Source organism: Mauremys reevesii, linkage group 6 (genome assembly GCF_016161935.1).
Source record: "Mauremys reevesii isolate NIE-2019 linkage group 6, ASM1616193v1, whole genome shotgun sequence".
Classification (NCBI taxonomy): Eukaryota; Metazoa; Chordata; order Testudines; family Geoemydidae; genus Mauremys; species Mauremys reevesii.
In genome coordinates, this window is record NC_052628.1 from 89,859,919 (window position 1) to 90,087,872 (window position 227,954).

At 41.9% G+C, this 227,954-nt stretch overlaps 4 protein-coding genes across 13 annotated transcripts; 3 read left to right on the forward strand and 1 right to left on the reverse strand.

The window, feature by feature from the left end:
- Nucleotides 1-803: 803 nt before the first annotated feature.
- DOCK8 (dedicator of cytokinesis 8) lies at nucleotides 804-136,727 on the reverse strand. Of its 10 annotated transcripts, XM_039544061.1 has the most exons (50): nucleotides 117,152-117,195; nucleotides 116,547-116,684; nucleotides 116,389-116,463; nucleotides 111,522-111,618; nucleotides 104,949-105,124; nucleotides 99,452-99,523; nucleotides 89,849-89,972; nucleotides 87,827-88,039; nucleotides 86,667-86,752; nucleotides 85,006-85,072; nucleotides 83,989-84,138; nucleotides 83,198-83,278; nucleotides 81,239-81,398; nucleotides 80,428-80,567; nucleotides 80,102-80,195; nucleotides 77,685-77,847; nucleotides 55,513-55,630; nucleotides 54,557-54,627; nucleotides 53,697-53,835; nucleotides 52,962-53,063; nucleotides 52,153-52,248; nucleotides 51,676-51,910; nucleotides 50,669-50,833; nucleotides 48,908-49,083; nucleotides 47,226-47,321; nucleotides 45,758-45,853; nucleotides 43,812-43,961; nucleotides 41,179-41,292; nucleotides 39,685-39,840; nucleotides 37,365-37,504; nucleotides 35,981-36,150; nucleotides 33,835-33,983; nucleotides 32,154-32,336; nucleotides 30,899-31,034; nucleotides 29,141-29,228; nucleotides 23,759-23,855; nucleotides 22,567-22,701; nucleotides 20,545-20,697; nucleotides 19,689-19,847; nucleotides 18,369-18,469; nucleotides 17,853-18,045; nucleotides 13,207-13,350; nucleotides 12,326-12,457; nucleotides 11,251-11,385; nucleotides 9,881-9,970; nucleotides 8,108-8,344; nucleotides 6,483-6,626; nucleotides 4,642-4,748; nucleotides 3,198-3,368; nucleotides 2,600-2,660 (listed from the first exon to the last, which is right to left on the reverse strand). In XM_039544061.1, coding segments are annotated over exons 3-50 (6,264 nt in total). In that variant the 5' UTR covers nucleotides 116,391-116,463; nucleotides 116,547-116,684; nucleotides 117,152-117,195. The 10 variants fall into 10 exon arrangements, with proteins under 10 accessions (XP_039399998.1, XP_039399996.1, XP_039399991.1 ...); XM_039544064.1 differs by lacking the exons at nucleotides 116,389-116,463; nucleotides 116,547-116,684; nucleotides 117,152-117,195 and adding exons at nucleotides 105,349-105,573; nucleotides 136,632-136,727 and having other exon boundaries at nucleotides 804-2,660; XM_039544060.1 differs by lacking the exon at nucleotides 116,547-116,684 and having other exon boundaries at nucleotides 117,152-117,205.
- On the forward strand, nucleotides 66,940-70,589 carry LOC120407842 (angiopoietin-related protein 3-like). The gene is made up of 3 exons (XM_039544073.1): nucleotides 66,940-67,591; nucleotides 68,170-68,280; nucleotides 68,978-70,589. The coding sequence occupies exons 1-3, from the start codon at nucleotides 67,097-67,099 to the stop codon at nucleotides 69,089-69,091; spliced, it is 720 nt and encodes a 239-aa protein (XP_039400007.1). The 5' UTR covers nucleotides 66,940-67,096; the 3' UTR covers nucleotides 69,092-70,589.
- A 9,905-nt stretch (nucleotides 136,728-146,632) lies between the features above and the next one.
- CBWD3 (COBW domain containing 3) lies at nucleotides 146,633-202,622 on the forward strand. The gene is given in 17 exon segments (XM_039544072.1): nucleotides 146,633-146,856; nucleotides 147,042-147,201; nucleotides 149,394-149,480; nucleotides 150,677-150,773; nucleotides 154,291-154,382; nucleotides 159,620-159,679; nucleotides 162,222-162,259; nucleotides 166,248-166,294; nucleotides 167,653-167,739; nucleotides 168,561-168,605; nucleotides 176,128-176,184; nucleotides 189,426-189,477; nucleotides 197,470-197,538; nucleotides 197,641-197,706; nucleotides 200,002-200,131; nucleotides 201,452-201,504; nucleotides 201,507-202,622. Coding segments are annotated over 16 exon segments (1,197 nt in total). The 5' UTR covers nucleotides 146,633-146,856; nucleotides 147,042-147,068; the 3' UTR covers nucleotides 201,591-202,622.
- Nucleotides 202,623-209,049: 6,427 nt separating this feature from the next.
- On the forward strand, nucleotides 209,050-212,296 carry LOC120407459 (forkhead box protein D4-like). The gene has a single exon (XM_039543110.1). It carries the CDS (start codon nucleotides 209,950-209,952, stop codon nucleotides 210,865-210,867), a length of 918 nt encoding a protein of 305 aa, XP_039399044.1. The 5' UTR covers nucleotides 209,050-209,949; the 3' UTR covers nucleotides 210,868-212,296.
- The last annotated feature ends 15,658 nt before the right edge of the window (nucleotides 212,297-227,954 follow it).

Sequence of the window (227,954 nt, forward strand, 5' to 3'; positions counted from 1 at the left end):
CTCAGGTTTTACTGAAACTTACACTTTATTGCAAAATGGAATATCAGAACTCAGTACTTTTACAATTTACACAGTTCAGCTCTTAAATATGCACATCGTGTTTCATTTTTGCAAGGGATGACGTACCCTTACTGACTGGTGAGCAATCAGATTATGTGTGGAATTAACAGCTCACCAATGTGAGCAAGGGATTCAAAATCAAGCCCTTATTAACTATTGTAGATTTTCTGAAGTATTTCTTCGACTAATAGACCTATTGTACAGGACCACACAATATGGAACACTTAGACACTCAAAACACAGTGCATACAACTCAAGCAATATGCAGCATATTTGTAGGGTTCCCATGTTTTGATTGCCTGAGGTTTTTGTTAGCTAGCTGTAAATGATAAACATCTTGAGAACAGTGAAGCTGGATTGTGGGGGGGAGGAGGGTCAGTGGATTGTGATCTTCAAGATACTTTGATCATCTTTCAGAAAAGGGTGTTAAAAACAATAATAAAAAGCACAATGCCGTGGCATGCCAAGAATCCATAGTTACCAGGCTGTGGGAAATTAACCTTCTGTTTAGTTTGTAAATGTTTCAAAGCAATTTAATTAAAGGAAAGCCACTCTCAGGAGGCATCTGTTGGCTTTTAATTTAATAGACTGTTTACTTACGTACTTCAGATGCTTTGGCTTCAAGATGCACAGAGCACCTACTCCTGAAATACTGAATTTTGCCAGGAGTGGGGGTGGGGCGGGGAAATAGTCTTACAGCCAAATAGTTTGTTTTTATACATCAGTACAAATACCAGTGTTTATTTAACCCATTCCTTTTCCTATCCTGGTGTGAATCTCTGGATTTGCCACAAATAACTTCAGAAACACTCCTTAAACTTTTATATATTTGTGCTCTGCTGTTGATGTAAGTGCTGGGGGAATGTACACATTTCAGAATGGGAAGATTGGAGATGCCCATGAAGGGTCAAAATGCTTTCAGTTCTTCTATGAAATTAAAAACAAAGGAACCAGCAATCCATCAGCCTGACTATCATTTATGCTTACACTGCAAAGCAGTGTGCAGAGTCCTTGTGTAAATGAGAATCATGCTCCATAAGTTTTAAAGAAATTCCACTGTCCCTTCTGAAATGCTTTGGCTGGGTGCTACTCTGAAAACAAAGTACGAGGGAGAAACCTTGGTTTATTATTTTAAAAAACTCGTATTTTATTCACAGAACAGACAGCCTTTTATTCAAAGTATTTTTCTATTTCACATAATCATGTTAATCTTTTACTAAAAAATTACCAAGATGATGTAAAACTGAATTATACCATTAAATCCTGATGTTTTAAAAAGCAGCACTACTGTTTCCATAGAACTTAATTTAAAAGAATAAGAATTAAGGGAATCCATGTGGTCAGCAGGACTGAGTGTGTGGATTTGGGAGATGGAAGTTCCTGCTTTCAAATCTTGGTTTTGACACTGTCTCACTAGGTGCATTGGACAAGTCACTGCATATTGTTCTCTCTCTCTGTCTTACCCAAGAATAATAATACTTGCTTATTTCACAGAGGTGTTGTGAGGATCAATAGTTAATGTTTGTACAGGGCTCTGAATGTGCAAAGCACTATTCATTTATTATAAATATTTAAGTGCTAATTATGATTATGTCTTAAAACTTCACAAAGATGAAATGCGTTGTGGGCGATCCTCACAGTGCACTCCTGTAGCTCGTCTCTTTTCAGAGAGCTCTCTAAAAGAGCACTGTGTACTTAAGAGTTGCATCACGTATAGTTTAGCTCTGTACTGTTAATGTCAATTTTACTGAACATGACACTGGTTAAAAAAATCTTAGTCTCACAGAGAAGTAGCTCACATATTTAACTAAAACCATTTTTTTAAAAGATCTATCTTTGAGGATAGGCAAGTTATGCAGAAATTACTGCTTGCTGTTTCTTGCCTTTCAAGCTTCACAGTGAGAAGCCTTGTAAGAAAATAGTCCTTTCTATTTTAAAAAATGTACATAGATTGCTGTGATACAGGGAGTATAAGTGAGCAAAGTTTACTGTAAACATTATACATCTTTGCTAGGGCCTCAATTCAGTAAAGCATTTACACACATTTAAATTCTTCCCTGTTTAGAACAGCATTTAAGTATGCATTCAACATTCAGACTGCGTGGCAGTCCTGTGGGTCATGCTTAAGTGCTGTCCAGAACAGGAACCTATATGGGTAACATTCTCCAGTGCCCATTAGGCATGCTGGATTGATTCTCTTGACACTTCACTCAAACCCCAGGAAGTTGTCTCTTTGTAAACAGTGATTGGCCCCTGCACAATAAAATCAATTATTCAATTATCTATCCCTCATAATTCTCTGAACAATATTTTACAATAAATATAAAAGCAGCCTAAGTCAACCCCCTTTTCACCCTCTTTCCCGCCCGATCCCCATTTTTCTTTGGTCCTGTACATTTCGTTGAACACTCAGTGCGAACGGCTGAGAATGTGTACATGTTACATTGTGAGAAGAGTTTCCCAGTTTGCATAGCATTGGAGTATCCTCTCATAGCTGATCCACAGCAAATGGATCTTTCTTTTCTGAAGCAGACAGTCCTTAGATGTTCTGCGAAGACTGGGCTTCATATTTCTTAAAACTAGAGTTACGAAAAGAATCCCTGAAATGAAATAAATTCATAAATAAAACATGGGATTGTCAATCACACAATGGGATATTTTAATACCTGATAGACATATTTGACTCTTTTTCGTTGACGCAAATAAGTGGTGTTGGAAAGAACAACATATTAGTAAGTATAAAGCATCCCACAGTTTATATATCTGGATCCTGGGTTTGCAACACGCAGTCCTGAAGTGAAATGATCACACTTATTTCATGATCAATAAACACGAGGTGCTGGAATATATATATATTTTTCTCATGTACCATGGGAAACGCCACAGGCTTCAAATAATGAGGAGCTGGCGGGACATTTAATTACCTGTCTCTAAACTGATTCTTATATTAGTGTAAAAATTCTATCCATCCTTCTTCACCTTGTGGTACAGCAGCTTGAGCAGCACAATTAATACTTTATTCTATTTAATTTTGGGGCTGTACCTCAGAAGCAGAGGGAAGAACTGTCTCACATCTCACAAATAAAGAGGCACTCTTTTTGTTAGCATACAAACGGCATCCATTGCCCTAGCTGTACCTTGTTGTACTGTGGACTTTCACTATAGGCTTATACAGCTCTGGGATTTTCCTCTCAATCATCGGCCTGAGGTTCTCTTTCAGCTTGCTATAGTTCTTTTTGAGTTCCAGCTGATACTCCCGCTGATCTGCAGTAATAAGGCGCTTGTTTTTCTCCACTGCTTCACCACATCTGATCTCAAAATAAAGATTAAAAAACACATCGGTTAATTCCAACAAACACTTTAAAATTGTATTATGGTGAGTTTGTGTTAAATAAAGCAAAATTTCAGCCTGTCCAATTATTTGCTGCCAGACTCATACAGTCCTCTGATTATGAGTTTACCGTTTATTAGATATTAAAAATACATGAAAGAAATAAACACATTTCAATGACCATTGTGACACCAGATTAAATTTGTACTGGAGTAAATGGACGCAGCTCCACTGGAAGTCAGTGAAGTTGCCCTTATACGTAACTTGCATCCCAATGTGCATGCACACACGACTAGATGGTTCAATATTTGACTCTGTGAGCATGCAGAATAAGATTTCTATGCATATCGGGCAGTACACTCTCAAAGCAAGCACATACATCTGCATCCATGCAAATGTTCCTGCCTCCCAGGGCTGGTTGAAAAGTTTGTCATGGAACAGTTTTCTGCCAGAAAACACCGAGTCAACAAAACTGAGACAGGAATGTCTCAATTTAAACAAAATTTGACAAAAAGATAACAAAGCGCTTTGTTTTGACATTTCCAAAACAAAGTTCTTTGGTATTCTTGTTTGCTGGGAAATTTCAACTTTTCATTCTGATTTGGGCAGAAAGGAAACTGAAACGGGGGAGGGATAGCTCAGTGGTTTGAGCGTTGGCCTTAAACCCAGGGTTGTGAGTTCAATCCTTGAGGGGGCCATTTAGGGATTGGGGCAAAAATCTGTCTGGGGATTGGTCCTGCTTTGAGCAGGGGGTTGCACTAGATGACCCCCTGAAGGTCCCTTCTAACCCTGATATTCTATGAGTCTATGAAAATGTTGGAATTTCCCACTGAATGGGAATTCTGAGTTTCCATTGACTAATACATGTATACATAGGCACAGGAACTATGGGTGTGGGGGTTCTGCAGCATCCCCAGGTTTTACACAAGGCTCCACTCCCATCCCCACATGCAGGGTTCCTGCTGCCAACCCTGCACCCACAACTCTGCAACCTAGGCCCCAGCCTCAGCCCCCTTATCCATGCCTCCCTCTCCCAGAGTCACGGCCCTGCAGGGGTCATAGACAAGGGTAAGGGGTGGGGGCACAGAATCCTCACTCTAAAAAGTGTTCCAGCACCACTGCCTCTATATGGTGTGAAAATCTAGCTCCTGATGTTTACTGCATTGATTTGTATCATGAATGACATTAACATGGCTACAGTTCCACACTCCAGCTTCAACAGATCTTCAATTAGTTTTCCTTTCACTCACCTCATTATAAATTCTTTGAAGCATAATCTCAGCTTGTTGTGATGTCGGTAAAGTTTTGGGTCTGCTGGAATTTCTGCCAGGAACACCTGGGCTACCTCTAGTGGTCCCTTATAGGAATAACACAGTATAATATTACAAAGAACATAGTTCCTGCATTAACTGAAAAGGAAGCACAAAACTGATTTATTTGGTTAGAGTGTGTTTGGGTTTTTTTTATGTCAGTGCTGGAGTGACAAAAAAAATCATATGTTGACATTGTAGCAGGAACCTGCCCTTTTAAGGCTTTTCCCTGACTGTGTTGCATGAACCACTGCTTCTTTGCCTCCCTTTCTTTTCTTTGCCAATCCAACATATTCTGTTCTGTTCTACTTTTGTCCATCATCCCCTATTGCCATTGATTCCTCTATGAAAAGAAAATGGATTATCTCCATCTGGAAAGGAGTGAGCAGGGACTTTCCTACTGCCAAACTATTTTACATGGAAGATGCACAGCTACTATAGTGATGGGTGGCAATACAAAACTCCTAGCATAGACGGTTAAGAACATGAAAAGAATGTTTGTTTTTTTCACAGTACAAAACAGCGTGTTCCTATAAGCAGTTCAATCTGGTGGCGGTTTTGGTGGAAGAAGAATCCATAGGAAATGAAGGGAGTAGGTCTAATTAGCAGGGGTAATCAATTATTTTTTATCAGAGGGATAGCCCTGTTAGTCTGGATCTGTAAAAGCAGCAAAGAGTCTTGTGGCACCTTATAGACTAACAGACGTTTTGGAGCATGAGCTTTCGTGGGTGAATACCCATGGCATGCATCCGACGAAGTGGGTATTCACCCACGAAAGCTCATGCTCCAAAACGTCTGTTAGTCTATAAGGTGCCACAAGACTCTTTGCTGCTTTTACAATTATTTTTTATCAAGATCAAAATTTCTTGATCAAGATATAGTCAAGGTCCAGACTCCAGAGAAAATTATTCAAAAATAATAACAATAATGATAATAATAAGTAAATAAAAAGATTTTATGGTCCATTCAAAGCGTCTGGTGGTCCGGATTTGGTCCGCAGTCCACCTATTGACTACCCTGGATTAAGGGAACCAAGCTCTGCTGAGGCATGCTTAGGGCCTTGCTTTTTTCCTCTTAGTTTGTCTTCATAATGTTTGGTTATTGTTAAGGAGTGTGTGTTGTAATAAATTACAATTGAGGGTTGTGGGGGTTTTTTGGTACTTTCTTACATACTAAGAGTTCTGGGATTCTGGTGGCCCCCCAGCAGAGAGATTTACTCCTTGAGTATTCCCTTAAATGACTGAAGTTGATGGGATGGTTCGTGCTCTTGTGAAGGAAAAATCTCTCTAAAGATGAGTCAATTCAGTATGAGTAACTGCTTAGAGGTTCAAATGCATATCCATACATTAGCTGCACTCTCTGAATCCACTGTAACTGCGAAATTGGGCTGTACATGTAATGGGAACAGGCTGGTGTGAGAGAGCCAATATTTCTTGCTTCCAGTTGGGGTAAAAAATCCCTGTCTCTTAACATTTTAGCACTTCTGTCTTTGGTCAGAACAAGGAAATGCAAAGATTTACAAAAATAAATCACGGTGGGCAAAAAGTTATCCTGATTGTTCTGAACGTCAGAAAAAAAGCTTTCCCATCCCTAGTGGTTAGTCCACAAAGATGAGAAACAATGGGCAGCGTTCAAAGGGGTATCTGCAAGTAATCAGTCTGACTGGAAGTACTCTCACCAATGCAAGACAAAAAGAGGTAGAAGAAAGCACACTGGGGAAAAAAAGAAACACGCCAAAGGCTGTGCAGAAGATACATTATTTTGCTGAGCTTGACCTTTACCTGATTTACTGTGGCTCCAACAGAACCCTGCAGCACCATCTGGAGCATTTTGGCATCTGGTGGCTCCTGGTTGGTTGCAACAGCCAGTTCTAGTGTCTTCTTCTGCATGTCTTCAATAGCAACTTCAATTGGGGTTAAAATGAACTAATACAACGTAAGGATAGATGCATTATTGTCCGAGTAATACTTGTATTACAGTCATTACAGGCATTGCAGCTGAGTGAAGCTGTTTTTGTGCTGGGTCACAGCCAGGGTGGTCAAAACCAGGACAGGGCCAGATTAATCTTTTGTGGACCCAGCGTCAAACATATTTGTGGGCTCCCATGTAGTTTTTATGGGCCCCTTCCGAGTGTGGGCCCGGTGTGACGGTGCCATTGGTGCCATAGAAAATGTGCTACTGCCGGGATGGGGATGAAAACATTTATTCAAAAACAAAATAAGATATTTGAAGCCACATTTGATTGTGACCTCCACTCAGAGAACAAATTGGGCTAACATCAATGTACCTGGAATACCCTTGATTTGGTTTGTGTGGGAGGGGGCTATTTGTTAGTTTTATCCTTTTTGTCTAAACACTCAGGACCTGGGGCCCTGAACACAAGTGCTTAATTAGTTCACTTATGAGCCATAATAAGCCCAGATGTAGCAGTCAGTGGTGTTGCACCTGCATCTCCCCACCACCACCCAAAGTTATGTTTCGTAAATACATTTTTTTGAAAGCTGCATTTTCTACTTTGGTACAATAATGTTTACAAACGCTTTTTAAAGGTTAGTTTCTTTAGCCTATTTCTCCCTTTGCCTCGCCACCCCTTATGACTGCAAGTGAACCAGTAAAGTTACTGGGGAGGAGTGTGGGGAGGAAAATTGCTGGTGCCCATCTTTTGCAGGGAGAAAGGGCCACCGAGACACACACACACACTTTACCACAAAGGCTACCACAATCCAGCCTGGAGCCCCTACCCCAACCTTCACACCTGGGCTCTCCCCCCATACCTTCTACTGGCCCCACCTTCACACAAAGGCTCTCCTGAATTTCCCTGCTACAGGCCACCCCCCCACTTTCACCCTAGGGCTGTCACCTCCCTCCTTGTCCTGCCCCCACCCCCAGAGCCAACCCCCACCTTCAACCCAGGCTCTCCTATCCCTCCAATATCACTCAAACCAGCCAGATTTAACCTCCTGTAAATTCTGAGTCAAATCCATACACCAGTAAAGTCAATGGAAATACATCAACGGGCTTAGGATCAAGTCCTATATCTGCATTTATTTTTATTCTAGGTTATTGGCTTCCTGGCTAACATGGTCACTGTGCTTCCTACTTTTACAAAACTGATATCCTCTCGTTCCCGTCACACCTCTTCTGCTATTATCCTTACAATGGGATGCTATGTGGAACACCTGTCTCCCCAATGCTCCGGAAGCCTGCAGGAGCATGCATTCATGCATCCGTTGACCTAATCTATGGCATTTCTATAGTGCCAGTAAGTGTACAATTTAACAGAAATGTAAACTTTCCTCACCCAGCACAGAGCTTGAAATCATCCCCTTCCACCAACACCCTCAATCCCTATCTAATGGCTGAGCTCCATACTCAAATTCACAGCTCTCACAAAGATGTCCATTACCTCTTCCTTTTGAATGACATTGATTCTGGTTTTGACATAGGGGAAAGCATGCATTGTGGTCAGGATTGTATTCCTCTTGTACTGTTCACTCAGATCACCCCTGGGGCGTCCATCCAGGGTGAAAGGGGTGGTGTACATGAAACGTCGGAGGCTGAAGTTCTTCTCAAAGTAGGTCACCCTGTCTTTCATTTCATACTCATCGAAATAGGGCTCCACAAATGTAATTTGTATGTAGGCCTGGAGGAGGGAGAAGGAAGAATCTTTGTTTTAGTGCCAAGACAAATGACTATGAAATAAATGGAATGCATGAAATATCACAGAGCTCCCAGTGAGATGGAATGTGCTAGAAGAGCACACAGGCTATGTTTTGTTTATTATTAATTTGCTCTCACACACAGCAGGACCTCTCTGATTCTACCACAGCTGCAATGACCTCATGTTGTCCAGAACCTACTCAGAGGCCTCAGTGTTCTGTACCTCCACTTTCCTTTCCCCCACTTTGCATCTGTACCACTCCCCTTAAAGTAATTTGTTACTGACCTCAGAGGGGCAGGACTGGACTACCTAGGTGTTGAATATACACTTGTGAAACCCTGCTGACTTAAATGAAGTTGCAATGGTGTGAGAGGAGAATTTGGCCCACTGTGGGTTTAACCATTTGATTGAAATGTACCAAAGAAAACTAACATGTTGCCTCTAGGCAGTGACTATATGTTTTCCAATCAAGACTGCCCATGGACTTTATTCTGGGGTTGGGGCGGGGGAGAAGTACTAAAGAAACCAAAATTCAGAACAGATAACACAAGTCTTATTTTTTCACTCATGTACCTTTTTTACTAATGTCAGCTCAATATAAACTAAGGAAAACAAGCATAGAAAGAAGAGAAAAAAAGAAATATGGAAACCACAAATATTAAACAAAAATGTAGAGTGGAGATAGATATAGTTTTCCACTAAGCACTGGAAGGTGATCAGGATTTCCTATCACAATATGCTTACTCTGAACTCTGCACTGGCTGCAGATCCAATTCCACGTGAACTTCAGTGTCTTAGTCTTTATAGTGATAAACAGATAAGGATCTGGCTGTCTCAGAGACTGCCTCTCACTCCAAGCTCAAGCCTTGTCTATGTACCTTAGGTACTTATCTGACCCCCATCACTGTACAGCACTTAACAATCTTTAATGTATTTATCAACACCACACTCCATGTAATGCTATCATCCCCATGGTACAGATAGGGAATTGAGGCACCATGAAGCTAAGTGACTTGCCCACAGTCACCTAGGAAGTCTGCGGTACAGCAGGGACTTGAATCGAGATCTCCAAAGTCCTAGGCTAGTGCCCCTAGCCATTGGACCATCCTTCCTGTCCTCTTGTGATGACTCTCTTCATACTGCATTCTGAAGTCTATTAGTCTGCTCCCAGTAGCTCTTATGTAGCACTGTCCATCTAGACCTCACAAGTGCTAGTGCTTTTTATTTTTGGAGAAACTGAAGCACCGAGGGGTGAAGTGACTTGCCCAGAGTCACACAGCAGGTCAGCTGTAGAGCAAGGAGGGACAGAGATCAGGGTGTCTGATTTACAGTCCAGTGCTCTATTCACTGGACCACGTTGCCTCCCCAGTTTGTTTACTGACACACACACATCTCAGCTTTACTTGTCTGAGTCAGCATTGAGGTCTCACAGGCAGCTCTGCGCTCTCCTTTTTTTCAATCACTCAGTGCTCAGTTCAGTTCAAAGCACACGAAAAGCTGGGCTAATATCTTCTGTACCTTATTGGGATGCAGCTTGCTTCTGTCTACAGGAGTGGAGTCTTTAATCACCTCCACAGCATCCTCCCCAAAGCACTGACCATAAAACCCCTGAAAAGGAAAAAATAATTATTCAGAGGTGATTTTACCCATCTGTAATGCAATGCAAGTCATCTGTGCTGCTCTGATCAAGACCAGGAGCTCTGGATGTAATGCAGTAAGTATGCTACAGAAAGGGTTAAAGTCTGCAGAGGGCTAGACACCTTACTCATGAAGTCCCAACACTGAATTGTTAAGTAGGGTATGTCTACACTTACAGAGTTTTTGCGCTGTAAGTTTCACCGGTGATAGGCAACCGGTGAAAGTAAAGCGCTGGTTTGTGTACTCACTCAATTCCTCAGGCGTCAGAGAGTGTTTACACTAGCAGCACTTCCATCGCCAATGAGAGCAGCACCGTAGGGCAGCTATCCCACAGTGCAGCTCTCTCGATAGGTCTTGTGGGAAGGGGGCGGTGAGCGGAAGGCATTCTGGGTCCCTGCTCAGTGCCCCATGCTGCCCTGCTTCATGTCCCAGCAGCCTCATTACTTCCTGGTTTCTTCTGTGGCATTTTTAAAAAAACCTTCTGCTGTCTGGCTGCTTTCCCCACCACATCTACAAACAAAGGGAAAGGGAGTTTCAAACTTCCCAGGGCTTACAGGGGGAGAGGCGGACGTCCGTGCGTCAGAGCAGCGGAGATGCTGGCCAGAGCGGCCACTTTTGGAACTGTGAGATATCCTCCGGAGGCCAAAAGGTGTGGACACTGCTAGAACGTGTCTTCACATTCACAGCAGTGCAAAAAGAACAGCGGTAAGAGCTGTATGCCTCTCATTAAGGTGGTTTTCTTTTTGCGGTGAAACTTCTGAGTTTCCCCCCAAAAAGTCATTAACAAGTGTAGACGCTCCTGCGGTTTTAGCACAAAAAAGGGATTTTTTTGCACTTTAAATAGTAAGTGTAGACATACCGTAAAAGGCAGAGTCCAGCAAAGGAGGGGAAAAAAGCAAAGAATCTGTCATTGCTGCCCTAAGCAAAAGTTCAAAAGGATTCAAAACAAAACTTGCATCCCCTCAGGTTAAGTCCCTGAATTCCTTATACAGGGAGGGAGGCCAACCACCTAAAGACAGGGGACCACAGGGTAATGAAAATCCTAACATTATGTCATCCTGCTGTTAAAGGGGCTGCAATCCAAGGTATCAGATACACAGACACAATGATCTGAAATATAAATCAACTTGATTGACTTTTGTACGTTACCACCACCTACAGCTGCTGTGCTGTGACTTCTTTATTCACCCTACTATTTTCTTAGAAAGCATAACACAAAGCAGGAAGTTATACAACTATGATCTCTTTACCTCGAGTCTGTGAGAAATCTCAGGAAGTTTAGTAATTGCAGGCTCTTTATAAACAAATTCCTGTTCATCTAAGTCCCCAAATTTGGATCCATAGAAACCAACACGGAAGTAAGTTCCAAACATTCGCTTTTGACCCTGATTGATAAAGAGGGGGAAAAATTACATTTAGCTTTTCTTCCCTTAAATATAATCCAATGTTGATGCCTTATTCATCTGATTTATACATGAGGAACCCCATGGACCTTAGGTTTGTCCAGATTTCAGAGCAAAATATGACCCTATGTAATATCACCTTGTTTAACATAGCACAGTTCAATTTCCTATTAGAAAAAAAAACAACTATAAAAGTTAAAAGGGGCACTGTTGATTCAAATTTGGCTCAAAGTTTAGGTGTTGTATGAACTCACTTTTGCAAATCTAAAACAACAGAAATATTTCTTTAAAAAGAATTCCGGTGGAAACATTTTAAAAACAAACATTAATCAACATTCAAGTATTTGCAACTCACAAAACTTTGTAGTATTGTAAAAATCCACGAGCACTTGAAAGTGACTAGAAACTAAACTGACTGATCTATTTTCATTGTCCAAACCAGGAGAAATACAGAAACAGTATGAATACTGAAAAGTAAATTAGGTTTTATAATTCTGTTTTTGTAATCTATGGGACTAGTAACACTGGCAAGAAAACTGTTTTTCTTTTTGAATGTGTGTGGCCAAATGAAATCATGCCTGCTTTCACCTGGTCTAAATTTTATCTGTGATTTTTTTTTTAACTCTGTGTCCCTTTAAAATATTTTGAATGTTCTATTAATCTCTTTTTATACATGTTGTTTATAATCCTCTCCCATCTCTTCATGTTTCTCTGAGTCATTATGTTTCTCTTCAGTGTAGACTGTCCTTAACAGGCAAGATCTAAATTACAACAACATGTAGTCCAAAACAGATGGAAACTCTGATGAGAGGAAGGAAGTCCTCCTGTTTGGTTGTATGGTCTTATCTTCACCATCCCATAAGCAAACACTGCAGCGCAGCAACACACAACTTGCTCATAGAGAACCCGCAGCAGCAGGTACCTTGTTAATAATGCTGTCGAAGGCTTTTTGAAGCTTGCTGTGAGTAGAGGTAAGCTTCCTGAAGTCTCGATGTGCTTCCAGGATGGGGATGACAATTTTGTAGACCTCGTTCACAGTTTCGTACAATCCCCCCTTGTATGAGGGAATTAAAAAAAAAGGAAAGAAATTGATTTTTCATACACTATATAAAGAGATTGGATCTTCACTACAGGCATTGTAGGACAAGTTATTTTATAAGTTCATATTTCTGATACGATGCCTGTTTTACCTTTTAAAAAAAATCAGTAAAGTGATTATGAGCCTATGGGAGTATAATTATATTACCATGTATTAATTTAGTAAAATGTCTTATCAAACATCCACAAAGCTCCTTAGTGATATATACATGTGCTGAGCTGGATGGAGTTTAACTGCATGACTCTCTTTAAAGTAAATGAGAACTGTGAGGCTAAACTCTGACTGTGCTCTATATGAAAGTATATGGGTAACTCTTAGGGTCTACAGTCTATGCAGTATTAATTCATATTAATGAGGGCTCAGTTCACTCCTGGTGCAAACCAAATTGCAAGCTCCAAGCAGTGATCAGTCTGCCTGAGTTGGGGCACAGCAATCCCCCCTCCAGAAGTGGGCATGGCCAGCCTGGGAACCAATACTGGTGGGGGTCCTACAGGAGCCTTGGCAGAATGTTAAACTTGCCAATCCCCAGGGATGAGTCCCACCCCACGCATCTACCCCTGAGGGCACAAGAAGTGAAAACTGCACTCCCTTGCACTTACAGGAGCGAGTCTGACCCAATGGCCAAAATCATCCCTGGGGTAACTCCATTATCTTCAGCGCAGTCATACAGGGATGAATTTGGCCCGCCCTGTCTATTCACTCACCGTGCTGAAGAGCTCTGCAGCTTGTTCCAGCAGCCCTACCAGGCCGCTCTCAGAGAAATACCTCCCAGAACATATCCCATCCTCATCTGGAGACAAAATATCATCCGAGACAGCAGATTCCTCCAGCACGTTGGAGGAGATATTCTGAAATAGATCACAACAGAGACCCCCATAGGGCTTGGAAACCAAAACCAACAGACTATCACAGAGGCACACCCTGCAACAGAGATTCTTCACTGACAAGAGCCTTAACACAACAGAAATAAAATAATAGAAGTCCCGCTGCTGGATACAAGGCTACCTTCCATCAAGAAGCTCTTATCACGTCATAAACCCCAGCACTAGAGATCAAGGGGATTGTCACCAGAATCCCAACGTTTCCCTCCCACCTCACTGTTTGGAAACCAAACTCCCCACCAGTCCCAAAATTCCCTCTGCAGGGGAGAGACTTCTAGGCAGCTGCATTTCGGGGAGAGGGGCGCTAAAGGTTTCCATGGTGTTGTGCTCATTTTCACTCTAACAACTCTTCCCCCTTGTCGGCTGAGCATAATTGCCTCCTCCATAAATCCTTCCAAGCTTACATTTTCCATGCTTCATATCAGCCCAAAGTTTGCTAAATGGGTTTTGACTCCACTTATGCAAGTGCGGGAAAGTGCAATGCATAGGATATTGCATTAGAAACCATAATATTTGAATTCTTTTTTTACTTATACATGTTTGATTTCTCAATCTCAGTGCTCCTTAATGGTATTTTACTGCCGGTAATATATTAGAGCCTGATCCTGAAGGTAAGTTTCCCACTGAAGTCAATTTCTTAATGGAAGATGTACTGAATAAAGCCTGCAGGATCAGGCATTTAAGTTTTTAGGCCACTTAGTAAAGTCTGGAAAATGCTTTGGCATCCATTTGAATGAAAAGCAACATATAAATGCAATATCATCATAATATTAGCATTGTTAAATTATATGTAAATACACAAACATAAAGACACCCCAGCATCAGTAGCTTTCAATAGCTGCAACAATTTCTAGCTTTTGATTTGTTTTTAATTGGAAAAAACAAAAGGTAAACTGAGATCATGTAGTCTCATGTTTTAACAGAAAGTGACATTTGAACTCCGTCTCAGCTGAGGAGAAATGCCAGCTAGCTGGCAATTTGATTTTGGAAAGGCCTTTTTCTAAAATGGCAGACACCAAGTGCCACTACTGTTGATCTGACTTAAAGTTCTGATAGCTCATATTAGTCACTGCATGGGGATACTCATCTCCACTGCAGCTTTATGGGCACATTTTCATAGAGTCTGAGGTAAGAAGGGACCACTGTGATCATCTCATCTGTGATCATTTTTCCTTCTCTGTGGGAGAAATTCACTCTGTGCAGAGTACCCATACAAGGCCTGTGCGTAACTTTAGTCCCATTTAAACTATAACAGGGAGTCCAAAGAACAGAGTGGCCGAAATGGGACTTCAGTGACACACAGAGCCTGTGCTTTCCTTAGCACAAAGGGGAACTTCATTCTATATGATTCATATCAAACATTCATCAGCACTAGAATTTGTTGTTCTTATACACATTTATTTAAACTGCAAGGATTCAAAAATAATGGGAATTTGGAAGATATGGATAAACTTTTTTCAGCACTTTGCACTTTGTTATTAATTAATTTATCTCAGGATAGCCGTTAGAGGCCTCAATCGAGGTTCAGGGCCTCACTGTACTAGCCACACAAAGCAAAAAGCCAATCCCTGAGCTAACGAGTTTACAATCTAGCTAACAAATGTACTGCACTTTTCATCCCAGTATCCCAATGTGTTTTCACAGGCTGTTTAGTGCTTGGAGTTCTACTGTCCTTTATGAGCACTTTCATGGGAAATTTAAAAGCATTCGGAGCAGTGATTTATTAGAAAGGGGAAGCCAAGGAAATTGCAGCCATCAAATTATCTGTTCATTGGCTCTAAATATTTTCCCACAGCCCCTTTCTGTTAGCTAGGAACTGTAGTATCTGAGCACCTCTTCTATACACTTCTGTGATTTGCGTTATCTTTTGAGAAATGTATGCAGGACAACATTCCATTAACTTTGGTCTGCAGCTTTTGTCTTGATCTGCTAGACTTTGGTGTGTCTCCCCACCTTCTATATCTAGGAATTTCACAAATAAGTTAGAGAGAAAGTGGGTGAGGTAATTTCTTTTATTGCCTCAGCTTCAGCTAAGGACAGAGACAGGCTTTTGAGCTTACACAACACTCTTCTTCACCTCCATGTAAGCTCAAAAGCTTGTCCCTCTCACCAACAGAAACCGGTCCAATAAAAGATATCACCTCACCCACCTTGTCTCTCTAATTCCAATGGGACCAACATGGCTACAACAGCACTGCATACAACAAATAAGTTACTGATTCAGGGCCTGATGATCCTGAATATTTTAGCATTCAGGCAACACTTTGGGTAGCTGTATCCAGTTCCACACTCACATAAGCTGCAGAATTCCAAAGCTCCTGAACTTGCATGACCCTAACAGCAGTTTATTTAACCCTTGCTGTACCCTTCTGGATGTTTAGTGAAGCTTACAGAGCAACAGAAAAGTTTCAGTTCTGAATAATCTACAATCTTTTTCAGTCACATATACTTCAGTTTTCCTTAAGAAAAGCCAACATTTCTAAATAGCACAAACTCAAGGGGCTTGATTTTCATTTATGCTACAAACATCCTGGTTCAGGGAGTATAAAGTGGCCTTAAAGTAGATGTAAATATAATTTACACTCCCTTTGAGTCCCCTTTACTCAGTGTAAAGGGGAGTTAGTGTAACCGACAATCAGGCCCAAGATGAATTCTGTTGAAGGAAAGATTTTAGGGTCCATAATGCTAATGAGCTATGTATGTGCATTCTGACAATAGACTGTTCTGTCTTGCATAGCATAAAGAGTAAATGTGATGCTACTGGTTCATATAAGGGGCTGGGAACTGGAATTCAAGACTTTAATGATTGTGTGAGGGACCCAGGGAAAGTCATTCAATCTCTCTATGCCTCAGTTTACCCATCTGTAAAATTGGGATAATACTACTGCTGACCTAACATAATAGTTATATACTAATATTTTACATTTTTATAGCACCTGCCATTCAACAGCTCAAAGTACATCACAAACATTCCTTAGATTGTAAACTCTTTGGCATAGGAAGCATCTTTTTTGCTTTTGTATTTGTACAACACCAAGCACAGTGGGGTCCTGGTCCATGACTAGGGCTCCTAGGTGCTCCAGAAATACAGATAATAACAATAATAAAGCACTCTGAGCTGACAAGTATTCTCATCTTTCTTGTTTTATAGATAAGGAAACAGAGAGCGATCCAGTGGGTGACTTACCCAAGATTACATAATAAGTCTGAGCCCAGGCTCTGAATAAAATCCAGATGGTCTCACTAATCTTGTGCTTTAGCCACAAGATCATCCCTTCCACTCTCAGCCTTACCTCAGAGGCACTGCGAGGCTTAAGTAATGTTTGTAAAACGCTTGGAGATCCTCACATGAAAGCTCAGTAATAATACCCACCACTTTGCCTTTTTACAGAGCAAACTGAAACCTCAATTCTGCTCAGATAAATGGCTGTGTCACTGAGAGGTTTCTAGATCCTTAAGCAAGAATATTTTTCATTACCTCTCTACTACAGAGCACTATGGCTCAACTGTCCTTTCTCCAGACATGTATTTTGATGAAGAGCAGATCCACCTGGGATGCTTCTGGACACTATTTGATGTTGATAAGATCAGTGGATTCTAGCTGAGTAAATGAGACAAGATTTCCTACCAAATGATGGTATGGAATACCTTTGGTGTGTCTCCCCACCTTCTATATCTAGGAATTTCACAAATTAGTTAGAGAGAAGGTGAGTGAGGTAATTTCTTTTATTGGCTCAACTTCAGCTGGGGAGAGAGACAGGCTTTTGAGCTTACACAGCACTCTTCTTCACCTCCATGTAAGCTCAAAAGCTCAAGACAACTGTAGAAATCCTAGGTTGGACTGACACTTTTAAGGAGACCTCTCTCCTATTGGTGCACAGGTAGATAATTCATTTAAATGAATGCTAGTTACATGTTAAGAAAAGCCACATGTTGGTGAGAGATTAGCCCTTTATGTTTAGAATGTTTTCTGTGCATCTGATTCGATTAATAGGCATGAGTTGCCTACAAAGGAGAGGCTTACTTGCTATATTTTGTGTCTGCTATGTCATTCAGCTATAGACTACATCTTCAACATTGAATATACCTAAAATTGGAGCTACCCATTCAGTAATAATATTAATTTTCATTCTAAAGTATTCAAAAGTGCTTCAGAAGTTAGATATCTACCAGATTTTCAGCTACTTCTGGGATGGAAGCATTGTCTAACAGCCTACGGCAAAACTATGAAACAGTTTCAGCTACTCCAGCAGTCTAGCGACAGTTGGTCCCAACTCAGTGTTAAGCAATGAGGTCTGGCCGCAGACTAAGGTCTTGGGAAAAGGGATACATTATACAACTGTTGAATGTTGCCTTCTAGATAGCCCATATGTGGATTTGGTTAACTGGCTCTGATTAGTGCCAGGCGACACCTCCCCAAAGTCACTAGAAGAGTACACAGATACAGAAAAAACGCATATTCTTTCCACCTGAAAGCTGACGCTGCCCACTGGCAGGTACTTGTGATCCTCTAGCATGCTCAGGTATTCCGCAACCAGAGCGGCAGCATGGACCAGGCACATGGCTGCCTCAGTGTAGCACTTCTTCTTGGCGTGTTTCTCTGCCATGTTCTGTAGCCAAGTCAGCCTCAAGTCAGGTGATGTCTGATACCCTTTGGCAATTCTAGCAATACAGGTCAAGAAATAGATTTGAATTGGTTTCTTTTCTTTCTTTAAAAAATACATATCTATCTTCATAACTGCTTACAATGTGCATATTGCATCACAAATGAAATTGAAAATTGGCTAACAAAAATCTTTAAAAATGTAGACAATTGACTGGTGCACTTTGTATGTTACATTACAAGGAAAAAGCTCCTTTTGTCTAAACACTGCACCTGGAGAGCTTGTCGGTAAGAAATACTTGGGGATCTCTCTCAAAACCCCACAGGCCCTTTGTATTTGCTTCATTTTAATTCATTCAACAGCAGCGTGAGAAGGTTTCACCTGTACATGAGATCCATGAGCATCTCTGGATCTTCCTGAAACTCCCTCATTTTCACTGTGTCTGACAAGATACTGTTCAGATTACGTAGCAGCTCCTTCACCTGGAGATACACACACATGTTTCAGGGTTTGATTAAAAGTTCAGCATCAACACAAGATGAGTTATTGCTTACTCTATTAACTGTTGGCACAAAGAAAAGTCACAATGCAGGATCGTGACAGTGCAGACTTTACCAGTCAACTAACAGATCAATGACATGGCAAAAGAGACACACGCTCTCTCACACACACACGGTTTATCAAATCAAATAAAACAAGTCCATCTCCTTTTGTTCATGAACTCTATAATACGTATTCCTGAATGGAGTGCAACTTCTGGTTCAGGAAAATTGCAATATATTGTTAAACAGATGTTTTTGCAATTCTTAGCACCAGATGTTTCATTATCTCACAGTTAGACATGGTGGTTGCTTGTAATGCAGTCACTTCCTTATGAACTGAAAAGAGTGGGAATTTTTTTTTAAACTAAGGTTTCCATATACAGCTGTCTTACTCTGATAATGTGGAAAATGACAGGTTCCCATTTCTCGTGATGGTTTTGAAATCATCATAATTTATAAAGCAGGATGCATAAAAGGGGAAAATTGATTAGCCAACATGTGTGCCAAACTGTTAGTGAAAGCAGGGTAACTCAAGTGACCAGGAATAATTAGAGATGCTACCTGTATATTTTATTTAAAAATAATATATTCCTTTTATACAGGAACTGTTTGGATAGCTGGAAGAACTTAGCTTTCAGTTTCATAACTCAAAACACACAAAGAAGTGCAAATACCCTAATTGCATACCTTTTAGGCTGTTTCCTTTAAAATAAGGTTTATGTCATTTTTCACTGACAGCTTTGGGTTTTGGAGGAATGGAGGTAAGTTATGTTTTCAGATTGGCAGTACTGTGCTAATGACACAAATTCCAGTCTCAGATACTGTACATGGATGTAGCTCCTACTGGATTCAAGGGGAATCATGTATACATAGCTAAGAGAAGAATCTAGCCTACAGTAAGTTCTACTTGGATCACTGTAAGGTTGTCCCATGGAATTATGCTCAGCCTTTATCCCAGACATCCTAGATATTGTCAAGATTGTTCTAATTTTCAAAGTGTGGCCCTTGATTACATTAGAGACGGGCCCAAGCAGCAACATTTGCACCCAAATTTTCAATATTTCTGATTTAGGAATGCTTAGGTGTGGAGATCTCGTTCCAGCCCATCTCAAGATGAGAGGTCCTGAAAAAAAGCATCAGAAGTCACAAAAGGCCTAACCTGGACTGGAAACATGGTTGGCTGCATGTCCATATCTTCTTCTGCATACGCCAAGATGGTTCGTAAGGATCTCCTGAGGTACTCCTCATTGAAATCCGATGATTTACCAACCAGAGAGGCCAGGGACATTGTTACCTGCATCTTCACTCTTGCAAAATTCTTTATAGGTAGGGGGTAGAAAGAAAAAAAAAAGGCAATGCAATAGCTACAAGGTGTACGGATTCAAATGTATTAATTTGCCACAGGCACCAGACGTTTTTATTCATTTGTGTGCTCTTGGGATGTAAACCCACAACTTTTCTACTTATTTAAATACAATGGGCCAAGTGTACCAGCTTATGCCATCTGTCATTTTGGCCCAGTACTTTACATGTCAATACCTTAGGGCTACATGGTGTCTTAGGCTATGCATCTATGCAGACTGTAAGAGGAAGCAAGAATCCCCTTTGTCACATGATTGCACATGCCACCTGGACCTTAGGTCCAGGCACATAGGTGTATGAGAGCTATGTGCACCTGCTACACCCCATCAGAACAGCTGGATAATGAGTAGGTGGAGTCCTGGCTCCCTTCCCTCAATGAGCCAGCCTGTGCAGCTGAGCTTGTGGGAGATGTTGGGGGAGTGGGAATGTTGTAATTTGCTGCTGATATAGGCCAGCAAACAAACAACTATCATTTGCACCCGCAGAGCAGGAGGCAAGCAGGGTGGGAATTGTGCCCCAGAGGTGTGCCTGCAAAAGCACAGCACCTCCTCCTTACATACAAATCTTTTCAATTTATTATCATTTTTAGGATTGGTTTTAAACTGTAATGCAAAAGAGTGGCATCAAATTCTTTGCTGTATCTAATAACTTACACTGATGGAGCTGAAACTGTGTCTCATGAGGAGATAAAGGGTAGCACAGGCTTGAATTCGGGTGATGTCTATGCTGCTGCTGCAGTGATGTAGAACTCTTTGACATAGGTCAGCACACTGCTCCATCTCCTCTTCGAACAGCAAGTCTCCAAACTAAGAGAGGCAGAGAAGACACCATCAGGGCATTTAACCCCAAACATTCAAATGTCACAGGTCAGGCTTAAAAAATCATGAGATTTAAAGACAATATTGTTTGAGGTTCTTTTGATTTGGCTTCTAGTTTCTCAGCCTTTCCTCCAGACCTAGGAGGGCTAGAAATTCACATTCTAAAAAAATAAACAAAAGCTACGATTCTCAGATGATCTCATGACTCCAGGAGCTTTAAGCAAAACACTAAATATGGCAAGATTTGCAGTAAGATTGTGAGAGTTGGTATTTCCAGACTTTAAGCACGCCAACACAAAGGGATGAAGAAATATGCCAACAGTGCATTGAGAATATGAAACAATCGTTGATTGGATCTTTTCACATCCTGCTGGCACCCTAACTCCTGGCACCACACAATTTCATTCTCCCCAAAACTTCCAGCACTAACCTCCATCCCAGACCCTTCTCCAAACTTTTGATTTATGATAGGTTTGAGACACACAGATTGCTATTGGTTCTGGTAGCCCCACAATGTGCTTGGCACTGTGAAATACAAAGAAGGCAAAATCCCTGAAGAGCTCACATTCTAAACAGAATACAGATGGATACACATACACTGTTTGTGCATAGATAGGAACTTAGACGGTGTGCATGTAACAATAAACACATCCCATTATCTCTCATTGTTGCAACCCTTGTGTGCCTCTTTCTGAGCCTCCACCCTTGGTTCATTGTCTTATCTGGCTGTGTTATGTCTAATCTACATTGCAAACTCTTTGGCACAGTGTCCCATCATTTTTCTTTGTTTATAAAGCAACATGCACACACCTATAGTGCATTATAAAGAATTAGAATGGTTGCTTCATAAATTACAGTACCAAGTCATGTTAATTGGAAGATACACTCATTATTATTACTGAAATCTGTCATAAGTCACTTTAACTGGATGATTCCAAGGATAATTAAATTTCTATTGTACTTTATGAGTTTCATAACTACTCAGAAAACTACCCTATCATTAAGCTTGTCTGCCTATCCATATTTAATGGAAGACAGACACTAATTTGGGCATGATTATCCTGTTTGTTTGTTTTTTACATTTAGGATCTTCACAAATCCTTTTTGGAAATTCTTTTTCAGAGGAGAATGACTCCTTTGCCAAAGGCTAAAATATTCTGAATGAGGCTCTTCTCTTAGGACTCTATATTAAAAGATAACAAATCTGGTATGATTCATGTTATAAAGACAGTAGGCCAAAATCTGCCCTTATTTACTCCTGTGAAACTGTATTAACTTCAGCGGGGATTCACTGGGGAAAGTGTGGGGATAATTTGGGTTAGTATTTAGAAAAAATAATAGTATAAAATATACCAACAGACTCAGATTCTCATCTCAATTACACGTGCTTAAACGTGGAAGAATTCACTTAGTTCAGGTGATTGACATCAGTGTAACTGATCAGAATTTAGTCTTGAGGCTGTAATAATCTGATTTCCACTATATTAATGAATACAGCACAATCAAATTCCTGAAAATTAAAATAACTATTTTAATTGAAGCGACCAATCCTTTTGGGTGGAATTTTGCTATGCATTTTTATCAGTATCATTTTCTGTGTTCATTGATACATTGCTGGAAGCAAAAACAATGCAATACTTTTATTCCACCTGAGTTTTTCCATCCATGTTATCAACAATATTTCCAAAGAGTGGAAACAGACAGCCCTGTGCAGTCATGAACAGCCATGCATGCACCAGCGTGCCTCTACACAACACCTGTTCTGATGGGTGCAAAAGTGCAATTGGGTCTCCACTCTGAAAATGTGGCCCTAATGTCTTAACCAGAAGGACGGAAACAAGTATGTTAAGAGTTTACCTTGGCAATGAGCGCTCTGAGTGTGGCAAAGCAATGAGTCAGGTATGTGGTGCTCTGATCACAGCTGAGAGAATTTACCAGGACCTTCAGCACACCTCCCAAAAGGTTATCTTTGCAGTCTACAGCCGAGCTTGCCTACACACAGAGAAGAACAGTATTCATGTAACTAGGCAAGCTAACAGGAAACAGAAGCATAGGGACCAAAGTTCTCTTCTATTGTCCAGGAGACCAAGACTGGAATCCCTGGCAGGCTGCAAATAAAATGCTTCACCACACTGTTTTATCCTACGAAATAGGAATGGGGAAGTCGCTTCTCATGGATCGGGGGTAGAAAGGTAAAGAGGAGTCCTCCTTGTGCCTCTTAGTGTTCCAAGGAACCTTCCTATCCATTGTGAACTCAGCACATTTCTATACCCGCCCTCACAGCCCCAAGTTTTCACAATCTTGCTTCTGGATGAGTCTTTTTTAGGTGGCTTTAAAGGCCTACATGGCACTCCGTTTGAAGGGCGTCACTTTTCTAATGCCAGGGGTTACAGAGGAATACAAGGTGTTCTGCACTGCCTCCACATGCTCACATCCCAGCAGGCAGATCCTCAGATGGCATAAATTGTCATTGTTCCACTGACTTCAGTGGAGCTGTAATGTTGTATGCCAGCTGAGCACCTGTCCTCTGGATGTTAAGGCCCTGATCTGGCAAGTTGCTTCAAATGGGCAGATCCTTGGGCCAGCGGGGCTCTAAGCAAGCATAAGGGTTCTCCTGTGCAGAGCACTTTGTAGGATTGGGGACTAAATACCGAGATCTCACATGACAACGCAGAGCAATGCCACAAGTCCATCAGGCCAGCCCAGTCCCAAATGTTTAAGATCCTCAGACAAATTCCTGAAATAAATAAAGATCCTTCTCTCCTCCACCCTCCTCAGTTAGAGCTGAGAAACCCCAGTGCCCTCTAAAGCCCACTGAAACTGGATTTCAAGTACTGTTATAAATAACCGGGGCCAAAGTCTCTTCTCAGTTACATGCTGCAACCCCACATGCTGGGATAACTAAGGATCATTTTCTATTTATTTCAGATTGTAAATGTTTCCAAGGTCTTTTTAATTAAAATGTACGGCCTGAGAGAGAAATGAATCCTGCTCACTTTGGCATCCAAGGTGCCGGGACTGGCCTACAGCGAGCCGGGCAGTTTCTCACCTGGATGATATTCTCCTGCATATCTAGGATGATCAAATTAGCTTCCGTAGCCAGGTTTCCACTGATCAGAGCTTCTTGATCTAGCTCAGCTTTTGTTCTACAAAAAGAAGCTCTTATTAAAGCATACAGTAAGTACCCCATTATTTGGATAATAACCTACTGTATAAACCAGTGCGAAATAAAAATGACAGCATTTTGAATATTCCCATAAGGACAAGCAACAACCACCTTGTTGAAGGGCATTTCCTAAGGACTACTGGGTAATTAGGAGGGGTTGGTACTTTAGACCAGTGGTTTTCAAACTTTTTTTCCGGCGACCCAGTTGAAGAAAACTGTTGTTGCCCATGACCCAATGGAGCTGGGGATGAGGAGTTTGGGGTGTGGGAGAGGCTCAGGGCTGGGGCAGAGGGTTGGGGTGTGGGGGTGAGGGCTGCGGGAATGAGGAGTTTGGGGTGCAGGATGGGGCTCCAGGTTGTGGAGGGCTCAGGGTTGGGGCAGGGGCTTGGGGTGCAGGAGGGGGTCAGGGTTCTGGGCTGGGGGTGCAGGCTCTGGGGTGGGGCCAGGGATGAGGGGTTTGGGATGCAAGGGGGGCTCAGGGTTTGGGGGGTTGCTCAGGGCTGGGGCAGGACTGCGGGAGGTCCAGCTGAGCCCGACCAGGTGGCTCTCCGCAGTCAGCAGCGCAGGTCCGCTGCTAAGGTGGGGCGCCTCCTGCCTGTCTTGGCACTGTGGACTGCATTGCACCCCGTAAGTGGCCAGCAGCAGGTCTGGTTCCTGAGTGGAGGTGTGCAAGTGGTTCTGTGCTGCTCTCGCCCACAGACACCGCCCCCAGCTCCTATTGGTCAGGAACCGGCCAATGGGAGTTCAGAGCCAGTGCTTGGGGTGAGGGCAGCGTGCAGAGCCCTGTGGCCCCTCTACCTAGGAGCTGGACCTGCTGCTGGCCGCTTCCGGGGAGCAGTGCAGTGTCAGAACAGGTAGGGACTAACCCGCTTTAGCTGGGTAGCACCACCGATGGGACTTTTAATGGCCTGGTCGGTGGTGCTGACCAGAGCCGCCGTGACCCAGTGCCTTACATTCTGCGACCCAGTACTGGGTCATGACCCGCAGTTTGAAAACCACTGATCTATACCATTGATCCCCAAGAAAAGCCCTACAACTAGGCCAATGGATATTTTAAAATGGAGAATGCAGTTTCCTTTGGCACCACAACATAATAATAATGAGCAATATTTATAAAATGATGCCATGCCCCACCCCAGGGAGGGATGGACTGAGGTGATGAGAACAGGCGGCAAGTTCCATACCCTTGAGGCCACTACAGCAAAAGGCGCCATCATCAGTCGATTTAAGAAGGGATGGTGGCATCCCTAAAAGGAGACGAGGGAATGATGGGGCAAAGAGCAAACCCGTAACAGGGCAAGGCTCAGGGAGGAGGTCTGGAACATAGCCCCTCTAGATCTCTCAGCAGGATGATGACTTGAACCTGATGAATTATTTGTAACCAGAAAAATGACAAAGTTCATCTACTTGCTGACCCTGAGTTACCCAGGAACATGAGGTGGTTTGTTCAGCTGTATTCATTATTACTCCTGGGCTCCAGTAAGTTTGCAAGCTCTCAGTTGAGAGCATTCAGTATGTGAAATCAGAGCTGTTTTGACAGGACTCATCGCTCATGTGGTATGTTTCTGTCCCCTGGCTGGATGAGTGACTCTTACCATCTGGTATCTGGTGTGAATTCACAATTTGCTTTCTGTGAATGTTCTACTACATCTGCTTCAACATTTATATTGGGATGAGGCTGGAAATCTCAGCTAGTAAAGACCAGCATGGGCATCTCCAAGTCATCTTGAGAGTGTTATAGACTGCCAGGGTAGGGAAGTAAGGGCAGGTGTAACATGACTGATCACATTTTTTCAAAGCCGGGAATGATGGAGAAGCCCTGCCACTAGGCGATTGCAATAATCAGGCCATGTATTGCTAAATAACGGTGAAGTCTGCACAAATTAAATAAACAACACATTCTTTTGAACCATTTCCAGCAACCACTGGATAATTCACTCCCTAGACATTAGCCGCTCCGATTTGTTGACTCCTCTCTTGACATTCCACTTAGGCTATAACAGTGACTACAATCTACTTCAAGGCAGGTGGGGCAAGGAGAAGTGAGGACAAGTGTCAGCATATGTGAACCTGAACTTGCGGCCCACCAACCGCCTCCCGAATGCCTTGTGGGGTACGAAAATGACAATGTGCAAATAGTTTTCCAATGGAAAATGCGCTAAGTGTTAAAACCCTGGTTAAATCATTAGGGACAAGCAAGACACTCAGTGATGAGTGCCATAGGCCATGTCTATGCTTACAGTGCTGCAGCAACTCAGCTGTACCAGTGCGGCTGCAGCGCATGTGGTAAAGATGCTCTATGCTGATGGGAGAGAGCTCTCCCGTCGGCATAAAAACCCCCACCCCTGCGAGCGGCATAAGCTATGTCAGCAGGAGAAGCTCTCCTGCCGACAGTGCTTATGTCGGTGTAACATTTGTCACTCAGGGGGTGGAATATTCACACTCCTGAGTGATATAAGTTTTGCCAACATAGGTGGTAGTGTAGACACAGTCATATAAACATAAAACCCTTGTGTACGTGCAGAGTTGCACAGGTTTAACTAAATATGTGATTTTAAACTGATTTAGTTGCACCAGTGCAAAAGGCTGTATTGAACACTTCTTTCAGGGTAAGCCAGGTTTATTTTGGTTTAGCTTAAATCAATTAGGAACGGTATTAAGCTAAACCATAATAAACCACTTTTAAACCAAAAGAAGAGTTCCCACACAGGGGTTTCCACCACTTTTTAGCTCAACCAGTGTGAATTTGTGTATAAACGATCTCATTGACAAACAGAATCCTCATCCCTAATTATCCCAAGAGTGCTTTTGCAGCCCTAAGGCTAAAGTTGCCTCTATCCCATTCCTGTGCTACAGAGCAGGGATAGTGTCTGATATATAAGCCCCAGCTCTGCTCCTCCTTGGTCCACTCCTGCTTAGCATGGCAATTGGATAACTAAGGATCTAATCCTATTGCCTTAGTAAGAAGAAAACCCATTTACTTTTACAGGAATTTTACTTATGAAAGATTGAAAAGGACCACAAAATTTGGTCCCAACGTTTTAACATCTGTTTTCAAAAAGGGGATTATATTAATCAGCATTTCATTCCATAGTTACAACTGCTACATTATTTAACCCAATATTTCTAGGTTCTACCGGCAACCTCTGGACTGTACAAATACTGCAGTAAGAGACTGCATCAAATTGATTTTCGTGAGGAAATGAGAGATACGTGAACAAAAGGCAGAATGGACAAAGATTTGTCATTTTTTAAAATTCCAATGAATACCAAAACCAAAAACCTATTTTAAAAAAACAGCTATGATTACTGATAACAATGTAGTTACCCTTCACAGCATTTACAAAACCCAGGCACAGTAAAACAGAGCCAAACCAATTATCTAAGCCAAAATTAACAAGGGAGCTAAACGTTATTATCATGGAAAGTCACTACAATTTTAATATAGGGAGACTACTGCACTGCCAGAATGAAAGGCAATCCTTTCAACTAATCTAATTCAGGTTCAGAATGGACAAGAAGTGATGGAAAAATGACATCTCTCCAAATGGCTATATTTATATAAGCTTGGCACATACAGCATGCAGGTACTGTTAGTAGCATAACTGATTAATGAAAAGCCAATTTTCTATAACTATAAACATTCAATTATTTATCACTGCAGTCAGTTGATTAAGTTGATCTATTTTACCTGTGCATTCATACTTTGGAGAGTGACAGAAATTTGTATCCACAAATCACAATTTACAACTTGCAACAGGAAAAACATGTCACCCTTTTCCCCTTTGCAAATAAGTCAACTAAAATATAACACAAAAGGTCAAATTTTTCTCACCTGATTTCATAAGTTCTAAAGCCAGAAAGGACCACTGTGATCATATAGTCTGGCCTTCTATATAATACAGCCACAGAACTTCCCCAAAATAATTCCTTTAGAACTACAGCATATCTTTAAAGAAAATCCAATCTTGATTTTAAAACTACTGATGACGGAGAATCAACCATGACCCTTGGTAAATTGTTCCACTAGTTAACTATCTTCACTGTTAAAAATTTATACCTCATTTTCAGTCTGAATTTGGGTAGTTTCAACTTCCAAACACTAGAATTTGTTATACCTTTGTCTGCTAGATTGAAGAGCCTGTTATCAAACATTTGTTCCTCATGTAGGTATTTACAGACTGATCAGGTCACCCCTTTTAACCTTCTCTTTGATAAGCTAAATAGTTGAGCTCCTTCAGTCTAGCATTATAAGACATGTTTTCTAATCCTTCAGTCATTCTTGTGGGTCTTCTCTGAAATCCTCTCCAATTTATCAACATTCTTCTGGAATTGTGGGCACCGGAACTGGATACAGCATTCCAGCAGTGGTCACACTATTGCCAAATCCTGAGGTAAAATAACCTCTCTACTCCTACCTGAGACTTCCCCTCTTTACACATCCAAGAATTGTACTAGCCCTTTTGGCCACAGCGACATACTGGGAGCTCATGTTCACCTGATTATCCACCGTGACCCCCAAACCTTTTTCAGAGTCACTGGTTCTCAGGATAAGAGTCCCCCATCTTTCAAGTATGGCCTACACATTCTTTGTTCCTAGATATATACATTTACATTTAGCTGTATTAAAATGCCTATTGTTTGCTTGCACCTAGCTTAACAAGTGATCCAGACTGCTCTCCATTTAATGAGACTAAGCATGCACTACCATGCTGTATATATAAAGTAGCTATAGCTACACCACCACATAAGTCACATAAACCCTCTTATGGGTTTTCAGTATATGCATCAGAGACCCAGTGTCACTCATGCAGTTAATTAACGCTAGATAACAGGGTAAACATCTTATTCAAGCATTTACAATCTCCTTATTGTGTAACAGCAACATCCAGCATCCTTGTGCTAGATCAGTGGTTTTCATCCTTTTTTCATTTGCAGACCTCTAAAAAATTTTGAATGGAGGTGTGGAGCCCTTTAGAAATCTTAAACATAGTCTGCAGACCCCCACAGGACCGCAGGCCACAGGTTGAAAACCACTGTTCTATGGTAACAATAACCTTTCGCGGACCCCTTAGACATAGTCTGCGGACCCTCAGGGGTCAATAGACCACGGTTGAAAACCACTGTGCTAGGTAATCACTTTTGATTTCTTTTCTCCTCTGAAGACTGGGGCTGGACTGAAGCTGCGGATTTTGTAATAAAATCATCCTGGGAAAAATAAGCTTAGTTCTGGTAAAAGAGATATAAATTTATTAAACGACTTACTTATCTAGCCTCTCGTTTGCCTGCCGCCATTGAGTCTGCTCTTTTCTCCATCGTAGGTTTTCATTTAACCCTGGGAATCTGTCATTCCCTAAGAGTGCAACATATGTCAGCAAGATTAAAGCACAGAGGGGTGAACTGGATTTTGATATCAAATCGTACAGGAGGATCTACATTTCTGCGACAGTTAGTTTTCAAATCTCCCAGCTTTAAGTCTCCTGGACGCAAGTAAATGCACATTGTCAATCATTTTTTTAAAATCTGGGTTTATACATTTATGTTTGTTACACATGCCTTAGAAAATTAAAAATCCATTTTGAATCGAATTGACTACCTCTCTGTGTAAGCAACGGTTCATTTTTAATATTTTCAAAACCATTGTCATGTTTCTTCCTTGTACGAAGGCACTAATATAATGACATCACTGTGCACACAGACTACTTGTGGAAGCATACAAACTTTTTTCCTTCTGCTCCTACAAGAAAGCTATGGTCAGAAAAGCAACTATATAAAAAGGAATGTCCTTACAGATCTGCTCTTCTTACATGTTCTGGATCCGATCTGCTTTAGATTCTGATAAAATAAAGGGCCATGTAATCCCCTAAACAGGAAAACCCATATAAGGGGCAGGAAACATTGTGAGTTTCAACTCATGCTCCTCATCAATCCATCAGAGGGGCAGGATTTGCTTTGTATGGAGCAGGTAGGGAGTGCAATCCCTAGACCCACAGAGATGCCAATCTCAGAACACTCATGAAGGCCCAGTGGCCTCACAGACCTACCCAGATAGTCTTCCTCTCTCCTGAAAGCCTCCCCATGTGACTGCACTGTAGCAGATGCAGGTGAGGCCCAGTAGAAATTAATGTTGCTTGGAACAACAATAACTCACAACTCTTAGAAATCTGCTGGAGAACAGCTGCTCTCCGGCTCCACCCACTCCTCTGATCCATACATCCATAAGAAATACTATCCTCATGGCGAAGAAAACATAGGATTTGGAAGTGGGGTGAATGTACCATGGAGCCAGCATCCCTCTATTAAACATCCCCACCTGCACAGTCCTATATTTTAACTATTTTTTTCATTCCTGTTAGCTCTGAAGAGCCAATACAACTATGGAAGAGAGACTTAGAATCTATTCTGGCTTAGGCATCATCCATAGAATTTTTAAGTGGATCCTCATTGCAGACAAAAAATATATTTACTGGCAATGATGCACAAGTCAACATAATCCAGCTTGACTCTCAGATGCCCTCAGTTCTAGCAGTTAGAACAATGATTTTTTTAATTTATAGATGGAATGCATCACATATAAGGACACTGAGAGGCAATGAACATGAATCATATGTCCACAAAACTAGAGGGTGGACAGAGGTCTGGCTGAAACTCAGTCTCCAATTGCATAAAATGCCTCTCCATATATTTTTGGGCCTAAGGCAACTGACAGTCTCTCACTCACTATTAACAGACTCTGCATAACTTAAAATAGAATCAAAGAAACATTACATGTGATTTTTTTGAGATAAGTTGCCTGCATATTTCTAGCATAAGAAGAGCTCACATATTGTATATGTTGAAAGCTAAAAAACATTTTTATCCACAGCAAAGCACAGAAAAGTCTGCAAGGGCAGGAAAGGGAGAGAAATACAAGAGTGGGGTTTTTGGTGCTTTTATTGCATTCCAGGGGAAGAACATTTATATCCACAGCATGCTTGAAGTCTTTTGATAAAAAATAAATTAAAAATTGGGAGGGGAAAGTACCAGCTGGTGTCCTGCAGCGTTTCATCATTTCACCCCTGGCTCCTTCGCCTCTCAGTAAAGCCTCTTCTAACCTGGCTTTTACATCTCTTGATTTCTGAAGCACTTGGGTGCTGACTTTGTCAGAGCTTTGTTTGCCCTGGATATACATGAGAAAGCAAAGTTTCAGTGATCAGTTTCTGAGCAGCCCTCTTAAAGTACATATAGTCAAATTAACTCTTAGCCCAAAGTGTTCTACCAAAGCTGTCGCTACAGTCCCCAAATCAGGCAGAGGGCATTGAACACTATCAGAGGGGCATAGGACACACACAATCAAAGTACAATAGCAACTTGCACACTGTCAAAGGGGTAGTGTGTGTACTGTTTCTAAGCACACAGGGATAGCTGGAAGTAAGGAGAAAGGTGGAATTGGATAGATTGTTTAAGACACTCCAACATTTCAAATGGCCCCATTGTCGTTATGCTACCATTATAGATTGTACTTCTGTAGCATTTTCTATGCAATGGGCTTTGCATGCGTTAATGTATTTAGCCTCACAACTCCCTTGTGAAGTAGGTAGGTATTATTATTCCAATTTTACAGATGAAGAAACAGGCTCATCACATAAATTACTTGACCAGGTTCAGACAGGCAATCTGTGGCTTAGACAAGAGCCTTGACTTTCAGACCCTTGCCTGAACCACAAGACCATTCTTCCATTCTCATGGCTTCCTATAAAGGGTAGAAGAAAGAGTGCGTGGAAAGAAGCTACCCCAACTCACCTTCCCACAGGCTACTTATATTCCGGAGGGAAAGAGGAAAGGAATTGGACTAGAAATATGTAAAAATGTATGGTGGTGAAACTTCAAAGACTGGAGGTTTACTCTCTCTCTCTATATATATATATTCAAAAGCCTGACTCCTTATCCGACTATCTCTGCAGAGCAATGTTGGTAAAACAGATCCATTTGCACAACTGTTGGCTCTCCTGCTTCTATGCAGAAGTAAGAAGCTCAGAGCCACACAAAAAGGAAATCAATAAATAATTTAAAACAACATTATAGGATCTCATAAAAAGTTTAACCTGAGCTTTGTTCAAAAGCTTGGGTCAATTATTTTATCTGAATCGGTTTGCTCATCCCTAACAATGATGAAGATCAAATGACAAGAGAGCCAATTTAACCTCTTCCAATCACAGAATTATGGGTTGCCGGGGAAGGATTTCCCTAGAGTTTGCTAAAACATTGTGACAAAGCATCAGTGAAAAGTTCCATTTACCTTGTACTCAAAGCATGAAACGCAAATGAAAAGAAGATCTAAAATTCTGTTCAGCTGCATGGATGGAAGGTCTGCAATCCATTTCCGAATAAGACTCTGTTCAGCATTTTTCATGATCCAGAGGAAACAGATCAAAAGGTTGCGAGTAGTATCAGGACTTAATGTGTTGTACTGTTTGTAGGGCTAGAAACAGATAAAAAGCATGTTCCATAGAGGAGAAAAAAAGAGAGAAGTCACACTGGTTCAATAATATTATTTAAATATTGGTGGAGTTTTGTATCAAAACCATAGTTCATACTGAGAGTGCTTCATCTATTCCATATTCAGTATTTATAATATACAGCTGAGGTTGTGTAGACAGGAAGTGCATGTGTGTAAAAAAAAGAGAGAGAGAGAGAAAGGGGCTCTGGTTGGTAGTTATCTGTACATCAGATTTGTTAGCATGTAGTGTAGAGATAGAATTCTCTAAATGTTAAGGACTTTCCTGTTGTGTTTCCTACTGTTTTTGTAGTGTTACATGTTTACACAGATACACACATCTCAGTGGTCATTAGTGCACACAGATACACCCATGAAATTTTGGAAATCTGGGCCATAAAGTATAGGCCACATTTTAAAAGCAATTACCGCAAGTTGTGCCCAAAAAATATTTCCATTCCATAAAGGAATGATTGCAGTCAGGGTAACTGAGCACACAGAATACATTTTAAATACCTAAGTGCATACTAGGCACACATTTACCAATTTATAGGTGTAATGACCCTTTTGTGGCAGTTACTTGAATGATTATTTTTGAAAATATTGCCCTATATGGATGTATAAAAGGTTGCTATTTTGATACTAAAAGGATTTAGGAACATTTGAATGCAAATAGAAACCATTTTTTGCTTATGCTGGCTTACAAAAGTGAGACCAACAGTAAACAGCAACAAAAGGTAAACCTGTGCAAATGCATGAAGAATGTAACAGAAAGCTTTATCATAGGTAGGGCTAATTGTCTGACATTTTCCATTATAAGGCCTGTTTTCAGTTGCTTATAACTTTGGCAAACTTTAACCATTTGGGCTGATGGGTGTCTGATTCAGGCTTTTTATTATTTATTTATTGTTGTTATTATTTTCTAGCCAAAATGGCTCAGCCAATTCCAAGAATGAGGCCTGGGGAAAATAAATTGTTTTACCCATCTGAAAAAATTCTGGCAACCTTTCCTTTGAAATGCTCTATTCCCCCATGGTTTGGAGCAGGGACTTGAAATTTGGCAGGGCTGCAGCGTATGACTTTTTGCCATCCCTGTCAAAATCCACCCAAATTTGGCCAATTTTTATAAGCCTTTGAAAAACTGCACTTTGAACATGCACAGCAGAAACTTGCTAGAGCTAAAATCTCCAAAGATTCCATCCTCACTAAGAATGCTCAAACCTCTCACAGCTCCTAAGTGCTGACCAGACTACACATGTTCCGTTTCCAGAGGGCTGCTGATTGTTCTCCCTCCAGCCCATAGAAATGGGGGAAAAGCTGGTCTTTCCCTGTAGTGGCTGCTCCCAGCTGTTCCAGACCAGGCACTGGAACTGAAAGCAGGGAACCTGTCTCTCTAGTACTCTGAAGGTTTCGGATAACCTCAGAGAGAGGATAATAAAATAATACTGCCAGAAAGAAAGGCTGCAAAGCAATGCAGACATACCAGTGAAGACAGAGGTGCACCTGAAGTCCTTAGGAGGTTGAACTGATTCCCCGCAATGGCCCAGGCAACAGACTGATTGATTGGGTTAGAAGATTCTTGGTCTTCATCTGGACTCCCTGTACGACCTTTCCCACTGCGGGCTTCTGAAACTAGATTTGAAATGCCCCATTGACTCTGCACAGAATAATCCAACATTATCATGGTGTCTCAATATTATCAAGTTCCACAGTCTTGTATGCCTGTTGGCTAATGAAACAACTGGCATTTCCATGAGAGCCACTGCTTGTTATGTTGAAGGGGAAAGGGGAAGCGGGGGGTGGGGGTGAAAGAGGTATAGGATTAGCTGGACAGTTTGCAACCACCAGCAGACTGCCAGGTTATACAAATAAACACAAGGATAGAAGGATCTGTTCTAACCCACTCCTGCTGTCTGGTAAAGTTGATTTATGCTTCAGAGGCAAAGCCACTAAAGGATCTCAGATGGCTCTGAACTGTAGTGTCAAACCAGTGCTTTGCACTGCTTGGATTAAATCACCAATGCCAGGTTCAATGACATTACATTACTAAGCATTATCACCAAAGCTGTGCTTGGGTGGCGGATTCTCACAGAAATACACATACAATATCTTAGACCTTAGTCCATCCCATGCTTTGCTGCACATTGGGCTACCCACATTTGCCATCCTTGCCTGTCAACTGCCTTTCTCACACATACAATACAGTACAAATCTGGCAACTGCTGACAGAGGAGACGTCGCCTACTGGTTAAAAGACAGGTTTAGGATTCAAGACTCCTCACTTCTATTCCCAGTTTTGACACAGACTTTCTGAGTTACCTTGAGCAAATAAGTTATTTAAACTAATTTTTACAAGGTCTTTTAAGACTGAGTGCTCAACTCAAGATACCAAAGGCCAGGTTTTTAGAGGTGCTAAGCAAGTCCAACTGATTTCAATGTGCTCAGTACCTCTGAAAACTAAGCCCATGGCATCTCGATTTAGATACCCCAAAACAGAGTCACCCCAAACTAGTGGACACATTTGAATGTTTAGGCCTTATCCTTGCTATCCCTCAGTCTTCTCATCTACAAAATAGGGATAAAACCTAGATAAACAGAGTATGGTAAGGTTTAACCAGTGTGTGTCAAGTGTTTCAACACTCTTGGGTGGCAGGTGGTAACAGAAGTTCCAAATGTTATTGTTCTATTCCAGACATGTACAAAAAGTTTTCATAACTGGTGAAAAATTGTATTTCTCAAAACAGCTATACATTTTTCTTTGCTGCCTTGAATTTTTCATGAAAACAAATGGTAGCTCTGCAAGTAGCACAGCATTGTCCTTTCAATAGAACATAAATAGCTGGTTTCTCTAAAAAAAAATGGCAAACTGCTGCCTGGGACAAATTCATAAGAACTCATTGAAGTCAAATATGACAGAATTAGACAGCGTAGAGAATCGTTTCTTAAAAGGATTAAAGATTTAGAACAGTATTTGTAGTTTCATGATTTTGGATAAAAAATCTATTCTAGACTCTTGAGCCTGCTGGTTACATTTGCCTGCAAATGCTCCTTTTAACTACAATACAATAATAACAGTACTATTAAATAATAGAAAAATGAGAACATAAAATGAGCAAGCCAGTTTGTAAACCTGTTAATACTTCCTAATTAAACAAATAACATAAAAATGAGCAAGCAAAATAATCGAACAGAATCCAATGCATCTAGGTGCGCACTAGCTAAATAATGTAACAACATAACATTGTTACCCTTATTCTTCTTGCCATTGTCTGTTACACCCATTTATATCTTAATATTAGACTGTAAACCTTCCACAGCAAGGACCATGTTTATATGTTAGCCATCTATCAGAATAATTATTAATTATACAGTGATATAGCATTAGGCATAAATAAAGCACTGCTCTATCATTTGCTCACCTAATTATTTCTGTACAGTTTCTAAATCATAGTATTTGAATAAACATTTTTCTGTACTTGAAAATCCAACTTACTTTTAATTAAAGAAACGTTTGCACTCGCAAGCACGTTTGGAGTTAAGAGTAGTTAAGGCAATCTCTTTTACATTTGTCAGCTCACTTAATGAAGTCACTTTGAGAGGTCAAAGAAGGGAAGAAAAGAAGGTCTTACCTGTAAAGTCATACAGCTGTGGCAGTGCATCCAAAATGATCCCAACCAAAGGGAGGTAAAGGGCAGCAATTTTGACCTTCACCTCTGGTTTTAAGCAGCGCTGGTCTAGGTCATGGGAACTCAGCAGGCTGTGCACAGCACTGATCGCTTTCCTCTGCACTTTACTGATTCTGTCAGCACAAACAAGGGCTAGCTTTGTTACTGAGACACGTGCAGGTTATATGGATCAAAGAGGCTACGAGAGATGACTGAGGCGGAGGAAGTTAATAAATATTCTGTGGATAATCGCTTATGCTAGAACCAGAGAGTAACATCTCAGCCTGCATTCCCTACATAAATCCTGATCCAGACAACAGACTTCACACCTGCAAAGCAATGATCACTGGTAACTAGTAATCCAATAGGGAAAACTGTCCCAGGCAATTTCAACGGGGGGGTGGGGACGGACGGATTTAAAGAAACATGTCACACCCTTGCAATGGCCAAGTACGGCAATTGTCTAACCAAATCCTTCAGCCTGATGGAAGGCGGCAGCAGTGTTTTCAAGGCCTTCACCTTGCTAAGAGCAAGTGAAATTCACACTGATGTGATGTGAAATTCCCAATGACATTTTGTTCCATATTTATTTAGCGCTATCGCATATAAATAATACACATGCATTCACCGGGAGGAGAACATTTTGCCTACAAAGCAATCGTACTATTGCCTTATTACAAAGTGACCCCTAAGTAACTACCCACAGGGTGAAAGTACTATGTTTATTTGATTGAAGCAGTAAGAGCTGGACATAACTGGCTCGTTCCAAGATGTTGGAGGTCTAGTGTTCATCACACTCTGCATAAAGAGCTGTCATCTTTAAGAGAGATTATCCTTTCCAACATAACTTTTTTTTTCCTCTTCAAGAAGTTGCCCCATATGTTTCTTGTACCATACATTAGCCCCTATTTTTCCTATGGTTTTATATCACCATAGCTGCCCTTCTAGACAGAGAACTTGATAGTTCACCTTGCTCAAAATAAGTCTATTCCAAATGGTGGGGTGGTTGCCTGGGCTCCATGGAAGCAATTCTGCAGTGGATGTTTGTTACAAGCATACACATGGAGGTTAACATGTGGTTTGTTACAAGCATGCACGTGGAAAGTTACATACCAACATTCTCCAGGTACACAAGACCAGTGAAACGCTATCAATTCTACTCCAAAGGCAGAGGGAGCAATAAGTGGTGTTCTCTCTTGCCATGCTGACCGTACTGCCTTTGTAGCATCTTCATAATGGAAAGCAAGAGTCTGGACCTAAAAATCAAACCCACATCTCTCGCATGACTGTACTGAGTACTGATCACCGGGCCATCAGAGAAAATCCTCTTAAAAACTGAGAAACCTACCCTTCGGCCTCCGTGTCCAGTGCAGCTGCCAATTCAGTGAAAAGCAGTCCAGCCAAAAAGTGCTGCTGACGATAATCTGCCGAAAGGTCAAACATGCTGGCAATTTTCTGATCCTGGAAACTGGAGCAGGAGCTTGAATTCTGCAAAAGTATACTAGGTGTTTTAGCGGATGATCAAAAGTATACTAGTATACTATAATAGTGCTACTCACTGAGAATACAGCTAACAGCCTGTTCTACTGTAAACGACTGAATGCAACATGGGAACAAGGTAATCATCTGAGGGAAATATTGGAATGTATAATAAAAATGTCAAGCTTTTCAATCAAATTGAGCAAAATCTCTCTGAAGCAAAATTTTCCCATGAATATAGAGAGCTATGCTGAACGATTTAAAGCTAGAGCAGAGTGTGTGATTATAACAGAGGAATTTGTTCAATGAATTTAGCCTCTTTTACTGTTTGCAGTTGTCTGCTTACAATTTTCTCAAATCTGATTTGAGGAATTATTCAGTGAATACTTTCTATGATTAACCCTCTGTGTTAATTATACATGAGCAGCTCGATGCGAGTGTTTGATATGCAAACAAGCTGTGTTTGTTAGTTTGAATAGGACACAAAGCCAGAATCAACCCTGTGTTCAGATTGCTCTGAAGAGTCTGTGCCATTCTGCTGGCACAAATCAGCCCTAAAGCTGGCATAGCCAACCGTGGGAAGATCATCCCAGTGCAGAGCCTGCATAGTGACTTCTTGGCCACATGCACCCCCTTTTTCCATGGCTGGTACAGAAATGTGGCCAGCAAGAAGGAAGTATGAACATGCTTTTCCTCTATCCTAGGAGTCTCTGTCTGGGGTTGCTGGCAGCAAGTGTAATTTAGAGCAGCCTTCAATCTGCTGTAACATATGGTTGGGGCTGATGCAGAGCCACACCAGGATCAGTAGAGTTGCTGCTGAGTTTGTGCTATCAGCTCCACAACTGTAACCATGGATCTGAACCATAGGTCACTTGGTACATTTCTCTTCCCAACTGGGTGAGCATAACTCTTAGAATCTGTTTCCAGTGCAAATACTTAGGTTTACAAGTTCAGAATTTGCTTTTCATTAATATTCTTCAATATTCACTTGAAAATATTTCTGCCAATAAACTAATTTGCTTGAATATTCCCGGAAAACAAACATGTAAAAACCAGATCCCAACTTTATGGCGGACCCCTAGCTCCATAATGGGCTGAATCAAAACCCCGCCTCTGAACACCCCCGCCCCTAAACTTTGGGACAGTGCAGACTTGAATTTGGATGAAACCTCTACAGAGTGGTCCTATCTCAGCTGCCATATAGATGCTGGCATAGCTGTTTGTTTGCAGTAATACAGAGGCATGGAGAATCCGGTTAAATGAATTTCATATATGAGCTCTCAACAAAAATTCCACAAGATTTATCCCCAAGGCAACATTTCTTATTGAAAAATCTCACTCAAGTTAGCAACTATCCTGTAGACAGAGCAGAGTTACTAAATTAGTGGCCAGCTCCTGTAGCAAATCATGCAAAAGCAGCAAAAAGCCCAGTGGCTCAAGGTTGTACTTTGTGGGTGACTCCTAAGGGAGGAAAGAGTTGATGATATTGCCTAAGGAAAAGATCGAGTCTAAGTGGTAGCTTCCCGGCTCTGCTTTGCAGTAACTGGTTTTGATAGCTATGCAGAGTTCCTTGGTATTTTTAGTAGGGGAATCTCATTTCCAACTGTTCGGTGTCAAGAATGAGCCTCAAGCAACAACTCTGGGAAATCCTGACTCTTAGAGCCTCAAGATTTATTTTAATGATCAGAAAGGACCTTAAAAAAACCTGTTGCCTTAATGAATATTGACTTGTCTGTACACTTAAGATGAGCAGTGAGAGCGTGTGCAAAAGCTCAGAATGCAAAGTCTGCCGCATATTTCCATATGCTATCACCCTCGCAAACAGATGTTGCCATATATCTGATAGTACCGTGTGCTGCATCTTCACAAGAACAGTTGTTGCTATACATTGGGTGTGCATAGCTTTTTTCAATAGGTGTTTCTAGCTGCGCCTACTGAAAATTTCCCCCACGTTTGCATGGCATGATATGTATGAACTTGTGCAATCCACCTTCACAGTAACATCTTGCTGATATTAGTCCTTTCTGCCCCTTTTCTACAAAAGGGAGCTCATAACTCTTGATGATTATAGACTGATGAATCCTGACCCAAGTAGCTGAATACAGCAGCAGTGGAAAGACCATCAGTTCTCCACATACCTACTTCACATCAGAAAGTCAGACATGTGATACGGACTGAGTGATGCCTACCTGTGATGACAGAGAAGGAGAGGGGGACGCTGGCGCAGACACTGCAGTCATGAAGAAGAGATTCAGATTGAGGTAATGTTCATGGCTGCAGAGAATCCTTAGGAACTCCAGCCTCATGGAAATTAGGGTGGGGAGGGTATTAAGCTTGTTTGACAGCTAGAAAAAAAAACAAACAAAAATATCATGTGACAAGCACAGGTAATTTAGATGTACACATAGAGAAATATCCTCTTCCTAAAACAGAATCAGCCAATTTAATAAAAGTAACTGAGCAGAATAACAGACAGTAAAAAGCTCACTGGATTCTTGTGTTTAACAAGATTCCAGACATTAGGCATTCTCTGTTTAGTGGGGGTGGTTTTGTACTTGGCTGACCTCCCAAGAGAGGATCAGTTATTCTTTCCTTCCAGAAAAAATGCAATTGCCTTAGCAAGCTTGTCTCGAACGTAATTTTGAAGGATTCTCCCCCAACACACACACCTTTGTGCATACTAATATTAACTTTTAAAAACTCTGTTGTGCCTGTGGCAAACTAAACAAAGGAATCTGCTCCTACATGGTGCACCATACTGCTCCAAGAGTACTGTCAGATCCCTTCACCAGTGCAATGCCACAGCAGAAACTGTAGCAAAACAGTTGTGAACGTCAATGGAAGTTGTGCATGTGTTCAGTGGCAGAATTTGGCCTTTTTTTAGTAAACATGAAAGGCTATATGGATCACAAGATCAAAATGCTTAGAAAAAAATAAAGAAGCACCAAATAACTTGTATGAAAATAATGGAGACATCATGCATTTTTATACTGTGTTCTTCCAGGAGGATTTTGAAGCAGAGCCATTCACAAAGAACACAAGAGGTTAGAGCTCGAGATGGATTTTTTAAAATCTAAGACCATGTGGCATGGTCCAGAGGGAAGCAGAGGCATGAAAAATCTGCAGAAATGTAGCCAGTGTATGTCAGAGGAGGAGCTGGGTCAGCACAAACATTTTCTCCCACTTACTCCTCCAAGCTCCTCTGTTCAAACACTGTACAGTTGTGACTTCATAAGGTTGGGGTGTATGCCTAGAAGAAGGGGGTATCTGTTCTATACAGCAAGCGAGCCTCCAAATACAGGGACTTTTCCACTGGTAAATTATGAAAAAGTTAATACTGCTCATAGCAGCATTCCACTTTGTGCACTGAGTCCCACTGGCAGAGATACAGATCACGGGAATGGCAGGGAGCCTGAAAACAGTATGTCCACTAAGTGGCTACTGCTAATGGGGTACGGGAGTCAGGAAATAGCAGGGAGGGGCTCCCACTTTCTGCAGATCCACTGGGATCCACATGTTGCAGACAGCATTCACTGCCTATTCCCAGGCTCCACTAAGCAGGGAATGTATCCTGCCTTTTGGGCACTATTACTAATGCCAGCCTCTTGATGGAAAAACGAGTCAGAAGCAGAACTGAACATATTACCAAACTTCATTCAGATACTGTCCTGAACAATGCATACCTGATTACAGTAATGTCTGATGAGGTTAAACACGAACCCCCGGTCCATTAGAGAAAGCAGATCGTATAGGAAAAATGCCAGGCTAATGTTGATCTTTTCTGCTTGTTCAGTTTCCTTTAAAAAATAAAGAATTTGTGGTTTATAATATATAAAATCACCAGACTCATTCACTCAAGTGAAGTTGTGGAAGCTCCATTGCTGGAATAATTTAAAAATAGATTTGACACAATATAGGAAAATACACTGTAGGGAATAGCCCAGGGGTGGCCAAGCTGAGACTGAGAAGGAGCCAGAATTTACCAATGTACATTGTCAAAGAGCCACAGTAATACGTCAGCAGCCCCCAAATAGCTCCCCCACACCCCTACTCCCCAGCACCTTCCACCCACCAGCAGTCCCGCCGATCAGCGCCTCCCCCTCCTTCCCCGCACCTCCTGATGAGTGTTTCGTGGCGTGCAGGAGGCTGGGTGGGGAGGGCAGTGCAGGCTCGTGGGAGGGGGTGGGAAGGGGTAGAGTGGGGGCAGGGCCTGTGGCAGAGCCAGGGATTGAGCAGTGAGCACCTCCGGCACATTGGAAAGTCGGCGCCTGCAGCTCCAGCCTTAGAGTCGGTGCCTATAAAAGGAGCCACATATTAACTTCTGAAGAGCTACATGTGGCTCCGGAGCCACAGGTTGGCCACCCCTGAAATAGCCTTTCTGCTTATGAGGGCATGGCTAGACCTGTCTTTCTCCTGCTCTAATGTATATGATATTATGAAAATCTACAGAGTTGCTCCTATACAGTTATTTCTGCTGTTATTCACAGAGATGGATATCACAGTAAGGCAAAATAGTTTTAGTTATGCAAACCTTGCAAATGACAACACTGAAATGGAATTGAAGTCCTGTCTGCATTTCCTACAGCTGCAATCATTTCTACTTTCATTTTCTTAAAAAATATTTCAATGCTTACTATTTACAGAAAACTAAAATACTTAACACACATATGACAAAATGTTTCTTTAACTCTATTTACTGAACATCAAATATTTTATTTAAATATCAGAGGGGTCGCTGTGTTAGTCGCTTTTTACAAATATTTTATTTAGAAACCGTAAATCTGAGACTCTTAAAAAAAATTGCAGCAAGATAAATCTCTAGGTTTTATGATTTAGCAGCTCAGTTCTGAATATTTACTAATGGTTTGATTTTCAGGGACCCACAGCTCCCACTAAAGTCACTGGGAGCTCTGTATGCTCAGCAACTCTGAAAATAAGGCCCGAGTTATTTGAAATTTACTAATTTGAATGTAAAATCTTAGTTCTATGTGTAGTTCAGTGCAAAGAACTGTCTGATTGTGTGTGTGACTGTTGCTGGTGTGTACATATGTGGGTGTGTTTTAATTAGCTTGTGTTCAAGTCCCACAGAGGTTGCTTATTCATGACTGATAGAGCAGTTTCAGGAAGTGAGACTGAGGGAATTGTATAGCCTTCAGGGTCTCATGTTAGAGAGAGTGGCTTTACAGTATTCAGAGAGTCACTTTTTTATGTTTTTGTCTTTTCTGTTCAGATATATAAAGCTATTTTCTGTGATCTCCTGCTGTTAAATATTCTCTTACTATCATGGTGCAAGCAGTTTGCTAGCCTGGGCAAAGCAAGCCAGGGGGACACGCTTCATCACTGCAGGACTTAAGCAACAAGCTGTTAAAAACATACTCAATATTGTGTTAAGACAAGTAGGCTGCTTTTGCATTGTCTGTAAGAATCATACAAGTGCCATCTATGGCTTCTGAGTATAATTAATGTATATGTCCAGTTCTCTAAACCCTCTAGGCACTTCAGTGGCATTTTCACACATGGAGAACTTTCACGATTAGACCCTCTGTCCTCACCCTATCAGAATGTGATCTAATTAACTGTACTGCCTATATAAGGCTATTTGTGTCTTCTCTGTAAAAAAGCCATTAACAGGCCATGGTTGAATGCACTGAGGGCATAATTGAAAATTTTGTTAAAAAGTGTTTTACTTAAGTGAACAGAAGTATTTTCATGAAATGCTTTTAAAGATCACAGTGACCCAGTTTTTTATTTAAACATTCCTGTAGCATTTTGCTAGTGCATGAAAACCAGAGAATGAAACTGACTAATCCATTTCCATTGTCCAAGAGGACTGAAATTCATAATGTAAACAAATGGCATAAGTGGTGAAAAGTAAGTTAGGTTTTTAAATTCTTCCATTTTTATAACCAAATATTAGAGGAGAGAGTTACAGTGAGGTAAGGATTTTGTTTTTCATCTGTGAATTTCATATTAACAGCATTTGAAGCTGGTGATGAGATCATTTGGAACCAGATTCTGTAAACCTTCCCCAGGCTGAGTGGTACCTTCATTCTTGAATATTCCCAGGGTAATCAATGGACCCACTCATGGAATAAGGTGCTATGCAACATGAATAAGGATGTTAGAATCTACCACAAAATGATTGACACAAGTGAGATAAAATAAAAATACTGGGTCAAATTCATCTTTGGCGTAACTTCAGTGATGTCAGTGAAGTTACACCAGGGTTGAATTTGGCTCAGTAGGTCTTGTGGGAAATAACCACAAAAAGAGTGCTAGGAAATGTTACATTTATTTCTTTGTATCCCACATTTACCTTCTGTGCTTTAACTAAAAGTGCTGCGATCTCTGAGGTGACCACGTTGACGATAGTGGTGATGTCATCTTTGAAACGATCTGAAAAGCGACTTCTTCGTGGAGTATCCTGCTTGTCCATGTTATGAACATACTGAGCCATGCTCTTTATCTGCAAAACAAAACCCATTACTATCAAACGATTGCTTCAACAGTGGCACTTGGGCCTGATTTCCCACAAGCGTCAATTCCACCTGCACAAAACTACCCTCACAACTAGCATACTTGTTGTCAGTGTCAGCTGAGGGCCCAAGGACTGAGTGAGAATGGAGGCTGAACTATTGTCTCACTCCTAGAAGTTGCCCCTGTAGGTCAGGGTTGATGCAAGTTGGCAGGACAGAACAGAGAGTTTTGCATTCCTGATATTTCTGCTGCACTTATTATATGCAAACATTAGAATTTCATCCTTCATCATTGTGCTTGGTGCTGTACATAATATACAGAGGAATGCACAGTCCCTGAACCAAAAGGTTTAGGATCTAGAACAGACTGACAATACAGCTGTTACCTATACTAAGTTTCAAGATAAAAAATGTGTGTTATTTATTAAATGCTTTTTTATGGTGGATTACCTCTGAAAAGCTTAATAGAAGAAAGATGTTTCAAGGAGGGATTTGAAAGAAGAGCAGATGGTCATTTAGCATACCAGGACAAGGAGACCGTTCCAGGCATCAGACACACTCTCCACTCTTGAGGTGCTACATACACTTAGAAAAGATTCAATTTCTCCCTACATGCCACCTATTTATTTTTTATTTCTTAAAGTACAACAGACTCCAGACCCTGTCTCTGCTCACGTTCTGGACTATAAATGCCTATTTTACCAAATATATGTGGCAAAGCACATCACCTCCGCTGGACCACCATGTTCTCATGTAGGTGCTGACATTCTAACAGAACATTGGTACTTAGAAGGAAAGCGTTACATTCAGCCACCACATAGACGGGGTGTGAGAAGCCAGCAGCGAAAGGTCAAATCAGTTTTCGAAAAACCTTTCCATTACTGACCCACTCACTTTCTAGTCTCCATCCTGCATTCTCTCACACATCCAAAGCTCACAGTTAAGTCATAGCTTCAATAATAAGAAAGAAAGAGAAGATCATTCGTCAGGAGTTTGAGATCGGAGAGAATGCAGGATGTGGGTCCTTGTGCTCACGAAGGGTTCTTGCTGCTCTGACCCCTCATGATGACAGGCCTGGGGTATCACTCTTTGAATGAGTTCCTACTTCTTGGCTGGCTTTTGGACGGTTTATTTGCTGCCAGCGTTCACCAATAAGTCAGACCATTTTTCAGTGACGTCAGTCACCTCAGGCCTGCACAGGAAAATCTCAGCGTGTGGAGTTCAGGCACTGCGGGCAGTGGCCCATGCTATTAGCAGAGTGGAGAAAATGGCAGCTGGTATACATCTGAAATGAAGGAAAGACACTAGCTTGACTGTTGTCTTGCAGCGCTTTGCCAGCTGTGGACCAATGAGTGCACAACATAAGCAGGGTTCTTTGAATCCTCAACCCTGGGCAGATCCTGCTGGCTACAGTTAGGATAACTAATTTCAGAGAATTCCCGCAAGGCTGATTTTTCTGTTTATGTGTTGGAGTCATCAGGGCTCCATGGAGAGTTGGATCTTAACCAACCCCCCTAGCCCGATACCTCCAAACTTTGGGGAAGTTCAGATCTGGAGGACAGTCCGCACTGTGTGCCTCAGGCCCACTCTTATGGGGAAGATTAGCTAGACAGATGGACGGACACGGACACGGACACACAGAGTATGGGCATGTTCCTAAACTGTGGGTTGTGATGCACTAGGGGGTATAGGTGGTTAAGACAGCAACAATCCTGCATCTGTGGCTTTGGGCACAAATGGCATTTATTTTCTCAATTGTTATATAATGCTGTGAACAAAATCTTACCAGAAGCTCAAAGAAGAACCAGGCATACTTGAAGACGGTTTCTCTCACCATGCCAGTGCTGACCACCATCTGCAGTGCTAGCTCTTCATGGAAATGCTAGGCAACAAACACAGCATGGTGAGAAATGATTTAAACTCAACTCATCCTCCAACATTGACCCCTCAATCCAATACTATGTGGGTGAAATTCACTCCGTGTGTGCAAGGCCCTCCATACTACAATGGCCTTTTGTGTGAGGGGGGTGATGTGGAAGGAGCTGCTGGGCACGGAGGCCTCTGCACTCCAAATATGCTGGAGAGATTGATGGGGACAGGTGGGGTGAGGGGTCATTGTAGCCACATCCAGTGCTGAGGAATCACCAAATGAAGGCACAGATGGGAAGCAGCCATTACTCAAGCCCATAACTCATGGGCTTTGGGCAATGTGTTTAGGGAGTGAATTTCAGCCTATGCTGATTCTGAGCACGTCTATGTAATGCATTAGTGTTTCTGAGTTTGGGGGGAAGATGGTGAATGCTAAAGGGTGGGAATGAAGGAATCCTTAAAGCAAGATCTTTGCACTGGATCCTACTTGAAAACAATACTGTGTAAAGATGACTCTGAACTGAAAACCCAGATCCAAGCACCCCAAACTTTTAGGAAGTTCAGATCCAGATTTAAACTGTGCATCATGGTCCATTCTCTATACAAAAAGTATACAAGTAGAAATACCGGATATTTATATGGATAATGGGAACATCTCCAGTTACATTAGACAGGATAATTAATCCCTCAATAATTAGGAATGGATATAAACCTTCATGCTTCAGGACATAACTCAAACTCTAACAGAGGTCAGGAAGAAACTTCCCCTTTGGGCAAGTTATTCCTTAACTACCTACTGCAGGGTATCTTGCACTTTCTTCTAAAACAGCTGTTGCTGGTCGCTGTGAGAGACAGCAGACTGGACTAGAAGGATCACTTGTCTGATCTGGTATGGGAGTTCCTATGTTCCTAATAACTGCTACCCTGGAACATGTACTTTGGGTCAGAGAGACAGATTGGGTTGGTTTCAAAGACTATGAGCAGGGGAAAAGCCAGTTTGGTGAATTCAGACCACAGCTAGTCCTTCACTCCCCTTCCTTTACCTTGGGAAACACGGATCCATTTATGATCATTACAAGTCAAAGTAAAGAGTCTCCAGTCATATACATTGATCTGTGAGGCATTTGGTTACTTGCCAGAACTACTTGGGAAACAGAATCTAAAGAGCCTGAGATTGAGGGGGTTGATACAAAAATGAAGATATATTAATGTATCTACTGGTCAACCTCCCTGGTATAAACATCACTTTTATGGCACAAAGCTTATTTGCCAAAACTGATAAATTAATTCTTTCCCTCTTTCCCTTACTGCAAGGTTTGTTTTAGCAGCTGTTTAACAGCTCTCAGCCAGGCTTCAGATTGCTCTCGCATTGTGTAACACTCTACCTTTTTATTGGATGGTCTTGGGCTTACAGACGCATTTGATGTGTCGTTGGTGGCTTCAATATAGAAAGACATTCGACTGGAGCCGCGATCTGCAACCTGGAGAAAAGGGCCAAAAGCCAGGGGGGGATTTTAATTAATTAACAAAGGAGAGTCAGCTGCTAGTTGTAAAAAATAAATAAACAAATAAATAAATAAATAAATAAATACAAATCTCCCCTACCATCCTCTCTCACACACATACCCAGTAATGGGGGAAGGAGGGGGGGAGAAGAGAAACAGTGCCAGGATTTGGAATTCAAAGAAAAGTAATGTAAATACCTCCACCACGTGGCCTACTCAAGTAGTGCATTTAGACTTTAAAGCTCTCTTAATTCATCCACTCAACAAGAGCTGTTCTTGAAAGAAATTTCATATTTAGAACCACCAAATAAAATGACAGCTGGGAGTTTCTTTCATTAAAAACAATGTCCATTTAAAAGCTGGTGAAATGGCAGTACTCACCCAAGCATTGTAAATTGCTGTGATGCACGCTTTAATAACCTGCAATGTTGTTATTAATGTGATGCAGCTTTAATAACCTGCATGTTAACTTTGTTTTAATTTGGGTAAATTAAAAAACTCTAGAGCTGAGTTATGTTTTAGGACACAGGAAATAGGAGTAAAATTCATAAACAATTAAATACAAGTCTACACTATTAAAAACTGATATGGATGAATAAATATATCCATATAAACAAATCAAATATTCATAACCTGCAAATATGACTTTTATTTTGTTTTATTTCCCTCAAGCTAGACACATAAGTCTCATTCGCTTTAACTGGAGATGCACATGCACATTGGATGGAGAACAGATTTAGAAAGTGTCATAATGAAGTTTGAAAACAAACCACTGCAAAAGCACTATGCTACACATAATTAACATCAACAATCTATGTAATTCTGAACAAGGAAAAGAAGAACATCAGTTTATGTTTCACTTTAATTCCATGGATAAATTAAGGACTCACAAAAGAAGAATTCATCACCAAAGCAGATGCTTTTGGTGCCCATACTAGCTGATGTAAAAGCACTGTGCTGAGGATGGACATCCCACCTAGTCTCTCATTTGAAGTGCACACATTCAGCACTAAACAGGCACTGTGATTTAAAAAAATGGCTGTGAAGAAATGGAGTATTTTCCCTCTCGGCATTAGAAGAGCAATTCTTCTTTGTAAGATGTGTTTAACCCTCATGAGCGCCTGATCCAACCTCCAGTGAGGTCAACAGCAGTCTCTTTCCATTGACTTGAACAAGAGCTGGATCAAGTCCCTCATAAACACCCTCGGTATTGTTATGTATAGATCTTTCAGAACACAAAAAAAGAATTATTAGAGCTCTGAAAATATGCACATCCTGCAGTGGAGACAAAAATCCATCCATCCAGAGACAAAATTCTGAAGACCTTACTGATGTCAAACTACTGTTGACTTCTCTGGGACACTGAGAAAGGACTTAAAGATTTGGCACCAGAGCTTTAGCTTGCTGTTTTAGCTCCCAGGTGAACAGCAAGATTTCTTGGTGGCATATGAAGCGTATATGAGTAGAGATGAGTCCACCCACAAAATCTGGATCTGGGTCCTTCATCTGGGTTTTGGGTGAGACCCCATCTCTAGCTACCAAGCTTTCTTTTCCTCCCTTACCTTCGATGACATGATATTTTTGACTTCCTCATCAGTAGCAGTCTGTGTACCATGAATATCTGGATTGCTGCAGCTCATTACCCGGCTCTGGAGAAGTCTGGACCCAACAGACACAGCTGTGGTGCGCCCAAATGTGTAATAACGAGACTCTGGCAAATTGGCACTTCCTGCTGCACCTGGTCACAGGAACACGTGTTTTTTTTTAATCAGGACTGGATATCATATTAACATAACATTATGATCCCATGAAAGCCAGTTTTACTCTGTGCTCCTAAAGCAAACACAGCAAGAACAGCATGTAGATTCTGAAAGCCTCTCCACCAGCCTCACCTTTGATAACCTAACTAGGCCCGGAGCCAGGGGATGCAGAGTTAGGGGAAGGGTGGTGAGCTGTCCAGCACAGCACCAAGACACAGAGCACCAGAGGAAGATCAGAGCAGCAGCTCCAGCTTCTCTTTCCTTCCTTTCTCCCTCCACTTCAGAGACAACCCATTAGTCCCTTGCTGCACATTAGACAGATGTACACACATCTGGGTTCAAAACTCTGTCTCCACCCTTGATGTAGGTGATAGACACTGAGGGCTTGTCTACACTCAGAAATGTGTCAGAATACCTAATCAGGAATGATTAGTCCAGAATAGCTGTTTTCAGTAAATTTCCAGATGTGGATAAGCCCTGAGATTTACCACATCCCAATGTCAGCCAAATATTCAAGAAGAGCTCAGACTACACACCTGAGCAGGGGAATAAACACCCCTCCCTATCACTCCTCACCCCCGTCTCTTTGGGTCCAGGCATGTAGGAAAACGAAGAGTTATTCATCTGCTTACTCCCTCCCTGGAGCAGGTAGGTGGGGAATGGGTGAGCCTGGCCGCATCTCCCTACTCTCTTTCCAGAATAGCTGAACCAGCACAGAGGGCGGGAGAAGGGAAGTAATTTCCTGCTGGTATAGATCAGAAGGGAGTCACTGGTATAGATCAGTGGGGGAGGTTTAGGTTGGATATTAGGAAAAAACCCTTTTTCACTAGGAGGGTGGTGAAGCACTGGAATAGGTTACCTAAGGAGGTGGTAGAATCTCCTTCCTTATTGTTTTTTAAGGTCAGGCTTGACAAAGCCCTGGCTGGGATGATTTAGTTGGAGATTAGGTCCTGCTTTGAGCAGGAGGTTGGACTAGATGACCTCGCTCAGGGTTTAGCTGATCGCCATATTTGGGGTCGGGAAGGAATTTTCCTCCAGGGCAGATTGGCAGAGGCCCTGGGGTTTTTTTTGCTTTCCTCTGCAGTGTGGGGCACTGGTCACCTGCTGGAGGATTCGCACCTTGAAATCTTTAAATCAAGATTTGAGGACTTCAATGTCTCAGACATAGGTTAGGGGTTTGTTGTGGGAGTGGGTGGGTGAGATTCTGTGGCCTGCATTGTGCAGGAGATCAGACTAGACGATCATAATGGTCCCTTCTGACCTTAAAGTCTATGAGTCTATGAGCAGGGCACAATGCCACCTGAGGCTACTTCTGAGGTGGTGCATCTTGCTCAAGGCTGCTCCTAAAGGCACCATCTTGCCCTATAGCACCCACTGCACTGTTGCCCTCTCTCCTATTTCTTGCATGGACTATACATTAAAGTACCTTTTAAATCCTGCTCCTTCTGAATACAAATGACTCCAAATGTTAGGAGTCATGCACACCCCTGCTACCTACAATCTGAGGGATTGGGGCAGGTCAGGGAGAAGGGAATTACTTTATGGAGAAGGCAAGAAGAATACCTAGTCTGGCAATATCTCTTTGAGGCTCTGGAAGGCGAAACACATAGTAGACGTATGATGCCAAGAGACAGTTTCTCCCATGCTGGTCCTTGCTCAGGTCTTTACTGTTGTGAAGACTGTTCACTATTGCGACCACAGATTCAAAGGCAAACTGGGAGAAATTGGCTGTGAACCAAAGGGAAAGAATTAATCTCAGCATTAAAGGGCATAACTCAGTTAAGACCGGGCATTCTTTGAGCAGATAACATCTAATCCATTCACTATTTAATCTAGACTTTAACAAATTCAAAGCTAAACATAGAAACATCAGAATTGCTAGACTGGATCAGACCCAACATCAGGGTTTCTCAAACAGGGGTCGCTGCTTGTGTAGGGAAAGCCCCATGTGGGCCGGGCCGGTGTGTTTACCTGCCCCATCCGCAGGTCCGGCCAATTGCGGCTCCCACTGCCAACACACCGGCCCAGCCCACCAGGGGTTTTCCCTACACAAGCAGCGACCCCTATTTGAGAAACCCTGCCCAACATCCATCCAAGCAGTATCCTCTCTCTGGCAGTGACCAGCACCAATTGCTTCACATAAAGGTGTAAGAACCCTGCGGTTGGCAAATGTGGACTAATCTGCTCCCCCAACATAGATCTTTTCCTAATCTGATCTCTAATAGTCAGACATCATCTTAAGCCCTGAAGCACAAGGTTTAATTTCCCTTCCAAAATTTGTGTTGGCATAGATTATAACTTTGGATATCCGGTTACTGATATAAATGTCAGTCAGCAGATACTGTACCTGGGTCCAGAGCACATGCTGGTTGCCCGAATAAACTGCAGGAAGTTGAACACTCTCCTATCTCAAATCCCCATAAATACCCCCTAGAAGCTAAATCAGCTAATATCAAATTAAAGCCAGCCAATTTAGCAAAATGTCTCTCATCCACCTACCCGGTTTGCTTGTGGACCCTTTCCAACCCTACTGCTATTCTGTTAGTCAATGGCCATGCTTCAATAAGTACCTGTCTGACCAGCTATAACCATGGGCTGCACAGCCAGCTGGAAAAGTTTCTCCAGCACCAAGTGTAAAAACAAGACCAGGGGCTCAAGGCGGGAGGAATTCAGGCAAATAATGCTGAGTTTCAACTCGTGTTCCAGGGCAGCCTCTGTGATCTTCTGTTCCATCACTCGAATTGGAAAGGTGACTTGGCTTTCCAGAGAATGACACAGAGTGAAGAATTTCTCCAGGTGGTTGTCCTGTGAATACAATCAAATATTTGGCATGTGGCGCTGGACAGTTATGCATATTCTGTACTGCTGCAACCACAGGCAATCACAGAGCAATAGAGATGGTTGGCTAAGAATTAAAAATTCACCAAAATTTGAACAGGCAACCAAGAGGTGAAGAGCTTTGTGTCCCCTTAGCCATCCAAGCCCCAAGCAGTCTGTTTCAAATGAAGCTTATGTTGCATGTAAAAGATTGGCTGTAGATTCTTTACCTGAGTGTGAATAGATGAAACAGCCTGCACTTCTACGTTAAACACCCCCTTGTGCCCTTCGACCCATTTAATTGGAGGTGACTGTGATGGAACTTTCTGTGTTGAAAATAAAACAACAAGATGATCAGCTTAGCACTTTTTCCTGTAAGTAGCCAAATAGCAAATACCGTTTACACAGAGTGCACATAGCTTTTAAGGGTGTTTTTTAGTTACAAATTAGACGTACTTCAGGTATCGCCTTTTTATTCCACATCTTTTCACTCTACACTATTCTGAGTGGGTTTCTGGTTTGCTCTGCCAGAGAGACTGGGGTCAGTGATGCAGATTGAATCTGTCTGGTCCCCTTTACATTAGCAATATTTTCTTAGAGGGCTCTGTCCTCCACCTCACTGTCTTCTTGGGGGAGCCTGATCCCTGCTTCTCCACCCTTGGCAACACTTTTTCTGAAAACTCTAGGCAGTGACATTCCCATACACTGTGGGATAGTTGGATGTTCTGAGCCACTAAGTAGCAGGAGAGTATTAAGGGTCATATGACCCAAACCCCAAGGATGGAGCTTGTTGGAGGTCTGTAGGGCCTGTACCAGCAAGCAAGTGATTATTTTGGCACCCACAAGCAAGTGCATGACTACACAGCCACTTGGTTTAGGGGTTTTCTTTAAAATCTTTTTGTTGGTTGATTGGTCGGTTGATTTGTTTAAGCATAGGGAAGGGTTCCTCCAATCAAGTTAGGCAAATGTTGGAGCCTAAAATACCGACAGTGCCCCTTTAACTGGGGAAATAGTATCTATTAGCTATTTTGTTTGTTACCTCTGGAGAATGCATTGAATAGTTTAGAGGCAACTTATCCAAGGCAACAGGAAGACAATAATGTCCAGTCTGGAGACGATCATTTAATAGAATTGGCAGCCACTGAAATAGATGAGGCAAAAACAAAGTGATATTCATTACTGCATGAGAGTATGGCTATTTATCTAGTTTGTGATAATTACAGTCAACAGAACAATGATTAGATATCGACCAGAACTGTTTTTGACTCCACAGTAATTTCTGCCAAAATCTGCAGAAGTGTCATCACGCCCCCGCATGACATAAGAGCCTGTGCATTACATAAGGTCAGACTTCACTGAGACCACCCTCAGTGTGTAAAGTTAAGTACCTGCAGAATTCTTTGCAGGATCAGAGCATCTGATCCAGTCTGTGATCTGTACCTGTGCTTGTTAATTCTTTTGATGTAGCCACAAAAGCCATAACATTTGAATGCAGATGTGGGTGCTGGGGAATGTTAACATCAAGACCCTATTACTCACGTCTGGAAATTGTTATAACAGGATATATGCAGTGTTGTTGTAGCCATGTTGGTCCCAGGATGGCAGACACAAGTTGGTCCAATAAAAGATATTGCCTCACTCACCTTGTCTCTCTAATAACAAGATAGAGTGTTTTTGCTACTTTGGCTGGGGACTAAGTGAGGAAATGAGTTAGTTATTTCTACAAAAGGCCTGTGTGCACAGGGAGCTGAAGTGTAAATCACAAGTGACTTACTGAATATCCCAGGAGGGTTTCTACACACGCTCCTTGCTTTGGCTGACAGCTGATATGGTAGAATGTGAACAGTAGGTGGTGTTTTTCTGTGAGTTTAGCTGGCAGTTTAATTTTCACCTCTTCATAAAAGTCAGGAGACCTGTTTTAAAAATACCAAACACATACATCATGAAACAGGCAGGAAGGCTAACTTGCGTTTAGGGGCCCAGATACTACTATGATATGAGTTGTCTAAGTCTCTAGACAAATAGCTAGATGTATCAAAGTGTGTATTAGCTCAAGCAGGCCAATGATGTACTCATACATAAACATCAATCTATGAATTAGCTGCCCTGCAGAAATGGAGAGACTCACACTGAGACACCTCAGATGTCTCTTCTCTCCACACTTGTGAAACTGCCTTCTATTAATCTTTGGTTTTGAAAACACTAGTTTTAACAACACCTAAATTCTGGGTCCAAATTGACCTGAGTGTTTCTATTTAGCTTTGTTTGGAACCGCTAATTCACCCAAATGAGGAATATTCTAAAGTCCCAGAACTACTTTTTACTTCTGGACATACTTCTTAACTTTCAAATAGGGAAAATCCTTGAATTTCCTTCTGAAAAATAAATCTAATATCATCAATAATAATAATAATAGAACCCAGTCTCCATGATTTCAATGATTGGGATTATTTCAGCTCTGAATGTGACAAATCTTCAAAGCAGTATTTGAAATCAGAAAAATATGGAATTTCACTAATCAACTGTGTGGGGTTTTAAAGTATTTTAAAAAGCTATGTACAGTTAAAAGCATCCCTGAGCAAATGACTGGTATTTAATATATAATAAAAAGAATATTAATAATAGTACACATACTTGTTATGATATGTGAGAGCTGTGTACATCTCTTGCAAAAATTCTGGACCTGAAGACTTTCCAAAAATGATCTGTATTCAAAAATAAAAGTAATAGTGATCAGGCATATAGCTATCAAATTTTATATCACCTTTCAGAAAGATTTAAATGTTGAAAAATGACAGCATTTTATTTTCTATCAGCAGGTTGTCATGAATGGGACGTACATATATTACACATCCCATTCATGACAACCTGCTGATAGAAAATAGAACACTCAGATTTAAATACTTTTTTCAATACTGTATATTTAAACATCTAAAACAAAACTTTGTTAAAAGAACATCAAGGTTGCACAGTTTCACACACACAAAGATATCTAGATATCTTGGGCTGCTGAATGGAAAACTATCTGCATATGAAGATGTTTACCAGTTCTGTCTCACTGTGGGTCTGTTTACTGTTCCAGTGTCAAGGTCACAGGTTCTATCCTCAGTGTTATGCATGGATGGACCTGATATTTGTGTATTTATAGTGCCCAGGATTAGTTCAGTGGGGGACAGAATATAACATTCTTAACAGGTTTCTGAACCTCTGTGGATTTACTGGTAGAGTTCCCAACATGGCACTCACATAGAAGGCAATCTTATTCTTTTTTAAATAGAAGCTACAGAATGTTTACTCTTTCATGTAATACACGAAGCATTAGAGAATACAGGAGGATATGTTCCTGTTCCACACTAATTACAAGTCTCTTCTGCTGTTTCTCAGTCCTTTAGCCCTGCTTCCTGATGTGAATGGCATGCTTCATGAGCACTGCGATCGAAACCATTCTGGTTTCAGTGCAAGGCCCACAAAAAATCGTAGCTGTGTGTGAAGCATGAGGTCACAAGTCAATCCTTCACAGGTTTTGTCAGTACTACTGCTAGTTGAGTATGCTCCACAGATGTCTGATCCTCTTATTTAGTCTATATTACCGGCATTGCACAGGTAGCATCTTCTCCACACATAAACTGAATCTTAATGGTAATGTTCCTTGCAGAGGCCAGTCGATTAGCAAAATTCAACCTCTGTGGGTAAACATAAAGGAGATTTCTGGAAGCAAAAGAAAGGAAAAGTAAATGAGTAAGGAACAATTATTTGCTTTTGAAGAACAAAGTACTTGGCATCGCATCTGACTCGGTTCTTCTTCTCCCAATGCTGTAATTTGACCTAGAGACTGAAGGCTTTGAAAGAGCTCTTCCTATCTACAGAGCTTGTTGGAAAAGAGTAAGATTCTGGTGCTGCGCAATACGGAGTGTATGTTTTGTGGTATTCCTAATGATAAACTATGCCTTTGAGAGGGCAACCTGGCATTCCCCCATTCTTCCAAAGTACCCTGTTGCCCAGCCCTTTTACTCTAGGGCTGTGAGACAAGCTAGAGTGTTTGGGCCTAAGAAAATCTCCATTCCCATGTGAGAACAAATACAGCTCCCACTCAGATACCATGGCAAAGACACACCTACATTAGTTAGCTTGCTAGACAGACAGAGAGAACAACTGTTACCAGTCCCGCTGCTGGAGAATAGGGGCCAAGGTAGCCCCTTGTTCCCATCACTCTTCTCAGGAGACCCTTAACTGGTATGTATGATGGAGGGATGGGGGACATCAAGCCAGCAACCAGCCCACAATTAAAACAAATGTCTCTCTCTCTTTATATATATATATATATATATATATATATATATATATATATATATATATATATATATATATATATATATATATATATATATATATATATATATATATATATATATAATTATCTATCCATATAGGACAGCAATATGCCATCTGATGGTCATCCAAGGGCCACTCAGATGCTCACTGAAGATGGTAGAAGGTGATAGGAGGGTAGATGACCAACAGGGGAGAATAGGAGCCTGTACCTTTTGTGGGGAAGGAACAAACAAAAAAATCACTTGGCTTTGAGTTTCACTAGGTATTTGGTTCAAACCAACAAACAATATACACACACACACACATCCATTTTTTTATCCATGTCTGCCTAATGTTTTGTTTAGATCAATACAAAGCAGCCTGGATGCCCCAGCTGCAATGATGTATTTCACTGATTTTTTTCTTTGTTTTAGTTTATTCTTTCATTAGACAGCAGCTGTCTGCTTTTATAGTTGCTGGCAAATAAAAAAAAAATCGTGTAACACAGACCTAGCATTTAAAGCTTTCCTTGCCAAGGAAGGGAAAGTTCAAGGTACATTGAGTCTCAGCTAATCCTTCATTCCCCTAGCATTCCAGAACCTAGTGATATAGCTTATTATGAGGCAATGTGATATGGAAACAAATGAAGACCATTTTCATTCAATAAAATGTGCTGATTCCATAATAAATTAACATTCCTGCTTTATGCAATGAAACGCAAAAATCTCTATTCAGGAAAATGAGCCTACATTGTCTGCAAATGTTAAAGAGCAAAAACAAAGCTTATAAGAACGTCTTAATAACACAAGACAAATAGAGAGCATTGCTGGATAGGGCTGCTGCTTCTCACCTACATAGAAATTGGCTCTGAACGAAGGATATGCTCAGAGATGCAATATATATATATATATATATTCACCGAATAAATTCAACAACTCTGTTTTACATTTGCCAAGGTTATAACAACTCAGTAGTGATAGCAGGTTAATGATGGCACTTAAATAGTTTTTCAACCTGTAGTTCTTGGTGTTTGGTTTGGGGATTGATTTTTACTAATGTTTATACACATATATATATATTTTTAAATGCAGCTCCGTCCTGGAAATGCAGTATACCTTTACAATTAACTAACCCCCAAATCTTGCAAGCTTCTCTACATAGACAGATCACTGCACCTGCACAAATTGACTTTGCGGAGTGGAGGATAGGCTAGCAGAGTGGAAGAGTCTGCAGGATCAAAGGATACATAAGGGTACTTCACATATGTGCCGACTCCGTGGGTGCTCTGGGGCTGGAGCACCCCTGGGGAAAAAATAGTGGGCACTGGGCACCCACCAGTAGCCCCCTATCAGCTCCCCCTCATCCCCTCAGTGCCTCCCACCCGGTGATGGGCCCCACAGATCAGCGCCTCCCCCTACCCCAGTGCCTACCGCCTGCTGCAATCAGCTGTTTTACAGCGTGCAGGAGGCTCTGGTGGGGAGGGGGTGGAGTGATGATGTGGCGCGCTCAGGGGAGGAAGTGGAACTAGGTGGGAAGAGGCGGGCTGGGGTGGAGCAGGGGTGGGATTTGGGGGCGAAGGGTGGAGTGGGTGCGTGGCCTGACCCCCGGCACTTTGGAAAGTCGGTGCCTGTGCTTCAAAATGCAAGGGTAAAACCCTGACCCCAGTGAAGTCAATGGCAAAATTACAGTTGACTTCAGTGGGGCTGCCACAATACTGAGTTAATTCCAAACAACAAGTTGCATTTCTGCATACTATAACGGCAGCACAATATTCACTTCATACCACTCATTGGGCCAAATTTGCCATTCAGTTATACAGGTGCAACCCCACTCTGAGGAAAGCCCCAATGAAGGAAAACATGGCTGTTTGTTATGAAAGTTGTTTTTATGATGGTCTGACAGCTGTGGATTTCTTAGCTAGGATTCTGCCAAATGTCAGCGTTTAACATAGATTAATGACCACCTGGTACAAGGACCTTGATTTACATGATTTTGTCTGTTGCGTATCTCATTTTGCCTTGTCCAATGCAGAACAGATTTCCTAACCAGTTCTCTACCTACTGCAGTAGGAATAAACTTGCATCCGAAGAAGTGGATATTCACCCACGAAAGCTCATGCTACAAAACGTCTGTTAGTCTATAAGGTGCCACAGGATTCTTTGCTGCTTTTAGTAGGAATAAAATTAGCACTGGGTAACAAGGGCAAAAATTTTGGCTGAAACTGCAGGCTCTGAACAGTTTAGCCAGCATCAGTCTGAGCAGAAAGCATCCTATAAAGCTTAGAATAGCTGCCACCATTTCTCATACCCTACTTGTAACTGTTGCAATCATAAACTGCATATAAAACAGCTCAGCAGTACCATATATATCTGTGGCACTATGGCTTTGTCTGAGAAAATGTTCATGAAAGAATGGTCCCGTGGTTACAGCACTAGTTTAAGACATGGGAGCCCTGGGCTCAATACGCTGCTTTGCCATGGTGACCTGTGTGACCCTGGGCAAGTCACTAAGGCCTGGTCTACACTGGTCATAGCGTAGCTGAAGTTGAACTACCTTAGTTCGAACTTCTTACCTGTCCAGATGCCGCGGGATCGAAGTCCGCGGCTCCCCCGTCGACTCCGCCACCGCCGTTCGCGGTGGTGGAGTTCTGGAGTCGACGGGAGTGCGTTCGGAGTTCGAACTATCGTGTCTAGATTAGACGCGATAGTTCGAACTCTGAGAAGTCAAACGCTACGCGTCAACCCGGCAGGTAAGTATAGACCTACCCGTAGGCTACATCTATACTGCACAACATTGGCAGCGGTGTGTAGGGTATGTATAGCTACAAACATCAGTGAAAGGCTCCAGTGGAAGGGAGGCAGCTCCCTGCTGCCAAAGCCTGTCACTGTGGCAAGGAAAGGCTCTGCCAGAGGGAGGCAGTGGGGAAAGGTTCCAGCAGCACAGAGTTGCCAAAGCCTTTCCCTGTTGCCTCCTCCTTGCCAGAGCCTTTCCCTTCTGCCAGTCTTTCACTATGGTGGGTAAAGGCTCCAGCAGAAGGAAGCTGCCTGAGCCTTTGTCTGCTTCCTCCCTTCTGCCCAAGACTTTTCTCACTGCTGGAGACTTTCTCTGCAGCAGGGAAAGACTCCAGCAGTGGAGAGGCAGTGGGACATTGCACCGCTCAAAACTGCAGTGTACATAGGGGAAGCACTGCTTGGGCTGTAGAGCGCCAAGTAGGGTCTGTATCTGGGTTCATCACACAGGGATCAGGTGTGTCTTTCCCCTACTTGCCTAAGCAGCACCTCACCACCTACAAGAAATATTTATACATGTGCTGGGGTGGAGGGTGGAGTGTATGTACTCTATATGCTGCTGTAAAAAGCGTGCAGTTTAGACATCGCTTTAGCCTCTTTGTGCCTCAATTCCTCATGTCTACAATGGGGATGATGGTACTTTCCTACATCACAGAGGTTTTTGTGAGGATAAATATATTATAGACTGGGAAGCTGCTTGAGACTGATTGATGAAAAGTGCTATATCTAAGAGATAAGTATTATTAGTATTATTATTAATTATTATTATTCTTTTGGTACAAATAAACGGAGACGTAGAAAACTTAGATCTGTTTATCACCATGTACTGCAATGTTTAGGGTTGCAGTACTTTGTGAGATGTAGCAGACTTCACAGTGAAATTAAAAACACATCCCAGGTTGGTTTATCAGCTAGGACATGCTAGATGGACTGCAGCATGTCTTAGCGGACAAACTAGTGCATGACTTGCCTTTCATTTTGCTGTGTGCCAAGTCTCACAGAGTAATGCAATCTACCATTTACATTTTTATATGCAATTTCCATTCAGCTAGGTTCTCTCAACATGATGCTATGAAACAGCTAAGGAAAGTGCAAAATATATTGGTAACTTCTATTGAATTATACTTGGCCGAATGACTTATTAAACAAAGGATATTATCAATATTACACCTGTCAGAGACGAAAAACACATATAGGAGAGATTGTATAATCTGTTCATTGGTTTATGGATCTGCAGCTCTATAGAGGGTGTCACAAATCCACATAATGACCCTGAGTGCTGGATTTTACATTTAGATGTGATTTAAGATGAAAGATGTGTAAAATCACATGTAAACAGAGAGCTCTCTGCTGACTACACATATGAGGAGGCGCCAATGTACAAATTAATCCAGCAAGTACATAGATAAGGGCCAAATTCTGACCCCCTTTATGCTCATGTATCTCCACTGGTCTCACATTTGCAAACCCCACCACAACTAGGGACAGTAAAGGGCAGCATCTGGCACTTGCATTCAGAAAGGGCCAGATTGTTGTAAGTCCTGGTTAGTCTGTGTGAGGTCAGGAGGATAAAGGTAAATGGAGCTTCCTCCCACTGTGCATGACCCAGATACAACTGGCAGCCCTCCTGAGCAGAGGTGCGTCACACGGACTACAAGCCACCCTGACAGAGGGAGAGAAAACAGAGAGTCAGGCATGGCCCTCTTGGACACTAAGCACTCTTGTATTCACACCCTACACACTACTATAATAATCTTTGTACAAAATATGCCTCGTGAGGTATCATTGGAAAACTAACAACTCACTGATCATTTATTTTATATTCTTCTGTGAAGTATCTGTGCAGTGGGTAATAAAAGTTACAGATATATGCTAGAATTATGACTCAAGTGTGTTTAAACCAGGCATGTCAGAGGGAGATGGTAAACAAGTCTACCCCAGAAAAAGGCATGTGTTTTCCTCTCCTGGGAGTCACTTAGAATCATAGAATCATAGACTATCAGGGTTGGAAGGGACCTCAGGAGGTCATCTAGTCCAACCCCCTGCTCAAAGCAGGACCAATTCCCAACTAAATCATCCCAGCCAGGGCTTTGTCAAGCCTGACCTTAAAAACCTCTAAGGAAGGAGATTCCACCACCTCCCTAGGTAACCCATTCCAGTGCTTCACCACCCTCCTAGTGAAAAAGTTTTTCCTAATATCTAACCTAGACCTCCCCCACTCCTCCAAAGTATTCTGAAAGACGATGAGAATGTATTTACATATTGAGTAAACAGACCTATCAAGCTAACAAGGGGTGGAGGCAAACCTCACACTAACAAGTCAGGGAGGAGACAGCATGGCGTCTACGCCCCAGCAGGAGAGAGAAGCTAGGTCTGGGTTTTACTTTTCAGAAGAATACACTGCAAAGGTTTACTGGTGTATAATTACAAGGGTAGGGGTGAACCTCAAGTGATAAGCAATTGAATCAACTGATTGAATACAATATTGCTGTATTATAAAAGTGTATAGAGTGAGGTCTTTTCTGAAAGCTAATGACATACTGGTGATTAATATCACTGTGAAATGTATGTATTGACACCCTATGAGGAAATATGGATACTAAATGATATTATGTTTTAAAGTCTGTGGCCAAACAGGGAGAAACAGGTTCCCTTCCAGACAGGAGAAAAGTAGCCATTTACCTGTCTACTATAAAAATTATGCATGGTGGAATCAAAACAATGGAAGCCCCATTTACAGACAGGAAGGGAAGAACAGCATGAGGTCATCCTGCCTCTTGAAACAAAGCCACTGAACTTTGGAAGATATAAGCAAAGACAGAAGCCATCTTTGCATCCATCACTAGACATACACAAAGGAACAGCACTCTTGCATGCTGAGAAAGATGGGTCCTTCCACCAAGGAGGGGTTGAACTCTATGGCAACTGAATATAGGTGAGAAAAAGCATTTTGAACAAAACCTGTACCTTGCTAGATTAAGATTGAGACTTTTAGAGGCATGTTTTCACTTTTATTTGCTTGTAACCCTTTCTAACTTTATTTTTTATACTTGAACTCACTTATAATCCTATTTTCTTTTGTTAATACATTTGTTTTACTATTCATCCAAATCACCAGTGCTGTGTTTGAATTAAAGTGAATGTTAACTCCAGTTAACGTGGCAAGGTGGTGGCTTTTGTGTATTTAGAGCAGGGGGTAGGCAACCTATGGCACGGGTGCCGAAGGCGGCACGCGAGCTGAGTTTCAGTGGCACTCACACTGCCTGGGTCCTGGCCACTGGTCCGGGGGGCTCTGCATTTTATTTAATTTTAAATGAAGATTCTTAAACATTTAAAAAATCTTATTTACTTTACATACACCAATAGTTTAGTTATATATTATAGACTTATAGAAAGAGACCTTCTAAGAACGTTAAAATGTATTACTGGCATGCAAAACCTTAAATTAGAGTGAATGAATGAAGACTCAGCACACCACTTCTGAAAGGTTGCCGGCCCCTGATTTAGAGGAACAAACAAACTTTATTATTTCTCCAAAATGCTCAGGAGGGGGCAGGACATTACAGAGCACATGGTTTGGGGAAAATTTGGGATGGGAAGTGTGTTGGGCTCACCCTGCAACTAGTAAAAGCTGGTGGAAGCCAGAGTGGGGCTGTAGGCAGGCCGCTGGGGCTGGAGCTGCTGAACCAGGGCTGTCGAGCACAGACACTTCAGTGTGGGACCTACATGCATGTAGGCTGGTTGTGAGCATCCCAGGCTGGGAGCTCCAGCAGCAAAGCACTGTAAGACACCCAGAGTTGCAGCACAAGTTGTGACACTACCTCTCACTGGTCTGGATTGCCCCCTCAACGCCCAGAACACCCTCTCTACTGCAACAACCAGCAGCGAGCAGGCCATGCATGGGAGGGAGAACATTCTCCTAAATTGTGGCACAGCAGCATGCTCCTGTAGGCCTGGGGAACTCCAGGAGACACTGTGTCTCCCTGGGGATCAGTGCCCCCTGGTAATGCCAGTGGGACAGTGCAGCTGTGCCTAATGGACACATTCTGGTCTATGTGTCACAGCTACTCTTGGGTTCGATAAAAGTAGAAAAGTAACTGATACACAAGGCTGAAACATCCCCTTTCAGGACCATTAGACATTTGTATCTGGTGGAAAGGGTCATTAGGAAAGCAAAGGTATCCCAGTATGGTTAATCTTTCCATTAAAGGCTGTATCTAGCTCCTCTAATGCAAAGGCAGGAAGAGGTGGGGTGGGAGTAGGGCCTGGGGCAGAGCCCCTCGTCCCCCAGCACATTGTAAAGTCAGTGCCTGTGTAAATGTGGCTCATATATCATCTTTGGCTCCCCCAATTTTCAGAACAATCAGGGCCCAACTTGACTCCTAGTGCAAGTTAGAGCAACCTCAGTGCTCTCATTTACACTTCCTTGTAATGGCCAGTAAGATTAGACAGGTAAGGGTGAAGTACAGCCGGGTGGGATGTAAAGTGATGATGAAAAGAGGCCACATCAGGGCTCAGGATCTGACCCATTCTGACCCTCTCTCTCTCCCTCTCTTTATTTTTTGAGCGTGCTTTTTATGGAGATTAATTTTTGTAAGGGATACCTTACCCTACGACCTCTAGGATGGAGCACTTATGCTGCGCAAAACACTCTGGAATTTGGTCAGCTGCAGCCACTGATTCTTGTTTCTAGTTGTGGAATGTTATCTTCACACTGCTGTACTGTAAACTGTTCCTTTATTTAGCCAGCATTATACAAGTATCACTGCAGCTAAAGACTGAGTTAGTTTTGCCATTATAAACATCCTATTTGGGTTTATCATCTCAGCAACGTCCACTATGTCAATGCAGGCAGCCACAAACTATGACACACATTGCTGAGGACTGCAAAATGACTCAACTTCCTGGAGGTCTTTGTGCCTTGAACACTGTTGATAAGAACGCTGTGGCATGGATTGCATACACCAAATAATAATAATCTCAGCATTTCGAACTCATACTGGGGTGAACTTTAGCATAAATGATGTCAGTCCAACTACAAACTTTCTTCCCAGAATTTTGAAAGGTAAAACTGTTTTTTCGAACACAGACCAACATAATTTGAAGATGACTTGCATCAGATTTCGGACATCAAACTTCAGGTACAATGTAGTTTAATTAAAAACAACCACCTACCACCCCAGATTTCACCAGTTTAGGCCTATTTGGTTTTCTTTAAAAATCCTTTATGGGTACTCTCAAGTATTTTTCAATGATGCTAGTTTCACATACAAATAAATGGGGTATAGCATGATTCAGTTACTGTTCTCAGGCTAGTATTAAATGGACACCACCATCTTGAGATCTAAAACTTTTTTTAAAAAATGTAAGTAGTTTCAGGTACTTCTGTTCCTAAGTCTCTCTGCCAAGTTTTGTTACTTTCAACTGCATGTGTCTATTTTTGTAAATGCTTTTCTCTCCTCAGTTGTTGCATCAAAAACCTCAACACGCACAAAAAAACCCAAAACAAAACCCTGGGAAAATCAACTGACTGTCCAGGGGAATAGTGAAGCCTGACTATGTAAAAGGTAAACATATCGTTAAAACAGAAGAGCATATGTTTCTTTAATGTCTTGCAGTTTTAGTCATTTTAGTTGTGATTTGTAACTATAGCAGGTAAAACATTTTCATATAGAAGTCTGATTTTTAAGTTGAGTTCCTTTAGTGCTAGTGTTTGGACACCATGTTACAAGGTCAAAAATGACAGTAGAAAAATTTCTGTGTAAGTCAGTGTCAAAGCAATATAAATGCTTAACTGTGGAGAAGACGTTTTGATGTCAAAGGAAGAGCAAAACATTGGCTAAGATAATAACAAAACAATGTTTATGCAAGTCCACAAGACAATAATTAATAAAATAAAGATGACAACATAAAATTAATGCAAATCTAATTTAGATTCTCTCAGTAAAACCACCGATTCACAGAAACAACCCTTACCGTGCACATAACACTGACTTGGGTTGGAGAATCCTCTGAAGAGAGATCAGCTCATGTACTGCTCTGTCTAAACACAATAGGGTCAAACCCTGCCCTGACTTGCACACTGTACAACTCCACTGTGGTCTGAACTCGCTGTCCTGTTCTACATCTCCATGAAATTTTACTGCACTGACTTGACCATGTTCAATGGTCAGGGCAGAGGAGATCTATCCTCCACCAAAATAAAATATATGCACAGGCTTTAAGACTTTGACCCTCTTGTGCTTAAATGCCATTACTCAAAATTATTGGTTGTGTTGGTTGGTAGTTCTTCATACTAAATTACATGACTACTTGTGAGTTACATCCCGGTGTGGCTGAGTTCCAAATTTTAATCAACAAGAGATACGTCTGTGGATGACTAGGACATGAATACCACACATAATAAAATTCAATATATCTCTAGGTAGACCCTACTAATACAGAACACAGACTGATATGCAAATGTACTGTGATCACTAAATTAACCTTGGCATTTGTTGCTGATGGTAACAGATACAAATAACGCAGTTATTTAGTATATGTCAACATAGTATCTGTTGGTTCTATTGTTTTCACTCATTATTAGGTCTTCAGAAAAATGGCTGTAATCCCAAACTGCAGTTTATCCCAAACTGCAGTTATTTTACTGACTATATAAACTCATTTTCAATAATTTGGAAAACACAGAAGAAATGGTGTATCAGCAGAATTTTAATATGCTGCATTATTTTAAAAGGAAGTACATGCATAAATTCTCAAGATAGCCATAGTTCTTTGGGTTTTTTAAACATGATTTTACTTTTAATATGGATAATAGCCTGGATGATGTTTTCTTATACTTAAAATTAGAGATCAGTTCAGGAGTCTGTGTTCAGATCCAGATTAGGTTTAGGCTGGGGTTTGGGTATAACTCTGTGAGGTCCATCTCATGGAGTTTCCAAGTAACCATTCACTCAAGTGGGTGTTTTGTGCGATGCACAAAATGTAATCAGTTTCACCCTCCCAGCCCCCATGAATCCTGGAGATCCAGAGGGAAGGCCCATTCACACTTGTGCAAGGGACCCAATGGGAGATGATAATGTTTCAAGCACCATTAAAACCTGATATTTACTCTGATATCCACACGATAAGCCAGGAGTAAGGCCTTCCCTCGGGCTCAACCCCAAAGTATGTTGACCTAAGGGCCTTCTGTGAGTACTAGAAGAAAAGAGAATGGGGAATTTCATGGACTTATACAGGGACAATGTTTGTGGAACCACAACTTTCCTGTTCATTCTGTGATCCTAGGATCTAGGTTCTCTCCAACTGCACTAGCAGAAGGGTTGATCTACTTCTAGAGTGACCAGACAGAAAATGTGAAAAATCGGGACGGGGTAGAGGGTTATAGGAGCCTATATAAGAAAAAGACCCAAAAATCAGGACTGTCCCTATAAAATTGGGACATTTGGTCACCCTATCTACTTCCAAATCTAATCGCATAAAATCTTTATTAATGAACTAAATGGTTACATTTCTGATGATCATTAATTCTAGGCTTTAACATACAGCAGACAATATGCCTCAAAGAAACAAAAGAAGTTTTTTGAAAATGTTCCTTAAATAGCCCTAATTTCTGATACTGTTGATAATTATGATGAAATTATTTTGGCCTTGTAACTTTAATAAATAACACTATCCTTGTAGGTACATGACATTTAATGTAATCTAGTACTTCCCAAAATACTGATAACATGTTCCTGTGTAGTCATATGTTTTACGTGATATGATACATCATCTCACATGCTTCAATATCTTCTTTTTCCCAGGATGTTTTCGATTTATATAATTTCAATGCAAAATATTTTGGAATTCAAAGCATAGACTCATCACTAAACCTCCAGCACCCAGTATTTAAACAGCTGCACTTTAACTGCAATAGGAAGTTAGGGGTTAACCTGTGGAATTTGAAAATACTTTGTTGATCGCATTCACATTTTCTCCCACTGGGCTGGGACCTTCAAAGTGGTCCATTTGGAAACTTTTCTTAGAACAGGCTGGCAGATCTGTAGGAGGCTAAAAATCTTTATAAGTTGCAATGCACAAAATATCTGTTTTGGTCCTCCTGAGTATTGCACATTCTCTAAACAGTGTAACCAAAGGAAACTATGCATCAAGCAAGAAAGAAATGCCAGGTGCCCACTTGCATTATTCCAGCGAGGAAATCCGTGTGCTCTCTCAGGGTGTCCTGAAGCTTGGAGCTGCATTAAAGGAGCAGGTTGACCATACTAAAGAGAAAATTACCTACATCTGTCAAAAGCTCAACATTTTTAACAGCTCCCTGATAGAATTACTGGAGCAGGTCAGCCTAAATAAGAGGCTGAGAAATGGTCTTATGGAAAAAACTCAGCAACTTGAAACTAGGAACCAAGTTCTGGGCAGGCTCTTCGCAGAGCTCCAGAACCAGCTTGGTGAAGTGATGCACTACAGAATGACTTTCAACACCAAGCTGGAATTTTTAGAGGAGAAGATAGAGAATGCCCTAAATTACAAGACTAACACCAGTACTTCAGTGAGTATGACTGACATTATGGTAAGTACTGGAGTTTTTAACACCTGATCTTCTTAATGATCTTTTAGCATGATTATTTATTCACTTATAGTGATTCTCAGCGAAAGTGGATACTGGACATAGGACTTTTTTTTAAAATCCACAAATCTGTTACCATATGAGCTGAAAACAGGCTCGTCTGTTTTGCTCTGCATTTTTTTCTTTATTTAAGATTTATGTGGTTACGTGTAAGCTCTTCCAGGCATGAGCTATCTTATTTTTTGTGCATTGTATAGCTTGATAATTACTAATTATTATTCAAAAACTGTAGTGGTAAATTCAATTACCACATACAATTAAAAGTGGGACAAAACCTGCAGTCCTTATTCAGGCAAAACTCTTATTGGCTTCATTGAGAATTTTGCCTGCATGGGGACAAGAAGATTTGCCTCTAAAAACAATGTTCTATTCTATTTCTGATAATTCTGCCAGCTAAAAAAAAACAAACAAAAAAATCACATTGAAGATGCCCCAGTATTTTGTGACCAAACCTTGGAACACATCAAAGATTTCTGCAGCTTCAAAGTAATCTTTTCTTCCCTCCCCACCTCTTTTCCTAGTCTTTTGTGCAAACTCAAAGCGTAAGAATTGATGAGTTGCTTACTGAAGTGGCGCTGCAGGAAGACCAAATTAGTATACAAGATGCCCTCATTCAAAAGTTACTGAAAAAGGTAGGCTCTTCATAACTTTTCTTCCCCATTCACTGCTGGCCTTTGTTTTGAGTTTGGAAGAATACAGTGATCCACTGAACTGGTAACATTATTATGAATATTATTTATTTGTATTGTGGTAGCACCTAGAAACCCATCACACTAGGTGCGGTACAAACATTATAAAAAGAGGGTTCCTGCCTCAAGGGCTTTTCCTGTTATAGGGAGAAACAGTCATGATACGTTTTTTCCTAAAAGGTAGATGAAAGACAAGAGATCTGCCAAAATTCTTGGCACCAGGAGCTGGGAATTCAAACACTACCAATACCAAAAGCTGGCACTAATCCTCTAAGTACTGTATAAATATCATCAACCCATGTCACATTCCTGCATGGCAGGAATTTTACAAATGGGATACAGCCACTGGCCCACGACTATGCAGGGAGTCAGTAGCAGAGCTGGTTTCAGAATTCAGTGGCTACAGTCTAACGTCTCAACATTCTGCCTGCCAAAAGAATGGAGATGCATACTTGTTGATTAATGGAATCATTTGATTCCTATGTATCTCTGGAAGACTGATGCTCACTTTAGTACCTATGGAAAGAAAACCTTGTGATTTCCCTGTATACTTTATAAATGACTTGCATTAACTTTGTTTCTGTAATTCTCTTTTATTTTTAACCACATTGCATTCTTGTCGTTACTTTTTGCTACACAGGTTAGGCCAAAAAGCAAACTAGCCAGACAGCTGAAGACCAATGGAATCAGGAAGAAAATAGCAGATTCTTCTGAGATGCAGAACACAACATTATCAGTACATGAGAATATATGAAAGACAATCACAGGATTAAAATATTTTACCAGTGATCTATGCAGTGTAAATGCAGAAATGCTATTAGGATTTCTATCTTGATTTAGAAGGCTAACATGCAAGAAAGCTAGGGGCTGTCTTGTTCAATAGTTTTTATCTTTTAACAAACTGCATGGCCAAGGTGCTGAAAAGTTTTGCAAAAATATTGTTATTGTAGCGTGAATATGACAGTTACCTACTAGCTTGCTCCTAACAGAAATGTTGTAGATCTGTAAACACTAGTTACAAAGCAAATATTTTAAGGTATTGAAAAAAATTAGTGTATCTGATTTAAAAAAAATGTTTTTAGACATTTCTTAGAACTATGGTTTATCATGAAGATTATGGAAATCCATGTTTTATTCAGTTTCTCAGCTCACTGACTTGACTGCACAGTAATCATCATGCCATATGGTATATATTTCACCAATCGTATATTACATAACTAATGCAATTTGTTATGGCACGTTGGGTGTAATGCATCAGTTGAAAGCACTGTGATACACAAGCTACATGCAGGAGAAATGCTTGTGCCACTACACTAGAGTGACCAGATGTCCCGATTTTAAAGTGTCCTGATTTTTGGGGTCTTCTTCTTATATTGGCTCCTATTACCCCCCACCCCTGTCCTGATTTTTCACATTTGCTGTCTGGTCACCCTACACTAGACTGCTGTTTGCTAGACTTTCATTTTTTCATGGTTTATGTTATGCTAAGTAACATGTAACAGAATTCATTATTTTTTTATTTTAGTGCACACACACACAAAGCACAGTAACTTCAGGAAACCTTACAAGCAGGTGTGTGTGCGCGCAAACACACACAGTCACATACACACACTGAGCACAAGTGGGGACTGGCTGGAACTACTCCTGGATAGTAAAAACAAGAAGTGGGATATTGTGTCATATCCCCTCTGCCAATAGCAGTGGCTTAAGCACTGCTCTTTCCTGAGATCTATAAAGAAGCAGGGAGGTAGCAAGACAGACATAAATGGGGCCTCTGATGGCAGGAACTCTGAGGGTAATACATGAGCAGGGACCCACATTTTTAAACAAAGAGAAATGAAGTTGGGCAATTTAAACCCCTCGGAAAGAGAAATAAACCAATGCAGTGCTAGAATCCCCAGCACTGGTACACAAAAAAAGGAATGGGAAGGGAGCAATCTCTATGCCAGAGAGCAACTGTGAAACTGTTAGCATGGTGGGATGCCCTGCCCCAAGAGTATGACACAAGTTAGGGCAGCTGTGCTCATAAAGCCCCCTCCCATCCCCCGACCTCTCCGAGTATACTAACAATGCATGTAGTGTCTGAGAGAAATCCCTCTAATACAGGAACTTGGAGTGTGGGCCAGAGCACAGAAAAGTTCACCCAGAGCCACATATCAGCAAAAGCTATTGCATTACCAACCTAAAATGTGAGCAAAACAATGGAAGCTGTGAAGGCAGGGCCGGCTCCAGGCACCAGCTGAGCAAGCTAGTGCTGGGGGCATATATTATTATATGGGCGGCATTCAAACCTAAACCAGCAGCAGGGGTTTATTTTTTTTTTTTTTTTTTTGCCGCCTGCTGGCCGCCCTGGAGGGGGGAGAGAAGAGGGAAGAGGAGCAGCAAAACAGGGCAGGCAGGGCCCCCTCCCTCCCTCCACCAACCAGCTGGCGGGGCCCGCGGGGCAGCAGCAGGCAGCGCAGCAGGGTGGGACGGGGTGGGACCCCGCCCCCCCCCCCGCCTCCCCCCCTCTCTCTCTCTCCTCTCCCCCCCCCTCCTCCCTCCCACTGCAGGCAGTCCCTGCACCCTGGCTCTGGCTGTTTGCTGGCTTTTTTTGTTTTTTTTTTTTTCCCCCTTTTTTTTTTTTTTTTTTTTTTTTTTTTTTTTTTTTCCCCTTTTTTTTTTTTTTTTTTTTTTTTTTTTTTTTTTTTTTTTTGTTTTTGCTGCCGCTCCGCTCCCCCCCCCCCCCCCCCCTCCCGCTGCTCCTTTGTTTTTTTTTTTTTGTGTTGGTTGTTTTTTTTTTTTTTATTTTATATTATTTTTTTTATTTTTTTTTTTTTTTTTGTTTTTATTTTTTTTTTTTTTTTTTTATTTTTTTTTGTTTTTTTTTGTTTTTTTTTTTTTTTTTTTTTTTGTTTTTTTTGGCAGCCTTGAGAATGTGTGAAGGTACAACACTTCCCCCCCACACCCTCCCGGGGTCTCAAGAGTAGCATGAGCACAAGGAAAAATCTTACCTCTTCACAGTTAAAGTAAATAAGTGGTTAGCATGTGCTATCACCCCTTCCTCAAAACATGAGAGCAATGGGGACCATTATGAATGAATTACCTTTTCTTCCAGACTAGACAGAACCATTACTGCTAAAAGCAGAAGCCAAGCAGAAGCTGGGTCTAGAAACACTCTCCCAAGCACAGGCGATCACAAAATGCCCGAGAATACTAATTAGCAGCTTCAATTAAAAAAAAAAAAAGAGAGAGCTTCTTTCAAACTCTTATAAACAAAAGCCTAACACTTCCCGTATCAAACACATTAACTCCCGGTGTCTGTTTTAGCTCAGTGACCGTTGAAGCAAATCACTATGCTCTAGATCCAAAATTTTACCCTGGCAGAGTGCAGCATCACTTTCATTTACATTTCATGGGGGGGAAAAGTTATACATTTCAACATGATTTAGGCTTTTTTTTTTTGGTGCTATTTGGAACAGAAAAAAGTTATTGAAATAAATCTTCAGTTGTTTTGTCATTCAGTGCGAAACTACTTTTATTAAGGAAACATAGGTATACAACGAAAGGGAACACTCTGTTTCACAGTGCTGTGATCTCACTAGCGTAAATCGGGAATAATAAAGGAATGGCAATCCGCCAGTATAAAAACTAGCATAAGCAAAATCAAAGTCAGATCCAGAATCTATAACAAAGATTCTGCCTCTGCTGTTAAACAAGAAAAATCCACTTTTCAGAAAAAAACAGATATTTCTTGTTATCTATGGAAGCTTTTGTGCTGGTAGAAAAGGATCTTCAGGATGTATGATGAGATTAATAGAGCCCATACTAGATGAAGAAGGCACCAGAAGAACCCTGTGTGCAGGGCGAGCCCTGCCCCTCTGGCCTTGTCAATCATGTATGGTAGGGAGGAGGCCTTTAAAAAGGAGGAAACTGCTGTCAGCTGGGGAAAGAGATCACTGTGAGTAGGAGACTATAGGAGCAACTCCTGGAGCCATGGGGGAACTCTCATCCGGGAGGAGATCTCCACCCCGACCCTACGGGGAGTGCAGTGAACTCCCAGGGAAAGCCTGACAGAGTGCACCCGATTCAGCAGCCCAGCCAGAGGGATTCCTTGAAAACCACTACACAGATGCTATATTGTTGGCACTAATGTTGACCTTTTTCCCCTTTGAGGGACTCTGGGAAGAAGTTATTCACAGGTGCACTGGGGCATTTAACTTTCCTTTAGATCCCCCATCAGAAGGGATTTAAGAAAGCCCACAAAGGGCAGGCCCACTTGAGCCTGTGCAGGAGGCACCCAGTGTCAATAACTGGGCATGGCCAGGCCCTCCCCCACTTGGGAGAAAAACCTAAGGGGACTCTTCTACAGTACGTCATAAAAAATAAACCTAAGGTTGGGAGTCTACTACTTGACTTAGAACTCTGCAAAAAGTCCATTGAGCCATCAGAGGCAGGTATTTCATTGATGGTTCCATCCTGCACACGTACAGTCAGACTTCAAATTTACCAGCCTATAACTGTAAACTTCCATTCAGTCATGTACTTTATCCAAATAAATATTTTGTATGTGTAACTATTTCTACCTCTGTCCAGGGTAACATGCTAATAAAGAATACAAATAATTATCCCATAATATTATATTCTATTACAATATGAGTCCATATCACTAGGGTATAAAGCTGGCATAGTGCTTTTTGGTTTCTTTGTTTGTTTGTTTTGTTGGCTAGGATCTGTGAGTTTAAAGATTTGATGTTACTCGTGCTAATTTGTATTTGCCCTTCTAATTGTATAAACCACTTGAGTTATAGAAATATTTGAACGAACTGCTGCAAATGGAGAAAGAAATGAATTTCCATCTTCTCTCACACATGCTTAAGACACTGCAACTTTCCTTATTAAAACTTGTCTGGGTCTAGAGAGTGAAGAAACTGCACCCTCAAGTGGCTGAACAGCACAGATACACAGTACTATACTGGATTAAAGACACTCCTAAAGCATCTTTCACCGAGGAGGCAAGCGGACAGCAGAACTTGCCTCATGAAAGGGTGATCACAGCCAAGTCCGGCTGCAAGATGCTGGGAGGACTTTGGGTGAGCATTGCTCTATAAAACAGAGAAATAGCTAGTTAATTAAATCTAGGCTCTAGAATGCACGAACCTTTTTATTTTACATGTAATCTTTTGTTTCCAGTACTCCTACTTGCTATTACTTGAATCCCTGTATTTTGTTAAATAAACTGCTATTTGTTTTCACTATACTCTTATTTAAGTTCTGTGTGTTAAGTGGAGCAGTGATCAGAGCTGCAACTGGTAAACCAGGGTGCACTGGTACTTTGGGAGCAGCTAATTTGGAAATATAGAGGAACAGGGGCTGGGCACTCCAGGGAGATGCTTGGGATTGGAGTGTGCCTATCGCTAACCTGTAGCTACAGGGCCGGTGTAACCACTAGGCTAACCAGGCAGCCACCTAGGGCGCCAAGATTTGGGGGCGCCAAAAAGTGGAGCCCCAAAAAATTTTTTTATATGGTCCACAGCAGCATCCCTCCAAGTCCTGCGCTGCCTCCCACTGCTGCTCCCAGGGCAGGAGCCAATGCCGGGCTCCGGTGATCTGCGGGGGCACAGAGGCAGCGGGCGGCATTCGAGTGCGCAGCCACCTCCTCCCCGGGGTCCAACTTCCCCGGCTCCTGCCCTCTCCAGCCCGTGCGCCCCTGGCCAGGCACTTCGCCCGCGCAGCAGCAGCCGGAGGTAGTGGGGCAGGAAGTGGCTTCGGGCCCCGTGGTTCAGGGAGCTGGGAAAGTTGGAGCCTGGGGAGGAGACGGCTGCACACTCGGATGCCACCTGCCACCTCTGTCCCGCGCAGATCGCCAGAGCCCGGTGTTGGCTCCTGCCCTGGGAGCGGCAGCAGGAGGCAGCGCAGGACTAGGAGGGATGCTGCTGTGGACCGTGGCCACCAGGCAGTGTGGGGTTTCCTGTGAAATGTTCCTGACCATCGCTGGCTGGCTGGCTTGGCAGGAAACCTTTGTGGCGCCGACCCCTATGCCCAGTGACCTGAACCTGGGAGTTGTAATTCGCAGCCACTCAGGGCCCCTTCCCCTCATGTCGCAAGGGCCAAGCCTCTACAGCTCAAAAAAAACCCTGGACTTTCTAGTTGTATTTCCCTGTATGGATTAATCTGGGATATCTATGAGAAAACAACCTATTGAAAAAGTTACATGATTAAATACTTGATATTTGCATTAACCTAACTTTCAAAAATATGCCCCAACTTTTTTTATTTGCAGTGTTTAAATCAAGAAAACAATTCCAGCTGCAATGATGTTTCCTGCTCTTTAAACTGTTCAGAAAGCCATAGCATACAAAGAAATTAATGTAGCTAACATTTTAAAAAGTAATTCAACTGATTATAAAACACAGCCACAAAACTAGGAAAATCATGCCAAGACTGTTGGTTTCACACTTCCCACATAAGGAAGTGATTAGTAAAGTAAGAAACACGTATTATGCATAAGCGGAATTAATGTCAAATAGAAGCAGAAGTTTCAGTAAATATTAGTTTAAACTTAAAGACAAACTTTACAATATGAAATCATATGGGAGGAGCCTATTTTACAAAGAACATTTCAAAAAAGCACTTTTCAGCAGTTGTTGGAAAGTTGTCAGGTCATTTTTAAGTAGAGATGTCAAAGGTCTGCAAACCTGTTATTGAACTTATTACTATGAACACTTGAAAAGGACCAGGGCGATGGGGTTTAGCTACAGGGACACATGATTTTATACAAATCCCTTGTGCTGTCACATTATTTAAAAGAGACAAAGTAGATGAGGTGACATCTTTTATTGGACCAACTTCTGTTAGTGAGAGGGACAAGTTTTCGATCTACACAGAGTTCTTCAGGTCTGAAAAGGTACTAACAGTGTCCCAGCTAAACACTAGATCTAACAGATAGTTTAGCGCAAAAACTAGCACATATTCAAGGGGACCATTCAAGGTGAAGTAGCCCATTAACTCCCTTGTAATTCCAGGACAAAAAGAGAGATTAGTGGGTTGCAGGTTGTTGTAATTAACCATAAATACAGTATCTTTATGAAGATCATGATTTTTAGTGTCTAGCAATGTTTTGAATTCCAGCTCCCAGGCTCATCTTTTGAAAAGTGTTTTTCAGGTTTCCTTTGAGGATGAGGACTAACAGATATCGAGTGATTTTGTGGGGGCCCAACTCATGAGTTCTGAATGTTTGAGGTTGGCAATACTGAATATTACATCATGTCACCAAAGAAATTTAAGTCAAGATTTCTCAAACTTTTTCACAGGCCGTATCTTAATACAGTTATTGTTTCATGGGCCAAATCCCTCTCTGACAATCACATTGTATCCAAATATGGTAACCCTACCTACGCCAGCTCTGCTTGCAGCACAGCGTGTGTGTTTCACTACACGAACAGTGGCAAACATCATTTTTTCTTTTTTCTCATCGCCAGCATTACCTGTTCTGACAGGCTGTTTATAATGCTAAGTTTACTAGTTTTCGGAGGTTGTCAACTGAGACTCACTATTTTTGTTGAGTTGTTATAGATCTAAGACTCTGGCAATTGCTGCTGCATCATTTTGCTAATACTTTGTGTCAATTGTGTGTGTATGTTAGGTATTTGAGTGTATATGTTTATCATGTGCGAATATGCGTGTGTAGGTTGTTGAAATTTGTCATACTGATATTGTCAGTTGTTGTTGTATGATGGAGTATCCGCCATTCTAATTTTATAAATTTTATTAACAACAATAATTGGATATTCTAAAGGTAGAATAAAATGTAGTAGATTTTGATATGAAAGAATGAAGGAAGTGACTAAAAAGGGTGTATTTCCAATTACAATCCACATTGCTTAATTTTAAGGAAAAGTCATCTTGATCTCTTAATCAACGTTTACGTCAAACAGTTGATGAAATTCAAAAAGTGACTCATAGTTAGTAAGTGACATGTTTCTCTATCCTTTACTTTTAATAGTGAAAAAGAAAAAGAACTGATAGGAATAGCTAGAGTGTGGGGCCTGTGGAAGCCTGGAAGGAAGTGCATGTGTTGCCTGTGACCAATGGAGTCAGAAAGCTGACCCACAGCAGGCAGAGACAAGGCTTCCTCATGTGGTGGGATACAGAGAACTGAGGAGAGGGCCAAAAGTGCTAAAGATATTTCAAACAGACTGTTGCACGGGGACTATAGTGGTACTGGTGGAAGACATTAAAAATAAATGATGCTGTGAATGCACACTAGTGGATTCTGGGCAGAATCTCTGGGGCAAGAAGGCAGGAAGCGTCACACTCCCTGACTCATTTGTGATAGTCACATCTCCCCTGCTAATCAAACTGGCCCTGCTGTGCAAGTCCCAGTCCTGTACAGTATACTCAGCTGTTGATTTAAAAAAAAAAATCTGCAATACATTCTCTCTTCCTTTCATCAAATTTCAAAAACAAATACAAATATTAGAGCTAAATCTATACATAATCCCAGAACATACCTCGAGTCACAAATCTCCAGCCTGTGTATTATTAGCATTACCATATAGTACATCAGTGTGTTGAAGAATATTCCCTTGATATTCATAGCTCATTTGGGATTAATGTGTTGCCAGGCTAGTAAGAAATGATGGGACCTATTTTGATTTGTACTCTTTAGAACTTTTACCTTTTTTAATCAGTCAGAATAGACTAATACATTTTACAAAGTGATATGATATAAGAAGGGATCTTATTCATGGAGTATACAGAGCAATAAACTGCATCTTTGGGTAGTTAGATGGCACATGGTAACTACAAATGCTGTTCAGTACAAATATGCTCCAATGCTGTGAATGTTACTCCTATTATATGACAAGATAAAGGATACAACAAAATCACAAATGAAAATATAATTAGTCTTGTGTCATGAGTGGTTTAAAATTCTAGGCCTCTGTTTTCCACGGATGTCAATGGGATTTTATAGTTAGAAAAAAAAAAGACTGGGAGTCAGAACTTCAAGGCTAAGATTTTTGAACATGAGTGCCTAAAGTTAGGTTCCGAAATTCATAGACAAGCAGCTATGTAAAGTTGTCTGAGTACCTACTAAAGTCAATGAAAGCTGCTGGTTCCTCAACACTTTTGAAACACTTTGCTCAGGACATTTACAATTGGACTGGAAAATATACTGCAGAACATACAGTTGGGACCCTATCTTGTATTGGCTAATGAGATTAAAGAATGGTTGTAACTTTACAGGCTTAGATAACCTAACATGTTTTTCAATTTCTAGTTTCTATGAATCGGAGAAAAATTATAGCATAAATTACTTTTGGAATATGGGTTTAACAGTTTTCAAAAAAATCCATTTTTCTTACCTATAAACAGTGTGGGGAACATACACTTCTCGAACTGGGAACTCCAAAATCTCTTTCTGAGGACGACTGCGGTTTTCAGGAAATGGTTTCACTTGTAATAACTCAGGGGTGAGACAGCAACTGAGGACTTCTGAAGCTGGGGAGATCTCCAATTTAAGTGATCCTTAAAAAAATTATATGAAAGCTCAGCCTACCATTAAAAATAAGTAATGAAAAATAAAACCAAACCAAATATGCATAAGGTCAAAAGAAGTAACCAGGAAATATGAATTTGGGTTTTTAGTTTGAGGACTGCAGGAAAAAGAAATCTTGGTTGGAGAAAGTATTTTGTTATCAGGGAAGTAACCCACATAGATCCCTACACATCAAGATAAAATCTCTTTTCAGGTTTCATCATCATCATCACAGTAAATCCAAAAGGAACATGGCCTCCTTGCAGGTTGAGCACTTCCCAGATTCATCTCTGGGCAGGTCCTAAAGGTGATCTCATGGGATATTCAGTTTATGACCATCACTGGCGACCTTATCACGCCATTGAAGCTTTTGACACCTACATTTATCCCCATCCATGTAGTGGCATTCCTTGGCGCACACACTTTGGAAATTGTTTGTCTTCCAGTTTAATAATATGTCCATATCAAGAAAGCCACCAAAACTGAACCAGTTCTGATGGAGGTGGTTTCTGGGTTCAGCTTCAATTATCCTCATTTCTAATCTTGTCCTGACACTTAATATATGGAGCAGCTGATGAAGATACAAGACTCTTTGCACAGTCACGTGTAGACAGGAAGGAAGGGATACCATATGCTGAGCTGACTTTCTAGTCTTGTCCATTCAAAAAGGATAACATTTGTTAAGGGCTTGAACTGGAAATAAAGTAGCGATGTTCTCGCTAGCTTTGTGCGCAAAGCAAGCACTGCCTTACTTAAAATAGTAAAATGAGGTGCAGATCTTCAGAATATGATTTTCCGTATTTTTTCTTGCTTGTTGTGACCAGCAGTGAAATTGTTAACAATGGTAACATTTAAACTGTCATAATTAAATTTAAGATTTAATACTCTATTGAGATGAATGGGAGTTCACACCTCCCAGAGCTGCTCTTTCAGGCTGTCTGCAGGCCCAGGCAGTCATCCGTGCAGTGGTTACATTCAGTTAACTTTTTAGAGGTTTTCTTAGCAACCACAAGGGCTAGAGACATAATTTATTGTAAATGAAAGCTTAGAATCTGGAGCACAAGGAAGCCATCACAAAAAAGCACCAGTTGGTCAAGCTGTTGTGTGAGAGGCTGTAGAGGGGTGGACACCTGCTACTGCTCTGAGAGGCTTAAAACAGCTCTAGGAAAGGGCTGTGGCAGCAGAAAGCAGCCACTGGGATGATTGGGGGAAGCAGGCAGAGCTGCGGCCATGCCCCAAACAGAGCCCAGCTGGCCCCTATAAGAGGCTACAAGCCAGGAGCCCAGACAGTCTCCTCTAGCTGTGGAGGGAGACGGGCCTGGCTGCTGGGGAGCTAGATAAGGTACCTGGAGTGGAGCAGGGCTGGGGGAAGGCCAAGGGAGCTGGGGAGCTCCAGCCCGGAAACCCCCCAGGCTGCGGCCTAGTATAAGGCCAAACAGGTACTTGGGTTGTAGGGGACAGCCCAAGGCTAAACAGAGGCAACAGGTCCAAACCCCGCTTGCCAGTGATGAGTGGCATACACTGCAGTCTGCCCCAGGGAATGGGGGCTAGTTGGTGACTGGCAGTAGCCTTACACTGAGGCAAGATGGGGATTCCCTGGGGCGGGGAGACCCTGAGACTGAAGGGGTTACTGCCAGAGGGGCAGCACCCCAGAGAAAGGGGCACTGGGGTCCTGGGAGGGACATGGGGGCCAGTGGTAAGGCGGATCACCAGCCTGCAGAGGGTGCTCTGGAAGCTGGACGAGCTAATTCCCGACAGAGACCAGCAGGAGGCGCCAAAGGGTGAGCCAAATTCAGTCTCTGCCTCTGCTTAATTAACACTGGGTCAATTAAAAGGGAAAGAGAGTAAACATTTTAATCACCCAACCCAATCTCTGATCCCCATTCTAACAAGGTATTAGGGAACCAGTAAGGATCTTGAGATTCTGCTTTAATTCCATTCTCCTCAAAAACTTCAGGTAAAACCAAAAAACGAATGAACCCTTTGTAAATTATTGATGAAAACAAACTAATTTAGAATATAAAACTAACTATAAATCTCTGTCTGCCAGGGGTGAACAAATTAGCAGGTCAAAAATTAATGGCTGGCTTGATGAAGTCATTAATAAAATAAAGCAGTTCCCTCATAACACAACTTATAACCCTAAAAACCAAGGGGATAATTGCACAGGAGGGCTGAGATTTTCACTGGCGTTTACTGGAGTTAGGTGCCTATATCTCATCCCATCCTAAACATATTCCATACCTGGGATGGACTTCACTCTTCTCTGCAAGGAGGAAGATCTCTTGTAGTCAGTTAAAAATTTGAATAGGTCTTCGTCACTAAGTCGGTCTCCTTCCTGTCAGGAGAAAGACAAATTAATACTGCTATAAGGGTACATCGTATTGTTACCTACTTTCATGAATTAGATATGTCTACAAGACAAAGAGTGAGTGGGTAACTCTGTGTTTGGTATGAATTATCCTTTTGTTCCCCACTGAGCAGTATTTTTTCAATTCAGTTCACTTTAGTACATGTTTACCAGCACAATATAAAACTCCACACACCCTAAAATAAAGAGCTTACTGTACCTGTTTTATAAAGGTGGTGACAGTCAGAGTGGTTGCTTTGAAGTTTGACACAGCATAATTGTCCTCTGAATTGAGGCTCCTCTCAGAAAGTCTTCTAGCTTGTAGCATCATCGTTCTTCTGTCACCAGTAGTTCCTTTCCCTTCAAGAGTAAATTATGTTTTAAAAAATTCATCTTATTTTGTGTCGGTATTAAGTCTATCATAAAGCATGGCAAATATGCCTGAATTTAGTACTAAAACACCACAAGCACCTTGTGATCTCAGGGGAACATCAAAAGACCTTAACTTTGTATTTTCCATCAACTCAGTGTAAGGCTATGTAAAACAATGTAGTAAGTGCAGTATTCATTCTGTTGAGAGAACATCATTGCTGCTGCAGCACAATGCTATTCGTTTCTTTAGCCCATAGCATGACTGGAGGTGGGGCAATCTGGTGTGTCCTATTGTTGGATTGGGCCTTCTATTCGTTGTGGAAGACTAAAAGGACTAATCTTCCAGCAATATAAATCAAGAGTAACGCCACTAAAGTCAATGGGATTCCACTGCCATAAAACTGGTGTGGAATCAAAAGTCAGGGCTAGAATGCGTGCAGTGAGAATCTGTAGATCGGGCATAAGATCACATTTAGGGGGCGCCAACTGACGAGCGTGGCAACTTGTGAGTATTATGGGGGAAAGGAAGGGAAAGCTAAGGAGTTCTGAACTACAAAACTGTTGTCAAGAGAATGCTCTGAGCCAATGACCCATTGGTACCCTATTAACATTGCTACTAAAGATTCACATTGCATTGATTAGAATAATAAAACTATTACCATTTAAACTTTCTGCTTCAGACATTTCTCTTTCAAGCGTTGAAAAGTTAAAGAAATTGGTTAAGCTTATGGGAGCCCAGGCGAAAGGCATCCGGTATTTCCCCAAACGCTGACAGAAGGACTCAGCTTGGGCTTTCAGTTTCTCAACCTTTTCTTTGCTCTAAAATAAAGAAAGGAAAATACAACATATTAAAAAGGCCTAAATTTGACTATGACTATGTGAAGGCAATTTTCAATGTGTATTCTCAGCCTCCTTCAATTCTGTTTATATGGGACCCAATGCAATGACTACTGAAGTCAATGGGAGTCCTTGTCATTGTACAAGGCACATATTATACAAGGTCAGCTTGAGTACACGCAACTGCAAAGATGGTTTCTCTCTTTCTGGGTGAAATTCACCTTTGTGAAGAGAGCCAGCTGAAGACTTAGACATCACTTAAGTCAATTTACATCCTCAAAAATGGGACTTACTTGTTGCATGGGCCTTTTACTGACTCTCTGCACAGGGGTGAGCTTCCTCCTCTGTCTCTGAAGAGCTCACCTCCATGGTATCTGGGAGGCAGTGTGGTGCAGGCAACTCACATCACATACAGTAGGTCACTGAACTGTAGTCAGATAACAGCTGTCATGTGACTACTGATCAGGTCCAAATTTGAACTAGTGACCAGAGGTATAAGATAAAGTCCTCCCATAAAGCTGAGTAAATAGTACCCATTATATATAGAATCAGTACTTATATATTTACAGTTGAGTGTATAATATGCATTCTTGATATTCACCATAACAAGTCAATAGATGTCATTATATATATTCTGAACAGTTCCATCAGAATTAGAACCCTTCTTTGTCTGAAATTGACACTCTAAGGCTACGCTAGCTAGGGGTGTGACCCCCTGCTCGTGTGCACCTACTCATGCAAGCTTTCACTGAGCTAGTGCAAGTATAGATAGCAGCGTAGCTGCGGTAGCAGGGGTAGTGGCCGTGGAGGCACAGCTTAGCTGTGCTGTGTACATACCCACCAATTTCAGGCCATGTCTCTGCTGTCCCTAACCCTGCTACTGCAGATACACTGTTACAGTAGAACCTCAGTGTCACAAACACCTCAGGAATGGAGGTTGTTCGTAACTCTGAAATGTTCGTAATTCTGAATAAAACATTGTTGCTTTTTCAAAAGTTTACAACTGAACATTGACTTAACACAGCTTTGAAACTTTACTATGCTGAAGAAAAATGCAGCTTTTCACCATCTTAATTTAAATGAAACAAGCACAGAAACAGTTTCCTTGCCTTGTCAAAAAAATTTTTAAAACTTTCTCTTTATTTTTTAGTAGTTTATGTTTAACACAGTGCTGCACTTTATTTACTTTTCTTTTATTTTTGGTCTCCGCTGCTGTCTGATTGCATACTTCTGTTCCAAATGAGGTGTGTGGTTCACTGGTCAGTTTGTAACTCTGAAGTTCTACTATATTTATATTCACGCTAACACAAATATTTGCACCCTACTCACAATGTAGACATAGCCTAAAGGTGAGATACCTTTAGAAGTCCAAGAAACATTATCATTCCCCTCCTAAGAGGTAAATAATGATTAACTGAACCAATAAAGAGACATCTGAAGAGATGGTGCCTAAGTGCCCACATACACAAACAGATGATTTACACACACAAATCAGTGATTTGTGTCCACACAAGGTGCAAATATTTGTGCCTGCCAAACTTTGAAAATTCATCCCCTGGTTGTTTAACATTGCTCAAAAAAACTTTCCAGTTATTGATTTCAGAAGAAGCAAACAGTAAAAACATATATCATGGTCTCATGACTTTTTCAGTCATTCACATGAGCCAGGATTCGCTTACATATGTAACAAAAGTATATTTCCAGTAACTGTTTTGCAGATTCTAATTGCTTTCCCCCCATCCTTTGTTAGCATTTAACAATCTTGACAGTATAATACTTACCTTCCCACCTTCACTTTCTTTTAGAACCATGTAGGGTTCAGCACAGTCTCCAATTTCTCCTTGCTGAAGGACTTTTTCAATCTATCAAAATATAGTAAAAGTATGAAAGCCATAAAAGGAAAACATATATGAAGAAAAATACAATCTTTTGCTTTTGCTTCTCTGTAAGCACGAAAGAGCTGGTCTATTTCACAAGGTTAGCCCAGTACTAATACTATTAATAAATTAAACAAATACATAATATAAAATGCCTGTGATTTTCTCTGTGGAATAATCCATCATAGTAATTCTCCCAGCTCCAAATCAGTGCTTCATAAGGAAGCAAAAAGAGTGTCACTGCATTGTATTGAATCAGGGAAAAGCTAGTGTATCCTAAATGAAAAAAACAGCTCATACCAACCTCATCTGAGAGTTGAAAAAATACTTAAACACACCAAATCAACACTAACTGGTAATTCACCGAAAACACAAACTGTAATTCAAAATCAAATGGCTTATTTCATTTTGCTTTTAAAATTTCTCTTGCACGGTGACAGAAATCTATTAACATTTATAGGAGTAGTATACTGAGCAGCAATATAACTGTCAGTTTGTGTGACAGAGATGTCAATAGATTCCTACTCCTGTGATATCAGTGTTATCAGAATATCTCTAAACAACTAAACAACAAGAAATTCTTGTTGATTATTACTACCCTCTCTGAAAACTTCATCTTCTTGAACCCAAATCATAGCTATAGTCAGAAATCATTAATTAGAAACCAACAGAATGATACTGCCATTGCTACATACCTTTACTACTAGGTAGATATCAGAAGACGGGTAAGTGACGGAAAATACTGCAGATCTTGCCTGACTAGATGAGTCAATGCAGGGGGTGTGAGATCGTAAGAATCCTTTGAACTGTTCTGAATTCAGGTCACAATGAAAATTTTCAGAGATCTTTAAAACCACAAAAAACAAAACTCCCATATAGTTATTTGTTGTTATCCATTGCAAAGCAAAGGTGCATCAAAGGATAAAACATGGGAACATAAGAAGATAAGATAAGATATAAAAAGAGTTAGAAAAGCAGTAGCCAGAACTGCAAAATTAATATGGAAACGCAAGTTTGCACGCATGTAAAATTCCCATTGATTTAAATGGATACAGGATTAGACCATTATGGTCTGATTCCACAAAGTGCTGAGCACCCCTAAGCTTAATGGGCCCAGTGGAGTCAGGGCCGGCTCCAGGTTTTTTGCCGTCCCAAACAAAACAAAACCAAACAAACAAACAAACAAAAAAAGGGCCGGAGTGCTGCCCCTTGAAAAGTGCCACCCCAAGCACGTGCTTGGGACGCTGGTGCCTAGAACTGGCCCTGAGTGGAGTTGAGATCACTCAACACCTTACAGCGGACTCAATACATTTCAGGACTAGGTCCTTAATTTTTCACAGTGAAACCAGTTTTGCAAAGAGGGGTTCTGTAAAGAGGGGATCACAAATAGCCACACAACATATTTTTGTGCAACATGCTCCATGTAAACTGAAGATCATCTGCTGCAAGCATTTCATACATGTGAATTCCAGCTGAACAAGCACAACAGCAGATTTTTACCATACTTCCAGTAAACCAGGGTAAATTGCCCATTTTTGGCAACATACCATAAATTGTAACTTCAAAAGACAAGTCACAAAAAGTACAGAGCCAAATGTCCTAGCGTTTTCAAATTTCAATGAAATTCAGCTGAAAAAAGAACAGACTGTTATTAGCCAATACATTATTAATGTTTTATTATTGTCCTTTGCTCTGCTCTACTGCACTCTTACCTTTTTCCTTTCTTTTACATCATAGAGGGCTATGCATGCAAACAGTGGTTCTATTTCTATATCAAATCTGTTGAGGAAAGAGACACAGAGCATTAATACATCACTCTTGTGACTGTGCATATTCAAAAAGTAAAGGCTCTATTTTACCTGCTGTTTCCTTTATGAGGAAAGGAGAGATGGGCATGAGACACAAAGTTTAGATCCAGATCCCAACTCTTCCAAACTTTGGGAGATTTATGGGTCTGGGATTTTTGTTTTAACCTTTAGAGAGACAAGGTGCCTGGTTCTCTTGTCTGTTAAATATGCTTTGCACTCAAATGGCATTTTCTGCCTGGCGAAGGATTCTTCCTGTGTGGGAGACTCCTCCTCCAGTGGCACATTGATTCCTATGCCACCCCAACTCCCAGCCTCTGGTGTGAGAGATATGCCTGGAAGAAAGGGGGTGTGGGCAGAGCATTCCTACACCCTAATGATCCCTGACTGCCATAACAACTTGGGGGGGGTGTTAGCAGCTGGCACAGTTCAGGGCAGCCCAGAGGGGGGGCAAGAGGGGCAATTTGCCCCAGGCCCCGAGCCCCACAGGGGTCCCCACCAGAGTTTTTCGGGGCCCCTGGAGCGGGGTCCCTCACTCGCTCCGCGGGGGCCGGAAAACTCTTGCGAGGCTGGGCGCAGGAGCTTCTTCACTCCTGGTCTTCGCCGGCGGGGCGTCCTTCCGCTCCGGGGCAGAAGGACCCCCCTCCGCCGAATTACCGCCGAAGACCGGGCTGCCCTTCGGCGGCGGGTCCCGCTTCGGCGGCAATTCGGTGGCGGGGGGGGCCCGCCGCGGGTCTTCGGGGCACTTCGGCGGCGGGTCCCGGAACGGAAGGGCCCCCCGCCGCCGAAGACCCCGGGGCCCCCGGAATCCTCTGGGCAGCCCTGGCACAGTTTAGAACTGCTTTGAGGTTGCTGTCAGCTAAGCATGCAGGACTGATTCTTGTTGGTCTGATGTTGTGGGAAGCTGTGGTTAAGTTGCATTTTCACCTAGGCTAGTGTCATTAATTTAATCCCTATGGATATCAGTCACATCTCTGAAAATCTGGTTCATCTTCAAATAAGAGGGTCTGGGATGATGCAATCCTTACTCTTGTCATGCTGAAATGGCATTTGGCAGGACTTTCACATTCACTATTTCTTGAAATTAACAATCATTTCTGAAGTAATGTCCTTTAATAATATGTAGGCGCACACACAGATGACTCCAAGAGGAGCAGGAGAGAAATTGGCTATCTGCTTGTACTTTCTCATGTTTTCAGAAAAACAATCATAGCCATGAATAACAAAAATTAGCACATTCCTGACACAGACTGCTTCTCTATTTAAAAAAAAACCAATAACACACACACAAAGACCAAATGAATTTGCTCTTATTACATGGTTTGGGTGGTTTTTTACCCCATTGTCTCCTTGACCATCTGAACATTTCTTTAACTGCAGATGGACAATTTCTTTACAAGTATCAGCCAAAGAAAGAACAAGGAATCCAAACGGACCTTTGACATTAGAGACGTCTTATAATGGGTGCTAATGAAATATATTCCAACTGATATACAAGTTTTCTACACCGCAAAAGAATAAGCATGTGATGGTCACATGAATCCTGAGAGAGACAGAAAGACACTTACTTCAGTGACTGCAGCTTCACCAAAATCCTGTTGCCCAGATGTTCCTTTGGGCAGTCTGGAACGGGTCGTATCTCCACTGCATCCTCCTATTATTAACCACATTATTAGGCACTTATTAATTACGTATGGAACCCTCACTCAGTGTAACCAGACAATTACTATAAACAAACTGCAATGTATTGCCTTTATTGAAGTGTGTTCTCCTTCACAAGGAGGAAAGTAAAAATTGACAATTAATTTGGGGCTGGACCCCACGACTATTCTGTGTTTGTACAGTGTCTAGTAAAATGAGGTCAAAAATAATAAATTTAAACAGATTTGGACCTTTGACCACAATGCCTGTATTTTCCACACAAACCATTTAAAATAAAGGGGGCCACATGGTAGCACTCCCACCCTGATCCTAGCACAATACACATCCAAACATTCCCCTTCCATGGCTGTAAGAGAGTTGCAGACTTTATCATCACTGCAAAACAAGATGTTATTTTCAAATCAAGAGCACTATCTCGATGAAAAATCCTAATGGAGACAAGGCACAGGTAGTTTTTACCTAGATGAAGCTAATCAAGGTTGACACCTTTTTGCTCTGAAGACACAACCTAATCTTCAATGGACTTTTTTTTTACCTCCTGTTAACTGTTTGCCTATTAATGGGAGGTACCTAACACCTCTGTAAAGGGCTAGAGTGGACACTCCCCACCCATTTGTTCCCCTAGAGTAAAGAATGTTTGTAGCCTTCTACATTGGGGTGAATTTCACTGGGCCTTAATGCTTCCACTGGTATCACACATACCCTATCCCATGTGGAAGTTAAGGGATGGGTGAATCAAATTTTGACTTAATTAATATGCTAAATACAGCCAAATATTTACTTACAGTCAGACCCCAACAGCCATATACAAAATGTCATCTGAATATCAGTCCATAGCTCATCCCTAGGGAAAACGCCCCCTCTGAATAAGGAGCAGACGCTGTAGCTGTGTAGCCAGAGAGGCCTGTGGAGCTTCCTTGGATCAGCAGACTCAGAGGCCATTACCTTCTGCAGGGGGCTCTAATTCCCATATTTATTAGCGTCAGAAGAAATGAATATACTTTTTAAGATTTTCTATCTAAAAATGTGACACCCAAAGGCACATGTTGAAAGTCTCAGCGCTCACCTCGTCCATGGCTGGGTAGAGGGCAAAGAGCTCTGCATGCCTATTGGCTCGCCGTGCTTCTTCGTTCTGCCTTTCAAAGTCCTCCACACTAACATGCTGCAGCAGATTCTCCAGCCGTGGGTCAGGCTGCAGGCTGCGTAGATTAAAGTCACACGATGTGAGGGTGGTTCGTCCGGTCTCATCACAAAGTACATTTAAGGGCCTGGGAGCTTCCTGTTGAAGAGAGACACAAGACTGAAATCTCTAACAAAAAAGAGATCGGGGTTATCCTCTTTCAAATATTTCCTCAAACTCACCCATGCTGCTAGGCCTGTGTAACATTTGGCGACAGATAGGCAGACAGTGTGCTATGACCATGGCTGATTACACAACTCGGTCCTCTCCATTTCCTTGTACTCTGCACTTGCTGCCTCTCATAATAGGCTTAGATTATAAACTCTTTGGGGAAGGGGCAGTGATTCTGTTATGTGTTTGTACGGTGCCAAACGCAACAGGGCCTCAATTCTTGACTGGGACCTCTAGGTCCTACCACAAATAACAGATAATAATATATTACAGTTACTTTGTAAAATTGCTCTATTATGCATTACTGAAGACTTTTAGACCACTTTGTATCATTTAGATTTCTTTGCACTGTGGCTGGGAGTTACAGTGTGAGATTGGAGCTGTACTGGGTATGGTGACACTAGTGCTCATGAGCTGGCACTACTGTTTAAAAGGACCCCAAGTAAAAACTCTGGTTGTGTAGTTTCGTTTGTTGCTAGAGTTGGGGCAGTGGTGAAGAAGCTAGGCTGTGTGCCTCTTCTTCTCCAGTCCTGCTTCTGGAGGGGAGTTGGGAGGATTGGGCCATGAGTTACCTTCCTCATTGGTCCCAAAGTTCAAGAGAGGGGGTAATGGGATAGGAGCTGCCTCACTCCTCAGTCCCACTGCTAGGAGTGGAGGGGAAGATCCAGTTGCAGTTTGCCTCCCCCTCCAGTCCCACTCAAAAGTTTGGAGGTGTGAGAGAAGTCAGGTCATGAGTTGCTGAGACTATATGGGACCCAAAAGCCTAGTGATCTAGGCAGTTCCTTCTTTAACTTGGCTCTGTGCTCAAGAAGGACGACAGGATGGTAAAAAATGGTGGAAGAGAGTTATCTGTGCTCACTTTTGAAAACAGAAAGGAATCGGGTAATTGCATAGGTTAGAACAATAACAGTAATATGGTTTGTACTCCATTACTTCAACTACACTGGGCCAGAGTTATCCCAGGTCAGTGTCAGTTGCTGCTCCTGACCTTGGCAGAAGCCACCTCTGCAACATAATTTCTCCAAGGAGGGGGGCAAACAAAAAGAACTAAATCCTTCCCTTCTATATCACCCCAGCTGGATGCCAGCACAGTCAGTGCAGTCCAGGGAAACAGTGAAGCAGTACATGTCATCCTCCTCCACCAGTGGGGCTTGCTTTTATTGAAGACAGTGGCAAAACTTCTACTGTTTTCAATGGTGCAAGATCGAGCTCCAAAGCTGCATGTGTATGCATACACTGGGGCTGAAAACTCAGGGGGACAGTCGCAGATGCAACACTGCCTGCCCTCTATTGAGGTCAACACGCCTTGAGGTGCAGTGGGCCTGGCTGGTGCTAGGAGGGGTTTTTACTCATCAATGCCATGAGCTTGCCTCAACATATTTGCACTCTAGCAGTGGTTACAGAACTTTGCCTTAAAGGCACACATGCATAAACAATGTGCACATTGGAGTTATACTGCAAAACATAAACAAAGCGTAACATACAAATAACTATATTGGTTAGAGAGCCTTCTTTAAAGGAAGGTAGGATATTTGAGAATCTAATTGAAATACAGCAAAGAATCCTGTGGCACCTTATAGACTAACAGTTTTGGAGCATGAGCTTTCGTGAGTGAATACCCACTTCGTCGTCTTGCATCTGTTAGTCTATAAGGTGCCACAGGATTCTTTGCTGCTTTTACAGATCCAGACTAACACGGCTACCCCTCTGATAATTTAAATAGACGAAGAACAATACCTGATAGCTGGCATCATTGCAATCCAATGTTTCCGATTCGAACGTTTGTTTTTGAAGGGTCTTATGAAAATCCCTTCGGGATCCCTTTTTTTTAAAGGTGCAAGTTTCTGAATTTCCTTGGTTTCTTTAAACAACACAAGCCGGCCAGTCAGGATGTCAGGAGAGTTAATGAAAATAAAATAAAAAACAAAGTAAGTAAATAAAAAAGGTTCCGTTTGAAGTATTATTGCACGAGGGCAGTGCGGCACTGCTTTAATGGGTTAAAGAATGCAATGTTTATTTGGGGTACCACTCTGTTTGCAGGCTCTTTTCATCATAATGTTTTTTTTAAAAGGATCCTACGTTTATATCACTATTTGCAGAAAAAGGAGCACTGCAACTCAACTCTTACCCAGTGTAGTTAACAGAAGAGCCTGATGTGGGCACAGTTCCTACAACTGGCTCCTCAAAGGCTCCAGCTCCTACAGTGTTTGATTTGAAGGTTCAGAACCCTGATTAGGAACATTTGCATTCTGGCTGGTTCCCTGCTGGTGCAGTTACATTATAGGGAACACACTAGAAACTGGTCTCTTCTGAACTGCTGTTATGATACCTCAGCTTCAATTTGCTGCGTCAGAAGACACATCTAAGGCAACCCAGCACAAGTAGCCAGCACTATTTGGCCTCTTCAAACCGTGCACTTGTACAGTTATACAGAGTAGGAAATGTATCGTTAACTCTGATTTTTGAAAAGCCAGATAAAAGCAGAGAGGAAAAATAACTAGCATGTGGTAGCACCTCCAATAACCAAAACATAATTTAATAAATTGTGATTATTTAGTATCAAAACCATCAAAACTTGGTATGGAAGAAAAGTCTGCGTAAGAAATCCTATCTGTGAATGTTATCAACAAAATATGACTTTAATGACCACAATGGTCAAGTGCCGAAGAGGTCAAACAAAGAAACATATTAGTGGATGTGTTGGAATGTGCACTTTAAATAAGAACCACTGCTAGGTGTCAAGCAGATCCTACAGTACAGCATGTGCTGACATAATCCATACTACAGTATATTAGGGTGCAATCATTTGTAAATCCAGCAAACCCTGATGACAAGAGTGTTTTACAGTAAGGATTCCAAACACTACATCTCACAATAGTGACACGGCAGTATTCAGCATATTATTATAGAAGACTGCAGTATACTTTGTAGAAGGAAGCATTCACTTACTATGGATTGCAAGTGGACTCATTCAGTGAACTGACACTTAAATTACAGCATTAAAATCTAAGGTTTAATGACTGGGCCACATTTAATGATAGCGTAGGTCAGTGGTTCTTAGCTTGCAGCCCAATCAGCACACAGCTGCGGCCCATGTGACACTTTCAGGGCCACACAGGTAGTATTGGATGCAGCCCACATAACACATCATGGGTCACATATGTGGCCCACGATGGTAACTAAAGTTGAGAACCACTGGCGTAGATGGTTACAATAGTTTAAGTTAGATACTCTATAAGCAGCTGAGGTATGTGACATGCCACTTGTAAGGTATGCTGTTGGAATTCATTCAATTTTATCTAGGTTCTTCTGCCATGATCATCACTGTAGTACCAAAAGGGTACAGCTGGGAGTGAGCCTCCCAGCCTGGGCAGACAGACTTGTGCTAGTGGGGCTTGCGCTAGCATGCTAAAAATAGCTGTGTGGACATTGTGGCACCAGCTCAAGCCTGCCCCACCCCGAGTCCAAGCTCAGATAGCCGTGTGTCTCCAAGCTCTCTCGTTACTGGAACCCTGTATGTTGCAAATTGGTGAGTCAAATGCAGTTAGGGGAATGGTCTTGCATACTGACCTTTACAAGTCACATTTAGCACTCTTTTTGGGTTTAAATCAGACCATTAGGTCTAATCTAGGTCTGATCTAACCTAGTATTTTTGTCTTGGTTTCATCTGCATAGCCCATGTTAAAATTTATAGGAATCATGAGTTACATTCCCATGCATCTCAATGAAAATATTATCCTAACTGCCTCAACAAGGTTAAGATATGACATAGAAATGAATTCAGGACTTACAATGACATTGCTGAGATGATGGCATCTCTTGTTATTTTATTTTTAAAGGCCATCTCACAGGTGTCAGAATCAGCATGCATCCCAGATCTAGGACAGCGTGTTGTCTTGCAGTAAATAATACGGAAGCTGGAACTGTGCTTAGTTTAATCAGGGACTGAAAATGACCGCACCCTCATGAAGCAGTCTGACCAAAATCCAAGAGACCTCTTCAGTTCACAAGTTTCATAGCACAACTCTACTATATTGTTTGGTTGGTCGGTTGATTTAAGAAGTACAATTTATTTAAATACTTATTATACATTACAATTCCCTCTTAATTCTGAAGGGATATTTAGTAACCTTCAGAGCTGTAAGAATGAGATCTTTATTGAGGATTCCGAGAGGCCAATATTACTTGCTGAAAGATATGTGTTCAGGAACAGCCTGGCCCGCATGCACATCAAACTGGGTACCTGACCCTCTTCCTCCAGGGCCACCCATTATACTACAAAGATGATCTCCCAATACTATTCATAGATAAATGTGCTGATCCTAAGACACATGCTGCTTTTTTTGTTTGTTTCAAATGGCACTCCCTTGTATTTTATTTAATGTAGCACACCCAATACATTCTGTATTTGATATGATAACAGGCAGGCACAGTCTCATCTACACTCAACTTGCTCACTCAGTGGCCTTTTGCTGTGGAAAACAAACAGAAATGTCTAACAGTGGCATTGCTGGCATACTGCAAACTAATTGTCAGAAAGGAACAGTACAGACTATTGCTCTCCCAGATTCACTTCCCAGCTTAAGTATCACAATTTTGACAAGCAACAGGATCTCTGGGTGAAGTGCATATAAAGAGGTAGGATGGAAGGCAAAAGGGAGCATAAAATGATGAAGTGCTGCAGACAGAAGGGTAAAACCACAGCAAGTTTGAACTCTAATTCAGCGGGCAACAAATTCCATAGCACAACTCAACTATATTTGGGGAAGGCTGCTGTGGTGCTAATTATTCCCTGCTGCTGTTGGCAATTGTGCCAAATACTGTAGCAATGTCATGGTTTCATTTATAACATTGTTCAAGAGAGAAATTAGGAATAAGGAAGTAGATATCATGAAACAGGATTAGTCATTTAAACAGAAATTCAATGAGTTCAGAGCTCTGTTGAATAATTTTAACAGTAAAGTCTTCTACATTCAGCATGATATTTATGAAGTATCCGAGTGACATTTTTAGTGCCATCTCAGGAATGCATACATTTTGATATGTTCTGTACTAACTTTTTATAGCCATTCTCCTTCTCTCAGTTACAATATTCTGATTTGCTCAGCTTCCTTTCCATAACCTTTCCAAAGCAACAACTAAGCACCTTAATGCCTTGATGCCTTGCATAAGTCATAATAGGTAATTATGGATCAGGAAGACACTTTTTTTGCCATTACATTTGGGGAGTAACTGAATTATATGCACCAATGTGTTTTAATTTTAATTGTTTACCAGTTCACTGAGAATGTAAAATGAACTCATAAAAGAGAAGGCACCATTCCTTCACATCCCTGCTCTCCTTGAGTGTGACCTTGTTCTGGAATTGCCTTAATCACCCAGGATGATAGACAGGAACTCTAAGCTGTTTTATTTTAAAGCCCCTAACATTCAAAAAGAGGTTTTATTGTTCCTGGAGGTAAAGCAAGAAACCATCAAAACCTCAGCAAACAGTTTTAATTATTCAAGTGCTTAACTTTCTTGTCAACTACTGAAGGTACCAGAAATTACTTTTTTTTCCCTCCTGCTTCTCCAAAATTTTCATGGAAAATACTCATTTTGAAAAGTTTTTCTAATATCACCACATGATGACACTTAACACTGACAAAGTGACAAGCCCTATTTTCAGTGAACAGCCCAGACTGCTGGCTCAGAAGAAGACACTCCCCCTCCAAGGAGTAAAAGCAGAGCCTTCCCAACTGCTATAGCAGCCTCTGGGCTGAACGGCCCCCAGAGCCATCGCCACACTCCCAGTCAATGGTGGGGGAATGACAGCAGTTATGGACCTACCAGCTATCCAGTCATGGATGGTGGCCAGTATTCAATAACATGCAAGAAACCTCCAGTGGACAATTATGGAAAAACTTGCAGTGGGGAGCATCAGAAATAAGTAGTCAGTATAACTGTTGCTATGGGGTGTGGATTTTTCACACCACTGAGTGATGCAGTTCTATTCATAGGTCTGTAGTGTAGACCAGACCTAAGCAACTACATTTTTCCTCCCTGATTGAATCCTGATCTGATAATTTCTGCTGCCTCTTCTACATCTCTTTCTCTTCTTCAACCCTCACAATCCCCCCTCCACCCTCTTGTCTCTCTTCGCAGGAACATTCCAATTTCTTTTAGGAGAAAGTTGACAAATGACATTAGCTGCCTCATTAATCCACATCCCTGAAGGGTGTTTTTCTACCACCCCTTTATCTGCTTCCTAGATCTTCTGACCCTCTTCCATTCCTTTCAGCTGTACATCACCACTCCCTGCAGCCAGGACCTCCTGCAGACGTGCCTGTGGAAGGTCCGCTGGTCCCGTGGGTGTGCTGGGGCCTGGAGCTGGCTCTGCCTGCAGCTTCCAGTTTAGAGGAAAAGTGGGTGTGAAGAGAGCTCCTCAGTCCTCTATGTCAGTCGTCTCAAACTGTAGGTCGCCATGGCTGGCAATAGACTTACTGGGGCTGGAGCCCTAGCCCAAGCCCCACTGCCTGGGGCAAAAGCCAAAGTCAGAGCCCCACGGCCTGCAGCCAAAGCCCCAGGGCTTCAGTCCTGGGCAGCGAAGCTCAGGCTTCAGCTTCAGCCCCGGGCTGCGGGGCTCAAGTTACAGGCCTTCCCACCTGGGTCTGAAGCCCATGGGCTTTGGCTTTGGTCCCCCACGCCTGGGGCAGCAGGGCTCGGGTGGGCTCAGGCTTTGGTCCCTCCTCCTGGGGTCATGTAGTAATTTTTGTTGTCAGAAGGGGGTCACAGTGCAATGAAGTTTGAGAACCACTGCTCTATTTATTGGGCCCAAGGAACTGTGATTGGCCAGGCATAAATTAGAGAAGCCTTTGAGTGGCATACATTTCAACTCATTCTCAGCTCAGCATTGAGCCAACCATGTGTCCACGCACATATACATATTATATATATGCAGCAGAAATATATACACATGCAAAATACTTTTGTACATCTGAGGATTTCAAAGCACTTAATAAATATTAAGTAAGCCTGGTTTGAGCATTGGCCTGCTAAACTCAGGGTTGTGAGTTCAATCCTTGAGGGGGCCACTTAGGGATCTGGGTCCTGCTAGTGAAGGCAGGGGACTGGGATCAATGACCTTTCAAGGTCCCTTCCAGTTCTATGAGATAGGTATATCTCCATATTATATATTACAATGCCTTTCCAAATTGTGTATTATTATTATCTTTTCACAGATTGACCAATGCATAGTTTAAGTAACCTATTCAAGGTCACTGCAAGATAGTAGCAAAACCAGGAACAGAACAGAACCTATATTTTCTGGCTCCCAATTCTTACTTTGATTCCTCAAATATTTTGATACAACTGTTCACTAAATACACATATGCATTATGCCTTTTACCTGGATGACCAAGATAGTAAAACATACCATAAGCCTGAGCATGCATGTGTATAGGAAACAGTATTTGTATGACTTCATTTACATCTATATGTACATAATTCATTAGAGCATTTTGTAATATTCTACATATGCTATTGTCTGTCTCTATTACTTTACAGCTTAGTCCATTTGTGCACACAGACAAATTTTACAAAGTAGTTCCTTTATAGATTAAATGAGGCATAAACTTGCAGGGCATTTGCCAAAAAGAATTTGTAAAGGGAGTCACAGTTAGCTAGCATCCATGCTCTGTGTAGTGTAGATATTCAGAGTGATATGCACTGCTAGCTTATCATTAGTAACTCTAGGGTTGCCAGATGTTCGGTTTTTGAATGGAACACCTGGTCAAAAAGGGACCCTGGAGGCTCCAATCAGCACCGCTGACCGGGTCGTTAAAAGTCCAGCTGGCAGCGCAGACAGGCTCCCTAGTCAGCTCTGCACAACTCCCAGGAAGCTGTCAGCATGTCCTTCTGGGTCCTAGGTGGAGGGCATGTCCTTCTGGGTCCTAGGTGGAGGGGGTTCTGCACGCTGCTCCCACCCCCAGTGCCAGCTCAGTAGCTCCCATGGGCCAGGAACACCTCAACCCCCTGCCCCAGCCTGGAGCCCTCTCCTGCACCCCAAACTCCTCATCTCTGGCCTCACCCTAGAGCCCACAGTTGGAGCCTTCTCGCACCCCAACCCGCTGCCCCAGCCCAGTAAAAATGAGCAAGTGAGCGAGGGTGGGGGAGAGCGAGCAACGGGGGGAGGAGGGGATGGAGTGAACGGGGATGTGGCCTCGGAGAAGGGGGAGCAGGGGGCGGGGCAAGGGTGTTCGGTTTTTTGCAAATAGGAAGTTGTCAACCTGTGACTCGTGTGACAATGTGTAAATGAATCCGCCAATGCTCATAAGAGTTTAGAGCCCATTTCTCCAGCACCTATGTACCTAAAACTCCTATTAACCTTAGTGAATAGTCTATATGGTTCTGCAGTTCATACATAGAACAGAACTGGCCTTCAGCTGCTCCCAGGATCAGGGATGCACAGGATCTGGCTGGACCCAGAGATGGAGGCCTGTACTGTAGTGAGGGATGGGCCATAGAGGCCAGAATTAAGGCTGTCTGCAGAACTTCAGCTGGCATTCCACACTCCTGAATGTTTCACTCTGCAACCTGAACATTGTTAATGTTTTCTTCTGTTGGTTTGGCTGGGTTATTTTTATTTTTTATTTTATTTTATTTGGGTGTAATCTGGGGCATTTGGGAGTTGACAGGTTCTATACAGATGTCAAATATTTACTGCTCCTCACCCAAGCAAACCAGTTTCAATATCCCATCGTCCCCTTTTTTAAAAATTATATTTAGGCTTGGCAAGATTTGGGGCCCCCCAACCCCTTGTCACAGGCAAGTAGAGAGTTTGTGGCTCCCCTCAGCATCCCAGGCTCCCTGGGCAGCTCTTACCACTCTTATTACTGCCCGGCTCAGCTCCTGGCATGGCCAGGGGGCGGGGCACATGCAGAGACTTTAGAGCCCTGCCTCATGGCCACGCTGGAAGCCTAAAGGGAAGAGGAGAAACAGAGGGTGGGGCCACGGAGGGGGCAGGGCTTCTGCATGTGTCCCGTTTAGAATTTTGAAAAGGTGGTTACCCTACTCTCGACTGTGCTGGGAGCCCCTGCGGGCCTGATGTCAGCGTGGGGAGTCCCCTTCAGGCACACTGTCAGGGCAGCCCTACCCCTAATCCTGCCCTGAATTTCCTGCAACTGTGAAAATTCAGATCAATAAAAATTGGGGGCGGGGGAATGCTTAAAACCCATAGTTTTGTGCAACTGAGAAAATTTAAACCCATAAAAATAATTTTAAAATGCTTGAAAATAAAAAATAAAAATGGAATTCAGCCAAGCCTATCTATATGATAGGATTAATTTACCAATTGCCATAAAAGGAGTTGCTAACAAACAACGCACTTCAGCCTGGACACCCACAGTAGGCAGAGCACAGGTCCTACCTGTGACTCCCTTTAATGTTTTTAAAATACTCCTCAAAATAGCTAAGGGGAGTTGAGGCATTTAGCAACTCTCAGGCCATTGCTAATGGGGCTCTTAAAAAGGTACGTCACTGACTTTGCACCTTGAATTGCATTGACCAATATAAACCGAGGAAATAGCTTTGCAACTGCTCAAAGTATTATGTGAAACAAGGCAGCTGACTCTGACAGTATGCTAACGATCATATGACTGCAGTCAATTCTCATGGGAGAGAGACAAACACACAGAACTCATGCTTAGGCTACTGACATGTTTCTCTTTCAAGTCTCCAGTGGAAATCAGTTCATGTGAAAATTCTAAGTTGAGGTTAAAGAAATGACACACACAGCACAATTTCAATCCACATTTTGCTTCCAGTTATTTTGATAATATCAAATAAGTTAGTTTAAGTACAAAACAGATCGCTAACCGCTTTATTGCTGAAGGAGGTAAATCCAGAAATCCTACTTGACTAATACTGCTCTTGAACAAACTGCACTTGGTATATCCTGATGATTATTTGACACACTCCACAAGAAACTGTTTCCAGTGCACAGGCATGTTCTGGCAGCAGTGGAAGTCCACCCATAAATGATATTTCTGGCTTCGGTCCAGAAAAACATTTCAATCTGTTATCTGATAAGAGATTCTGAAATAATCTTTGAAACCTGGTTCTTTGGCGAAACCTACAAAGGCGACCGAGCTTTAGAAATTAAACCAGCAGGACAGATGTAATTCTCTCCCCAAATCTTTAGAGATACTGGTTCAATAGCATTTTGAAAAACAAAATGTTTTAAAAATAAAGACTCTAAAAAGCTCTATTGCCTACAGAAGTCTTTAATCTAAGGGTATGTCCACATTGCACTCACAGAGTTTGACTGCTGCTCATATAGACGTACCTGAACTAGCTTTAGTCTAGCTAGCTCACGTGCCAGAGCAGTGAAGTTGTGACAGCACCAGCTTCAGCACAGGCTGTACAAGCCTGGCTGGAACCCTGGTGATTACTTGGGCAGCTAGTAAACATTAAAGCCATGTCCTTTCAGCTTGACTGCTCCAGTCCAGTACCCAACCAACTAGATTAAAACTAGTTTAGATATCTCCACATGACTTGCAATCAGAGCCCGTGACTAGTTGTCTATATAAACACTTAAGTTTGTGTATATATCTTTGAACTCAATGGAAATACATATTTTTACTTCCGTATCCCATCTTACTTATAATGATATAAATGACATTTATCTAGAGATCTTTACCCTGACAGATCCCAAAGCAATTCACAAACTTAAATAACATCTAAACTACTAACAGGGATTCCCTTCATCCACCAGTGAATTACAAACATCCCTGGGGTGAAACAGAAAAATGGTCTAACAGCAGACAGCAACACCACATATAGTTTAGGACAGGAAATGAAGAGTACCTTATCATATTTAGAAGGAAGACAGAATTTAAGTAGAGAGAATGTTATTAGTCAGTTTGGGACTTGGTCAGGATTTTGTGAATGGTGTCATGGGAATTTTAATGACCACTAGTGATCAGGACCTCCGTTTCACATCTCCTCCCAGAAGTGGAATATGTGACTCTATTTAAATGTCACATGGCTCATTGTGTGCAAATTAAAAATGAGTAGTATAATAAATACACTATTCATATTGCACAGAAATCATTCATCACTTAATATTAAATACTTCCCTCTGGATTTATTGTTATTCTATCAAAAAACTAAGCAGCAGCAAGAATTTTTAACTATAGTGCATCTGCCCAAACAAAACAAAAAGATTTAAAAATCACACTGAAAATGCACTCTTACCTTCAGCAATTCAAAATCCTCTTCTGTGGGATTAGTTATAACAACAAGTATTATGTTAAAATACAGCAAGGTATTTGCTGTTTAATTTGCAAATATGTAACTTACTTTCGATTCACAATCAGCCACTCCCGAATATATGTCTGAACACAATCCCTGACATGTGGATCCAATTCAACACTGGGAAAGATAATAAAAAATACATGTTAATACTTTAGAAACATTGTCATGTCTGAGAAGGGGACAATTAATCTGTACTGCATGTGTTATCTTGCTGGAATTTTTGCTGCTGTTCTAGTTTTAACAGAATTAACTATTTACCACTGTAGGTAGCTCATGACTACAAGACTAATGCAACGTTTTATGGCAACCATAAAATACTGCAAAACAAAAGAAAGTGTCCAGGCATGAACGCAGGGTCTCAGACAGGATCATAGTCAGGGCAGCGAGCCCCTCCTGTCACTGCAGCTACATGGCTATTTTTAGCAGGTTAACTCTATCAGCACTAATGCAGGTATGTCTCCTTGTGCTGAAAATTACATGTTACAGCTCCTGTGCAAACATACTCTAAATTAGCAAACAGTAAATTTCCTGTAACTGGTACAGCATTTTTTTGTTGTTTGGTTTTGATTTTGTAGTGTAGCTAAGATCCTTTCAATTGGTTTGGCTGGTGGTCTGTCCTCCCTGCTCTCTGTGCAGGACACCTCAGAGTGTACTGCCTTATGTGCTCCTGTGTGTGCATGTCCTCCAGGCCCTCTACCTCTTGCTCAGGCACTGGGGGATAGCTATAAAGATTTTCTCAGGTACAGATATTACCATGGTAGATGTGGTTACGTTAAAAGCCGCTGTGTGCACATAAATCAACAATGTTTGTTGAAGCTGGTTAGCTGAACTTGTCTCAAGCTAGTTACAAAAAACACGATTGTCCCTGTACCGGAGACAGGGTCTATAAGGACTTTACCCAGTATGAATCTGTACATTCTTCCAGTGAAAAGAGAACACTGATATTCTTCACTAACACTGGGGCCTACTATCTAAAACCAAATTTTTTTTTTAAAAAATTATTTTGCTACAGAATGAAACGGAGAGTAATATTTTTAATCATCTATCTAAGCAGGAGCTCCAAACATCAGAGTATATTAATGGCTTCTAATCTGTCCCAGAAAAAAAGAGTTTATTATTATAAGTCACAACAATCTTTATCTTATTATATGGATTATTTTATATAAAATTATTTTTAAACAAAAAGCACCCTCTGTGCAAAATTTTACGGACTATTCCAGGATTTATATGCTGGAAGAAGCACTGGAATTATTCTCTGACACATTTTTAAACACTCTTTTTCATGTAATTCATTATGTGCTGCAAAACTAGATATTTCTTTCTCCATGTGAAAACCAAAAGGAAAAAAAAGTATTATCCACAATGAGGGGAAAAATAGGAAGAAAATACTTATATTTTAGTTCATGATTAATAAATGTAGAACAACTGCATAAGAAAATGTTTAACTTGGATCAATCATACGTGATTTTGAGCACATGGTCTACATTTTAAAAGATGATTGGTTGAGTGATTTCTAAGGACGTAACTAACAAGGCCAGATACTACTTTTGAGCCATATCCATAGAACCTCCACTGACACAAATGGCAGTTGTGCACTTGGATCAAAAGCAGCATATGGCCCTTTATGCTTGGATTTAATTGCCATCTCAATGTATAATACTAGGAGATCGTGCAAAATCTATGTTAAATAACTAGCGTGGATATGACTTAACCCAACAAAAGCAGATGAGGCTGAAAATCTATCCTTAGCTTGCCCAGGTCTGAGTATTATTGAAGGTACTGCTGCAGCACATTTGGAGTTCCCTCATGATTTGTGGGCACTTACACATGATTTTAGGGACACCTATGCAACTCCAGATTTTTTCCATTTTCTGACTGGATTGCACAAGTTTAAATGAGGCCAGAATTTGACCCCCGGGGTCAGATTCTCAGTTTTGTTCTGGCCCCTTTGAACTTCCTGACTGGTGCAAAAGGCTAGAAAGCAACTAGATCTCCCCAGATGTAGAATTTCTGGAATGAACTAAACAGCTAATTTCTTCCGCAATTAAATTTTTATGCTTTTTACTCAGGCACAAAACCAGTGAACAGGTTCCGCATTGTTAGTTTTCTGTGAAACATGGGAGATCTGTAGTGAAATGTTGCTGACTTCAAATTTATCTAGAGGTGACTGCTTGCACACCAAAATTCAACTGGTGTGGTTCCATCTGTATGTTACACACTTGTATGTATAGTGAAACAACCCAACATGATACCAATTTGCAGAACAGTTTTTCACACCTATTTCAACTCATAATTAGAGTTGACCCATGACACATTTTGCTTTTGACTCTGCTAAAACCCATTAAAAAAACTCTCCAAGGCATCATTTTTTCCAGTTTAAAACATTCTACTGCTCATAATTTTAGTCTCTCTCTCTCTCTCTAGCTGCCTCAGGTATTTCCAGGATGCCCATCATCTGTATGAGAGCACCACTAACAATATTTAATCCTTATTCAAGATTTAATCTGATTTAAAGCCCATTAAAGTCAATGGAAAGACTCCTAATGGTTTCATTGGGTACCAGCTCAGGTCCACTGGGCTTTACATGGTTAAAGTGATTTCCAGAGATTGCCAAGTTTATCCTCACAAAACCCCTGTGAGGTAGATAGCTACGTAAGTATTATTATCTCCATGTTACTGACAGTGAAATTGAGAGAGGGGGGCTTAGTGACTGGCCCAAGATCACATAGCAAGTCAGTGGCCGAGCAAGAAACAGAACCCAGTTCCGTGCTTAGTCCACGGTGCTTTATCCGTATGTGACCACAAATGCCTCACACCCTCAACAGGTGGAGGAACTTGATGGGGCCAGCAGCAAAGGGGGACAGCCGCAGGAGCGAAGGAGGAACACAGTTACTGAGGGCACCAGGTACCTCCCCACTCCCTTGGAGTCTCTGGCACCCATTAGCTGGTTGAGACGAAAGGGATTCTGATTAGCCTGCATCTCCCAGCTCCAGGATTTAATCTGGAGCACGGAACATGCAGTACCCTATTGCAGCATCTTAAAGTTCATCCCTATATGACCACAAGGTGTTCAGAGCCACAGACAAATTAATGAGTGCCAAGCTGTTCAGATGATCAGCTGCAGCGGTTCTTTTTGGCCTGTTCTTTTGTCTCTCTAATCAATTTGGTTGTGATCAAATTGTTTAGACACCAAGAAAGAAACTGTAATTTTTCTAAAGTTCGCATTTAGCTTCTTAATACACTTTAACAACAAAAGTGAGCTACATTAAGAATTAGCGGTGCGCCCTTTTCTATACACCCTCCATTAGGCTTAAAAGAAATAGAATGCAAGTGTGTATACTGCTTCATTTTTTTTTTTAACTGTGGTCATTACCGGCCCTTTAGAAGAAAACTGCATCTCTTCTGTTTCTCTCTGAACTCTGAAATATCATAAAGGAGAGGAGCAGAGATGGGCCCAACTAGAACTCTGAATCCAAACATGACCTGAACTTTGGGGCTGGTTTTGATCCAGATTCAAAACACAAAAAGGGACGATTTTACCTATAAGAAAGAGAAATTAATCTCTGGTCCTTTCCTTCCCCCAGGGTCTACTCTCATTGTTGCCTTCTTTTTGAAGGAGAACCCACAGACCTCAACACCCTTACAGGCTGTATAGGGGACTACCAGCTGCACACTCTCCCACACTGCTTTTTGCAGGGGATGGCTGCCAGGTAACCCCTGCCACTACTTCTCCTGTAGCTGCCAACAGTCCCTATCAAGCCAAGATGGATTCAGCTCCTACTTAGACCTGTTCTAGGATTTTTTTAAAACGTCAGCAATTATGACTGTCCCCACACAGCCAAGCCCTATATCACAGATGGGCCAGCAAGGATACAATTGGCTCCCTCACAGTTCCAGCAAGTGGCATTATTAGATCTCCCTGGAGTCCTTGCATAGTTGCTAAGTCTTGGTCTTTCCCCCCTGCCCCCACCTGTACATTTTGGGCAAGCACTCTCGCTCCAAAAACACTTAGTCTGGCCTGAGCTTCCAGTATATCTGCTGCTGCAGCAGGAGTGGAACCTTTGCTACCAATGCAGCTGCACCAATGGCAGCCATCAAAATAAAATGATTTATTTTAATGACTCAGGATCCAATTCTGCACAGACTTACTAGACCAGAATCCATGTCTGCAGGGTGCTGAATGACCACCATTTCCTCTTTGCCAACTGGCAGCCAAGACAAAGCCATGACCAATGCTCTGTAAACCCAGGCAGACTAGGCACCAGAGGAAATGCCACCCACAGAAGATTTGACTGGCAGCACCTCCATTACTGCTGATTGGTTCAGATGCACTACTGAAGCATGGAGGGCTGTCTGTACAACAAGGCAGATCCCTGGCCTGCTACTGAGACAGAGCCTGCCTTGTTCCAGCTTTGGACCCAAATATGCTTCTGCCTTCCCTGACTCAGATACACGGTTCTGGGACCCATGGCTGAGGCATCCAGCTTCTGACCCTTGGTTTTGTTTTCTGACTTCTGCTCTGACTTCTAGGCCTGACTGCATGCACCCCACTTCGCAACACCTGTAGGACTTGCATGAGATAGACTGTAGGTGAGTGTAGAATTTGCCACCAGCTGCTTGATTCTTCAGCCCTTATATGCATGTAAATACCCGCTTAGTCTCAACAGGAGTAATACACACATAAGGGCTCCAGAAGGGGGTCCTAAGTCTTCTAGCTTTTTTTTTTAAAGACCAGAGCTACTCTAAATAGCTTAAACGTATTTCTGAAATTCTGCTGCCACCGTGGCAGTGCTTGGCAAATTGTTACCTGGTCCAAAGGCTATTGAAGGCACTGGAAAATCCCCCCCGATTTCAGTGGGCTATTGTTCAGACCCTTGGAGTGATTGCCCAAAAAATTCTGTGCATTGCGGTGAGATGGGCAGCAGGCAGGCAAGGAAGGAACACAAGGAGAGGAGAACAGTTCAGGGGAACAAGTTTAGGCTGAAAGTGGCTCTCACATTTAGGCTCTCGGAGAGAGCTCTAGCCTCATGCAGTGGCAGCAGCATCTGCTCAGGCAATCATGCAGGAAGTGTGTGTGCAGTGGGAGTGGGGGAGCTGAATCAGGCATTTTCTACTATGAGTTTATTTAAATAAACCAAGCTTTAAAAACACAGTTTTAAATGGATACTGTTTGATTAAATACCTTGGTTAAAAACTCTATAATTTGTGGAGTCGGCTCATGAGCTGGATGGTGAAGAGGCCTTGCAGTCCCATCATGTGCATTTATTGGAGAAAATGACAGTCTCAGAAACAAAACCCTCTTCCACCAATTAGATCACAATAGTCATCCATGCCTTTGCATAAACATTTTCATAGGCTCCCAATTCTGCAAGGTACTTACCTAACTTCAATATGTGAGCAGCACTATTGAAATCAATGGGACTATTCCTTGCTTAAAGTTAGGAATGTGAGTAAGTGCCTTGCTGAATTGGAAACATGAACCTGCACACATCTTTTTCAATACCTTTTTAATCACACACTATTCCAAATAAGCTCTCCTTACCCTTCTTCGGGCAAGGAAGGCTGCAAAGTCCTGCATTCTTTTGGAGTAAAGACAATGTCCAAATCATCTTCAGGAAAGTCACCAAGTTCTTGCACAGTTTCTGAGTCTAAGTTGTTCAGCTGTGTCATCAGGAAACCTTCAAAATCCACTGGCTCCACTGCGTCATAAAACGGAGGCTGTAGAGAATAAAAATAAATAGGTGTTTTATAGCAATGTGGGCTTTTAAAAGAAATAACTCAAGCTTATTTCCCCTACTAAACCTAGAAAGCATGTCTCTATTCCTTGATGGAGTGCAAATAAAATTCTTCAATGAAGAAAATGGTTAGAGAGGGATCTGTCTAAAAATGGAAGGCACAGAAGAGGAAAAAAGTTAATTAATTAGAAAAGAAACACAACATACTAAGTTTAGGCCCAAATTTGCAGCTCCTCTTCATTCAAAACTTTCACTGACTGGTGGAAGTGAGGGCTGGTTCAATCACATCTGGGGCCCCCTACAGGCCCATTCAGCTGATGAGGAGATCCAGAGGCAGGTCAGGAAGCAGACAGCATGCGGGCAGCAGCCAAAGGGCACGTAACATCCTCAGTAAAAGGCAACAGCAGTATCCAGGCCATGATGGCTGAGTCCCTGAAGCAGGAGCAGCAGCTAAGGTAGGTACTGAAGACCCTGACACCCAGCCCAAACAAGCCAGGCCAAAATCATCAAAATGGCTATTTGATTCCTGCATGAAATACTTTGATCCTGATTGTCAGAAGTGCTGAGCACTCACAACTCCAAATTAAGTCCATGGGACCCGAATAACATTACCATCCAAAATCTAAACACAGGGTTGTTTTCCCACCTCTTGCTAGTACAGATGACTTATTTTATGATATTTTCCAACTACCACCACAGTAAATCTTTAGGAACACATGGAACTGCTGTCCCCATCATCAGAAACCTCAAGCATCTGCCACTTCTGCAGTATATTATGCTGCAACTTAATAAAGCCAAAGGATGTTTAGTCATGCCTAATTAGCCATTCTGAGGTGGTACATCCTCTTCAGAACAAAGTTCAAAACATGTGAACTCTTCCAATGGCACACACTATCAAGCTGGCTGGTTCTTTTTACTTGCATAGTCACAAAAATAGTGACAGAATTTCCTACTGCAGAATGGAAAAGAGACTGTGAAACAGCATCTTAGAACCTCTTCACTTAGAACTATACATAACTTTATTTTATGTAAATGTACAGATTATTGCAAATGTAAAGGGTACTGCTATTTCTTTTTCCTTACTGTGTAACTAATACAAAATAAGAGGCTTGCATGAAGACAATGAAACAGCTGTCCAGTCATATTCAAAGACTATTTATACCCTATTAAAGGTTTTCCTTATAAGTAATGAAGTGGTATAAAAGTCACAGTTTAAGATAATCTATCTTTCCTTTTCTGTGAGCTCTGAGGAAAACTAAGCACAGTGTGACCCATGAAAGTTAATTACAGGATTAGAATAACTAGTGTACCAATGGGAAGTCCACTGGAGTATATTTATCAAATCAGTCTGTTAAACTATCCTTGACTATCAAGAACAAGGACTCTGTCACAACAGTAGCCCAAACATTGCAAATGACTGTAAAATTGTGATAAACGTAGGTCCCATAATCGATGCGTACTGTGCTATAGCTGAGGATTATAAAATGTATCCAGCTATTAAGAAAAATGAGGCATTTGATGTTTCTTATAACATTACACCCTCTATATTCAATATTACTACTACTACTACTACTACTACTAACAACTCCATCTGAGATTTATTCTATTTGCATTGCAAGGTTCTTCCATACAAATAAAAACTATGGACCAAATCTCGAAGTCCTTATTCAGGCAAAACTCTCAGTGAAGATAACTCACATTTCAACTGTGTACAAACTGAGTAAAATATAAGAACTTCAGGTTTTGGGTCCATGACAGGTTTTGTTTTTGGTTTGGTTTTTTTTTTTTTTTTTAACTTGTACGGATCTTTGGATTAAGACTTATAAAAAGGGGTTTCCCAGCCCCCTTTATAGAAAATTAGGATATAGGTATTTTACATTTCACTGTAATTTTTATTAATTTATTTTACCAATTTTTATTACTTTTTATTAATTCTTGCTTTGTCCTGTTTGCATCTTGTTAGATATTATTCTTATCCTTCCCTTTTCTACATCAGTCATGTTCCACTTTTAAGAACTTGAGGGTATTTTCAGTAGCAAGTGCTTGTATCTGTATCAAGTGCATCATGAAACTCCATGCCCAGCTGCATCATTTACAGAACCAGGAGGAAAAATTCCCCATATGGTGACTGTCAGAAATGTTCAGGGTACTACTCTGATTATATTTACTGTATGTGCTGCCAGTGTTATATTGACAAGTACATCTATTGAACACAAATCATGTATATACCGTTGGCACTGGACATTTGACTGTGCTTTCCACGTGTGCAGAAATCTTCAACTACAGGATTGTCAAATCATATCACTGGATAGTTTGCAATTGCTCTTAAAAGACCACAGAGCTAGCTGATGCTGAATCACCTTCAGCAAGACTGATATGGACTTGAGCTTGTTCTTTGGGTTGCTATTACTGAAGTACCCATCTCCCCCAATTGTCTTCTCATTACTAGCTTGTTGGGCGAATCGAGTTCTTTAAAGGGGACGACAAGCCATGAACAAGTTGATTTTTGACAAACACAAGCTACAATGCATGAAATCCTGGACCAATTGAAGCAAACAACAAAAACTCCCATTGACTTCAGTGGGTCAAGAATTTCACCCCATCTCTCTAGATCAGGGAACGCGGCCCATCAGGGAAATCCCCTGGCAGGCTAGGACGGTTTGTTTACCTTCAGCATCCGCCATTCCAGGCCAATGGGGGCTGCGGGAAGTGGTGCGGGCCGAGGGATGTGCTGGCTGCTGCTTCCCGCAGCCCACATTGGCCTGGAACAGCAAACCCCGGCCAGTGGGAGCTGCGATTGGCTGAACCTGCGGACACTGCAGGTAAACAAACTGTCCCAGCCCGCCAGCAGATTTCCCTGACGGGCCGCATGCCAAAGGTTGCCAATCCCTGCTCTAGATCCTCTGTAATCAATCTCATTGCATTCACGGACTCAGTAATTTTGTCTCAGTGGGACAGTAGGAAACACAACATCTACATATGATGCTCAATAGTCACTAAGTTCAGGCAGTCTCTGGCACTGCAATCAAAATATCCTCAAAAATATCCTCAAAGTCCTAGAGAACAATTGCTAGGTAAAGCATTATCTAGTAAGTAGGGCTGTCAATTAATTGCAGTTAACTCAAGTGATTAACTCAAAACAAATTAACTCGATTTAAAAAATTAATTGCGACTAATGACAGTTTTAATCGCACTGTTAAACAATAATAGAAATTATTATAAATAAAATATATGTTTTTCCACATTTTCAAATATATTGGTTTCAGTTACAACACAGAATACAAAGTGTACAAATTATTTTTTATTACCAATGTCTGCACTGTAAAAAAGATAAACAAAAGAAATAGTATTTTTCAATTCACCTCATACCATTTCTGTAGTGCAATCTTTTTATCATGAAAGTACAATTTACAAATGTAGAATTATTTTTTTACATAGCTGCACTCAAAAACTAAACAATGTAAAAATTTAGAGCAGGTGTTCTCAAACTGGGTGTTGGGTCCCCTCAGGGGGTCGTGAGGCTATTACATGGAGGGTTACAAGCTGTCAGCATCCATCCCAAATCCCGCTTTGCATCCAGCATTTACAATGGTGTTAAATATATTAAAAAGTGTTTTTAATTTATAAAGGGGGGGGGTCGCACTCAGAGGCTTGCTATGTGAAAGGGGTCACCAGCACAAAAGTTTGAGAACCACTGCTTTAGAGCCTACAAGTCCACTCAGTCCTACTTCTTGTTCAGACAAATAAGTCTGTTTACATTTATGGGAGATAATGCTGCCTGCTACTTATTTACAATTTGTTTACACGTGAGAACAGCACTGCCTGGCACTGTTGTAGCTGGTGTTGCAAGGCATTTACGTGCCAGATAAGCTAAACATTTATATGCCCCTTCATGCTTTGATTTGTAGATTGCATTATCTTTTGTTTGTCTTTTTTTACAGTGCAAATATTTGTAATAAAAAATAATAAAGTGAGCACTGTACATTTTGTATTCTGCATTGTAATTGAAGTCAATATATTTGAAAATGTAGAAAAAAAATCCAAAAATATTTATCATAAATTTAAATTGGTATTCTGTTATTGTTTAACAAATGCGATTAAAACTGGATTAGTCACAATTAATTGTTTTAATCTCACAATTAATTTTTAAATAATTTTACAGCCCTAGTAGTAAGACATATATCTGCAGATATGTTTTATAATGTTCCATAGTATTAGTTTACAAAAGATGAAAAACAAATGAGGTAAACTAATTTAAAATTCATGTAAGTATATCTATAATCTTTTTTTTTTTTTACTGAAGACAGAGTTTTGCAAACAACATGATGTTGCTTATTAAAATCCAGTTTTAAAATCAACCATTGTATTTACTTTCCAACATCACACCACCCACTTTCATCAATCAAATCAATCACATTTTATTTTGGCTTCTAACTTGTCTAGTTTAGGTGGCAATAATAATCTTTATCATTTGAATTGTGTGCTTTTAACTTTTGCAGTTTTGCACATTTTCTAGATACGAATTTTAAAAAGGGATGAAAAGGATAAAGCTAAATAAATAGAGATGGAATGTAATAGATGAAAATCTGCATTTTTTCTGTTTTAAAAAGAAAAGTCATCATTGCATTTTATGATATACTGTTGTACTCCCCCCACCCCCACCCCACACAGAGCACACTCTATCCAATGAAGAGCAATTTAAGCATCCTACAGAAATAACCATAAATCACTACAGCAGACGTACCTTTTTAGATGATGGATTAGAGGCATGTAAGTTGTGACAGCTCACAAAATGGCGGCTACCGGAAGTGAAATGTAATGTTACCAAATTTCCTAACAGCAGAAGCAGGTTGCTGAGAGCAAAAGAAGAAAGAAAACCCTGCCCTCACCACAGCATTTCAAACTGAGGAAGCGAGCAAAACGCTAGTGGTAAGCCCTGACACACAGGAAGTGAATGCTTAACAGTATTTCCAGTTTTCTCAATCGCTGGGGCACGAATACTCTGCCTACTCCTACTACTACTCAGAAAAGGGTCAAAATCCCATTCTGGTTTTATTTCACAGCATGAGATACTCCCAAATCTCCCCTGCTTTTGATGGGCCTTTAAAAAGATCTTGAATTTAATGGGAATACATTTCCTCTTGTTACAATAAACAGGGGCTACATTCCTCCCTATGTGACATCCAGCAGGTTGGAGAAGATGCTGAGGGGGCTATGCAGCACCTGATTCAAGCAGAACTAGGCCAGTGACTTTCAAGCACTGCATACCAACACTCCTATTGCACCACCTTTGAAAAGGGCATGGCATCCTACCTCTTCCTTGTCCAAGCAGCTCTGCTGACTGGTATGGGGGAGAGGGAGGAGCCATGATCCCTCTTAACCCCTTCCCCATTCAAGCACCTAGCACACTTGCGGGTAGCAGGGATCACATTGCCTTTCAAGATGCTGGACAGTCCCTGCATAGGAGCATGAGGCAAGATACCTTTTGGCCTCCAGACCTGAACCCCATTGTGGAGAGCTGGCCAGAATTTGGCCCGTCAGTTGTTAGCACATGTAGGAAGATGACAAATCTGGGGGGCATTCCCGTGTTAAGTATTTGGCATTGAAAACCTTCCTGAAAAGGCTCTAACATGGAATAGTATACAGCTAAACATCCAGTCATGTCTCTTTGCTCTCTATGGCTAAGTATTCGAAATCTAGCCTGGAGTAATTCAGTTACCTCAGTGCATCCAAAACACAACCAAACCCAGTGCTGTCAGTCAACCTACATTAGGTTAACTGCTGTTGTTTAGCAAATAATTTACAATAAGGAATAAACACAAGAAAAATGGTCACCTGCCCACAGACAATCACAAGGGAAAAAAAGCCCCGAAACTGAAGTATGTGGACAAAATTTGTTACCTAGCAGTCCAACTAAAGCACAGTCCTTTTTCCAAGAGTGACCAGTGCCAAATGCTTCATGCTAGGAAGGTGTAGGGAACCATGCACTGAGCCACGCCATATGGGTCACGTAATGCCCTTTATTCTGGGCACACACCCGTCTTTGCAGAGCACCACTGGCCAACACACAGTACACGCACGTCTGTGCATATATGTGCTTACAGGGCAGGGCTCAAACAATTCCAGCAAAAGGCCATAATCTGCACAGTCATTTATTTACTTTGATTTATGCTACCCTATCTCAGACCCTGGGCACCAGTGACAATCATTTCAAACAAACAGTTGCCTCAGCTCACATTGCAGTAGTTTTATTATAGCCTTATGCAGAGGGCAGCAGAAAGCAAGATCAGCCCCCTAGAAGGGTTCAGTTAACTCAGTCTAAAAACATAAATCAATATAGATGTAAAAACTATACATAAAAAACTAATCTCAGTACTTACCAGCTGAATAGAGCCAGAGGCGCTTATACTTCGTTGACAAAACTGTCCAACGCTCGGTTGGAGGGTAAATTGCTTCCGTACTTCTGCTGATGAATGCCTTTAATTAAAACAGAAAAACTTAAGTGTAGTGCAGTAGTTGTCCACAACTGAAAACCAACCAATAACTAATGTTAAGGGCACACTGGTTAATTTCAACTCTACATTTATGAATATCTGAGGTATAAATAAGATAATCAACTATTTTTCCTAGAGTTAAGAAGCTTAATTATTTACTCTAATGTTTGGAACCATATTTTGATTATTCCCTGCTCTCCTCTTGCTTTGTAGCAAGTGTTAGCCTTCACTTAGTCCAGAGTGTCTAGTGGTAAAAGCAGGATATTGGGAGTCCATGAATCTATTCCCAGCTCTGCAACTGACTCACTGAATGATGCTGAGCTCAGAACTGGAGCTTCAAAAGACGCTGAGCTGACCACTCCAAATGAAATCAGTGGGAGCTACAAGTGCTCAGCACCTCTGAAAATCAGGCCCTTAATCTCCCTCACACCACATTCATCCCTGGTGTAATTCGTCTGAAGTTAATGGAGTTATATCAGGGATGAAGCTGATCCTTAGTGTTTCAGTTTACATTATCTAACTTACAGTTTTGTGCTGCCACCCATCACTAGAGTATCTGAGCCTCTTCCAAGTCAAACAGGTTGGAAATCGCATAGTCCCCAGTGGACTTCATGCAGGCTCAGGCTCTTCTCCCTTGTCAGGCTATAGAAGGCTTTCCTTGGGGTAGGGTTATATTTAAGTGTGTTAAAGGAGGGTTTGGCTTCACTTCAGACAGCATTATTGCTTCGGAACAGGTCTCAAGTTTAACGGAAATTAGGTAGTCCAGTCTCCCAGTGGAGGAGAATCAGAAAAGTTCTTTGCTGCATGGGGTTATGGAAACATCATCATGATGTGGTGAACTGAGAAGGCTCTTCTCTCCCCAGCACTCCTTCCTCTAATGCTAGTGAGCTTTTTTTGGTTCTTCAGCCATCTGATAATCAGGGTTTTCAGACCCAAAAAGATGGGGCTTCCCTGTTCAATTTGCACCTTCTCCTCCCTCTTCTCCTGTCCCCAGCTGCCTGTGAAGCAGCTGATAATTCAGGGTCCTTGTCAAGTGTGACCGAGACTTTGCTTGACTCTAAAAACAACAATGTTTACAGCCAGAGCAAAAGCAGCCCTGAAAAGCCAAAGTACTGCTATGGAACAGGAAGAAGAGACATCACAGAAAAAATATGTTCTTACTCAGTATTGGCACCACAAGGCTTTGACAAGCCAAAATGTTGCGGGATTCTTGAGCTGATTCAATAGAGAAATAGGTGTTTTTAAATCAGTAAAAAGGCACGCTGGGGAAATCCGTGGTTTTCTTATGTCTGGTGTGTTTAAGATAATAAAAGGAGAACCAAAACTGTATACCAAGTCGATTTTCTTCCAGTTCATCTCCCACTACAAGTAACCTCTGATCATGTGTCTCTCACAGCATAAAATAAGTATCAGTTTTACTGAACCCAGGATTTTCCTTTGAAGAGAATGGGCCAGATTCTGCCCTGTGAAGCATATCACACGAGTCTCATTGACATTAATGAAAGTTGTAGCAACATTCATCTGCTGGCAGACTATGGCTAAACGTTTTCCAAAAACAGATTCCACTCTAGATGAGGGAATAACATGTCTCTAAATTATACAGGCTGTGGGGTGATCAGGCCCTTAGAACAAGGCATTGTTCTGAGCTACAAAAGGGAAGAGGCACACAGACCAGGAACCCAATTCACCTTTTGGTGTAAGCAGATGCAACTCCGTGGCCTTCAGAGGAGTTACGCTCCTTATAAGATGCAATGAATTTAGTGTGACCATATTTCCCCAATAGAAAAAACAGGACACCGCAGGGGGCTAGCCTACCTGAGCCATCCCTCCCCCCACCCCTCGTGCATGGGGCTGGCCCGAGCCGCTCATCCGAGCCCTGCCTGCCCCCCATGCGAGGCCGGGGCTGGCATTGTTGCTCACTTGAGCCCTGTCTGACCCCCCCCTCCATGAGGCTGGGGCTAGCATCACTGCTCACTCGAGCCCTGCCTGTCCCCTGCACATTCCTCCGCACTCCACGTTTTTGACAACAGTGGGCATTTGTCCCATTGGCTCTTGCCAACTGAGCAAGTTGGAAAGAGCCAATGGGACAAATGCCCACTTTTTCCAAAAAAGGCGGGACGGCAGGGACAGGGCTTAAAAAATGGATTGTTCTGGCCAAAATGGGACACATGGTCCGTCACCCGAAATGAATTTGACCGCACAGATTTTTCACTATCTAACAGAAGGAATACGTTTGAAAAGGAACACTACAATATTGACGAAAAGATGACATACATTTACAGGAAATTGATAAAGTAAAGAAGGCTGGTTCAATTTAATAAACTTTAGATACTGAAGTAGGTAGTATATCTTGTTTCATTTACTAATTTAACTATTTCTGCTAAATTAACAATATTGTGCACTAGGATATCTGTACTACATGAGTTTTGCAAACAAACTCTGCTCACTAGCTAGATCTACAAAGACACTCACTGAGAAAACAAGGGCCTGATTTTACCCTTAGATATACACAAACTCAACTTCCATTGGGCCCTGATCCTATAGAAATGACTCCATGCAGGTGCAAGCGTCCACGTGTTGAACCATTTGCATGACCACTTTCAGCCACCAGTAGTTGAGCAAGCATTCCTGAGATCGGAATTGGCCCCCAACATATAGATGTGGCAGTAATAGTGCAGTGCTCTTATTTGGTCCCTGTTTGTTTTATGTAGTACTCAATGAGACAACTGACTGTAGAGAAAAAGTCATAAGGCTGTCACACAATTCACTGGTGAAATTCCCATTGGGTCAGATTCCATGCTGCATTGATCAGTAGGCAAAACCCACAAGAAAATGAAGGCGGGGGGAGCAAAGGTAGCTTTATGCCACCTTTCTGCCTCCCACATTTTTGGCTGCACTGGGGGGTTGGAGCAGTCCTTGCCGGGGCGGCTCTAGGGATTTTGCCACCCCAAGCAGGGCAGGCAGGCTGCCTCCGGCGGTTTGCCTGCGGGAGGTCCACCGAAGCTGCGGGACCAGCGGACCCTCCACAGGCAAGCTGCGGAAGGCAGCCTGCCTGCCGCCCTCGCGGCGCCGGCAGAGTGTCCCCTGCAGCTTGCTGCCCCAAGCACGCGCTTGGCGTGCTGAGGCCTGGAGCCGCCCCTGGTCCTTGCTCCTACACCAGGTGTATTTCCCCAGGGGGCCCATTGACTTCCAAGTAGTATATGCAATCCTGCAGAAATTTTTCCAAACAGCTCATTATAGTTGTGACTTAACAGTCCCCCCACCCCAAACTCCTCTCCTAAACAAAGTGTACAGTTTGTATAATTCTCTTAAACCAACAGTGCAACCATAGTTACAGTCAGCAGGTTATTAAAGTGTAATTAAGCTTATGGACCAAATTCAGAGAGTTTGCCACTGCAGAGTTCATTGCAGGACTAGGGCATCAGAGATAGAACATGATTTAGGTTAGTGATTAGACCTAAATTATATAATAGAACAGAAAAGAAAATAAAAACAATTTACCTTCACTTTCTAGAATATTTTAGACCCTCTCTTGCACACTCCTAATTGACCTAGTTCACTTGAGCGATAATTTTAAATGGTGATAGCTTGTCTCTTGATCTTATGCTCATGTCATAAAACCACAGCTAAAGCCCATTGAAATCAATATAAAGATTCCCAAAAAGATCAAGGACCTCTGGGTCAGGCTCATAGCACAGTAAGAACAAGTGGCTCTCCAAATTGGATAGTACCAGTCATGTAAGTAGGATGAGGGAGAGGCAAATCACAGCTATAAGTGCCCAGAAGAGGGAGAATCTTCTAATGAAGATGTCCAAGAGAAGATATTCAAAAGAAAAATCACTACTCATCAATAACTGTACCTATATACAGTTGTATGGAAAGCCAATTTCAATTGCAAGGCAAAACGATGTCTTGAATCACTCTCAAAAGCAAAAATACCAATGAGCAATTGAGAGGTAAAAATTTCACCAATCTCAACAAGAAAGAAACAAAAGTATTAGAAATGAACAGACCATTCTCAAACGTCAAACATTCGTATGCCATGAGCTTCCGAGGCCCACAATGGAATTCATTGCACTGTGGATGAGATTAGAGAGGCTGAGTGATCCCCCACTGAGGCACATTAGTCTGCACTACAAAAACGTTCTGGAGACTAATCACATGTAAAAGAAATATGCTTTTGTATATGGACAATCATTGTATCAATATTAGGATGTAATATAATAAATTGTCTTTAAAGTAAAGATACCATTGCACATAACATATGTAGCAGATTCTTAGGATTTCACTCTAAGATCTACCCATCAAAGTTTTCCTCTTTTGAACTGGATTTGCTAAAGACAGATTTGGAAAGAACACAGCAGGCACTGTGGTGCCATGGTGGTCAAAGGGACAGTACAAAACTTTGGGTAAATATAAAACAGAGCATTAGAGAATGGTTTTCACAGAAATCTTTCAGCAGCTGGAAAGTGGAAACTTTTAAATAGAGAAAAGCTGGTCTTAAAGGTCAGAGTCTGTTGTATACACCTTCTAGCTGACACCATTCAAAAGAAATCAGCAACTATCTAGTTGGAGGAGCTGGTGAGAGAAACTTTTATCACTCAAGTCATCCATCCAGCCAATACTTAGAGAATTGAGAACAGGCTTCTGAAAGAGCTGCATACAGTCTTCATTGGCTACAAAAAAACAGAGAGGTTAACTAAAAAGGGGGAAAGGAAGAGTCTCTCAAAGGATGGTGTACATATGTACTTACATAGAAGGGGGTCATAAGATACAACAGAAAAAAACTTCAGTATTATATATTGACTGGTTTGGCTTCTCCTACTTTCTGTAAGAAAAGTAAAATTAAACAGAATTATGCATCCATTTAGGATTTTCTGTAAAAAAGCAAACATGTTGCCTTATACTTAACTTTATGTTAAACCTTTGTTAGTCTGAGGAATAGACCCGCTGGTCTAATAGTGACAAAGCAAATCATCTACTAGAATAATTCTTCTGTGCCTTTATTCTCAGGATTGAGAGTTCTCTGGTTGCAACAAACAAAAAATTCTGCTAGAGAAGAAAGTAAACAGGAAAAAAAACCACAACAGGCCAGACTCCAACCCACCTCTTTAGCTACCAAGCATAGAAATCTATCTCAGAGATTCTTTTCCCTTCTCACTACCAATGGAAGTATTTTTCTTTTAACAGAGTTCCCTGGTTTTCCTCTAAATTTCTAATCTGGCCTTCAGGTACCACAGCTCTGCTTCATTACTTCCCTCTTTACAGGTGTGGTTGACCTGGGCTAGCAGTTAACTCTTTGTCTGCTGGTGCTCAGGTAGGGCCTCTGCACTCTGTCATGGCCTTATTTAGGGTCTATCAGCTTAAGAAATACCCTGCTTAGGAAGGGAACAACAATCCTGTTGAGACGAGTTCCTGGCTGCATCCTGTAAAACTTGCCCATACCAGTATTGCCCTGGCCTCTTCTTTTGTCATTCAGTGTTGAACGCATTCTAAATCAATATGCATTTCCTCACCTTTTGGGGGTGAAGACAGACTTTAAGGCACCTGCTCCCCTACATGGTGTTAACTGCGCTTGTGCCAATCAGAAACGAACACAAACAGGTTTTGGGCCCCGTCCCCTATGACACTTCTATGATGTCATAGTGGGTACTTTATGGCCTGCCTGCCATGTGCAGGCAGGGAGAGGAGAAAGAAAAACGAATCCTGTGTATACCCGTGTATCCTGTGTATACCCGTAACCGAGCCTGATCACCTCGAAGCCTCTCTCTCAGCTCACGTGTTTCAAACAGAGCTTCTACGTTTGCCGGTCGTTATGCGTTGGTTTGTATTTGTAAGTATCAGTTATTACTAAATGCTGCATCTTTGTTTATAAATATTGTTAGTAGATATTTTAGTCATTGTGTGTTTTAAGTTTCATCAACTCTATTAGCTAATCATACACTGCTCCCTTACCCCTTGTAATTATCCCCAATAAAACTTTTAAATTGATTAAGTTTAGTGTGTGTGTGTGTCTGCAGTTTGCATCGTGACCCACACTCTCCTTGCATCCCTTACCAATATAGTCTGTTGCCACGTGCAGCCTGGTAAATAACAGGCCTGCATTTTATTTCGCCCCTGCGAGTCCGTGGCAATCTACAAATCCCAGACTGGACAACTGAATTTTAATTGCTGGACAGTCATGCAGCGTCTTCCCAAAGTCAGCATGGGCTGCAGCAGACTGTGAAGAACTCTGGGACAGAACATCATCCTCATCTTTCTGTTGTCAGTTAGTTAGTAGGAAACTTAGGCAGGAGGCCAGTTTTCATTTTCATCCCTGGTTAGACATGCCAGTCATTCAATGCACTCAGGATTTTTAGCAGCAAAGAGTCCTGTGGCACCTTATAGACTAACAGACGTTTTGGAGCATGAGCTTTCGTGGGTGAATACCCACTTCGTCGGATGACATGCATCCGATGAAGTGGGTATTCACCCACGAAAGCTCATGCTCCAAAACGTCTGTTAGTCTATAAGGTGCCACAGGACTCTTTGCTGCTTTTACAGATCCAGACTAACACAGCTACCCCTCTGATACTTGACACCATGCAAGGCACTGCATTTAGCCGTATGGAGTGGAAATCCATCAACCTCATGCATCCGATGAAGTGGGTATTCACCCACGAAAGCTCATGCTCCAAAACATCTGTTAGTCTATAAGGTGCCACAGGACTCTATGCTGCTTTTACAGATCCAGACTACCCCTCTGATACTCAGGATTTTTAAGCACTCTTGCTTGTCCTTCAGAGAGAGGAATATACCATACACACAAATTAATTTTAAATAAACCATTTCTGGTAGTGGGGGGGAAGGGCAGCCACATTTCCATACCACATAAACAAATTGAAGACTCGAGATTAGGTCACCTTGGTCCGTGTGCTTGTGTATTTTTTAAATCATACTCTGTGGATCAAGTACAAAGGATATGGGGTAGTACAGGAGATTTGTTCGTGCATGCGGTGGTGGCGGCTTCTGTGTTTAAGGTATTAAATGTACAGAACAACATTTTATGTTGTCTCCCAATCTTGTCATTACTTGCTGAGTTTAGAGGAGAGAAAACAGCAAAGGAATGCATTTACTGTATTTACTTTTTCAGCTATAGTTTTTCATGTGATCAGTACACTTGCACTTCCTGGAAAACAAGGAGCTATATGAAACTTGAAGATTCAGTTCAATGCACCTCTGTGCTCAAACTGCCTGTAAATACATAAAATTAACTTGGAACAGTGGATGTAAAAATGAAATTGGACACATTAGATCATTCATGAATGATTTCATACAGGATTAATTTTGAATGGAAAATTATTTTTCTTTGAAAAAATGAGATATACAATTAATAAAGCTCGTCTGTTACCCTAACATGGCTGAAAAATGTAAACAACATACAACATTATATATATAGGTCACCTGTACCAGAGAAATTAATCCAATTTTATCTAGTCTTATTATTCAGTGCTTACTTCTGGGTTCTCTCATACTGGTTTACCGAAAAAGCTTAGATCAAAAGTTCTTGTAATGCACTTTTGAATAAATAAGACTCTGAACTAAACCCCTAAATATGCATATCCCAGGAAAGGTGGATCTGGATCCAAAGCTAAACTTTGCAGCTAGGGCACATCTCTGCTTGTTCCTGGGCTATTTAAATTGCTTTCTGTAAAAAATCTTGGATTGTCAGCAGCATAGTCTAACCAAATCAAAAGGATGAGTCCTCGACTGTTCTATCAAACATTTGTGCCTTCATTTACACCCAGGCTCATATTTTGATTTAGCATGCCATAAAGCAAATGACAATATGCCCCTTTTTAATTTGTTGGATACTTGTACTGTCTACAGCTTCCTATCAATCTAGAAACATATTCCAACAAAATGATTATAAAGAGAGTGCAAGGACATTTTATTCCAGCTCACAACTTCATCTGAGCTCAAAATAAATATAGTTCCATACTGGTGCAGATAATATAGTTTTGGACTTCTTCCTCTTGTTATTCAATCTTTCATCCAGCAGAAACACAAGGCATTTCCACTCAATGTTTATTTTCAAGCCAGATACAAAAACTATACCATTAAAAAGCTTTTCAAAGCAAATCCAAGGACTGCATTAACAAAAGGCTACTGCAATAAAAGCAACTTTGTAAAATTTACAATTAGCTTAACAGTTTGAAACTTTTTCTCTCTCTTTCCCCCCATCTTACCCTTGGCAGAGGGGGGGGGGGAGGGGAGGGGAGAGAGGTGACTACTACCAAAGCGTAGAAGTGACTAAAAGAATCAGACCTTAAATCTGGCGATGAATATCGGTCAATGGAATTAAGTCCTTCTTTTTCGCTACTAACTAAAGACCCGTGTCCGGACATTTTTCTCTGGAGGGAAAGGGACCTTTCCTCCCATTCTGTACCATGTTTCTTTTACAGCTGACATCTTTGGAGGAGTTCACAATACCATTCATGTGAATGAAACGGGTGGATCTTAATGGCTGTAATAACAGCAAGGCCACTTCAAAAGCCACAGGGACAGCTAAAACAAATCAGCTATTACACAGATTAGCAATAGGAGTTGGAAAAACATTGTGTGCTTTGACTCTGCCATGCTTTGACCCTTGTTCCCCAAGGAGACAGGATTTTGCGTATTCAAAGTTGTAGCATTTTTTTGGAGTGCCTTGTCATCTTTTTCAGAATGGCAAGATTGGATCCCTGGTTTCTGCTGACACATTTTTGGTCTTTCTACAGTTTTCCTGTGGCTGATAGCTTTACTACTTCCTTAGCCATTAATCAATTCTAGTTTAGAAGGTGCAACTGCCACTATGTTTGTGTTCCTCTGTGGTTTTAAACCGAGGGTGACATTGAAATAGGGTTGGCTACTATTGTAAACAAAATAATTTCCCCCAAATTTGGACTGTTGCTTTTATTATTATTGTTTGGTCATTTGAAAAGCAGACAGGAGGGTAAAAGCCTGTTGCTGTTTCATTAAAAATTAGTGAGAAGCAGGTGTGTAATTGGAATATAAAGTAAAACTTGATTGTCGTTTTGTCAAATGTGTGATTTGCATCATGCCCAGTACCATGATATCTGAATACATGTAAGGACTATACAATCGCTGTTGGTTGTGTATTGCCTGTGATGAGCATGACTGATAATGATTTAATCATTGTGTTGCAGTAGTTTCCAAAGGTCACAGTCAGGACTGGGGTATACAAAGATACAGCTCCTGTCCCAAAGAGCTTACAATCTAATAGAGTAACATTAAACATTAATAAATATAAAGTCTTACATTGTTGGGGTTTGTTTGTTGTTGTTGTTTCTGAAGATAATATGTGTCTGAGACACTACTTTTTTCAAACACACACACTGTTACAGCCCAATCTCTCTCCCATTGTGGTTTATGTGAATTTTAACTTTGACATTTCAGGAGCCAAAGCAGCACCTATAATTTATCCACAAATTGGAGTAAGTGGGAATGCTCCTGTGAGTAAGAAAGCATGCAGAATTTGGCCCTAAGTTTACAAGCAAATTGTTACAACAATACTGTAATATATTTTTATCTAACAACTCTGGAAATAATTTCATTAGAACATGGAAAATTAAATTGTTTGCACACATTTTTTTACTAGCAGTTAATTATATTTCCACACAAAGATAAAACCACCACCTCCCCACCCTCACCCCCAATGTGAACACTTTCATGCTTTGGGAAAGTTTGGACTCGTTTAATTTTACTTTGGGTAAGGGTTTTGCTGCCGTTGTCATTATGTTTATTACCAAACACAGATTATACAGTAATTGATCTAAAATATATTCTATCCAGTCAGGTTCACCTGCACTCTAAGGAAAAATACTAGCACCCAGTTTGGCTGTGTGACATATTACTGAAGTCTAGAAGGAACGAGTGGTTCCTCAATTACTAACCTATTCTTAAAAGTTATTTAAAAAGCACACATTTCATGCAAGCAGCCAAGCAGCTGATGATTAAAAGACCACAGAGGAAGAAGTGGTGCTGTGCCTACTTTTATATTTTAGCAGAGAAAGGATTTCCTCCAGAGCACAGTTCTTGGCTGCAAGTCAGTGGTTGTAAAAGTTAAACCTACAGCCTTAGTTACAGTAAACTTGATATTCTAAGGACTTCTATGGCAAGTGAGATCTGTTGAAATCAGACATGATTACAGAAAAGAGCAGATTTTGACTTAAAGAAGAGAAAGCCCTTTGTTATAAAACCTGAAACAAACCCCAGAACAGGTGAAACTGGCTTTACCTGGGTTGTTTTTTTTTTAATAAACACAGAACTTGAACCAGATATTTTAATCTTCTGGCAAATCCCATCTGAATTTCAAGTGAACCTGGCCCAGGTTTTTTGTTATTTTGCATGGAAATCATATTAAATTCAGCGGTTTTACATGGCAAGCCGGATAAATCTTGGCAATTCTGGCAGAGTTGTGTAATGATTTTTGATGAAGTAAATGACGGACTCCCAAAGATTCCATAATAGCCGGCTTGAGAATGGAAACATGCAGAGTATCTCCAGTTGGCCCTTTGCCCTGACTCTCACTCCAACATGCCACTCTCTCCTGCTATGTGAGAAGTAGCCAGCCTGCAGGGGTTTCAGAAGGGGATGATGAAACACTTTTGCATTACATCATGCAGTTGTGGATTGCATTGTGGAATAGTTTCCTTGCTCACTAGAAGTGCTGTACAAGCAGCCTCCCAAAATAAGAACAAAGCTCTCACATGAGACTGGTATTTTTCTTAGGGTTGCCAACCCTCCAGGACTGGCCTGGAGTCTCCAGGAATTAAAGATTAATCTTTAATTAAAGATTATGTCATGTAATGAAATCTCCAGGAATACATACAACCAAAATTAGCAACCCTAAATTTTCTGCAAAAGGCCCATGAAAAGAAGCTGCAGATTTTGGATTTGAATTTGTTCAGAGTTTGAAGCTATTGGATCCCAAGTTTTGATTTGGGCCTATTTTACTGTAGTTACATTTTTGATGGCAAGCATGAAGGTGGATACATTAGCAATTGAACTCTTTCCAGGTTTTTTTTTCCTTCATTCATGATGATAGTCTAAAGTATGTTTTTTTAACACCAGCAAACTTCTAGCTGAGGAGGAAAAATGGCAAATAATTCTAACTGTTCCAATAAACTCATGTTTGATTACTATATAACCTAAAAGTGGCAGAGGATGTGGAATATGTACACTTTGCTTCCTCACCTGTTTTCACAGAAAAACAGAAGTAAATGTTTAGAAAGATGAATACAAACCTTCCCACCTGGCATCAGATGGGATTAACATTTTTCTCATTCCACAATTGCATTTTTGCTGAGTAAGATTAATGTTTGCCGTGTCATAAACAAAAGAACTGCTCCATAAATTACAGCATAAACATCTTAAAGTACTTTAGATGTTTAAAGTAAGTGTGAAATCTGTCATCAAAAGGTATAGACACTTTCCATAATGCTGTGACAGAGTTTGTTGGTCAGAGACCAAATTTAATTTCCTGTCCCTGGTCATCTGCCATGGGTCACGAAAAAGAATAATACTATCACACAACAGGGATTCTAGTTGTACTATTACCTCTTCCTTTAAAAAAAAAAATTCCAAATGCAATTAAACATGATATCATTCATAAATAACTACTATAACAAATGAATGGAGATATCTAGGACTATCTGACTCCCTGGCAGATGACGATTATTCAGATGCTTACTTAATACCTATTAGTTATGACTGTCACTGAATGAACCTCAGTGGCTTTCTGATCCCATGGCTGCTTCTTATTCTAAACAGTTTTTTCTGCAGTAGCTTATTCAGCTGCTACAGTGGATCTGCATTATGGAGCCTGCATTTGCTGCTCCTGGTATTTTTCACTGATACATGACTGGACTGGGTGGGCACTTACTCCTAATTACTGACTTACTTCAGTGGCTGTTCTCACATCTTCGTGTTTGGATATGGTTGTAAACCAATGGGCGGATTCACCAGCCAGAGAAGGTAAAACGTTTAAGTTCTTTTCCTCAAGGCTCCCTTTATTAATTCAAAAAGATGCAAATAACTTGGCAACAACAACCACCTTTTTAGCTTTCAGAAAGCTGGAGGAGGATATGTCCCTATGCGTTCCTGTTATAGTCCCACCCTAGATCAGCCATGTGATAGGCAGGGAATCTTTTTACCCCTTGTACATTGGGCCATAGGAGTGCCTATACACCTTGTCACAGTGATGTACATGCATTCTGCAGTGTTCGCTTACAAACCTACTTGAGCTTTGGTCTTCAAAAACAACAGATGCAACCAAATTTCCTCCTATGATGTGATACCTCTCTAGTATGCTTTTTGGCTATAAAAGCCAGAAACGTGCCCCAAATAAGCACATCTATGGCAAGAAGAAAGATATTTACAGAGTTCTTTAAACGTTATCATTTGAATTAACCTATTAAGATGATGGGGTAATCTTGAAATAATATTTGAATAATTTAGAAATACAACTCTGTGTCTGTTCCATAGCTTGCTCCCATGGCTAACTTGGAGCCCATCTACACTGCATGAAGAAACATGGGCTAGCACAGTTCTTTGTCGGGGTTAGGGACATCCTTATTATCACTCATTTTATTGCCAGTGTATAAAATATAATAGGCTAGAGACTAAAACACAGACTAAAAGATTGTTCCTTAACATGGTTACAGAACTGTCATTTCCCAACCACACTGGAGATTAAGAAAAAAAAGCTATAACACTGTTCTTTTCCTGTACGTGAGGCTCGTAGGTATAAGGCTTACAACGTTGTTTAAACACAGAGTTTTAATTTGGTTGTGGTAGAACTGGGTAATAACATGGTTTGATGTGCCATGTGGATGGGGCCAAACCTTGAGTTTAAAATGTGCTTTAGCCCAAGTAGCGATCCAAGCCAAAACATGATTTTTTAATCCTGTTTATAAAACATGGTTTGGATCCCTCCACAATGGCCAGTCAAATAGTGCCTCAACCAAATGTAAAGTATGCTTAAGAAGGGTTTTAAAACATATTAAAAAGCACTAGGGCCTCATACTAATTTCCCTAGTCATTAGAAACACACTGGCAAAGGCAAATTTATTATCTGTAGGTCTGATGAAACAACAACCTTACAGACAGTTGAAAAGCTTGCTGTATTATCTATAAAGCTATTGACATTGGACGTGATCCAACACTTCACCTAGTATAATGTTCCTAACTCCCTCTGTGGTGAAATTACTTAAAGCTCAGTAGTCCCTGTAAGGCACATCTCTCCCTTGCAGTGGGAGAGGAGTAAATATGCATTCTCCCCCAGGAAGGACCCAAGAGGCTGAGTCTGCCTCAGGGAGCAGCAAGTGCAGGCACACAGAGGCATGTCATGGGGTGACTCCAGCGGTTCTACCTGGGGTATAGTAGGGAGGGAGCAATCTGGACATATGTATATGTGCAATGAATGTAACTGCAAGTGGTCTTCTGAATACTGTGTGATGGAGAATGGCTTGGGCCCAGATCCTCAAAGATATTTAGGCACCCAACCCCTATTGATGTCTTGTGCTCTCTCCCTTCTGCACATCTCCATAAAGGCCAGGCATAATCTGGTCCCTGTTTAAATACAAGCCCAGAAGATTCCAGGTCAAGAAAGCCACGATAGCAAAGAGAAGTCCTGCCATGAGGAAGGGGGAGACATATGGCTTTTTTATGAAGATGTTCAGATGAATGAGGCTTGTAAGATTTAGTCCTCAATAAATAATTGGAAAAAGTGAGTTACTATTAAGATCTGTTCAGCACCTCTACCAGTGATGTGCAAAGGAAAATGCATATTTTCCCCTCTCGGGAAAAGGTTCCAGTATGCCTAGTGACAAAAGAATAAAATCATTAAAGAAAAATACAAATGAATGAAAAAGAAATAGTAATATACAATTCTTTTAAACTGATATTCCTAGCATAGTTTGTCAAGAATCCCCTATGGGTGAGGCAAAAGGATCTAAAACAAGAATAGCAGCATACTCAGCATTTAACAACCAGAATACGTGTCTATTCTACAGCCTCTCTTCACATGGAATTCCAAGTCATTTCACATGGAAGATTTACAGAAATATTTAATGTTATGTAAATATAAGTCTAATCAAAATTGGCCTTTGTAATGAAGGAAACTACTAATAGAAAGGCTGTTGCATATGAAATATGAAACTGATATAAATCCTATTTTATTCTTAATCTGTTATTAGTGGTAGATGATGCACACGCCAAATACAAAAATGCTATTATCTCACAGATGTAGTATGTGAAAAGCAGTCTGTTCCCATAACAACAGGCAATTTTAGACTGTATTTTTCATCATTTCTAGCAGCAAAGATTAGGCTCACAAAATGGAAAATCTGTTTTAAAAACGGTTCAATAATGATTTGTAAGCCACTGTGTATTGTATATTTAAGAAATGGATTTCAAATGCATTCAAATTTATTAACATTTGAGTGCCTTTAAATGAACTAACTAGAGGCATGATCTTGCAAAACCTTACTCACTTGAGAAATCTTGCTTACATGATTAGTCCCACTGGAGAAAACTCATTTGATGCAGGCTCAATCCTGCACAACCTTTTTGTCAAATTCGACTCTTACTTGTTCGTGCAACTAATTTATTAGATAGATTTGATAAACCGTAAAAAAGGTCATTTATCCTATCACTGCCATGCCAGTATAAGTAATTGAGAGAATGGCTAAATCATCATGCTTTAGATTAAGGGTGCATTTATGTTCATAAAGGATTAATAAATGATTAATTGATGTTATAAGTATGCTACATATATGAGAAGTATGTATTATAGATGACTATAAGAACATCAGTAGATGGTATTAAGATTATTATAAGCCATGGATATAACCAGCCTATTGACCTAACACTTTATTAAAACATCTATTAATAATTTTTAGTTCTTTAAAACACATATATTAAGGTACCCTTAATATAAAATGTGATCAGAAGGATACATTTTTAGTACACTGCCCAAAAGCAAAGAATCTTTTTGTAATTTTGTTAACTGAATTCTCATTACAAACATACAAATTTATGAAAAAAAAAATAGCTTGGCCTAAGCATCAGAAGTTCTGAAATAACACATATGTATATCTTTTTGACTTGCAGATAATTAATATCTTGTGTTTATCAATATAATAAATCGCTTTATGCAATCCTGTGCAAAATGTCCATTCCAAGAACCATAAGTAGGGCACAACTATTAAAGCACATTGGATGCATTCTGTTTTGTCTCTGAGCAGAGCTGGCTCCAGGCACCAGTGATGGAAGCAGGTGCCTGGAGCGGCCAATAGAAAGGGGCGGCCCTCCATCCGTTATTGGGACAGCACGTCCAGGTCTGCGGCGGCAATTTGGCAGCAACTCAATCGCTCCGCTTCAGACTTTGGCATCAATTCGGCGGCGGGCCCTTCACTCCCTCTCTTCCTCTTCGGCGGCACTTTGGTGGCAGCTCAATTGGATTATTCTTTTTTTCTCTTTTTTTTTTTTCACCGCTTGGGGCAGCAAAAAAGCTGGAGCCAGCCCCATCTCTAGACCATCTTACCGTGCATGCTCCATCTCTGTAGTTGTGATAGGCTGTCATGCTCTCAGGCCTAACTTCTGATTAGTTTGAACTAACTCACTGAGGGCATTCGCAGAGAAAGATCTTTGCTCTTTGATTTAAGCTTGATAAACTTTGGGAGGTGATGTAAGATGTACCTGGTCAGCCCGGCTATTTTATGTTAGCTTGGTATAACTGGGGAGGTCACTGAATCACCTTATTTTCATTGGTGGGGTTGGATATGCCCAGGGGCGGCTCTAGCCATTTCACTGCCCCAAGCATGGCGGCACGCTGCGGGGGGCGCTCTGCCGGTCGCTGGTCCCGCGGCTCCACTGAAGCCGCGGGACCAGCGGACCCTCCGCAGGCACGCCTGCGGGAGGTCCAGCTGAGCCGCCTGCCGCCCTCCTGGCGACTGGCAGAGTGCCCCCCGTGGCATGCCGCCCCAAGCACGCGCTTGGCGTGCTGGGGCCTGGAGCCGCCCCTGGATATGCCTACCCTACAAATTAAGGTGTGATTGCAGGACTGGGTTGTATTGCTATGTGTGAACTAACACATAGTAAGAGACAGTCCCTGGCCTGAAAAGTTACAACTGAAGGCCCTGGTTCTGCAACATGCATGTGCCATGAGCAATTTTATGCATGTGAGTAGTCCCATTAAAATCAAAGAGACTACTAGCATAAGTATAGTTAAACACTTGCTTAAGTTGCTGGAGGATCAGACCACACAGGATGCAACTGACTGGTAACAAGCAAACAAAGGGAGTGGGGGAGGGAAGATTAGGGTAACAGTGACAGGAAGGCATGCTTATATATACAGACTACATGCAAATCTTGCAAGTTTGAAGGTATTTTAAGATATGAATAAAAATGAGACATGTTTTAAATTAACATGGCTTGTAATGTGATAACCGTTCCCCTGCAGTGTTTGCAACCCAAATGTCTTGCACTGTCCTAGTGCATGAAAACCAACAAGTGAAATTGACTATAAAATAGACACATCTACCGTCACTGTAAAAAAGGAACCAAGTGCAAAAATTAAAAGCTGAGTGAAGGCAATATTTAACAAACAATATAAATAGTGTAAAGTGAAATGAAATGTTAGTATGCTTTCAGTTTTCATGATCAAAGGTGATATTGACAGGTAAAGAATACTTTTAACATGACAGTAAGAAGGTGGCTGGCCCTTTAAACAAAAGGCCACTGGGCGTACCTCCACCTGTGACTGATTATCTGGGGGACAGCTGATGTTGGGATCAAACTCTTTGGGGACAAGGATCATGTTTTTGTTCTGTTTGTACAGCATCTAGTGGAATTGGGTCCTGGTTCTTGACTAGGGCTCCTTGGCAGTGCTTAAATAATGGTGGCAGCTGGGGTGCCAATCACTTTCTAGAGAAATGAAAGTGACATCACATCTGCCTGTCCTCCTGCGCTCCACCAATCCTCTCTCCCCCAACCCCAGACCCATCAGTTCTGCCCCCTCAGCCTCATCTCTGCTCCTCCTGAGCTCTTGGGGTTCTCCAGTCCCCTCTCCCAGGCCTGGAGGGCTGTAGCAGGGTCCCCTCTTTCTCTTCCCAGGGCTGGTGTTGCAGGGAGGGAAAGAAGAGGCGGGAGGAGTAGAGCAGCCATCCTATTGCTCATAGAAGGGGACGAAAGGAGAGGCCAGAGGAGAGGAGAGAGTGGAGCCATTCTGAGCTGCTGGGCTTTTTCTTCTGGCATGTCCCTCCTATGAGAATGGTGTTGCCTCCAGAGGGGAGATTGGCTGCTCTAGGCCAGGAGGCAGGGAAGTGGGGAAAATAGCCAATCAGAGGAGGATTAATATAAATTATATTTCCTCCACCTGAGAGCTGTTGCAAGCAGGCACACGCTAAGCACTGCTCCTAGGTGTTACCGTGATACAAATAAATAATTATAATATAATAAATAATTAGTAAGTACCAGCAAGTAGTTCAGTTCTGCTGGAGAGATGCCCCAAATAGGTAGGCTCCTACAGGAGACCCCGGGGCAAGGGAAAGAACCCAGGTTATATAGGATTCTCAGGCAGATGTCCTGTAGACTGTAATCCTGCAGGGAGCAGGCAAGGAATGAGAAGGGAGAGGAGGGGCTTTCCTAACTCCCAGACAGAAGCCCTGTAGAAAGTAATCCAATAGGGAGCAGATAGGCCCCTCCAGAAGCCCCCCAGGGGAAAGGAGACGACTGGTAAATTGAATTGGTGTTTAAATAGTTTCATTTTGAAGAAATAAAACCAAAACCAAAACCCTGAAGAAAGGAGATTAGAATTCCACAGCTGGAGCATGTTCTATGGTGCATGGGCTGATGAATTAGCCCATTGATTTACAATGACTTATCTTGCAAAAAACAAACAAGTGAATATTGCTGCTGCGTATGAAGTTTGCTTTTGTTGAAGACATACAGCCAAGTGCTACTGTCAATGGAATAATTCAAAAGAAGAGGGCACATAGGATTTGGTCCATATAGTAGCAATCTGTAACTTTTGAAGAGGGGACTAATGCATAAATTCTACTAGTAAATATACACAACTTTTACCATTCTCTTTCCTTTTCACATATGTCAGCCCTATAGAACAGAACCATTCCTGAATAATGCTTGTAAACTAAATCTAATTATTGTTAAATTATAATCATAGATTCAGAACATGATGGATTTCAATCTGTCTTTGTTTCACTACACAAACATTCAGCATTGACACTGCAAACCATAAGACAAATTTAAAAGGAAAACAAAATGTTTGGTCTAATTTCACAATTTTTCTCTTTAGCCAAGCTTCGATAGATAACGCATAAGGCCAATTTCACTGGTATGCATCAGCAGCTTTGGCAATACAAAGTAACTGTAAACATTACCAGAGCAGCAAAAAGCATCCAGAGTAACTGGTGAATCTGGCCCTAAAGGTAGAGAAACTGCAATACGATCCAGTCCTGCACTCCTTACTCAAACAAAGTTCCTGCTGAAATCAATGGGAAATTTGCCAGAGAAAAAAGTGTTGGATTAAATCATTCTTTGGAAAATCTTTCAATGTAATCCCACATGGTTGTGAAGAATATATTCTGCCAGCAACTTGAAACAAACTCTTGAAGGGTTTGGAAAGGTAAAATGATGTGCAATTTGTGATGGGAAATTATCATGGGAAAGACATATATATGATAATGTAATTATTTTCCTTAATAGCTGTAAACTCCATCTCTTTCAACAAGTTGCTGAGGAAGAGGGGTTCTATGCATTTTTTGGGGGGTCTGTTACAGAGATGGTCTTGCTCACTGTCAGTAATAAAATCATTATCCTGTTTGTTCTTAGACATATTGGCAAACTCAGTTAATTTGTTTTTAAAACCAACTACCTGGAACTGAGACTTTTGTAGTGAGATAATTAGGCTGTACTAAACACACCCTGTATTTTCTCTGAGCCTAACACCACCAAAATAAATGTCTTGATTTCTCAATGCTACCATAACACACACACCAGCTGAACAGTCAATGCTTTTCTAGGAGAAAAGGTCACAGTTTAAACTCTATTAGAATGAAAGATTAGCAGTAAAAGGATGGCATAGTAGAGTTTAATGTTAGTTTTGAATAGAAAAATTAGAATAACATTTTTCATTTTAAATCCTATGATGATTTATAATATAAGAGGCAGAAAAGGAAAATATGTGAGAAAAATTGCTAGGTGTCATATTAATACTAACTGCATATAAAGAAAAACCTTGTGTTGTAAAAGTATCATCACAGCCATAAAAACATTTAAACTATTACATCTGAAGGGGGGTGGGGGGAATCTCATATATATAAAACCTCAACTCACTATGTGAGGAGCACAGTTTTCAAGCAGACTCAGGGCTTGTCCTGACAAAACAATTAAACCTTAGTAACAAACCACGTGAGGCATTTGACATTTCCCACCTGTCAGAAAAATAAACCCAGTATGCTGAGTGAATAAAGAACCATCACACACACAAACGATCAGTTTTTCCGGGGAGGGGATTTCTAGAGCGAACTTCTTTAGGAGAAAAACAAAACAAAACAAGTTGAGTCTAGCCAAGGATACTGCTGTACCAAGTGTAAACAAGAGAGAGACTTTAAAATGTGAGGTTTGAATTGTTTTATAAAGCAAAATTCACGATGCGAGAGACATGCTTTAAACTTAACCCACCGAGCGGGAGCCTCTCTCCATAGGAGGGAACCTTTGGCAGAGCTCCTTAGCTATCAGGGGCGTGCAGATGGCTCCACGCCCGGAGTCTGGGGGAGCGGGAACTCACGCCCGGATCATCCACCTTCTCGCATGCTGAGCTGCTGCCTTCCCCACCCCCACTCCGGAAAGTTTAGAGGTCAATAAAAGTCTCTTACCTGTTGAGTTTCAGGGCAAATGCCCTTCTGTCAGCTGCGGGTAAAGTGGCCATGCTTGACAGCGTCCCTCGGAATTTAAGATCCCTAGGAGGGGAGAGGCTGGTAATTTCCACCGAGGGCGCTTATTATGTGTATCATACCAAGGGCTAAAGAATGAGTTTCATCTGTCAGTTCTGGGTGGAAACTTCCGCATTTCACCTTCCTCACTGAAATTGGCCAAGTGGGAGGGCTCAGCTACTGACTTACCCTCCAGAGAAAAGCCTGAGCTCTAATTCCGGGGCTCCCCGTGCGCTGAAAATCCAAATACCCCGGAGCTGCCTGGGCGATGCGCATCCTTCCCCATCAAGCCCTCCCGTTTTGCAATTCTGACCAGGACCCAAGCCCGCTGCAATTTTATAACAGGGACTCTAATGATCCCTCGACAGGCGGCTGGAAATGCAGCTTTTCACCTTGTTAGAAATCCCGCCAGCTTCGGTATTTTTGACTGGTCCAGAGGGGTTCACGCAGGAAGACGGGAATTTAAATAGGCACTACGGATGGGCTAGTTCCCCCACTGTAACCAGGGAGAGATCAAAGCGTCTATCTCGCATGCTGTTTGGAAACTTTTTTGTTTGCTAATATTTCGGCTTCCTCTTGCACAACTGGAAGAAAGGAACCTTTGCAGATTCTGAAGTAGGCTGACGCTTCTCAATAGGTGTCACTCTCGCTTGTACTGAAAGCAATTCCAGCGACTCTGGGCTTGCAAGAAAACTATTTGATTAAAGGGACCCTTCCAGTGAGGATCTCTGCGATTCAGTTCTGATCCCATCCTTCTTCCGGGGACAAGATATTTCTATGCAGCCTGTTAAGAAAAATTATGGCCATTTTCTAAGTTGTTTCCGTCATTCTTTGTACACAACCAATAAAATCCTTTCTGGGTGTGAATACTTAAAGCTGTAATACGGGATGATAAAATAGATCCTGTTATTAAATAAATGTGAGGCTCCAATGAGCGGTGGGTACAGTACAACACACATCCTCAAAGATGATCTTTCCAATCGGGTACCATCTGAAAGATGAACTCTCATTCTGACTTGGAGCCAGGATTACATCAACACAAGAAATAGAGGAGGAAACATTATTCTCCTTCCAGTATGTCCCAATTTCCACTGGATGAGACGATGATGGATCTTTACTTAAAATGCATTTTTACTGGTATAAATGTGTACACATATGTTACAGAATCAAGCTGTACTATGTGTAACAAAAGCGTGAGAGACAGAGACATATATTAGTTACCACTGTGCAGTAACCAGAAGTTAGTTCTGTATAGTGGTGTAATTATATTCACTATTGTACTTCTTGTTCCTCCTTCCTTCCCTTCATTTGGGGAGGGGGGTGTTAGCTGAAAAGGACATTTTACAGCTTTTTTTATTTATTAAGATTACTGGTATTTTATGATGTTATTGCAGATTTACTGGCTTGTAAAGATGATAAACACTGGTGCATCTATTATGAAAAAACAACAGACAACCCCTTAAATGTATACAAGTCCATGGCTGCTACAGATGGATAGGAGGGAATCAAAGTAAGTCCAATGTTAGGCGTCCAAACTGTGACAACCTCCCATTAATTCTATACTCTGTACTGGAATGCTGGAAACAGAGTTGTCATACTATGGGCCCCAGATTCTGATACCCTGACTTACACCCTTTCCTCTCCAGCTTCTACAGATTTCAATAGGATTCCGTGCAGAGTAAGGTGCTAGTAGCTTTAAGTGTGGCAGAATCTGTCTTTCTTGTTTAAAAGTACTTTAGAGGGTTGTTAAATGAAGGGCTCATTTAAGATGATAAAGTGAAATTTGGTAGTTTCATACATATAAACCACTAGATCAAGGTTGTACAGATGGTCTTTTCAGAGTTCTTACTATATGCCTCAGGGGAAAGGAAGGCGCAGCTGGAGAGCTGAGGAATTTAACAGAAAAACTAAAACCAATGAATCACTGAGTATGGAACCAAATCTGGACATGTAAACAAAACACATCAGAAATCTACAGAATCAGGGAGACCCAAGAGGAGGGTCTTAAAAAAATGAACGAAGAAAAGAGAATATGTTAGATTGGAAAGAATGGATGTTAACTGGAAACCAGTTACATCAAGAGGTATAAATGGAATTGGATGTTTTATCATGTGAGTCTTGTGCATATGCACAAGATGTTTTTCCCACAAAACATTGGCACTGAGGTTGCTTACTGGTTGGCAATTGGGGTTTGCTCCCCTTCTCCCAGAGCACTGAGCAAGGAATAGTCTGTTAAGATCAGGTGGGTCTCTCAAGATTAATCTCTTATGAAGACAAGGGATATTGGACCTTGGTGGACCTCACTCCTTCCTATCTTTACCTGTTATGTGTGTGGAGACACAGAGAAAGAGAATCGACACTGGTAATCCTGTAGAGCTATTCCAATGCACAGTGTTATTACAACTACAGTATGTGTACTACGCAAAACAATTCTTATTAAAAACACAACATTCAGCTTCCGATCGACAATTGCAATGTGTTCCAATAAAAAACATGGAAATAAATGAGAGAAATTTCATCCACCCTAATTTTATAAGTTAGAACCACATTTTTTAAAATGTCCTATAATTTTGGGTACCTAAGTTCAGACACCTAGGGCTTGATGTTCAGAACCACTGGACATCTACAGATCCCACTGATTTTAATGGGATTTTTGTGCCCTCAGCACTACTGAAAATTGGGCATCCCAAATTATTTTATGCTTTTGAAAATGGGGGCCTGTCTCTGACACACGCCCCTGTTGATCTTGCATGGAATTGATGGAGATATAGGGTCTACTTTCCTCTCCACTATCAGGTTCTTATAATATTATAACTTTAAAAAACAACACATGCCATACTTACCTTAAGATGGAAAGCAATAGAATTAGAACTTATCTATTTTTTACATTGTGAAGATTGTGAAGATACCAATTACAGGCCAGGGAAGAGATGTTATTGCTTTACAGTTCTCTCTTACACACAAGGTTGGATTCTCTGGTGTGTCAAGCTCACTTTGTATCATTTATAAAGGGAGGAGCTGTGGGGGGAGTGCAATTCTACTATGCCCAATTTTCCACTGGTATAGAGTCATTGCATAAGGTACAGCTGCTTTCTTGCAGCTTTAATTTGTGCCAGAGGCAGACAGCTATGAATCAGGGAGTTACAAACAGCTCCCTGACAGCACACTCTCTTGACTGTGACCACATGCAGCTTGGGCACAGTGGAAAATCAAACCCTTGATATTCCTAAAAAGTACTGTACAGACTAGTACTACTGGGTATTGTAAAACCCTCTCTTTCATTATTTGTTTATGGTAGCATTCACAATGTGCTAGGCACTTTCCAAACAGTCAAGAAGCATCAGTCCCTATTCCAAGAAGCTCACAATCTAAAGACACAGAGATAAGAAAATACAATGTAATGGAGCAGAAAGAACAGCAGGCAATTCCCCATTCATTCCCTAATTCATCTGTGTTAGCTGTAGTACTTTATACCGTAAAAATGTTTTCTAGTTTTTCCTTTTCTTCTTCTGCATGACCAACAGAGGGAATTGATCCTTGCTGTTCTTTCTTTTTAAAAATCCATTTTAAAATTCCTGTTAAATTAAGTTTATTTTATTCAGTACGCTATGTATTTTTCTAGATGTATTTTCAGCATTGCTAAGTGTTCAAGAGCAGCTGAATAAATGCTTCAGACACTGTTTTACTTACAAAAAGGAGGGAATTGTTGAGCAAAGTTCAGCAAGTGTTTTATCATAACAGCTCAAGTGGCATGGCAGCATGGACCTCTACCATCCTTGCTTGTCTAATGGAGTCCCCTGAGACATGCAGTTCAAAGCTATCCACTGTAAATTGATTAAGCTAATCAGTACTACCAGTAATAATTAAAGATATGTTTGTATATATCCTGCAGTCTATATTGCAAGTGTCTGTTTTACTCTTTGCAACAATCAAATGCACATTGCTAGGTCCTTGAGAAGCACAGGGAAATGTTTTTGTAAGTTAAAAGTATTTTATTGATTACATTAAAAAAAGAATACCTATAAAAATAAAAGTCTCCAAGCCACTAGAATATTTAGCAAATACACAGCATACATAATTACAGCGCAGCAATCTGTGTTCTCTTTTTTAGAAATGCTGAGTGATCAGCAACTTATTCCCAAAGTACATGTGAACAGCAGAAGCTGCTAAACGTTTCTTTTGTCTACTTTTCCTGCATTCTTAGGTCTTGTCTGCATTGAGGAAATTTACCAAAAATGTCAAAAACAGTTTTAGAACTGGTTGGAGCACCAGAGTATGGACAAAGCACAGGCCGATGGACCCATATTTAAAACTGGTCTATAGTCTTATCTATACTAGTGTTCCAACTGGTTTTAAAACTGGTTTGAATATTCTGAAAAATGTCCCCAGTGTACACAAGGCCTTAGGGCCTAATCATGATCCCATAGAAATCAATGGAAGCAGGATCTGGCCCTAAGGCAGCAATTTGGAAAGTGCCAATGAGATGCCAAGGATCAAAGTGCTGACTAGAAGACAGGCAACATCTACAGCTGAAGAAAACTATTCAACCCTTAGACTATATGATCTGTATTTCAAGGTGCCATCTGGTGGTATTTTACACAATGACAGGCATTTCCATACCCTCCTTTTCCTTCAACAATCTCACAGTAAGCAGGCAATTATCACTCCTTCATTACCAGTGATATACCTGCAGAGAATCAGTTACTGTGCAAACTGCTGAGTGGCACAGTATTGGTATATTTATGATAGACAAAGCAGTGTAATATTTTATCACTACATTTGCCTTTGCCGCTCAAAATAAAAAGGGAGGGCGGAGACTTTTTTGTGCCCTATGTCTTTAGGCAAGAAAGGATTCTCATGCTAATCTCATCCTGTGTTAGGGCTTAATCCTGCTCTCATTGAAGTCAATGGAAGTTTTGCCAATAACTTTAATGGAAGAAAGTTTGGGTCCTTAGCATATACGCTACAGTGCTTAATTTCAGATTCCAATAATTACCTGATAGCCTGTAAGATGCATTTGTGCCAATAGGAAGATTAATTTTCCAGTTGCTCTAACAGTCCAACTGCTAGCAAACTCTCTGTCTGAGGGATCTGGTGATGTTTCTGCAAGAAAAAGACAGAGAAATATAGAGTGGGCAGTATAAATGGACACTCTTGTTTGATGTAAATATAGAAAAGTGTCAAATTTTGCTCCAATTTACATTGATATAAATCCCAATTAACTTCAGAAAGTCAGTATATTTACTCCTGACTTATATAGAGCAGAATTTAGCCCACGAACTTCAGAAAATATGTATTTTTCTAGTCCTTATCAGTAACAGTAGGAAGTAGGGCTGTCAATTAATTGCAGTTAACTCATGCAATTAACTCAAAAAAATTAATAGCAAATAAAAAATTAATCTTGATTAATTGCACTGTTAAACAATAGAATACCAATTTAAATGTATTAAATATTTTTGGATGTTTTTCTACATTTTCAAATATACTGATTTCTATTACAACACAGAATACAAAGTGTACAGTGCTCACTTTATATTATTTTATTACAAATATTTGCACTGTAAAAATGATAAAACAAAAGAAATAGTATTTTTCAATTAACCTCGTACAAGTACTGTAGTGCAATCTCTTTATCCAAAAAGTGTAACTTTCAAATGCAGATTTTTTTGTTACATATCTGCTCTCAAAAACAAAACAATGTAAAACTTTAGAGCCTACAAGTCCACTCAGTCCAACTTCTTGTTCAGCCAATCGCTAAGACAAACAAGTTTGTTTACATTTATGTGAGATGCTGCTGCCTGCTTCTTATTTACAATGTCACCTGGAAGTGAGAACATGTTCACATGGCACTTTTGTAGCCGGCGTTGCAAGGTATTTACGTGCAAGATATGCTAAACATTCATATGCCCCTTCATACTTCGGCCACCATTCGATGCTTGTTAAAAAATTATGCATTAATTAAATTTGTGACTGAACTCCTTGGGGGAGAACTGTATGCCTTAGGCTCTGTTTTGCCTGCATTCTGCCATAAATTTCATGTTATAGCAGTCTGGGATGATGACCCAGCACATGTTCGTTTTAAGAACACTTTCATAGCAGATTTGACAAAACACAAAGAAAATAGTTACAACACTTGACCCAAGGTTTAAGAATCTGAAGTACCTTCCAAAATCTGAGAGGTATGAGGTGTGAAGGATGCTTTCAGAAGTCTTAAAAGAGCAACACTCAGATGCAGAAACTACAGAACCCAAACCACCAAAAAAGAAAATCAACCTTTTGCTGGTGGCATCTGGCTCAGATGATGAAAATGAACATGCGTCGATCAGCACTGCTTTGGATTGTTATCAAGCAGCACCCATCATTAGCATGGATGCATGTCCTATGGAACGGTGGTTGAAGATGAAGGACATATGAACAGGGGCGGCTCTAGAAAATAGGCTGCCCCAGGCAGCGCGGTGTGCTGCGCCGCCCTTCCTCGGTCCCGCGGCGGGTCCCCTCTTCCCGCGGCTCCGGTTGAGCTCCCGCGGCAGGTCCACCGGAGCCCCGGGACGAGCGGACCTGCCGCAGTCATGCCCGCGGCAGGTCCGGTCGTCCAGGGCTCCGGTGGACCTCCCGCAGGCATGACTGCGGCAGGTCCGCCGGCCCAGCCTGCCGCCCCCTAGATTCCGCCGCCCTAGGCACCAGCGTGGTTTGCTGGTGCCTAGAGCCGCCCCTGCATATGAATCTTTAGTGAATCAGGCATGTAAATATCTTGCCACGCTGGCTACACCAGTGCCATGCAAACACCTGTTCTCATTTTCAGATGACATTGTAAACAAGAAGCAGGCAGCATTATCTCCTGTAAATTGTAACTAGATTTGGGGTATGTCTTCACTAGCAACATTAAAGTGCTGCCGCAACAGCACTTTAACGTGGCTGTGTAGTTGCGGCACCAGCACTAGGAGAGAGCTCTCCCAGCACTGTAAAAAACCCACCCCCCACAAGGGGAGTAGCTGCCAGCACTGGTGCACTATCTACACTGCCTCTTTACAGTGCTGAAACTTGCAGCGCTCACGGATGTGCCCCCGAGTGAGAAAGTTGCAGCACTGTAAAGTGGCAATGTAGACAAGGCCTTGGTTGTCTGAGCGATTGGCTGAAGTAGGACTGAGTGGACTTGTAGGCTCTAAAATTTTACTTTGTTTCATTTTTCAATGCAGTTATTTTTTATACATAATTCTATATTTGTAAGTTCAACTTCCATGATAAAGAGATTGCACTACAGTACTTGTATGAGGTGAATTGAAAAATACTACTTTTGTTTTTTACAGTGCAAATATTTGTAATAAAAAATATAAAGTGAGCACTATACACTTTGTATTCTGTGTTGTAATTGAAATCAATATATTTGAAAATGTAGAAAACATCCAAAAATATTTAAATACATGGTATTTCATTATTTAACAATGCGACTAATCACGTGATTAATCAAGATTAATTTTTTTAATTGCTTGAAAGCCCTAGCAAAGCACTAAAATCAGTGGAAATAGAGTAGTAAAGAAATATACTTAGACAAACATGTGAAACTTAAAACCATACACTTTTTTAAATTTCATTTTGGTGCTATTGCAGTTTCAGAAAGGAAACTAAGTTAATTTTACAACCCTCTGATTTCCTTTTTCCTTTGTATGTAGACATTATGGATAGTCACACTAACAATTAGTTGCATTTTCATGCCTTCGGGGGAAGTTGCACAAATTTAAGAGAGAAGGATGGGAAGTGTAAAAGCATTTGATGTGTTACTTTCAAAAAATAATAGTTTGTTGAAAACTTTCTTTGGTTATCTTCATAAGAAACACAAACTCAGCAGAGGAAATATTAAAAAAATAACAACTCCTTCCCTGCTATCATCTCCTACCCCACACATACACCCAAAACCTAAAACATAACAAATAAGCAACATGCTCAGTCAGGTCACATTAATCATTTGAGTAGGTATTTCATTGATAAATAAAAACAACTATTTTTTCAAGTGCCCCCTGCTGAGGCACTGAAGACACTACAGTTAAAAGATGATAAAACAGCATAAGAGAGCTATTAATAAGCAAATAAAAATGGTAAAAAAGTAATAAAAAAGCAACATCATTAAATCATACAGTGGGTATGTCTGACCCCTTTAGGGTTTGCATTTTATACACATATTATTCCCATGCTTCTCCCATCTGTGTACTATATTTAATAAAATATGTGTGAATAATCTCTTAGACTCTGATCTTGCAAACATTGATGCTCATCCTTACGCATGGAGTAGTCTTACTGAGTTCAAAGGTTAAGCATACGCAGTCATAGTCTATGCATAAGTGTTTGCAAGGTAAGACCTAATTTTGTATGCTCCTCTTCCTCAAAGTATATAAGCATTCATCCTGGCCAACACTTACGCACAATGAACCTTACTCACAAGTAGTTCCATGGAGTTCAAGGCTCCAATTTTGCAAACACGTGTCCCCCTCAAACTTCTCTTCTATAGACTAAACATATTCAACTCTTTCAATCTTTCTTCATCGGTCACATTTTCCAAACCTTTTATCATTTTTGTTGCTGTCCTCTGGACTTTTTCCAATTTGTCCACATCTTTCCTGAAGTGTTGTACCCAGAACTGGACACAAAACTCCAGTTGAGGCTTTATCTATGCTGAGTAGAGGGGAAGTATTACTTCTTGTGTCTTGCTTGCAACATTCCTGCTAATACATCCCAGAATGGCATTTGCCTTTTTTGCAGCAGCATCACACTGTTGACTCACATTCAATTTGTGAGCCACTATAACCTACAAATCCTTTTCAGCAGTACTGCTGCTTAGTCAGTTATTCTCCATGTTGTATTTGTGCATTTGATTTTTCCATCTTGAGTATAGTACTTTGCACTTATCTTCATTGAATTTCATCTTATTGATTTCAGACCAATTCTCCAAATTATCAAGATCACTCAAATTCTAATCCTGTCTTCTGAAGTGTTTTGTCATCTACAAATCTTACAAGCATACTCTTCACTCCATCATCCAAGTAACTAATGAAAATATTTAATAGTATCAGACCCAAAACACACCCACCAAGATACTCCTCCCAGGAAGACTGGGAATTATTGCACGCTCTGAGTAGCGTCTTTCAATCATTTGTGTACCCACCTCATGGTAACTTAATCTCAAGACTATTATTTCCCTAGTTTGCTTATGAGAATGTCATGTCAGACTGTGTCAAAAGCCTTACTAAAATCAAGATATATCATATCTTCCCCTCATAGGCTAGGCCAGTAACCTTCTCAAAGAAGGAAATTAGATTGGTTTGGCATGTTTTGTTCTTGACAATTCCATGTTGGCTATTACTTATCACCTTATTATCCTCCAGATTTGAACAAATTGATTGTTTAATAATTTGTTCCAGTATCTTTGTAGGTATCAAAGTTAGACTGTCTTATCTATAAATCCACAGGTCCTCCTTCCGCCCCCGCCCTTTTAAAGATAGGTACTATGTTTTCCCTTCTCCAGTCCTCTGGTGGACCTCTCCCATCCTCCATGAGTTCTCAAAGATAATTGCCAATGATTCAGGTATTGCTTCAGCTAGTTCCTTAAGTACCCTATGGTGTATTTCATCAGGCCTTACCAACTTGAATACATCTAACTTGTCTAAGTATTCTTTATTCTGTTCTTTCCCTATTCTGGTCCAAGATACTTCTCCTTTGTTGTTAATATTAATTGTATTAAATACCTAATCACAGTTAATCTTTTTAGTGAAAACTAAAGTAAAAAATTGAAACAATTCAGCCTTCTTTGTGTTGTCCGTTATTTGATGCTGCAAACACTATGTACATACTTAAGTTTATATGTCAGTAGTTCCCTTAACCTCAGTTGGGTTACTAATGGGTAAAATTAAGCATATGCTTATATGTTTGCAGGATCTAGACCGTAATTTCCATTTTAGAGTTCACCTGCCTATCTATTGGTTTAATGAGGGTTGAATTCCATTTTCTGAAGGATAACCACTTGGCTCAAATCAAGTCTTGAGCCTGGCAATGTATTTGTTATTTCCAATAGCACCCACATTGTGTGTGCTGGGTGCTTTCCAAATATAGAATACACACAATTGCTGGTCTGAGAAGTTCACACTGTAGAGACATGTAAGTAAACAAAGAAAAAACAGGAACAGAAAAAAGGAGCAATAAATATATTGCAGTTGTAAGACCATTGTTATGATTGTCAGAATTTTCTGGCATAAGGCATGTAAATTATAATTAACTTAAACTCATTTAACCAGTTTTTGTTTAGTAGGCCTGCCTGCTGTGATTCTATTATGATATGCTTTAAAAGCTTCTATATTGACTGAGCCTAACAATTTTAATTTCCTTGTTCTTTTACTGTAGGATCTCTTCAAGCAGCTTCCTCAGTTTGTTTTTTAAGTTCCCTTTTCAAAAGTTTGTCATTACAGTGGTAGGTTTTAGTCTGACTCCTCTCTCAATGACTTTGAACTTCATTATATTGTGTCTTCTAGCAAGAGCCATTACAAGAAGTAACCTTTTCACTACTAAATTCAGCTGCTAAATTCATCTTTCTTTCCCATTGTTCTAACCATGTCATCCATTTTTTAATCCCTCCACTGGCTCTCCATTCTCCACCACATCAGAGTCAAGCAATTTGTGATCACTTTCAAAGCTCTTCTGAACTACCTCTTGCTTATTTCCCCATTATCCCTTTCTCCCCCACCTATGGTGCCAGTCTCAACAACCCATTTGTCTATCTCTCCCAGTCCCACACACTTTCTTCCAAGTTGCCACCATGCATCCACTGCCCATTCTGAGCTGATCCACAAAGGTTGAATGATGAAAAAGAACTTGTATATTATTTGATTTTGCTTAGACTTCTCTTTCCCCCACCACCAATCTATTTGCTTGTACATTTTATCTGTTTTCTCCATCCTTTCAGTATTTTTGTCTTTTCCAGACTGTATGATCTTCAGGGCAGGGACCATGTCTTCTCTGCACAGGGGCGGCTTCAGGCCCCAGCATGCCAAGTGCGTGCTTGGGGCGGCAAGCCGCGGGGAGCACTGGTCCTGGGATCAGTGGACCCTCCACAGGCAAGCTGCCGAAGGCAGCCTGCCTGCCATGCTTGGGGCGGCGAAATGCCTAGAGCCGCCCCATCTCTGCATTTAGAAAGTTCCTAACACAGTTTGAGTGCTACCACAATCTAGATAAATAACCATTAATAATGAACTCTGGCATCTTCAACCCTGCTGTTCTTTTGAAATCAAGTGTGTGTGATGTATCTGGCTTTCTAGTATGCTAAAATAAATACTTCAGCTGTATTGTTTGGGGAAAGGACTTCAGTTCTGCTATGTTTGCTTTAATTATCTGCACTAGTAAACATGCATGTTTTATTTATGTTCATTCTAGCTTGCTAGGGTAAATATCATGCAATACATTTGAAACTTTAATAGTCTCTGTATTCACAATGCGCACACACAGGAAAATGAGGATTTTTTTCATGCTCTACCTTGTCAACTTTTCAGTTTAGGTGTATCAAAAGCTGCAGCAGCCAGTACAGCACAATCCACGTCAAAGACTTTCAGTACAAAGTAAGGTTCTTATGTTTGGGTATTAAATTTAGAGGCCAGCAGAAAGCCCCAAAGCAAATGTTTTTATTGTCCTAATGAAAAATAATGAACACTGTGGTCTGAAGTATTTTTAATTTATTATTTATGGGAAACGAATAGTGTAAACAGCCAATACATTGGATTTTCACCTTCTTCCTTTCTAACAGCTGTGGGCTGTCCATTGCCTTATCTAACCTGAGCAAGGTTTATACAAGGTGTCTCTCATCTCCATAAAGCAGAAACTTCAGCATTATATCCAGTCTGATTTTGAAAGAGGATTTATAGGCTTTCACATACTCATTTATTCTAGCCTGCAGTTCCCAACAGCTTCCCATACCCTCCCCTTTTTCCATAGGTGCTGGAACTAGGGATGCTACCACATCCCCTGGCTTGAAGTGGTTTCCATTTTGTACATGGTTTAGTCTGGTTAAATGGCTCTCAGCACCCCCACTATAAAAATTGTTCCAGCACCCCAGCCCTTTTCACTATGCACAAACTAAGAAAAATCTCTTCTAATAATCTAAAATTGTTCTTAATCAGGCACTCATTTAAGCCCGTTATTAATACAAGGAATATAATGATGATAATAATAATAATAAAAACACAGGCATATTGGTTCCTTCTTGGAGAAATAGACTTACTGATTTGAATCCCAGTGGTGTGCCACATAGCTTCCGATTCTGCAATCACTTCTCACATGAATAGTCCCATTGACTACTTGGCTGAATAAGAGTTGCAGGACCGGGCTCTTAGTACTGGAATAATGCCTTCTAATTTGAAGCGTTGTACCGTATAAGGCTTTGAGAGCTGGACTACCAAAAAGCAGTTCATAGGTCCTTCTGAAGCTTTTAGTACTTACCCTACAGACCAGTTTTGGGACAACCCTCCCTTCTGAATCTGTATAATCAAATTTTATTGACACATCAGCCGTTCTAGTTTGGAAGTAGAAATGTTCCTTCAGAAAAGTAACCAGCATGAAGGCAACACCCATATCACACAATATGATGTCTTGTCTGCTGAAAACAAGAATGTTAAAAGTTGTGTTTTACCATGAACCAACCAAAAAATCCTTCAAATAGCAGAGACTGTGCACGTCTACTGTGCAATAAATGGACTCGATTCACTATTTTTTGTGGTCACAAAGAACTGCAGGTCCGGAACTGGCTTGTCTACTGTTCCAGATTGTTTATCCAAGACCTCTGAGTCTGGCATCCAGTTAGAAGCAAAAAGTATACACTTTGCAACTCTTTTGGCCTTTCACAAATGGAGTGAGCACAAGATTTATGGAGTGGGACAACATTAGATAGTACTTAACTTAATCAATGCTGAATAGTAATCAAAGCCAAAAAGGAAACTGTTAGTAAATAAATGATTTTATAATTAGCTTTGGAGTTCTTACGGAGTTTCCCTTTGTACCTATAAAATCATGTAATCTTAGATATTTATGTTGAAATCCAAACTGTTATCTATTCTAGGATAAACTATACGAGTATCATAACAGAGCCCACCGTATTTGAAGATTTTCAGAATAACATTTGTCTATATGTTCCTGTTAATAAAAGCAGTAACTAAAATGTAAACAACTTTTGTAATCAAACTAGAAGCACTGATTAACAGTATAATTGATATTAAAGGAACACTTGTATAAGCCCAAATTTAACTGTATAAACCCAAATTTAATTTTGAATCTTTTAATCAAGAGGGCAATGATCCTCAGACTATGGCCCTATACCACTCGGGATTCAGAGTCCTATCCTAGTTGTTAGCATAACAAAACACTTTGAAAATCAAACAGTGTTAAGTGGAGGGCTAGCAAGAGGAGGTGGTATCATTAGTGGATTTTGAGTTACAAAGTGGTGCACTGTGAGAGAGCATGATGGATTTCCAACAGCTTTATTTATCAAATAACTGTGCTGGGTGCTATGTAACAATACATATAATACAGTCCTGGCCCCAGAGACCTCATTTTATAGTTTATATAAAATAAAAATGGAATGGGTGAGATACAAATATTGTGCGAGAGGGATAACCTGGTTAACAGTATTAAGAACACAAGGTTGCATAGTTTAGTTATCTGTATAACTAAATCCCTTACAGGATTCAAGATTATATATATATACGTATAAATGAATGCATGAACAAAAGACTGAATGGACCTGTGACACAGCACCTTTTTTAGTCATCATTAGCATTCTGTGACTAAAAACAGTATCTATACCCAAGGGCTATATGAAAGGAAGCGATGTCTAGTAGAACACTGACTAGAGCTGGGTTCTATTCACAGCTCTGCCACAAACCTGCAAGGAGACATTAGGCAAGTCATTTCACCAGTTTGTGCCTCAGTTTTCCGACCTGCAAAGGAGTCATCCACCTTTGGAAAGCACTTTGAGATCTAAGGATGAAAGGTGCTATAGGGCTACCAACCCTCCAGGATTGGCCTAGAATCTCCATGAATTAAATATTAATCTTTAATTAAAGATGTCATGTGAAGAAACCTCCAGGAATACAGTCCAAACAAAATTGGCAACCCTAACAGGTATCATTAATTATTATTATTATACCACTAAAAAACAGGGTTCATCCTCAGCCTTTTAAGTGCATACAGCATTTTTTATACTTCTCACTGACACTCAATCTACTGTGCCTTGAAGTGGTCATTATTTCCTTGGACCAAAATATGCTAGGCTGACCAGATGTCCGAATTTTATAGGGGCAGTGCTGATTTTTGGGTCTTTTTCTTATATAGGCTCCTATTACCCCCCCACCCCCAATTTTTCACACTTACTGTCTGGTCACCCTAAAATATGCTCCATCAGCATATAAGCAAAAATATAAACCACCCCCCACCCCAGCACTACTTATTAGCCAGTGTTTCCAGCATCCGGCTGGAGTGAGCCCTTTGCAGGTGGGACTAGGGCTGAACAGAGCTGCGCTGAGAGCTGTGCGTGGATTTTCCGGTGCTTCGTTGACACTAACGCCCCCTCCCCTCTTAGCTGACGTCGCTCCAGGCCGCCGCGCCTTCGGGCCAGGCCTGGCTGCAAACTGGCCCGTACAGTAGCCGTATGGCCCGCCCTAGGGCAGGGCCTCTGGCGCCCGGCTCAGCACGGCCCCTCACTAGCAATGGCTGCCGCACTACTGGCCCCGCCTCGCGTTACACGCAGCCGCACCTGGACAAGCCGCTGCCCCCCTCCGGCCCGGGGCGCGTGGCTAACTCCGCCCCCCACCCCTACACACGTGCCCGCTCCAACGGCCGAGCCGACATTCACCCCGTGACTCTGACAGAGAGAACGGCATCCGAAAGGACAGGTTGCGCACGCGTGTCGGGAATCCGCATAGTGGGGTAGGCGCATGTGCTACAAAAAGGCCACAGGGCTGCGCATGCGCATCTAGAATCGTGGGGGGGGGGTGTCCCCACCTTGCGCATGCGCATCTGGAGTCGCAGGGGGGGAAGCGTGCAAGAGAAACGCTCTCTTCTTTAACTCTTCCTGTGCCGGGCGCCGCCGAGTCGGCGCGGTTAGTGGTACTGGTGGCGCGTCCTGATGCTGCGGCTTCGGCCCGCCATCACGTGGGCGTGACGCCGCCGGGCGAGGGGCGGAGAGACCGCAGGTGAGTGGGGGCCCCGGGACTCCTGCGCTAATGGTGGGGGGGACAGGGAGCCGCTCCCCCTCGCCGCCCGGGGCGCGCAGCGGGGGCTGCGGGGAAGGTGCGTTTGGGGGCGTGGGGTAGTGTGGGGGCGTGTGTGAGTTTGGTCCCACCAGGGCTCCCCTGCCGCACGTTGTTTCTCTCTCCAGGCTGCTCCGTGGTGGCAGTGGCTGGCGATGGCCCAGAATCCCATGGAGGAGGAGGAGTGCCCCGAGCTGATTCCCATAGAGGATCAGGAGGTGGTGGGAGAAGAGGCTGAACTCAGCCACGGCACCAAGATCCCAGTCACTATCATCACAGGCTATTTAGGTAACCAGCTCACCTAGCAGCACTAACCTTGAGCTTCCTCTCCGGGGTCTTTACAAAGCAAACCCGCCCCATTTTGTGCTTTTCACCGCTGCCCTAACAGCGTTCCATGCAAAACCACCATTTGCCTTGTTTTATGCATTGCATAGTGACTTCAGTTGGGTGTATGGGGTGGAATTTGACTGTTCATATTCTTCTTGACTAGAACAATCTGTGGAATCAGAGGAGCACTACTCCAAACAAACCATGCAGTCATCTTCCTAGTGACAAAAAGAGTGTATAACTTCGTATCTAACATCCGTTCTGATGATGCTCTAAACTGTTGTTGTCATGTTTTCAGTACAAACTTGGTCTCATGACACCACTATCTATAGAAAATACTTCTGTCACAATGTGCTTGCAGAATCATTTTGGAGAGTTAAATGAGCTTCTGTGGTTCTCCTATAAAATAGCTCATAAATCCTGACCTGCATAGTTAGGGCTTGTGTACACAGCAAGTCACTGTATCCCAAGCTCAGAGTGTGAATCTACAGCCAAGCTGCCCTCTGGGACTTTCAGTGTGGTGTAGGAGTGTCCACATGCAACATTACTGTGCTGCAAGCTAGTGCACATCCTGGCTTGCTGTGCAGTAATTTGCTATATAGACAAACCCTGAATTGTCTTTCCAGCCATAGCAGTCAGTCCATTTTGTTCCATCAAAAGATGAGTGCTAAGATTACATGAGTAAACACTCAAAATGTGATGCTAGTGTTTAAATGGATGTCTTGCATGACTGATTGTATAACTGACCAAACGCTTTTGACACCCTTTGAAAAAGTGCCCTGAAAAATTGTATGAATGCAGTATTGCCAAACCAAAGCATTAAGAAAATCATGTTAGGTCCCCACAAACTGAGATTGGTATAAAAATCACAGAAAGGACATTTTAAAAAAAATCTGTTTCAAGAAAGCCAGTACAAAAATTTGTTCTTAGAGAAGGGTATTGTCAGAGTCAGTGAAACTGACAGCCTTTCTGCCCAGCTGCAGAAGCGGCAGAATGCCCTGCTGCTCTAATTCTTCACCAACCACCTTAAATATGATAATTATATTTGTTTTTTTCCCCAAAGCATAGTGACCTAGAGAGGTGACAGTTGCTCCATAGTTAAGTTACAACTCAGTTTATGTTTATAAGCCCAATTTTGGCGCCTCACTCTCAGATTCACAGAAATCCATACAGGGCTCAAAACTTAGATTAGATCCAGGGCTGAGGTAAAATATTTCTGTAAAATTGAAGTGACAATGGGTATCACAATTCCAAAAATCCATGGAAGATTTTTGACACCTTTATAGCCCTCCACCCTCCCAAAAAAAGACAAAACTAACTCTACTGAACTTGTCTAGCTGTCTCATGTCTAGGACTAACATTTAGTTGATTAGTATGAAGGGATTAGTATGGGGGGGAGGGATAGCTCAGTGGTTTGAGCATTGGCCTCCTAAACCCAGGGTTGTGAGTTCAATCCTTGAGGAGGCCACTTAGGGATCTGGGGCAAAAAAATTCCCTGCTAGTGAGGCAGGGGGGGCTAGATGACCTTTTTCAGGGTCCTTCCTTCAGTTCTAGGAGATTATATTATCTATTATATTACTTTTATTATATTATATTATATTACTTATTAACATTTCTTTAGAAACAATGCTATAAAACATCTACTCCAGCAGTATTGATATAGAATAACAAATTGTTGCTGGGAACCTAAACTTTCATTTGAAAGAAAAAAAAAAGTTTTCAGCCCAGTTCATTGCAAAAATAGATATAAATGTAATCTCATTGTTAAGAAGGCTTATCAAATGGGGAAAGAGAGAATTTTATATCAGAAGATTTGCCATGGGTGGGAAGAGACTGGTGAGCCCCTTAAGATTTGTAGGGCATGGAGGGAACTCAGTAAGGCTTCTAAGATTTGTGTGAAGTGCTACAATAATCCCCTGGGTTCTCTTCCAAGTACTACAAATATTTTTTAAAAAATGAGGGGCATAATTTAATTACAAATATCAAAATAAAATGTAATGCTTCTGAAGGTATTAGATGAGAGAATGAGTACTAGCACTCCATTGGGTGTTAATTGCTAAAAAGTATATTTCAGGAGCATGGTGGTACCATTGAATTTGAAAATTCTCCTTATACTTTATTTTTGATCTACTGAAATTTGTGCTGTTTTTTAGGTGCTGGGAAGACAACTCTTCTTAACTATATTTTGACAGAACAACATAGCAAAAGAATAGCAGTTATTCTAAATGAGTTTGGAGAAGGTATGTAATGCTACAGAAATATTGTATAGAAATTGGAATACATAAGCATTTTCCTGTTTTGTTAAGAAATGCTTTAGGAAAGTAAACTATTAAAAGCAGACAAATGGTATAATGGTGCATGGATTGATATCTAAATTCATTGTTCCCCAAGCTAAGGCTATCTGAGTGGTTTATGCAGTTTCTCAGCAGTGTAAAATTGAGACCATGTCCTCAATAAGCTTGTACATGTGAGATGAACACTACAATAAACATTCAAAAGTTTGCTTATAGATTTGGGATGTGTCAGTTCCCTTTTGTTCAAAAGAATGCTAGTAGACATTGCTGTTCAACTAACATTGAATATAAAGAACTGGCACAAGACCAAACTAAAGAGAAGATTACTAGTGTAATAAATCAAGCTTCCCTAGCAAGAAGTATGTCAAATGACTGTAATAGAGCTTGCAACTATTGAAGCTGGACGATGAGATTCCTTCACTTTTTCCAGTAACTTAGTGCTAATTTTTTTTAAATTTTAACTGATTACTTTGCTCTGCTTTTATATGGCTGTTGATGAAGAAATATAGTATTGAGAACCTGTGCAGTCCCCCACCCTACTATAATGATGTTGGCAAGTTTCCATCTTCATTATAAAAATTCTTGCTATGGACAACTCAGTTCATAATCTGTAAGTGGAGTCGAGAGAAGATTATTTCCAGGAGTAGTAGACAAAGCACTGAGTTCTAAATTTAGTACTGCCAATGACTTGCTAATTGGCCTTAAGCAAGTCACACAACCTCTCAGTTAATGTCTGCAGTTTTAAAAATGTGTAAGAGTTAAGTATTAAACCATTTTTCTTTGTCTCGTATATAAATTCAATTTGTCTGCATCATAAATGACTATCATACCACTTTGAATGCCTTACATCCATTCCACCTACGCATTCAAATAAATGGGTAATACTTCTACTTTTGCAAGTTTATTTTTTGTTCTTCATAGGGTGATTTGGCTCTTAGACCTTAAATTTGCCTAATATAAAAATGGTTGCTTAAACTAAGTATAATGTCTAAAGAATTTGTCAGGAAGGTTTGATGAGAACATGGAACACAAATAAAGCTCAGAAATCTACCCCGTTTGAATTTTTCTCGTCTTATTTTTCAGGTATTGTTGCAAGTTTGTAGGTTTAAAATGCGTTACTTATGCTCTTCCTGTATTTCTAGGAAGTGCCTTGGAAAAATCCTTGGCTATAAGTCAAGGTGGAGAACTCTATGAAGAATGGCTAGAGCTCAGAAATGGTTGCCTGTGCTGTTCAGTAAAGTAAGGAATATTTTGTGGGGGTGGTTTATATAAACATTAGGACATGGGTGGCCAACCTGTGGCTCTGGAGCCACATGCGGCTCTTCAGAAGTTAATATGTAGCTCCTTGTATAGGCACCGACTCCTGGGATGGAGCTACAGGTGCCAACTTTCCAATGTGCCAGAGGTGCTCACTGCTCAACCCCTGGCTCTGGCACAGGCCCTGCCCCCACTCTACCCCTTTGCACCCCCTCCTCTGAGCCTGCCATGCCCTTGCTCTTCCTGCACGCCACGTAACAGCTGGTTGGGAAGTGCTGATTGGTGGGGCTGCTGGTGGGCGGGAGGCACTGGGAGCAGGGGGTGAGGGGGGAGCTGATGAGGGGCTGCTGACTTATTGCTGTGGCTCTTTGGCAATGTACATTGGTAAATTCTGGCTCCTTTTCAGGCTCAGGTTGGCCACCCTTGCATTAGGAGTAAGCTTGGGATTTGCTCTCTCTTTAAATTTCATTTTTTCCACAGTCCCATCATGTATACCTGGATATTTGATAGGCATTAGATGTATCATCTACAGTGTTTAAAAAAAAAAAAAAGCTAAATGATGTTGAATTTCTTACTGTTCTATATATTTTTTTTAAAGCCAGAATCCTTGAATTAACTTGTTTTCTATTTTGGTATTTTATTACTTTGTATCATAATTGTTTCACATAATTGCATCAAATGTTGACTGACTTATTGGGGTGGAAGAATAGTTGAATATCTATAAACAACTACAGAAAGGCAAACTCTCACTCTCAAAAGGAATGTATGTTCTACTGATAGTATCACAGAAACTGAGCACAGTGGTTTATCAGAGGTCAATAACATATAAAATAGAATAACTAATTAATACAATATGCCTTCCATAAGATATTCAAATATTGCATTTTGGAAAGTGGCTCATCTGAAAGGCTTTGCTCATTAGATAAAACTATGACTAGCTGAATTGTAGAGCCCCCTTGTTTAGCTTCTAATTTTTAATCTAATATTAAGAGAGTGATCCCAGGGGTTTCTCCTGTCCCAGATGAAATTGCAAATGTTGATTCCTACCAGTCTGCTGTCACCCATGGAAACAGTTACTGAAGGTTTTATTGCCCCTAATATTTTCCTGCCCTATATGCCTTCATGTTCTACCTGTGTGGTAGATCCATCCCTGAACACACATGTTCCATAATAACTTGCAGACAACAATCATGCTTAACCTCAAGAAGGTGGTGGAGGAGCTTCAAAATTGAGGGAAGACATGCCTTAGAGTTGTCAAGGAGATGAACAGTATGTTGGTTAAAATTGCTGATGGTATGGAAGGAATTCAGTAAGGCTGAGTTCCCTCCATAAAAGCTACAAACACCAGTGAGGTTAGAGAAGTAATACGTAAAGACGTAGAACAATTCAAATTTGAAAATGGCCATAACATAGCACACACAATGATGAAATTCAGTGTTGGTGGGTGGGAGGAATACAAGATAATCTATGTGAAATAGGGTTGGGGAATCCAAAATACAGATACTTGATAGGCAGAAACCTGGAAATCAGTAATCCTGAAAAAGACACAGGAATGATAGTGGACAGCAAATTATATGTGAGTTTGCAATGTGGAGGATTTTTGGTTTACATTGCCTAAACGTAGTTTTGGCCATTTCTATATGGAGGCATCACATCAAGTAGCAGGAATAGTGACCACATCCGCAATATTCCCATCTTTTTGTTCTGTTTACAGCATCTAGCACAATGGGGCACTGGCTCATGACTGGGGATTGTTGGCACTACTGCAATACTAATAATACTGTGTTCAGTTTTGGGCATCTACTGTCCAGAAACATGAGGAACCTATTGGAGAGAGTTAAGAGAACCAAAATGATCAGGGGCTGGAGGGATTGATTTGAAGAGAGTTTTAAGAGAGAAGAATATATTAATGTAACTTGCCGAAGATTACTGTGATGGAGACATAACTCTACAAATATTTGAAGAGAGTAAAGTAAAGGGCGAGAAATTAAAGGTAGTATTAAATAAAGGGGTAAAATTATGGTCAGAAATATAGACCCCAATTAGTAAGAACTTTCTGACAGTGAGACCTGTTAGGCTGTAGAGTAGTGTCCCAGTGGAAATTGTATAAGGTTTAACACTTGGAACATTTTAAACTTGCTTGGACAAAGCAGTAGAAAAGGTACTGTAAGTCACAGCTTGTATTGACAGGGAGACAGACTGGATAACCTACTAGGTCTTTTCCTTTTTTAATATGTCACACTATGAATGCTGATGCATGTAATTAACATGTTGGATTCCTTTCATAACACTAATTGGGATGTACAGTAACACTTTTATTGAGTCACTAATAATACCACACCAACTCAAAGCGGCACCAAACCCTGCCAGAACAACAGATGCAAAACCTGCAGACACATTTCCACTGCTACAATGATCAACACTCCCCACAACACACCTTTCAAGATCCATAGGTCATATGCACGCCTGTCACAATGCATGGTGCGCCTCATCTAGTGAACTAAGTGCCCCAATAACAACTGTGTGGGTGAAATCAGACAATCACTACGCTCTCAAATGAACTCACACAGGAAAACAATAAAAGACAAACACCACATTATCTGTGGGTGAATACTTTTCACAAAGGGATCACTGTCTATCTGACCTATCAGTTCTCATCCTCAAAGGAAACCTGCACAACACTTTCAAAAGATGAACCTGGGACCTTAAATTCATAACTTTGCTAGATACTAAAAATCATGGAGGGAATACAGACACTGGATTTATGGCTTATTACAGCAATTTATAACCCACTAACAAGCTCTCCCTCCCCCCAGCTGCTTCCCCTCCTCCCTTCCGTTCCCTATGACTGGAGGGGTGTTAATGGGCCACTTCACCTTGAAAGTCCCTTGACATATATATTATCTAGTTATGCTAAACCAGAGGTTCTCAAACTGGGGTTCAGGACCCCTCAGGGGGTTGTGAGGTTATTACATGGGGGGTCGCGAGCTGTCAGCCTCCATCCCAAGCCCCACTTTGCCTCCAGCATTTATAATGGTGTTAAATAGATACAAAAGTGTTTTTAATGTGTAAGGGGGGGTCGCACTCAGAGGCTTTCTGGGTGAAAGGGGTCACCAGTACAAAAGCCTGGGAATCCCTGTGCTAAACAATGTGTTCCACCTTGTATTTAGCTGTGACACTCTGAGTAGGTTTCCCAGAGCTGAAAAAGAGCTCTGTGTAGCTCCAAAGCTTGTCTGTCTCACCAACAGAAGTTGGTCCAATAAAATATATTATTACCAGATAGTTAAAATAAGATAGAGGTTAAGTGATTTGTCTAAGGTTGGCCAGTGAGTTGGCAGTTCTGAGTATAAACTACAAATTCTAACTACCAGTCCCTTGCTTTAAGGATTAAACCACATTACCTTCCATATGAATAAAAAACATAAAACATATTCATATCTATTGTAGCTCCTGTAAAGGCTGCTCTAGATGAAAACTTTTTTTTTTTTTTTTTAAACAGGGACAATGGCTTGAAGGCTATTGAGAACCTGATGCAGAAGAAGGGAAAGTTTGACTACATACTACTAGAAACCACTGGATTGGCAGATCCAGGTAGATAATTATATATTCATGATAGCCATGGTGAATATGCTGTTTTTGTGAGAAGGTTAGAAATCATTTTTTATTTGCTTGCATAGTATGCATTATTGTTTTGAATGTGTGATAGTGTGGTGTGTTTTCACATGCCTGACTGCAGTACAAATTATGAAATTGGATCAGTTAAAGATTTTGTTGCACAAGCCAGAATAGAATCCAGCATTCTCTCCTGCAGCAATATGAGCTCTGAAGGCTAACAGGAGTAAAAAATGATGATAAAATATTTTTCAGTGTGGCTCAGAAGACGCAGGCAGCAAATATTAGACATGGCAGTGAGAAGTGTGGTATAAAAACTGATGGCTCTGAGTAAGGAGGTGCTATTTTTATGTAACATTTTCGGACTATTATTATGCTTTAATTATATATATTATTGTAATAGTCCGAGGTAGGGGCCGTGCCGTCTCAGGGGCCGTCGGGAGCCAGGCCGCCTCACTACACGGCCCTATCAGTCTCCGAGTTCTGAAGGGTTTTGAGGTTCTGCCCCTCAAGCAGGGGCAGAACAGAAGGCACACAGTTCCTGCTATGAGTCCCAGCCCTCAGTCAGGGCGGGACAGCAGACACTAGGTCTAGGCTCCGGTCCTGGCAGCCGGAGCTGAGCAATTACAGAGTCAATAAGCCCCAAGCCCTAGGTCAGGGCGGGGCAGCACACCAGAATCCAGGGAGCTCCGATCCCACTACAGGGCTGAGCAGCAGTCTACGTCTGTAAAGCCCAAGCCCTAGCTCAGGGCGGGGCAACAACACAGCAGTTCTAGCTCAGACCCTCAGGCAGGGGCTGAGCACACAAAGTCACTAGTTTAAGCCCAAGCCCTCAGTCAGGGCGGGGCAGCAACACAGCAGTTCTAGCTCAGCTCCTCACAGCAGGGCTGAGCAACAATGGTCAGTAAGCCCCAGCCCTAGGTTAGGGTGGAGCACCAACCAATAGTCCCAGGGGCTCAGGTCCTTGTCTCAGGAGCTGAGCAACAATAATAGTCTTAGGAAGCCCAGGCCCTTAATTAGGGCGGGGCAATACAAAATAGTTCAAGGTTCAGGTCCTGGTAGCAGGAGCTGAGTATTAATAACAGTTTAGGGCTCAGGTCCTTGCATCAGGAGCTGAGTAATAACAATAGTTCAGTAATCCCCAGCCCTAGGTCAGGGTGGGGCAACAAACAATAGTCCCAGGGGCTCAGGTCCTTGTCTCAGGAGCTGAGCCACAAGAGTCAGTAAGCCCCAGGGTGGGGCAATAAACTATAGTTCAAGGCTCAGGTCCTTGTAGCAGGAGCTAAGCAGCGGCATCAGTCTCAGGAGGCCCAGGCCCTCAGTCAGGGCAGGGCAACAAACAATAGCTCAAGGCTCAGGGCCTTGTAACAGGAACTGAGCTGTGGCAGCAGTTCAAGAAGCCCAGGTAAGTGCAGGCTTCTCTGCCTGAACGCTGGTAGGAGGGGGAGGCTGCCACCCGTGAGTGGGGTGGCAGGGGGGACACAGGCCCACCCACTCCTCTGTGTCCCAGCCCGGGGCCCTAACAGCGGCGTGGATCCGCTGCAGTCAGTGGGGATCCTGGCCGCAACACACTGACATAGGCACGTCAGTGCCCTCAGCCGGACAGGGTTTGGCTACCCCCGGGCTGCATTCCATCTCCCCCTCCTCGGGTACCTGCTCGTCGCTGGGCTCGGCAGCGGGGTCCCATACCATGGGCTCCTCGGTGCGCTGAAAGCAGTCTAAGTCGGGCTGCTCCTCTGGACTTGGGTCACAGGAACGCTCGGCAGCTCCTCGTACCGGGCTCGGGCAGGCTCGCCCAGTCACCCCGGGGTACCTGCCTGGCTGGGGAGAGGTCCGTCGGTCGTCCGTACCTTGCTTGGAGGGAGGCTTGGTTCCGTCGTCTCGCGTACCTGGCTCTGGGCAGGCTCGGCCAGTCAGGAGCCTGAACAGGAGCGTCGCGTCCTCTCCGGCCGCTGGGCTCTAACTGAGGTTGAGGCCGGGCTTTATACTTCCTGTCCCGCCCCTTGACTTCGGGGGAACAGGCGGTGGCTCCCACTGAGGTGGCTGTTCTGGTTCCTCTCTCTCAGGGGCGTCGGCCAGGCTTTAATTATATATATTATGTACATGGATTATGGGGATTGTCAATGATGGACTTGTATTTTGTTAAGGCACAGAGCATACTGTCAAACAGGCAAATGTATTATCTAAATGTGTGAATCAGATGAATATACAGAAACTTCCAGTTCACAGCTGGTTGCACACAGTTAAATATTGCTGAATTTGTAGACAATCTCTCATACTGAATGTACATATATAGTTAATTATTTATTTTTTCCAGTCCAGTAATAAAAGATGTCAATGATTCAATGGGTGCTGTTTATATTTTACTATACAAAAATGACATGTTTATGTTGATTTTAAAATTAAGGAAAACTATTTAAAATTCCCCCTGACCTCTGTTAATTAAAAACCTGTTGTTAGCCAGGAAAGTGAAGGAAATTCTTATTTCCCATTTAGGAGACTGACATTCTTCAGTCCAAAGCTAAATAATTGTCATGGTAAAGTAATTTTCTTTAAAAGAAAGGACATTGATTCAGCCCCTGTTACACACACATCCTATTTCAGTCAAATTGGAAAACTATTAAGATTTTAGGGGAAAAAATCAATAGATATCAGGAAACCATTAGATCTTGTGGCCCTTGCTATATCTTGCATGAGTAATCACTGTAAACATCTGACAGGTATTTCAGAGTTGACACAAAGTGATGCTTGGGGGACCACATCTTGTCAGTTCAGTTGGATGGCTTTAGACATTGGAATTAGTTCAGTTATCATTGTTTTTTCCTATATGTTTCATTCTTTTAGACAGCCCTGTCACTAACTAGAGCCATGATGCTTTGAAAAATAGAATACTTTCATTGCTGTCAGCTTCTCCTCTTCATGTTGTGGCACTGTTACATGTTAAATCAGTTCATGTCAAAACAAATTATGATGTCTTATTTATAAATGTATAACATTTATCCTGAAGACACTAGGCCCCTTTTTGTACTAGGGCTTTTCAGGAATAACCATGAATATTATACCCCTCTACCTTTTTCCTCTCAGAGCAGATATATTTTGCAAAGGCTTTGACTTGTTAACTCTTATTGGCTGATCTTAGTCTACATGTTTTCAGGACTGCTTTTTACGCACAGGTTGAACATATTATTTCAGAGGCACATATAAAGCCTACCTTCCCACGCTTATTTTTTTCTTCAAGGAAATGAAAATACTTTGTAATTAAATAGCATCTGCTTCTTCCAAGAATCCTATAGTGCTTTACAGACTGAGGGATCAATTCTCCACTGATTTGTGTAGTCATTGACTTCTCCAATATGAATGTGAAATGTTGCCAAGTCAGAATTCTCCACTGACACCATTGTATGCTTTGCAGAGTATAAGCGACCAAACAAGGTGCAAGGCAGTAGATAATCTAGCTCTTGTAGCTGTATAACACTACCTATCACTGAAGAGCAACCTCTTCTGGGGTGGAAATAGCAACAGCTAATTAGTTCCAGCGACATGATGTACACACATGTATGTGAAAGGAAATATGAAAAATGCCATAGCCAACATAAACTGCTGTGGGAATACAAATGAATATAAATATAAACCTGAGTCAGAATTGGGCCAGTCCACTAGTGCTAACACCTTTACTCTTGCAAAAAGTACCTTAGACATTTAATACAGCGTCTTTTTCATTTCACTGTTTAACCATCAGTAATGAAGTAAAATGTCATTGTTAAATATTGAAATTTCTGAAGTCTTCAAAACGATAGTGTTTGGTATCAACTCAACAAAATATTACTAGTTCAAAGGAAAGCTTTAATCTTCAATAATTAAACATTTTGTTTAATATTGATTTTTATAATTAACTGTTATAAAATCAGCTTGGAAACCAGTTCATTCTCTTCCAAAGTTATTTTACAAATGACATTTCAGAAAGATACTTGGCTCCAGTACCAGGCTCAGAAATAATACCAAATTTAATTATTTTTAAGAAATTACTAATGGTGTCAGAAAATTCTTATTCTATTAACTTACATACTGTTGGTTGAGGAAGAAATGGATGCAGCTTTTCTGAAGTGCTGTCAGCCTCTGGAATTTTTTTTGGTCAGGCCTTGTCTGTACCTGAAAAGTGCACTGGTGTAATGAAATCAGTTTAAAAATGGATGTAGTGAAACCTCTGCAAACCTCTACTAGACGCACTAAACCAGTTAGTCTTGCTTGTATCAATTAAGCTTCAGTTACCAATTTAAGATACGTTGCTATGAACTAGTATTACACTGGTTTAAATGCATCTAAATTGATTTTATTAAACTGCTGCACTTTTCTAGTATGGAACCCAGCGTGCTGTATTGGGTTATCTTCATCTATGTCCTACGCTGCTTTCTCATGTGAAGAACTGGGCAGGGTATTAGGGAAGAAAGAGGTTCCTAGCAGACTGCATTAGGAACTAGCTCCTCTCAGAAGTCATGATCCAACCTTTTTTCCTCTCACTGTAAATCCCTCCTTTCTCTCTGCTACTACATAGAGGGGTACCGGAAACTTGGAGTAGATAAGCTCACCCAGGGAGAGCAGGGGAAGAGGGAACCAATGACATTACCCTAGATAACGGATCAGGGAAAAGGAGCAACAAGGCAAGCTGATGCTAAATGCATGGTTGGAGAGAGGTAAGAGAGCAGAATCATGAAAGTGTAGTCAGGAGTATGTGCGGAGAAGAGGAAGAAGTGCGAGACTGTGTAGAAAATAGTGTGGAGGATGAGCACAGGCCCTTACTTTGAACAAAAGGATGGATCAGTTTTAGTGAAATGGCAGGGATCCAAGGGAGGGGGAAAAAAAAACACAAGAAGAGAACTATAAAGAATTTGGAATTAAGAAATGCGGTTGCTGACATGGTGGTAGAGTCATGTTGAGGGGTTTCTTTTGTTTTGAATTTTTTTTATTTTTATGATGCACCTGTTAGAGCTCACACATCTTAGGTGTTGCTATCACTGCTTTCAGGACTCACAACAGCATTATTGCACCAAATATATGGTTGGAGAACCAACATTTTTAATACTTGATTTCGTTTTCTTCTGGTATCAACTGGAAAGTTGAAGACTAGCAACTGTGAACAGGTGTGATTTAAAAACTGCTTAGAGATGAGTGTTTTCTGGTACATCATCCATCTTGCAACTAAATGTCTTGCTTGTTAGGTGCTGTGGCCTCCATGTTTTGGGTTGATGCTGAACTCGGAAGTGACATATATCTTGATGGTAAGAAAAAGTGTGTGTTTATCTTCTATAATACTTGTGAGGGATTTTCTCTCACTTTAGTGTGAGTTAATAGGACAGTTTCTTTTCAAGAAATAAACAAGTAGCTTGATTGCAGAGGCATGGTGAAAACTTATTTGCTGCTATTTATGTACGGGTAACCTCGTGTTCATTATTTTCTCAATGAAATATATTTAAACCTTAGAAAAATTTTTTATTGGACTTGTGCAAACATGCCAAGTTCTGAAGTCAAAGGTAGTGATGACTCTTAATTACATTGGCACTACTTTTCATCATGATAAACTGTCCGTAAGCTGAAAACAATGTGTGTAAGCAGATACCTGTAACACTGTATAGAAGCATGTAAAACAGTCACTAACGATATGATTTATGGAATTTCTTCTTGCCATTACAAAATCTGGTTGTATTGGTGGAATTCACTTTCTTTGGCATCAATTGCATCATTGAAACTATTCCACAGTACTTTTCACTTAAAGAATTTCTGGATCTGGATAGAGTAGGAAATTCTGAAACTTGTTACTTATCTATATATCCCATCTTTGGTTTGTTTTTTCCCTCCTCTCAATCTCTTTCTTTAGCACTCTTGTTCTCTGTACCCCTTTCTTTCTCTTGCACCAATTGGTGAGCCTCTCAGAAATATTTAGTGTGTTGTAGTTGGGCTTATTTTGTTCAAATTTTTACTTATTTTCTTCTTAAAAATATATATTTCTTTTAGGCGGTCTGAGAGAGCCTGTCTGCTCAATAACATAGGCCACCAAAAACACAGTGCCTTCCATTGTCTTTTCTCTTAACTGGCTCCCTCATTGAATACTGATTCAAATGCATAGTTTTGGTCCACTTTGGGATTGGTCCATGTTACATGAGGGACCACCACATCTTCTGTTCTTGTTTACCTCCTTTGCCAGCTATGTTCCACCGCCAGACTTGAGTGACGCTTGTGTGTGGCAGGCGATGGTTCTCTTGGCAAGTGGCTGTGTATCTGGAAGTTGCTCCCAGAAATGATCAGAATGACCATGCTCCTCAGTTCCTTCAGAATACTACTCCTATAACACCACCACAACACCTTTCCTCACATCCCTGCGGACTAGAACAAGGAGAAAGATGCATCTGTATTATGTGTACACCTCACCATTTTGGTAGGCACTCAGGCCTGGTCTACACTAGGAGTTTGTCGAATTTAGTAGCGTTAATTCGACTTAACCGTTCACCCGTCCACACCAGGAAGCTAATTAGTTCTACCTAGAGGGCTCTTTAGTTCGAATTCTGTACTCCTCCCCGACGAGGGGAGTAGCGCTAAATTCAACATGGCTATGTCGAATTAGGCTGTGTGTGGATGGAAATCGACCTTAGTAACTCCAGGAGCTATCCCACAGTGCACCACTCTGTTGATGCTCTGGACAGCAGTCCGAGCTTGGATGTTCTGACCAGCCACACAGGAAATGCCCAGGGAAAATTTGACACGCTCCGGCGCCTTGTGGATGTTCTGCAGGACCGCAGGCAGGAGGACAGAGCACCCCTGCACTGTATCTGCAACCGCCCTCCCCCGCCACAAAGTCCCAAACCCCCCTCACCCAAAGTAACAAGAAGGAGGGGCGACAGGGGCCGTGAAAACTGTCACTGCACCCCTGCAGAGTGCACAAAAACAAGAAGGCTCTCATTCCCTAAATGTTGAGAAGTCCTTCCCTTCCTGGCTCACCGAAGCCCCAATCCCAGTTTCATCCCCTAACTATGTAGTTGATTACTAAAAGTAGTTTGCTATTAATTACTATTTCCGTCAAGGTTTTCTACAGAAGACTGTCTGTGAAAGGGGGGGGGCGGGAAGGGGGTTGTTAATTGCATAGGACAGTCACCTTTACCAGGGTACAGACACGTGGAGCACACAGCAAGCTGCAATAACAATGGGGATATTGGTTTCGCTGAGATCCGAGCGAGTCAGTAAGCTCCTCCATCTCCCCTTGAGATGTCCGAAAGCACGTTGAATGATGACAGTTACCCAAGACCACCCTCGACACATTTTTCCCCCCAGCATGCATTGTGGGGAAATCCCAGAATTCAAATGGGCAGCGGGGACTGCAGGAACTGTGGGATAGCTTCCCACAGTGCACCGCTTTCAATGTCGACGCTTGCCCCATTAGTGTGGACTCACAAAGTCGAATTAGTGTCCTTAGTGTGGACACACAAATCCGACTTTGTAAGGTCGATTCCACAAATTTGAATTAAGTTAAATCGAACTAATCTGGTAGTGTAGACATACCCTCACATACCACAGTGGATGAGCACTATATAAGAACCTAGATAATTAGGAAACAATTACAATATTTTCAACCAGATTGGTGAGAGTTTTGCGAGGTTATAAGTAACTGAAAGTGGGATTAGAATAAAAACTCTTGTGTAACCTTAACTATTGAGGTTGCTGCTGCCCCTGTAATTATTCAAGAAGCTAACATACTCTTAGCAGTTTTCAGTTTATTTCTTAATCAGTACTCTTCATTCTAGATGTCACTTACAAACTTTTTTTCCCCAGGTATTGTGTCTGTTGTTGATGCTAAGTATGGATTGCAGGTAAGATAGTAATATTTAAAAAAATACTGTAAACCAAAACAGTAGATAGACGTGATGGTCTTTTACATGTTTTGTTTATGGGCTAACTTCTAATATGCTAATTCTTGTGGTGTGTGAAGCTGTTACAATTGCAGTTTCATAACAAATTGCAGCATTGTTTCATCCAGATAATCACGAGGTGTTAAAAAGCCTCTTCTTTCCCTTTAATGTAATGCTTTGTAGGTGAAGAAGAAATAGCATTATACAGTAGTTCGCAAGCTGTTATCTGCAGAGCGCTTCTGTGCTGAGAACTGTTAGGTCAGGTGGTACTTGTTCCTCTTAGTCTCTAGCAATTTATACAGATACCCAGGCTCTTCATTGCAAACAGGTGCTTAGATGACTGTAAAATTGGCTGGAAAGATGAAGATTCTCTTTGGTCCCAACCAACAATCAGTGCTACTTTTAAAGGAAAGAGGAGCTGATCTCAGGAACTGGAATAGGCAGTCATCAGTGGAATTAGAACTGCCATTAGAAAACGAGTATCTAGGGGACTAGGAAGAAGGGAGCAAGACAGTATGTACAAAGGTGAAGAGAGCCAGGACGCCAGGCATATATTCAGTTTAATGGAGGACCGTACAGCAAGAAAATGGAGGCGAGGACCGGGTGGCAGGAAAACATGTATGTGGCGGGAGAGAGGACCAGAGGAGATAGGAAAGAGAACTGAAATGAGAACAGTAGGTACTGTGACTATCCAAAAAGTTTTAGCCTTTTTGAAATTAGAGAGCTAAAAATACATGTTTTCAATTTCAGACAATTAGCGTAATTGTCACAGGGATATTGTGAGATTGAGTGAAACGAGAGGTGGCCCACAATTATCATAAAATGAAACCAGGTGCAATTAAGATGTGATCTACACTATGAAAATGTTTGAGTTTCCCTGATTTTAACATCTAGATACTTAATATTCTAGGTAAACTGAAGGATGGTGTTTAAAGAGAAATAAAAATATTAAGAGAGAATTCTTTCATTGATATCCTTGTTTGATCTATGCTCCTTAGGGTGTTATGTCTACATTTTTGTGACCTTTGAATGTTTTTACTAATATTCCAAAATCTGGTTAGAAAGGGTCTAATATGGACAAAGCATGTGTGAGGGAGACAAATATGAAACATTGAGGTAAAACAATGGAAAAAACTGTGATAAAATATACTAGCTGTAAAGTTTACAAAATTCTGTGGAAGTTTTTTTCAGTGCTTTCAAAATACAATTGGTGAGGGAGAAATGTAGAACAGTGGAATGAAAATAAAATTGCAAATAATTGGCAAAATAGCTAGAGTACTTAAACTTTTAACACTATCTGTAAAGGATTAATTAAAGCATGCCATTTGTCATTAGTTCTGTTTTCTGGATAGCTTCAAGAATAGTGAGGCATCAGAAGGAGGGAAGTTGAAAACTTGTTTTAAACATTCCTAACATTAGATACATTTTACGCAAGGGAGTTAGAGGTACCCAGAGTGGAAGTTTATAATCTCTCTGATAATTCTGATAGAGAATTCTAGATGATCAGAAGTGCTCGGACATCACATTCTGTTTCAGTAAGGCACAGTGTTCAGGACACGATCTTTAGATTGCATTGCTTTGCATTGCAAAAGTGTTTTATTATCCAAATAGAATGATGTAAAGCAGTGCTTCTCAAAGTTTGTCCGCCGCTTGTTCAGGGAAAGCCCCTGCTGGTCTGGGCCGGTTTGTTTACCTGCTGCGTCCGCAGGTTTGGCCGATTGCAGCTCCCACTGGCTGCTGTTCACTGCTCCAGGCCAATGGGGGCTGCGGGAAGGGCGGCCAGCACATCCCTCGGCCCGTGCCGCTTCCCGCAGCCCCCATTGGCCTGGAGCAGCGAACTGCCGCCAGTGGGAGCCACGATTGGCCGAACCTGCGGACGCGGCAGGTAAATAAACTGGCCCGGACCACAAAAGCTTTCCCTGAACAAGCGGGGGCCCAGCTTTGAGAAGCACTGATGTAAAGCACTATAAATGTTATACATCTTCAAAAGCCTTTACGCACACTAGCCAATTAATCTTTATAACATTGCTATGAGATAAGTTTTAGTCCTTTTACTAAAGAAGAAACTGAGACAGAGAGATTATATGATTTGCCCAAGGCCATACAAGAAGTGGCAGAGCAAGGATTAGTACCTTTTGATTCTCACACTTGTTTTCAATCCATTATGCTGGACGTTTCGTTAGTTGCAAAATGCTGATTTTTCGTTTTCCTTTATATTGAAGCAAAACTAATTTAATTGCACAGAGCAGAGTCGTGTATACCTGAATACTATAATTGTTTAATTTCTGGGTTTAGTGGATGTTCTTACATTTGTTGAGTACAGGGCTAACAACAGTAAGAAGTTTTGAAATAACACATAGTAAATGTTTAATATCTGTGCTAGCCCGAAGAAACTTCTTACATTATTAAATCAATAAACCGGCGCAAAACTGACATACTGTCAGGATAATAGAAACTTTAAATTTTCTCAGTCATACGCCAGATAAATAACTTTTGCTTTGTATAGAGAATTTGCTAACTTGTCCATTTCTTTTGGTTGCAAAGCCTGACCTCAGCAGCTACTTGTGATTCAAAGAATTCTGAAGGCAATACAAGTAATGACACTGGGATAATAGGCAGCAATTTAAGGGTGTCATGCTTCACAGACCCAACCCATCACAAGCAGAGCTAAGAAATAGTACCCTGTGGCCAGCCAGCCAAATTGAAACTGAAGTGGTAATTGATATCATGGGCTATCACTCTAATGGGATTGTCACCCAGCAATCTGAAATATTCATTTTTTAATCATGGGCAAACGATTGGACAACTTGAAATGACAGTTCTCTACTCTCAGGACCTGACACTCAGGCCACTGACATTGTTCTTTTCAGAGCTACAAATCTGACAGCATTTAATGCAATAGAATCAATGAGTAGCGAGTTACAGAGAAAAGGTCAGAAGAGAGGTTTCATTCTAGTCCTCCTGTTATTGCATAGCCTGTTTAAACAATTCAGTTAGAAAACAGTTTTGATTTAAAAAGCTAGGGAAAAAAATAGACTGACATTATGCAATAGGATTTTTTTGGGACCAAGTCATGTTAGATGTCTAACCAATCTATTTGAACGAGTAGTTTCCTATATTTTTTTAAATTGATGTGCATGTCATGGAATTTATTTCCACCTTAAATCAGCAGGTTTTTTAAAACCAAATCAATTTTAAAATAGTATAGTTGATTGTTGGGTCAGCGGAGAGCACAGATAATGGGATAATCACAATCCTGTGCAACTATCACAGGCTCATCAGACATGAACTCTTGTGCACCCCAGTCCTTTGAAACAGAAATTATGACAGGTTTACTGGGTGATGGTGGCCTACCCATGCAGACCTGGGGCAACAGTTAAAGATATAACTTGTCACCTGATAAGCAAAATTTAATTAAAACAAAAAAGTAAAGTGGTAGATTCTAATGCGTGATTTCCCCCAAACTAGTTTAATAACCCGTAGGCATCTTGCAGTTACCTCGATAAATAACTTACTATTTGTTTGAAATATACATTACTCTTTTTATTTAGCTTTTGATCTTAAAATACCTAATTTTTCTCTGTAAACTAATGCACAACATGGGTTCTAATGCTTTTTTTTACCTCACAATAAACCTAAACATTTAAACAACAACTGTTAACAGCTCAGCATTCTACAGCAATCCTGCGATAATAAACAAAAGAAAAATGTTGGTAAAGAAACAGATTTGAACTGAAGGAAAGAGTGGATGTCTGGTTTTTATCATCACTTTGTTTATATAAATAATAAAGATGAGTTGGGGCATTCTAATACTCTAGATATCACCCCCCCTTAATTTCTTTAATAATGTATCTAAAACTGATTTTTACCTTGATTTTGATGTATGTTTAAGTGGGTATTTGTTACATGAATACTCTTGATGTAATAATTGTTTTTAATCTTTGTTCAGCATTTGACAGAGGAAAAACCTGATGGCCTTATCAATGAAGCAACTAGGTATCGGTATAAAAACTATTAATATAAAATTGGTAAAAGTTAGCAACTTCAGTGTGTAAATGTTCATAGGAAGTGAAAGTCATCCCAGTGCATTTGTTCACTGTCGACTTAGGATCTAGAGACAAGGTGGGTGAGGCAATATCTTTTATTGGGCTAGCTTCTGGTAGTGAGAGACACAAGCTTTCGAGCTTACACAGAGTATTTCCCAGATCTTGAAGAAGAGCTCTGTGTAAACTCAAAAGCTTGTGTCTCTCACCAATGGAAGTTGGTCCAGTGAAAGATATACCTCACCCACCTTGTCTCTCTAATATCCTAGGACCAACATGGCTACAAAAACAACTGCATACACCTTAAGATCTAGTCAGTTTGTTTAAAAAACCCAAACACCACCCTCACCCCACACACAAAAGTAGTTTCAAGTGCTGCACTTGCACTTTAGTCCCCCTTCCAGCATCTGGATTTTACAATCCTATCTTCTTCTTTTTTTAAAAAAAAAGTTCCGTGTAAATGGCAGGGGGAACTGCCTATATAGTTAAATAGGCTATGTACAAAGTTTTGTCAGATGCCCAAAGTAAACTGAAAAGTAAAGAAATAAATTTAAGAGGTTTACTTTAAAAACAGCTTTAGAATTTTTTTTTGTTGCTTAATATCTTGAATTCAGACTGTAAGAGGGACTAAGTGGTTCATAGATTGCCTATCCCAAAGTACTAGAGATCTAAAAGATCTCAGTTTAATCCTCTACACTGGAGTGAGCATTATTTTGCATGGCCTCATCTGCCGTTGCTTTTTTCTTGTAACATACCAGTGCAGCTCCAGTAGTGGTGGTAACAGTGGGATCACTAGTGTAGACAGGCCACTGGTATTTTAATCACTATCTAATCTTGACCTGTTTTGCACAGAGTCAGACAACATGGTTATTAAAATGCTGATGATCTGACTTTGCTGGTGATATCATCAGTAGGAAATTTGGGGAAAAAATGCTAGTGGATTCATAGTTTATGAAGAGTAAGATGTACAGAATTTACGAGTACAGTGTTAATAAAAAAAGCTTTGTCCTTAATACTGTAATTTAAAATGAATTGTTTTAATGCAATAATTTTACAAAGAAGTTGCAAGAAATGTTTTTAGTAGCAGAACACTCCCTGACCCTGTCAACAATGCAGTATATCAGAAAGTGCTACGTGGTCTAACTGATATATTGATTGGTCTCCTAATTCAATACAGACTTTCTTGCTTTGGTCATGATATGCCCCCCCCCTCCTTTTTTTTTTTTGAGGGCATGGGAAGTGTGGTAACTTTGCATTGTGGAAAATGAATGTATACATTTTAGTCGTCTTTTATTTTGTCTTCCTGTGTAGGCAGGTTGCATTAGCTGATCTAATAATCATCAATAAAACAGATTTGATTTCACAAGAAGAACTGAATAAAATAAGAACAGCTGTCAGGTATGAAACTGATAGTATGAATAAGTTATACTGACTGACAGTTTTTTGTTTATGTAAAGACTTCTGCTTCTTATGACTGGCACAGGGATTGGAGATTGCATGATTACCATGACACAAATTATTTGCTCACATGAGAGAGAGATTAAATAGTGTTCCAATACAATTACGTACTTCCACAAATCTTGGTGTTTTTCATGTGGTGATTGCTGTGCACCATCCTTATCTAGTAACTGTATAACCCCTTTTTAACTTTTCAGATTTCAGATTTTTTGTATAAATACTTAAATATTTCTAAAGATACCTTTACAAATAATTAATAGATATCTGTGGAGGCAAGGAATAATTATCATTTGTGAGTAAATAAACAAATAACCTGGACAAGATTAGTGGTTATAGGTGTAGGCAAAAATGTCTTCTGCTGCCAGCACAATATCCCCACATCCTGTGTGAGGAATGAAAAAACACACACCAAAAACTGAGTTTGAAAAAGTCTTATCCCATTTCACCACTTTAACTAAAAAAATGTCCTAAATAAAAGTAAAAATGTTTAGGCCCAGCAACATGTACTAAGGGGAGAAATTTTGCTTAAATAAAATCTGTCCTCTGTAACAGTAGTCCTCTGTCATGGATAATGAATCCCCTGGCAAGCTGAGAGAGAAATAAAAACTGAGATTGCTATAGGGTTGTACAACAATTTAATAACAGAATTGGATTATTACTCGGGAGTTCCTGGTTCTCATTTCCCTGCTTAGTTCACTACATTATAGAATTCAGTTTTTAGTCGCATCTAATTTCTCCTTTTTTCCCCCACCCTTTTTCAGGTCAATAAATGGACTTGTCAAAATTTTAGAAACTCAAAGATCAAGGTAATATTTAGTATTGGGCAGTATCACTTGCTGCCACTTCCTATTTCTGTTGTGACAAATGGCTGTATATTTTTTTAGTTCTATTCATTTTAAAGGAAAACTAATTAAATAACTCCTTGCCTATTTTACTATCAGCACTTTAGATTAAAACTAACACTTTTAAAAAGAAGTCTCATGCTGTTCGCTTTCTCTTTACATTTCAGCTTAGAAATTGAAAATATACTATCAGTTTCCAGTTAGTCATTTCCAGACTTAGTAAGGTTTAAATGCATACATTCAAAGAAAATTAGGCGTTTTTAATCAACACTGGAATACTAAAAAAATAAATCCCTTATTATACTTGTATTGGGTTTAGATTTTGCAAAAACTTAATTAAATTTTTGGGCTAAATTTGACCTGACAGTGGCTTTCAGTTATTGAGACTTTCTGCACTAGCAGTGCCATTGGAGGAGCATCACTGGTTGGAAAAGTTCTAGGGTAGACACAGCCAAGATGGCTCTGATACATTGAAGCAGCTGGCAATCTTGCTGTAATTGAGGCTTATATGTAGAAATCTCTAGGTCATTTACATAGCTTTTCAGTGATGTGGTACCAGTTGGATAATGGTAGGATGACAAATGGGAATGAGGGTATGGAGGTAGATATTACCACATCCGAGGTAGAAGCCAAACTCAAACAGCTTAATGGGACTAAATCGGGAGGGCCCAGATAATCTTCATCCAAGAATATTAAAGGACTTGGCACATGAAATTGCAAGCCCATTAGCAAGAATTTTTAATGAATCCGTAAACTCGGGTTCTACCATACAACTGGAGAATTGCTAACATCGTTCCTATTTTTAAGAAAGGAAAAAAAGTGATCCAAATAACTATAGGCCTGTTAGTTTGACATCTGTAGTATGCAAGGTCTTGGAAAAAAATTTTGAGGAAAAAGCATTTAAGGACATTGAGGTCAATGGTAATTGGGACAAAATACAACATGGTTTTACAAAAGGGAGATCGTGCCAAACCAACCTGATTTCCTTCTTTGAGAAGGTAACAGATTTTTTTAGACAAAGGAAACACAGTGGATCTAATTTACCTCGATTTCAGTAAGGCATTTGATATGGTTCCACATGGGGAATTATTAGCTAAATTGGAAAAGATGGGGATCAATATGAAAATTGAAAGGTGGATAAGGAACTGGTTAAAGGGGAGATTACAACGGTAGTAGTACTTAAAGGTGAACTGTCAGGCTGGAAGGAGGTTACTAGCGGAGTTCCTCAGGGATCGGTTTTGGGACCAATCTTATTTAATCTTCTTATTACTGACTTTGGCACAAAAAGTGGGAATGTGCTAATAAAGTTTGCGGATGACACAAAGCTGGGAGGTATTGCTAATACAGAGAAGGACTGGGACAGGAAGATCTGGATGACCTTGTAAACTGGAGTAATAGTAATAGGATGAAATTTAATAGTGATGACTTTTGTCAGTGGAACAAAGAAACTGTTGCTCAATAGGGGGAGAATTGTGGGTGTAGCAGACAGGAGCTGGCCCAAGATTGCCAGATGAAATAAGAATGGCTAACCTCCCAGCATTCAGAACTAAATACAAAACATACACCTTTTTCCCACACTCTCCCACGATAGTACCCTTACTTGCACCAACAGTCTTCTCTTGTGTGTTCAGTAATTATTAAAACCAAAACACAAACCCCAAAGCTTGCTTCTTACTAACAGGGAAGGGGAAGAGAGGTTGTTGCCATTCTTACTCACGAGAGGTGCTCAGATAAGACTATGGTCGGTGCCAATATAGGAAGATAGGTAGAAAGGCTTGCTTTTTTTTGATAGCGCCATGGAATTTTATTAAAGAAATTTTCAGATGGTAGTGTGTCTGAGTTTAGCTGATGGTCAGTGTTTGGATGCTTTACATTTCCAATAATGTTAATCTTGTTAACATGTCCATTGATTTAACTTATTTGAAATTCTGCTTGCAAGCTGCTCCTTGCTGGAAGTTTTCTGTCCTGCTGCTAAACAGTTGTACTATTAAAAGTCTTCTCTGCAGTGACTGTCATGTTAGTTTATACGGATTACCCTCATATTGTTTTTGTTCTTTGTTCAACTAGGAAGGTGAAATGTGTTTAAGAAGCTTCTACAACTTCACACTCCTTTCTTATTAACTTTTAAATTCTGCTGAAGAATACTTGGAACAAGAATAAACAATGCTACAGAGGGCCCTTAATCATAAACTCAATTATGGAGTGTTTCCCATTGCTCATTTATTGCTTTTTCTGGTGATCTTAACTAAATAATTTTTGTTAAATCAGCATGTGTCTCTTTATAACAAAAAATAGTCAGTGGGCTTTTTAACATTTAGGGCTAGATTTTCAAAATTCTTCTGCATCCACCAGTTACCATAGGCAACAGGGGGAGTTGCTGGATGCTGAGCACTCTTGAAAATCTGGCCACTTCATTTACTTGTCTAAATGGGAGCTGAGCTTCTTTGAAAATCATCCCCTTTTATGGATGCTGAGTGCTTTTATAAATCTGGCTCTTTACAGTAGTTCCTTTGTTCTTATGCAGCTTTGGTTTTAAAAGTTTCTGCAATATTTTGTAGACTTCTGCAGCAAAACTATAGATTCCATTAACTATTGCTAGTACCATGAATCTAGAGACTGTAACCTTGGTAATGGTATGTGTGTTGGCATATGTGATTCTTATTGAAACAGGTGGCCATGTAGACAGGGAGAAAAATGTCTATGAGAATACAATCTTGACTCCAAGTTCAGTTGGGGGGGGGAGACTATTCTCACAGTTTGTACATGATTTGATGATGATGATAAACTTGGCATATTAGCTGGACAATACTGAAGTCTGGATATCTATGTTTGTGCTGATCTGGTCATACTTATCATGACATCCATACAATAAGACAAATCCTAAATTCCATGCATACACCCTGTACGCAGGGTATAAGAGGGAAAAGCAGTAGAAAGCAATCAGCCCTTTGTTGCATAGTGGCGGAAGAGATGCTCTGCAGTCACTGTTGCAACATCTTTCAACTTCAAATTCCTTTATGAAGAAGGAAACATAATACACCTCTACCTCGATATAACGCTGTCCTCGGGAGCCAAAAAATCTTACCATGTTATAGGTGAAAGCGCATCATATTGAACTTGCTTTGATCCACCGGAGTGCGCAGCCCCGCCCCCCGGAGCACTGCTTTACTGTGTTATATTGGGTCGCGTTATATCAGGGTAGAGGTGTAATATATAATCTAAAACATTACATGGATCATATTGCCCGCTAAATAGCTTTTTAGGAGAGGGAAGTGTAGCTATATTTCAGTCTTCCTCAATTTAATCGAATGCTGAATTAGAGGGGGTTCAGAGATGGGCCACAGAAATGATTAGGACCTGGAAAAACTCATGAAATTATATTGAAAATGTTGGGATTGCTTGTCTTAGAAAGGAGACAAATAAGAGGGGACACGATAAAAGTATATATAGTAATGGTAGATCAGGAGCTTTTGTCATCTGTGTCTTCTAACGAAGAAGATCCGAGTAACTATAGGCCTGTTAGTTTGACATCTGTAGTATGTAAGGTCTTGGAAAAAATTTTGAAGGAGAAAATAGTTAAGAACATTGAGGTCAATGGTAATGGGACAAAATACAACATGGTTTTACAAAAGGGAAACCGTGCCAAACCAACCTGATCTTCTTTGAGAATGTAACAGATTTTTTTAGACAAAGGAAGTGCAGTGGATATAACTTACCTCAATTTCAGTAAGGCATTTGATACGGTTCCACATGGGGAATTATTAGCTAAATTGGAAAAGATGGGGATCAATATGAAAATTGAAAGGTGAATAAGGAACTGGTTAAAGGGGAGACTACAACGGGTCGTACTGAAAGGTGAACTGTCAGGCTGGAAGGAGGTTACTAGTGCAGTTCCTCAGGGATCAGTTATGGGACCAATCTTATTTAATCTTTTTATTACTGACTTTGGCACAAAAAGTGGGAATGCGCTAATAAAATTTGCGGATGACACAAAGCTGGGAGGTATTGCTAACACACAGAAGGACCGGGATATTCTACAGGAAGATCTGGATGACCTTGTAAACTGGAGTAATAGTAATAGGGTGAAATTTAATAGTGAAAAGTGCAAGGTCATTCATTTAGGGATTTAATAAAAGAATTTTACTTTTAAATTGGGGACACATCAGCTGGAAGTAACGGAGGAGGAGAAGGACCTCAGAGTATTGGTTGATCACAGGATGACTATGAGCTGCCAATGTGATATAGCCGTTTAAAAAAGCTAATGCAGTTTTAGGATGCATCAGGTGAGGTATTTCCAGCAAAGATAAGGAGGTGTTAGTACCGTTATACAAGGCACTGGTGAGACCTCATCTGGAATACTGTGTGCAGTTCTGGGCTCCCATGTTTAAGAAGGATGAATTCAGACTGGAACAGGTACATAGAAGGGCTACTAGGATGATCCGAGGAATGGAAAACCTGTCTTGTGAAAGGAGACTCAAAGCGCTTGGCTTGTTTAGCCTAACCAAAAGAAGGTTGAGGGGGGATATGATTGCTCTTTATAAATATATCAGAGGGATAAATATTAGGGAGGGAGAGGAATTTATTTAAGCTTAGTACCAATGTGGACACAAGAACAAATGGATATAAACTGGACACTAGGAAGTTTAGACTTGAAATTAGACGAAGGTTTCTAACCATTAGAGGAGTGAAGTTCTGGAACAGCCTTCCAAGGGGAGTAGTGGGGGCAAAAGACATATCTGGCTTTAAGACTAAGCTTGATAAGTTTATGGAGGGGATGGTATGATGGGATAGCCTAATTTTGGCAATTAATCTGGCAATTGATCTTTGATTATCAGCAGGTAAGTATGCCCAGTGGTCTGTGATGGGATGTTAGATGGGATGGGATCTGAGTTACTACAGAGAATTCTTTCCTGGGTGCTGGCTGGTGAGTCTTGCCCACATGCTCAGGGTTTAACTGATCGCCATATTTGGGGTCGGGAAGCAATTTTCCTCCAGGGCAGATTGGCAGAGGCCCTGGAGGTTTTTCGCCTTCCTCTGCAGCATGGGGCACGGGTCACTTGCTGGAGGATTCTCTGCATCTTGAGGTCTTCAAACCACAATTTGAGGACTTCAGTAACTCAGACATAGGTTAAAGGTTTGTTATTGAAGTGGATGGGTGAGATTCTGTGGCCTGCATTGTGCAGGAGGTCAGACTAAATGATCATAATGGTCCCTTCTGACCTTAAAGTCTATGAATCTATAACTCCTATGTTCCTAGTTAAATACTCTTCAGAGATTGACACTGTTTCTCTATCTTGCACTGTCTGTCCAAAACTTGAAATAGTGACAGTTATATTAACAGTAAAATTAGCTTATTAGCCTGGTACTTGAGAGCGCACATCCTTTAAATAAGATTTTTTTTCTGTCCATTCCCAGTCAATATTATGCAAGAGGTAGGAGCATTTACAATCTGCCTGAGTGTTTCTGCGACCTTAGTATGAGTTTATGGAGTACTATTGAGAACAGACAATTCAGACACAGCTGGTCATAAACTAAAGAAGAAGTTTATGTATGCTATGCATTGTACCTTAAAAATCTTTCACCCTAGAAACAGCTTTGTATACTTGTTGGTGGGTGCATGTTTAATAATAATAGTTGGCCAAGACCCAGAGGCCTGTGGATTTTTCCTTTTAGCCATATCCTTGCTTTCATATTTTCAATAACAAAATAACCAGTTCTGTAAAGCCAATCTTTTGTCCTAGCAGTGACACCTGAACTGGAATGTAAGGGAATGTATACTGTACTTTTCTGAAAAGGGGTGTGTGTGTGTGATAGGAGGCCTAGGTAGAAACACTTTTATAGTTAAGGTTGTCCAACACTATCTGTTATAAGACCCTGTATGCAGTTGTTATTTTGCCAGACTGAAATTTTCCATGCTGGGTGTCTGCCTCAGGCTGAATTTGGGAGGGTGGGGATTGCGGAGATCAAGAATTTCTGCAAAAATTGTTCAGCTATTTCTCAGAACAAAGTTAGGGATAATCCATAGATTTGCCCCTGTTTTTACCAAACAAAACAAACCAACCACTTTTGTAGCTGTGTTGTTGAGAAGCTCTAGCACCACACTTTCAAGCCAGGACCTCAAGTTTGGAAGAGGAGTTGCCTTGGCTTGGGGGTGTGCCTTTTGCTGTCCTCATGAAATTCCACCCAAATTTGGCCAAGTTATGAACCTTTTGAAAATCTGTTTTCACATGCTCAGGACAGATTTGTTAGTTTGGCAACTAAATTCTTCAGATTCCAATTCTAGTGAGTATGCTCTAGGCAGGGGCGGCTCTAGAAATTAGGCTGCCCCAGGCAGCGCGTGGTGTGCCACCACCCTTCTCCGGTCCCGGTCCCCCCTCTTCCCTGCGCTCCCGGGCTCCCTCAGCGGCAGGTCCACACCGGGCCCGGAAGCGCGCGCCGCACTGCAGCAGCGGAGCCCACTCCACCGGAACAGCGGGCGAACCTCCCGCGGCGGCGGGCGGGGCGCGGGTCGGGTCGGGCGGGTCCGGCCCCGGCTGCGCGCCTGCGGGAGCTGCGGTCGGAGCGAGCCGGCGAGCCCCGCCCCCTCCGGCATGCCCATGGCAGATGACTGCGGCAGGTCCCCAGCCTCCCGCCGCCGCCCTTGGCCGCCCTAGGCAACAGCTTGGTTTGCTGGTGCCTAGAGCCGCCCCTGGCTCTAGGCCATAGCTGCAGAGTCTGAGTAGGACTTTCCCTACAGTTGTTCTTCCTGGCTCCACACCAGGGCTTGATGTGCTGGACACAGGAACGAAGACCTGAGGTCCTGGGACATGGGGTAAGAACAGGCTGGAGAAGTCTGAGGCAGAAGGGGTCTGTCAGTCTTGGGGGTAGAGGAAAATAAGGGCTGAAGGGTTTGAAACCACTAGATAAACTCCTCTCAGAACCTGGAATAGAACTTGAGGATTCCTGAATTTCAGCATTCCTGTGCTGTCAGCAAACAGCTGTGAAACTCAAAATGTTTGCCTCATCTCCCTTTAGTGACTAGAGCACATAGAAGATCTAAAGGTTCCAGCCCAGCAGCTGACCCATGTGGGATTATGTTTCCACATGATGCAGATTGTGTTTGTTTTTAGTTTTCACTTTGTTTTTTTAAAAATCTGGGAAACAACAGGCAAAAAATATATGGAAAGTATGTTATGGTTGCAAAGTCAAGTCAGGCCCCTTGTTCATTTATATTATGATAAGTCTTTAATTACGTGATTTAATACTATTTTTTCCACTGGAAACCTATTTAAAAATGCAACAAAAGAATCATCGCAATAGCCTGCTTTGAGACAATTATCCAATACCTTTACATCTGGTGAATGAAGTCATTCAAATAGCTTTGTGTCTGTCAAACATCACAAGCCTGTGTTGTAGTTGAACTTTTTGCATTATTGTTTACTACTATAAAATATTTAAGTTGAGAAGTATGAAGACTGTTTTTATGGGTTTATTTTTTTTCTTTTAGAGTTGATCTCTGTGAAGTTTTAGATCTGCATGCTTTTGACAGCTTATCTGGGATAAGGTACAGTATAACTTAAAATCTTTATTTTAGCAATTGATTACACAGGAAATCATAAGAAATGGTTGCACTAAATAGATGCTATCACTTTAAGGTTGCAACTGAGTTTCCGTTATAAACCAGATTTTGGCCTCTTGTCTAAAATGCTTAGTTGATCTTCACTTTAATAACCTAGGAGTGAGGTACATTTTTTTTTTTTAAAAAAACATTTGAAGTGAATTGAACAAGGAGATGTTATATTTAGAGAACCTAAAAGTTGTTAACTACAGCCAAATGTTATAATTCTTGACGTCTGATTTGTGTCCATTTATTCATTTGCGTAGTGACACAAATCAGACGTCAAGAATTATAACATTCAAAAACCATTCAGAGAACATGTCAGCCTCCCTGGTCACTCAATTACAGACATCAAAGTCGCAATACTCCAACAAAAAAACTTCAAAAACAGACTCTAAGAAGAAACTGCAGAACTGGAATTAATTTGCAAACTGGACACCATTAAATTAGGCTTGAATAAAGACTGGGTGTGGATGGGTCATTACACAAAGTAAAACTATTTCCCCATGCTAAAATTCCCCCCCTACTGTTACTCACACTTGCTTGTCAATTGTTGGAAATGGGCCATCCTGATTATCACTACAAAAGTTTTTGTTTTTTTTTTCTCCTGCAGATAATAGCCCACCGTAATTGATTACTCTTGTTCTTCTTCGACTGCTTGCTCATATCAATTCCAGTTAGGTGTGTGCACGCACCATGTGCACGGATGTCAGAAACTTTTTCCCTAGCAGCTACCCATTGGGCCGGCTGGGGAGCCCCTGGAGTGGCGCCGATATGGCCCTATATAAGACCCTGCTGGCCCGACCCCCATTCAGTTCCTTCTTACCGCCCTTGATGGTTGTTGGAACAGTGGCCTTTTGTTTATCAAGTGTTCTACTAATCCCTAGCTTTCTCTTAGTAGTTACCTGTGTTAGTTAATTGTTGATAGCTATCTTAGTGTTAAGTGTAGTTTAGTAGTTGGGGGCAGTTCCACCCTTCAACAACTGCCCTGCAGGGCTCTGGGGCATGCCGTCCCACGGCTTCAAACCCAGCAGTTCTTGTAACAAGCCAATGCCCACGGGCAATCCCCACGACTCCTGTCTTAGGTGTCTGGGGGAGGGCCATAAGGCTGACAAGTATAAGATCTGGAAAGCATTCAAGCCCCAAACAAAGAAAAGAGGGAAATCTGCCTCAAGCAACTCCTCATGGAGTCTGCATTGCATCCCTCCCAAGACACGGGACCAAGCGCCTCGTTGCGCAGTGTTCCCCCAATGGTACCAGCCACATCGCAAAAGATCCTGCGTCCGCCTCGGGACCAACGGTCTTCTGGGCCCCAAAGACATCCACCCCGGCACCACTCCCACTCCCTGGTCGCTTGAAAAAAGCAAGCCTTGGGAGGACCCTCCATTGGGCCCGAAGCGGTCGCTGCGGCCCCAACCGAGCAAACTTTGGACCAGGCCTGTAAACTTGACAAAGCCACTAGACCTCAGTCTGCTCATGTAAGGTCCCTTGTGGTGTGGGACTGGCAAGTGGAAGAGGTTTATATTGCCTTCCACTCCAGATACTTTTGAGGCCGCCAGAGGGCTCATCGAAATGACGGCACCGGTGTTCCCGATTCAAGCACTGGCTTCGGCCCGAGTCCTGGTACTGTTTGGGGGCAAACCGGCGATGTTCGGACTGTTAGCTCTCAGACCAGGATCTCCACCCCACCCTGAGTTCCCGGCATCGTTCTGAGTCCCCGCACCGCTCCAAGTACCGGTCTGATTCAAGACACCGGTTAAACTCACGGCGCTTGTCCCGCAGCCAGGACCTTCGGAACCGTTCACGCTCAAGGTTGTCGTCGACTGCCAGAACATGGTCCCGCTCGAGGTCCAGATCGTGCTCGCCAACCTCGCGGCACCAATCCTCTTCACAGCACCGCTCCCCGACACGGCACTGCTCTTCAACACGGCACCGGTCATGGTCACAGTCAGCATTGACGCCGATCACCGGACGGCCCTCATCCGTCAAGGGACTCGGTGCCCCCCTCGCTCCATTCACACACCGCTCCCCCTTGGCCGTCACACTCCCAATCCCCTTCCAGTAGTTTCAGGGGCCTCAGACATTCCCCAGTCAGGCCCGAGAAGCCTTGGTCATGACTCACTGGCAACCCCAGTAGCAATTTTGGACCCCCTGGGCATATCATCAGGCCCATGGCGCCCCTCCCGTGGCCCGCCCTTCAACACAATCAGACGCCCGGCCTCCTGAGGTGACCCTTAGCCGCCCTCCTCCAGACCTGGAGCAACCCGTGGAGTCAGCACCTGTGGTAGGGGCTACCCCAGGCGACCAGGAAGATCTGGTGGCCTTTCACTACGGATCACGAACCAGCTTGCGATCCTCAGTAGATATAATTTCAACTCGTGGTCTGTGGTCCTTTAAGTTCCAAGACTTTCTCCCTGCGGAGGCTCATACAGAACTGAGGGCCATTTTGCCGAGGAGGGCAAGTTAGTAGCTCGAACCTCCCTTCAGGGTTCCCTCGATGCTGCAGACGCAGCTGCACACACTCTGGCATACGACATCGCCATGTGTCGAAATGCCTGGCTCTAGTCTTCAGGTCTTCTGCCTGAGGTGCAACACACCATACAAGATCTCCCCTTTGATGGCTAGGGCCTGTTTGCAGAGCAAACAGATTCCCACCTGCATACCCTGAAGGATACAAGAAATACTATTAAATCCTTGGGCATGCATATCCTGGCTACTTAAAGAAAGCCGTTTAAGCCCCAGACCATGCAACAATGCCCCTTCCCACCTAAACCCAGGCAGGACTTCTCATGTCGGAGAAGCAGGTACCCTCAGCATAGACCATCACGTCCCCACGTCCCATCTGCCCCCCTCTTCTCCCTCTCCTCCCCCCGGCAGGGTCAAGGGCAATCCAAGCCACCTCTGGGCCCTAAGCATCCATTTTGAAGATACACTCGAGGACGGACTACCAGCTCACATCCCGGACAATTAACCCTTTCTGAACCATCTATCCCATTTCTAGCATGCCTGGTCCCTCATTACATTGGACCGTTCGGTCCTCCGCACAGTACAGGCGGGATATTCTATCCATTTCTGTTCCACACACATTCCTTCCCCATCCCTCTTCAGGGACCCTTCTCACAAGCAACTCCTCATCCAGGAGGTACAACCCCTCCTTGCGCTAGGGACAGTAGAGGAAGTGCCTCGAGCTATGGGGCAAGGGATTCTACTCCCGCTACTTCCTCGTCCCCAAGGCAAAAGGAGGCCTAAGGCCCATCTTGGACCTCAGGGAACTCAACAAGCACATTGTCAACCTGAAATTCCGCATGGTCTCCTTGGCCGCAAATTATTCCCTCACTGGTTTCAGGAGACTGGTATGCCAACCTCGATATGAAAGATGCTTACTTTCACATTTCGATTACCCAGCCCCACAGATGTTTTCTCCATTTCGTGATGAACAAGACACACTATCAGTTCACAGCCCTCCTGTTGGGCTTGTGCACAACCCCTCAGGTCTTCACCAAGTATATGGCGGTCATGGCAGCCTTTCTTCGCCGACACCACGTGCACGTCTCCCGTACCTCGACAACTGGCTTATACGGGGCTGGTCTCACCAACAAGTCTGGTCTCAAGTGCAACTAGTCGTGGACAAGTTCAGTTGCTTGGGCATCATGCTAAACGTCAGCAAATCTGTCCTCTTCCCTACCCAGACAGTAGAGTTCATCGGGGCAGTCCTGGACGCAAACCAAGCGCAAGCTTTCCTCCCGGAGGCCTGGCGCCTGGCTATAGCAAGCATAGTTACCAGCCTCTGCAGGTTTCCCACCACCACAGCGAGGCAGTGTCTCAGGTTGCTGGGTCACATGGCATCCTGTCCTACGTAGTGCAACATGCCAGACTAAGACTCAGGCTTCTCCAGGTGTCAGTATATCGACCAGACCGCAACAATCTGGATAATCGTGCTCACGGTCCCAAGATGCATATGCGACCCCCTATGTTGGTGGCTGGATCCCCGTATGGTGGGTGCCGGGGTCCTGTTTCGTACCCTCAACCCACCCTGACCCTGGTTACAGACGCATCTGCTCTGGGATGGGGGGTGCACCTCGTGAGCCTGACAACGCAGGGTGTATGGCACGAAAAAGAGCTGTGCCTGCACATCAATATCAAGGAGTTGAAGGTGATTCACCCTGCGTGCCAAGCATTCCTTCCCCGCTTACAAAACCGTTGCGTAGCAGTCCTAACAGACATCACCACGGCCATGTTCTGCCTAAACAAACAAGGCGGAGCCCGGTCATCGCTGCCCTGCCAAGAAGCCCTTCTTCTGTGGGAATTCTGTTTAGCCCACTCCATCACCCTTCAGGCCTCATACCTGCCGGGTGTCCAGAACGTATGACGGACAGCTTGAGCAGGCGTTTTCTCACGCATGAATGGTCGATTCCCCTGGACATCATTCACTCTGTTTTCCGCATTTGGGGGTTTCCCCGAATCAACTTGTTCGCTTCGCGGACCAACAGGAAGTGCCCAGCCTTCTGCTCCTTCCAGGGTCACAGCCCGGGCTCGATCGCAGATGCCTTCCTGATCACGTGATTGGACCAACTGCTTTACGCCTTCCCGCCATTTCTGCTGGTCCACAAGGTGCTCCTCCAGGTCCGCCAGGACAAGGCGGACGTCATACTGGTGGTCCCTGCCTGGCCACGCCGGTGTTGGTACCTTATCCTGCTGGACCTGTCAATTCCGAGCTCCCCTACGTCTGCCTCTCAGCTCCGACCTCATTTTGCGGAGCCACGGTTGTCTCCTACACCCGGACCTTCAGTTGCTCCACTTCACGGCCTGGAGGATCCATGGTTGAACCAGGCTGAGCATGTCTGTTCGGACTCGGTAAGATGGGTGCTCCTGGAAAGTCACACGCCTTCGACTAGACTTACTTACAAAGCTAAATGGAAAAGGTTTTCCAGTTGGCGCACTCAGCGGCAGGTGTCCCCTCTCCAGGCTTCAATCCCATGCATCCTAGACGACCTCATGTTCTTGAAGGACCAGCACCTAGCTTTTGGATCCCTTAAGGTTCACCTTGCAGCCATTTCTGCGTTCCACCCAGAGCGGCTAGGCGCTCTGTGTTTGCACACCCGGTTGTGCAGCGTTTCCTCAAAGGCTTGGAAAAAATCCATCCTCCAACGAAGCTGCCTGTGCCTGCTGGGACCTTACCTTGGTTCTTTCCTGCCTTATGGGCCCTCCTTTTGAGCCACTGGCCTCCTGCTCACCTCTCTATCTTTCCTGGAAGGTCGCCTTCCTAGTGGCCATCACTTCGGCACGTCGGGTGTCTGAGCTACAGGCCCTCACGTGTGAACCACCTTATACCATTTTTCATAAAGATAAAGTTCAGCTGAGACCTCTCCCAGCTTTCCTGCCAAAAGTGGTGTCCCGTTTCCATGTAAGTCAGGATATTTTCCTGCTGTTTTTTACCCAAAACCACGTGCCGGCCTTCGGGAACAACACCTCCATTCGCTGGATGTTAGGAGGGCGCTCACCTTCTATATAGACCGAACAAAGCCATTCCGTAAGACAACCCATTTGTTCTTTGCCATTGTGGAGCGGATGAAAGGCACACCGGTCTCCTCCTCCTGGCAGATACCTTCATGGTTCACTGCGCGTATCCGTACCTGCTACAACTTGGCAAACGTCCCTCCGCCTGCTGTCACGGCTCACTCCATGAGAGCTCAGGCATCATCATCAGCCTTTCTAGCAAACATTCCTCTCCAGGAAATCTGCAGGGCTGCCACGTGGGCCTCGGTGCACACCTTCACGTCCCACTACGCCAGGCCTGCACAACATGCGGCCCGCAGGCCGCATGTGGCCCGCGGAGCCTCACTGTGCGGCCCGCGGGGGGATTCTGAATCCCCCCGCACAGGGCGCTCTGCGGGCAGCCCAGAGCCCTTTGAATCCCAGCCGCGGCAGGGAATCAAAGGGCTCTGCGCTGCCCACAGCGGCGGCGGGCAATCAAAGGGCTCTGGCCTGCCTGCAGCCGCAGGGAGCCCAGAGTCCTTTGAATCTCAGCCGCCGCCGGGAGTCAGAGGGCTCTGGGCTGCCCACAGCCGTGGGCAGCCCAGAGCCCTCTGACTCCCGGCCGCGGCTGGGATTTAAAGGACTCTGGGCTCCCCGCGGCTGCAGGCAGGCCAGAGCCCTTTGAATCCCTGGCCGCGGCCGCTGATTGCCCCCTCCACGGACCCCTGCCCTAACTGCCCCCCAGGACCTCCACCCCCATCTAACACCGCTGGTCCTTGTCCCCTGATACCCCTCTCCCAGGACCCCACCCCCTATCTAAATGCCGCTGCTCCTTGTCCCTCAATTGCCCCCTCCTGAGACCCCTGCTCTTAACCAGGGGCAGCTCTAGCAATTTTGCCACCCCAAGCACGGCGGCACGCCGCGGGGGGCACTCTGCCGGTCGTCGGTCCCGCGGCTCCGGTGGACCTCCCGCAGACGTGCCTGCGGAGGGTCCGCTGGTCCAGCAACTCCGGTGGACCAGCGGACCCTCCGCAGGCACGCCTGTGGGAGGTCCACCGGAGCCGCCTGCCGCCCTCCCAGCGACCGGCAGAGCGCCCCTGCGGCATGCCGCCCCAAGCACTAGCTTGGCATGCTGGGGCCTGGCGCCGCCCCTGCTCCTATCTAAACCTCCTTTCTCCTTGACCCCAACTGCCCCCTCCTGAGATCCCCCACGACTTCCCCTCAGGACCTCACCCCCTACCTGTCCCCTGATGAACCCCTGGGACTCCCATGCCTATCCAACTGCTACCTGTCCCCTGACTGCCCCCCCCGAACCTCCGCCCCATCCAACCTCCCTGTCCCTTGACTGCCCCCCGGAACCCCCTACCCTTTCTCCAACCTCTAGCCCCCTTACCGTGCCACTCAGTCCAGCGTGTCTGGCTCCAGCAGCTCCAGACACGTTGCTGCCATGCTCCCCCACAGAGCCGACAGCCCCCCCCACCCTCAGCACCTGCCTTCCAGATTTGAGCACCTCAAAATTCAGGAGTGCTCAAGCTCAGTTTGGGCAGCTGTTACTTCATTTCTCCCAAATCAAATATACTGATCCACTGTAACTTGCTGTAGAAAAAGTAGGATAAAATTGAGCAAGAAATGCTTATTAGGACTGGAATTGCTATTTTCAACAGCTATTGCCTTTTTGTTTGTTTGAAAGGAAGACAGTGATATTGCATTGGCAAATTCTCCATAGAAAGAAAGAGTGGAACAAAAGAATAATAAAGGCACCTCAACTTTTCCTCATTTATGGAGGACAGTCTTATAATATGCATCCAGATATTCTCCTATCACACAAGTTGAAAATTGTTCCACTTTACTGCAGCTCTGTAACTATATGGGAACCAATCCTGTCTGTTTTGTGCACATCCAAAATTCCGGCTGAATGACCCACCCTGGGAGTGAGTTACCAGTGACCCAGGGCTGGGGTGGCAGGAGGTGTGGGGGGGAGCCCAGGGCTGGGGCAGCTGTGGGGGGGGGGGCGGGCACTGGTGGGGAGGAAAGGGGGAAGCCCAGTGCTGGGGTGGCAGGGGGTGTGGGTGGGGGGAGAGCCCAGGACTGGGGCAGCATGGGGGTACAGGGGGGAGCTCAGGGCTGGGACGGGGGGCAGCCAAATTTTTTTTTTTTTGCTTGGGGCAGCAAAAAACCTAGAGCCGGCCCTGCTGGGTTCCCCCAGCCGCCGGAGCCCCGGGCCCTTTAATTTGCCCCTGAGGGCTCCCAGCTACCTCTTCAGCTGGGGGCCCCTGGTTGATTTAAAATAAAATATCACCTCCCCACCCCCAATCTTCCTTTTTGGCCCACAGCTGTTTTGGTGGGGCGGCGCTGGGGAAGGAGGGTTTGTTTCCGCAGGGCTGGGCGGCCCTGGGGCGGGGTGTTTCTGCGGGGCCGGGAGGTTTCGGCCCTCAGCTGTTTTCTTTGGAGGAATGTGGCCCTCGCCGCTTTACGAGTTGTGCAGGCCTGCACTACGCCATCGTTCAGCGTTCTTGTGATGATGCGGCCTTTGGCAGGGCAGTTCTTCAATCTGAGGTTCCTTGACTCTGACTCCACCTCCGAGGTAAGGCTTGGGAGTAACCTAAGTGGAATTGATATGAGCAAGCACTCGAAGAAGAAAAAACGGTTACTTGCCTTTCTGTAACAGTTGTTATTCAAGATATGTTGCTCATATCTATTCCATTCCCCTCACCTTCCCCTCTATTGGAGTAGCCAGCAAGAAGGAACTGAAGGGGGGTTGGGCCGTCTGGGTCTTATATAGAGCACCATATCGGCGCCACTCCAGGGGGCTTCCCCAGCCGACCCGATAGGTATCTGCTAGGGAAAAAGTTTCCGACATCCGTGCACGTGGCGTGCGCACACACCTAACTGGATATGATATGAGCAACACATCTCGAAGAACAACAGTTACAGAAAGGTGAGTAACCATTTTTTATAGTTGGTATGGCAACACCCATTTTTTCATGTTCTGTGTGTGTGTGTGTGTATATGTGTGTATATCTATATCTATATCTATATATATATCTATATCTATATATATATATATCTTCCTACTGTATTTTCCACTGCATGCATCCGATGAACTGGGTTTTAGCCCACAAAAGCTTATGCTCAAATAAATGTTAGTCTCTAAGGTGTTACAAGTACTTCTCAAATAAGGCTCTCAAACTACTTTAACTCTGCTCCCACATAATAATGCCTACAGAAAATCAGACTATATTACCTTACCTATCCATAAAATAAAGTTTTATTTTATCAGTGCTCACAATTAGGTTGTCTTAATTAACTAGATTGTCTGAATATAATTAAGGCTAAGATTTTTGTCATGGATATTTTTAGAAAAAGTCACAGGTCCCAGGCAATAAAGAAAAATTCAGGGAAGCCTGTGACCTGTCCCTGACTTTTACTTAAAATATTCATGATAAAATGAGTAGGGACTGGGCAGCTGCGGGATTGCTGGGGGTTCTGGGGCCCCACCACCTGTGGGGTCTGAGAGCTACAGGGTCCCCACCCTGTCACCAGTGACAGAGGGAAGCTACGGGATCCCCTTACCTCACCCTCCCCAGCGGCGGGGAGCTGCGGGAAACCCCCTGCAACCACTGCAGTGGGGAGCTGCAGGGTCCTCCTGCCACCATAGGGTGGGCCGGGGGCTGCAGGGGTACCCTCACGTGGTGGAAGCAGGGAGGCAGCTGGGAGCTGCAGGGTACTCCCGCTCCCCATGGCAGCTGAGAGCTTAGGGGCCACTAGCTTAGGGACTGCTACCTCAGGTGGCAGGGGTACCTCACAGCTCCCTGCCACTGCAGGAGGCGTTGGGACCCTGCAGCTCCCAGCGGCCAGGTCTGAAGTCATAGATTCCATGACTTCTGTGATCTCCGTGGGAAAAAAAACATAGCCTTAATCATAAGGTCGGATTGGCATCTTGCAGTGAAGCCCAGCCCAAGTAAGAGACAGCATATACCTGTGCTGCCCCAGGAACAAGGCAGGGATCAAGCTGTGATACTGAGTTATGATTAAGATCCTGCGACCCACTTGTTCCCAGGGGTGGCTCCAGGCCCCAGCATGCCAAGCGCGTGCTTGGGGCGGCAAGCCGTGGGGGGGGGCGCTCTGCCGGCGCCGTGAGGGCAGCAAGCAGGTTGCCTTCGGCAGCTTGCCTGCGGAGGGTCCGCTGGTCCTGCAGCTTTGGGAGGTTCGCCGAAGCCGGTGGACCAGCGGACCCTCCGCAGGCAAACCACCGGAGGCAGCCTGCCTGCTGTGCTTGGGGCGGCAAAATCCCTAGAGCTGCCCTTGCTTACTCCATTGAGGAAGTAAAACTGCAAGAGTCCTTTTCCTGACACAGCTTACTCTCTCTCCACCACTGCTCAGCTGGCCAGCATCTTGTGGGGGTGGAAGCCAGGATTCAGTCCATTCCTTGCACCTGCATGGAAGGGAGGAATAGCAGCCCACTGGCAGCTGCTCTCCTTCCATGCAGGGTGTAGATCCTTACACCCATTTACTCTTTGAAGGTTCATAGCTGGGCTCAGAATTGAGCCCATTGAGTTACGCTGTGTTTCAGCTTTCTTTGTGTTCTTACATTTGTATTTTTTTTGGTAAAGCACACAATCTATAATTAGACACATTAGAGCACTTGCACGCAAAGAACAAAAGTGTACAGTGACAAATAACCACACTTTATATTGGAGACATATGCATGAAACCATAGAACCAGTTTCTGAGTTGTGCATTTTAGGTAAACTACATGCAAAGTAGGTGATGGTAAACTGACATTTGTACAGGGACAGAGTTGAGGGAGCATGGATTACTTTATTTGAGACATTCGTTCTGAATTTCCTGAGTTTCTAATGTTTGAAAGTGTGTTTTTACCTCTAGCGTTCTTGAAAAGTAAAATGTGTACTCAAACTACTGATATAAGCCTGAACCCGAACTAAGGCTCTGTGTTAAAATCATACTGTACTTCATTTTGAATATTTCTTCTACAATTAAAATTGTGACATTTAAGTCACAATTCTAACAAGCCATGTTATTTGGTAATGCATCTGAGTGATCAGCATTTGTTTTTATTTTCATGCACTGAGTTGACAAGTAATACAGTTGTACCTCTTTCCCCTGTAATACACAATGTGGATGAAGACCAAAAAATGACACAAGAAAAGCAAAAGTGCAAGATGTGTAAAAATATTTTATTTATTTAACATAGTTTTCTTATACCTTTTTTGCCCCATTCAGCACTTCTCCTTTTAAATAATTTATAATCAAGTGAGAATAGATTTTACAGGTAAACTTAAATCTAAAGTGAGAGACCGTTGAGGGTTCTAAGCACAGTAAATTACTGCATAAGCCTTTTCTCTGTTAGGTTAGAAATGAGTCTGAGCCACAAAAGTCCAATTCAAATTTTGAACCCCCCCCAAATTTGGGGTTGTTCTGACCCATCTTTCCTGGAGATGTAGGTTCAAATGTAGAGTCTTTGGCCATAGTAAAAATTTATGTTGTGGCCTCACGTTAGTCCTTATTGGATTATCCTGCACCACAAAACATACAATTTGATATTCTGTGTTTGAAAGGACTGGGACTGAAGTAACAGGGGTGTCTCATGTTAGGAATTGTAACAAGGTGCTGGCCTACGAGGCACTGAACCAGCCCCTGTTAGCTCAACTCCTGCTAGCTCAGCTCCCATTAAGGGGAAGTAATTGGAGCTGGCAGGGTATGGCTCATTAAAGGGCTGCAAGGTAATCACCTGTGAGCTTTATGGGGAGGAGGCCTATAAAGCTACCAGGAAGGAACAGGAAAGGGGGACAGGAAAGGGAGGAGTTAGGGATCACTGTTCCCACCTAGCTACAGGAGCTAGCTATCCCCCAGGTGGCTATCTGAGTAGTATTGAAATGTACAGAACTGTATATAGGTGGTGGTGGAAATGCACACAGGGAAATAAAAGGCACTGGAGTTTGCAAAAGACTGGTCTCCACAAGTTGTACCACGAATGAGGAAGGGCTCGTCTACACGAATTAATTTGATTAGCAGAGCCGGAAGGGAGCTGGCACGTAGTATATCTTGTTTTAGTAAATGCTACAGGTCCTTTCTCCTGCCCCATGCCCTAATAACTTTAAAAACATGATTTAAAGTAGAGAAAGGACTACATTGATTTTTTTGCCTTGTGTTCTTAGTGATACTGTTTGGATGACTCAGTTTGCCCTTCATTTTGACACAAAAGTTGGCTGAGAGTTGATTTATTGCATTTGTAGCGTATTAAAGTGAACACTTGTTGCAAATAATAATGGTTTTGAAATAACTGTATTTTTTGCTAGCTGTCTGTGCATATGTTAGAACTAAGATATGTAAACTCTCCACGTATTTTGCCATTTGAGCATAAATTTAACTTGTATAGTAGTTTAATGCTTTGATTTATTTTAAGAATGAGTCCCTTTTTTAGTCTTTGTCCCTTTTTGTTTTTGTTTACAGTAGCAAATGTCATCAAGTAATCAAAAGATCCTTTCCATTTACTGTGTTTGGGTTATGGAAACGACGTTAATCACTGCCAAACATCATTTCATAGCTATAAACAAACAAGTAAAATTGAATTATTGGTATTTGATTCCTCCTTTTACATTAGATGTATTGTATAGTTTCAAAACAGAGAAAATCCTTCAAAGATTAACCAGCTGAGAAGGATTAAACTTGACACCCTCCTTATCATGACCCCTGGGGTGACTAATTCACTCCAACAGCTTGTCTACACACAAACTTTCCCCCTCCCCTCTTTTAAACTCACTCTTACCTATTTACCCCTCACTGTTCTTAAAACCTTGCAGATGTTTTGTTTTGAAGTCCTTGGCCTCCCTGTAGTTGAATATATGCTACAATTGTTGAAGACATAATCTGCTGGAAAATGTTTATCTGCATTCTGTCTCACAGCGTAACAGCAGTGCCTTTTACAATTTCCCTCTACCCCACGTGAAGCATTCTGAAAGTGTAGGTAGATATAAATATATAGGCAATATTTTTCTTAAAATAAGATTTAGGAAAGCCAAGATGTATAAAGAAGGCACTTGATGGAGGAAGTATTTTTTGCCTATGGAAAAATTCTGTATATGTCATCAAATCATTGTTTACATGATCTGTATTAGTGATCACTGATCCAATTCTCAGTCAGAATGGTGATGGCAAGACTGTTACTTTTTTTTCCTGGCTTTTTCTATGCTGTATCTCAAAAAATTGTCTTTCATTCAATTGTTGCTTCTCCAGCATGCTTGACCATACTCTGGCCATCTTTTGCATAGATTACTGCTACCTTTTCTTCTCTGGTCTCCCTGATTCTCATATGACTCTCATCACATCTGTTCAGTGTGCTGTAATTAAAGTAATTTCCATGCCTGCTGCTATGTATTATAAAATATAAAATGTGTGTATGGGTTTATGTATATGTGATCAAAACACACTTTGAGATAAGTTTTATAGGTACACATTACTGTAGAATTGCATATATATCTCAAAGTAAAACTAAGTACGACAATATTTTAAATATAATTTTTACTATTTCGTCCTACTTGTTAGTGTAAAATTCAATCTGTACTAGATAATGCTTCATTTATGTTTATATATTTCTTGTAGTCCTTTCGATACTTTAGTAACACAAAGTAGCTAAGTGTTTGACTCTGGTACTCTAAGACAATGGAAGGTTCAAGTTTACTTGTTTTCAGTTTGCAGAAAAAGCTGCAGCATGTGCAGACTACACACCCACACCTAGATAAGGTAACTTCTAAACCTACTACATTAAACTTTCTAACCAAATCCATTGGAGTAATTGCTGCATGTTAGGCATTGCATACTAATCAAATGATCTATAGTGGGTATTAACTAAGTGATAATGTATTAAGGAATAATTTGAATACATGCATTGTTCTGCATGGATGTGCTTTATTATATTGAACTAAATATATACAGTGGGCCATATTTTCAAAAGTGGCTTGCAATCATGTAAATAACTTTACTCACATGAGTAGCCTCATTGAAATAAATGACTCATGAATAAAATTACTCATGTGCAGGACTGGGCCCTAGGTTTGTAGTAATTATTTTTCACATGCGTATTTTGTGCACCCAAACATTATTTGGGTGTATAAATTGGGGTAGTTGGGCACCAAGTTCTGCACGTATACATTTAGAATCTTGGTTACAGCTGACATATTAGCCCAATATGTGTAAATTTTCTTACATAGATGCTTGCAATTTGTTTTACAAGGAAAAACTGTATAATTGTGCATTTAGAACTCTGGACTAGAATCTGCCCTAATTTAGGTCTTCATCCTGCCAACACTTATGTACATGATTATTTAACTATTATGAGTACTTCGATTGAAGTTAATAGGATTGCTCATGGTAGTAAAACTAAGCATGTGCTTAATGGACTATTCACATTAGTAAAATTAAGCACATATAGAGTTTGTAGGATCAAGGCTTTACTTTTTGGCGTGTAAGTCAGGGCAGAATTTGACCCTCTGTCTAGTACACAGTTAGAATTGTCATTGTTGCATTTTTAACAATAGGAAGTGGTTCATTATAACCTCTTAGATCAGTGGTTCTCAAACTTTTGTACTGGTGACCCCTTTCACATAGCAAGCTTCTGATTGCAACCCCCCCCCTATAAATTAAAAACACTATTTATATATTTAACACTATTATAAATGCTGGAGGCAAAGCGGGGTTTGGGTGGAGGCTGACAGCTCGCGACCCCCCATGTAATATTCTTGAGACCCCTTGAGGGGTCCCGATCCCAGTTTGAGAACCACTGTCTTAAATTTTTCTTTTACTTGATTAATGGAAAATATAGTGTTGTTTTCTTTCTTAAACATTCCTAAACTAAAAATCAAATTGAGGGGCACGGGGGAGAAGCCCAGTTTATCACTGTTACAGAAATAGACCTATGTGTAATGTTGATAAGCACTGACAATGTGCTTGGTGCTATACAGGGCAAAAGTAGCTTGCAGTGTGAAGTCACAGAGAAGAGTGAAAGCTGAGAATTTTTTGTTTGTTGAGTATGTGGACATGTTCCCCAGAGAATCTTGTGGATATCATGGAGACATCCAAGTAAGATCATATAAAATATAATAGGGTTCTGAGCTAAGCACACTCTAAATTGCTCTTTTCATTTCAAGAGCACTAATTTTGTTTTGCTGCTTAAAAGGGGGAGAGTGGGACTTCCTCCGTATGTAGTTTGACACTTTATTTAGAACCCAAACATGCAATGTAAATGAACAATGAAAGCACTGGTGAGGGTGGTGGGGGAGAGGGTAAATACATTGTGGTGGAAGTTGTGATTTTAACATATGAATGCTTCATTAGACACTGAATGAGAATGCTTTCTCAAATTTGTCTTCAGTGAGCAATTCAAAACTATCCAGGGTTTTTTAAAGTAACCTTCAAATAAAAACAAAAAACTTTGAACTAATATAAGCTGTAATATGGGTGACAGACACATTTTAAAGGGGCACTGTCAAGTTAATTGAATTATATTAAGTTATAATTTGTATTAAGTTATTATTTGCCAACAGATACAATTACCAAGTTTCCTAAACCTAAGCATAAAGTTAACTGGTCTGTTTAGTAACTGTTGGCAGTCAGTGCTTTAATGGCAACCACTGCTAGATGAAATGAGGGAAAGGAACTTTCTAAAACCTGTAATTTACAACAGTTTTTTAAATATTTTTTAATATAATGAAAATCTTTGATATAAACATTTCCCGGAATAGTTGCAAACTTCAACAGAACAACATTGTGCTAGTTCTGGAGAACCAGAGAGTGAAATGGATTATTGGAAACTAAAACCAATATTCAATTTTTCTCTCTAAGCTGAGTGAAATACAGTAAATAAACAAATTGTATAAATGGTTTAAGAAAGTGTTTTAGAAATGTTTCAGGTTAATATAAAGAGCCTTATTCAGATCTCTGTTGTCTGCATATCTCGCGATCTGGGCTGATCGAAATGTAGGGTAGTGCATAAAAGGCAAAAAATACTTGCTTTGTGCTCGGTAGCTGTATGTCAGGGCATGAGAGAAGGCTCACATAAACTCCATGCCACTTCCCTCACCTGAGGCCACAATCCCAGCAGGTGGAGATGGAAGGGCCCAACTTGGACTTCATGAAAATATATTTAAAGGGAGGAGGGGGAAGCAACCATGGGATGAGAGCTGGCTGCAGGGATGAGGGTTTTCATGCTAGGTGGCTGTGGCGGCCCTTTTGACTGTTGGGGGTTCATCACTCTCCTGATGAAAGACAGCTCCCTTATTTATGATCACTTCAAGAGTCTAGAAATCTTTCTAATAAAACTATTGCTATCCCCTTCTGCTGTCCACAGATTTCAAAATATTTTGATTATATTCTGTTCTGAATTATTGTGTTACCCATTCTTTTTCCTGTGTCTGCAACAGGTCATCTTGTTACACATTTGTTCTGAGAGTCTGATTAGACCGTCTTTTTTGGTTATTCGGTGTATTGTATTAAGAGGGAGTGGGGAACCTTGCAGAGCTCTTGCCTCTGTTATTGAAGCAGTTTTTCTGTCTAATTTTCCATGGCTCACCACAGAGGAAGCCATGTTCCATGAAACCATGGAAGATTGGTCAGACCAGGACTTTCACTGGTGAACTTTAGCATTTCCCCAGAAGTTCTGAAAATTAGAGTAGTGGCAGGTTGTAGGGGAGGCATAAAGGCAATAGCTGTGTGAAATGGAGGCAGCCTGTTAACGGAACCAAAGAGGTTATATCACATAGTTGAAATAGGTGTTGGGTGCACTGTTCCATTGGTGGTTATTAAAACACTGTGATGAACTAGAGGAATAGTTGTTTTTGCAAGTTAAACAAAGTGCTTTTTGCGAATATGTTAGAGCATGTGTCTGTGTGTGAGTGAGAGAGAAGTTTGTGGACTCTGGTAGTTCTGCAGAAAGGTTATACTGGGCCTAAATTTTAAAAAGGGAGATCAGCAAAGTTAGTCGCATTTTGACACCACCCAGTTGTCTTAAACCTGGAAACTAAACTCAAAATATTAAAATGAGAAATAGTGGGACTTTAATACTTTAACTCAGCGGTTCCCAAAGTGGGGTCCGCCATGGGTTATGTGGGGGTCCATCCCTTGAGCCTGGGTCAGAACTCACTGAAACTGCGTTCCAGCACTTTTGCTGCACAGATGATGCCACTGTGAGAACAAAATGGCGTTCTCCACACACTGTGATGTCATATGCACAATGTATGGGAGGTCATGCTGGTGGGGCATTCCGGTAGTACCAATTCTTGCACATTCAGGACTAAACCCCCCTGTGAGCATTTAGAAGTACTCTTTCTGCTATGCATTTCAAGACTCACAAACCTCAGAAGCAGCAAAGAATCCTGTGGCACCTTATAGACTAACAGACGTTTTGCAGCATGAGCTTTCGTGGGTGAATACGAAGAAGTGGGTATTCACCCACGAAAGCTCATGCTGCAAAAACGTCTGTTAGTCTATAAGGTGCCACAGGATTCTTTGCTGCTTCTACAGAACCAGACTAACACGGCTACCCCTCTGATACTTGAAACCTCAGAAAGTAATAGCCCCATTTAGGGGAAACAGAAATACAGATAAAGTGACATGTATAGGTTTTCAGGGAATCCTGAGACCACTAAACTAAACTCTGTATATTAGTATATATGTGTATTTTCGGAGGCTTTAAACCACTCCATAGCTAAGCTTACTGAAAATAATGTTAGTTAAAATGAAAATAACTGTTTTGTTACAAAAATGGACAAGTGTTAAAAAACGGAACCAATAAGAAGAAAAAAGATATCTGCTATTGAACAAACATGAAATCAACGAGGATCAAAGTGACAACAGAAGTGTAACTAGTAATAAGGAAACATCATTGACACATGTCACTGGTGTGAAATGTGAAAATATGGAAGGTGACAAACTTTATGAAAGAACAAAGAAGAGGAGAAAGTATGATGAGCTTTACATTACATTTGGCTTTACCTGTGTCATAGACGAAGATATATAGTTGCCACACAGTTTTTTGTGTTACAAAATGGTTTCTAATTAGTGTTTAAAACTAGCCAAACTCTGCTGACATTTAGTTACAAAACATGTTCTGTACATAGATTAGCCTGTAGAATTTTTCAAACAAACATTAAGCGACTTATAGGCTGGAAAACAGCGTGTTATTAACACAAACCATGTCAGTCATAAAGCTCTTGAAGTTTCATATAAAGTTAGCTATAGAATTGCTAAAGTTGGAAAACCACACATAATTGCTGAAGAACTGATTCTTCCAGCAGTGAAGGACATGTTAAACATAATGCTAGGAGAGAAGCAAGGAAAGCAATTAGAGATTATTCCCCTGTTGAACAATACAATATCTAGCAGAATATGAGTGATAATGTGGAAAAACTGGTGTTACGCTTGCAGTTGAGTCTGTATATTGCCTTGCAAATCAACAAATCAACAGATGTTGCTAACCTTCTTGCATATGTTTGGTATATTTTTGATGAGGTGGCTGAAGACTTGATTTGTCATCACCCTTTGCCCACATGCATAACAGCAGAAGATATTTTTTGAATAACTTTTTTTTATTACGGAAGCGTTGTGTTGGTCTGTGTACTGATGAAGCTCAAGCTATGGTGGGTGTATATTGAGTGGAATTGTCACTCGAGTATGTCACGTGTCACCAAAAATGCAGTGGTACCATTCTAGCATATGATGTGAATCATTGGGGGCAAAAAAATCAGCAGAATTAAAGGCAGTGTTAAATGATAAAATCATGATTTTTTTTTTGTCATGTACTATGAATTTGTACATATTTAGCACTCTGCAGTAACCTGGGAAGTGAACACTCTTCATTACTTCTACAAACCGAAGTCCATTGGTTCTCCCCTGAGGGAAGATATTGGCCTGTTTGTTCAGAGACGTAATTTTCCATGGATTATCCTTTTGAATTTTCAGAGAGACAAATTGCACCTTTTAGACAGTCACAGCTGGCATACTTGAAGGACATATTTTCTCCGTTAGTTTAACTGAATTTAGGTCTCCAGGGAAGGAATATCAATAACCATGTTTGATGATCAAGACTAAGGAGAAACAATGATAAAGCTTCAGTTGTGGTGTTGTGTGACAAATGACAATTCTGATTATCTTTTAGATTTATGTTAGGTGAAAAATGCAAAACATAACATTTTTTGGCATTTGATAAACCTCAAGGGCAATTTCCAAGAATATTTTCCTGTGAAGAATGATGATATTTTCCTGTGAAGAAGCCAACAATTGGATTCAACACCTCTTTGCTATAAAAGCAAAACCATCAAAGGATTTGAATATTGAAGACAGGAGGAACTAATGGAATTGTTGTGTGATGGAGATTTGAAGATGGACTTTACAAAGCATTCATTGATCCAGTTTTGGCTGCAACGGAAGTCAAAGTATCCAACGCTGTCAAACAGAGCTGTGGTGTTTTTTTAATTCCATTTGCTGTTACTCATTTGCATGGATCCGACGAAGTAGGTATTCACCCACGAAAGCTCATGCTCCCAAACGTCTGTTAGTCTATAAGGTGCCACAAGACTCTCTTTGCTGCATTTGCATGAAAGTGATTTCTCAGCACTCATCTCATTAAAATCAAGATATAGATACAAAGCAAGATCTTTAGGCTGAAACTTTCAAATATTGTGCAAAATATATCAAGATTGTGTTCACAAAGGTGGGCCCACTCCATCACACCGAGTAACACAATACGTTTCTTTTATTTCAGTTTTAAATTTAAATGAGTTTTTTAACAAAACTACCATAGTTATATTTTATATCAGTACCTATGATTTCTTAATTGTCATACCATGTTTGATGACTGTATTTCCATAATGTTCTTTGATACCTACCTATACTTTGATATACAGTTTAATGGTTGCTATAATAAATAAACTTGTTATAATTGCAGACTGTTTACTTTTGGTTCCTTTGTGAGTGTTGTTTTAATAATAAAGTAACCTAACTAATACAATAACTGCAACAGGAAACTAAATGTAAAAATGAAAGGGGCCTTAGAAATTTAGTCAGATGCCAAAGGGCTCCTTTGCAGAAAAAAGATTGGGAACCACTGCTTTAGCTCAAATCTCAATGTGACCTTGATTATTGGAGTTGCTATCGACACATCCATAATTAAAATTGTTCAGCAGAGAGTGATGGATAATTAATACTTAAACTTAAGTTACATTATACTTAGATTTGATTTTTGTGGCCACTGCCTAAGAGTGAGTTCAAAATTTTTCTCATAATTCAGATTCATGTTCATACTAATCTATGTGTTAAGTCTCTCTTAAAATACAATTGTATAAAAACCTAAATGAATACCTAGTGGAAAGAGATGAAGTGTAATACTTCCTGACTTTTATGTGGGAGGTAGCAACTTGATATTATTAAGGAAGTGATTATTGTTTATGTAGTGTGGTACTTTTTAACCAGCAGCCCATTTCCCACTAGGAAGCAGTATGAGTTCATTGTTTAACAATGGTTTATAAAAAAACAACAACTATTGAGATGTATGAGGGGTAAATGAGAGCAGGAAGTTTTCTCACAGTTGGCTACAAGTTCTTCTGGAGGAGAAAGGGTGCTTATTGACTTCATGTCGATTGTTGATAGAAGGATAGCTGCAATATGTGTGAAGCATAATAGACTTGGATCGGCCCCTCTTTTGAGGGTTGGTTTATTTATTGTATTTTATTTTGTGAATTACTCTGTCATTGAGTAAACTCATAGAATTGCTGCTTTAATCATTTTATTTTTCTCCAAATATTATGACCAGTTGGAGAGACAAGGTGGGTGAGGTAATATATTTTATTAGACCAACTTCTGTTAGTGAGAGAGACAAGCTTTCAAGTAAGCTCTGTGTAAGCTTGAAAGCTTGTCTCTCTCACCAACAAAAGATGGTCCCATACAAAATATCACCTCACCCACCTTATCTCACCCCACTGAGATGGTAATTTTGTATGTTGAACTTTAAGTAAAATATGGTTCTTAATGTATTTTGAAATTAATTTCAGCAGTTCTAAACGGGACATTAGCACATGGATTCTTTTTTTTCCCTTGTCTATGATCAGGCTCTAAGAAATAATCTGCTGTTCACTTTTGGGTAAAATACAGCATTTTGTGTTTTTATTTAGGGATCTATTTATAAATCTTTATTTTTTCATAGCATAAAAAGTGTACAGCAATGACAGGATAAAGTCTGGTGCATTAAAAGAGAACCCCCTTATTGTGACACGTGTGTATCAGCCCAGTGAAACTGTGCTGGTGAATGGGAACAACTATGAAGATACCAAAAAAAATAGCTAAGGGGGGGAAATAACGTTTTTAAACACCTTTAAAAGATACCAGTATTAACAGCCTAGTCATATTAACAATTGTTGATAAGGACTAAATATCAATTAGTGCAAAGAGTTCTACAATATGAAATGTTATGGCATCAAAATACCCAAATGTATTGACTGTAGGGAATCATATATTCCTTAAACTGACATTATAAAAACAACTGAATTGACCAGAGTAATATACTATATTAGAGTAGAACCAGTAGTGTAGATATTTTTTCCTTTGGGGGGTTTTGTTACAATTCCTGATTTATACTGTTAAGTGCACAAACATTTGTTTTAAATAAGGTATTGAACTGTTTAGTTTATTTGTCTCTAATTAATTTAGAATAACTGAATATTAATATTTAGATTTTTCTATTTGCAGAGTATTGTTACGATTACATTTGAAATATTAGGAAACATAACTGAAGAAAATCTAAATGAATTTATTCAGGTGAGTGCTGCATAACTTACCTGAAAAATGTGAGCTGCACCACTTGAGAAAATTATCACTTGTGTAAAGCTTCTGTTTTTTAAAACATATTCCTATTTGTAGAATCTTCTGTGGGAGAGGAGTGTTAAAGACAAGGCTGGTCGTCCCATGGAGGTCATAAGACTCAAGGTTCAGCTTTTAAATTTACCTAACTTATTATAAAAAAACTTCTGTTTTTTAACTCCCTTACTCCTGTTAAGGATAAAACAGTCTAGCTACATCCTTGAATGTTCATAGTTGCCCCATTCCTGGATCACTTCATTTGAGCTAGGGGAAAAGCAGTAATAACTTGATTTTCAGGATTCAGTTCTTTCCCACCGCTTCACTCCTCCCACGTGGCTAGCGAGCTCTGCTGGCCAGCATATAGGGGGAGGAGACCCATACATTGTTCCCTTTATTCTCAGCCCACTTGCTCTGGATTTAGTGGGAGGAAGCCCCAAGCTCCAAGCCTGGAATTACGGTCAGCCCACTGTGCAAGGGTGGGAGAATCCTTATTCCCCTGTATTGCTACTGTAGGGCTAGTCACAAGCTACTCCATGATGATCAGTTGTATAAATGTTGAGTTTTCTTTGCAGAAGCCCTTGTTGCCAGCTCTTTAATGTTGTATAGTCCTTGAAATCTTACTTCTGTGTGTTGTCATTCCTCTGAAAGATCCCATCCCACCCACACCCAAAATGGCCAATTCACTTGGAAATCTGCCTAGGGTTGTAATTATACTTCTCAACATAACTTGCAGAAATTTAAATGCACCATACAATTCGGGAAGGGGAGACGTGTCAAAGTCAACACTTAACATTCTCTACGAACCTGAGATTATGATATTTTTAAAGAAGCAATCAATGGATATGCAAATAATAAGTGAAATTTCTCAGGAAAATATTGTCCTGTATTTGCAAAGAGTTTATATTACCTACTCCCCTACAAACAAACAGTTAAAAAGGTGATACAGAAAATATGGACATTCAAAACTCTGTCAGTGCTTTAATAGAGTACAGTAAAGAGAAAAAATGTGCTCAGGTTTATTATTGCTTAATGAGAACAGCATTTGCAATGGTGCACAGTTGAGTGACATAATTATTTTTACTTGAACTTTCAGTAGTGGTTATATATGTGTGTGGTCCTGCTACAAGAAAATCAGGGCACTTTTGTTTGTCTTCAATCCTCCTCCTCCTCCCTAAAATTTAAAAACCCACTGATATTGCTTGGAAAATATAGTCTGGGAGGAAATAATGTTGATATGTATCAATATATGTTCTGCATTTTCCCCACATTTTACTATACTGAGCACTTGAATCAAAGCAAAATTTATAAGGTAGGCCTCTGTCCTGCGACTGTCTGTGCACTAAACCTCACTGAAATACATGGGGCTCCATGCAGATGTGTCCCAGTCAGTTGTAGGATGGGTGGCACAGTTTTGTCTTTTTTTGCTTATGTCCCACTTTAAGTTATAATCCTGTTTGACACTACAGTCATCTTAACACCAGTTAATTTGTCAAACAGAGGATTAGGACTTCAGGATTTCAGATGAAGAATAAGCAGAAAGGAACTGACTGACAAGATCCTACTTTAATGCAAATGACTGTGTGTGTGTGTGTGTGTGTGTGTGTGTGTAAATAAAAAAAATTAAATTAAAACCTCTCCCATCCTCCTGAAGAGATACAGAATGTATTAGATAATCAGAATTGTGTGTAACTAGAAAGTTTTACAAGGTTTTCTATGAAGTGTTAATGGATCTTTCCAACGGGAGTTTTTGGCACTTAGTTGCTGGTCTCTTTGTGTTGGCTCTAATCACTTCATTATGCTGCTGAGCCTTTTTAAAATGTTGACAGTCACACACATTCATATATCTTTTTGTTTTAGAATAGTAAAAAAGCTAAGGGCGTCAACAACTTAATCATAATTATCTATAACCAGAAAACCGTGTGTTGTACTGTCTACCTACTGTGATAGGCAACGGTGTGGTGTTCTCATTCACACATACATTCTATTAAATAAATAAATTAGCTAGACTATGTAATATAATCTGACCAGCATTTCTCTCATCTGTTCTTTCTCCTCTTATTTGTTAAGCCTATGGGTTGTGTTGTCTTGTATTCAAATTATTGTATTCTGTTTGTACAGTGCCTAGCACAATGTGGTTCCTATTCAGATTGCAGCCTCCAGGTTCTCAAACTGGGGGTCGGGACCTCTCGGGGGGTCGTGAGGTTATTACATGGGGGATCGCGAACTGTCAGCCTCCACCCCAAACCACACTTTGCCTCCAGCATTTATAATGATGTTAAATATATAAAAATGTGTTTTTAATTTATAAGGGGGGGTCACACTCAGAGACTTGCTACGTGAAAGGGGTCACCAATACAAAAGTTTGAGAACCACTGCTCTAGGCTCTATTGTGATACTAACAATAACTGTCCTCCTGATCAGGGGTTGGTATCTATTAAAGACAAATCTCACCAGGTGATTGTCCAAGGTGTCCATGAACTGTATGATCTAGAAGACACCGTGGTAAGCTGGAAAGAGGATGATGAAAGAACAAACAGATTGGTTCTAATAGGTAAGAGGAAATTACACGTTTCTTAGTTTTGCCTGTTGTGAGAAACAGCTGACCAAAGTCAGACTATAATTCTTCAACGGGTAAAACAAAGTAAATAAAATACAACTGTCCATAAATTGTATGTATATATGGAGTGTGTGTAATTAAAATATGTGTATGTATGTTTTATTTATTATATATGTAGGATTAGTAGAATTCTGTTTTTTATAATTTTGATGGATAATGAGTTTATTTTTAAGCATTTTTAATAATTATTTACATTTTCATAGTGGCACAAAATTATGGGTTTTAAGCCTTTTTCAGTTTTTATCAATTTTAAATTTTCACAATTATGGGACATTATGGAGATAAGGGGGTCAGACAGTATTTAATGACAGTAGAAGACAATGATATTCAAAAAGTTAAAGCTTCATAGCAGTTAAAACGCAAATTGTCAACATCACCTGTCAAAGTGTACCCAAGTAAATATCCTTAAATCAAACTCTTAAGTTCTCAAGTGGCACTTTTTTTTTTTGGCCTATGTATAAATTGTGATTGATGGAAATATTTTGTTTTTTGAGTGTACAGTGACATTGATGTTTACTGACCATTTACCGATTTAAAAATCTAATCCTTCCAAGCCTATATATACACCTCTACCCCACTATAACGCGGTTGTGGGGAGCCAGAAATCCCTACCATGTTATAGCTGAAACCCTGTTATATTGGGGTGAGGCGGCAGGACTCCAGCGAGATTTAAAGGGCCTGGGGCTCCCCGCAGCAGCCGGAGCCCCGGACCCTTTAAAGCGCCACCAGAGCCCCGCTGCTACTGTGCTATACGCAAACCCATGTTATATGGGGTCACGTTATAGCGGGGTAGAGTTGTATATGTAACTTAAAAAAAATCTAGGATTAAAAACATGCTTGTGGGAATTTATTACAATAAAAGATTTGATAAGTCTCCATAAGGAAAAGGTGTTATTACCTTTTAGGTGTATGTAATATTAAAGGCTGATCTCATGTTTTCTTTCAGAAATGTTCATAATTAATGTTGAAACTACACACCTCTTAGGATTTTTAGTTGTTTTTTATCTAAACTCCAGGTTGACTCTGCAGTTTTAATGAAGACTAATCCAGCATTTCTTCCCCATTTCTCTTATTTTATACTTATTGTAGCCTATTTGGAAATCTATAGCTTAAAGTTGCTACTTACGGTCATTATAATAAGCCCGTGTTTTAACTCATTAGTATGTAATAGGTGTTTGTATACTTGTCGGTTTTCATTTATGTATGGATTATTTTGTGATATGCTGGAAAATATGAATTTTTGTCTGTTTACAGGCAGGAACTTGGATAAGGATATCCTTAAACAAGTATTTATAGCTACCATGACAGAGAAACAGGAAAACAGTTGACATCACACCACAAAGAAGAAGAAAAATCTGTCCTTAGCACTGCAAACTTTTATAATAATGGATGACATGCAGTACAGTAGCTTCATTTTGCTCTTGCAATTTATACAATTGTTAAACTCTGAATTTGACATTACTCCTGTTATGAATTCCAAATCATCTATTGTTTAAATATTTGCATTTATGTTACAGAATAAAATAGAGTAAATTCATGTTTCTAAAATTTTGGCATGTGTTTAAATGATGTAATAATAATATATATATTCATAGAAATAGTTAAGGATAAGTTGTTTTTTTTCTGATGTTTGTGTATGGGTCATGTAGTATTATGATTGAGGCTATCTGGTGCACACACAATAGAGAAATTTAGAGCTTCCCAAAACAATTCTGAGGCTACTGCTCCATCCTGTTGGTTCTTTTAATAAAAAAATAATTAAAAAACATCATTGATTATTCCCAGTGAGGCAATCATAGTAAAGAGAGAGTCAGGTAATCATGTTGTTTAGCTCCATATTACCTTTCTCTTTCGTACCTTTTTTAGATCTAAAGTAAAGATGATCAGTCACCTTTTCAAATAGCTTTAAAATGATTGTATAAGTAAAACTAAAAATACCTTAATGACAGATGTACAAAGTTAGGTAAAGGATAATATCGACATATACATAACTACACCATCAATCACATTTTCATAGAGTTGAGATCTGTAAATGACCTCTTAGATCTTCAAGGCTGTGACCCTGTCAGTATTGAATTCTTCTATACAGGGCATTTTCTGTTGTATTATCCAAGATGTCCACTGCAATTTCTTCCCTTTTTTTGTGAGATTGTATGACTACTATTTTTTTTTTTCTGGCAGTGCATATTGTTGCTGTGAGGGGAACTTAAAATAAGGTTTTTATCTATGATCTTCACAAAATTAAATTCTTCCTCCAGCTTTGTATGACTCCTAAGAAGAAATATACTTATTAGTTTCAGTGGGATTTATAAAATATAATTGGGCAGATAAATATGCAAAAGAAAATACGTGTAGATGGGAGTATGTTAAAAATGGTTGTTAATTTTCAAAAGGTTACTTCTCATCCAATAAATAGTCTGTAGAATTGAGGGTTTTGCTTTAGTGCATCATTGATGCTTGGATGAATGTTAAAGCTTCTGTGATTTTCACAGAGTAATGAAATGGAAACTTTCATGCTTCAAACTCCAAAAACAACATGCTTCTTTTTATCAGTAAAGAAAAGTGTTCATTGAATTTCCTAGCAGTGAGCATTAAGACTTTTGGTAAGTCTAAAATGTTACCATTCTTGTTATACTGTATCTGTTTTCAAATTCCATGCAATTCTTTTTATCTGATTTCCCCCAAGACAAATTCTGAGACTGGATAGTTCAGAGGATTTGTAATGAGATATGGAAGTTTTGGTGGCTGACAGTTGTTCAGTGGTATATGTGGAACAAATTGGTGATCTCAGTCCACTTCCTAATGGACAGCTGTTCGTATCCCCCAACTATCTTCACAGGTTGCCAAAACTGTCAGAGAGCCACAAAGTCCAGAGACTGAATGGATATAGAAATTTAACATCTCTCTGACCTGAATAAATACATCCTGTACGTCAGTATTAAAATACATTGAATGGCCACCATAGGGAAATTTGTGCTGCATTTTCCTGTGCTATATCTGCCTGTGGACAAATAGGATTTCAGTTTTCAATACTGTGGATGTGGCATCTTTCATGAACACTACATTCATTTTAGAATGAAAGTTAGGTGTTAATGCTCAGTTAAAAACAAAATAGACTATCCGTTGAGAGAAGCAGCTCTATGATGATAAACAAATGTCTTCTCTCTGTGTATAATGGAATACAATATTTTTAAGGAAATACAGTTCATTTCCAAGGAATTAAGTACAGTAAGGAAAGCATTGCTTATTAATCTTTCACAGTAGCCTTCATCTGGTTTGACTCAGGATAGTATGGAAGAATGTGTGTCTTGTAAGAGCTCCTTGTAGCTTCAGTTGGGATGTAATCAGCTCTGACATGTTCCCTTTTGCTAAATCCCTTCTACAAAATATAAAATATTAAGTTTCCGATTATGAACTGTTTATATTTGGTACACTTTTTCTTACCTTGCTTTAGTTAAACTGAAGTTAAACTGCTGCTGCTTCCTGTTGGTGGGCAGCAAGTGGCATCTGACTGGATCACATCTGAGTTATTAGTGGAATGGATTGATAGATTTGATGTGAGTGTACATTTTTGTTCGACAGTAGAGAAAATTGACAGTGCAATTTGCATTTTTAGATGGTATTTACCAAACTGAGGCATCAGTAGAGGACACTTTTTTTTTTAAATACTTAGTTGGGAGATTGCCTGTGATTCAGTTTATGGAATGATACAAATATTTAAGTGGGATGTGCCTGATTGTGCAAATGAAATAGAAGATGTATACAGTATTGACCACATTTTTCCCTTATATTCCTTGGAGCCTTGGTTTTCACCCTTTGCTTTCTTTGCCTTCAGCTACCTTATGTTATAAAGACACTCCATCTGGTTGAGGAAGACACTGATACCTTCAGAGCCAATCAGTGTTCTTGAATTGCCCAATTCTGGATCATTCATTTTCCAGTTTGGGAAAAACCTATATGGGTTCAAACAAAAAGCACATACAATATTATTTCAGACAGCAGTCCCTGAGGAACAGGTCAACCGATGGGTGCCCTGTCCATTCCCTGTACTACGCTGTCATCCTTTCCCTTCTTTGAAGGGGGAGAGTAGCCACAAAAATCCAAGATATTAGCAGGAGAAGCTCCTACCTATTCAGATGCCTCTTTTCACAGAGCCCAGTTACATATACAACTTCAACTAGATTGAATCTGATTACTGAGAAGATAACAGAATTAACCTCTACAATTACATCAATTCTTAAATGTGTCTGGGGCAAAAATCTATCTGGGGATTGGTCCTGCTTTGAGCAGGGGGTTGGATAGATGACCTCCTGAGGTCCCTTCCAACCCTGATATTCTATGAGTTCTATGAGTCTCTGTCCATTTGTCAGTCCTGGGTGCTGGTGGCCCACTGAAGCTGAAGAGTCAGGACTAAGCAGAATCTTGTTTTTATGCATAGCACCAACCTTTTCAGGTTTTTTAGGTACAATCTCCCCCCATCTCCTACCTCCACAGCCAGGAGCTGCAGCCTGTGCTCCTGCTCTCTGTTCTCCCTAACCTTGCTTGTTTTTAGTTCTCTGCTATTGGGACTCTCCTCATCATTTGTGTCTGTCTCTCTAGAGCAACTAAGCTAGTGTCAACCAATCAGCCCACCCTGTATGCCATCTGTCTCAGCTGGCTGCCCACATATCTTATTATGCACCCTTTCTTCCACAGAAATAGTGGCACAGAAGGCACTTTTCAGCAGGGACCACCAGATTCAGTAAAGTGGCTTGTGCAGCCTGATCTAAGCCACTTGCAGTTATTTCCATATTCCTCCACCCCTCTTGGACTGGATCTACATTCTCTGGGGTGATTGTACTCAGCTCCTCTGGTCTGCGATTTTGCCGGCCTGCCATCAGCTGGCCTGAGGTTGCTGTAGCTAAGGTCTTATGCCAAGAATTGGAGAAGGTAGGGAAAAGTTGCTCTATTCTGTGTCTCCCTTTCTCAGCCCCTGTCAATCCCCTGCACCCTTCTACCTTTGCCCATATGACCTTGTCAGAAGCAGCTAGTGATACCCCCTTTTTACTCTTGCTTCCAAGTAAGGCAACAAGGTGCCACTGTATTTAAATGAGATTTATTCACAGACTGTTTGGTGTCCTTTCCATGTATCCAGCTTTATGGGCCACTTCACTCCTGCCTCTCCTGCTCTTATGTGGAAACAAAAAGAAAAGGGATTGCGAAGGTTAGGACCCCAATTGGCTTGATGTACTACACAACCCCTATTTTTCGGTAGACATTTTATGTCATTAACATTCACTTTAAGTGCCTGATCTTGCAACATACTCTGCATAAATTGGGATCAAACTGAGGTATTAAGCATCTGGATCTGTCTGTTGGGGAGGATGGAGGCACGAGAAGAAAATGTACATATAAAGATGAATGCTACTACTACTCAAAGAATCCTGGCTGAGGTTTTCTAAGCCTCCTTGGGAATTAAGGCATGCATCTTGCATTCATTTTAATTCTTTAACTGTGCAACCTTAACTTGTCATAATGTAGAGTGGGTTGGGTTGATTTTTTTTTTCATTCAGTATATTGTTCAAAAGAAGATTATAATAGACTGACCTCCCGTTTAACCCTCGCTCCTTATTCTGGGATAATTTAGCAGGGATTCTACTGCACTTATTGAAGTCAATTGGTGTTTTCCTTGAGAGGATAATGATCAGGACCACAAATATTACTGAAAAGATGTTATCTTCTATTTCAAGTGAAGATCACATGATATTTTCTCTCCACTTCATTTCAAGCATTTGTGACATAATCCTCTGATTTATGGAGTAGCCATAATACTATGCTAGTACAGTATAACGTGAAGATATTTAGCAGAGGGATCAGGAAGAGATGACTTGTTAGCCCTGTAGTTACAAACAAGGGGAAGTGTTTAAATATTAGTTCCCGTCTGCTGCCACCACAACTCTTCTTGGAACACTTTGATTCTGGGAAGGATCCTGCAGTATCAAGAAACAGCTATTGGCCAGTGATCTCCCTTTAGAACTCACCCCAGATTCCAGCCAGAGTCAAAGCAAATTGTGCAGGTATGAAAGGAATGCAGGATTGCCTGCTAGGACACACTCCAGTGATCAGGCATCTTTCCTTAGGGGAAAAAAATAGTTAACTTATTTCTAGCCCAAAGATGGGGAAGTTCGGTATCTCTATAGATAAAAGTTCCAGAGCTGGTGATCAAAATGGAGTCTTCTATCTTGATAGGGGAAATTTCATTCTGCCAGAATTTGTTTATCATTGTTCACCTTGGAAAAAATTCCATGGGTAAAGAAGAATCGATTTTGACTTCTTGTCCCCTCTTCCAAAAACAACCCAGGAGGGCACAGAAGACTTATGTGAGTTTAACTTGGATGATCAGCTGGTAAGGAAATGTTCAGGTTTTTGGAGAGCTAAAACTCTGATGTGAGTCTGGCCTCTCTAAATTAGTGAGGCAGAGCCTGTGCCTGTTAAGTGAGAACAAATTTGCACTGCAGCGTTTAGAATCAATTTGTGCCCAGGTCCCAACGGTGCTGAATGTTCTCATCCCCTAGACACTGCCTGGATTAGCAGCATCCCGTTCATTGGGGCTCTCCTTACAGGGTCCAATTCATAAGAACATAAGAATGGCCATCCTGGGTCAGACCAAAGGTCCATCAAGCCCAGTATCCTGTCTTCTGACAGTAGCCAATGGCAGGTGCCCCCAAGGGAATGAACAGACAGCATGGATCACTTGATAACCTATCACCCAATCCCATCTTCTGGCAAACAGGCTAGGGACACCGTTATGCCCATTGATAGACCTATCTTCCATGAATCGGTCTAGTTCCCTTTTGAACCCTGTTATAGTATTGGTGTTCACAACACCCTCTGGCAAGGAGTTCCACAGGTTGACTGTGTGTTGTGTGAAAAAATACTTTCTTGGGTTTGTTTTAAACCTGCTACCTATTAATTTCATTTGGTGGCCCCTTGTTCTTGTATTATGAGAAGGAGTAAATAACACTTCCTTATTTACTTTCTCTATACCACTCATGATTTTATAGACCTCTATCACATCCCCCCCCTTGCCTCTTTTCCAAGCTGAAAAGTCCCAGTCTTATTAATCTCTCCTCCTAGGGAAGCTGTTCTATACCCTAATCATTTTTGCCCTTTTCTGAACCTTTTCTAATTCTAATTGGTATGGAGATGATCCCAGAAGAGGGGTGGCTAATTATACCCCCCCCCAGGGAAAGCCAGGCGCTGCCTGCTCTCTTATATCCTACTCCATTTGTTTGCTACATTATCATAAAAAGATATGGGCAAAAAACTGTTTGAAGCTAGAAAACCCAGGCTGAAGTGTCTGCTTCCGCTTCTGCTTCGCTGCAAAGCGATGCTGTTTTCCACTGTCATTGATTTAACAACTGCTGAACTTTGTAGAGGTGAGTGTTACTTTTGTTTTGCGAAGTTAGGGGAAGACGGGGGAGACCTACCCTTTAAGCTAGAATTACAGCTTTATTTTCTGATGATAGACTGCCTGGCTGGAAAACAAAACAAATTACATTTCATTAGTGGAGGCCGTGCAGCACCCCCAGCGTCGTGGTTTAAACGTCCGAGCCAGCTATCGAAAGGTAATCAGACCGTTGTATGCAGAAAGAAGAAACCCAAACGGTTGCTTTTTTAAAGAAAAGTCGGTTTGATTTAACCTTTAAAATTATTACCGATATAACAGCAATTGCGCAGTGATGTACGTGTCTTGAGACCTTTTATAGCGATCTAATGAACAAGAGGAAATTTCTCCCCCATATTGTTTAAATTTCTTATAAGTAATGTTATTGGGCGTGCTAACATCAACATCGAGAAAAAGCTATGGCATGCCTCAGCAGCCTAATAGTAAATTCATTCTATTGTTCCTCCTTGCATGTCTACATTTTCTCAGAAGAGAAATTACTCCGTTCATATTTATGAATCACTGAGCCTGGATGAATTTATTTTCATTTTGAATATTTTCCAGAGTTGTCTTTGTATATTAGGGATATTGCTTCAGGTACAACGAAAAAGCGCTAAGGTTCTTGCAAACGAGTACACAGAGATAAAGCTGTATATGTGTAAATAAAACGTAGCCGCTATTAAGGAAGAAAGTAAATATTTGAATAGATATCCTGTGTGCGTTTGTTCATGAAAATGCTGGCAAGAAGAAAGCATTGAAATGCAGGCTAGCTTCTGTGTCCCCAAGTAAACTTCAGTTTGCCCAGGGTTTCTCTGATGATATGTGAGAAGAGGGTGAAAATGTCCTTATTCTGAATTCTCTATCTCAAAAACTAGGATCAGCATGTACCAGCCTTCAGAGCGGAAGACAAATACACAGAAGGAGAATTGTACAGTTCTTCCTGATTTTTCTTCTCTAAACCCACTGCCGCTGTGCTATTTCCTACTGTGTTCATGTGCAGATCTGGGAGGTAAATAGTAACCTCATGTGCGGTGTCACTTGCCATTTTCATGGCCAAATCCACCTGCAAACGAGCTGAAGTTTACAAAAGCCAAGCTGCCCAGCTGGGGTCCGGACCTTTTGCCCCAGCTGTTTAATGCCCGGCGTAGTTAGCCTATTAGCAGAAGGTAGCGTCTAGCCTTCGCCACTGTAATAGCGGAGGGGAAGTGGGAATTCGTTCAGAACTGCAATAGGAAATCCTCTCCTAACCCACCAGCATCCAAACCTCACAGAAACGCCTTTCCCCAAAGTAAACTCTGCGCTGTGATCAGTTTATTTTATTCTCCAAATTGCTGTTCATTAATTCAGCTTTTAAAGCCGTCAAGTTACCACGCCCGATCTGACTGTCGCCCGCAGATAGCGCCTCATTGCTATGCAGATTCAATTTCAAGAATCTCAAATAAAGCGTTTTCTCTCCTATCTAGTTTGAAAATTTGACCTTTTGTGTTATGTGCACATGGTCATTCAGTACAAAGCCTGGGCCATGTGGATCAGCTGGTAGTGCTGTTAGGTGCTTTTTAGCGGGAGGAGCTATAATTATTGTAACTATTTGATTGCAGACGTTTTCTGGCGTAAATAGTGGTGAGGTTTCATTTTTTGAGTATCTAAGCGTTTGGGTTTTGTAAGGAGCGGAACCACACGCGCGGATTTCCAATGCCGGCCCTGTTAAAATCCCCGAATCCGTAAGGATGTTAATCTCCTGCTTACAGTTCAGTAGCGCTGAGAAGCGACGCTGGAGAGTCTTTGTGTCCTTGCTGTACAAGCAGCACATTTCAGCAGGCAGCGCCGAGCAGGGGCTGGTAACTCTAGTCCATAGCTTAGTGACGGACGGGGCGAAGCTTACTATGATTATAACCTTGCTCATTCAAATTTTAACTAACACCAGATGTGTCTTTCCGTCGCTAAAGGCTGCAAATGCGCTTTCTCCATGGCCACCTGCCTCTCACCCGCTACAAGTGGAGGGAGAAATGGCTGAAGAGCCTGAGGGTTGTAGCCCAGTGGGCCATGCCCCCCACCCCGAGCTGCTTCCTGGGGGCTCCGCCAGGGTCCTGCGCTCGCCCGCTGCCCGATCAATGGCAAACGCAGCCCAAGGACTCAGCGTCCTCCCCCTCGGTGGTGGGCAGGACCCAGGCACCTCACTGCAGCAGGGACCCCATTGGGCTGTAGCAGGGACCAGCCGCTCCTCTCCCCGCGCTGCCGTGGGGAGGGGTATAAGAAGGGCTCGGACGCGGCTTTCCCAGCCACACGGCGGCCAGGGCTGCACCCGCGTCCGTGGGCGAGCGGCCCCATGAGCCGGCAGCTGGGCGTGCGGGGCTCGGATGGGGAGGACGAGGAGGAGGAGGTGGAAGGGGGCAGGGGCGTCCCGGGGCAGCCCCGCCGGCAGGGGGAGCCCGAGGGGAAGCCGCCCTACTCCTACATCGCGCTCATCACCATGGCCATCCTGCAGAGCCCGCAGCAGAAGCTGCCGCTGAGCGGCATCTGCGCCTTCATCCGCGGCCGCTTCCCCTACTACCGGCGGCGCTTCCCCGCCTGGCAGAACAGCATCCGCCACAACCTCTCGCTCAATGACTGCTTCGTCAAGCTGCCGCGGGAGCCGGGCAGCCCGGGCAAGGGCAGCTACTGGGGCCTGGACCCGGCCTCGCAGGGCATGTTCGACAACGGCAGCTTCCTCCGCCGCAGGAAGCGCTTCAAGCGGCCCCCGCCGCCGCCGCCCGCCCCGGCCCCGGCCCCGCTCTGCCCGCCCTGCGCCCTGCAGCCCGCCGAGCCCCTGCGCTCCGGGCTCCCGCTGCACCCCGCCTGCCCCCTGCCGCGCCGCGCCCTGCAGCTGGGGGTGCTGCTACTGCGCGAGCAGGAGGCGGCCGGGGCGCAGCAGGCGGCCGCTCCCCCGGGCCGCGGCTGCTCCTTCAGCATCGAGAGCATCCTGATGGGCAGCGAGCCGGCCCCCAGCCCGCTGCTGCCGCCGGCCGCCGCCTGGCCTGGCGGGCCCCAGCTCCTGCCCCGCACCCCCTGCCTGCTGCCCGCCGCCCTGCTCGGCCTGGCCTCGCCGTGGGACGCCGCCTGCTGCGCCCCGGGGGCCGGGAAGGGCGCCCGCCTCCTCCGGCCCAGCCCTGCGGCGGCGGCGGTGCTGGGCTGCCAGCCCGGGCCGGGCCCCGCCAGGCTGCTGCCCCTTGGAGCGGCTGCGGGGGGATCGCCGGCCGCCTTCTAGCGCCAGAGGGGACCGGCCTGGCACCGCCACCCCGGTCCCAACCTCCTGCCGGGGTCACCCTGGTGGGTGGCGTTAGTGCCTCAAACAACGTCATGCTCCGCTCGGACACTGCCCGGCCCGGCACTGCTCCGCCTTTGCCGTCGGCGGGGGACTTCTGAAGCCCCCCCCCCCATCCGTCTCTGGGTGGCGATTGTCAAGGGGCGCCTGACTTTATGCTGCGAGCTGCCACTGACCGACCCTGCTAAGTTTGCAGCGGCTCCGGCTCTCAGGGGGACAGAGAGTTTTTCACCCCGTTTCTGGCGTGTAGCGATCATGCAGCAAATAGTCCCCTCACGGATGTGCGTTGTCTGTAAGATGTTTACAAAGCCAAGGACTTTATGAGGGTTGTTTTTTTAAGGAACAGGTCACCGGGCACTAGCGTGAGTGTTGCTGTTTTTCTCCCTGTGCAACGTCAAAAGCGCATCCGGTCTGCATTATGTGAGTGAGAAATGAACTAAGTGGGTAACTTGTGGGATTCAAACATAACTTCAAACACTGGACAACTTCCGCTATAACACGTTTCCTTTTCTCCTCCTTTGAACGAGAAACTTTTCAAAATGCCAAGCGTACAATACTTATGTATCCTGTGTTTCCTCTTGTAACGGGTTTGCAATATAAATAGACATGAAGCTGAATATTTATTGCCTGTGATCTGTGCAGCTGCCGTGGGCAAATGTTAACATAAAAACTTGTGTATGGCTAAATAAAAAACAATATAGTGCTTGTCCTTTTTCTGAAGTCAGTTATAGAGGATAACACAGCTAAGCATATGCTCATCATAATGTATATAAAATCCCGCTGGCTAACTTTCCAAAGAGACCTTTTCGCTTTTATGTTTTAATGGGGACAAAAGGATAATTTCGAAGTCCCTCTATGGGGAGTATTTAAGGTATTTTCGAGTGTTTCGCGTATTTAGATTTAGGGTTTATTTCTATGTTATTTGACTGCACATAAAATCAGAGGTGTTTTTCTCAAGTCTTAGTAGAAGCTGATTTAAATTGAGATCCGAATTGCCAGTGGCGTCACTGGGAGCAGAATTGGAACCGTACATTGGGATAATAGGGGTCATCTTCCTCCCCACAATGGGCAATGAGAACAAACTAGGAGGTGGAAAAGAAATGTCACTCGTTTCTGATTCTTAGCGGTAGGCGAATGTATTAACTGTATTTGTATTAAATCTACCTTTACATGTGTAATTTCCCCCTCTCAACCCGCAAAGAGGGATACCACCAGAAAAAAACATTCTTGCGAAGCTCACGGCTGTTTTAGGTGTCTAACCAATAGCATCCGAAGAAGTGAGCTGTAGCTCACGAAAGCTCATGCTGAAATTTGTTAGTCTCTAAGGTGCCACAAGTACTCCTGTTCTTTTAACCAATAGCAGTGTCTTGAAAGGAACTCGGTGAATGGAGCTGACGTATAAAAGGAGGGAAGAGTGCAGTAGAAGCCAAGGTCTTGGGTAGGGGTTACCGGGTCCCGCTTTCATTTCTTACATGTATTATTTACTTTCCATGACTAGATACATAATAACAAAATTATATATTACTACATAATATTGTATATGTTTTCTTATTGTACTTTCTACCAATATCTCTTGATCTATTGCCCTTATTGATAGAAGTCACCACATTCTAAACGAAAATTAATTATAGATTTTCACTTTCATATTAGGAAAATAATTTGTTTTGATAGTTGTTCATCTGATTTTCTTCAATAATGTTTATTTTATGCCTCCTTCCCCAGCACTGCCCAGCCCAACAAACCCCCCTTCCCCCGCGCCACCCCCTCAAAACAGCCACATAGGCAAAAGAAGTGTTCCATTCTATGCATCTGAAGAAAGCTCATGCTGAAATAAATTTGTTAGTCTCCTGTTTTTTGTAGATACAGACTAACCCCTAGTCCCCACTGCCTAAACCCCTGCTGGCTCACTGCTCACCTCTGTGCCCAGGTCACTATATTACTGCACACAGCAGTCAATCAATGGAATTGTAGATAAATCTCTGCATTATGCATTTTTGTATAACTTTTACATGACTTTGTATTGAACCTTAGTAATATGTTATAGCAGAAGGTAGTGTAATTTTGCTAGAAGTAGAATAAGATCTTCTCTCCACTTTGTAATCAATTGCCCTATTGAATGAATGAATGAGGTGTGAATGAGGAAGGTGTGGAAGGCAGGCACCTCAGACAGCTGCGGCTGAGTGGGATGGGTGCAGGCTTTGGGACAGAGTTTGGGGATGGATGCCCAGTGTTTGCAGGAGCGGTGGCTGGGGGGATCCAGTCAAACTCTGTTCTACTGGCTTGTTTGATCTTTTGGTGGAGCCAGATGAAAACCACAAACCCAATGAGAGCAACAGGCTGGAAGACTAGACTGAACCCACCACCCAGCCTAGTCCATCCCAGAGCCCAGGACTGAGGGCAAATGTCCCCAGGGCACCTGCTTCCACTCCTGGCCTCAGCGCTGCCAATGATTCTGTGTGGCTGCATCGGGTGGGATTTCAAGCAGATCCCTGCACCAAGAGCACCTACCTTCCCTGCCCTAAAGCTGCTGGATGGCTAGAAAGCTGAGCTGGGCATTTGATTGATCTAGAATATTATCACCCCCAAAAACCTTAATATCCACAAAGCTTTGGTCTATTTCATTGTTGCAAGTTTAATGGAAATATTCATCCCCTACAGCGGTCTTGCAGCAGGGAAAGCAGAGTTGATGGGAAGGAACTGGTTTGGACAGGAAGTCTCAGCCTGCCATGTTGCAGACCCCTCTTGATGTATTTGATTTCCTCCTCCAAACCTCCTCTCTCTCTCACCTGGAATTCATGATCCCAACTTTAGTTTTGAAACAGACACAGGCAGGCACAGACTCACCCTCAAAACAGCACACCACGTAAAACACAAAACAGCCCCAATATTATTACAACTGGAATCGGGGTCAGTCAGACACTCACGCTGGAAGGGTGCACTGCAGAGATTCCTGTCTGCCACAGACCAGAAGCTCTCCTCCAGGTGAGTGCTGGGGTGGGGACATGTGCCTCCTGACCTGCAAGTACAGCCAGGCTGGTCCCGCTCAACCAATATGTACATGTATTATTAATTACAGTTCCCAGGGAAAGTACCTGCCCTGGAGCATTGCAAAACCCTTGTTCCCTTTCACTCCTTATAGCCAACACTTCATACGCGTTCAGACTTTTAGATTGTTTAGTTACCGGGCGGCGAGGAGATTAAACACTATATGATCCCATCCCAGTGCAGTCTGCGCAGTGTGCTTGCCTCTTGCCTTTTTCAGCAAAAATTCCCATTGCTCCTGAGAACCCGAATGCGCCCCCCGTGTACAGGCTGCTGGCCGGTCACAGGAGAGCCGGTAGAGAGGTGAGCTCAAAAAGGTAAGGTCTCCTCATCAAAAATGAATGTAGCTTTCCCCTCCCGCACAACCTGCCTTGTTTGTTTAGTGGGGTTGCCATTTAAAGAGGGAGATGGATTGTTACAAAATTCTACTAGGCTCGCGAAAAGTGACATTTTTTTCGTAGGCGCCTAGCTGTATGTCACAGTCCGCCTGCAATTGTCTGATCATCTCTGAGCGGCACTGGGGTGTTTTATTCGCTTTGTAACGCGTGGTCACCTTTTGTCTGAAAACGAAGTTAAGGATTCCTGAGCCTGTTCACGGCAACTCCTTTTTTCTTTTTCCGTGCTGCAGTTCTCTGATTATTAAAACAGGACCCACACAGTGCAACCCTCCCTTTGCTCCTTGCTTAATATGCGTCTCCCCACGTGGCTAATAATCCAGCCTGGCAGGCTGCACGGAGCAAGACGATTTAAAGGAAGAAAATAGGCAGTGATCTGCCAAGGACCCGATTCTGCTCCCATTCAGTATAGCAAGAGCTGGAGCAGGTCCTGTGTCCGGAAGGAAAAACTTCGTGTGGAAGTGGTTTTTGGTAGTTTAGGTTGATGTTTAGCTCTGTTCCCTTTACGAGCTAGATCCTTGAATCTTATTTGAGCGTTTGAATCTTGCCTTTGGACTAGATGCAGGATCGGCCCCATAGTGTGTAACAAACCTAGTTAATGGTCTGTCCTATTTCAGAGAATTTCTAACTGCCTAAGGAAAGGGAAGTTTCTTCCTCTCTGAAATAGGGCTAGCTCCCTCCTTCCCCCTCGGAAGTCAATCGGAACAAACTCTTCCAGCAGGTAACTCCTTGGCTTAATCAGAGCATTGATCTGAGGTTTTTCCTTCTTCCATTGATTTTTCTGGGGGGAGTGGGAGGAATTTATTTTAAATCTCAAACCAGTTTAGACAATCGCCAATAATTGCATAAAACACTCCACTTTGTCCTGGTCATTTTTACTTTAATCCGTGAATTAAAAATATATACAATGTACATAAACGACGAGGAAGCTGCATATTTATTTAAAACAATCAAAATGACATTTTCTCTAAATCAGTCAAATGCACAGAGAAATCTGAACGATCCTACACTTCTGGACTCGGATAATTGTGGAGTAAACAGCGGGTCTCTAGGCCTGACCCAAAACCCATGAGTCAATGGGAGTCTTGCTGCAGACTTCAGTGGGCTGTGGTGGATGAGGGCAAATAGCAAAGGAAAGTGGGTCGCACTGAAGTGGTGAGGCACTGAGGAATTGACAAGAGATTCAGAATTTGCTGTGCAATTTGAAACCATCAGCAGTTACTACTTTGTTTTGGCTATTTCAGCCTGGCACCCAACCGTGCTCTTCTCCTGCGCCTTGCTGCCCGGTGACTAGTAAATGGACAGTCAGTGAATCGTTTTGACCTGTCAGTTTTTTGTTTTTTTTTTACAGTTAACAGATGAACCGTCTCACTCAAACTGGACACATTTGAAGTTTCACCTAAATACTTTTTCTCTTCCTTTTTAAAATCAAATATCCCCCTCCCCCGAAACCTCCTAATGTTAACTCACACGGGAGGCTATGCAGTTAATGTATTACATCCAAAAAGGCAGCGTTCATTCTGACCTCCCTTGAAAATTCATCTCTAACCCACCTCGCTGTGCTTAAACTTCGCGGGGGCGGCTCTGAGATGAGGCCATGTAAAAATGTAAAGATAAGTGCCTCTACGGGATGGTCCGCAGGCACTGGAAAACTCCTCACACTGTTAACTTGATACTTATGGCATCTCCTCAGGTGAAACAGAAACGAATTATGATTTCATTGCTTTTACTATATGACTAGTTGGGTTCATACAGAGAAGTATGTGTTATTGCTCATAATACTTTTCTTTGACTTTATACAAACATTTTTCTTTAAAAAAATAAACGGAAAATCTATATAGTACTTAAGGGTTGTCACGTTCGACAAACCCAATCAAGAGAAACCATGGTTTTCATAGTCTCTTTAATCCCCAATCCCGGCATATATGAGCCGTATTCTGAACGAGACAATACCACGTTATAAAGACCACATACACTGGGATTACACGTTTGCAGTGTTCCTCTTATGTATGAGTAGGTGTATCGTGACAAAACCTCTGCCTAGGGAAGTAACCGGTTTTTAAAACTTTAATTCTTCATCATTAACATTTGTTTCGTGTTTTTAAAATATAAAAGGCCAAAGTAGCCATCAGCGGTGTTTGAGCCCGACCCTGCAGTCCTAACTCACGCAAAACTCTTTGGACTGCAGGATCGGGCCGTGAAATTGCAAGAAAATAGCCTTTGGTGGAGTAGTTAAAGACGTTTAAGAAGCGCCTCAAGGCTACATTAAGGGTGATCAAGATTATTGCAACCCCCCATCCCCTATTACACAAAACCAGCCCCGCCTCCTACCTCAAATCTTTCTCTGCGGTCAATATGATGTGGTAGGCAACGCTCAGTGAAGCGAATGGAAAGAGTCTCATTGACATCAAAGGGGATGGATCCGGCCCTTATTGCGTAGGCTGGCAGAAACTACTGCGTTAGCAGAGAAACACGTCAGGACGTGCTCACTGGTCAGGTCAGGTCTTTTTAACTCGTGGCATCTGCTTTCCAAGGGGGGAAGAAAATGACCACACGCACGACGAGTGATATTTAAGGCTAGCTCCTAATTACCTAGCGAGAGACGTGACAATGTCACTTCGTACTAAGGGTTTAGCACACTGAGCGCGTGTCCATGGCGGCTGACAGTACGTTTCCGATCAGACGCAAAGGTAAGAGATTATGGGAAGCCTTCTTTATACAGCAATTCCCTTCTTACGCTTCCCAAAGCATCCAGAAACTAACTAACCTAGAGCGAAACTCCTTAAACTGGAAAATAAAGAGAGCGCATAGCTCCAAAAGAAGTGACCAGCTTGAGTTTCACAGGAAAAAACCCGCAGGGTTTTACAAAATCCATAAAACCCGAATATAAAACAAACATATCTGTCTTCCACCTCTTAAAATTAATGATAAAATCTAGACCTTTTCACATCAAAAAACAAAACAACTTTGTTTTGTGTTGCTATACTGCTATTGCTCTCAATTGGGTGAAATACTATGAAAAATACATCCATTCTCTCTTTAAAATCAGGAAAGGCAGCAGAAGAGTAAGATGTATGTTTGAGGCTTGCATGTTATTTGAGGGGCTTCCAACCATTTTTTTCTTGAATTCAGTGGAGCCAAGATTTCACCCCTATCCTTCAATGGGGTCTGAAGCTGAGGGCTGTGATCCTCCTCTTTCCTTTGGCATATGCTGGAGGGGGCCCTGAATATTTTTCTGTTGTAACGTGGACTCACAGTAGGAAAGAGGCTGAGAACCACTGCTTTAATTCATAGGCATCAGCTCTCATTTTGGATATGCACTAAGGATTACCTAATGTATCAAATAGTAAACAATACATTCTTGGCAAGATTCTACTCTCACTTAACTCCATATAAAACCTCAGTCATGCACTCAAATCTGCATAGGGAATGCCCACATGGAGCCCTCCCCATTGGAGTCAGTGAGACTCTATGAGTGTAGGTGGCCATGCTAGTATATCTGTTTGCAGGAGTGAGGCCTACATTGGGAATTACTCCTGAAGTCATTGCAACTACATTGGTATAAGTCAGAGTGAAATGTGAGTGAGATCAGACTCAAGCCCTGGATGTTTATTTCTCTGCAAGAGACTGCTGCAGTTTGCAACAATTCACTCCCAAGTTTCAGCCCCCTTCAAGAGGACAGTGGATTGGTGATTCTCTTCTCTCAGGTCAGTTTCTGGCAGGCTGTCTGATTTATGACTTATGCTCCATCTGAGTAGCCATTCACACCTCTCACCTCTCTCACTATCAAGTATTTGTAAGCTGTTACACTTCTATTTTTTATCTATTTCTTATATAAAGTCCTTTAATTGCTTCTAGTCTGGTATGTACATACAAATAAAACAGAGAGCAAGTCCAACTCTGTTGGACCCAATTGCTTCACAAATTACTGCCTCCGGACCAGAGGCATCATTTCTGGCAGAGCTGTCAAGAGGTATGAACAAAGGCCTGCTCCCAGTAAATTCACTGGACATTCTGCGTAGAGGAGTGGGCCTGTACTTACAACTATATGAAAGTCTGTGTTTTGGACTCTGTATCTGTCACTATAGAGCAGTAAGAAAACTATCCTGTATAAATATTTCAAGCAATGTACTAAAAATATATATTTTGATTGCTTTAAAAACACCTTCTATTGTTTTGCAAAGGAAAAATTTCCTTGTGGGCCAAATTCTGTTGTCTTAACTCAAGGAAACTGGAGACCCTACTAGTTTAACATTGAATCCTTGCCTGGATATCTATTTGTGCAAATCCAACACTATTTTTGGTGACTTCTTTCTAGCCCAGTGAGCAAGTAATGCTAATTGACTGTATCTTTTACAAATTTAAGATATGGATGTTTTTCAATTAAATCTAAGATGATTGTAAGCCTCTGAAAATAATTGATTCTGTTTTATTATTAATTTTGCACAAGACAGAGGCTTATCTAATCTGAAAGCAGTTTGTATAGCTCAAAGTTCTTCATTCAGAGCAGGGTTGGATTAATACTACTTGTTAATAATGTGCATCACAGTAGTGTGTTATTGAGACCAAAACAGAAAAGGATTCTCAAAACACAACAGGTCTGCTCTTGCTCAGTAGGAGCTTTGCTGTTCTCTTCAATGGGAGGAGTATCTGGCCTCAAATGAGTATTTATTCCACCTGCTATATTGGCTTGAGATTTCCTAGCCTAACTTTGTTTCCTATTCACTCTGCTGCTTGAGGTTGAAAACATCACAGCAAACAGGTATTTGCTCCCTCTAGTGGTAACATTAATTTGATGACCTGTTCAATATGGCTATAATTGTCAGTAATGCTGGGACATAGCATAAGTCTTTTATGTCCTGATCCAACAAAGCATTTAAGCACATGCTTAACTTTAATCTTCCCATTGACTTCAGTGGGCTTTGGATCAGGCCTAAGTGCTTTGCTGAACTGAGATCTTTATGCAGAAGTCCCCACAGAAATCAGTGAGGAGTTCTACGTAAAAAGGAATGGGTCAATAGGCCCAGAGAGCTACAATTTTAAATGTGTGCACAGTAGAATCTTATGACTAATGGGACTTTTGTTTCTGAATCACTGCATTTGTATGTGTTAATTATATTCACAACTTTACTGTAAAATAAATAAGACAGCATATAAACTATACATAAAATATGATCATTTTGAAGGGAATATTCTTTTGATAGTGTTAATAAAAATTAAATCCTTTACTTGTTTTAGTGTTTTCTCATAGGAAAGATTATTATGACTATATTAGCTGGCTCCTTCCCAGATAAACGACAATGGGGAAAAATTCCATTTGGATTTTTTTTTTTAATTTGATGTTTATCTGGGTTGTGTTTTACATCAGACACAGGAGTATTCTAGCTTCCATCTTTTGGCTGGATAACTTTACCAAAATCAGTTACTGCAGGACTGGACGATGACATCAAACAAGGCTGAAAACTAAGCTTCAGTTCTCCCAACCCCTAATTAATAACAAGGGAGGACATTTTTATAGATAATTTTAGAAAAGCAATAAATAACAAGAGTATTGTTTTTTTATAGACAGTCAGGCATCATTTTTATGCAGTACCATATGTATGCACAGCGTTTCCCTTCTAAATAGTCACTATGGACATTAATGGAGGTGCATCTATTTATACCAGCTGAGGAACTAGTCCACTTTCTTAACTCATCTGTTTTCAGAAATCCTTACCCTGCATTGTTAAAAAAAAGTGTGTACTCTTGTCAAATTCTTGAAAATTGTTTGGAGCCACATATATAGCTGGTATAGTATATAGCTATATCATAAGAGAGTTTCAACAATGCAGAAAGAAAAGAAAAACATGAACTTAATTTAAAGACTAACGTTGCAATCTGTCAGAATACAGCTAATATTTATAAAACATGGGTCATAATCACCTTTCCATTACTCAGCATGGAGTGGAACAGATGAATACCACTCTTCTTAAAAAGAACAGGAGTACTTGTGGCACCTTAGAGACTAACAAATTTATTTGAGCATAAGCTTTCGTGGGGTACAGCCCACTTCATCGGATGCATGCAGTGGAAAGTACAGCAGGAAGATGTATACACAGAGAACATGAAACAATGGGTGTGACCATACATACTCTAATGAGTGATCAGTTAAGGTGAGCTATTACCAGCAGAAGGGAAAAAAACTTTTTGTAGTGGTAATGAAAATGGCCCATTTGCAGCAGTTGACAAGAAGTTGTGAGGAACAGTGGTGGTGGTGTGGGGGGTAAACATGGGGAAATAGTTTTACTTTGTGTAATGACCCATCCACTCCCAGTCTTTATTCAAGCCTAATTTAATGGTGTCCATTTTGCAAATTAATTCCAATTCAGCAGTCTCTCGTTGGAGTCTGTTTTTGAAGGGGTTTTTTTTGTAATACTGCGACTTTTAGGTCTGTAATCGAGTGTCCAGGGAGATTGAAGTGTTCTCCGACTGGTTTTTGAATGTTATCATTCTTGACGTCTGATTTGTGTCCATTTATTCTTTTATGTAGAGACTGTACGGTTTGGCCAATGTACATGGCAGAGGGACATTGTCCTTTTTAAGCAGCAATGAGGGTGGGAAATGGGGCTTGAGATATACCACAATAATGAATAATGTCCCCACATGCTGATGAGCTTATCCAGTGTTTATAACTTGGTATTTTAGCACCTGGGGTGAGCAAGTGCAAACTACTTTCCCTACCACTTTTTTTGGTCATTATTCTGCCCCATGACTTTGTGCCCTGGGTAGCTGCCCTACTTGCTCTGTCCTGATTACAGACCTGAGCTTGTCAGCTGTGGGGACGGGAGCCTCTTTTTAAAAGAGCAGGCCTTTGAGTCCTGTAAAGGAGAATACAAAATAGGAAACCTTGGCAAAGTAACACTAATTTTCCTTGTGTAAATGGCTTGGCTTGTCAATGTAAACTGATGCAAATAGATTGCTGAGATTAGAAAGGACATGCAAATGGGCTGCAGCATTGGGCTGCAGGGAACGCAAACCTCCCACCTATGGATGGCGGGTGACCAGTGGGCATGGGTAGGCTAGCCAGTCCCTTCTGCTTGGGGCCCTCCCGACGGAGCCCCGAGCCTCCAGCCAGCTCCAGTCCGGAGCATGCTCCACTAGCCTCAGCCTGGGGCAAGGGTGCTGGAGCCCTCCCAAAAGTGTGTGGGGGGGCAGGCTCCCCACAGCTGCCTGTGCAGCTCTCCCTAACCCTGCTCTGGCTGGGAGGGGGCCCTCGGAGTTGCAGCCCAACCATGATAAGAGCCGGGCGGGCAGCTGTGGTGGACCCTCTACCTGCCCGTGGTGCAGGGGGCCCGAGCAGCCCCCGCTTCCCGGGGTATGCGGAGGGGCTGCAGCTCCTCACAGCTGCCTGTGCAGGGCTATTACCATGGCCGGGCTGCACCCGCTGGAGACAGGTCGGTGAGAGCCGTGCAGGCTGGTGTGGGGCCATGAACCTTCCTCCTGCCCTGGGAGGCTGGGGGAGGGAGGACATGGGTCAGAAGCTGCTCTCTGCTCCCCCGCATCCCAGGCAGGTGGAGGGTCTGCCGTGGCTCTCCCAGGGCTGGCCTGGCCAGCAGGTGGACTTGAGGGGAAGGGGGCAGGGTCCGCCCTGGTGAAAAGGGGATGGGTCAGGCCTGCCCACTTTTTAAAAGTGGGAAAGAAGAGCCACGGCGGGAAGCAGGAGGGGACCTGGGGGTGGATTGTGGGCGGGGCCACGCAGGCAGTTTGGGTAGGCTGAGCCTTCTCCTGCCTTTGTTACCCGCCGCCCATGTTGCTGCCCCAAATGCGGAAGCTGCTGCAAGGGGAAGTCCCTGCTTGTGCCACTAGGAGCGCATGGGGCCTGTTCCATGTAGACTTCACAACCCCTCCTCGTTCCAGTTGCACAAGGAGAAAGAGAGGGATTACGGCCAAGCTGCACTGAGTGGGAATCTTGTAGTCTGTGTTGGAACAAAAGCCGCTGCTCCTCTGCGCCATTTGTGCCTGGAGTTGGGACCACTTGATCTGCCTTCACACCAGTCTCATAGTCCGTGGCTTTTGCAGCCTTCCACACCTGCCTATGCAAAGTAAGTGTGGAGACTGGCCTCTATCCACAACTTTTAGGGGATGCTCAAGCAGCCCAGTGGGACTGCTCCATATACTTTCCACCCCATGCAGCTCCCACAAAGGCCTTCCAGCAGCTGGTGTTCTTTTATTTGTTAGAAAGTTTATTTAACTTCCTAACATACCAGTAAGTATCGTTACTCCCATTTTACAGAGACAGCACCAAATTCTGATTTCAGATACACCTGCATGAATCTAGAGTGTGGAGTAACTCTGGATTTACACGGGTACAATTTAAATCAGAATCTGGCCCAGGAAACTGGATCTACAGAAAGGCTGAGGCTAAAATTTTTGAAATTAGGTACCTAAAATTATACACCCAAATAAAGGCACCTAATTAAGATGAGGTGGTGGAATTGATACCAGTTCAGGGGTGAGCAAACTATGGCCTGGGGGCCACACCTGGCACTCCAGACATTTGAATCCGTCTCTCAAGCTCCTGCCAGGGAGCAGGCTCTGAGGTTAGGACTCTGCGCGGCTCCCAGAAGCAGTGGCATGTCCCTCCTCTGACTCCTATATGTAGAGGCAGCCAGGGAGCTCCATGCACTGACCCCACAGCTCCCATTGGCCGGGAATTGTGGCCAATGGGAGCTGCAGGGGCGGCACCTGCGGACAGGGCAGTGTCCAGAGCTGCCTGGCCGTGCGTCTGCATAGGAGCCGGACGGGGGCCATGCTGCTGCTGCTACTGGGAGCTGCTTGAGGTAAGTGCCGCCCAGAGCCTGCACCTCTGACCCCCAACCCCCTTCCCCAGTCCTGATCCCCCTCCCACCCTCCAAACTCCTCCATCCCAGCCCAAAGCAACCTCCTGCACCCCCAATCCCTCATCCCCACCCCAGAGCCCACACTCCCAGCTGGAGCCCTCACCCCACCCCTGTGCCCAAGCCTGGAGCCCCCTCCTGCACCCTAAACTCCTCATTTCTGGCCCCACCCCAGAGCCCACACCCCCAGCCAAAGCCCTCACCTCCTCCCGCACCCCATCCCCCAATTTTGTGAGCATTTATGGCCTGCCATGCAATTTCTATACTCAGATGTGGCCCTCGCACCAAAAAGTTTGCCCACCCCGTACTAGTTACTGAATCAGCATGAGCTGGTCTCCGTGCTTTTCACCTCTGCACACCAGAGGGAGCAACATAATGTGGTGGAGACAAAATGAAGCCTGTTTTTCACAGGGAGAGAAGATCAGTGCAGACATTGACATGGGCGCTGTTAAATATTCTCACTGCAGGTGGTGCTGTTTGACTACTTTCTACATTGCTTCTAGAGTTAATGATTAATGTTGAAAATGATAATATAGAACTCAGAGGATTAATCTGGTCTGTTTTGAATTTCTGGTGCCATTTGAAACGATTCCTTTTGATTAACAGAATAATTACCTTCTCATTAATTTAATACTGTTTTTGTCATAGGCCTGAGCTTTATGCAACATAGCCTCAGTGTTATTGCAATATTCCTTCGACTGTGTAATTTAAAATATTCAGACAATAAGAATGAAGCAATAATTGCCCTTATATCATATCTGTTTCTATTAATAGCCAAAGAGGAAATCAAAGGCATTTAAAAGATTGAGACAATCATTAGCAGATACTTGGGTTTATTTTGATAAATGGGCTTTATTGCTGTTAGGGTATGAATTGTAAAAGAACCATAAAATAAATTTGCTGGCTAAAGAAGGAAGTTATTAAATATTTGTTAGGTAGATATTTTGATTAGTTGATGAAAGGTTATTTCATCCCTGATGAAAGAGAGAGGGAGGGAAACATACTAAAGAAAAATCCTGAACGTTTTTCCTGCCAAGATAGCATAAACAAATGCCATAAAAAATTACCTTTATTGTATGTGAATGACATGCTAGTATCACTTGCATTAAATATTCTTATCCTCTCTTTTTATGGACTCAGTTTGTAAATCTTACCTCAGCATTGCTTGCAGTCCTATGGATATAGGGGCTGTGAAGTAGCCACTGCTCCCATAGAGGAAAGGATCAGGAGCTGCCAGGGCCAGTGCAAGGATGTTTCGTGCTCTAGGCGAAACTTCCACCTTGCACCCTCCCCCTCCCCGAGCCCTGCGGCAGCTCCCTGCCCCCACCCCGCCCTGAGGCGCCCCGTGGCAGCTCTCCCCACCCTGAGATGCCCCCCTTGCGGCAGCTCCCCTGCGTGCCACCCCCCCTTACTTGCTGCAGGCGGCCCTCCCCGCGCCCCCCTGCCCTAGCTCCCTCCGCCTAAATGCCAGTGGCGACTGGGGCGGCCGAAGATCCGGCCGCCACTGTCACCGCTGAAGAAAATGGTGCCCCCCAAATCCCAGCGCCCTAGGCGACTGCCTAGGTTGCCTAATAGGTTGCATTGGCCCTGATAAGCCTTTGAAAAACCTCAGGGTGCACATGGTCAATAAACACTTGTTAGAGTTTGGCAATTAAATAATAGTCTCCCTATAAGGATCATACTATAGCCTGGGATTGTGGAGGCTGAACAGGATTCACTCTGTAATTACTGCTCCTGGCTGCTGTGGCCTACTTTGGCACTGGAGGGAGCACATATGGTCCCCTCTCCCCAGCAGCAGAACTGCACCGATCCCACTGCCAGTGGCTCTCTGCACCCATAGTGGAGCAGGCAGGATTTGCCCCTCCAATTGCATTTTTAAAGAATATAAAGCAGTCCTGGGTTGATATGTGAATTTTAAACTGGAGCAGATTTTTACAATTGTTTCATGCAAAGAGTGTTTGCAATGGAAAAATGGACAGACCCTTCCCTAACACAATACTAACTAGCTAATCCTTATTGAGACATGTTTTGAGGTCACATTCTCACTTCACCACAGAACTAGGTTTTCCAGTTACTTCAATGGGACATTTCTCTTTTTAATTTAATGGTGGAATTAAGTAATAAGAGAAAAGGGTTATTGACTGGAGCTGGTCAAGAATTTTTTAACAAAATTTACACTTTCTAATGGAAAAACATTAATCGAAACCAAAACTAGTTGCAGGAAAGGGATGGTATTAACTAATTTCTTAGTTTTAAAAAAAGTTGATTTTTATTGTTGAAACATTCCTTTTTCACATTTTTTGAAACAGTTAAAATTACTTTTATTTTGAAATGTAAGTTAATTTATATTTTAAAAGGTTGACAAATGTAAAAGGTCAAAATCAAAATGAAATTTTTTGAAATTATTGAAACAAAACATTTTATTGACCTGATCAGAATTTTTTTTTATTTTTTGTCAGGTTTTCAGTTTGTGAAAATTTTCAAGGATTCAACTTTTCCTCCCAGTTCAGGATGTGAAAAATTTCCAAAAATCTTGAAATTTGCATGGGACAGGAAAGCCATTTTCTTCCAACTCTATTATTAACTGAATAGAAAAAGCAGTCTAAGCATTGCTTTGTCTGAGAGCAAGGATTAAAACACTGGCAACAAAACTTTATCAAGAGCAAGTATTTGTGATCTGCTGAGAATTATAATTTGTTAGTCTCTAAGGTGCCACAAGTACTCCTTTTTGCGGATACAGACTAACACGGCTGCTACTCTGAAACCTGTGGAGTTGTTTTCTCAAAGTTACACCTCCAGAAAAAGAGCCTTCTCCACCACAGCTGTGGGTTTCTAATTATTGAAACACAGCCATTACATTGTATTAAGGAATACTTTCACACAGACCTGAATCCAAATTGGCTCATAAAAGCCAAGCTACAGATTGGAACAGCAATAATTCCTTAAGAACTCAATTGTCATATTGACAACTGATTGATTAAAGCTTCAGACACTGTTAGTAATGTATAATATGAAAAATAGGTTATAAAGATGCCTGCCACTGTATGTTAAATTACAAAAAAAAATCCAGAGTATTAAACAAAATCAGAGAAACGTGTGAAAATAACATTCAGCCGTAAATATTCAGAGATGTACAGGATTAAACCACACAATCTCCTGTAAAACTTTGAAAGTTGAGGGATAAATGTCTAAGTCAAACCCCTAAAAACAAGGAGGTGCAAATTAAGACTTATACTCTGTGGGCAACTTAGAACTAATGTTTTACCTACAGCTTTTCACTTTTGGGTATATTTACTGAGGGGCCAATTCTGACACTCTTATTTGCATTGGGTCGTTCCATAGGACAACTCAGGAATGCTCATGGAGTAAGGGACTATTCAAGATGAATAAGGGTGCCAGAATCAGGCCCTGTATGAGCAATAACATCATTGAGCATCTCCTGCCAGTGTGGGGAGGAAGCAAAATTGAACATAGGCATAAGCAACTACTTTTGCTCTGACCCTAGTCCTGGGGCAATTCAGCAACTCACTTGCTGGCTCAAACTGTCTTGCCAGCAGTGTGACCAGCAGGAGCAGCAGCTCACAGTCACATTCCATTTCTCCTACCTTCTTAACAGGAGCTTGGCATTTTGCTCATACGAAGACCAACAGTGGTGAGGAAACAAAATATAGTCTCATATAGCCACATTAAGCCCTCTATAAAGTCCTACCTGGGGATATACAAGGGTGCTCCCTGGAGCCTCTCCCCTGGAGCCTCTCCCCTGGAGCAGTCACTAGTGCAACACTTCCCATGTGCAAACAAGCTATCAAGTGGACCACTGACTACTCCACATGTTCCACTAGGTTTCTTAAATCTGGTTCACTTGTTACTCACTGCTTATGTAGAAGGAAAAGGAACAGGGGCGGCTCCAGGCCCCAGCACACCAAGCACGTGCTTGAGGCGGCATGCCGTGGGGGGCGCTCTGCCAGTCGCCGGGAGGGCGGCAGGCAGCTCCGGTGGACCTCCCGCAGGCGTGCCTGAGGAGGGTCCGCTGGTCCCGCGGCTCCGGTGGACCTCCCGCAGGCGTGCCTGAGGAGGGTCCGCTGGTCCCGCGGCTCCGGTGGACCTGCCGCAGGCGTGCCTGCGGGAGGTCCACCGGAGCCGCGGGACCAGCGAACCATCCGCAGGCACGTCTCCAGGGGGTCCACCGGAGTCGCGGGACCGGCGACCGGCAGAGTGCCCCCCGCGGCGTGCCGCCGTGCTTGGGGAGGCGAAATCGCTAGAGCCGCCCCTGAAAAGGAAGTACATCTCTACCCCAATATAACGTGACCCGATATAACAGGAATTCGGATAGAACGTGGTAAAGCAGTCCTCCAGGGGGGCGGGGCTGCACACGCCAGCGGATCAAAGCAAGTTCGATATAACGCGGTTTCACCTATAACGCGGTAAGATTTTTTGGCTCCCGAGGACAGTGTTATATTGGGGTAGTGATGTACATTGCAGATAAGAACAGATGTGTCAAGGCTCAAACCCACTTATTCTACATGCTGGATTTGCAAAATGGCTGTGTAGACAGGAGAAAGGATCAGGACACAATGACTTCTGGTGGAGGTCTGAAATCAGCTAAAGTAAAGGACATGCACACATACATATTACAGCTGCAGATTCATCAGTCTGCCTACATTGGCCCTGTTGCATTAGGGTTGGAGTAAATATTACTTGGGTTTTGTTGTTTTAG

Excerpts from the sequence above, each read along its gene's own strand:
- LOC120407842 (XM_039544073.1), top strand. The coding sequence starts at position 67,097 with ATGCACAAAATATCTGTTTTGGTCCTCCTGAGTATTGCACATTCTCTA. Across the intron at positions 67,592-68,169 it reads TGAGTATGACTGACATTATG|TCTTTTGTGCAAACTCAAAG; the intron begins GTAAGTACTGGA and ends CTCTTTTCCTAG. Across the intron at positions 68,281-68,977 it reads TTCAAAAGTTACTGAAAAAG|GTTAGGCCAAAAAGCAAACT; the intron begins GTAGGCTCTTCA and ends TTTGCTACACAG.
- LOC120407459 (XM_039543110.1), top strand. The coding sequence starts at position 209,950 with ATGAGCCGGCAGCTGGGCGTGCGGGGCTCGGATGGGGAGGACGAGGAG.
- DOCK8 (XM_039544057.1), bottom strand. The coding sequence starts at position 131,631 with ATGGCCACTTTACCCGCAGCTGACAGAAGGGCATTTGCCCTGAAACTC. Across the intron at positions 31,035-32,153 it reads TTTCATGCTTTGAGTACAAG|GGCAAACAAAGCTCTGACAA; the intron begins GTAAATGGAACT and ends ATGTATATCCAG. Across the intron at positions 29,229-30,898 it reads ACGCTGCAGGACACCAGCTG|GGAATGACAGATTCCCAGGG; the intron begins GTACTTTCCCCT and ends TTGCACTCTTAG.